Source organism: Lissotriton vulgaris, chromosome 5 (genome assembly GCF_964263255.1).
Source record: "Lissotriton vulgaris chromosome 5, aLisVul1.2, whole genome shotgun sequence".
Lineage (NCBI taxonomy): Eukaryota > Metazoa > Chordata > Amphibia > Caudata > Salamandridae > Lissotriton > Lissotriton vulgaris.
In genome coordinates, this window is record NC_141693.1 from 425,731,966 (window position 1) to 426,020,323 (window position 288,358).

The 288,358-nt window shown below is 47.7% G+C and overlaps 1 protein-coding gene across 1 annotated transcript; it reads left to right on the forward strand.

The window, feature by feature from the left end:
• The first annotated feature begins 32,658 nt into the window (after window positions 1-32,658).
• LOC147711010 (dual specificity protein phosphatase 13A-like) lies at window positions 32,659-160,312 on the forward strand. The gene is made up of 3 exons (XM_086920097.1): window positions 32,659-32,864; window positions 61,268-61,476; window positions 160,098-160,312. The coding sequence occupies exons 1-3, from the start codon at window positions 32,662-32,664 to the stop codon at window positions 160,310-160,312; spliced, it is 627 nt and encodes a 208-aa protein (XP_086776223.1). The 5' UTR covers window positions 32,659-32,661.
• The last annotated feature ends 128,046 nt before the right edge of the window (window positions 160,313-288,358 follow it).

Sequence of the window (288,358 nt, forward strand, 5' to 3'; positions counted from 1 at the left end):
ATGCGCTGTCCACAGTTTGTCCTAGGTCAATATTTTCATCTTCGGCAACTTCTTGAGTACTGATGGTGGAGGTTTCCTCTCTGCGCAACGAATGCATAGTTTTCATTAGAGGGATGTCTTTTGCCTGCAAGCCACTTCTTTCAGCGACAGGGACCACAGTTGTGGATTTCTTTTTTGTCCCAGATCCTTCTTTGATTGCATAATATTTGCGCAATTTGATTTTTCTAATAAATTTGAATACGTCCACCCTGGTGTTACCGTAATTAAAATTACTTTCCGGGCAGTAGGAAAGTCCCAAAGTTAGGAGTTGTTTTTCTGCTTGATCAAGTTCGACATTTGTCAGATTGATAATGGTATTATCATTTATTGGTTCTTGGTTCCCCAATTCTTTTTCTTCTGCTGTCGTCCTCTTCCTCTTTGCACATTTCCTACGTTGCCTCCGCCTTGCATTCCTGCTTTTCCTGTTTGCACGTTTCTAGGGAGGGTTTGGCCCTCTTGCTTTGGATCAAAGTAGGAGGCAGTTTACTTTTTTGGTTATTCTCTAACATTTAAGTACACTTCATTATTTACAATGTTGTGATAAAATGGCACACTGGAAGTACAGAGCTGCTTCAGTGTGCTAGGGTGTAAGACCACAGTCAAGTGTTTAGTCCGAAAGTTTACATAGGCGAGGGTGGAAAGGCAGGATGCTGCCACTCAATTTAGGCAGTATTCGGTTGAAATGCTTAACAAAAGAGAACAGTATGTCTCTGCTTTCAAAACATAGGGCTGTGTTTAGAGGAAAGGATACTCCATCACAAAGTGGTAAAAATACCATTCATTGTATTACAAGTGTCAAAAAGCTATAATGCCCTTGTTACGTGGCAGCCGGGACTTTTGCCGCCTTTATGACTTAGTAAAATGTCCGCCAGACTCCGAATAAGTCCCCTAACTTGCCGTGCTGACTTTACCAAGGATAGCCACACTCTACACCTGTCTAAAACAGCGGCTGCTGCTCAAAGGCATAACTACACAGACATACTCTTGCGCACTAAATGCATTTGTTCCGCCACAGACACCCGCCCACGTGCTGTAATGTAAGTGGGCAGAAGTGCGTACATGCAGAGAGCACATGCAAGCACAATGGGCTGTGTGTTTTTGTTTTCTTGGATTCAACTCTGATAGACCCTTTTCCTGCTCGTCGATTGTAAGCATCTTGTGGAGGCCAACCAAGGTGGTGGACATAAAAAAAAATGAAAAGGGAAGAAACGAACGGAAGCGGAAAGAAACTGCGTGAATGTAAGATAGAGCAACAGCCAGAAACACGAGAGAAAGGGTGGAGAAAGAAGCAAGAGCAGCAGTGCATGGAAGAAAAAGTAGTGAGAACATCAAGGAAAGCAGGACAGCAAAACAGAATACAAAGCAGAGATAGTGGGGTAGCAAATATTGGGGCTAGGGAAAAAACAAGGGCATGAAAGACTCAGAGAAAGAAGGAGCGCGGAGAGTAGACAGAGTGTAAGACATTCGGTAGGTAGACGAGCCAGAGTCTGGAGGGAGGAGAGGCAATGCTGGAAGTCTGAGCCAATGAGATAACAATGCACATACCCGAAAAGAATGATCACCAACACTGCATACACTCTAGCACAAAAGCTCTATACTAACAATTTATGGACACTGTGCCAACAATGCATATACAAGCATGAAAACCCATCTAACAATGCAACACAAGCACTTAAAATCTATTTACTAAGGATCCTTATGCCCATGAACACTAGAATAGTAAACCTATATAGGAAAACACTAAGAACCTCTCTGCAAACACTGTGTATCTGAAAAGCTGCTCCTTAATAGATACTAAATGCTCTTTACACCAGTAACGTACATGCCAAAATGTAGACCTTTGCTAATAGCACTATAGGTAAGCGTAGAATTGATATTTTCCTTTAGCAGTATATCTGTTCGAATGCGAAGGTCTATTCCTTCATATGCTCATGGTACATACAGAGGCCAGCCATCCATAAACACCACCTTCAAGAGACAATAGGGCTTTTCACACTGCACATAATCACACACTAGAGACTTCTTTATTGCACAAAAACCATCACTGGGGGGAAGGAGGGTCATAACTGAAAACACCATGGGCTCTCACTTATTGAACATGAATACAGATATGGCGTACAGCAAGGAGGGAGCAACTGGACAGATGTCAAGGATTAGCTTTTAGCAGTTAGTTTGCAAACAAAGTGGCAAAATTTAGATGAATGGATTTCGGGATCTTGTGTTTTTTAGCCAATCAGTGCCCATAAATCGAATTTGTTAATGACAAAAGTTTGCAACAACCTCGAATATTTTATGGGCCTGGCAATCACACTTGTAATAGCATAAAATACTTTAAGTAACGCATAAAAATGCCTGTGTATAACTCACACACTGGTATGTTACCAGATAACTACTACGCCATTGCTGTAACTCAGCACAACTTTGCTTCTAGCAATATGTTTTCCAGCCTATATTTAACTGGCAAATAAAGGTGACTTGTACATTTTAGTTAATTTTATAAACTAGATACCCAGTTAGCCATTTCACTATGACTGTCATTATGAAAATGTTATACTATTTCAAACCCTAAATTCGCTTTATGCCAGCATTCCTGCCCCGCCCTACTTTTCCTCTGACTAACAATCCACTTCAGTGTTTCTGGGCCTCTTCTCTCAGCCCTGCATAAAAGAAGCTCATGATTAATACTGTTTGGCAATATCATGAGAGAGGGGTGTAGGTGGTAGGCTGACATGGAGCAAGGAAATAGAGAAAGAGAAATTAGTGGAAACACCTTGCTAAAGGGACAAATAGAAAAAGTGATTATGAGCGAAAGAAAAATTAAGGATGTGAAATAGAAGATGGGTATATGAAAGAAAGACTGGAAGGAAAGAAGCGTGAAAGGAAATAAGGGGGAAAAGGCAGGATGGAAGGGAGAAAGGAATGATGAAAGAATTAATTAATAGAATAGTGGAAGAATTGATAGAGGGAATGTTGAAATGGTGGATGGGATGGTGAAAGATCAAATGGTTAAAGGGTGAATGAACTGAAGGGTGTAGAATAGATAGATTGGGAAGAATGAATAGTTTAAATAATGTGTGGATTGATCCGTGGATATAATGATTGAAGAATGCATGAAAGAAAGGCTATAAATTTGTATATATGAAAGGACTACAGTCTTCCGATCGCATCCACCTGTCACTGTCAGGGTTGGTGAACAGCAGTCGGAGCATTTCCCACTATAAAAATGCAAACAGCACTGCGTCGTGGTCACACACAGAGAAAAGCTCGCATTCTGAGATATAGTTGCCGTAGTAGTTTATTAAAAAGTTTATTCAAAAGACTGACGTGTTTTGACTGGAATGGTCTTTGTGGTGTTATTACTGATATTTATATGTGTTGATCGTCTTCATTGCTTAATTGTGCCTGCAAGAAAGTGTCACTCTTAGTCGTTGAAATGTCACTCATAATTACACTAAAATTATGAAGATGTCACACATGGTACGCAGATAATTCACAAGTCTATTTCTCTTAACTTTCGCACAATACTGAGTTATATCTTGTGTACTTCTCATGTATATTGTCAGTCGAGTTTTTATGGAATTGCAGGCTTGGGTTTGTCTTTCAAAGTTTCAAGTTATTGTCTATTAATGTCAATTCTATTTCAGACGCTTCATAGAGAAGTGTGGCTCACTGGTTAGAGCAGGCAGACCCTGAAGCAGAGGCCAGACCCGGGACCAGGGTTTGATTCCCGACGCAGCAGGGTGTTGAGCTCAAATGTCCACGGACTCGATAATTCTCGCTTCGGTGCCTGACCTAATCATGGGTTCACACTCTGCAACTCTGGGCATTAAGCTTGCTTAATCTCCACAATGGCCCCCCCGCGGCGGGATGCCTGGCTTTCACCTTGGGGATGTCCTGTAGGGGCTATCTCACAGGGAAAAACCAGGGCGGGTTCCCAAGGCAAGCGCGGAGATACCCCTTCGGGGGTCGATTCTGGCGCTATATAAGAAATGTAATAATAATAATAATAATAGTTGTTCTTTGTTCTTCAGCCATAGGTAGTTCCTGAGACAATAAGATTGGACCTTGGCATTGTTCTGATTGCTGCCTCAGTTAAATAATCTGCTTTTGACAGTATTTTTACAAATGACATAGCTTGTATGTTAAGAGCATTTCCTACTTTCTCATTAGAACTTAGCGAGACAATATAGAGGCATTTCATTTAAATGTTGGTTGTTTAAAATCAAAATATAATAGATTCCCGGGTGGTAGGGCAAAACGGTTGGTGGTGGGACGGGCCGCCGCGGGGGCCCCCTCCATGTGCTTTGCAGGGGGGCCCCCTCAAGTTTCGTCACGCCACTGCCTCACGCCCGATGCGTGAGTTTTGGCATGCTGTTGCCGCGTGGACGCGGCCCGCAGCGAAGCGGGAGCCCACCCCAACCTCACCTGTGGATAAGTGTGGAGACCTGGAGAAGTGCTGATGTCCCTGGGACCGGCGGCCGGTGAGTCCTGATTGAGTCAGCCCGGGTCTGAATGAGCAAAGTGAAAGTCTCGTGTAAACTGGGATTCCAGGGACGGCGGTCATATTGGAGTCAGGCAAGCCAATGGGACATCCCTGTGAAAATCGTGAGCGGCCATCTTTAAGTCAGGCAAGCAGTGTTTGGAAATAAGCATTGACAAAGACAGGCAACAAGCATTGACGCACATAATAAAAAAGCACTTATAAATGCAAGTAACTAACAACGAACAAGCACTGGCAGCAGCAAACAGAAAAATAAGCATGAGCAAGAGCAATAATAAAGACGAACAAGCACAAGCAAATGCAAGAAGTGCATTAGAACAATCATAAGCGAACGCAAGACGAGTAACAAATCGAGCACCAATAAATGCAAGAAACGTAGCCAAACAAACATAAGCAGATGCAAGAATTTGAATTTGAATTTAAAACATTTGTAAAGCGCAGCGTTCACCCTATGGTTTCTTGGCGCTATAGAGGTAGGTCCAGCAACTGAGGGCGGAGAGAGCCTGGCGCAGAGAAAGGAGGGACAAGTTACAAGGAAAAGGCCTGTTTGAACAAAAACGTTTTTAGATCTTTGCGGAAGGAGGAATAGTGTGTAGCAAATCGTAGGTGGTCGGGGAGGGAGTTCCAAAAGGTGGGAGCCAAAGTTGAAATATTGGCTCCTCCCCACTTTTTACGTTTGAAACGTGGGATTTGCAGGAGGGATTTAGAAGAAGAACAAAGCTCTCTGACCGGAACATATTCGTTGATCAGAGAGGAAATGAAGGCAGGGGCAGTGCCCTGGCGGGCCTGAAAAACCATACAGCCGGTTTTAAAAAGGGAGCGTTCCTTGATAGGAAGCTCCAGAGCCTGATGTTTGTTGTAATCCATGCCCTCCCTGAGGTTGTCCAGGACCGACACCACGACAGATTCGGTAGAGTGCCTGAGGCGGAAGCCGGCCTGACGAGATGCCAGGCCCCCATTTGCTTCTACGTGGGCGCTGAGTATTGAGGTGACATGGCGCTCAAGCACCTTGCCCAAATAGGGCAGCAGGTAAATGGGGCGGTAGTTAGCTGAGATGGACGGGTCAGCGCCGGGTTTCTTTAAAATGGGCACTATTGTGGCTGATTTAAGAGCGGGGATCACCACTCCCTGAGTAAGGGAACTATTAAGGAAAGTAATGGGGGGCTGGGGACAAGTAGAGTAGATCTGTTGTAGGATTCGTACCGGACAGATGTCTGCCGGAGAACCCGATTTGACCTTAGGAAGTATCTCCAAGAATACTTCCTCAGTAAGGGGGGGAATTGAGGTAAGATGGCACTGAACAGTGGGAGGGGAAGGATCAACAAAAATAGAGGAGGGGGGGGTGTATGTGTGTATGTGTATGTATGTTAGCCTTGATGGTTGCAATCTTGTCCAGAAAGTAGGAGTTTAATTGGTCACACAGGGGCTGGGTTGGAGGGATTTGGGGTGAGGCTCTATCGGAATAGGCTAGGTCGTTGACTATACCGAAAATCTCCCTGGATTTATTTTCCGCTGTCATAATTTTTGTGGAGAAATAGATGGTTTTGGCAGCTAGGATGGCTTTTTTATATTCAGTTAGTAATGTTAAGTAATGAGTTTTTGATAAGGGGCAGTAATTTCTTCTCCACTGCCTCTCTACTTGCCGTACGGTCAGTTTTTGTTCTTTTAGGTCGTCGTTGAACCACCTGTTGGAGTCCTTGGGTCGTCGGGTAGAAATACGACGTAGTGGAGCAACCGAGTCGCAACCTCCAGCCAGCCAGGTATTGTTAGCGATGGCTTGAGAATTGGATGATAGACCAGTGAGGGTCGGAGAGGAGTTCTGAAGCAGGGAGGTTAGGGAAGGAAGATCAACTCGGTTCCAATTCTGTGCCCAGGTGTTTTTGGCATGTGGGACCTTAGAAACAGGGTTGAGAAGGATGGAAAAAGAGATAAGGGCATGGTCAGACCAGGGACAGGGAGATACGGACACCGGGGAAACAGAAAGGTTGAGGGACCAAACCTGGTCGAGTATGTGACCGTGAGAATGTGTGGGGACGGATATGTGAGGGACAAAGTTCAGGGAAAGGAGAGATTCAGTGAATTGTTTAGATGAGGTGCACTCAGAAGGGTCCGAGGGCCAGTAATTAAAATCGCCTAGCACCAGGACAGAGGCATAGTTGACCGCCAGGGTGGCCAATAGGTCTTGAAATGCTGGCAAAAACAGAGACGAAGGCTGGGGTGGACGATACATCAAAAGGCACGTAATTGGAGGGGAAAAGGAAAGGGAGCGAACTACAAGGAATTCAGTTGGGGGAATGGGGGGGGGGAAGAAGTTGAAAATTAAATTCGGACCGAGCAATTAAAGCCACACCACCACCTATCCTACCCGCAGGGCGGTCGTCGCGTAGAGCAACGTAGGAAGGGGGAGGGCAGCCAAAAATGCGGGTAGGGAAGAATCACAAAACCAGGTTTCGGTCAGGAGCAGTAAGTCGGGCTTCTCGGAATCAAGCAGGACAAACAGCTCATGGTGGTGTTTGACCGCTGACCTGGTGTTGAGCAAAAGAATAGATAATGAAGGAGTGGGAGGAGGGGGGTCAGGCAAGGAAGAGAACAGTGGCCATAATGCCGGCGGATGCAACGCCGGTGATGGCAAAGATGGAGGGGCGAGCCCTAGTAAGGCAATGTGGCTGCGGACTGACTCTAAGAGTGGCCAGTGGCCCTGGACAGTGGCGGTGCGTCCATTGGGGGCGTTGGGGCGTTGCCCCACTAGCCATGGACGACTGCACTGCCATGAATAATGACTTTTCAAAAATAAATCAGACTTTTTAAAATGAAATTTGAGCCGAGCGCACTGCGCGCTACCTGCTTTGGGAAAAGCCCGGCCGAATCTGGCATCCATAAGGAAGTGGGCTGAGGGGGGCGGGGCTGCAGCAAAGTGACAGGCAGGCAGGTCACACAGACAGGCAGCGAGGTGCTGACTGCGCATGGTAAATCCCGGAGTAGTCAATTTTTTTACTGACCCGCGCAAGCGTACAGTAGACCTTCCCTCCCCTCCCCCTCCCTCCTTAGCACTCAGATACATAGGGGGACCCGGGGTCTCGGTCTCATGTAGGGCAGATAGTGTCCTGCTCGTAATCCAATCCTGGCGCAGTGGCGCTGTTCACGTGGCGCCAGGATTGGCTGCTGCAGCAGGATGGTGTGAAACTGTAAGTGTGAAACTGAAAGTCAAATAGCTGAGAGGGTCTGTAGTGGCGCCAACAGACCCGGGTCTGCTCAGGAGTCGGACCTCAGGTAGGATTGTTTAAATATATATTTTATGTGGCGGGGTCTGGCCCAGTAGTAAGCCATGTGGCTATTGTTGTGCAATTGTGATGCAATGCTCGTCTTGTCTGTGCGTAGGCGAGACTCGCCGATCTGTGGAATGAACCGTGTCTGAGTCTGGCTACAGTTCTGCTTACTCATATTTCAGTTTTTTTTTGCAATCAAATACTTTTTCACTCGTACCCTACTGTAAATCATCTGACTCGTGCGTTTTTTTACCTATACTCCAGTATACTGATTCCCCCTAGGTCCAAAGTAAGTCTGGCCTGGTTATCCTGAATCCCTGCAAGCATCATGCATTGCTCCGGGACCGCATTCATTGAAATCATGTATGGAGACGAGACAGTTTTGCATAGGGTGCCGGGCGATGCATTATTAATCTTAGAGTCGAAGATCTGAGTTCAGAGAGATGTGAGGAGCAACTACAACGAGTACAGGTGGAAAGGTCAGCGCTGAGGTAATGAGTGGGACTGGGAGTGAATATCAATAATGAACTAGGCTGACATCCTTGACCCTGAGTGATATTCAGGAATTTCCGGTCATCATGTAACTGTGTACAGTCTTCTTGTTATGGCTGTCTTGACAGTGCGGTCGGGTTCAGTCAGAGCTGAAGACTTACGATTCCTAGCAGCCCATCCACATACTGCCAGTTCTTTCGTACACGGGAGCACTAGCGATATGTTCAGGCCGTCATCACAAACACAGCACTGATGGCTTCTCTCAAACTGTGCAGCTTAGCACTGTCATGCCTTGATCATACCTGTTGCTGTCCCCATATCCACCAACATCCGATGAGTGAGAAACTGCTTTTAATAGGCTTCTCCGCTTATATCTACTTCTACTTCAATTGAAGCACTTTCTGAAAGGTGTTGGTATATTAGAATGTCAACTGATTGTATGGGAGACACTGACACATGTAGCTCCATTTGAAAGTTATCTCGACTCATAGGTCAATATTTTATTGGGCTTGATAATCCTTTTTTAGGCGCCAACAGGTGCTTGCTTTTGAATCGGGATTTACAAGTAAAGTGAAAGTACAATTTTTTTTTCTAAAACAGAAATGTATCAAAATAATGCCTGGTGAAAACTGTACAATGAAACGCCACACCAATGCATGAAAACCTCTGTTGAGCTCTATGGGTTGTGATATTGAAGCTATACCTTCAGAGTTGGTACTCGTTTCTTTAAACTTTGCTGGTAGCATAATAAATGTGTAGTTGTGCGAGAGACCCAATATTTCTGTGTTGCATGTTTTCAGGAAATTAGAAGGAATGAAATGACTTCCCCTCACAAAGGTGTTGTCAGCATTGACTCTGGCACTTAGCACGCGAGCCCTCCATCGCATGGAAACCACGCTAACATCACCACATTGTCTGTAACCAACAGCGCGCCATCGCGCACTATTTGAGGAAGATTCCTTATAGACCAGCAATAAGCTATGTTTTCATTCGCACAGTCTTCCTTTGCAATATTCTATGTGTGCACCCCGAAATTTGAATGCCTGAGGTGTCATGAACAAACATGGTAATGGAATGAGAAAAGAGACTTGACAGGGTATAACTAAATTAGTAATTTGTAACTTTTGTAGTCTCTTTTGGACGGCTCAGCTTAGTATCTAGATATAAATTGAAATAAATGCATTCTTGCTGCATGGTAGTTTGGTCTGGGGGCCCATGGTCTGGTGCAGTTTCTACGTCTGGGTCTGTACTCAAAAATGCATTGTATCTCAAAGTCTGTTAAGAAGCTCTGTGGTTATACTGAATACGCAGCTATGTGTGTTATGACATCTCTTTATTAATTTAATAACTGCACTTTCACAATTGCTTTCTTTGACCTCCCTGGTTTATCAAATTTGCTTGAAAATGCAACATTTGTCCACTCTTTTGTCAAAAATTTCTTGGGGGGTTATCCCACCAAAACCCCTTCGGTTGTTCCCGCTCGCTTGCTACGGTGCAGTATGAGAATGATTTTACGCCCCACTGCTTTCAAATGTCACCAGCCGCCACTGGCCCTGGAGGGTAGTGAGCTCCTCAGTAGAGTACGATGTCAATTTGGCATGGATACGAGCCCCTAGCCCCGTCCGGCCGCGGACGGGCGCAGACGGGCTTGCCTTAGGCGCGCCTTCGGCGCGCAAACGGCGCGCCCACTGCGCACGTCCGCTGCGCGTTCTGAAGTTGCACATTGAAGTAGAAGTCCTTAGGGGCGGGAGGGGGGCGTGGCCTACAAGTGGGCATGGCCAGCGGCGATGGGAGCCGGTAGAGGGGGGGTCACGTGACAGCGCTAGCTCCGCTGCACGACGCCCTCGAGTGCAAAAGTACTGAAATTAAAAAGAAGGTATTAAAACACAAGTTTAACAGTCACACGCTGCTTCTCCCGGCTTTCCGCCTCAGGAGACAAGAACCAACAGAGCGCTCGCGTTCAGCGCTTAAGAAGGGCGGGAGGGGGGCGTGGCCTACAAGTGGGCGTGGCCAGCGGCGATGGGAGCCGGTAGAGGGGGGTCACGTGACAGCGCTAGCTCCGCTGCACGGCGCCCTCGAGTGCAAAAGTACTGAAGTTAAAAAGAAGGTATTAAAACACAAGTTTAACAGTCACACGCTGCTTCTCCCGGCTTTCCGCCTCAGGAGACAAGAACCAACAGAGCGCTCGCGTTCAGCGCTTAAGAAGGGCGGGAGGGGGGCGTGGCCTACAAGTGGGCGTGGCCAGCGGCGATGGGAGCCGGGAGAGGCGGGGTCACGTGACAGCGCTAGCTCCGCTGCACGGCGCCCTCGAGTGCAAAAGTACTGAAATTAAAAAGAAGGTATTAAAACACAAGTTTAACAGTCACACGCTGCTTCTCCCGGCTTTCCGCCTCAGGAGACAAGAACCAACAGAGTGCTCGCGTTCTGCGCTTAAGAAGGGCGGGAGGGGGGCGTGGCCTACAAGTGGGCGTGGCCAGCGGCGATGGGAGCCGGTAGAGGGGGGGTCACGTGACAGCGCTAGCTCCGCTGCACGGCGCCCTCGAGTGCAAAAGTACTGAAGTTAAAAAGAAGGTATTAAAACACAAGTTTAACAGTCACACGCTGCTTCTCCCGGCTTTCCGCCTCAGGAGACAAGAACCAACAGAGCGCTCGCGTTCAGCGCTTAAGAAGGGCGGGAGGGGGTCGTGGCCTACAAGTGGGCGTGGCCATCGGCGATGGGAGCCGGTAGAGGGGGGGTCACGTGACAGCGCTAGCTCCGCTGCACGGCGCCCTCGAGTGCAAAAGTACTGAAGTTAAAAAGAAGGTATTAAAACACAAGTTTAACAGTCACACGCTGCTTCTCCCGGCTTTCCACCTCAGGAGACAAGAACCACTCGAGGCGTAAGAGACCGAACACAAGCCCATGCAAGGGACGGATAAAGACAACGGCGAGCACAAACCGAAGAGTGCAAAAGTGCAGAAGACCCAGAAGAAGGCAGTACCAGAAACAACCGAAGATCACACTGAATGCAAACAAGCCCGAGTATAAGAAACATCCAGCGAAAGGAACAAAAGTGTCAATAAACACAACAAGCACAAGCAAATGCAAATCTAGGACGCTACAAGCACGAGCTGATACAGACCCCAGCATACCAAGCACGGACAAATACAAGTCCCGAAGTCAGTGAGCACAAGCAAGTGCACGTCCTGAATGCACCAAGCAAATATGGATCCTGAACGTAACAAACACGAGCCAAGGCAAGTATCGAAGTAAACTTCCAGCACCACGCGAAAGGTAAATGATCAACAGTAAGAAGAGCTAAGAAAGCAATTGATCCAGAAGCATGAGTAAACGAATACCACGGAAGCACCCTCTCATCATTGAAATCACTGGATAACCTGTGTTAGGCCGAAAAGACACACAAGAACGAGATGTCAATGGCGTCGCATATCACCACAGAAGAGCACCAAGATACCTGCAGCTAGCAGGCCACCCTAAGGAAGGTGGGAAGTTGCTGAGCCACGCATCACGTAGGGAGCCGCCTGAGTGGTGGCCATTTCGAAATCAGGAAATCCAACCGTAACTCATTGACGCCCACCGGGACAGTCGTGCTAAAGGCGGACAGACCACAGTAGTCACCCAGAAGGGACGGACCTCTCCAAAATAAAAGGAGACGACTAGACACAGAATCTCGGCTGAAGGTGGTCAGCAAATAAGACGGGAAGCAAAGTGAACAATACTGCGACGGTAACAGACGGAAGCTTTCCTCCCTCATGGCGGTGGGTACAGCAACCTATCGGTCCAATCCCTGCATTGAAGTACCGCCCCCAGTGACACAGACTGACAGTCAGAGTTTAGGCCCCCAATGGAACCGGTGGCTGGAATCATTGGACGATTTCCTCGACGCAATCGGTGAACGAAGAGATAGCAAATGTCTGATACTACTTCTCCAGCTGATAGGTCATGAGGGCCGACGTTTGATTAGAACATTTCCTGAAAAGGACACAGAGACTTATGAAAGACTCCAAGAGAAGTTACATGCCCATTTCCATGCACAGGCAGACTTAGATCATGCTTGAATCGCATTCACCACAGCACGGCAAGAACCAGGAGAACCATTGCCTAAATTCATCACCCGGTTGTAAAGTTTGGTACCTGGCTGTTACTTCAAAACATTTACAAATGAAGAAGCAGTTCGGCTCTGGATAATTGGAGGCTGTTCAAGCGCAGACACGAAGCGCAAGATTCTTCAGGAGCAGTGGTCGCTAAAGAGAATCATCAGAGGGGCCAAGGTTGGAGTGCGGGTCAAAGCAAGAGACTTATCAAAAGACGTGCACTCAAATGCAAGACACAAGGACGTCTGGAAAGAGGCACCCCTCATGTCTGGGGACAAGGCCCAGGAAACAAACAAAACCGAAAAGAGGGAGGGTGAAGGCAGATCAGAGCCAAGACGGAACAAGAGACAAAGCGTCATAGAATACTCCAAGTTAACAACACAAAAGATCAGGATAAGTCAGGATTGTGATAGCAGCACTGATACAACTTCACAGAGTTATTCAACCTCAAGGAGTCAGTCAACAGATGATGGTACTGATACAACTCCACGGAGTTACCCCACCTCAAGGAGTCAGTCAACCAATGGTGAAAGCGGTTCTGAAGCAGATGAAATGTCAAGTGGGACAGATCACACCCATGGACCAGATGGCAGCCTGCCCAAAAAAAGGGCAAGAAAGACAAACTACAGAAGACGGGACCAATCCCGTCAACACTGGAAATCGGCACACGAACACCCTCGGGCATCCTCCCACTATTCACCAAAGTCTGTAGATGAGTCCGAGGAAGCATCAAACAGCGAGACACATCACCCCAATGGCACGGACGTCAGTACACCCAACACGCGAGAAGAAGAAACTAACCACATGAGGAGCGATAAGTCACTCAGAACCCAAAAAGAGAGAGGCATGTGCACCCAAGACAGTCACGACAATGAGAAAACGGAGAAGAGACAATTGATATCACGTGAGAGGGGTGGAGACCAAATGTTCCAGGATCAAACTAAAGAAGTAATCGCGTGGTTAGCAAACAACCTCTCCACAGCAACAACACAGAAGACACGTAGAGAGACGTACCCGAAGGAATGTCCCGCAGATAGTTTCGACTCTAGGAGCATGTCATCACAGACTACCAGCTCAATAAACTTACCAGTCAAGACACCATCAAAGGAACGTTCTCAAAGGGAATCGGCGAACGACTCCTCCGATTCGGAAAGCATGTCTGTCCGATCACTCGGGTCAACAAGATCATGGTCCCGACCACGTCCATGGTATCAATCACCCGACCGCACACTAGAACCCGAGGACAACATGTCATGTCAGTCTTCGCCATATCAAGACACGAGCAATAGACCGTCACCCCTGATGGGGTCAGCGAGGCTGACTCAAAGGACTGAAAGAAGGAAAACAAAGAGATGGGACAGCATCTACCGGGTGGAAAAGGACTATCCTGTCACCCTGCGAGGAGGACCTAATGCGGTGACAGAGATAGATTGTCACCAGATGAGAGAGAAGCAGGTACATGCCCGGATGGTCAAGGGTTTCACCAGTCTCAAACATGAATGGGAGTGGGAGAGACAAATAGAGGCGACAAACGAGTCCAAGAATCAAACCAAGACACCCATTTCAGATAGTACATTAACGTCTGGCATGTCTGACAGTGAACAAAAGAACAGTGCTGCTCTCAACCCGACAAGACAAAAAGAAGCAACCTTACAGGTGGGAGCTCAGAAGAGAACCAGAACATTGTCCACTCTTGAAGGAGATCGATCGTCAAGAGAACAAGAGTTACCAAGGAAAACAAACCGCCACTGCCACGGGGAGCCAGTAGCAGTCACACAACAAGAAAGAATGAAGATAACCGCGGAACCGGAGAACAAGCAGCCCACACGCAATGGGTTGCATTCTCAAAAGTGCATCCCCGTAGTCAAGGAGACCCTGGTTAAGACAACGGAAAGATTGACCAAAGCCAGGCCCACCACTGATTCGACACTATTGATGCTTGAAGAACAGACTGTTCGCCGACCCATGTGGTGGATTGAAGAATTACGAACACTGCTGAAATTAAGTTCATTTTGTTAAGAAAGGGGGAGATGTAGGATATGTGTGATGTAGTCTAGTGGTTGGTGGGTGGAGTTAGAGAGAGGAGCAGGAACGGGAGGAGCCGGGGACAGGAACTAGGGTAGTTAGAGTAGGGACAGGGTTGACACTAGATGTACTTAATAAAGCTCCAGTAGAATACTAAGCAGTGTCTGTAAATATTTAGTATGCTACAGGTGCTTCGGTGGTGCTGTGCGGTGGGTGCATCTGTGGAGCTGTGTGGTGGGTGCATCTGTGGAGCTGTGTGGTGGGTGCCTCTGTGGAGCTGTGTGGTGGGTGCATCGGTGGAGCTGTGTGGTGGGTGCCTTGGTGGAGCTGTATGGTGGGTGCCTCGGTGGAGCTGTGCGGTGGGTGCTTCGGCGGAGCTGTGTGGTGGGTGCATCGGTGGAGCTGGGTGCATCTGTGGAGCTGTGTGATGGGTGCATCGGTGGAGCTGTGTGGTGGGTGCATCTGTGGAGCTGTGTGGTGGGTGCATCTGTGGAGCTGTGTGGTGGGTGCCTCGGTGGAGCTGTGTGGTGGGTGCATCGGTGGAGCTTTGTGGTGGGTGCCTCACTGGAGCTGTGTGGAGGGTGCATAGGTGGAGCTGTGTGGTGGGTGCATCGATGGAGCTATGTGGTAGGTGCCTCGGTGGAGCTGTGTGGTGGGTGCCTCGGTGGAGCTGTGTGGTGGGTGCCTCGGTGGAGCTGCGTGGTGGGTGCCATCTGTGGAGCTGTGTGGTGGGGGCATCTGTGGAGCTCTGTGGTGGGTGCATCGTGCATTCTGGGTATTGATGAATTTCACTGAACGCAAAACACCTGAGAACCAATAGAAAAAGTCTAAGGTCCATTCCAAGCTAGGTATGTTTTTTAAAACCAAGGTCTGAAGGTTGAAAGTAATGCCTGCAAAAGGAGCAAAAGTTGGCTCCATTTTAAGTAAGCGCTACGTCCATGAAACCTGCAATTTCGCAATTACAGTACTTTCCCAGTTCGCAAGATACCTCGAGACATTTTCAGTGGCATCAAGCAGAGAAAAGTATTTCTATAAATAAGTAGAGGCCTAGTCCAATGCATATGGAGATGGGTTTAAAATACAATTAATTCATCAAATCTGGCATTATTGGCATAAAAGTATTTTGTGTATATGCATTTAAATGGCATTTATCAGTTGGAAACTGTCCGGAAGAACTAGAATCCAATTCGTGTTAGTTCGACTGACACTCTGTGTGATCTTGGGCACAACGCAAGACAGCCTTGGCATCACTGGAATGTTTCCAAATTAGGCCTTTGACACATCTAGATGTTTATGCAGATTATTGACCTACTGCAGCGAGGGCGATCTGCTCTGGCAAATGTTAAACAAAAAAACTATATACATGCCATTACCTAACACATTCAGCACACTTACCTATTTTAATAAACGTTGATGCGGCGTACAATGTTAAGTGAGCTTCAAGCCACAGTGGCATTCTGTTGAGCAATTGTGTTTTCTACGCATTTCAGGCATGCCAAGTGTGATCAAAATCACCATCAACAGTTGTACCGACCATTTATGTATCACTGGAACGGTACACGCTTAGCAAAGTACAGTAAAGCCCCATTCCTAGTTGCATGTCATAGGAAATGTCTGCGTATTACCCCATAGGCCACAATACATGAAATAATCCTCCCATATTCACTCAACAGTAAACGGCAGCCATGTGGTGAGCTGCATTGCCTTTTAGATTTAGTAAACGCAATGTTGAAGCATGTAAATAAAAGCACATTTTATTTCCAACAATATGGACAACATCAGACTCAACTTCCTGCTGGCATCATAACCAAAACACATCACCCAAGCATGAAACGTATTAAGAATACAAATTTCAAGTGAAAAGCAGCTTATATTATAAAACACAAATCGTGTAACTACTAGAAACGCTAAGGAGACGCGGCCGTGAATAATTAGAGAAGCTGTGGGAGGGAGGCTGGGCTGCCTTTGATGTGGTAATGCGAGGCAGGCAGGCAGGCGGCTGGTGGCATTGTGCACACGCTTTATAGGGCTTGCGCTTGCGCAATGACCTAAAAAGCACATGCACTGCAAGGAATCGCCAGTGGAATCGCCAGTAGTTAAACTCTCGATAAGCCATAATGGAGCTTTCCCAGCTATGCGCAGAAGCGCATCAGCAGGCGAGCCCTAAAAAACAACAGTTGATGGACAGAATGCAGAACAATGTCATACATTCACCCCAGTACAGAGATCTGGGCCTAAATCCATCGTTTTTTGCACTCCACACCACCCCAGTTCTGACATGGCCATATGCAAATCACCCTTGACCCTGTGCCTCATGGGAACAGTCCAGCCCGAACTGCCAAGCCATGTCTTTCCTGGACCGGAATCAAGCATCTAGGACCGGTTTCTGACTATCAGCCGTCTTCAGCCAGGATAGCTTGACTCCAGTGGTGTGGAGAACATGGGACTCACGTCTGAGCATACCCATCAAACTCGGGGTGACAAATGCAAAAAACAACAGTTGATGGACAGAATGCAGAACAATGTCATACATTCACCCCAGAACAGAGATCTGGGTCTAAATCCATCGTTTTTTGCACTCCACACCACCCCAGTTCAGACATGGCCATATGCAGATCAGCCTTGACCCTGTGCCTCATGGGAACAGTCCAGCCCGAACTGCCAAGCTATGTCTTTCCTGGAGCGGAATCAAGCATCCTAGGAAAGGTTTCTGGCTATCAGCCGTCTTCAGCCAGGATAGCTTGACTCCAGTGGTGTGGAGAGCATGGGACTCACGTCTGAGCATACCCATCCCACTTGGGGTGACAAATGCAAAAAAACAACAGTTGATGGACAGAATGCAGAACAATGTCATACCCCAGGAGATCAATCACCACAGGAGAGATGAATTCACCTCAGTGGAGATGCGACTTGATGTCTGGCGTTTTAGCTCAAAGGTAGCTCTATTTATGCCCCCAAACCACAAACAAAAAGGTTACAAGTTCATCACTGACGGAAGCAATGTTCACACAGGGCATAAAAGATAGCATCAGTAGACGTAGCAATTTCTTGGAAATAAAAGCACATATAGGTGTGGGCCACATGGCCCTTGCCTCGCATGATTAGTGGAAACCTCTTCTGTGGGTTTTCTATTCTTGAAACTTAATAGTAACCACATTACAAATATATCTGTGTTTTTGCACTGCAAGTGATTATATCTTGCTCGATGCTGATTGGCTTTGTGTGTGGTTTCTTCCATCAAGCCTAGACTTTAAGTGTGAAATATGGTTTCCAGCAATAGCGGGCATGTGTGTCACCATGTTCAAAGGCAGTATGTGCGCCTGGGTCAGTCCATCCTGTGTATGCATTTAATTTATGGGTGCATCAGCGGCACTATTGCAAAGGAAACAGGCCCTAATGTGAATGGCTCACTTCAGACCGCCTTTCTAGTAGATAGAGGTTGTGGTAACCTATTTCTGTAACCTATGCACTTAAGCACTGATGGTTTCCTGAGTCTGCATGGGGATGTGATCCAGGTTTTATGTAGTAGCTCAACTTACTGACCCCAATATGTTTCCTGACCAGTTTCTTGACCTTCTAACAAACAATGTGACCTGTTTATCTCTGCTAGACATATTGGGGCATATTATCAAGGGGGTTTATCTCCGCTTTATTGGCTTTAAAAGCCAAGAAAGTGGAGATAAAATTATATCCCTATTACCTAGCTGTCGCTAACACCAGTTAGCGACAGCTAGTAGGAGATAGGCCCCACTTTGCATGCCAGTGATATTTATCACTAATGACATGCAAAGTGGGCGTGCCAAGATGTTAGCGACTGGAAACAGTCGCTAACATCGCTATCTCCTATTACCAACTTTTGGAGATATTCGCGCTAAGCGCGAATATCTCCAAAAGCTAACACCTGGCCTGAGCAATTCTTAGCCATGTTATCCAATGGGAGGTGGATAACATGGCTAAGAGCATTAGCTCGGTAATGCATGAATATCGCTGACTTTTCAGCGATATTCATGCATTGCGGACGATTTTTATCGCATTTGCGATAAACCTTGGTAATACCAAGGTTTATCTGCGATAAAGATCGCCGCAGCTCTGCGGTAAATTTTTGTCTCTAACCAAGCAATAGCGATAATTATCGCTATTGCTTGGTAATATGCCCCATTGTTCTCCTAAGCCTCTACTCTTGTGGCAGAAGCCTGTGTTCTAAGGAGCCTAAAACTGTCTCTAACCAGAAAACTTTGCATGGAAGTCTTAGGCCTCAGATCAGTGTGGTCTGGGTATAATGTATCCCATTTCCCCTATATCATAGGGTATGGCAGGTTTAATCAGGAGTAAGGCCCCTAGACCAGATGGTATCCCCCCTGATATGTATATCTTTGACGCCAAGGAATGGGCTCCAGGTTTGACCTTTCTTGTTAATGTTGCGGTTAGGGAGAGACTTCCACAGTCATGGGCATCTTCTATCATTGCCCCCGTCTTCGAAAATAGGGACAGGGATAACCAAGCATGCTATAGGCCCATCTCACTGCTCAGCTCCGTCGTGAAAGTAGTTGGACGAATGCTTCTGGATAGACTGCGGAAGTGCACTGAGAAAAATTATATTCTCTAAGAAGTGCCTTTCAGTCTGGGAGGTCATTAGTGGACCAGTGTTTAAATCTTTATATGGTCCTAAGTAAATATACCATTGCTCGCCACAGCTCTATTCATTTAGGGTTTATGGACCTCTCCTCTGAGTTTGGTTAAGTTAATCAAGGCATATTTTGATAGGGTATGTTATCTATGGGTGTGGACCGTTATATTGTCCTCTTTTACCTGTATATACTGGGACAGTCCTCTGAAAGCCAGGACTGTCCATGGAAATCTGGGACATCTGGTCACCCTGCCTTAGTACCTACTTGCTTCTGAGAGCCTGAAGTGCTGGTACTCTCTAGTTAAATGTATTGCACATCTGTTGAGAAGTTCAATCAGTCTTCCTGTCAAAATAAAGAAGTGCAGGTACTCAGTACCTGACAGTAACAGCTTATTAAACCACTGCTTTTGGCATTTGCACAAAAGTGTTTACATCTCTCAAACGCCACAAAGTTATCTTTCATAGGAGTGCATATATTATTTTCACCATCCCTCAGCCTCCAGTACTTGCCTGAAAAATGGGTGTGGTTTAAAGGGCCTTAATCAGAGCTGTCTATGTATAAGTGGAATGTGCATTAACTTATGGCCTCACCTGCTGCAGAGCATTTCCAATGCCTGTTCTGTGTATGTGTTCTACACAACATTGGATATAGGCAATCGAGGCTGGCTACTTCCTGGCCTGTCACTGTTTTCTGCTCTGGAACTTAGTTGTGAATCCTTCTAAGCTGCATATCAGAGTCTTATGGGCTCAAAGAGACCACAGCGGGCAGCAAGCTATGGGACAGTTTTTAAAGCTAGATCGGATGCCAGGGTCTAGTTTTCAATAGCACATAGCCTTACATTTGAAAAAGTGTGCTGTAATTGGTTACTCTTTGGCAACATTTCTAAAACTGCCTTTAGGGGGAGAGCCTGTGTCCAAACCCACTTGAGAGTCATGCTAACTCACTATGATCAGTTGCACTGTGCATTACCTGGCTGTTTTAGACCTGTCAGCTTTAGTGCTAAAGTGCATGTGCTCACCTCTTAGAACATGGTAACATTGGTTTATCCCCATTTGGCATATTTAATTTACTTGTAAGTCCCTGGTACAGTGGTACTACATCTACACATGGCATGTAAATTAAATGCTACTTGTGGGCTGCAGCACTGACTGTAACCCCCACTTAAGTAACCCTTTAAACATGTCTTGGGTCTGTTATTGGATCCTGTGTGAGCAGTAGTAAACTGTCATTTCAACCTGGCAAAATCTTTTGCCAGGGCCAAACATTCCTTTTTAATACATATAAGTCATCCCTACGGTTGGCCCTGGACAGGCCAGAGGGCAGGATGTAGTGAATTAAAAAAGTTGGGCATTTACTTTTAAGTTTTCCATGTCCTGGTAGTGAAAAAACTCTTACATTTGTTTATCACTAATGCAAGGCCTACTTCTTTCTTGGGCTAACATCAGAGTTACCTTATATCTTAATAAATGATATTTTCCAAATTGGAGTAGGTAACAAGTTCATGTTTGGTGTCTTTGAAACTGTATTGAAAAGTCCCCTCTCATGGTAAAGTCATATTTTATAGTTTAAATTTCTTTATTATAAATTTCATCATAGCATGTAACAATGGCTTAATAGTCTGTAGGTCACAGGTTGTGTTGCATACTTTTCTATAAACATCCCATAACTCCCCCCCCCCAACTCGGATTCGGTCTACCTTGTACGAACAGGTAAAGAATGTGTGACACTCTCCCACCCAGTCATGTCCTGATTCAGGGCCTTTAAATGGTAACTATAGGAGCTTTCGACAGGCTCAGAAGGTGTAGGTACTTGGGGCAGGTAAGTTTGTGGAATTCTGACGTCAAGAGGTTTAGAAGTGGTTTCCAAAGATTGGGGAATGCTGAGCTTTGGTTCAGCAGTGGGAGGGTAACTCGCTCCATCCCCATGATATATACAACAATCTATGGAGCCATCCTTGGTATGTTGGGATGTGCCCTGTGCCCTTGTGCGACAGTATGTTCTGTAGAGATGCCATGAGCACGAGCCCAATCTGTCTGCCTCTGTGGGATTTTAATGGAAGGTAAGAGCTTTGAGGAGACCTAGAAGGATGTAAGCAGGGAATCTCGAGAGCTCTGTTTCAAGGTATGTATCAATATCATTAAGGATCTGTGTCCAGTATGGCCCTAATTTTGGGCAGTTCCATAGTATGTGTGATAATGTGCCGGGGGAGCCACATTGGCACCAGCAGTCTGGGGATCTGGATGGTGCATACTTGTGTATTCTGATGGGAGTAAGGTACCAATATGTTATGATCTTTGTCGCTGTTTCGATCCCTGTTATACTACGGGCTGTATGCAGAGCGCGGTAGTGAATGTCCTCCCATTCTTTCAAGGTCAGCTCCCACCCAATCTCCGATTCCCAGCGGAGTTGACCTGGGGATTTGATAGGTGTGTTCACTGGACTTAAGAGTCTGTGAGTGTGATAAGGCGTGAGTTCGTAGAGTTTGAAAGCAGCCAGCGTTCAAAGGGGGTGAAGTGACGTTGCACCCCTGGGCGAACTGATGGTTGCATCACCCAGTGGCATATCTGTGTATAGTGCCATCATTCGCTTTCAGGGATTCCGTATTCTGCACGGAAGGACTCGAACGGAATGGGGCCCTCAAACATGTGTCCGACTGATCTACATCCTGGTTGGTTCCAGTGATGGAATGCTGGATTGGTGTGAAATCGGGATTCCATACTATGGGAGTCAGATGGACAGGAAAGGAGGTAAGGTCCATCCGGGTCACCAGTTAGTCCCAAATAGTTAATACTGGTTTAGTGATTAAAGACCGACACAGATTGGAGGAGTCAAGCGTTTTTAAGGAGGAAGGGAATCTTCCTCAGGGCACTTTCTATGAACAGCCAGTGTTTCTCAGACTCCGCACAGGACCACTCAACAAAGATTCTTAATTGGGTGTCCTGGTAATATTGTGTTAGGTCTGGGACCCGCAAGCCACCTTCGAGTCTAGTACGATAAGCTAGGTCTCTGCGGAGGCGAGGTCGTTTGTCTGCCCAGATAAAGCGAAATAAGTATAAAATCCAGGGTAGGGTCGTCATTTTTATTGCTGCGATCCTTCCGAGCCAGTAAAAATAATGTTGCTGCCAGCGTTTAAGGTCAGAGCGTACTTGGCAAATCAGGGCGTGGTAGTTGAAAGCTACCGTCGTCGAGTTTTTGGGAGGGATTTGGATTTGAAGCCCTAGATAAGAGAGGTGTGACAGGGGCCCATTTGAGAGGAAATTTGTGCTGGAAGGAGTCAAGCATGTGGTGTTACAAGGTCAGGCTTAAAGCCTGAAATTTATGAATGTTCATTTTAAAGCCGGCTGCCTGGCCAAATGTCTCCAGTTCTTTGAGGAATGCCGGATGGGAGATGGTTGGGGAATCCATGGTCCCCAGTATGTCATCTGCGTACAGACTGACAGTGTGATAGTCACCGCCGAATTTGATCCCTGTTATCGCTGGGTTGGATCTAACTCTGTAGGCCATGAGCTGTTTATTGGGAAGGAGGTGGACATATGGCCATTGACCCGAATTACAGTAGTGGGGCGGTCCTAAGCACTGAAGATCCAGCCTCAGAACTGGTCTCCAAGGATGAAGTGTTCCAATGTGGCCTCAAGGTAGGGCCAGTGCACTCTATCCAATGGCTTATCGGCATCGACTGCCAGGAGTATCCTTTCATGGTCTATGAGGTGGAAAACCCAGCACGTTATATCTCTGCATTGACGTTGTGTGACAAATCCTGCTTGGTCTGAGTCAATAAGTCCCAGGGGAGCCGGCTAAGGAGGGCGCTTAGATTTCCGTAAACATGTTGAGGTCCACGTTTAACAGGGAGATCGGCCTATACAAAGAGCATTGTGTTTTGTCCTTCCCAGCTTTGGGGATCACCACTATGAATGTCATTAGCATGGAGGAAGGAAGAACTGCCGAGCTCCCAAAGGCATTAAAAAGTTAGGTGAGAAGAGTTGTTAGAGTTTGCCAAAAGGTCTTATAAAAGATGGCTGGGAAACTGTCCGGGCCGGGGGATTTGGATACTTTTGGCGGGCTATGCAGAAGATGACTTCTTCAATTTGAATAGGACAATCTATGTTGTGTCTCTGTTTTTGGGTTAGGGTGGGTATATGTGCGTCCCTGAGGTAGGCCCGAATATTCTCGGATGGTAGGTTCTGTGCCTTGTAGCGTTCCTAATAGTATTCTCAAAATGTCTCCACTATTTGAGGATCCTCTTTCTGTGTCTGACCCGTAGAGTCCATGACCTCCTGGATTCGGTGCTCCTGCTGTTGAGTCTTCAATCTGTTGGCCAGTAGATGCCTGCACCTGTCTCCTCCTATATAGTATCGGTGCTTAAGATGGAGTGCCGCATATTCCACTCTGTCAGTGTCTAAACCGGCCAGTTGAGCTCTGGCAGCTTCTAACTGTCTCCAGACTCTGAAGGCTTTGGTCCTTTTATGGATGTGTTTAAGTTCTGTGACCTGAAGGGAAAGACACACCCTCTTGTCCCAGCGGTTTTTATTTTCAGCCACCAACATGGCAGTCAATCCCCCCCCTAATCACAGCCTTTAGGGCGTCCCACAGCGTGGAGATGGCTATCCCCGGGTTGTTGTTTATGGCCAAGTAATTGTCAATAGCTTAGGAGATCTGTTTTATTTTTCCAGGGCGTTGCAAGAGACTATGCCGCATACACCAGGTTCTGTAGAATGGGCTGTATCGGAGGGTCTCTATTGTGACTTCTACCGCCACTTGATATGACAGGAATCGGGGCTCGATAGTAACTCCTTGCACCCTAGTAACGAGATCCGGTGAGACCAGGAGTTTTATGTGCGAATGAGTAGTATGTGTAGTCTCTGGCCGGACTCTGGGTATTTCTCCAGATGTCTATTAGCCTGTGCTTTTAAACCATTGGACTCCTCCTTTGGAAAGGGCACCTGTCTGGCCATGTCTTTGAGCCGATCTATCAAGATCATTATCAAAGAAAAGATTGAGGTCTCTCCCCACTATGAGTGATCGAGACTGGGGCCCTATTACCTCCGCCAGAGCCCTCCGAAGAAAAGTTTCCCGTCCCTCATTGGGCACGTATAGGGTGGGAATTGTGATAGGTCTAGGGCCAATTTGTAGTGAATAGGCCAACATCCTCCCCTTTATCTCAGCCTCTTTGGAGAGTACCATGCCCCTGAAATGCCAGGAGATCAGAATAGCAACTCCTGCAGTTTTGTTAGGGAGGGAGGAAAAGTACTGTTGGGGGAAGCTTTTGGAGCGAAGTCTGTGTTCATTCCGAGAGAGGAGGTGTGTTTCTTGTAATAGACAGATTTGGGCCCGAACTGTTCCAGATACGATAATATGGAGTTCTTTTTCAAAGAGTGATTAAGGCCTTTAACATTCAAGGTGAGGATTGTTAATCGATCTGACATTGAATAGTGATGGGGCTGTTGCTACCCGGGTCGCTTTTAGGCGTCTGAGCGAGCGTATGGGCAGGTGGACAGTGGACTCTCTCATTGGGGGTAACAACGTCAGAAGTTTGTATAGGTAGTTCCCGGGTCCAACCAACATATACAGTAAACTTCCCAAACTTACGGCGAGAAACAATAATAAAGGGAGTCTAACATATGTTATTTCAGAGTCCATTCCCCGAGGGTCCATGGAGTGTTCTCGAAGTGGGGCCGTGGATGTGTCCCTCCACCCCCGTCCAGCCCATCCCAACCCAGAGCAAAGTGCGTTGTAGCAAGATAAGGGTAGCTAATAAAAGAGGAGCACCACAACATGGGAACAATGCTAGCCATGAACTGTTTTGCTCATTAGGGTTGTTAGGGAGATGCCGGTATTGAGGAGTCCTGGGACAGAGTGTCAATGACAGCTTGTTTCTCTCTAGCTATGGTTTCAGGGTCCGGACGGTGCTCAGCAGGAAGTGCTTCTGTGTTTCTCCATCCTCGGTTGCCCACTTTTGTCGGAGTTTTGTGCATCACACTGTGTGTGTTGTTGAGGCTGGTCTGTCAAGTCCAGGATTCGGTGTGCCTCTTCCAGTGATCTGATTTGGTGCAGTTTCCCTTTATTACGGAAGGTTAAGCGGAAAGGGTGCCCCCAATATAACATACTCCTGTTGCACGGAGGTGTGTAGTATATGGGCGAAAGGCTTTGCGATTTTGGAGGGTCATGTCTTGATATAGAACTGTAAGGTATCCCTGATGTTGCATTGGGTGTTTATCTCTTGCCCGTCGGACGATACGTTGCTTCACAGGGAAGTCATGCATTCAGGTAAGGATGTCGAGTGGTGGTGCGTTAGGCGAACATTTAGGACCTACTCTGTGATTTCTATCCAGTTTAATGTCCTCCTCTGGGGGGGCCTCCATGATCGATCTAAAGAGTTCTTTCACGAATACGGAGACGTCTGATCCCGCTGCTTCGGATGGTACGTCTCTTATGCAGATATTGTTCTAGCATGGTCTGTTCTCTAGGTTTTCCGTGTGTGCTTGGAGGTCCAAGTGTTGATCTCTTAGGTGGAGTGTTTCTTGTTGCAGTTGTTCTGTCTCCTCCTCCCTGCTTTTCTCATGATCCTACAGTGTGGCGATCCTTTCCCCGAGTCCATCCAGGTCTCACCGGGTGTCCTTGAGCTCCTTTGTGAGCTCCTTCTTGATGGACTGAAGTTCTTTGTGCAATGTTGCAAACAGCTACTCCAGATAGGGGTGAGTGACATGTTCATCTGGTGTACCTGTACCGTTTCACCCTTCTGCGGACACCATCGATGTGGCTTTGTTCGCCTGGGCCCCTGTAGTTTTGAGGAGCATGTCTTTAAAAGTGCGCTCTTTCTTTCCTTTTGCAGACGCCATGTTGGGAGGTGAGCAATAGTCCAAGGAGCGGCCCAGGTAGGTATTATCGGGAATCTAATGGGTCCCTGAGTGATTCTGCCGTTCCAGGGAGTTAAGTGAAGGCCACCTATCTGGGTTCACCTCTTCAGTTTTGGTGACCATGATAGGCACAGTTGCTGACCCTCAACGGCTCATTGACTAATGGATCTGCAGCAGTCATTGCAGTAGCATCAGCGGACGCAGAAACCATGGAAGACACTTTCCCTCCAAAGGCAGTATGTCTCGAGCTGTATCCGTCCTGAGTGGGACTGGTAAGGTTTGGAAGGATGGGGAGACCTTGTTTGTAGTCGTGGAACGGGGTGAAGACCAAACTGGGCGTTCCTCCGAGAGTTCCAGAGAACCGTATGTGGCAGGCTTGCTTGGTCTGCGCCTGTTACTGGACCCCCTCAATCATCAGGGGGCAATGAGCCTTGCTCCCCTCCTCTAAGATTCAATGCGTTGCGGCTTTGTCATTTAGGAGACATGGATCCAAGAGAAAGTGATTAATGTACAACTGATGGATTTCATGGAGAAGGCTGCCCTCCTGCATGACACCCAGTTTGGTTTTCGTCCTTGCCACTCCACGGAATCAGCGCTGCTGATGGCAGTAGAGACTCTTCGCCAGGGCGTGGATGAGGGACAGACCATGGCCCTCATCCTACTGGATCTAAGTGCGGCATTCGACACTGTAGCACATACCACCTTGCTACAGTGTCTGAATAATGGAGGTATATCGGGCACTGCACTTGGATGGTTCCAATCCTTTCTGACGGGGAGAGGCTTTCAGGTCCGCCAGGGCGAATGCTATTCTGGGGAGATCGGTTTGGGACAGGGCGTGCCCCAGGGCTCGTCCCTGAGTCCGACCCTGTTTAATTTATATGTCTCCCCGGTAGCCACTATTGTGGAGGGTCATGGTTTGAAAATAGTATCTTACGCCGACGATACACAGCTGGCGATCTCCCTCTCGCGCGCACCCGGTCTTGCGGCGGACCAATTTAGAACCTGTATGCAGGAGTTGGCAACCTGGATGTCCGCCAATTGCCTTAAATTAAATGGCAATAAAACCGAGGTGCTCGTGGTGGGGGGTGGTCCATCTGTGTGGTCGTCGGCATGGTGGCCCTCTTGTTTAGGCGAGGCTCCAACTCCCTGTCGGGAAGCCAAGAATCTTGGAGTTTGGCTTGATGCTGATTTGTCCTTTGGACCTCAGATAGGCCGTGTGACGGGGGTCTGTTTCAGCGTCCTAAGAGGTCTGCGGAAGATATTAGATCTTCTTCCCATGTCGGCCCGCAGGACGCTGGTGCATGCCCTCGTCACATCGCGCCTGGACTATGGCAACCTACTGTACCTCGGAGCTACCAGCAAGGTGTTAAATCGTCTCCAGGTACTGCAAAATGCAGCAGCTCGCCTCATTCTAAAGCTTCCCAAAAGATCGGCCTCCAAAGCAGCCCTTCAGACTCTTCATTGGCTTCCAGTGAAGAGCAGGGTGGAGTTTAAAGCCCTCTGTACCTGCCACCGTATCCTTAATGGGAGGGCACCAGTACCACTCCAGAGTCTGGTCTCCAGATACGAACCTACGCGAGCGCTGCGCTCCTCCCATGGGGGCCTATTATACGTACCCAGGACGAGAAAGGCTCGCATGGGAGGCAGATCCTTTCGCTATTTGGTGGCGAAGGGATGGAATGCTCTACCCTTGGACCTCCGTCTTGAAGTGTCTGAAGCCGTCTTCAGGAAGAAGCTAAAAACACACCTTTATGCACGACAAACTTAGCTGACTCAGCGGCCCGTTTATATGAGTTTTTATCTGTCTCAGCGCAGGGACACGCTAGCCAGCGTAACCGCGCGCTTTATAAGACTCCCTTATTATTATTATTATTATAGGGCAGGATGTCCAGTAAACTGCAGGCCATAGATTATTGAGAGGGCCTGGGTGTGAACCCGATATAAAAGGGGTCCTCAGATCCCGTGTGGCTGTTGGCGGTGTGTTCTGCGTTAGGAAAGACCTTTGTATAGGGTACCCGAGCAGTGGTGCTCTTGTCAACTGGAGTCTACGGCTCCCTGAGGAGTGCTGACATACCTCCGGATCAAATCGTTGGTTTCCCTGTGATCTGCCGGGGAGGGGAACTGTGCGTCCTCCCTTCTCCTGGAGAGTTACGTGCTGCAGCCCAATCCTGGCTCCCTCCCGGTCTCCCTATTGCTGTTCAAGGGACCTCCTCCGTCTCCCTCCAGGCATTTTCCTCAGTGTCAGGGATGGTTACGGGGCTCCCCCAGGACTCTCTCGCCATTTCTTCAGCCGGTGGGCCGCCGTCTTGGATGACCCACGGGTTTCCACTGGGTCTGCTCTGTTGGGAGTCATCTGCACCCTCCTCTCCTCTGCCAGGTAGGACCGCCCTGAAGTGCGTCAGGGAGTGTGTGCAGCCCTGCTGTGACTGCCGACACCTTCCTGCGCCAGAGAATGCCTCAGGTCTTCCCTCAGGCATTCTCACCATCCTTTGCCCAGTGGCCCCGTGCCCGGAGGGCTTCACTGGCCGTCGTCGGGCCCGCATGGGCGGGGGGCCCTCTCCCTCCTCCACCCACTGGGTCCTGTTTTCAGGCCCCGGAGGTCAGCAGATCGGTACAGACGTGGCTCATCCGAGTGTCAGCCCGATATAACGAGGATAAGCGGGGCAGGCCGGCGAGTTGGGTACGCCAGGATCCAATCACTAACCTCCAGACGGTGAACGTGCACCGCGGCCGTCTGTGTGTAGGTCTTAGTGTTTGCAGCTCCGCTGATCCACTCCAAGGGTCTGGAGCGACACCCACCAATTGCTCTTGCAGCCCCAGAATGCCCCGTCAATCTAGCAGGGAGGCGGCGTGAGATGGGCCCACGACAGGGAGCGAAGAGACCGTGGAAACACGTCTCATCTGCCCGCCATCCTGGCCATGCCCCTAAAGTCAGATTTTAAAATACAATTGTGATAATGCCCCTTTAAGAAATGTGGTATTTTCCTCCCTTAGATATTTCGTGCCTGTATCCTGGCCCTTGGGCACATGACTGGGTGCAGCTAACAGTTGGGCTGTGTATTCCTTCTAGGCAGCCGCATACAATAGGGAGCTTAGGTTTGCCTGAAAGGTCCATAACTTGCTGGATTGGAGGACCCCAAAGTGACTCCAAGGGCTAGTTGGCTGGCGTTCTGACTAGAGACTCAGGGACAATAGGCCCCAAGCAACCTTGAATCCAGCACCTGAACTCTGCCATCTGTGAGTGCTACACTGCCATGTGGGACCACCCCAGTCCAGGACCCTTGGAAGTGGACTGAAGGTGTTCTGCCAACCCATCTGTGGACCCGGCAGAACGAACCTGTCTCCTATGTTATTCTGCGAAATGCCGAGCGAAACTGATGCATCGCCTTTGCTGCAAGGATTCTCCTGACACAAGGACTCCACATCAAGCCCACAGCTGAACCACTGCTGTGGGAAGTGTCACCGACGCATGCCCTTTAATCGCAAATCTCTTGTCAACGGCAGCCTCAACAACACAAATTAACCACTGGTCATGGTAGACCTATACTATTATTATATGGCCTCCCAGTTGGTTGTGGTAAATGACTGGCTTAACGGGCGGTGGGATGATCAGACATACCGCACTGAGCAGACTTTGCTTTGACAAGATCACGGGTATGCTCTTTTGAGCCCCTACCCTGATCCCTCTCAGAGATCACCTGCACGATATTACTAAATTGGAGAGTGGCACTCAGCCTGATGGGCTGGGACTGCAGGCTGACAAGGATGACCATTCTCTAGCCAGGCACATGGTTGCATCATACCACAAAGCTAAAGAAATAGTCGCAGCTAGGTAGGCTGAGTCACTGCACCACCAAATATAGTCACAAATACGTTTCTGAGCACTAGTATTGCCCTCCTCAAATGGCCAGCTGTCAAATGGTCATGAATCATACATAAAGAACATACAAGATGAGAGGTAACACATAAGTAAAGAAGAACAATTTCACAACAAATCAACTATCAAAATCTTTTCCAAGATCATCCATAGAGTCCAGTGTTGCTTGAATGTTCTTTATTATTTCTTCTCTTTCAATCTTGAAAATATAACAAGCAGACGCAACCAACGCGTTTCGTGTGTGTAGACAAAGACACGGCGGGCCAGACGGTGTTGAAGAACAAAGTACTTACCTGGCTGGGATTACTGATCCAGGAATTAATTATCTATCTGTGCGAACCGAGACACATGATGATTCGCTAAATGCTGTTTACCAACTGTAACATTGGCTTGAATGCAAGAAATGGGTAGCGAGGATTTGGGACTGTAGTTTAACCATGCTGCTTATATATTACAGTGCTACCTGCTCAAGACTCTTTTTACCCTGAAGAAGCGCTTGTCTAGGGCGAAGGCATTGGTTGCGTCTGCTTGTTATACTTTCAAGATTGAAAGAGAAGAAATAAAAAAGAACATTCAAGGAACACTGGACTCTATGGATGATTTTGGAAAAGAGTTTGATAGTTGATTTGATATTAAATTGTTCTTCTTTGCAAAAGTGTTGCCTCTCGTCTCCTATGTTCCACACCGCAAAACTAAGAGGATTTGCAAGGTGGGACAGGATAAGAATTGCCCATCTCGGAGACGTCTGGGTGGGTAACCATATATCGACATTTTGGGAGATACAGGAGCAATATCAACTGTCTCGAGCTCAGTTTTTCATAAATACCTCTAATAGCGACATACACTCTCAGCTAACATTCCCCCAAAACATGGACGTTCCGGACTTCAGCCCTCTCTAAGCCAAACTGTTGATAGGTAAGCTTCACAACAGTGCATTCTCGCAGATTTACCGATCCCTAGTCATTATTTGCCTGGATCAGTTCCCCAGACTGAAACTGAAATGGGAGTCTTGGTGAACTTGAAGATACTGAGTGGGAAAAGGCAAGAATTCCCCCGAGAGTTAGCTATTTCCACACGTCTTAGATTGATCCAACTTAACTACTTGCACCTAACTTACATGAACACCCACCCTCCACCCCCCACTGTTTCACCAAGATGGCAAGATTCCCCAGGCCAAATGCTTCTGATGTACCTGCCCGGATACAGACTCTTTCCAAGTGGCCTGGTCCTGCCCTGTGTTTATCCCCTACTGGCAGAAAAAAAGGGCAAGAACTCTCGACAGTCTTGGACCTGCTGCAGGAACTTTCTGCTAGTTTCGCCTTGTTGGAGTTGATGGAGGATGTGGGAAGACCGAAATTGGAGTGCATTTTTTTGTGGGGGGCAAAGCTGGTTGCCAAACGAAATATTGCACGTAAATGGAGGTCCACAAACCCACCTACTGTGGCAGAGTGGTGGGCGGGGTAGACTGATGGTCTTAGCTTATCTAAGCAGCTTGAGGCTGCCAACTGAAACATGAGGATATATAGGACAAATTGTAGGAATACCATGGGTTGGATGTGGGGAATAACTAAGGGCCATATGTATCAAGCCTTTTGCGATTCGTTAAGGCCGAAATTTGCAGAATTTCGGCCTTAGCGAATCGCAAACGGCCTTTTTACCGATTTTCTAATGTATGAAAAAAGAGCAAAATATGGAATCGCAAACAATTGCGATTCCTTATTTTGCTTAAGCATTTAAGGAATCGCAAATTTGCGATTCCTTAAATGCTATGTATGAAGCTTTTCCAAATTGCGATTTCAGGTTTAGAAATCGCAAATTACCACCAACTTGTAGTTGGTGGTAATTTGCGATTTCTTGTAAATATGCACAATTGTGCATTTGTGAGGGTGGCATATGACGCACATACATGCCCATTGGGCATGTATGTGCACCATATGCACACACATGTAATTTACAGGGGTGCAGCAGGGTGTCCTTGAGACTCCCCTGCACCCTTGAAATAATTCTCAAATTGCGATTTGCAAATTGCGAATTTGCAATTTGAGAATTATTTCGCAATCATTCCTATGGGCCTCCTGGCCCATAGGAATGCATTGGAAATTATTCCTTAATTGCGAATTCGCAAAATGCAAATTCGCAAATAAGGAAGAGTAAGGAATCGCAAAAAAAAAGCGAATTTCTTCATACATACCATTTTGCGATTCATAAATAGCGATTCCTTAAAAATCGCTATTTAGGAATCGCAAAAGGGTTTGTTGATACATATGGCCCTAAGTTCCGAATATGGATATTTGGTTTACTGTGATCCGAACAGGTGGACAGTGGTTGTGTTTGTTTGTGAAAACAATAACATTTGTTAAGAAAAAAAATCATCATGACTTCCCTATTTAAAAAATCGTTTGAACCTAGGCTTTGGCAAATATTTTATTGCCACTTATGTGTCAAAATGACGGGGTCCTGGAAATAAGCTGGCCCCAGTCTTAAAGCAATGCATGCTAATGGTCATTTATCTAAATGTGACGGTACAATTCATGAGACGTTTCTGCTAAATCAAGATGTTATATAAATGAATGCTTTGTATGGCACTTTCACCACTGAAGGTTATCTCAAAGTGTTGGGGGATGTGAGAAGATATCTCCTGCCACTTTAGAAGCATACCGTTTTTTTGTTAGATGGAGTGAGCTGGGTTGGACAGTACTGCATGTTTTGCATGTGAAAAAAGAATGGGTGTGGACTGCACAAAGTTCTACCACCTACTGCCCCAAAGGAGGCGGCACTGGCTTCAGTGTTGGAGCACAACAGATCACCATTCTTAGAATGCAACAATCTTAATCTGATCAGTTGAATATTTAACAGCTGTACATGTTTTTTTTCCAAGGTCATCATGGCTTGTGCCAAGCAAGACAACTGCATGAGTGAGCGAGAGTGTACCAGCTGCCGCAACCAGACTGTGTGCATGAGCGAAAGATCAGGCCTGGGGTGCGGAACACCATCTCTCAATGACCTCATTGTTGAGCTGCAGAAGCGAGCGCACTGCTGTCAGAACAAGGCTGACGAAGTCTGGCCGAACCTTTACCTGGGCACAGCGTAAGAGAGCAACAGGCCTGTATGGTCATATTTACTGTTCACTGTGCAAATTTGTGCAAATGCAATACTTTGTGGTGCAGAGAAGTGGGCCTAGCATTGCCCCTTTGCTGAACATGCATAGCCTAAGAGACGTGCCTGTAAGCAGAAAACGCAGGCAATGGTCTCGATTCACGAATTTATGTCTGCAAATGTCCAATTATGGCTACAAATAGTTCAATATACCCCAGTCAGAAATTCACAGAAGGATGCTGGGCAGGCGTAAATTGTATTAATGCTGCAGATTTCTCTTCCCTGAATGCAAAGAAATTTGCAGTAGCAAACCCTATTCAGAGAGTGTCGAAAGGGTGGATCAAGACCTAGTTTGCCTTGGAAGCATATGAATCACCACAAACATATAAGCTTGTTAGCACTGAGTAGCTCCAATCTGACCATTCCCCACCCAAAACTCTTCTTGAAGTAGTTATTGGTAGCTCCCATCAGCACCATAACCATCTATGTATATTTGAGTTCCCATGTATGGAGTCTCCAGGTGGTGTTGTATTGCCTGGGTGGTGTCCCTTTTATCAATAATGGGTGAAAATGGTTTGAGATTCATGTCACCAAGTAGTCAACCCTCACTATTCAGGGTTCTCAACCGTTGGTATAAAAAGTTATCCAAACTTGAAAACAAACCATTTGCCCCTGAGAAAAAGGCGCATTGCCAATTACTGACATGCATTAGCTGCTTCGCATTAGTCACTCCCAGAACCGTACTCATTGGGACAACAGTGTGGATTACTTGTGCTAGCAGAAATGTTAGTCTGCCTCTCTCTAGCTGATTGCATAACGTAGTTGCAGTCTTCTCTTGTTACCTTCAGGGAAGGGGGAGCCTCCAAAAGCTGGGATTCCACGTCATCCATGGTGCGCCTTTGTCCCCGAAATGGGGAATAAATGTTAAAGATGGAAATGTAAGTCCTGCCGTATGTCCCGTCGATACCCATACATCTTTTGAGTAAACCCATTGTTCCCTGACCAGTGGGTGGTGGAGGGGGGACTTTTTTGTCAGGATTCCAGCTACTGTCGTGCTATTGGTAAAACCAGCATGTATCAGGGGGCTGTATGTCCCTCTTCCAATGATCCTGCAATTGTTGCAAAACAGGTGATTTACCTGAAGGAGGACTAGATTAGGCCCTGGGCATTTGAAGTAAAGGGCCGCCACCCCACTTTTAAAAACACAAATCTTTTTATTAACCATGCTCATGAGACCATACACCACCAAGAAGTAACAAAAGTCCATATTTGGAGATATCACTACAGTCATCAGTAACACAATCATGAGGGAGCAACCCGAACAATTAATAATCCCCATCCCATCAACCACTACATGGCACCTCCAAACCCTCTCTAGTTCTGCCATGACGCCACCCCACTTTGATCCTACCCCTAAAGCCATTAACATTCAACAACACAATTTTCAACTACTCGCTTCAAAATTCCCAAATAATCTATTATGGTTGCATGTCCTAAGGAACTATTTGTGTCTTCAACCAAATCAGCCTAGGGTACCTAGGTCACAAACTAAACTCAAAAAACTTTTGGACAACTGAACATCTATCCCACCCCCTCCCCACTATTCCATACAATGATCTCCAAACTATCCACATCCCCAATGTATAAATGGTATGTCTCTTTCCCCAGGAACCAAAGATTAACTGTTAAACTTCACAATCTTGTTCTCTTTATCCCTATAGTTGTAGCCATCAAGTGGCATTCTTGGTAATGATTTGGGTAGATTTCCTTGCCAGTCCTGCAAGTGTGCCGCCTACTTACACACTTAAGCTGTAATACTGCAGCACACACCGCAATGCAGAGTTCTCAGGTGTACCAGTGCGGGGGGAGTTCAACTCGAGTCCCATTCATGGCTGAATCCTCCTCCTCTAGTTCCATGCCCTCCGCCTCCAATTGTGTTGTGATACAGTACATGCTGGCTGCCACCATTTCTGAAGTCTGTGTGAGGGCCCTCCTTGTCAATCATGGTAGGATTTTACGTTCTGGTACCCAGTCCTACACCACTTTAGGGTTGTCAAAGAGAATGGAAACTGTGTCCAGCATCTCTACGTCAGACAGGCAAGAAAACATATGTTTCAGCCACATCACTGTCAATTTCCTTTTAACTTCCTCAAACTATTTTCTTCGTTTTTGAACCAATTTAGCAAAATTTGTTGACTCAAGAGTAATTTGCCACTTAACATGCCTTCTTTCAAGAAAGCATCTCTGTCTTTGTGGTTGGGGAATCGTAGATTAAAGCAGCTTGGTGTGGGCTCCCCGCTGGCGATCTTTGCATTTATTATCTGTGAGCTCATTTGACCAAGACGCACAGGGAGTGCTCTTCATCCGTGATTGGCATGTTGAGCCCGTCTGCCAAGAATTTCTTGCCCTCCACACCCTTTGGTATGCCTATGCTCTGCAGGATATTATTCCCTCACGTGCATCCCTCTACATCTTCCGCCTGTCTTCCAGTTTAGAGGGAGTTGTGGCTATCCTCTGAACAGCATTGTGTAGTGTCCTTGTGTCATCTTTGATCTCAGAGACGCATCCTTATGCTTTCATTACCCAGCCCACATCATGTTGTACCTCCTCCTTTGGCAAGCCCATGTCCATTCATATCTCGGCTATTTTTGATTGCATGGTTATTATGGTGTTTCTTATTGATTGAAGTATGACTTCTATGGAAGACAAGTTGTCCCCAGAGTCTTGCTATCACCCTATCTATCCCAGGGCACCATCATCTGATGAGGATTCTCATTGTAGCCCAATTTTCATGTGCGTCAGCGCACATCTGGTTCATTGAAGCACAAGTTTGGTCTTAAAGTACAACTCCATTAGGTGTAGCGAGCAGTAGGTAAGATCATGCATGCCGCTTCTGAGCTGCCACCTGCCTCACACAGAGCCCCAAACGTTGCAGGTTTAGCAGTGTTGCCCTTTGTGGTGCCCTCAATGACCAGCTTTGGGGTATACTCCACCACGAGACGCCTCTACAGTACCCCAGCCTCAAGAGGCAAAAGTGGCAGCGGTCCCCATTGCAGTTCTTCATTTTCTGTGAAGGTTGGAGATTGGTGTACCTATCCTTGGTAGCTGTAGCTGTACCCTTCAGTAATCTATTAGTGGGAGTGTCCTATTGATATTATGTGTCCGGGCTGCAGCTCTGTGCATGACAGTCGAGTTTCCCCTCGCAGAGGTGTATCACGCCTCAGACCGCCTCACAATATGCGAGGCCACTGGATGAGCCCAGCTCCTCAGCGCAACCCCAGGACTCATGTTGCTTCCACGCACTAGAGAGGAGGGCATTAGCTTTCCTGCCAGTAAGGTCTCCAGGCAGTCCCTACCAGAAAACGCTGTCCCCTTTTCCCCACTCTGTGTGCCACACACAACGTGCTTGCACCACTGCCAGATCTAGGTGTCCAGTACCCCACTCAGTCCCTTAAATCATTTCAGGAGTTCATCAACACAGATGTAGGATACCGGGTCAAAATGCACTGCAAACACCTTCAAAGGATTTGGCACAAATCTTATGGTGAGGAAGATAAAAGAAAGTATAGATTAGCCCTGAAAGAATTTCACAAGGCATACTGCTCCACCGGAGCTACTTTCTATTCTGATAAAACTATGGCTCACATCTGTCCAAAAACGCTATTCCGAGTGGTCAAAGATCTATCAGGCCCTGCAAGGATCCCTCCTTGCTCTTCTCTTGCACAGTTGCAATGCAAATGACTGGCTGGTTTATTTGGCAAAAAAAGTTCAAGACATTCAGACTTCTTTAATATCTACGTCTCTGAGTTCCCAAAACCAGATACAATCAGAAAAGAGAATTACTTGCACTGCTGCAGTGGAACTCCATCTGGATACTGCTCCGACTGCGCTTCGGGTACATTTTCACCCATCAATGCTCCTGCTTTTTTCACTTTGTTGAACTCTATAAAATCAGGTTCAACTTTAGACCCTGTCTTGCCCTCCTGTGTGAGCAAACTGTGGCCTGATCTTCTGTAAATTATGATTTCTCTTCTCAATTCTTCACTTATAGAATGTCAAGTCCCCCTAAAATGCAGAAATATGATATGATTAGGCCCCTATTTAAGAAGCCACATCTTTACCCTCTTAATTGGTCTAATCATAGACCAATTTTGCTTCTACCATTATTCTCTAAAATCCTCAAAAAGCACATGAATCAACAAATGTAGTCGTTTGTTGAAACAAAGGATCTTCTTCACCCTGCTCAATCCAGTTTTAGGGCTGGTCACAGCACGGAATCTACCTTGCTGGGAGTCACAGAGCAGCTCGGACTCCAACTTGATAGAGGTGGCACAGCAGCACAAATTCTACTGGTGTCATTCAACACAGTATCGCACCAGCTACTTCAACAAAGACTGGAGGGGTATACACCTGTTACAACGCATTTGTTACAACGCACTACCATTACAACGCGACTTTTACAACGCATACCATTACAACGCATTGCGCTGGGGGGCGCTCTAGGATAGGGAATAAGTATAATTTACTATCCAACACCTTCCCTAGGGTCCACGGGGACTGGAGTTAGAATAGTAAATTATACTTACCACTATCCAGCACCTCAAAGCGCTATGCGTTGTAATGGTATGCGTTGTAATGGTCGCGTTGTAATGGTAGGTAGTTGTAACGGTATGCGTTGTAACATGGTACATCCGACTGGAGGCTATGAGTGTTTGAGACTTGACCTTAACATGGCTAGACTCATGTTTACAGGATCGGACTTATCAGGTCTTCTGACGCAAACCATACCTCTAGCTTCTATTCTCTTACTTCAGGTGTACCCCAGGGGTCGGCTATTAGTTCTATACTATTCAACATTAATGTACGTCCCTTGGCGGATATTGAGGAAGGCTGTGATCTTTGTCTTTTCTCTTAGGCAAATGATACCCAGATCATCTTTTCCCTTTCACCTAAGCAAGATCCCAGTCTGGACACTTGCCTTTTGAAGGTGTCTGCCTAGATGAGTCACAACTCCCTTAATTTAAGTGGAGACAAGAAAGAGGTTCTGTTAGTGGTCAACAACTCTCATCTTCTGGGACCTCGTCACTAGCCAGACATCCTTGGTACTTCTCCAGCCCCTGTCTCTGTGGTAATGAACCTGGGTTTCTGGCTTGATGATGTGGTCTCAATGAATCACGAAATTTCAAAGGTAGCCTCCACCTGTTTTTAACGTGCCTTAGAAAAATACTTTGATTACTGCCTGATGCTGCCCAACAAACAGTAATTCAGGCCCTGTTTCTATCTCAAATGTACTTGACAACATTCTTTACCTTGGGGCCTCCAAGGCCTCACTCAAACGTCTGCAGAATGTCCAGGCGGCTGCTGCTCGATTATTATTCTATCTCCCCAAAAATTCTTCCACGTCCAGTCTTCTTCTAGATGTCCACTGGCTCCCTGTGGAAAAGTGAATCCAGTTTAAAGCTGTTAGGCCTGTCATCCTTAGGTTGGTTGATGTTCCCCTAAACATAGTGCTGTTTACCTCCTCTTTTTGCTGATTCTTTTTGTTGTTGTTTACTACCACTTCGACTTCGCATTTAAAACTACTTGCCAAGCCTTAAACTCCCCTTTTATCACACATAAGTCACCCCTAAAGTAGGCCCTAGGTAGCCCATAGGGCAGGTGCTGTGTAAGTAAAAGGTAGGACATGTACGTTTAAGTTTTGCTTGTCCTGGTAGTGACAAACAACCACATCCGTTTTTCACTACTGTGAGGCCTACTCTTCTCATACGTTACATTGGGAATTTGTTAATACACTGTTTTTATAAATTATTTTATTTTTCAGATGAGAAGTGCATACAGCTATCAAAACCATAACTTTAGTCGCATAAAACGAGGCCACCATCGACAGAATCTCTGCCTCCCGGAGTACTCTGTTGGAGTCAGTAGATAATATTTGTGTTCCATGAAGTCTGTCTTCACCACAGAGCCCACTAATAAGGGTAACATATTATGTTCTCGGCTACTTAAGGTCCCTGTTCTCAACAGTGTCCACATCTCTGACTGACAGTGTTTTGGGGTCATATACAGTGTCCTAGAGATCCAGTCCATAGTACCGTCTTAATGGACCCCAGACCTTGTGGAATTTTCTAAGGCGTCCCCGCTCAGGTATGTAGTACGTTCAGCGGCCATGTAGAGATTCACCCTTCTTGTCCATTCCTGTAGGCTTCTCTTCCACTCCCCATCGTCTGGCCACATCACGCTTGGCCACCGCTAGAACCAAACAGATGAAGAGCAGTTGTGCCCTGGTATTATCTACCTCACTCGGTATCCCCAGGAGAACAAATCCAGGGTCAGCAGGCAGGGACACCCCCAGTATCGTCCCCAGCACTCTAATTATTGCCTCCTAATAGGTTTGCATAGCAGGGCATGCCCATATCGTATGACAACAATCACCCTTGGAGTCTCTACAAGTGAGACAGTATTGTTTCTGAGACCTGCCCATCATATGTGGCTTCTCCCTGTTATAATATGCTCTGTGTAGAATTTTATATTGTACAAGGCGCAACCCCTGCTTTGATGGCTATCTCTATGAGAAGTGAAAAAACACCTAGGTATTAGCATGGTAGTAGCGAACGTGCACTATGTAGGTTACTACAGGTATTTCAACGCGTGAGGTATGATTGCTGATATCAAGAAGGACAGGTGACAGTGGTAAAAGCACAGCACGCTGTGAGTGTTGGCATGTCTGTGCTGTGAGCTGTAAAAGTGGCGCTGTAGGGCCTGGTGGTTAATCATGGTGACCCACATGTCATAAAAGTCTTAGCCTTTGTAATTATTTTGAAAGACCCCTGCGCCACCCTGAGTAAGGTGCGTGGGCTCATATACTCATATACTCATATATGCAGCATGTAAGCGCTGTTGTTACAAAGGTGAAACAGACATGCGGATAAAAGTACTAAATGACAAACTCACAAGTAAAAATTATGATGACGTGCTCATACATAGTGACAAGCACACAAATGTGCATTATGGTGAGACATACAAACACTTAAAAATTGCCAAATCTAGAGTCTCGATAGTTACATCGCTAGATATGAAGGTCCAGAGATTCGGGGCACAGGGGGGAGTCACTCCTGTCACAATCTAAGGAAAAATGCGCAATATGGAAGTAAGTGCCGTGCGCTCGGCGGGCGTTGACAGCAGAGTCAAGGCGGGTTGCGAGACCTTACTTGTGTCTATAGAATGCTCCGCTTTGATCCTATATCGTGTCCCTCCGTGGCCCGGCTGGTGTGGGGCGGCGGCTGGAGACCGAATAAGTAGCAGCCATAGCCGGACACTCAGAGGAGGTGACTCGGGGACGCGCATGCGTGGTAAGCCTGCGTGTAAGCGCATGCGCGAAACGAGACACTGCTCGTTGGTGCCTGCGTGTGGTCCTGAACAGCAGTCTCTGGACCTTCATATCTAGCGATGTAACTATCGAGACTCTAGTTTTGGCAATTTTTAAGTGTTTGTATGTCTCACCATAATGCACATTTGTGTGCTTGTCACTATGTATGAGCACGTCATCATAATTTTTACTTGTGTGTTTGTCATTTAGTACTTTTATCCGCATGTCTGTTTCAGCTTTGTAACAACATTGCATCACATAGTTTTTTATCCACACCCTGGGCCGCCACTAATAAATAATTTGGCAAGGATCCCCAGAGGTGTATTTTAACATTTCACTTTCACCTACTTCACATTATTGCACAACACCTGCTCCGCTGTAGTCAGGCGTCGAAGCACAACCAGGCGGCACTCTGCTGCCTGGTTGGACCCCGATGATGAAGCATGACACCAACCAGGTTGGTGTGTGAGGGGTTTCTAAACAAAGACGTTTTGTGCCTAGCTGGTATAGCCACACTCACAGGTGACATGGGACACTAACTAGTTCCCATCTCTTCTATCCAGTGGGCTAGTCCTCGTTGTTTATTTGACTATACCTCAGGGGTAAGGACTCGCCCCTTAAAACCCTTGCTCTCCATCTTTGGTTACTCTATCTCTATGAGATGCATTAAGGCTGCTTCCTAATCTATATCTTCTAAGGGCCCTACGTCCTTCTCCCACCTTTTCTGTAGCCCGCTTAATTTTTCTAGCATGTTGTTATTTGTGGTTTTATACATGAGGGAGACTGCCTTCTCTACGAGCTCCTCCAGTAGTAGTCTCTCCTCTAGTAGAGCGTATTCAGGTAGGTCTGTGCACGGTATGTCCACACATGATGTAACTGTGCATACTTAATAAACTGGGATCTGTACAGGCCATATTCCATACTAATTATGGGCCAAGGTTTGAGTACAACCCTTTCCAGGATATCCCTTATCGTGGAGTTGCCCAAACGATCCCAGGCCTCAAATCCCTTTAATGTGTGCAATTCCCTGAACCATCCCCCTTCCCAGATCAGCGTGGCCTTTGTGACCCGGCTTGTCCACTCAATAGCCTCTGTCGCTCTCTCCCAGACCTCTACGGTAATTTGTGTTGCCGGTCAGTAATTGGGAAGTACTCTTTCCACCGCAAATGTAGTGTAGATGCGTATGGGGCGCCATTGATTCTCTTTTTAGTCAATATGTAGGATGGTCTCACGCCAACTGCGCACACTCATTTATGGGAATGAGATGAACGGCCCAGTAATAGGCCTCTATACCCGGTAACACAATCTTGCCATTGTAGGGGCGGCGCTGTAGTGTCTTCAGCACAATTCTGGGATGCCCTCTGAGGCACAATAAGGATCTACGGTCGCTGTCCAGCCTGGTGAACAGTGTCAGATGGAGTGAGTGCTATGTGTTTTAGAGTGTGTAGAGCAATTGGGGCAAGATGGTGGCTTTCCTGAGCAAAGAGATGGGCAGGTCTCTCAATCTCTCTGCGTCTTTTTTATGGTTCTGTAGGACCTTCCCAAGACTGTGATGTCTACATATTTCTCTGTGAGGGCCGATGAAAATTCCCCGATACTAAAAGCCCTCCAGCACAATACTAAGTTTTCCAGGTAGTGGCAACCATGCCTGGGGTCCACTGGGGTAGTAAAGCATGGACTTGTTCCAGTTTATCCTGTATCCATACCCCTCTTTGTTATCAAACAGAACGGGGCTGGTGGTGCTAGGGTTTGTGACATATAGAAGGATGTCATCAGAGTAGAGGGAAATCTTTTCTACCTCTTCGCTGATGAGAGTTGTCCTAAAACCTTAGATTTCTGGGTGATGCCGGATACATCAAGCAAAAGACTAATTAGTGAGCGCGAAGAGAAGTGGCAAAAGGGGGCATCCCTGTCTTGTCCCCCGTCCAATGGGAAAGGGTGCCGATATTTCCCCAGTCACTCAAACCGTGGCAATTGGCATATAATAAAGTAGTGCTATCCAGCTGCGGAACTTGGGGCCTATACCAAATTTGGCCAGTGTGCACTCTAGAAATGGCCAATGTACAGTGTTGAACACTTTCGGCGTCCAGCGATAGAAATATGTGTGGTGCGTTCCAATCCTTCACTTTAATGAACCAGTTGTGGGCCCCATGAAGATTTAGTCCTGTGGCATGCCCAGGCATTAAGCCTGACTGGTCTTCATGGATGAGAGATGTGATATATTTAAGGAAACGGGCTGCTAAGATTGTTGCTAATATCTTTACTTCAGTGTTAAGTAGGAAAATAGGACGGTATGAATTGCACCTGTTTCTCGGTTTACCTTCTTTATGTATTACTACTATCATTGCTGACCTTAATTCTGGGGGTAGGATGCCCTCTTTATTAGTGTCCTCAAAAAAACGGAACAGGTGGGGCCACAGGAGGTCTACACAACGTTTATACAGTTCAGCTGGTAGCCCATTAGCGCCAGGGGTCATCCCATGTCGCAACCTTGCCACTGCCCCTTGTATTTCTGCCAGGTTATGTCAGCCTCTAGCTCTCGCGCCTACTCTTTTCCCAGCACTGGGGTCTGAATCTTCACCAAGTTGCTCTCTATTTCAGTGCTCGCACTTAGACGGCGGGTCATATAGAAATCCCAACAGTAATCGGTAAATGCCCTGGCGATATGGGTATATGTAGGTTAAGTGATATTCTGATTCCTACAATCTCTCACACCCATCTAGCCTGTTGCTCTTTTTTACTGATCCAGGCCAGTAGTTTCCCCGTCTTATCTCCAACCTCATAGAGGCCATGGAGCGTCCCCAATCTCCGCTTCCTATTGTTGTCCATAGCTATGTCTCTGTATTCCTGTCTCAGGGTGTTGAGTTGTCGGACTAACTTGGGATCTTTATCATGAATTGCCTGACTTTCGATACCTAGTATCTGGTGTTCGAAGTCTTCTAGTGATTTGGCCCTTTCTTTCTTTTACCATGCAATACAACTTTGGGCCCTATCACGCAGCACAGTCTTGTAGGCCTCCCACACCACCACGCCAGAAGGGAGTGAGTTCTCTTTTTAAAAAAAATATCTTTATTGATTTTTTACATATCCGTCTTCACCCCACCCCCACCCGTTTCAGACTTTAATCATACCCAAACAGAAAAAACAATTTGCTTACAGAGTTCATTAACATTAAAAAAACAAAATGTAAGATTCAGAGGTGCAGAGCAATTCATCAAATATACTTTATAAACCAGTCTTATATAACGTGTTGAACACTGGGCTGACATTCCTCTTCATACAACGGGTCTTATCAAAAGGAACTATCCGTCCCCGGTGTGGCTTTGTATCCATTGCAGTTATGGCTCCCGAATACATGCCTTTTTTGCATTTATTATGCCCTTTTCTTTTATAGATAGCCACCTCTAGGCTGCATGTTGCCAATAAGCGGGCTCTCCATTGCAGGAATACTGGTGTGTTCGGGTCTAGCCATGCCGAAGCAATGCACAACCTTAACACAGCCATTGCCACGAAAATTAGCCCATTTATCTGTTTTGGCCGCCTAACATTCGCTGTACCCAACAGTATTTCCTCCATTGTGATGATCACTCCCATTTTAATATTTCTGATAAAAACCTGATATTTCGAGGATCAGATTTGTTAATGCATTGCATGAGGCGAACATGTGTACAATATCACCCTCGAATATTGCACATCGTGGACAAGTTGTTCCTTTTCCAGTCCCCCATTTTGCTATTTTATTCGGGGTGTAATACAGTGAGAAAAAGGTTTTATGGAATTGGGCTTGTAGTTTAATTGACATTAAGCACGTCTGAGATAGCTCAAAGGATTGGTGGGGAGTTTGGGGCAAAACTCAAAGTTTAACCTGCCACTTAGCCATCTGTTTCTCCATATCATCTGGATACTGAGAACTTATAGACTCAAAGATTTCCCCGATAGTTAATGTAGATTTTTTAAGCAAACTCTCCATAATTTGAACTGCTTGAAATTTTAACCTACCGCCCCCCTTTCTTTGTCAGAAAATCCCTAACCTGCAAAAATGTTAAAAAGTCCCTGTGGCTAAGTTTATAATCATTATGTAGTTCATCAAATGTTTTCAGCCCACTAGACGTATAAAAACAGCCAAGCTGTACAATCCCTGCATGTATCCACCTATTCATACAACTATCCCGGAAAATCTCTGGGAGGTCTTCATTCTTATATAATGGTGTATAGTGGGAGTATCGCCCAAGGCCCAGCAGTTTTCGTACATTGCTCCAGACCTTGTATATGTCGGAGATGGTCTTAAATCTAACCTTCTTGAAATATCTATCATTAACGTGTCGCCAAAGGCAACCTCTATAACCCGTACCCAAAAGAAGTTTGTGTGGTGTGGGGATATTGCCATTTACTCTACTATTCATCCCTGTAGAGATTAGTTCCATGCAGTATCTTAATGTAGTAGCCCAAAAAAAACAGTTTAAAATTGGGCATTGCCAGTCTCCCCCTCTCTTTAGATAGAGTAATATATCTGAGGGCTCTATGTGGCCTCTTATATCCCCATATAAACCTGGAAAACATAGATTCTATAGATTTAAACAACTGGGGTGGGAATTCCAAACAAATTGCTCTAAAAAAATATAAAAATCTAGGTAGAAAGAGCATTTTGATCACATTGCATCTTCCCCCAATAGTTAGGTGTAGATTATTTAACCAGACCAATTCTTTTTTTGTGTGTTGTATTAAGGGTTCCACATTATTACTGACAATATTTTCCACTTTTGCTGTTAAACCCTAGGTATGTGGCTTTCTCCATGACTCTGTCATCACTCATCTTAATTTTATGATTAAGAATAATCTGGGTTTTACCTTGGTTTAATTTATATCCGGATACTTCTCCAAAGTTTATAGCCTCCTTTTCTATTCCATTTATAACCTTGATGGGATCGCTAGTAACTAGGGCAATATCATCCGCATACACCAATGTTTTTTTTAATGCTCTTATGCCCATATTGGTGGAATTAAGATGTTGTTTTCTAGTCCACGAATGAACGGGTCGATATAGATCGCGAATAGTAGAGGAGACGAGGGGCACCCCTGTCTCGTCCCCCTAGTCATACTTATTTTTTCTGATAATAACCCATTTATCAACACTCTAGCTGATGAGTCAACATATAGCATTTGCACTGCTTTAATGAATCTCTCCCTGATCTGGCTATTCAGCATCATACCCCAGAGGTATTTCCAGGAGACTCTATTGAAAGCTTTTTCGGCATCGAGTAATATAAGTGCCATATGGTCTCCTACCGCCTCCGTGAAATCAAAAAGAGAGATCACCCTTTGGACGTGATCAGTTGTAGATCTCCCCGGAATAAATCTGTGTTGGCGGGCAGATACAATTTTAAATATAATTGGTGCCAGCCGGCTAGCTAACAGTTTAGAATAAATTTTAGAATCCCCGTTTATCAGCGTAATAAGGCGATAAGACCAGAGTTCTGTAGGATCTTTGTTTTTTTTTAAAGAAAACATCGAACTTAACTGAGGATCATGAGGCTGGTGGCCTTCCCCCTGAAAGATATGGACAAATCACTCCTGCATTGTTTCTTTTAGTTGGGAAGCAAATTTAACATAAACTCCTTTGGAATTCCATCCATACTCGCTGCTTTCCCTGTAGCTAGGTTATTCATAGAGAGAAGGACCTCCTCCCAATATGGAGAATTATCTAGACTTTCTTGATCCTTTTCCTCAAATCTTACTGATGTGTTTAGGTTTAAGTATGCCTCAGTTTTTTCCTTTCCAATCTCCACCTCTTCATATAATGCCTGATAGAATCGGTGAAACACAGCTCTTATGTCATTAGATTCAATCTTTTGCCTAAATTCTGGATCCTTAATTTCTCTTATTACATTAGCTGAATTTTCTTCTCGGGTACGAACCGCCAATTGGTGACCCACCTTTTCATTTAATCCATATATTTTCTATTTATGCGATGCTGCCTTAGCTACAAATGTTTCCGTTAAAATATCGATAATACCATTTTTGGGGGTCGCCAACCGGCTTAATTCACTATCTGTTGCTCGCCCCTTCTGAAAGGCCTTTATCAGTTCTTCCTCTGCTTTGCCGAGATTTCACTGTAGAACAGCCATTTTTTGTTTAGCCTCTTTATTAGAACTGAGAGAAAATTGTAATGTCTCCCCTCTGATGCCAGCCTTTAGAGGGTCCCAGACCACGTCTATTGTTGTGCTACATAAATTATCCTCTAAAAACCCCGGTATCCATCTCCTCATATGGGGACAATATTCCTCATTAACTAGCAGTGATCTTTCAAACGTCCATATCTTCACATTGGATTTCATTACCCCACATTCTAGATTAAACACAAGAGGATTGTGGTCTGATAACACTCTGGGCAGTTTTTTCATTGTGATGACAGATCTTAAGGAGCAAGAGACGACCATATAATCTAACATCGCATGCATAGAATGTGGAACAGAAAAATACGTAAATCCAGGACCCCCTGAATGCTCTATCTGCCAGCCGTCGATCAATCTGTGCATTAAGCACATATTTTCCAGAGCCTGGAAGACTTTTGGCTTCCTGCCCTGGAATTTAAAGCCTGGAGCCGACGACCAGTCGCCTGGCAGGTTTAGATTATAATCTCCACACACTATCAATGGAAGAGGTCAGTGAACCAGTTCATTAGAAATGGCAATCAAAACCCCTGGGTCATCGCTGACATTACCATAGATTATACATAAAGTCATTTTACTTTCCCCATTATGATGATGACATTCTGTGATTGCCCACTGTCCAAATTTATCAGCAAGAGATCGCATAAATTGCAGACCGCCCCCTTTTGCCAGGATTGCCACCCCCCTGGTTCGTGCCCCTTGTGTTGTAGCATAATAAGTCTATACCCTAATGTATTATGCAAATATTGTTGTGAGCCCTCGATGTGTGTCTCTTGTAAACATATGATATTAGCCCCAGTCATCTGTAATCCAACAGCTCCTCTCTGTCTTTTCTTTACATCATTAAGGCCACATATATTGGCAGTCAGAATTTTCAACCTAGCCATGAAAATGCTTGTTCAACCCATGCATACCTATCCATGATTGTCTCCCAAAATTTATTTAACACTTGCCCTTGTTTAATATTTCTATATTCCCATTGACCCCTCCTCTCTGCTCCTTTCATGTTCACCTTGTTTCTGAAACCCCCCTTCCTTGCCTTCCCCCTTTCCCACCCCCCACCATTATCTAGGCCGTCAGGCTCAATCCTGATCCTGTGTGAGAGCGTCAAAACAAAACTCACCCACTCTCCACCCCATACCCCCGTTCTTGACCCAGTTCTTTAAGAAAGTGAAGAAACTAATATACACATTTGTAAATAATACAACTCCAGCAAGGGTATCTAGTGGTTACTCTCTGATGTCCCATATTTCCCTGCTGTAATTTCCTTTAGTGCCTTTTCTGCTTGTATTTCCGACGTGAAAAACAAAGTTCGTCCTTGCAAGATTACTTTTAGTTTCGCAGGGTTCTGGAAAAAAGCCATTGCTCCTGCTTTTTGGAATGGTGTAATCAACTGCCTGAGCCTCCATCGTCTCTCCACTGTGGCGTGAGCGAAGTCGGGTTTTGCAAAAAATAAAAAGTTTTCAAACTTTCGCTTTTTATTAGGTCTTACGAGATCATATACGGCCTGTCATAGCAGAAAGTTACCAAAGTAAATTAATATAACTCTTGGATATGATTGATTGCCCTGAGGGCGCTTTGAAATTGTCATCGAGAATCTGTGCACACGTTGAATTTCTTTATCCCAATCCCATTGGGTTAGTTCTGGAAACAAATTTTTCAGCAGGTTTATTGTAAATGCTTGAATGTCGCTGCCTTCACTATTCTCCGGGATCCCTAGGATCCTTAAATTACTGCGACGTTGGTGGTTTTCTGCCTCTTCAAGCTTCCACATGATGTCTTTCACAGAGCTCTATTGTGACGTCGCCTGCGTTTTTAGGGCATCCACTGTGGTGTCTAGGGCTTCCTTCCGGTTTTCCACCGTACTCAGTCTTTCAGCAATTTCAGTGTATGTCTTCCCAATTTTACGCACTGAGCCTTGTAGTTTTTTTGCAGCTACTCGGGCTTGTCGATTCTCCGTTTTCACCTCGTACTGGAACGATCTAAGAGATTGTAGGATCATGGATAATGTGGGCCAGGTGACTGCTCCGGGTCTTTATGTCCCACCATGCCCCTTTGCGAATTCTTGGGCATCCTCTCCATACCGTGCGATCCCAACAGAGAAAGCGACTGCGTGTCGGAGTAATCCCATCCAAGCTCACCCTCCGCATCTCCCCCATTCCGCTTATGCATGCTCTTTTTCCCTTCTGAAAGTTTCTTCAACTTCCTGGGTGCTCTTCTCACCCCTTGTTGACTACAATTACTTGTCGAGGTGTGAGCACAATCGTCTTCACTACGGCCACTGTTTGAATCCATGACATCAGGTTCGCCGGATTCCTCATTCAGTGAAAAAAAGTTCTCGATAAGGTCTGGGGAAAGGTATCCCATCTCAGTATTTTCCTGCATGCCTTCTTCGATAGCAGGGGGAATTTGCCTAATTTCTTGGCTCGCACCTGAATCACTTATCTCTTCAGCTCTTCTGCTGAAATTTCATTTTTTTCCGCCTCAGTCTTATCCTCACAGGTAGCCTGTGATATATGGATTTCTTTACCATTATCCCTTTCCTCATTCTCTTGCTGAGCATTTGCGTGTGTCTCCTGTGTGCTCAATGTGGTATTCTCATAGTTTGATCCCCATGACACTTGCTCATTATTTGGATCAGGGATGCTCTCCTGTAAGGCCATCTGAACTTCTGCGGGCAAAGAGATATTTGTTGAAACAATATTCTTCTCCCCCTCCTTGGCATTCATACCCTTCGTGGAGAACAGACTCGTAATAACAGTCTGTTTTTTCCCTGTAGTTGAGCTGCTTACTCCGCATGTCTTATATATTTTTACATTCAAGTTCTTACTCTTCTTACCAGCGCTTTGATCCAACTTCCTCAGTTCTGTGTCAAATTTCTGGTCAGTTTCACGCCGCGCTGAGGCTGCGTTCGGGTGCATCGTTGAGCGCGTCTTGCACCGCGCTCCTCTCGCTGCCATGGTTTACCCGCACTGAGACTGAGCGAGTCGGACATCTCCGTTGCTAGGAAACCCCTGAGGTCTTACTCAGACGCCATCTTGGCCCAGAAGGGACTGAGTTCTCATTCTCAAGGAAGGCCCTCAAGTCCCAGGCGTAGAGACGCCATCCTGGTTTGCAACCAGGACCCTGCGTTCCTATTCGTACTATGAGCGAGGAGTGGTCAGAGAGACCCCATACCAAATAATCAGCCCATCTTATCTTGTTTAGTTTATCCCCAGGAACAAAAACAGTCTAGCCTGAAGTACACTTTGTGTGCACCAGAATAGTAGGAGAATTGCTTTTCTTGGGGATGTTCCAGTTGCCATAAATTGACTAGTCTGAGAGTGCAAGTGAATTGTGACAACAGAGTGGTGGCTAAAGATTCTCCATCCACCCCGAACAGTTGAGTGATGGGTTCATTACGTTGTTGAAGTCACCCCCTATTATGTGAAGGGTTGAGGGTGTCTCAAGCAGAATGCCCGTGATCTTGCTCAGAGTGGATGCCTGGAGTCTGGGCGGGGCATATGCGCATATCAGGGTCACCTCTCTTCTGCCCCATTGCCCGTTAACTCCTACATATCTGCCAATGGGATTCTGCCAGAGATGTGTTGTCTTAAAGGTGGGGGACTTCTTCATCAGTATGGTCATTCCCTTTGACCCCCTAGTATATCCGGCATGTGCCAACAACATGTATGCGCTATGGCCAGGAAATCTACACTGTGTACCCTGGAGATGTGTTTCCTGAAGCATCACTATATCAGGGTGCAGCCTTTTTATAAATTGCATCACAAGCCCCTTTTTAATTGTTTCGCCAAGCCCATTGACGTTCCATGTCAACAATCTGAGTTAGGGTATTTGCGGCCATGGGATTGGCTCTTGGCACCCCCATTTATCCTGTGGGGACTCCGTCCCTTGGTGACTCATGCGACTGGCAAACAATAAATAGTAAAACTCAAACAAAACCTATTTCCCACCCAACAAACTCCCCTACCCCCCCCCCCCAGCATCAAGCCCCCTCATCCTGGAGAAGCAGCAATTCGCCAGAGAGGATAGAAAGGTCTGTCCACTCCCGCAAAATTACGCAATATTCAATCCCCAAACACTTAAAACATTTGAACCAACCAACAATTCAGTTAAAAAGATGTGGAACTCTAGCCACTTGCTAGGGGCTTGTATTTGTACATGTGGACCCACTCCTGATGGTATTCAAGGTGCCAGTTCTTAGGTCTGATGGATCCGGGTCCGGCACTTCACTCACGCCGACTCTGCTCTTGCCCCTCCATACTGTACCAGAGCTGCTATCTCAGCAGCCAGTCGGTGTAGGGTTTCTTGTCCCGAGGACATCCCGGTGTCCTCTGAGTCAGTGTGATTATCCGTAGACTTGGCCCCTCGTGCAATCACTGGCCCATTTGCCAGCTTCGTCAGCAATATGTCTCTGGTCTTGAGTTGCTTTTCTTAGGGTGTAGGGCGTTCCTCCTCCAGCACGTCGCATTCTACGTTCAGTTCTGCATTTCTTTCACAATGAAGCCTGGGGACTTGTCTCCGTGGGTTGTTCCATTGTGGGTCCCTTTGAGAGGCAGAGGACAGGTCTTTCCTCCACCCAGGCCTATGCATCTTCAGGGGTGTGGAAGAAGTGTGTTTTCTCTAGATAAATGAAATTCAACTTTGCACGAAAAGAAACATGTATGCAAAGGGCCCTAAGTTTGGCTTTAATGGAGTCAAATGTTCGACGTTGTCTTTGGACCTCACAGCTGTAGTCTGGGAAAATAATGATTGTGGAATTTCCATGTCTGACCTCTCTTTTGTGGCACATTTCTTGTAGGATCATGTCTCTATCCAAAAAGTTGAGGAACTTCGCAATGATCACTCCTGGTTCCCTCCAATCAGTCCTCCTCCTCCTTTGCACCCGGGCCTCTGCCACAGGTTATTGAGAAAAACAAATGGAAGAATGTAGGGGGAGGGGGTTGCAGGAGCTCTGTCAGTCACTCCTTTCAGCTTCAAGGATGTTTCCCACACTTATCAGGGTAGGCCGCTTTGCTACTGTTTTAAAGTCACGATCGCAGCTCTGGGGCATAGTCAGCACCTCGGGCCTCCGGCTCCATCTTGGTCTGGTGCCTCACCTCCTCAATGCCAGTTTTTTTCGGCAGGCACATCAGTGCTCAGGGCCTGCCGATTCCGCTGTCACTCTTTTTGGGCCATACCCGGCCTTAACCGGTCACACTCAGCACACAGCAGCTGCTGCTCCGCCCGCTCCCAAACACCACCTCGCGGCTCCTCACAGCCGCCGGCTCAACTTTGGTCGGGTGCCTCACCTGCTTTTGCCAGTCTTTTCAGAAGGCGCAGCAGTGTTCCGAGCCTGCCGATTGCGCCATCACACTTCTCATGGGGCTGTGCCCGGCCACTGCCGGTCACTTGCGGAACCCTGCAGCCGCCTTTCCCCATGGTCTCAAGCAACACCTTGCTGCGCTTCACAGCAGCGTTGCCTGCTCTGTACTGTGGGTTTTCCTGTGGCAGCAGGCAAAGAAACAGGGTAGAGAGGCACTACAAAGCTTTTAGCAATGGGACATTCAGTGGATGTGCTCCGCTTCAACCGGACCACTCACTCCCAGGAGGAGCAGGCCAGCCGCAGCTCTCTAGAGAAGGTCGGGCAGGACGGTACACCATCTTGGAGGGTGCCCGGCTGATCTTCTCCACGGCGGTGCTACATGGTTCCGCAGCTTTTGCAGCTCCGAACCACTCTGTTGTAGTCAGTGGCACATCACCACTGATTTGCATATGGCTGGGTTCAAACTGGAATGGCATGGTGAGCGAAAAAACAATGGATTTAGGCCCAGATCTCAGTACTGGGTTGAATGTATGACATTGTTCTGCATTCTGTCCATCAATTGTTCTTTTTACATCACCAGTCAGAGGGGCTCTCTGGGCATCATCAGGTCGCTCTTAGGATGGCAGGATTAATAACGTATTAAGTGCTCCGGTGGGAGCTCGCTGAAAGCACGTCATACACAGCCATGATCCCAGCCACGCCCCTCCTTAACGCACTTTTAAGCGGTAATTCCTGATTGGAAAGGAGTAGCTGCATCATGTTTTATATCTTTGGAATGGTAATGAGAAATCCTTTTTACTGGTAAAGCAGGATTGAACATTACTGTTTTAGAAAGGCCACTTTTAGAAAAGTGGACATTTCACTGCTATTACTACTCTGTGTGTCTGCAGCCTGTCTCCAATACACATCTGAGGTGGGTAACAGCTACACTTTGTACCTTTCCTCTAAACAGCCACAAACACAGGAAGGTTAGGTGTATCTGAAGGCTCGTCTGCATTCTGATGGCTCTTAGTTAGCAAGAAGGGAGGGGGGACCTGACACTTACACCTGAATAGACCATGTCCTGTTTTTCACACAAAGGGCTTATTACTCCCTACTGATAGTCCAGAGTCAGGGCTGGAAAGAAAGGACATGTATGCACTTCAGAGACCCTTCGTTGGCACAACTGGGTATGAGTACCAGGCCTCTGACCATACCAAGACAGTACACTACTGGACCTGTCAGGAAGAAGGACTGCTGTGCTGCTACAAGGACTGCCACTCAGCTGGACTGCTGCTCTAGAAGAACTGCTTTTCTACTCTGGTGTGCTGCCTGTTGAGAGCTACTTGCTACCCTTCTCCCTGCTGAGGAAAAGAACTGAACTCATCTCACTTGAATCCAGATTGACTCCAAGGGCTTGATGGCTTGCTCATGTTCTGAAGTCTCAGGGCCATCAAAGACTTCCTACAACTCTGCAGCAGCATCTGGACTTTACCATCTCTAAGTTCTGCCTTGCCAAGTGGGAGCAATTTAGTCCTGGGCCCTTTAGCGTGCCTTTTTCTGTGCTGATCCAGCAGAATCAATGCATCGATGACTTTACGCTGATCGTAACCGACGCTTCACTTTTTTAAGCCTTTGCAGCTGCTGCCTGATGACATTTTTTTAACAGACAGTGCAGCTCAAAAATATTGTTACTGTGTGTGTGTTTGTGTTGCACAAATACTGTATACATTGCCTCTTTAGATAACCCTGACTGCTCTGTACCAAGCTATCTGAGGGTGAGCACAGGTTATCTGTTAGTGTGTATCTAACTTACCATGACTGGAGTGATGGTTCCTTCTTAGACAGGGTGCATGCTTGTGCCAACCAGAAACTCGATTTCTAAAAAAAGCACTGTGCTGTATGCACAAAGCTATATCCAACTCAGGCCCACAGTATTTAAGATCATTGGTGGCACACAACGTGTCAGCCATTCTCACCAATCAAGCTATAGTAATTTCTGTGAGGTCCCCAGAATCAGGAGTACTCGACCGGAAGGGCCCATCTTTCTCTTATCTGGGTCCTAAACTGTGGAACGCACTACCCATTTCTATGAGAAGGTGTCAGTCCTTGAGTGTTTTCTGAAACTTCTGGCGACCTGGTTCTTCTATATCAAATTCTGCTGTACCGTTCTGATGCTTTGCCGCACACGGTTAGTGAGGGGAAACTCTGTTGAGTAGCTATGTGCTCTATAAAATTATAAGAATAAGAATAATAATACAAAGAATTTCAAAATACAAGGATACCGGAGAATCAACACAGTTCTAGACCTCCGTGTCCTCATAAATTACAGCATCATTGTGAAGACCTGCTTGATTTCTTCAATGCAGTAAAAAAACAGATTTGAGTCCCCCTCCCCAAAAACATAATACCATCTCACTACTCATCCATCTTCTTTTCTCCATATCAGTGCACTTTCACTTAATTCATACAGTTAGACAATGAGGTACTTTTGAAACTGGCCATTCAGCTAAAAACTCCAACTTGCCAATGGAAGTGTAGCCAACTACTTATATGAAACAATTCACACCCTCACTCATTATTGATATTATAAACATAATGGGCACCTCCCTGCTAAATAAAGTAGATCACAACAGCTTGAAACGCTCCATCATTACCCCTCTCCCTAAAAAAAAAAAATCAGATTCAAAGATCCTACTAACAATACTCTATCGCTATTCTGCCCCAATAAAATTATGGTGAGAGAAGTTATGAGACAACTATGAGAAAATCCTCGAAAAGCACTAATGTTCGCGGGAAGCTAAGGTTGATGGGGGAGAGTCAACAGCACACAACCTAAAGAGAACAGAAAGTCATAAATTGAGAAGCTAGTTTTACCTAATCTACAGTCCCAGCTGTACTAATTTGCCCCCTACTATTTCCGCTGTCAATTTTGGAAGTTGCTAATGAGCTGGGAAGGAATGACTGAGTGACTATGTTTAGGAGTGTGTAAAAATGTATATAATTGTGAGAGCAAGTGGATGGTGTCACAATGAATAGAAGTAGTAAGTGTAGCATAGGAATGTAAATGTTGGACTATTGTTTCAGTTGGGAACATATTAGTATTGTGTTAAAGTTCCAGTGTGTGATAGTACTTTGTGCATTGTATGTTGTCGAAGTGTTACACTTTCTCATTCAAAATGTAGTTTCTATCCATATGCATCATGTGAAATTCATGAGATTGTACAATTTCTGCAATGTGGTATTCTGTGTGTGACGAGGGGGGGGGGGGGGCATTGCTAGCCAGCCAAGATAGCGAACGCCCTCAGTGAGGCTCTGCATCTCTCCCTGTTATCCTACACAATAACTCAGCCCACATCGCCATCCCCACCATGATTGACGGAGTCACATGCATGTTGGACTCTGGCGAGCTGCTGCAGAGTCGGCCACCTGAAGAAAAGCGACAACCAGCCCTCGTGGGGGCCAGCTCTCGGGCCCACATGACGGGCAGGCTGCGATTCCGCTGAAGATTGCGCAGGGCAAGTGACCCAGAAGTCAGATACAATGCCCTCCCAGCGGCGATCCATCCCCATGCAACACAGGGTCGAGGTTTCGGGCTCCGGAGAAGGGGACTGAGACCGAGACGCCTGAGGCGCAGAGGAGGTGTGGATCCAGTAGTGGGGCATGGTGCTGCAGAATCCAGACCTACGCAACATGACTGAGGCGAACCATGAATCCCCGTATGGCCTAACCCCAACTTCTGTCAGGGGAGAGCAGAGACCGACCCACACATATGAGTCGGACGAAGATGACGCCTGAATCAAAGTAGAGGTGAGAGGCATGCTCTGCAGTGAGTCCTGCAAAGCGGGCACTAGAACAGCACAGAGCCTGCACCTGATGACACGCAGGAAGACCCGCGGTCCATGGTGGCCTGACCCAGGACTGGGGACCGCCATACAGACCAGGTGAGACGAGGGGCAGTGCGACGTTGTCGGGCCCTTGGGTCTTATCAGGTCCACGGCTTCAGCTATGAGCCGGATCTACCAAGGGAACCATACTGCTGTCCAACTCCGGATGGTGGCACACGCATAGAAAGTTCCCCTCTTTGAAGCTGCTGCGGAGGGGACACAGAGTTGGGGAGCCCCCCTTGCCTCCATAGCGCCCCAGGCCATGTGGCTCGTGTAAAACCGGCGAAAGGGAAGGGCGTCCACAATACGCCTCTCACTATATAGACTGTCGTCGCACGCCCCAGCAGGCTGAACGGGCTCACCACTAATACCTGTTACCATATCTGCACATCCATGCTGTGACACAGGGCCTTAGGAGACTGGTTGCACCACTGGTGCTTAATGGACTTGAGGAGGGCACTGAACCCACAGACGTGGGTCTATTCCTTTTACTCCTCGACCGTTTGTGGGAGCAGCAGTATTAATCCCCAGCACTAAAGGACACACCCTTCCAAACATCTCTGGGCACAACTATTGACACTTTTTTTGTAAACTAATGCAGACTCTGTCACCGATAAAGGGATAGAATGGGACGCATTTAAAACAGTAGTGAGAGGACAATGCCTGGGACTCAGCTGGGGCATTTGCTGGCAATTGGACCGGGAGATAGCATCCTCGAAAACTGGCTTCTCCACCTAGAGTCTGGCACAGTGCTGAGCCCAGCCGACAAGCATAAGCTAGACAAATCAAGGCGTGAGCACGCTGAAACGATGGAGAATGCTACGATGTCTGAACCATGCCACGCACTCTACTCGCACCCATGCGGTGGCAGAGAGAGCAGACCGTCTGCTGGCCTGGATGATTAAAGCGGTACAAAAGGGGGTGGTGATGGACGGAGCATCTGAACCAATCAAACACTCACACCCAGTCAACAGATCTGGGTATAATCCATCACCGCTCTTTAGCCCACTCTGCCACCCCAGTTCAGACATGGCCATATGCAAATCAGTCTGACCCTGTGCCTCATGGGAACAGTCCAGCCCGAACTGCCAAGCTGTGCCTTCCCTGGACCGGAAACAAGCTTCCTAGGACCGGTTTCTGGCATTACAGCCGTCTTCAGCCAGGCTTGCTTGAATCCAGTGACAAAGTGAGCAAGGGACTCACGTCTGAGCATACCCTGCCAACTTATGGTGCACAAAGCGGTACAAAAGGGGGTGGTGATTAGACAGGCGCAAACGCAACGACTGATCCTCTCACTGCGCTCTATGTCAGAACCCTTATGGACCCCCAAGCAAGAAATACATCAAGAGTTTGCTAAACATTATACTAAACTATACGAGTCTGTTATTAACATAGACCCAGAGGCACTGGACACCTTTGTTTCCCCTTTCTCCCTGCCAGCTGGGGCCCCGTTGCTGATGGCAGAGCTGGATGAGCCGAACACACTTCTAGAGGTCCAGGCGACCATAAAGGCACTAGCTACGAATAAGGCTCCTGGACCTGACGAGCTACCAGCCGAATACTACAAGGCATTTACATCAGTCCTGGCCCAGCACTTACTGACACTGTACGTTAATTCACTGGATGCGTCCATCCTCCTGGCGTCACTCTACGAGTCGGTGCTCATGTCGTTGACTAAACCCGACAGGAATCCTGAATTGCTGGGCTCTTATCGCCCATTAGCACTTTTAAACACTGATTACAAGATTCTGCCCAAAATATTAGCAGATTGACTGGCTCCACTGGTGTCTCGGTTGGAGCACGCTGACCAAAATGGTTTTGTGCCGGCTCGTAGTACATCCATGAACCTACGGCGCTTCTTTCGAGTAGCTAAACACTCAGTAGACTCCTGGCCACATTTAGGTTGTCTGGTGCTTGACCTGGAGAAAGCATTTTATATGCTGGAGTGGGAGTTCCTGTTCGCCGCCCTTTCCAAGTATGGACTGGTCACCCACTTCCTACATCTTATCACACTATTATACACCTTTGCCACCGCCAGGGTCAAAACAGGTCTTTATGTGTCAGAATTGGGAGTGGTACTAGGCAAGGATGTCCGCTGTCCCCATTGCTGTTCTCCCTGGCCATAGAACCACTAGGCGAAACCCTTCGTCAGGAAAACATGGGGAATCCCCATAGGGGATAGCACACACTGTATCTCTTTATGCTGAGGATTTGTTGATATATCTCCGAGACATAAGGGAGGCGTGCAATGCCATAGCGAAGACACTACCTGACTTTGCATCCCTATCTGGCCTACGAGTAAATTGGGCAAAATTCAAGTCTAAACACTGACCCAGCAATAGTGGTCAGTGGCACTGGGGTGCAATGGCAACCGCCTGTATTTCGCTACCTGGGTGTCAGAATTTACCACCAATCAGAAGGTCTACTATAATGGTACCTCATGCAGGTGATTTGTGCAATTAAATCACAGATGGCCTTTTGGCTCCCTCTCCCTCTCACAGTCATGGGTCATATCGCGCTTCTAACAATGGTGGTCCTCCCACGACTATTATATTACTTCATCAACCTGCCAATCTATAGCAAGCCCCTAATCTTTCGGTCATTTGAACGTAATATGTGAGAATTCATATGGCATGGTTCGCGATGCAGGGTGGCATTAACAAAGCTATACTTGCCAACAGATCAGGGAGGATTTACTGTAACCAATATGGAACACTACTACCTGGCAGCTTAACTTCAGTGTATAGCCTGGTGGGTTGGTGGACTCTACTTAGTGGACACTGCCACGCAACTACCTGCAGGTACACACTAATCATACGATTATTCCAACCAGGGAGGAAAGGGACAACAACCATGCAGCTAATGTGAGCAGTAGCCTACAGATGCTTTCACCGCAGCTTACGCCTCACAAGCAGCACAATCTTATATGCACCTTCCCTAACCTATACAGGGTACACCAAGAGGGCCGTGTGCCATCGCTGCGGCGGAACTCTCTGTCTGGGGAAGCAGGGATACAGACACTGGGAGACATATCGCGACGGGCAATTAGCACCCTTTGACACCATGGATGAGGAGGATGACCTGCCACGGGGCCAATTCCTACTAAACACCTTGCTGACCTCAGCGCTACACGCACTGTGGGGAGACATAACACAAGAACCCGTCACACACCTCACCATCCAATATATGAATGTGATGGGGACAGGGAAGCACCTCACAAAGTGGTATGCTGATTCACTGAGATCGCATGCAGCGCAACCACTGACATCTCTTGGACAGCATTGGGACACTGACCTCCGTCTGCCATGTACAGACTGAGAGTGGTTAGCTATACTAGAGGGGCCCACACATTTTCCCAGGAATGCCAGATTCTGTCTGATACAATGCTTTTATAGTACGTAGAGCACACCTGACATCAGCCAAAATAAACAAATACTTCACATGCACTGACACTCACTGCCCCAAGTGTGGGCGGGTAAACGAGAACCTACTACATATGCTGTGGACTTGTACTGCACTTACCTACTACTGGTAGGCTATTATCACTCACCTGTCACAGTGCGCTGGCAACGTAGTAGAATGTACTTGGGAAGTATGCCTTCTGGGCTTCTACCACAGATCCTAAAAGTATACAGTAACGTTCAGATTCATAAACCTGGGGTTGATTGTCGCCAAGCGCTGAATCACCAGACGAATGTATGACGTTACAACTCATACATTTCCAATGCATGCCTTTACAACGCAGTTTTTATATCGCAACATCCTTTACAACGCATTCTTTTACATAGAATGCCATTACATTTCATTTTCAGAAACTACCTTTACAACGCATTCCATTACATCGCATTATACCTTTACAACGCATACCATTACAATGCATACCATTACATTGCATTTAAGGTAAGTGTTGGATAGTATATGGGTAATAATTACTATTCTAACTCCAATGAGTGCAACAATAGAGTAAGTCTTGGATAGTGTAGGGGTAAAAATTACTATTCTAACTCCAGTGAGTGCAACAGTAGGGTAAGTGTAGGATAGTGAAAGAGTGCTATGCGTTGTAATGGTATGCATTGTTATGACTTGCGATGTAATGCCTGCGTTGTAGTGACATCGATTGTAATAACATGCGTTGTAGTGATATGCAGTGTAATGGCTGTGTTGTAATGACAGGCGATGTAAAGGATGTTGCGATGTAATGACTGCTATGTAAAGGAAGTGCGATGTAATGACTGCGTTGTAAAGGTTGTTTCCCCACCAGACACTGGAAGTGTCCGGAACCCCCACCCAAGAAAGCTTAGTTTCATTCACTGGTGAACTTGGCACAGGCGGGGACGGTCGCTCTGCACTGTGAGGGTACCCTGGGGTTACGCAGGCTCCCGATGGCAGTGGCTTTGGGCACGATTCTACAAGATCGCCGCACCACCTGGCAAGCAAACCCAGGATATTACCATGGGCACTGGCGAGGCGCAGAAACTGACAACTGGCATAGTGTCATGAAGGCGCCTATATGACCTATTAGATAGAACTTCAGGCGACCTAATACCCTAAAGAACCCACGTACATATCCAGAATACATTACATCCGATAGGAAAGGTGGAGGCTTTGCCATACAAAGACCACATGCAAATCACAAAGAATGAGCAGAGCGCAGGAAATAGGGGGCAGCAGAGTACTTAGCAGGGTAACAGTTAGCACTGTACATGCGTGCTAACCATCTTTTCCTCCCCTTTTCCTCACTTCCCTGCCCACCCACCCTTCCTAGCCTACACTCCACATGTTGCACTCAGAAATGGATGCTGCCGGCATCATAGGCACACAGTGCAAGTGGCTATGTTAAGAGTTGCTGCTTTCACTCCACTCGAACTAAAGAAAGCCCATGTGATCCAAATGTGTTTGTCATTGAGCATGCACATGTGTAACACCTGTTATTAAATTTAAAATTATTAAATACATTTAAACAAAAAAAAGAGGTTTTCTGTGGGTGACAAGCTGTTTTACATTAACAGTGTATTGCAAGGGTATGAGTTACATACAATTTGACATACACCTTGGATTCCAGTGTGTAATTGTATTTAGGGTGTTGTATCTTTATGTTGCTGTCCTTCGATAATTGATTTCCCTCTGTGCGTACTTATTATAGATGTATTTCACACGTTTGTATCTTGTGTTTTGTATTATTTTCTATGTGAAATCTTTTCGGTGTTGCCAAGATTTTATGCGGTGATGGGACTTAAGGTTGTTTTAGCACGATGGGGCAAGAGGGAGATTAGGTGAAGGTAGTATCTGAACTTGTAGATATCTAATTTGTAGTTTTGTGCTTTAGCTAATATGGATCCCCACACCTTCCCCCGCCAATCAACCTTTACCTCCTTTCAACTCTAGGGGTTTTCAGCTTCCTTCTTTGATGTTTATGAAGATACAGCTTGCATAATGGTTCTGCAACTAAGCACTTACCTGGTACTGCAAAAGTCTGCTATGGGCAAACCCATTTTAAATGTAAAAGTGGCATGTTTTACACCTTCCCGCTTATAGCGTTTGATGTGTTTGACCACTCTGCAGTTCACTTGAGAACACTGTTTCCCCTAAGGCCCAAATGTGGTCCAAATTGGTCAACGCTTGAGGATGGATGGATGGATGGATGGATGGATAGATGGATGGATGCTAACATTATGTTATTTCAACAGATCTGCAGCCCGTGACTTAAACTATCTCCAGTGCATGGGAATCACCCATGTCTTGAATGTAGCTGATAATCGCAGCGGACCCTATTGCCTACCAGGCATGCCTTTTTCTTACTATGGTGTGCCAGCACTTGATCTTCCATCATTTGACATCAGCCAATACTTCTGTGAAACTTCCAAATTTATTGACCAGGCACTAAAGACACCAGGAGGTAAGTTTAAAGTGGAGCAATGGTATTCAGTGATTGACAATGAAGAGGTGTTTATGATTAGTGCTCCCGGTTTTATGGTATTTATTTTTTTGACATTTCCCTCTGTATTTGCCCATATTTATTTTTTGCTAATTTTATCTGTATTTATCCATATTTATTTTAGGTTTTGTGGAAAAATGAAGCTGAAATTAATATATTTCCACATCTATTTAACCAGTAAATATGCACTCATGCTTGATTGCCTACTAGGTTTCAATGCTTTAAACACCAGAAGATAAATTAATGCACTTTTAAGTAAATATGCAAATTTCAGTATCAACCTTGTGCACATCTACTACTGCTAAAACCTCTTTACTAAAATTCCTTTCTTTTTTAGCCCCCTTACCTATCAATCCACACAGCCATTGGCCTGTCAGTCATGGCAGGCAGCATTTAGAATTACTCAAACAATAACCCAATTTCCGTTTATATCCCCATTTAAAAATAAATACAGACAAGAAAATAAATGTTTTCTGTCAGTATTTATCTGTAAAAATCAGTGAAAACAGAAAACAGGGAGCCTTATTTATGATCCACTGCATGGAAAGAAAAGCTAGTTAAAAAAGCCCACGGAGGATCCAGACAGAGTGAGAAATAGAAAGTGAGAGAGAGACTGAAGAAACGTTTAGAAACGGATTGAAGTGAGAGCTAACATCAGACTAACGGAAAAGACTGGGGGAGCTAGACGCAGACATAGGCACTGGATGTAGGGGTGCTGGGGTGCTGCAGCACCCACAAAATAACCATGCTAGAGGTAAGAAAGTGAATGAGTAATAAAGATGCCTTTAAAAGTAGCTTTTATCTTGTGACATTTGCATTCCGCTCAAAGATACAGGCCATATGTTAGGCTGTGTCTTCTGACAAATTGCTGCTTCTTCTTTTAAACGTCATATTGGTGTTCACTTTTCTGTCTCTGAATGCAAAGTGAGAGGTTTTTGTAAAGTGAACTCTGTAACAATCTTTCAGGGATACGGTGAGTGTCAAAGCAAAGGCAGCAGGACGTCATTTTTTCTAACACAGAACAAATTTAAATACCTGTAAATTAACTGTACACAATATATTAGCAGCAAGGAAAGCACAAAGTAGACATATTTTTAATTTTTAATTATGATGGAAACAAAGATTTGAATATGATCAAAACGAATTAAGACATTACTGGGTGATGCTCATATTTTACAACATTAAGTGAAATCTGTTTTCCACACATTATCATTTTTGCACTGTATAGTTTTAAAACTAAAACTTTATGTCTGTGCAAATTTAGTAGGTATTTCAATGGTAAATATGCAGTCTGTAAATTACAATGCGCTACGTGGCATCCCTTAGTAATATATTTGGAGCATTTTGCTCCAAAACGCACCACCAGACACATACTACACCCTTATCACTCTGCTGCTGGAGAACTAGGGTGAGCTAGTGGGAATTCTGTAGGAAACACAAGGGAGCTAGGAAAAAACTGAAGTGAGAGAGAGAATTAGATAATCTGAAGCCACAGACACTCCACTACAAAACAAGCATTTACAATGCAATGGTCTCGGCATCATTAAAGGTAGAGCTATTGGCATTGCTCATGACATTTCTTTTTTTTTTTAAATCATAAATAAATGGCATTGTCATTTACATTGCCAATAGACAGCACTCTGCACTCAACAGCACACAGCACTCTGCACTCAACAGCACACAGCACTCTGCACTCAATCATTCAATCAATCATAACACTTGTATAGCGGGCTACTCACCGGGAGGGTCTCAAGGCGCTTGGGGGAAGGGGTCCGCTACTGTTCGAACAGCCAGGTCTTGATTTGTCTTCTGAAGGCGAGATGGTCCTGGGTCAGTCGAAGGTGGATGGGGAGGGAGTTCCATGATTTGGCCGCCAGGTAGGAGAAGGATCTTCCTCCGGCGGTGGCTCTTCGGCGGCGAGGGCGTGGCTGGTCGATCGTGCTGGCGGGTGGGTGTGTAGAAGGTCAGGCGGTCATTGAGGTACTTAGGGCCCAGGTCGTGGAGAGACTTGTGTGCGTGGGTGAGGAGCCTGAACGTGACACTCAACAGCACACAGCACTCTGCACCTGCACTCACTGCTCTGCACACTCACTCTGCACTCACTACTCTTCATTCATAAAGGTAGAGCTATTGGCATTGCTCATGACATTTCTTTTTTTTTTAAATCATAAATAAATGGCATTGTCATTTACATTGCCAATAGACAGCACTCTGCACTCAACAGCACACAGCACTCTGCACTCAACAGCACACAGCACTCTGCACTCAATCAATCAATCAATCATAACACTTGTATAGCGGGCTACTCACCCGGGAGGGTCTCAAGGCGCTTGGGGGAAGGGGTCCGCTACTGTTCGAACAGCCAGGTCTTGATTTGTCTTCTGAAGGCGAGATGGTCCTGGGTCAGTCGAAGGTGGATGGGGAGGGAGTTCCATGATTTGGCCGCCAGGTAGGAGAAGGATCTTCCTCCGGCGGTGGCTCTTCGGCGGCGAGGGCGTGGCTGGTCGATCGTGCTGGCGGGTGGGTGTGTAGAAGGTCAGGCGGTCATTGAGGTACTTAGGGCCCAGGTCGTGGAGAGACTTGTGTGCGTGGGTGAGGAGCCTGAACGTGACACTCAACAGCACACAGCACTCTGCACCTGCACTCACTGCTCTGCACACTCACTCTGCACTCACTACTCTTCATTCATAAAGGTAGAGCTATTGGCATTGCTCATGACATTTCTTTTTTTTTTTAAATCATAAATAAATGGCATTGTCATTTACATTGCCAATAGACAGCACTCTGCACTCAACAGCACACAGCACTCTGCACTCAACAGCACACAGCACTCTGCACTCAATCAATCAATCAATCATAACACTTGTATAGCGGGCTACTCACCCGGGAGGGTCTCAAGGCGCTTGGGGGAAGGGGTCCGCTACTGTTCGAACAGCCAGGTCTTGATTTGTCTTCTGAAGGCGAGATGGTCCTGGGTCAGTCGAAGGTGGATGGGGAGGGAGTTCCATGATTTGGCCGCCAGGTAGGAGAAGGATCTTCCTCCGGCGGTGGCTCTTCGGTGGCGAGGGCGTGGCTGGTCGATCGTAGCTGGCGGGTGGGTGTGTAGAAGGTCAGGCGGTCATTGAGGTACTTAGGGCCCAGGTCGTGGAGAGACTTGTGTGCGTGGGTGAGGAGCCTGAACGTGACACTCAACAGCACACAGCACTCTGCACCTGCACTCACTGCTCTGCACACTCACTCTGCACTCACTACTCTTCATTCTGCACTCACTACTCTGCACTCACTACTCTTCATTCTGCACTCACTACTCTGCACTCACTACTCTTCATTCTGCACTCACTACTCAGCACACTCACTCTGCACTCACTACTCTTCATTCTGCACTCACTACTCTGCACACTCACTACTCTGCACACTCACTACTCTGCACTTACTACTCTGCACTCTGCACTCACTACTCTGCACTCTGCACTCACTACTCTGCACTCTGCACTCTGCACTCACTACTCTGCACTCTGCACTCACTACTCTGCACTCACTACTCTGCACTCACTACTCTGCACTCTGCACTCACTACTCTGCACTCACTACTCTGCACTCACTACTCTGCACTCACTACTCTGCAATCTGCACTCACACTCTGCACTCACACTCTGCAATCTGCACTCACACTCTGCACTCACACTCTGCACTCACACTCTGCACTCTGCACTCACTACTCTGCACTCTGCACTCACTACTCTGCACTCACTACTCTGCAATCTGCACTCACTACTATGCACTCTGCACTCACTACTCTGCACTCTGCACTCACTACTCTGCACTCTGCACTCACTACTCTGCACTCTGCACTCACTACTCTGCACTCTGCACTCACTACTCTGCAATCTGCACTCACTACTCTGCACTCTACACTCACTACTCTGCACTCTGCACTCACTACTCTGCACTCACTAGTCTGCACTCACTACTTTGCACCCACTACTCTGCACCCACTACACTGCACCCACTACTCTGCACTCTGCACCCACTACTCTGCACTCTGCACCCACTACTCTGCACTATGCACTCACTACTCTGCACTCTGTACCCACTACTCTGCACTCACTACTCTGCACTCATTACTCTGCACTCACTACTCTGCACTCTGCGCACTCACTACTCTGCACACTCACTACTCTGCACACTCACTACTCTGCACACTCATTACTCTGCACACTCACTACTCTGCACTCTGCACTCACTACTCTGCACTCTGCACTCACTACTCTGCACTCTGCACTCACACTCTGCACTCTGCCGAAGTTCCAGGCTTCATAACCACACTGGGGTCACTCCCTGACATGCTGCGGACAGTGGAGTGCTAACACGTCATGGCACAGTGTCAGGTCTGCTGCAGAGGAGCGGCCGAAGCAGGCCCACACGGCAACGCTTCTACTCGAATACAACAATAACCAATTCTGCTCCAGGCTCTGACATTTACAACGCCCCGTGGGAAGCGGCGAAGAGTGGAATCCTTAGTATAAAATGTGTGCACACCTGGTTCAAATGCGTTCACGATGGTTGGCAGAGTTAAAGCAGCTCAATGGGTTAGGCGCCAACAGCACAGGCCCTGTGTAACTTGCAGGACACGCTTTAAACCCTAACATAACCAACTCAACCTTCTGCCTCACAGAGGGATGAAGTGAGCACCGTTCTACTGGGCAGACCTGGGGTAGGGCGTGAGGGTTGCCAGGGGCGCGCACGTCACTAGGGGCGTGCACACGTGCACAGCAGTGCGCAGCCCCTGCCTGAGAGGACGAGGAGCCCCCGTGGTGTGGACCGGCCAGAGGCCCGATGCAGGCCGCAGTTGCAGCGACCTCATGGATGGTGGACGCTTCGGATCTGCAGGGTGCTCCCAGAGTCGAGGGATCTCATCCAGTTCTGCATTCTTATGCAAGAAGCCCCCGCTGTGGCAGTAGACGTCGGGAGTGGGGGCTGAGGCCGCTGATGCGGTAAGTGGGGCTTAATTGTGGGGGGGAGGCGGCGCCGTGTGTGTGTGTGCGTGTGTGCGTGTATGCGTGTGTGCGTGTGTGCGTGTGTGTGTGTGTGTGTGTGTGTGTGTGTGTGTGTGTGTGTGCGGGGGGCGGCGGCGGTGTGTGTGTGTGTGTGCGCGTCTGTGTGTGTATGCTGTGTGTATGCGCGTTTGTGCGTGCCTTCGGCCTTCATTAACGTTGTGTGTGCGCACGCGCGCAAATCGGGTCCACATACCCTAAGAGGCTCGTGCACCTGTCTGTCTCCCTTGGGAGGCATTTTAACAACAATAGGTCTCGCTGCCGAGACCTAAAAAAAGGGCATGGCCGAGAGGGCCTGGAAGCAAAAGGTTTAAGTGGCCAACCCCTACTAGATCAAACATACAAGCTCTGCACTCAATCAATGTTTGCACACCAGCGGCACATCCGAAGCGCAGAAATTTGGGTCAGACCGGTCATCAGATTGGCCAATGCCAACCCTCAGACCGTGGGCATAGCTGGTATAACTAAGGCACAAGGGAAGAGAGAAAGACAAAAGCAGGAGAGAAGGAAGAAGAGGCACTTGAAGCAAATATGAAGCAATATATATCCCACTACTACCATACAATATTTGTATTGGGGAAGCAAGTTTTTTCTCAGTACATTCTGCCAAGATACAAATTTGAGGTTTTGGGTGATTATTTAAGTAATGGCTTACCTAATGGGTTTTAATTGTGTCAAGTCCCATTCACAAAAGAGGCAAAAATCTAATGAAATACACAAATCATCATTGCTCCTGACTGCGGTCATCTGTATTTGACAGACATGGTAAGTAAGACAATGGTAACAGCCTCGACCTATAAAAACCTAGGATAATGCAGTTTGGGCCAAGACCCAGGAATTCTTGGCAACACGCACAGTGTGTGCAGTGAGCACAGAAGAGGAATATGAGAATTTCACTTACGCATTGTGCACTTTTTGTTCATCATAGCCAAGCTTAATACACACTCGTCCAAAAACACAAAAACAAAACACCACTTCTTGATGCCACTGTTAACTTCACAAGTCTCTTATGGGTCCAGCTTGCACATGCTGTACTGTGCAGTTGCAGCCACAAACAATGGCACATTTGAGGTAGCTCCTACTGGGTTATGATCCTCTGTAACACGTGCTATAACATGTAAAGGTATTTTCGATACCCAACCTCTAATTAATTAAGAAGGGTAGATGGGTAGGAAATGGAGAACCCTGGATGCTGACTCTCAGATAGGTCATTAAGAAAACTTCCACAACAGGGCTTTTCCAATCTGTTTTTGTAGATTTAATCAAATATTAGCATCATGACAGAAAGCAAGTCATTAAAGTTAAGAAAATTAGCATAAAACCAAAATCATATTACAGGCAAAATACCACATGCCTGTAGACCTATATCTAGAAAGGACCACAAGCATTTAGCACTCTAAGCAAAAAGGAGAAAAAGCATGTCTTTCACAATGTTTTACACAAAGAAAACACTAATTCATAACTTGTTTTTACGTACATGGTAACCACTAAATTACTTCCACAGCACCAATCACATTATTAATTTCAAAATAAAACATACTTGCACATTAGTTTAATTGGCTGTTAAATTCATGACTTATTGCATACAAGAAAAGGTACGTTTTTTTAATGCAAGAACACGAGAAAACAAAGATCTGCTTCTGCACATTCATAACGGAGATTAGCTCATAGCCTTGAAATGTTGCAACACAACTATATCCCGCCCCCAAGGAAGCTAAAGATAAGTTACGTCTGCACACAAGGACGGCATCATGGTTTGCAGCTGAATTTCGATCATTTTAAGAAAACAAATACAACACAAGAAGGTGCGCAGGTCGAGCCCAATAAATAAACATCCACTTTTCTGCAATGTGACTATTGTAAACACGGCCTAGTTATGCTAACTTAATTAAACGTACACTAAGCACTATTTTCTAATAAAAATATTGCACTTTTACCCTAGTTAGACTGTCAAATGTTATAAAACCCATTACACCTACTCTGCGGGGAAACATACTCCTGAAATCCACAAATATATGCTTAAAATGGGAAACATTAAAACATCCCCTTTCATCCCACAAGCTGATTGCAGCAAATCGATCAGTAAAAAAACAAAACAAAAAAAAACAGCTTGAAAAGGAAAGGCAGAACAGCAGGTACTCGCTATATCAGAATATATGTTTGCAACAGAGAAGTGCTGGCACACTCCTATTAAATGCACAGAATCTCTGCTGAGAAGCCCAGATGCTCTGCCTTTCGAATGAAAGACACTCATGTACTCGGTATCTTAGAGGACGTGTCCATTTAAACACTGTATAAAGGGTATACTGGCATGAAAGTTGGTTCTCAAAAACAAATGCGCCATTAGCCCTTACAGTCTGCAGAAGTCAGACCACGGAAGCATCACTATAGCATTACATGACAATGCCTCTGCCTAGAGGAGGCAGCAAGACCTTCCATCCGCCACTCCCTAAAACAGGAGCACAATCAAATGCTGGAAGTCTGACATCACCACCACACCCTTCCACACCCTTCCACAACCACAGGAGCCACGCTGCCTGCGGCATAACAATAAGAGTGAAGCATGCAGGTCAACAATTGGGAAACACCCAAGTAGAAGTGCACGGGCCTAGGGAGACAGATAAATAGAGAACTATTTGAGAGGGATGGAGAATGTGTAAAGGCTGCCTTTTTTGTATCCGGAATAGAGGCATCGCTGGTGCACCGTGGGTGTTACCCCTGCCCTCCATACCGTACACCCTCCACACTATGCAAGCTCGGACATCCACTGACGCACAATTAAACCTGGGGCGCTGGTGGGCCTCCTGCTGCGGGATGGCTGTATCGATCCTGCACTCTGCTTCACAAGGCTGTGCCACCACTGCAACCCCTACAGTGCCAAACTGCAGACAGTGACCGCTAGCATGTAAGCAGGGTACTCGAGCCCCTGAACCCTGTATCCAAGAGGCGTGGTGGCGACAGCTCCGGTTCAGCCCTGACACCACCACCGCCCAGACAACTGCAGTGCTCCTCTAAACCGAATCAGCGGCTGGGTCCACTAGCTAACTCACCCGGAGCAGAGGCTGCTTGCTGAAAGATTCAATGACTCAGAACCGCTTATGTTGGGCACCCAGCCTGGAAGGCGTCCGGCTCGTCTGCCTGGATAACGGGGTGCCGCCTCCTGCCCAGGGGCTCACAGCCAGCTGAACCCAGGCCGCAGCGCTGTCAGGTGTGACGTACAAAACAAGCACAATGTCCCTTGAAACAAGCCGTGAGCGTGCATGCCCCCGAACTTCCGGTTTCGGGATGTGCACGCTCACGGCTTCTCGTGAGGCGGGATCGGTGGCAGCAGGAGTGGCGGCAGGTCGCTGCAGAAGTCGTGGCAGGTGGAACCAGAAGTCGGGAGTGGCGGCTGAGGCCGCTGATGGGGTAAGTGGGGATTGGGGGGCTTGGCACGTGTGTGTGTGCGTGTGTGTGCGTGTGTCTGCTTGTGTGTGTCTGCGCGTGTGTGTGTGCTTGCCTTCGGCCGGCCTACTAAGCGCGTCCACAAAGCCTGGTCGGCTCGTGCACCGCTCTGTGTCCCTTGAGAGCGAACTCGGTAGTAATAGGTCTCGATGCCGAGACCTAAAAAAGAGCTCATTTTCTCCATTTTCAAATTGGAAATATGAGATCCCTTCAAAATGTCTCAGAGCCTGGAATAAATAAGATCCTTTGTAATTTGAATTTTCATCACACCATTGCTTTTCTCTTTCAGTTAAAAAAATAATTGAAAGCTCCATCACAATATTCTGTAGTGTAGAAGAGTGTATGTGCGCACATCCCAAACCATTAGTGCGTTGATTAGATTCACCTGCTAAATATGGCTTTAGGGGGGTTTTAATATATAGACCAAACAATGAATGTGCATGTGTGTCTGTCCACAAAAGCATTCCGTTGGATTTGGCATTTCAAGGTGCATGCATCTACCATATCTTCAGGAGTCTGCCAGACATCCCCATCCATACGTGAGCTGCAGGCACTCAGTTCAACTCGAAGAGTCGTGCCTGTCCAGAGGTACTTCCCTGATGTGGTGGGAAGTGCCCAAAGAACCAACTGAGACCATAGAATGAGAATTTGTGAAAATAAGAAGTACTGTAGGTAATGTCACCATTTAAACGACAGCTATCCTCCCCGAGATTAAAGCAGGCCCTCTGCCTCTCCGCGTGGAATCCATTTGAGTTGATATGTAACCATCTGCCACAATGATAGACAAGAGGTACAAGGACGCGGGTTGACAGGCCTGATTATTGCCAAATGCCTGCTCACCAGGCGCAGGAAGGCCCTCTCGCGATTCCTGTACACTTTCATTCCCATTGCGCAACAACACCCGTGCTCCCCCCCTGGGTGAAGGTGCAGTGACCAGCACTCTTACGGCAACCGCACAGCGAATAAATAGCTCAGGCACATAACTCGATACACTTGGAGATTTCGCAACCCCAGTTCAAACCCCAAATCCCCCCTTATACATATCCGAGCCAGTCTGAGGTCTTCCACACCCATAATACTACCTCGTCCTTGCACACAGGCCATCTCTCAGCCCCGGCTGCCACCCTACAGCTATGACCCCTTTGCAGAGCAAACGGACAAGGCCAGAGATTTGCACTCTTGATATATTGTTGCCTCAATCAAATGTTTCTTACCACAAACCTAACTCATGCTGCATATGTATTAACCCCTGTTTGTAGCCTTTAAAAAATATGAATAAAGATATTTAAACTAAATAAAGGATGGGGGTTGACTAGCTGTTAGACGGACCGGGAGGGTCGGCCGAGACTACGGGGAGAGGTCTCCGGGGAGAGCCGTCTCCAACGACTGTACAGACAAGTAACTTCCCCCCCACAGACGGACACCACACAAGATTGAAGGTTAACGAGACTTTATAGGCAATTCTTAGGTTACGATGATATGATACAAGGAGGTCTGGACTCAGGGGTCCCCTCGGTTCTAGTCTCTGGCTTAGGAAAGGGGTAGCGGGACAGTCTTTGTTACCAATGAGTGAAAAATAGCTCTCAATCCTCGAGCTCGGCGTTCTAGATGATCGGGCCGCGGCGGAGCCAGGCAGGTCCCGAGATGGACGAAGGAAGACGACGGTCCGCGGCGGAGCCTGCAGGTCCCGGTGAAGATGACGGTTACAACGGTCCGCGGCCACGCCAGCAGGTCCCGACGACGATGAAGGATAAGGAGGTTGCGAAGGCTGTGGCAGCGCCAACAGGCAGGACGATGGTGCACAAGACAGAGCTACGGCAGCGCCAGTAGTCCGTCAAGGATGAGTTCCTCTTTACGTCTCTCGACTCCAAGATACAACTGCCTTCCTGCTCTGGAGCTGCCCCAGTTATAGGGCTGGCGGGCTTTGATGTCCGGACCCTCGCACTTGGAGGTCGGGAGGTCCGGGATGAGGGAGTCCAGACACCCAGCAGGGGGGTGGAGCCAGCGCCCGGGGAGGCGATGGGCGAGCGGCACTTGGCGGGGGAGAGCCATCGGCACCTCTTTCTCTCATTGACTTGCCAAGTAGCCCGCTCACCTCCTGGGTGGAGGGTGGTGCCGGAATGTCTGAGGCCGGGCCAGGCCCAGGGTTGAGGTCGATCGGGGGCCAGGCGGCCTCGTGGTGGAGTGTCCAAGATGGCGCCCCAGGCTGGGCGCGTGGGCCGGCAGTGGATCGGACCCACGAGGTCAATATGCTCGAGGGCAGGGGTCCCTGAGGGGACGGGGGACGTGCAATGGTGGTGTGTGGTACTTGCGTGACTGGACTCAGGCCTGGTTGGGCCGGGGGAGAGCGGCCCTTCATGTGGCCTGTCCAACATGCGTCCCCCCCAGCTGAAGGCGGGGAGAGTTACCCATCCTCTTGGGGACTCTCCTCGTCGAGGCGGAAAAACCGGGACAGGCCATCCGCGTTGGCGTGATCTGGCCCAGGCCGGTGTTCGACTGTGAAGTCCATGCCTTGCAAGGAGATGGACCAGCGTAGCAACTTTGGGTTTTCCCCCCGCATATGCATCAGCCACTGCAGGGGTCGGTGGTCGGTCTGCACCCGGAAGTGGGTGCCAAAAAGGTAGGGCCGGAGCTTCTTGAGGGCCCATACCACAGCGAAGGCTTCCCTCTCTATGGTGCTCCAGCGTTGCTCCCGTGGCAGGAGTCTCCGGCTGATGAAGGCCACCGGTTGATCAAGGCCTTCGGTGTTCACTTGCGACAGGACTGCCCCAATGCCCTGGTCGGAGGCGTCCGTCTGGACGACGAACTCCCGGCTGTAGTCTGGGGCCTGGAGCACAGGGGCGGAACACATGGCGGCCTTCAATTGTTCAAATGCAGTTTGACACTCTGGGGTCCAGTTGACTTTCTTGGGCTGATTCTTTGACGTGAGTTCTGTGAGGGGCCCCACTATGGTACCATAGTCTTTCACGAACCTTCGGTAATAGCCCGTGAGGCCCAGGAAGGCTCGTACCTCGGTTTGGGTGATGGGGGGCTGCCAGGCCTGGATGGCGGCAATTTTCAGCTGCAGAGGGGCCACTAGGCCGCTTCCCACCTGGTGTCCGAGGTAGGTTACAGACCCTTGCCCAATTTGGCACTTGCTGGCCTTGATCGTGAGGCCAGCTCGCTGAAGGGCTTGCAGCACTGCTCGGAGGTGGTGGAGGTGCTCGGTCCAATGGTGGCTGTATACAGCGATGTCGTCTAGGTAGGCGGCGCTGAATCCTTCGAGCCCCGCCAGGACCTGATTGACGAGTCGTTGGAATGTTGCTGGGGCATTCTTCATGCCGAAGGGCATGACCGTGAAATGGTAATGGCCATCGGGGGTGGAGAAGGCAGAACGTTCTTGCGCTCGGGGTGTGAGGCCGATCTGCCAATAGCCTGCTGTCAGGTCGAAGATGCTGAGGTAGCGGGCAGCTCCCATTCGGTCGACTAGTTCATCTGCCCGGGGGATGGGATGTGCGTCTGTTCTGGTGACCGCATTCAAGCCCCGGTAGTCGACGCAGAACCGGAGTTCTGGTGTGGTGCCGGGGGCAGCTGCTTTGGGGACCAGTACGACAGGGCTGGCCCAGGGACTGTCTGAGAGCTCGATGACCCCGAGCGTGAGCATCTTGGCTACTTCCTCCTGGATGCAGGCCCGTACCCGATCTGGCACGCGGTAGGCCCGGTGGCGGATAGGGGGGCTGTCCCCGGTGTCCACATCGTGCACACACCAGGAAGTGACCCCTGGGGTGAGGGAGAACAGGCTGGCGAACTGTGACAGGAGGGCTTGACACTCTTGGCGTTGTTCTCTGGTGAGGGCCTCCGAGAGCCGGACCCCATCCACGGAGCCGTCTTGCTCCTGAGTCCGTAGGAGGTCAGGGAGAGGCTCGGAGTCTTCTTCAACCCCATTGTCTGTGGCCATCAGGAGGCTAAGCTCCGTTCGCACAAAGTGGGGCTTTAGTCTGTTAGCGTGGAGGACCCGGAGAGGGTTCCGGGAGGATTCCATGTCGATGAGATAGGTGGCAGGACCCTTGCGCTCGATTACTTTGAAGGGCCCCGTCCATTTGTCTTGTAGGGCGCATGGCTCAGTGGGGGACATCACCCATACCTGTTGGCCAGGTTCGAATTCAATGGATGAGGCATTCTGGTCATACCATTTTTTCATGTCCTCTTGACTGGCCTCTAGGTTGGCTTGCGCTAGTTCTCTGAACCGCCGGGTCTGGTTGCGGAGGGTGAGGAGGTACCGGAAGACATCTGGAGGGTTCTTTAACGGAGGCATCTCCCAGCCCTCTTTGACTAGGCTGAGCGGCCCCCGCACTGGGTGTCCATATAGTAGTTCAAATGGGCTGAAGCCTAGGGATTTCTGAGGGACCTCTCGGTAGGCGAAGAGGAGGCACGGCAGCAGCACATCCCACTGGCGACGGAGGGGCTCTTCCAACCCCCCGATCATCCCCTTTAGCGTGCGGTTGAACCGCTCAACAAGTCCGTTCCCTTGGGGGTGATAGGGGGTCGTAAATCGGTAGGTGACCCCGCACTGTTGCCAGAGGGATTTCATGTATTTAGAGATAAAGTTCGTGCCTCTGTCGCTGACGACTTCTCGGGGGAAGCCCACACGGGAGAAGATCCCCATCAGAGCCCGGCCGACTACCGGGGCTGTCACAGTTCGCAGAGGAACAGCCTCAGGGTAGCGGGTGGCGTGGTCCACTAGCACCAAGATGAATCGATGGCCTTGTTTTGTGCGCGGGTCCAGGGGCCCCACAATGTCTATTCCGACCCTCTCAAATGGGGTAGTGACCACAGGGAAAGGTTGCAGGGGGGCCTTTAGTTTGCGGCCGCTCTTTCCACTGGCTTGGCACGTGGGGCAAGATCGGCAATGCTGGTGCACATCGTTCCTCATTTTGGGCCAGAAGAAGTGGGTCACTAGGCGACTGTAGGTTTTATCCTGTCCCAGGTGCCCTGCCAGGGGGACATCGTGGGCCAGGTTTAGCAGAAAGTCTCTAAAACGGAGGGGCACCACTAACACTCTGTTGGCCCCCAGCTCGGCGATTCTTTGCTCGCTGTACAGCAGATCATTGTCCCAGTAGACCCAATGAGTTCCGGGGGTATCCCCTGCGCTTTGGGCGAGCGCTTGCTGGCGGAGTCCCTCGAGGGAGGGACAGGTCTTCTGTTCTTGGCGAAATTGTTCTTGCGTGGGCCCTCCTTCTTGAGGCCACTGTTCGAGGTTATCGAGGTCGGAGGGTTGAGCTGGTTCGAGGGGGAGGCCATGGTCGGTGGTTTCGGCTGGGGCGACCGGAGGCGGTGGCGCCGGCCATTCGGGTTCTTCTGGGCGGTGGTTGGCACGGGCGGCCATGGACCGGGTGGTGACGCACGCCCAGTCTGGGACGCCTAACATCCCCAGGTGTTCTCTTCGCTCCACGGCTGCCCACGGAGAGCTTTCAAGGTCGTTTCCAAGGAGGCAGTCTACGGGGGCGTCGTCTCGGACTGTTACTTTCAACATGCCGGAGACCCCTCCCCATTCGAAAGGGACGCAGGCCATCCGACACAAACTTTCCGAGTTATCGGCTGATCGTACAGGGCAGAGAATGTTCGGTAGATACTGTTCTGGGGTCACCAGGTGACAGCGGACGGCTGTTACACTGGCCCCGGTGTCACGAAGGGCTTCGGCCCGGCGTCCATTGATGCTCACCCATTGGCTGTACTTCTGGGTGTTAGCGGGTAGGGGGACCCGCGGGACCATGTCTTTTCCCCCTAAGCATGCTAGAGCCATGGCGGCTGGCTCCCACTCCTGATGCTCTTGTTCGTATTCTTCCTGCTCCTCGGAGATCTGTTCTTCCCCTAGGGCCGCGGCGGCCACTTGGCGGGGTCTTGGGCTCTGGTACTGCGGGCAGTTTGGGTCGTTTGCGTAGTGGCCGACTCGTTGGCATCGGTGACACGTGACATTGGCTCTGTACCCCGGTCGCGCCGGGGTGCTGCCCCGGTTGGCCGGGGGGGTGGTGCTGGTTGCGGGGGCGGTCGGAGCGTTGTCTTTTCCTCGCCCTTGGCCCCCTCCTCCTCCTCTGGGTCGGCGCTGACCATTGTTGTTCCGGTTCTGTTCGTAGAACCCATTCCGGCCCACTCTGGTGATCTCCCACCGGTCAGCTTCTGCTGCGAGCTGCCGGGGATCTGTTAATTTGCTGTCGAGGAGGTGCTGGCGGAGTTCAATGAAGCAATTGTTTGACAGATGCTCCCACACCATCAGATTGAACAGTTGTTCGTAGGTCGTGACGTTGCTTCCTCTGATCCAGCCCTCGAAGGCTCGGCTGAAGTAGGTTACATAGTCCACCCAAGTTGTACCCGGGATGCGGGTGCAGTCTCGGAACCTCTGACGGTACATCTCGGGTGTGAGGCCATAGCGGGTGAGGAGGGCCGCTTTCATATGGTCATATGAGGTCATCTGGTGGTCCGGGAGCTGTAGCAGGGTATCACGGCCCTCATTGAGGAATCTCCCCCATAGACCGGCTCCCCAATCGCTTCTATCGATCCGGTGTGCAGTCATCGCGATTTCATAGGCCTTAAACCATTGCTGGATGTCGTCCTCTCGGAAATATTCTCGGACAACATCCTTGGGGATGTGTACCTTTTTCTCTGTGGTCCCTGAGGTGTGGGGTCGCTCGGGCACCCCTGCTTCTTTATTCTGCTTGCGCAGGTTGATCTCGGCTAGGTTCCGTTCGTGTTCGTACGCCAGTTTCTTTTCCTCGAGCTCCCTTTGTCTCTGTTTCTCCTCTCTTTCTTCTCGGAGACGCAGGTGCTCTAAGTTGATTTTTTGTTCGGCCAGCTTGAGTTCAATGTCCATCTTGAGTCGGGCCATTTCCAGCTCGTGTAGTCGGGTTCTTTCTCTTTCCTGGATCTCGTCTTGCGAGAGACCCGTTCTTTGCCCTTCAGGGGCCGTGGTGGTTTTTTCTGCGGTGCTTTGATCGGGGGTTCCAGCAGCCCCGGTCTCTGCCCACGATTCTAGGGCCTGCTTGAAATCGTCTTTGGTGCTTAGTCCGGTGGTAGCGATACCCAGTTCGATGCAGAATTGTTTTAGTTCACGATGGCTGTACTCTTCCAGTTTCTCCATTTGGAATTTCTCGGTTGATCCGCTTTCTTTAGTTGTCATTGTGATTTCGTCGTGGGGTGAGCTACTCTCTGTACGTTATGCGGTGATTCGAATCGCGCCGCTGGCCACCAATGTTAGACGGACCGGGAGGGTCGGCCGAGACTACGGGGAGAGGTCTCCGGGGAGAGCCGTCTCCAACGACTGTACAGACAAGTAACTTCCCCCCCACAGACGGACACCACACAAGATTGAAGGTTAACGAGACTTTATAGGCAATTCTTAGGTTACGATGATATGATACAAGGAGGTCTGGACTCAGGGGTCCCCTCGGTTCTAGTCTCTGGCTTAGGAAAGGGGTAGCGGGACAGTCTTTGTTACCAATGAGTGAAAAATAGCTCTCAATCCTCGAGCTCGGCGTTCTAGATGATCGGGCCGCGGCGGAGCCAGGCAGGTCCCGAGATGGACGAAGGAAGACGACGGTCCGCGGCGGAGCCTGCAGGTCCCGGTGAAGATGACGGTTACAACGGTCCGCGGCCACGCCAGCAGGTCCCGACGACGATGAAGGATAAGGAGGTTGCGAAGGCTGTGGCAGCGCCAACAGGCAGGACGATGGTGCACAAGACAGAGCTACGGCAGCGCCAGTAGTCCGTCAAGGATGAGTTCCTCTTTACGTCTCTCGACTCCAAGATACAACTGCCTTCCTGCTCTGGAGCTGCCCCAGTTATAGGGCTGGCGGGCTTTGATGTCCGGACCCTCGCACTTGGAGGTCGGGAGGTCCGGGATGAGGGAGTCCAGACACCCAGCAGGGGGGTGGAGCCAGCGCCCGGGGAGGCGATGGGCGAGCGGCACTTGGCGGGGGAGAGCCATCGGCACCTCTTTCTCTCATTGACTTGCCAAGTAGCCCGCTCACCTCCTGGGTGGAGGGTGGTGCCGGAATGTCTGAGGCCGGGCCAGGCCCAGGGTTGAGGTCGATCGGGGGCCAGGCGGCCTCGTGGTGGAGTGTCCAAGATGGCGCCCCAGGCTGGGCGCGTGGGCCGGCAGTGGATCGGACCCACGAGGTCAATATGCTCGAGGGCAGGGGTCCCTGAGGGGACGGGGGACGTGCAATGGTGGTGTGTGGTACTTGCGTGACTGGACTCAGGCCTGGTTGGGCCGGGGAGAGCGGCCCTTCATGTGGCCTGTCCAACACTAGCCATCACCAATTTGGATCCCCCACTCCTCATCCCTCTATCTGCACAATACTGAGACTGGCTCAGTCCCTGAGGCACACAGTGATGGTGCTCGTTATTTAAACACCTCGTAGCCACGTGAGCGGCTTGGCTGCCATCAGGCACTTTGACCGGCTCCTGTTTTCATCGTCCTGCACTCCAAACAGGTGAGTTTTGGCAGAACTATGATCATTTATTTATTTTTCCTTCTGTAAATTAGTCATTTGCCCCGTAGGCTCGGATCCTGCATTTATTGTGTTTTTATTCGTTAAACAGACGGAGGCATTGCTGGTCGAGCTCTCTGCCCCCAACCGCCCCCCCCCCCCGCCCCCTGCTTCAAAGGCTTGTTCTAAAAGGTAAAAGCATGGGTCGGCTTTCAGCGCAGCGTTTTGACTTTTCATTTCTTCGCGCCTCGTTGCTGTGACTTGGAAAGGACATACCGCTTTGCGCAGGATAAAACATATCCCTACCTCACTGAAAACTTCTATTCTACAAATAATGGGAATCAAGAGGGTGCTCATGCCAGCAACTGGGGCACTAGAAGGGTCACTACTTTTTCTGACACAACTGATTCTGAGGGCGAGGGACCCTCAACTCGGAGTTATCCATCTAGACAGGACTTTGAGAGGCCTCCAGCAAACAATCGTTTTTAGGGCTCGCCTGCTGATGCGCTTCTGCGCATCGCTGGCGAAGCTCTATTACGGCTTATCCAGTTTTGAACCACCACTGGCGATTCCACTGGCGATTTCTTCAAGTGCATGTGCTTTTTAGGTCATTGCGCAAGCGCAAGCCCTAAAAAGCGCGTGCACAATGCCACCAGCCGCCTGCCTGCCTGCCTCACATTACCAGATCAAAGGCAGCCCAGCCCCCCTCCCACAAGCTTCTCAGGGTGTGCTCTGCCTCAGGCCTGCATTTCTCCTCCCCTCGGGCAAACAGATAGCCGCAATAACACCCTCCCTGCTCAGCTTTTTTCTCAATTTCTCCCCATCTACACTTCCCATTAGGAGCCCTTCCTCCCCCCAGATAATCTATCTCCATAAGAGATAAGCAGCTCTTCCACCATCTCAAACCCGTATTAGTGCTCCTCACTATGCATGTTTTTACTTAGAAAATCAGCACAATGCAGCAGTGTGACATCAAGCCAGGTTCATCGACATCACTACAAAAGTAAAGTTTTTATTCCCCATTTCCTCTTCAAGAAAGTGACTGCGCATCAGCCTCTACGGATCAGAAAGCGGAGCCCCTCCACTGACCGGGCTGCGAGTCAAAAGGCCATGTTTCACAAATTATGGTTTTCGTGGTCTTATTCTGGAGTAGCCCTGTTGGCAAGAGAGGAAAGAGCAAGGCTCTGACAGTCAGTCCTCCTCTGCTTCATAGTATGCCGCGCCACTATAGTAAGTTGAACAAGGGATATTATTTGACAGAGAGAGGCAACCTGCATCTATTCACGGAAATACATTGAGCAGTCTACATTTTTATTTTTTAAAGCTACATACAATGCACCATAACTATTCTAGGTCTACAAATGGAAATACATAACAAGCAATATATTTATTTATTTTTTAAGAGGTGCATACTTAAAAAAATGATTACAAAAATTAAACATCAACTAGTAATTAAAAAACCTAGCAATTAAGATATGCCACGTCAAATAATAACTTTTGTCGCCAATTAATTATCAGTGTCTGGAATGGATATGGTCACACCCTCACTCACCCTCAACCCCTCACCCTCACTCACCCTCAACCCCTCACCCACACCCTCACTCACCCTCAACACCTCACCCTCAACCCCTCCCTCACGCTCACCCACCCTCACCCACCCTCACTCACCCTCAACACCTCACCCTCAACCCCTCACCCTCACTCACCCTCAACCCCTCACCCTCACTCACCCTCAACCCCTCACCCTCACTCACCCTCAACCCCTCACCCTCACTCACCCTCAACACCTCACTCACCCTCACGCTCACCCTCACGCTCACCCTCACGCTCACCCACCCTCACCCTCACTCACCCTCAACACCTCACCCTCACTCACCCTCAACCCCTCACCCTCACTCACCCTCAACCCCTCACCCTCAACCCCTCACTCACCCTCACTCTCACTCATCCTCTATCACCCTCAACCCCTCACCCTCACTCACCCTCAACCTCTCACCCTCACTCACCCTCAACCCCTCACCCTCACTCACCCTCAACCCCTCACCCTCACTCACCCTCAGCCCCTCACTCACCCTCAACCCCTCACCCTCACTCACCCTCACTCACCCTCAACCCCTCACCCTCACTCACCCTCACCCACCCTCACTCACCCTCAACACCTTACCCTCACTCACCCTCACTCACCCTCAACACCTCACCCTCACTCACCGTCAACCCCTCACCCTCACTCACCCTCACTCACCCTCACTCACCCTCAACCCCTCACCCTCAACCCCTCACTCACCCTCACCCTCACTCACCCTCACTCACCCTCAACCCCTCACCCTCACTCACCCTCAACCCCTCACCCTCACTCACCCTCAACACCTCACCCTCACTCACCCTCAAACTCAACATACATACATACATACATACCCTCACTCACCCTCACTCACCCTCAACCACTCACCCTCACTCACCCTCAACCCCTCACCCTCACTCACCCTCAACACCTCACCCTCACCCTCACTCACCCTCACCCTCACTCACCCGCACTCACCCTCACCCTCACTCACCCTCACCCTCACCCTCACTCACCCTCACTCACCCTCAACCACTCACCCTCACTCACCCTCACCCTCACTCACCCTCACCCTCACTCACCCTCACCCTCACTCACCCTCAACCCCTCACCCTCACTCACCCTCAACCCCTCACCCTCACTCACCCCCAACCTCACTCACCCTCAACCCCTCACTCACCCTCACTCTCACTCATCCTCACTCACCCTCAACCCCTCACCCTCACTCACCCTCACCCACCCTCAACCCCTCACCCTAACTCACCCTCACCCTCACTCACCCTCAACCCCTCACCCTCACTCACCCTCACTCACCCTCAACCCCTCACCCTCACTCACCCTCAACCCCTCACCCTTACCCTCACTCACACTCACCCTCACCCTCACTCACCCTCACTCACCCTCACCCTCACTCACCCTCACTCACCCTCACTCACCCTCAACCTCACTCACCCTCACCCACCCTCAACCCCTCATCCTCACTCACCCTCACCCTCACTCACCCTCAACCCCTCACCCTCACTCACCCTCAACCCCTCACCCTCACCCTCACTCACCCTCACCCTCACTCAACCTCAACCCCTCACCCTCAATACCTCACCCTCACTCACCCTCACCCTCACCCAACCTCAACCCCTCACCCTCAATACCTCACCCTCACTCACCCTCACCCTCACTCACCCTCAACCCCTCACCCTCACTCACCCTCAACCCCTCACCCACACCATCACTCACCCTCACTCACCCTCACTCGCCCTCACACGCCCTCACTCACCCTCACTCACCCTCACCCTCACTCACCCTCACCCTCACTCACCCTCAACCTCACTCACCCTCACCCACCCTCAACCCCTCATCCTCACTCACCCTCACCCTCACTCACCCTCAACCCCTCACCCTCACTCACCCTCAACCCCTCACCCTCACCCTCACTCACCCTCACCCTCACTCACCCTCAACCCCTCACCCTCAATCCCTCATCCTCAATCCCTCACCCTCAGTCACCCTCACCCTCACCCTCACTCACCCTCAACCCCCTCACCCTCACTCACCCTCAACCCCTCACCCACACCATCACTCACCCTCACTCACCCTCACCCTCACTCACCCTCAACACCTCACCCTCACTCACCCTCAATGCCTCACCCTCACTCACCCTCAACACCTCACCCTCAACCCCTCACTCACCCTCACTCTAACTCACCCTCACTCACCCTCAACACCTCACCCTCACCCTCACTCACCCTCACCCACCCTCAACCCCTCACCCTAACTCACCCTCACCCGCACTCACCCTCAACCCCTCACCCTCAACCCCTCACCCTCACTCACCCTCAACCCCTCATCCTCACCCTCACTCACCCTCACCCTCACCCTCACTCACCCTCAACCTCACTCACCCTCACCCACCCTCAACCCCTCATCCTCACTCACCCTCACCCTCACTCACCCTCACTCACCCTCAACCCCTCACCCTCACTCACCCTCAACCCCTCACCCTCACTCACCCTCAACCCCTCATCCTCACCCTCACTCACATTCACCCTCACCCTCACTCACCCTCACCCTCACTCACCCTCACCCTCACCCTCACTCACCCTCACTCACATTCACCCTCACCCTCACTCACCCTCACTCACCCTCACCCTCACCCTCACCCTCACTCACCCTCACTCACCCTCACTCACCCTCACCCTCACTCACCCTCACTCACCCTCACCCACCCTCAACCCCTCATCCTCACTCACCCTCATCCTCACTCACCCTCAACCCCTCACCCTCACTCACCCTCAACACCTCACCCTCACTCACCCTCACCCTCACTCACCCTCAATCCCTCACCCTCAATCACTCACCCTAACTCACCCTCACTCACCCTCAACCCCTCACCCTCACTCACCCTCAACCCCTCACCCTCACCATCACTCACCCTCACTCACCCTCACTCACCCTCACTCACCCTCACTCACCCTCACTCACCCTCACTCACCCTCACCCTCTCTCACCCTCAACACCTCACCCTCACTCACCCTCAACCCCTCACCCTCACTCACCCTCAACCCCTCACCCTCAACCCCTCACTCACCCTCACTCTCACTCACCCTCACTCACCCTCAACCCCTCAGCCTCACCCTCACCCTCACTCACCCTCAACACCTCACCCTCACTCACCCTCACTCACTCTCAACCCCTCACCCTCACTCACCCTCAACACCTCACCCTCACTCACCCTCAACCCCCTCACCCTCAACCCCTCACCCTCCCTCACCCTCAACCCCTCACCCTCCCTCACCCTCAACCCCTCACCCTCGACCCCTCCCCCTCAACCCCTCACCCTCACTCAGCCTCACTCACCCTCAACACCTCACCCTCACTCACCCTCAACACCTCACCCTCACTCACCCTCAACACCTCACCCTCAACCCCTCACCCTCACCCTCACAACACATATTGTGTTACAATAGGTGTCACATTTGCAAAAGATAAAACTATTGGCATTGTAAATAACAAAGCTATTAATTCGCTATTTTCAAAACAAGCACATAAATAAAAAATGTGTCCTTTACAATACCAATAGCTCAAACTTTCCTAATGCAAGACCTATTGCATTGCTGTGCTTCTCTCCCCTGCTGCACTCTCCTGCTCTCTAGAGATGTGGCCTAACGACAAGAGCTGCCATCTAAGTCACGTAAATACAAAATATGTTGCATTCCAAATGCTATAGGTGTCACATTCGCAAAAGTTATAACTATTGGCATTGTAAATGACAAAGCCATCAATTTAGCAATTTTAAAAACCAACAAATAAATAACACATGTCATTTACAATACCAATAACTCCAACTTTTCTAATGCGAGACCTATTGCATTTCCAATGCTTGTTTAGGCAGCTGCCGGGGCAATTATCGCCCCAGGTTCCGAAATCAACATCAAAGAGATTTTTATGTGGAACAGGAGCAGCCACAGTAATATATTCAAACACGGAACCAACAGTATTGGCGAAAAACGACTCCATCCCAGTGTTTAATCTCTCTTCCTGTACCATTGATCCCGCCTCAGAGACCCTCCTTTCAAAAGGATTCTCTTTTGTCCCATCGACCACCCTTACCAAATTTGAACTCATGAGAGAAATGCATGTGTTTTTCCGCAGAATCAGACACAAGAAGTTCTTCCAAGATAGCCACGATACCAACAGTGACAAAAACCTATCTGGTTTAAAACCCCTCTCTGATATCACCCCTGGGTTGGACATGGTAGGCACCAAGGTTGAAATATTTGAAAAGTCTGTTTTGACCAGAGTACAAAAAGCCATCAAATATGTACCTAAACCCCCTTTTAATACCACCAAGGAGGAGAACATGGCCCTCCACAAGTTGAAAAACAATAAAGATCCTACAATCACACTGTGTGACAAAGGGGGAGGTATTGTTCTTTTTGACACAGACACTTATGTTAGCAAGATGCATGATCTTCCTAGCTCACAAAGCCATTATAGAAAGATTCTGTCTAACCCAGAACCCAACTTGAAACTAAGGGGCAGATTTATGTTAACTGGTGCATCCCCAGGGATGCGCCAGTTAACATGCGCCACAGTGCGCCGCTGCTACGCCACCCATGGTGCGCCGCATTTATGATGCGGCGCACCATGGTGCAAGTAAGTGAAGATGCGTGACGCATCTCTCGGCGTACGGGCGGCGCATTGCAGGAGTCATGTCGCAAGTGCGACATGACTCCTGCAATGCACAGGAGCCACCTCTCCAATGCCTGGTGCGTCACCCTTACGCCTGCTTCAAGCAGGCGTAAGGATTTGACGTAGAAAGTGACTGAGTGAAATCTCATAGATTTCACTCAGCCACTTTCAGGAGGCGTTCCTGCGCAGGAACGCCCCCCCCCTGCGCAGGAACGCCTCCTTATGGCGCAGGGCTTTCCAACGTGACCCATCTCCTAGATGCGTCACGTTGTAAATAGGGCGCATTGTTTGCGCCGCCGTTGCGTCACATTAAGTCACGCAATTGCGGCGCAAGGAGGCGCAAGGGCTTCATAAATCTGCCCCAAAGAATCCTAAGGATTGAGGAAGCAGCGATGAAAAGCGGTGGCACCTGCCAGAAAGAAGCAGAGTTTCTCACCCCTTGTCACATTCATATACCTATCATCTATGGTGTGCCAATGACACACAAAGATGAGATCAATCCCCCTCTGAGACTCATTGTTTCCACCATAGGGGCCGCCACTGAACCACTATTCAAATATGTGATCGATTTTTGCAACCCTTGGTGGCAAGACTCCCCTCGCATGTGAAGGGCACTGACCGTTTTATATCAAAAATGTAAGACCTCCCATACGATCAGGACAGGGAGATGTTGGTGACTATGGACCTAGAGTCCTTATACACAAACATCCTTCAATTTGGAGCACTTAGGGTGATTGAAGAATACTTGGAAGCGGAGGACGGCTGTAATAATGTACAGTTTATCCTCCAATGTCTCAGCATTGTTCTTGGTGAGAACTTCTTTGAATTTGATGCTGATTTTAACCAGCCAGTGAAGGGAGTTAGTAAGAGGGCTGCGTGCGCCCCCAGTGTGGCATGCCTCTATATTAGGGGTGGGCGGAAAATCCGTTCCGCTCGCGGATTTTGCGGATTTTCGGGAAATCCGCAATCCGCGAGATTTGCGAATTTCCTGAAAAATCCGCAAATCCGCGAGCAGCGGATTTTGCTCGCACTGCTCGCACTGTTCGCGTGAGTTCGCGCCCCGCGAATAAGTGCGAAATTGCAGAAATACGATTTTAGCAAAACTGAAAGTAACTACTTACCAGGTTCAAAAGTTCAGGCTCATCATTAGTAGCCATTTCCTGTAGTGCTTCCTGAGGGGCCCCTCCAGAGTTCAGTTGCCAGTTGCAACTATTATGTGACCCTGCTCTGAACCTCAGAATAGTTACACATATGCCACAAAGGTCCTGAATTACAGCTAAGGGAGACAAGCAGGAGCCAGGCTGGAAGTTAAAATCCATTAATCAGCCCCTAATTCATTATTGTCAGTTGGGGCAGGGCAGGTGTTGTAACTAATTTTGCAACAATGAAAGCACTTAGCAAGTGCAAAAGATCACTAATCAGGGCGCACTAAGGAAGCAGGTGCCAGCTAAAAAAATATTCTGTGACACATTAATCAGCCCCAAATTAATTCAGGTCACTTGAGGCAGGGAAGGTGTGCTTTGCTTTGCCAAAAATAATGTACACTGGACAACCAGAGGGTGTGGTGATGAAACAGAGGGTGGCATGGGTGGGCCAGAGGGTGGCATGAGTAGTCAGAGAGTGGCAGTGGTGACAGAGAGTGGCAGTGATGACGAAGAGTGTCCCAAACAGGTTGGACACGTAGAAACAACAAGTTCGCAAAACTTGCGACCCGACAGGTAAGTTCGCAAATTGCGAAATTGTAAAAACCCCTCGCGAACTGGCAGAAACACGGGCGAACACAAAAAAAAAAAAAAATCCGCAAATTCGCGGGAATTCGCGGATTTTGCGGATTGCGAGTTTGCAAATCCGCAAATTCGCGGATTGCCAATCCGCAAAATCCGCTCATGCTTACTCTATATGGGCCACTTCGAGAACCTTAACATCTACAACAAACTGACCACCTTCAGCAAAAATGTGTGTCACTGGTCACGCTTCATAGACAATTTTTTTTTACGTCAGGAAGGGTGACCAGGAAACTTTGGAGAAATTCAATTTATGGATCAATGCAGCAGATACCAATTTGAAGTTTACTGCTCATATGAGTAACCTCAAATTGGAATTCCTTGATGCTTGGATTGAACACTCTAATCTTAAACTATCTGTCTCACTTATACTGAGTCTACTGCAAGAAACAAGTTGCTGCATTATAGCAGCTTCCATCCTAGGTGCCAGAAGGATGGTATTCCATTCAGTCAATTTCTGCCGTCTCCGCAGAAATTGTACTACTATCAAAAACTATCTGGCACATGCCGAAACTTTGAAAAAGAAACTAACCCTGAGGGGATATATTGCTAGGGTTATATGTCGTTACAAGAATTCCATTGCAACGCATGCCTTTACCACACATGCGTTACAACGTAATTTGTTTTCTACGCATAGCCTTTACCAATAATATTCCTTTACAACGCATAGATTAACAACATTTTTCGTTGTTAATTTATGCATGGTGAGGGCATATTCTTGTTAAAGGTTACACCTCTCCCCTTACACGTCCCCAGCCTCTACTCCTTATATTTACCCCTGCCCTTAACCCTTATTTTTTTTTTTTTAATTACATTTCCCGTTACCTTTTTAACTCCTCTCCTCTCCATCTTCTTGGTTATGTCGGCCGTACGTCGTAAAGAGGAAGCGGAAGTTGAATTCTGTTTCCTCTTTAACGATGCGGATTGCTTGATCTTCGGCACTTCAGGTTAGTTCTTTTTTTTGGGGGGGAGCCCCCCCAACCCCCCTTTTTAAATCCCACACTTTTTTAGTTTTTGTGGGGAGACCCCCCAAACCCCCTTTTTTTCCATTTACCACACATACCTTTGCTACGTATTTCGTAGTAAAGGTATGCGTGGTAAAGCATCTTGTTGTTACCACGCATGCGTTGTAATGCATGCGTGGTAAAGGTTTTTGTGGAAACGGCAGCGTTGTAGTGGCCGTTTCCCCTCTGCTAGAACCATTAAGGATGCCCTTAAGAGAGCTAAGTATTAGGACATTGAAACTATGTTTCAACCCAGAAACAAGCAATTGGTCAACCAAATAATTAACTCTCAATGGCACATCTTGAATTTGGCCCAGCAACCACAAATGATCCATAGACCTATTTTTGCCTTCAAAAGGAATAAGAACTTAAAACATTTCTCAGTGAAGGCGAAGAGGCCCTCAGAAAATCGCTTCATCCAGAAGTCCATTACAGGAAATTTACTGATCCATGGCAACCGCAAATGTGGGACTTGCCAAACATGTCCAAATGCTATTGTGAATGACAAGATTTATATTAACAACCGTACAGGACCCCCTAAAGACAAACTATCTGTCGATCAGCCGATATCATCTACACGATCCTCTGTCCCTGCGACCTAGCTTAAATTGGAGAAACGGGCAGGGAATGTAGAATCCGTATGGGGGAACACAAATCCAACATAAGGTTAGGCAAACATGCTGCCCCCCTGGTGAATCACTGGATTGAGGCCCAACACACTGAGGTTGACCTTTGCTGGACCATATTGGAGAAGATTCGTGCCCCTAATGGGTCAGATGTAAGCGCTATACGCAAGAAAAAGAGAGTTCTTTTGGATTTATACCCTCAACACATAGGAAAAGGGACTCAATGAAAATCTCCCTTGGGAGAGTGCCATCACCTGAGTGATATAGTGCCTGTGGAGTGGGGCCCCACCCACAGTGGGATGAATATGCTTTTTCTGGAATTCTGTCATATTTTAGGGGGCCATTTCCCTGTGCCCTCTCTTGTCCTCATCCGTCCAGGAATTAATTCTTTCCCCTTTGTATTATTCCTTATCTGTTTTCTTTTTGTCTGGCAGTCACCCATTCCTTTCTCTTTGGTTACGCTGCATTTATAGTTGTATAATGTTTTTGTCTAATCCCCTTTAAAATTGCACTATTTGGGACTAACTGCCTGCTGGCAGTTTTGTCCGCAGTGTTTGTCCTCTGTTTCAAATAAGGGGAACATGCACTTTTCTGAGGAGCCCTTGTTTATCCATTATATCGTTAACCAGCCAGTACGTCAGTAGGCGTGGCCCCATAGTTTCTCTTTCATCCTGCCCCCTCTGATAGTGCTCGTTATTTAAACACCTCGTAGCCTCGTGAGCGGCGTGGCTGCCATCAGGCACTTTGACCGGCTCCTGTTTTCATCGTCCTGCACTCCAAACAGGTGAGTTTTGGCAGGACCATGATCTTTTATTTATTGTTCCTTCGGTAAATTAGTCATTTGCCCCGTATGCGCGGATCCTGCATTTATTGTGTTTTCCTTTTTTAAATAGACGGAGGCATTGTTGGTCGAGCTCTCTGCCCCAACCCGCCCAGCGATCATCAGCGGCATTCAGCATTTACAGCCTCAGTGGCCCCCTGCTTCAAAGACTTGTTCTAAAAGGTAAAAGCATGGGTCGGTCTCAAATTGCGTATCGGCAATACACATCTTTGCATAGGTTCTGTTTATGCCCCAACGGGTACAAAAAAATAATTTCTTCTTCAATTAAATCACATTTTATCCGAGATTGGTGCTTCCCAATACCCGATAGGTGGGGTTTGGAACATAGTCAGAGACCCAGTGCTCGACAAAACAGGTCCTCTTGACAAGAATAATGCAGCGGACAGAGCTCCTTTGGGCGATAATATTGAATTAATTCTGATTGATCATTGGCGTCTTTCACACCCAACTGCTACTGAATATTACTTTCCTTCTCCCACTCATGGTACCTTCTCCAGACTGGATTATTTCCTAATCTTACAAAGAGTTGTTCAGTTAGTCCATGAATCTCAAATCTTAGAAGCATCAATCTCTGATCATCCGCCAGTTTTGTTATCCCTTCAGTCAGGCCTGACAACACCAGGACACAAACCTTGGCGAATGAATATTCAGTGCTATAAAACTCTTCTCGGTAGAACACAGCTTCAAACTCATCTTCAAACATATCTTTCCCTTAATTATGGATTTTTGCATTCAAGCAGAACCCTATGGGCTGCAGCCAAAGCTACCATCAGGGGTCAACTTATGAAAGATGCGGCACAGGCCAATAGACAAAATGCTAACCGACAGAAAGAATTAGAACAGGATATTGAAACGTTCACTCAATTATATATTAAAATACCTCTCTTACAACATCGCAAGTCCTTAGAGCAGGCACCTATGGTATTCAACAGACTTTTTACATCCCTTTTTTTTAAATTTTATTTAGTTTTTATTGCTTTTCTTGCACCATGATACAACAAAGAAATATCCAAACGAAAGTGGTTATTACTACTCCTCTCTACCCCCCACCCCTCGTGACCATATTTACCAACTGTACAGACGCAAAAATTTGGGAAAAACAGAGAAAGCTAAAAAGAATATCTCAGTTGGCAGCAGCGGGAACAGACAGTAAGAAAAAGGAAAGAAAAAGGGCATGGCTCAATAAGAGGTCCAATGTGCGGTATGGGATCACCTATGACGCATCCTAACCATGTTGCCCCTGTTGCTCAATACAAAGAGAGAATTTTTCCCAAACCTCCAAGCTTTTCTTCCTTTTTCTGCGTCCTTTTTTAGCATACACCGCTTTTTCTAGGTGGAAGGTAGCTACCAGCCTGGCCAACCATTGAGAGAAAGAAGGGGGATCAGTATCTAACCAGCCAGAGGAAACACAAATCCTTCATACTGCCATTGCAATAAAAACCAGCCCTTCTTCCTTAATCCTCGGTGAGTTGGATTGGGTCGCCAGGAGAATAATTGTGGGGTTTAAAGAGATTGGTTGGTTAACTATTTCGCTAAGCAAGTCCTGTACTCTGAGTAGTATAGGGGCTAGTTTTAGGCAGGTTGCAAAAATGTGTATTGAGTCAGCCCCCACTTCAGAGCAGCGTGGGCATAGTGTTCCTTTGCCCACTCCCCATTTGATGATTTTGCTGGGTGTCATATACAGAAAAGAAAATAGTTTTAAAGTGTTGTTCTTGTAGTTTGGCGGAAATTAAAATCTGTTGTGATAAAGTTAAAGAATTATAGAAAATACTTTGGGAGGAGTTAAGTTTGGAGTGCCATTTGTTAGAAATGGTTTCTAAGTCATCTGGGGTTTGCCTGTTGAGCATGTTATATATGCTTCCGATGCGAGGGGTTGTGGTGTTACGCAATGCGTGTATAAGCTGTGGAGAAGTGTGGCTCAGGGGTTAGAGGCGGCAGACCCGGAAGCTGAGATTGGCATTGGACCAGGGTTCAATTCCCCGCCTCGGTGGGTCTTGGGCTCCAAAATTCCACGGACTCGATCATTCTCGCTCCGGTGCCTTCTCGACTCACGGGTTCACACTCTGCGACTCTGGGCAATAGCTTGCTTAATCTCCACAACGGCCCCTCGCGGCGGGATGCCTGGCTTTCACCTTGTGGATACCCTGCCGGGGTTATCTCACAGGGGAATACCAGGACAGGTTCCCTAAGCAAGCGCTTAGATACTGTCCTCGGTCAGTGATTTGCACTATATAAATACATGTACATTTACAAGTTCAACCTCTGAGAACCCGGTGGTGCCCCCAACTTTCCTGGAAAGATAGCCATGGATATATATTTAAAGGTATCTTGATTTTTCAAGTTAAATTTGGACTGTAAACTTGCGAAAGATTTAATTCCCTCAACTGTAATCAAGTCCCCGAGTTTCACCATTCCAGCCCTGTGACAATCGGCAAAGTAGGACGTTCCGAAGATAGCTGGTAAATTATTGTTGTTAAAAGTGGGAGAGTAAAAATTAAATCTGCCAATTTCGAAGATTCTCCGAATATTACGAAAAACTTTATACAAATTCATTAGAGTCTTAAACCTTACACGTTTGTAGTATCCATATGATATTTCACGGAGCAGACATCCCCAATGTTGTTCCCCCAGTAAAAGTTGAAAGGGTGAAGGTAACCCGGGTGTTGTGGAAAGAGTAGGTTCTCTTATTAGTTCTGAACTATACTGTAATACTGAGGCCCAGTAGTATAAAACAATGTTGGGAAAGGACCAGCCTCCTCTTTCTTTTGGAAGTGAGAGTTGTTTTAGCACTTGCCCGGGTTGGGCAAAGATAAACTGGGTAAAGATTTGCTGAAATTTGAGAAGGTTGTTTTTGCTAAATTCCAAAGGTATGCAACGGAAAAAGTAGAGCAGTTTCGGGAAGTACGTCATTTTGATGACCTTTGACCCTGCCAGCAGGGAGGTCGCCCCTCCAGCCGCCACACGGTCCTCCTGTGGCGCTACCCCGCTAGTGCCTCGCTGCTGCCGAGTAAGTCCTCTGTGCCCCTGCTCACTGTTATCTTGCCTGTTGTCTTGCCTCGTTCTTTCTTCTGTGTCCTTGTGCTCCCTCTCCCCGTTTTTTAGGTCGAGCGACCTATCTCAATGCGCATGCGCATTGAGCGGGAGCACGATATATAGGGGCTTAAACAGAGCTTACCGAGATCAGGCGATTCCAGGCGATTTCTTCCAGTGCATGTGAAAGCGTGTGCACAATGCCACCAGCCGCTTGCCTCGCATTACCACATCAAAGGCGGCCGCGTCTCAGGCCCCTGCTGCTTCACACCATCATGCCGCTCTCCCCGCTCCGCCCCCTCCCCTGCCCGCCGTGTCGCATTTCTCCTCGTACTTTCACTTTGACGGCCGCAGGCCGTCTCTCGTGTTTCTCCTTCTTTTTTTTTATTTACTTTACTTTTACATGCGTTAATAATCATAGTTAAAGCGTAGGCTTACGTCGTCATCAATTAACAAGAGAAACCGTACACTTTCAACGTTGCAATTACTTGTTTACTTTACTTTACATGCATTAAAAATCATAGTTAAAGCGTAGGCTTACGTCGTCATCAATTAACAAGAGAAACCGTACACTTTCAACGTTGCAATTACTTGTAGCTGCATTAAAGCACCTGTAACTTCAACGTAACAAAATAATTCCTCTGTAAAGCGCTCTAGTACCTTTGACTAATGTCCGCGCTATATATATACGAATAAATAAATACATACACGGGAAATGCGAGAACACCTCCGTACGCGGTTCAGTGCTGCCATCTACAGGGCGTGCTTGTGTGTAACAAGAAGAAGTAGTAGAAACTTAAAGAAGATGATTGAAGCGAGAAATGTATTTCTTTTCTTGCAAAGCGCGGTGATGCAGCAGCAGTAACCAATCAGTACTTCATTTAAGCCGGTTGTTGCAGGTGGGGCCCACCGACGCTCATTTTTTGGGGATTGGTACTTACTTTTCCTCATCAGATTTTGACCAAGAGAGTACAATTTTTTTTTTACTGGGGGGAAGAATGACGGAAAAACAGCGATGAAGAAAGCAGGGATGTAACAAGTTAGTAATAATTGTTAGTGTGGTAGCGGTTGGCTACTTGCATTAAATTAGGCATACACGTTTCATTGTCGGTCTTTTACATTCAGTGTTTTACTGTATGCACATCCACTGAAAATTAATTTGCATTATTTCTGCAAGTGTTTTTTTTTATGCCGTTAGGAAATATTTATTTATATTTACGTTTCCAGGCCGTAGTTGGGTATAAGTTCCAGGAACCGAGCAGATACTAACTTTTAGTATTAACTTTCGATAAAGTACATCTGCTGCTTTGAAGTTTATTTAAATTTTTTTTACCTGAGTCCAGTGTTTTTTTTAAGCTTTCTGGTTGTGTCTCATATCCTGAAGAATACCACATTTTTCCAGTTGCTAATTTTTATTTAATGCGGTGTGATGGGAAGAATAATTTTTCTCTTTAATGAGAAAAGAGTGCAAGACCCATTTAAAGCAGTTATTGCCGAGTAGATATATTCATCAATTGGCTGTGAGCCTACAAAAACATGACATCCACCGCATCCACCACCACCGCATCCACCACCACACCCACCACCACTACATCCACTACAACCACCACCACTACCACCACTACCACCACCACCGCATCCACCACCGCATCCACCACATCCACCGCATCCACCAGCACATCCACCATCACATCCACCACCGCCACATCCACCACCACCACCACATCCACCACCACTTCCACCACATCCACCACCACCACATCCACCACCACTTCCACCACCACCGCATCCACCACCACCACCCCCAACACCACCACATCCACCACCACATCCACCACAACCACCACCCCATCCACCACCACCGCATCCACCACCACCACCACATCCACCACCACCACCACCCCATCCACCATCACATCCACCACTACCACCACATCCACCATCACCTCCACCACCACCACCACCACCACCACATCCACCACCACATCCACCATCACCTCCACATCCACCATGACATCCACCGCCACATCCACCACCACATCCACCACCGCCACATCCACCACCACCACCACATCCACCACCACTTCCACCGCATCCACCACCACATCCACCATCACCTCCACATCCACCATGACATCCACCGCCACATCCACCACCACATCCACCACCGCCACATCCACCACCACCACCACATCCACCACCACTTCCACCACATCCACCACCACTTCCACCACCACCGCATCCACCACCACCACCACATCCACCACCACTTCCACCGCATCCACCACCACCACCACCCCATCCACTATCACATCCACCACTACCACCACATCCACCATCACCTCCACCACCACCACATCCACCACCACATCCACCATCACCTCCACATCCACCATGACATCCACCGCCACATCCACCACCACATCCACCACCGCCACATCGACCACCACCACCACATCCACCACCACTTCCACCACCACCGCATCCACCACCACCACCCCCAACACCACCACATCCACCACCACATCCACCACAACCACCACCCCATCCACCACCACCGCATCCACCACCACCACCGCATCCACCATCACCACATCCACCGCATCCACCACCACCGCATCTACCATCACATCCACCACCACCACATCCACCATCACTTCCACATCCACCATGACATCCACCACCACCACATCCACCACCACCGCATCCACCACATCCACCACCACCACCACCACTACATCCACCACCACCACATCCACCACATCACCACCACATCCACAACCTCCACCACCACCACATCCACCACCATATCCACCCCCACTTCCACCACCATCACCACCACATCCACCATCACCACCACCACCACATCCACCACCACCATATCCCCCAGATCCACCACCACCACATCTATATGTGTGTGGCTCTGTGTGTGTGTAGGTGCAAATGCAATGTTCTTGGATTTTTGTCACAATAAAATACACTGAACATAATCTTCACAAAAGTTATTTACAAACGTTTAAGCTATTGCCATTATAAATTACAATAACTTTTATTTAAGTATTAATTATTTACAAAATTAAAAGCCATTGTTATTTGTAATATCAATACATCTAAGTCACTAAATACAACACACATTGCATTACAAATGCTAAAGGTGTCACATTTGCAAAAGTTAAAACTATTGACATTTTAACTGACAAAGCTATTAATTTTGCTACTTTCAAAACCAACACATAAATAAAAAAAGTGTCATTTACAATACCAATAGCTCAAACTTTCCTAATGCGAGACCTATTGCATTTCCAATGCTTGTTCTTCTTTGCCCCTGCTCACTGCTGTTGCCTCGTTTTTTGCCCTGTGCCCCCTCTCCCCGTTTTTTCTTCTGTGCCCCCTGCTCACTGTAGTTCAGCCTGTTGTTTTGCCTGTCATTTTGCCTCGTTTTTCTTCTCTGCCCGTGTGCCCCGCCCCAGTTTTCCTCCGTACCACCTTTTCTCCCGCCGCTGCATCCCTGCGGCCCGACCCCCCGCTGCCCCATTCGCCACCCTCCTCCTGCCTCCCAGCTGCTCCTCCCTCCCACAGCCCATTCATATGGAGGACGCGCAGAGACCGCGCGCAGTGGACGCGCACAGCGGGCGTGCCGCTGGCGTGCCGAAGGCGAGCCTAAGGCTAGCCCATCAGTGCCCGTCCGCGTCTGCACCGCGCCCAGCGCCAGAACCCCTGGCCCCCGCCGCACGCGACTGAGATACGACTCCGCCGCCCTCCACGCACTCAACACCGGGCAAACAACCGCCTGCTACCAAGCCACCCCGAAGCGAACCCACGAACCCTTCACCTGTCAAGCCTGCAAATACACCTGCCTCCGAAACTGCAGACCACCCACCGGCCCTCGCAACAACAACAACCACCTCAAGTGCATGCACCTCAACACACGCTCTGTCCACAAGCACGCCGTCGAACTGTGGGACCCCCTGGACACAACAGCACCAGACCTCGCCTTCCTCACGGAAACCTGGATGAACGCCTCCTCGGCCCCCGACATCGCCATAGCCATCCCGGACAGCTGCAAGATTACCCGGAAGGACCGCGTCAACCAAACCGGAGGAGGAATCGCCGTTGTCTACAGGAACACCATCAACATCACGACCATCACCGAAGACACACTCTCCGCCGCCGAACACCTACACTTCCAGATTCACACCGACCCCAAGACCACCCTTAGACGAACGCTCATCTACAGACCCCCGGGCCCACGCACACAATTCAGCAAAACCATTGCCGACTTCATCAGCCTGCACGCCCTAGCCTCACCAGAATACATCCTCCTTGGGGACCTGAACTTCCACCTGGAGAAAAACAGCGACAACAATATCACCACCCTGCTCACCAACCTCGCCAACCTCGGACTCAAGCAACTGGTGAACACCCTCACCCACATCGCTGGCCACACACTCGACCCCATCTTCTCCGCCAGCAACCACGTCTCCTTCAGCCACTTCTCCGGACTGCACTGGACCGACCACAGATGCATCCACTTCACCTTCAAAAAGAATACTTCCCACCATCGCACGCAACAAATCCCCCGCAGATGCTGGAGCAAAGTCACAGATCAGCTCCTCTCATCGCTGAGCCAGAACCCACCAGCCAACACCGCTGACACCAACGACGCAGCCCACAACCTCGCACAGTGGCTCACCAACTGCGCCGACAACCTCGCACCACTGAAGAACCCCCCAGGCGTGACCAGCAACAGGAAAACTTCATGGTTCACAGACGCCCTCAAAGAATCAAAGAAATCCTGCCGAACCAACGAAAAAACCTGGCGACACGAACGAACTACAGAAAACATAACAGCCCTCAAGCTCGCCACCCGCGAACACCACCAGCTGATCCGCACCACCAAAAGGACATCATTCAAAGAGCGACTAGACAACCATACCCACAACAGCAAGGAACTCTTCAACATCGTCAAAGAGCTCTCCAACCCCAGTGCCAGCAACAACGACATCACACCGTCACAAGAACTCTGCAACTCCCTCGCCACGTTCTTCCACCGAAAGATCGCAGATATACACGACAGCTTCAAACCCCAGACTCTGCCTTCAGTCACTGAACCAGCGACCCCCACCACCACCCTCAGTGCCTGAACCCCCATCAGCTCTGAAGACACCACCAAAGTCATGAACTCCATCCACTCCGGCTCCCCCTCGGACCCTTGCCCCCATCATATCTTCAACAAAGCCGACACCATCATCGCACCCCATCTCTGGAACGTCATAAACATCTTGTTCGTGTCAGCCACCTTCCCAGAGAGCTGGAAGCACGTAGAAATCAACGCCCTTCTGAAGAAACCCACAGCGGACCCCAAAGACCTCAAGAACTTCCGCCCCATCTCTCTTCTTCCCTTCCCGGCCAAAGTCATAGAGAAAAACGTCAATAAACAGCTGACTGCTTTCCTAGAGGCAAACAACTCGCTCGACCCATCCCAGTCCGGATTTCGAGCCTACCACAGCACCGAAATCGCCCTCATCGCAATTACCGACGACATCAGGACCCTGATGGACAACAGAGAAATAACCGCCCTCATCCTCCTGGACCTCTCGGCAGCCTTCGATACTGTATGCCATCGCACCCTAATAACCCACCTCTTCACCACTGGTATCCAAGGAAAAGACCTTGGCTGGATCACCTCGTTCCTCTCCGTCAGAACCCAGAGAGTCCGCCTCCCTCCCTTCCGCTCAGAAGCCACTGAGATCATCTGCGGCGTACCCCAAGGATCCTCGCTCAGCCCAACCCTCTTCAATATCTACATGAGCCCCCACGCCGCCATCGCACGCAAACACAACATCAACATCATCTCCTACGCCGACGACACCCAGCTGATACTCTTCCTCACCAAAGACCCAGCCACCGCCAAAACAAACCTACAGAAAGCGATGAAAGACGTCGCAGGACAATCCCCTTCCGGCTGGGACGACTCCTGGTGGCCCTCAGCACTGGGCTCCGCGTCGACACCCTCGGACCACGCACGCAACCTGGGATTCATCCTCGACTCCTCCCTCACGATGACCAAGCAAGTCACCGCCGTCTCGTCATCATGCTTCAACACCCTGCGCATGCTCCGAAAGATCTTCCGGTGGATCCCCACCGAAACCAGAAAGACGGTCGCCCAGGCCCTCGTCACCAGCCGACTGGACTACGGAAACGCCCTATACGCAGGAACCACCGCCAAACTTAGAAACGACTACAACGCATACAGAACGCCTCCGCACGACTCATCCTCAACATCCCTCCCCACAGCCACATTTCCGCCCACCTGAGAAACCTGCACTGGCTCCCAGTCAACAAGAGGATCACATTCAGGCTCCTCACCCACGCACACAAAGCGCTACACGACATGGGGCCCGAATACCTCAACAGCCGCCTCTCGTTCTACACTCCCACCCGCCAGCTCTGCTCCGCCAGCCTCGCCACCATACCACAGATTCGCATAACCACCGCCGGAGGAAGGTCGTTCTCCTACCTGGCGGCCATAACATGAACCTCCCTCCCCGCACACCTATGAATGACCCATGACCATCTCTCCTTCAGGAAACACCTCAAGACCTGGCTGTTCGAGCAGTGGTAGCACCCCCCGCCTTTCAGCACCTTGAGACCCTCACGGGTGAGTAGCGCGCTTTATAAATGTTTTGATTGATTGATTGCATCTGCCAACTAGCGTTAGATATAAATTGTCAATCCGTTTTAGTGCTTTCTTAGTCTGGACGGCAAGGGGTACCAGGTTGTCTGTTACTATTTCTTCCAACTTGGGTGAGACAAGCACCCCCAAATATTTAGCTTTAGGCACCACCCTATCATCAGTCCAAGTAACTTTACTTTTTATTAATATTTGTGTTTTATTTTTGTTCAGGGCGTATCCAGATAGTCTCCCTAATTTCTGGGCCTCCCGTTCTAGTGCTAGTATGGTGTCAGCAGGGTCCAGGGAAGTGATGGCGAGATTCTCAGAGTAAGCCAGGATTTTGCAGTTGTTATGCTGATAGCTGGTTGGGGAGATGTTGTAATTTTTCTCTATCTGTTTGATGAAGGGATCCAGATATAAGGCGAACAACAAAGGCGAGCAGGGGCAACCCTGCCTGGTGCCCGAGAGATGTTAAAGGGGTCGGTGAGTTGTCCGTTTATAGTTACACTAGCTGTTGGTTTAGAGTAGAGTGCCTGTGCTGCCTGGAGGAGTTTATCTCCAAACCCCATCCTGCTCATTACACTCCACAAGAATCGCCAGGAGACTCGATCAAAGGCCTTTTCAGCGTTGAGTAAAGTGAGTGAAATCGGGTCTCCGGCAGCCTGTGCAGCTTCAAACAGGGTAATTACCCTCCTGACGTGTTCAGTAGTCCCTTTCTTAGGAATGAAGCCGTGTTGCCACTCCAAGACGAGAGACTCAACTACTAGAAAGATTCTGGAGGCTAGTACTTTAGAGAATATTTTACAGTCACAGTTAATGAGGGTAATGGGCCTGTAGGAGCTCATGTCCAAAGGGGATTTGTATTTTTTTGGGAAAATAGAGATTCTGGCGCTTGCCCAAGAGGCCGGAGCGGAGGCCCCGTCAAAGATGGATGTTACTACCTCAGTAAAGATGTTTTTAATTTGCGGGGCGAAGATTTTAAAGAATTCTACAGGGATGCCGTCAGGGCCTGAAGCCTTTCCATCCGGGAGGCTAATGAGGACTTCCAGGATTTCCTCCCAGGTTGGGGTAAGATCTAAAAGCTCGCTGTCCTCTGGGCTAAGTTGCTTTAATTCGATCTTACTGGGATAGGTGGAGATCTCGCTATCCAAAGTATCCCCTGCAGAACAGTTTTCCTCAGTGTATAGCTTTGCATAGTAGTCCTGAAATCCCTTCCGTATAAGACTGGGGTCTGTAGTCTCCCTGCCGGAGGGAAGTCTGATTGCATGAATTTCACTGCTAGTTACCTGTTGTCTAGTTCTGACGGCAAGGTGGTGCCCAATACTGTTGCTACACTCGTAGTTCTTTTCCCTTGTAGCTGCCCACTTTGCTGCGATTTTTTCCATGAAGACAGCTCCTATCTCGGTTTTGGCCAGCACTGCTTCTTTTGGGTGGACTGGCAGTCTTGTCCTGCGTGAATCATTTGAGTTAACTTGGTTTCAACTTTTCTTAGTTTGTCTTGTAATTCACTAATTAGAGTTTTTTCTCTTTTGTTTTTCTGAATAGAAAACCTTAGGGTCTCACCTCTGATCCCCGCCGTTAGAGTGTCCCAAACTATCATTTGAGAGGCAGAGCCAGTGTTGATTTCCAGGAACTCCTGGATCCATCCCTGCATGTGAGCTATATAACTGTTGTCATATAGCAGTGCTTTCTTGAAACTCCACTTAGTGGCCTCCTTCGGTTACCCAAGCCCCTTAATGCTGATCATGAGAGGGTTGTGGTCAGATAAGAAACGGGGTGCAATATCAATAGTATAGTTATTGGCAAGTGAAGCTGAAATAAAGAAGTAATCTAGTCTGACTAGTAGTTGGTGTGGGTCAGAATAAAAGGTATATCCGGGTTGCGTAGGGTTTTTGCTTGCACAACCATCTATTAGTCCATGAGTCTGCGCAAGGTTGCCTAAGGCCTGGAAGACTAGGGGTTTCCTACCTTTGTAGCTCCATGTTTTACTAGTTACCCAGTTACAGGGTAGGTGTATATTAAAGTCACTGCATAGCACAATGGGAGTAGGCCAGTGTGCTAATTCTCCAGAAACCTGGTTAAGAGCCCCGGGATCATCGGCGTTGCTCCCGTAAATTGAGCAAAGGGTAATAGATGAGTTGTTAGGGAGTAGAAGCTCAGTAATAACCCACCTCCCTAGTGGATCAGATTTGGTTCAGGGGTTGCTAGTGGCGAGTCTTCTTTCGACTAAGATTCCCACTCCCTTTGTTTTGGCCCCCTGTTTTGAGGCGCCCACTACCTTAAACCCTAGGGTGTCTAGTAGGTGTTTTTGTGAGTGTTCTACATGAGTTTCTTGCAAGCATTAAATGTACCCCCGAGGGACCGCAGTCCTACAGCCACCTTCTGTCTTTTAGATGCATCATTTAGTCCTCATATGTTGACTGAAACAATTCGTAGTGAGTCTAAACTAGCCATCTAAAAAGTGTGAGGGTAGTAGTATGCGATGCGTCTTTTTTTTTTTTTTACTATTTCTTTGAACTGTTTGAATTTTATGGATATGCTTAAAAATGTAGTTGTGCTGCCTGAGAATGTTGTGGATAATTTTGCGTCTGAGTGATCTTCCTGTGTCCCCTTCCACCCCCCCAACCCCCCCACCCTCCCCACCCACCCTTACATGAGCAATCAGGCCAAGCCTGAATGATGGTGGTCAATCATGAGCCTCAGCTGCTGGCCACGCCAGTTAGAAAAGAAGAGAAAAACCAACTCTATGATAGAACACTGGCTCTATCATGTGCGTAAGTAAAGTGCTAAGATGTATATATATATATATATATATATATATATATTCCCCTTTTTTCCTCCCCCAGTTATTTCCCTTGTTATCTCCCAAAAGAGAGAAAGAGAGAAAAAGAAAAAGAGAGGTAAGGGTCAGGATTCTCATCATACCACAGAGCATATAACAGAGGATATATCAGAGAAACTGAGGTTAGCGGTGACTAACTCCCCCTTGATTAGAGAAGATTAACTTAAAGTAATTTATTTTGCTGTGTATAGAAGAAAAAGAAAAAGAAAAAAAGAAAATCTTTTCAGATGGCCCAGCCTGTGCGTATTAGAGCGTTTCAGAATAGAAAAAAGGAAAAATAACGTAGTCATTTATGTCCTTTCTTAGTTTTGACTTCCTCCAAGTACTCTCTGGCTTTGATTTCAGACAAGAAGACCTTGGTGGTGCCATTGAGGATAACCTTCAGCCTGGCCGGGTTCATAAGGTATACCTCTGCGCCTTGTTGCTGGAAGGGGAAGATCAATTGCCTCAGGTGCCACCTACGTTCCACGGTCTGATGGCAAAAGTCCGGCTTGGCAAAAAAAGTGATCCCGTTGGCCCCTTTCTTGGAATTAGGTCGTGCCTGATCGTACACCATTTGTCTTAAAAATAAAATTGCCAAAATACACAAGGAACACCCTGGGCTGACCTCCATTTGAGCTGCCGCTGTTATACTGCCGGTTCAGGAAAATAGGGAAACGGTGCGCTCGCTGCACTTCTCGTTTCCAATCCCAGCCTGGATGTTCCGGGAAGGAGTCTTGACAATGAATTATCTAGGGTCTTCCCCCTCCTTCCCCTTTGGAATACCAAGCAGGCGGAGGTTGTTCCTGCGTTGGCGATTTTCTTGTTCTTCCATCTTTTAACCATCAGATCTGTAAGGCAAGCGGTGTTGGATTCAATCAGCTGTTTGGAGGCCCCTGCTTCGGTTTCCAAATGCTCTGTTCTGTCTTCTACCATGCCCACCCGGTCGCTGATATCCGTGCGGGTTTTATTCAGTCTTCTCAGACCCCCATGCATTTTTTGGGCTGCATTCTTAGCTGTCCGATTATCAGCCCTCACCTCTTCCTGGAATTCCTTCATAGAGGCTAGACTAGCTGCAAGCGAGGGCTCAGCCGTCTCGGCTGCTTCGGTTTGTAGACTTCTCAGGCTATGCCACTGTGGTTGGCTCGGGCCATCTTCCTCCAAAGGGTAGGACATCTGTGAGTCAAAATAGTCCCACTTGAGTTGACTGCGCCGATTGCTCTTACTTCTTGGCTTTTTGGGGCGCACAACTGTGTCGGTGTTGTCACGTGAGGCCTCGCTTTCCTCTTCGCTAGCAATGTCGACATCGTCGTCCTCCATCCCCCCTTCACCAGAGGAGCTGGGTGTACTGTCTGAGACTGAGTAAAAGTCCTCAGGGCCAGCCTCTGGGGTCCAGGGGTTTTGTATTCCGAGAGGGATTTCCAAGCTTTGAATGGCAAATTCAGTCCCCGCTGATTGTGCCCCAGCGTCAGTGGTAGCTAGGAGTGTGTAAGCACCTTTGCTGCTTGCTCCTTCAGATGGTTCCGGCTGTCCTAGAGCGGCGGGCAGAACTTGCAATAAGGTGTCTGGTGAGCAGGAGGGGCAGAGGTACCGGGGTTCTCCTCAGTCTGAACGTACTCGTGGTCAGGTCCCCTAAGGGGAGTATGTAGGGTGGAAGCAGGCTTAGGAAAACTACCTGGGAAATTGCTGGAGCCTAAGCCTTCGGTTACAACCGTGCTGGTAAATTCAGTCTCCTTTGGGCCTTCTTTGACAGTAGCGCCATCCTGTCGTGGGAGAGCTTTAAGTAGAGTAGGGGACTGTCTCCCTACACTGTTTTTAATGCTGTAAGCCTGGCTTTTGGCTACTGCGAAGATTTTTGCGGGGGTGTGTGGGTCCTGAATCTTTACAGTCTTTGTGGAGGGCCCCCCCACCTGTCTTGCCCAGGTTAGATTTTTCACCCCACTGACCTGCTCGTGTTTGGTCTTTCCAGCGCCTTCTCCTGCTGAGGAATCTTTCACCATTACGGGCGTCTTCTGTTTGAGCCCTTACTTGCCCCACGAACGCTCCGATTGTCCGTGATAGATGTAAGCTTTGGTTCCTCCGATGTTAAAGGGCAATCCTGAGGCTTGTGTTTAAGCGCCACAGCCGTAGCCACAGTCAAAGGAAACCAAGCGCTCCAGTTCCAGCTCCAAACCAGCGCTGCGGTGCTCCTGTCAAGTGCCTCGCTCCTATTCCCGCAAACCGCGTGTAAACACCAGAGTTTGGGCCCCCGGGTCAGCGAGTGAGTTGGAGACGTTCTTGCGAGACCCCCTGCTCCCCTCTGCGGGTCCGGGAGATGGACGAAGCAGTCCAAGACATCCGAGAGGAAGCCGCGGCGTTTTCCGCGGTATCGGAGTGACAGGCAGTCTGTGCCCACGGCAGCCCAGCATCTCCTATACTGACGCAGGGCAGCTAGCCGATCATCTCCGCATCTGTTGTGTGCAGCCGAGCAGCGCGAGAGCTCATGCTGACTCCATCTTGCTCTGTCAGACTTTTTACATCCAAAGCTGAGTATGCTTTACAAAAGATGAAAGTACGTCATTATGAGCAAGGGGGAAAAGGCAGGGCGACTCCTAGCGGCCCAATTGCGACAACGAGAGGTTGCAATGGCTATCCCAGCCATTAAAACATCTGAGGGAAATATATTAACTTGTCCACAGGATATTGTCAATGAATTTGCTTCTTACTATCAATCATTATATACCCCGGACGCACAAATAGACAACAACGTATTGCTTTCTTTTCTTTCCCAAGTAAATCTCCCTTCTCTGTCTGACGAAGACAGAGCACTTCTTGAAGGGGAAATTACTTAAGAAGAAATTTCACAAGCAATTACTAAGCTCCCATATCACAAAGCCCCAGGGGAAGATAGTTTCCCTGCAGAATTCTATTGCTGGTCAGGTGAACAAATAATTGACAGTCTCTATTCTGCTTTTCAGGAAGCAACGAACACAACCTCCCTAGTCTGTACATCTAATAAAGCAATCATTGCAGTCCTCCCTAAACAGGACAAAAATCCATTAATATGTAGTAGCTATAGACCCATATCTTTTCTTAATTATGATATCAAAATACTAGCTAGTATCCTCGCATCTTGCTTGCGTAAAGTCTTGCCTTCTTTAATTCATCATACCCAAGTGGGATTTGTACCTGGACGTTCCTCTAGAAACCATCTGCGTACCTTGGCACATACGCTCCACTCCGCCAAATCTCTTCAGAATGATGCATTGGCTCTGTCTCTTGATGCCGAAAAGGCATTTGATCGAGTGGAATGGCCTTATCTTTTTCATATATTTGAAAGATTTGGTTTAGGGTCCCAATTTATACAAAAAGTACAGTAATTATACCAACACCCTACCGCTCAAGTGAATTGTGGAGGTTTCCTTTCAGACCCCTTTCCAATTTCTAGAGGAACACATCAAAGTTGTCCTCTATCCCGGCTTTTATTCCTTCTTGCTTTAGAACCTTTAGCAGCAGCAATTCGTCAATCAATTAATATTGTAGGCATCTCTCTTCCGGTGGGGAACAAAAAAATGTACCTGTATGCTGATGACATATTACTCACTATTACTGATTTACCACGTTCTCTGCCCTCACTGCTTCAAATCATAGAAGAATTCTCCTCTTTCTCTGGTTATAAAATTAACTGGTATAAGAGTGAAGCACTTCCAATATCCGATGGTACTACTAAATCAGCCATTCAGGACTTTCCCTTCCACTGGAAACCCTCACAACTAAAATACCTTGGTATCCTGGTAAACAAGGGAACGATTGGAATGGTTGCAGATAATATCGGTCCTCTGATCACACAGATGCAGCAGAATTTTGACAAATGGAAAATATTAGGATTATCTATGTGGGGACTGGTTCAAGCTGTAAAGATGGTCACACTTCCGCGTTTCCTCTATACTTTTGTTATGCTTCCCCTTCACATACCTTCATCTTCCCAGCGCCTTATAGATTCTAAAATTAAATCCTTTATCTGGGGCTCTTTTAAACCCTGTCTAGCTATACAAAAACACATCATTCTCTTGGAGGTGTAAGTCTCCCATCCATAGAACACTACCATTTGGCTTTACAATTATCTCACATCATATACATGCTGCAAGATAATTCTCATACACCACAATGGGTGCACGTAGAGCGTCATTTACTATCCGCTGAACCTGGTCTCTCAGAGGCAGATTTACAAGCCCCTTGTGCCGCTTTTACGCCTCCGTTGCATCCCTTTTGTGACGCAGCGGCGTCGCAAAAGATGCGCCATGGTGCGGGGTATTTACCAAGTGACGCATCTCCTAGATGCGTCACATTGTAAATCCCTGCGCCAGAAGAGGCGTACCATCGCAGGGGGAGATGTTCCGGCGCAGGAACGCCTCCCAAAAGTAGCTGATTGAAATCTACAAGATTTCACTCAGTCACTTTTGGGCCCATGCTGCGTCAAATCCCTGCGCCTGCTTGAAGCAGGCGTAAGGATTGACGCAGCATTGTGCATATAGGGCCCCCCTGATCATTGCTGGAGCTGTGCCGCGCTTGCGACGCAACTCCAGCAATGCGCCGCTTTTACGGCACAGATGCGTGACGCATCTGTGCCGTTTTTGTCCCATGGTGCTCCGCATTGTAAATGTGGCGCATCAAGGGTGGCGGAGCTGCGGCGCACAATTACTGGCGCATCCCTGCCGATATGCAGGGATGCGCCAGTAATTGTAAATCTGCCCCTTAGTTCTTTATACCACAGGTACAAGTCGCCAAGACCCTCGCAATCCACTATTGGCTTCAATGTATAAAGCGCGGTTGAGAGCTCATCGCCTCTTAGGTTGTAACCCACGTATTCGTATTAAAGCTCCAATATGTAACAATACTGCCATACGTGTCAAGAGCAAAACCATTTCCTGGCCCCAATGGAAACAGGCTGGTATTTCTACTTTAGATCATCTTATACATACTGGTCAGCTTAAACCCTTTACCCAATTAGCTGAAGAATTTCGTCTTCCATTGCATCAATTCATGAATTATACTCAACTTGGGGGGCGCTAGAGGGCGCACTGCTGCATGGCCGCACTTGCGTGAGGCTCCAGCAGCCTGGCACCAATATCCGTGATTTATCCTTCCTTACTGCACGCACCCGCCTGAAAATCCCCACGGAGGGGCAGCTGGCCACTTTTCACACTCGGTGAAAATTTGGAGGTTCTACTCCCAGGGACTTCGGAGTTGTGGCATGCGGAGTCCCCCTGGCTGACCTGGACCTGCGGCGACGGTGCCCGCTGTCGGCCCCCTGATCTAGGCAAGCCCGGGGATCACCACGAGGCGGCTAGGCCTCCGGAACATCGTAAACGCCGCGCGCGGGACTGACACTGCAGCGGATGGTGGTCGGAGGCTGAAGGTACGGGCGCCACGACTTAAACAGACTGTGGGGGCTGGGAAGGCAGGACGCTCCCGCTGATCGGCCGAAATCTGCCACTACTGGTTTGGGCAGGTCTTCGTGGCGCTACGACGGGCTGGCAGAGGGACACAAGTAGGAAGCCTGAGAAGCCCAGCGACCAGCCTTGCAGGCTCACCACACGACCTCGAGGCCTGCCTGATGCCGGTGCCACCGCAAGAGGACGGCTTGTAACACCAGGCGCGTTTGCCGCCAACTTGTAGGCGCTACTTCATTGGGCTGCCCTTCCTGCGCTGTGAGGCCTGTCTGCTACAGCACGGCACTCCCTCTCCCGGGTGACACCCGCGAACGGCGGCTAACTTTGCCCAGGGGTCGACGCATCGGCTGCGTGATCGGCTTTGCTGCACAGCGCTACACAGAGTGAGATCGCCTCATCCTATACCAGCCTCCCGCCAACAGTGGTGCAGACGGCACTTAGGCGCAGTTGATCCATACTCATCTGGCCATCATGGGAAAGCCGGACAGTCGCCAACCCAAATTGCAGTTTGAAACCACGGCGCAGAAGAAGGCGACAAGAAACACTGGAGACGTGGCGCCACCCCGGAGCCCGGTATCCGAGGCCTCGACGTCGACCCAGCTGACCCCCGATATGACCGCGATCCTGCAAGAAATGCGGCAGGGATTTGCGACGGTGGTCGACAAAGTAGATAGACTCACGTCCAGGATGGACGGCATAGCCCAGAAGATAGACGTCCATGAAGAACGCATATCTGAGGCGGAACGCAGAATATCGGCACATGATGACACAACCGCAGCTCAGGACACTCGCCTGGCCAGGATGGACAACGTCCTGAGGGTAATCGCTGCCAAGAACGAGGAATTGGAAGCGAGGAGCCGACGGAACAACATTCGAGTCACGGGCATTCCGGAATCGACCAACACGGGGAGGATGGAATTATATGTCGAGGCACTGCTGTCAGCAACTGTCGGGGCAGAAGCTCTTTCCGCTCACTTTATTGTAGAGCGTGCACATCGCTCTCTCGGGCCACAACCCAAGCCGGGGGCCCCACCGCGACCCATAATTGCTCGCCTCCTAAATTACCGAGATCGCGATGCGGCACTTAGGGCAGCCAGAGCAAATCAAAATCTGACATATAACGGCGTGCCCTTCTCGATATACCCTGACTTTACCCCGGTGGTCCAGGAACAGAGACGGAAATTTCTCGTTGTAAAGCGGAAACTCAGGGATTTGAACATTGACTATGCTCTCTTATACCCGGCCAAGCTTCGGGTCACGCACCAAGGTACGCAGCATTTCTTTCTCAACCCACAACAGGTCGATGACTACATAAAATCCTTGCCCAAAAGACCCAGGCGACCTGCGGATGCTGAGGACTTAAATGAATCTGGCCCTGAGTAAGGGGGCGACTGGCACTCTTCGGATACATCCTTTCTGCACGTGGTGGGCTTGACCTCACTCCCCTAGCTGCTGGGGGAAATCCATTCGACTAGGAGATGGCTGCCGCTGCCCCTGGGGCACCGTGGACGGGTGCTGCATCGTAGGTGGTAATGTATGCCTGGCCCCACCCCCCCTCGTCCCTCTCTGCTCCACGAGTGACCCTAGGAATGGACATGCACGGAGTGGGATGGCTGGGGGTGGTGGACCGTGCACCTCTGATGACCCCTAATGGGTGTTCCCCAATGACATTGACTTTGTTGCTTGTTTGTTGGTTGCTATCAAGCACTGTTTTGGGTAACGGGTGGGGGGTGGGACAGGGGCACTGGCAAGTTGGGGTGGCTTCAGTGGGTGGGGGGTGGTGGGGAGAATGTCAGGTAAAACGGCCTTACACTGGGCGATGTAGTTCTTACACTGGAATTGCTGATCTGCCTCGCTATTTCTGGTTGCATGCGGTGGACCGTTTGTCCCTTTTTCAACTAGGCCTGATGCCTGGAGGTATCCGGGGGGATTTGGGGGGAGGGGACTGCTGGGGTTACTGTTGGGTTTCAAGTTTTGACATGTGCATGTGGTGGTCTGAACTCGTACATTTGCCCTTTGGAGGGCTCCGTGATTGTGGTCGGGGGGTGGGGGGGCGGGATGGGTGGGCTGCGCACTATGTGCGGTGGGGGCGGGACGGAGGACTGGGGGGTGATTCGATTCTACTTCAGTATCTGCTTTCGTTTGAGGATGTAGAACTGGTCCGAAGGTATAGTGTTTTGCTTGTTGGGGGGATGGGAATGGCAGCCTGCCGTGCTCTGATCCCGCAGTTATGGTATTACGTGTACACATGGATGACACACGCCTGAATGTGATTACTTGGAATGTGAGAGGGCTGGGAGATCATAGGAAGAGGAGACAGGTATTGAGCTACCTGGATCGCCATAATGTTCACATTGCTTTCCTACAGGAGACGCATTTCGCGCCCCACAGATCGCGAGCCTTTGGGAGCAGATGGGCTTCTCACTCGTTCTTTGCTAACTACTCCTCCTATGCCCGGGGTACGGCCATACTGATTAAGAGATCCACGCCCTTTCGTTTGGCAGGCTCCAAGGTAGATCCACAGGGGAGGTACTGTGTGGTGTGGGGTAGGCTGGGACACATGTCAGTGACACTTGTCTGTTGCTACGGGCCCAACACGGATGACCCGCAATTCTTTACCTCACTGTGGGCGGCGATAGTGGAAACGGGGCCACAACACCTCATATGGGGTGGAGATTTCAACATTACCCTACACCCCCCCCTGGATAGATCACACCCAGCCCCACACCACTATACCAACGGGCGCGAAGTCCTTAGAGCGACCATTGATGGCAACCATCTCATTGACGCCTGGCGATCACACTGCGGGACTAGGGAGGAGGGTACTCACTTTACTGCGCAAGCTAAGTCATGGGCGAGACTTGATTATTTCCTTCTGACCTCACAACTGTACACAGCACTAATACATGCATCGCATCTCCCAAGGACTTACTCTGATCACTCTCCCGTTTTGATCACATTGGCTGGTTCTGAGCTAGGCCCCCCAGTGACGGCGTGGCGCATGCAGCCCGCTATGTTATTAGACACGATATTCCAGGAGGAGCTCCGTGAAGAATGCCTAGACTTCTTCAAACGCAACAAGGACTCCGTCCAGGACGTTGAGACCATATGGGACGCCTTTAAGGCCACGCTCCGAGGCTTATGTATATCGAAGGGCTCGGGAGTGCTTAAGAGCATACTCACTCGATTACGCAGCATAGAGGCTGAATTACGCAGTGCTGAAAGCCGTCTTAGAGCACACCCTGACCAGGAAACCCTCGCTAACATCCGCGATAAATTGACAGAATTCTCGGAAGAGGCTGCCCGTGAGGTAAAGTTTCGGAATAAGTACTGGGTGGCCAGAAGGTATGGAGAGGGGGAGAGGCCTGGGAAAGCTCTAGCGGCAACGGTCAAACTGATGCGGTCACCGACGATAATATTAGAACTTGAGACGGCAGAGGGGCTGGTACTTAGAGACACCTCCCAAATCCTTAACGAATTTGTGCGACATTACAGTACATTATACTCCACTAGCAGACGCCATGACCTTACGTTGGATGACTATCTGGCCGATGTCTCCTTGGGGTGGCTGAGTGATGCGCAGAGAAACTTCTTGAATGCCCCTTTTGAGCTGGATGAGGTCAGGGAGGCCATAATGGGCATGAAATCGGGCAAGGCCACTGGTTTAGATGGCGTACCTGTAGAATTCTACAAGACCTTCATTGACTTCATGGCTCCGGTGTTGCGGGAGGTCTTTGAGGACGCATTGGAGGTGGGCCATCTCCCTCCCTCCATGAGAGTCGCCCTCATTACATCGCTGCTTAAGCCTGGGAAGCCCGCCTCCAGCTGCGACTCTTACAGACCTCTGTCCCTGTTAAACTGCGACGTTAAAATACTTGCGAAACTGATTGCGACGCGCATAAGCCTCCTCCTGCCTGCTCTTATCCTTCCGGACCAGTCTGGATTTGTCCCTGGACGGGCGACGTCGCATAATCTCCGTACCTTTTTTTCGGTATACGACTCCGTCCATGAGGATCTTCCTATGGCAGCCATTTTTTTAGACGCCACTAAGGCGTTTGATTCGCTCGAATGGGACTATGTGTTTAAAGTTCTGGAGCGAATGGGTTTCCCGCCTCTCTTCATTTCCTGGATTAAACTATTGTATACACATCCAACTGCCAGAGTGCTCATCAATGGGAAATTGTCGCCGGAGTTCCCGATCACCAGGGGGACGAGACAGGGGTGCCCCCTGTCCCCCCTTCTATTTGCCATAGCCACTGAACCCCTGGCGGCTAAATTGCGGCAGCATCATCAGGACAGGGCAATGCGTTGCTTTCAGAGACAATTACTCGTCTCTATGTATGCTGACGATATCACCCTCTATGTTCGCCACCCGAGTGATAACTTACATCCTATCCTCCGTGAATTCATTCGGTTTGGTGCCCTCTCGGGGGTTCAAATCAACTGGAAGAAATCGTGTATATTCCCCCTTACTGCCTCGACAGTTCCTTTCCCACTGGAATTCCCGCTTGCCTGGAGCACGGGAGATTTTAAATACCTGGGAATACATGTAGAAAAGAGTAGGGAAGAACTGATGCGTGCAAATTATGGCACAGTGATGAACAAATTGAGCGACAATGTGTCTCGGTGGATCACGCTCCCTCTTTCTATGGCGGGACGTGCCTCATTGGTCAAGATGGTCATCCTCCCTCAACTTCTATATCTCTTCTTGAACATACCGTACCACCCAGGGTCCTATTTTTTTCGTCTACTACGTTCAGAACTGCTCCGACTAGTGTGGGGTGGTAAAACGCCCAGACTCAGATGGGAGGTCCTTGTCCGGCCATTTGCGCAAGGAGGATTTGGCATCCCTGACTTCGAACTTTATTATAGGGCTGCTCAGGCTCATTATGCGTACTTTTGGGTCCGCCAACAAAGATACATGCCTCAACTGGCGGCTGAGCACTGGTTGGCACACCCGATCCCCATTGAAGGAGCGCTCTACTCCCAGGTGGAGGGTAGGGATAGGACCCCTTCCACTGTGTCGAGCACTGTGACGGCATGGCACTCTATTGTGTCCAAGCTGGACTTGCACTTCTTATACGCACCGAAACTGCCGCTGGCCTACCACCCACAGCTGCCGCTCCTGCAGGAGATTGGCTTTCAGAGACTATTGAAAAAGATTGGTGTCACTACGTGGGGGGACTTATACCTGGATGGCGTCTTCCGAACCAGGGAACATTTATATGAGGGCATCCACCCGACCCCTCTGGACTTATTTTACTATGTCAGACTCAGACACGGCCTACAAGCTATCACGCCTGATTTCCCCTGCGAACCCCCGGTGCTACCCCCCTTGCAGAACATGCTACTTCACGATCAGCCTCTTAAACTAGTATCTACACTCTATAAATCCATACGGGCCAACACGACGTACACTGCTCTGCCCGCCAGACAGAAGTGGGACCGTGATCTAACCCCGACTCTCACGGACACTCAATGGGAATTTTGCCTGCAGCAAACCGAGCGCATTTCATCAAACAGCCGTTATAGAATAATCCACTATAAATTTCTGCACAGGCTATACCACACTCCAGCGCGTCTGCACAGATTCAAGCTTAGGCCGACGGATGCCTGTGACAGGTGTGGGGCCCTAGGAGCTGACTTCCTTCACCTTGCATGGGGATGTCCTGCAGTAAATGAATATTGGGTGCAGGTATTTCAGGCCCTCTCCAAGATGATACACAGGACGATAAACCCATCACCATTGATGGCCCTTCTGGGGTATGTTGCATCTCTTCAGGCGGCTCACCGCAAATATGTGGCACTGGCTATGCTTCTGGCTAAACGCAGGGTGGCCTGTAGATGGGGGAGGGGAAGGGCGCCCAAATTCAAGGATTGGTTGAGTGATATGGTGTACTGCCAGGAACAGTTGCATACTTATGCTGAACTACTGCCGCCTACTTCCAGGCCTACTGACATATGGGCCCCGCTACAATGCTATCTGATAACTGAATCGCCCGAAGATGACAGCGATTGAGGGTGGGCGGTGGAGTTTCTTGAATGCTGTGTCCTGATCTCGCAGTATAACAGCTGACTGCTAGACATGGCTTGGTATGTTTGCTGCCTCTCCCCGTTTCCCCCCCCCCCCCTTTCTTCCCCCTCCCCATTCCCCCCCCCCCTCATTCCCCCCCCCTCCCCTTCTCTGCCCCCCCCTCCCTGCCCCCCCCCCCCCCTTTTCGAGACCCTATGTGAAGAGCCTCATCCTAAGCGACATCCTGGGATGCCTTTATGCCCACCACTTCCGATACTGCGGCTCAGCCGCCCCTCTTCTTCTGTGGTTGTCATGACTCTGCCACTCTGATAACACCGTGCTTTCCGTGAGTAGATATGCCCGCCAGGATGCCTGTGTGCGCCCCCCTCCTCTTCCCCCCCCCCCCCCCCCCCCCCGCCACCCGCATCATTTCCGAGTTTGTATGGACACTGCACATGTCAATGGTTATATAAAAATTCACAAAATCGAGACCTATTTATTTGACTGTAAGACGCGGCACTTGTCACTTAGATAGAACTGTTGGCAATACTGTTTTTAACGCACATGCATGTCAAAAGTGATGTACATTTCTATATGCACTGATAGCGGCCGGCCTCCGGGTTGTTGGCGAGACGCTGTGTATTCTTGACAATGCTCAATAAATGTCTTGAACCAAAAAAAAAAAAAAAAAAAAAAAAAAAATGAATTATACTCAACTTCATCTCTGTCTTACCAAAGCCTTGGGGGCATGCCCATGGTCTCTCCAAACTTCACCAATCCTATTTTATATATATACTTGGGGGACTCATAAAGGGGTCATTTCTGGTTTATATAAAATATTCACATCTCATTTATTCTCCCAACCCTTATCATGTGCTCTTCGTCTCAAATGGCAATCACTCCTTTTACTTACATATAACGATGAAGACTGACTTACTCTTTTAGAAACTTTAACCAGAGGAGTCAGAGAAGCACAACGGAAATTTTGCTTACTCAAGATTTTACATGACTGGCATTGGTCTCCCTCAAAACTGCAATTGGACTTCTTCCTCATACTAATGGTTGGAGATGTGATATTTCTGGTTGTGACATAGTCCATATCCTCTGTTCTTGCCCTATCATCCAATCCTTTTGGTCCTATATAGGTCATGTTTTACAACACACTCTGCCTTTAGATTTACAGTTAACACTAGTCACCATTCATCTGCATGACTTACGAACTTTACCACACCTTTCCAAACCGCAATGCCGTTTTTTATATATCGCCCTAACCACAGCTAAAATATGCATACTACGGCAATGGAAATCTTCGACTCCACCCTTTTGGGAATCTTGGCTGGTGGCTATGGTTCAAACTGCCTCGTATGAAAGAGTTATCTACAATTTGCAAGATCAGACACAATCATTTACTCAAATGTGGGCCCCCTTTCTACAATTGAATAATCCTTCTGTAAGAGACTATTCCGGTCACTCTATAGTAGATTGCACTGTATCATAACTTGTTCTCTCTTTCTAGTTTACTCTTGCTTCTAATTTTCTTCTTTTCTCACCTTTACTGTCATGCATTTACGTACCAACACTGAAAACCTGTTCTAAATCCGCTCTCATCTTATTTCCTCCAATGTCTTCCTTTTTATCTTTGGTCAATTTCCCTACATCATTTTCTATACTATACGTTCTATTCTTTTATTTTTTACTGCATTTATACCTCTCCTTTATTATTTCATTTTCTTTCTACCCACATTTCCTGTCTTTCTCTCACTTATTCGTTTGCAATTTTATGCTTCACCTTATATCAAGTTCTTGATCTTTTTTGCTTTAAAATTACTTTTTACTCACCATGAGTCATTAGAGTTTTTCAGTCAAATAGCTTATTGTTTTATTCACAACTGAATTCTTTTATCTTCGTTTCATCTTATTATTGTATTACTTGAATTAAAATAAGATACAGTCTTCATCCTTATGAATTCATATATATTTAACTTTATGCATTACTTCCATTGTAATTTATGTTATCATATTGCACATTTCTGTATTGTATTGTTTTTATTGTCATATATTTAATAAATGCTAATAAACAATTTTAGCACAAAAAGAAGCATGGGTCGGCGTTAAGCGCAGCGTTTGACTTGTCATTTTTTCGCGCCTCGTTCCGTTTTTCTGCTGCCGTCTCATGAGAATATTGTTTCCTGGAGCCTTTTACTGATTACATTATTGATTGTCCTTTCCCACTGCAGATTGCTCGGCGTTAAGCGCAGCGTTTTGACTTGTCATCTCTTCGCACTACGTTCAGTTTTTCTGCTGCCGACTTGCGCGAATACTGTCTCCTGGAGCCTGCAATGATTAAACTATCAATTGTTCTTTCCTCATGCAGATTCCGTTACTCGTTTTTAGGTTTCGACCTAGCACTGCGAAGCAGTGCTCCGCCCAGGCGAAACCTTTTGTTTACAGTATGGGGGACTTGAATCCGCCCCTTCTTCCATTGGTTAGCTCCATAAATGGAGGCTAGCCATTGGGAGACAGAGGCTGTCAATCACGCTTTCCCCGTGAAAACGCGATTCGGGGGCGTTTCTCTGGCTTTTTTTAAGTCCCGCCCCTTTGTCCTGGGCCGCGCTGTCATTGGCTGCCGGCCCGGGACACCCCCGTGACGTCATTCCCAGGGCCACGCTGTGATTGGCTGGCCGGCCCGGGACCTGACTTGTTTACAGCTGGTTTTACCTACCAGAAACATATTTAGGTGTCCCACACATAGTGAAATAATACGTGCAATTGCATCTTAATACAAAATACTAACGCATACAGTTAAAATTGAATTAAAACTCCAACATAAAATATGCCACACATTACAATCGTTAATGACCCAATCCACGCCGTCAGCCAGTATTGCGAAATCCTTCAAACGGACGCAGGTACGAATTTAAAATCCTAGCTTAATAGTGATAGTCACACAGGTAAATGTTCATCACAAATTTGTCATTCACATCTACAAATTAGTAGCACTTATTGAAGTTTATGGGAATTTATCAAGACTCCAAATAATTACTAACAGCACCAGCTGATAATACACTCAATTTGCAGCTGTTTCTTTATTGAACGTTATTTCTTTTTCCTTGTTTTATTGTGTGGTTAATTAAAACCGTAACAACATAGAACATTCAAAAGGCATGTTATACAAAGTACAATAAAAGAAAAGGAAAAATGGATAAGTCATTGTTTTTACCCTCTGACCTAACAGCCACCTAAAGATATGGGAACTAATTTTATACTGTTTTGGCTCTCGCCTGTGCTCGGTTTTTGGGGGAAATGTTGCTTTTAATATTTTTGATGCATTGTGTGAGATAGATGAGAACGTTGTAAATATTCTTTTGATATCTTTTTTATATTATTTGCTCGTGGATTATAAAGTCTTCCCTTTATTTTGTTAGTGTTATATAGCGCGAACGTGACAGAAGGTATCCCAGCGCGTTACATGAGCATCAGTTGCGTTACAGACGGGCACATTCATTTTGTTAGGCACGGGGAGATTAATTGATTTACCCAGAATAACAGGATGTGGAGCGTACCTGCAGAGACTCGAACCCGGTTTCCCAGCTTCGGGATCGACCGCTCTAGCCGTTAGGCCACATAAAAGAGCGATGCATTATGACACGTACAATATGGAGATATACCATAAAGAATTAGTGTCGGTGAAAAGAAGAGATCAGGCCGGATATGAAGAGCATGCCTTTGGAATGCATTTCTCACACGACCTCTACAATTCCGTTCCTCACCCACGGCTGCCTTTCCCCGGGGATGGCATGACCTAGTGGCATCACCCGGCTGTCTCGAGCTGTTAGTGGGGGCGCCCTGGCATGACTAGTTCTTGGACAGCATGGCCTGTGCTGCAGCGCTCGGCTCAACATGCGGGGCTGGGACGGCCTCCTACGGCCAGGCCAGTTTTTTTTTTTTAAACAAAAACTTCAGCACTTCGCTGTTCTGCATGGACTTGTTTTCTAAATGCCACCCTCACTTCACCACCACGACGAACCTACAAGCCGGAGGCCCAGCCCCCTCCCCCGGAATGGCTTTGAGGATAAACACAGCCCTGCGTGCCTGCCAGTTTCAGCACGCTAAGGTGTTTGAACACAGTCTACGGGTTCTCACAATCAGCGGAAATGACGATCAGATTAGGGGCCGTAAGAGGGATGTTTGTTTTCGGTGTTTGCCTGGCGCTCGTACAAAGGTCATTTCATTGTGGATGTGCCGGTGGTAGGGCCTGATCGCATTCGGTCTTTAAAGGTCTTTCCACACCTCTCAACCCACCTTGTTCCCCAAACCCCAGTGCGCTTCCCTTCCTACAACTCTCCTCCAACCCTCACCACGCTTCTCTTTCGTCCCTCACACACCCACTTACCGACCAGACATTATCTCAACAAACTAGTTTGCCCACAGTTCTGCTCCATGCTCCAACACAATGAATCCCCAAACTCTACTGAGTCTCACCACACCTCTCCTCCATGTCTCAACATATTGTCCCCCTGCCTCTTTCAGACCTTAACATATGCTTCACCACCGTCGCTCACTACACTGTCGTGTTCACTCTTCGCTACACTATTTCTCAAGCCCACTTGCCTCACCTTTCTTCTATTCTTCTACTTCTCTCATCTTTCCTCAGTCCTGCTGCGTTTCTCACCTTTCCTCAATCCTCCCTACTTTTTCTCTTCTCACCCTTCTCACATTCTTCTACTTCTCTCACCTTTCCTCAGTCTTCCTGCTTGTCTCACCTTTCTTCTATTCTTTTAATTCTCTCTTCTTTCATCAGTGCTCCTGGTGTCTCACCTTTCTTCTGTTCCTCTACTTCTTTCAATTTTCCACAATCCTCCGGTTTGTCTCACCCTATCATCCCCAGGTGTTATTGAATGCTTAATGAATTGGATTGATGGTTACTTAGGATTGATGGATTGATGGTTACTTAGCACAAGCTTACCTAGAGCTAAGCTTTTCACTTTATCGAGTGTTGCGAGACGTTGCTGTGTGTGTGGCTCTCTGTGTGTGTGCGTGTGGATGCAAATGCGATAGGTCTTGCATTTGCGAGAGATTAAGCTATTGGCATTGTAAATGACAATGCCATTTATTTATGTTTTCAAAACCAACACATAAATAAAAAAAATTGTCATTTACAATGCCAATAGCTCTAACTTTTACAAAGGCGAAACCGTTGCATTGTAAATGCTTGTTTTAACTTGTTAGAGGAAGTCATCAGTCGCCCTGCATCAGTTCCCGCAGCCATGCCTTCTAGAATTGCTTCTGGCTATTCTTTTCATTTATTCATAGTGAGCCCTGCCTGCCTGCAGCGGTAAGAAGTCATGCCACCTTCATATTTCTCTACATGCCTCAATTGTAATCACTTGCAACGCTGATTCTGCTCTATTTGTGTTGTTTTGTACCTATCAGGTATCTGCTGGATTGTCTTCTTTCCTTTATATATCAAGCCCGCTATCTGCTTTAATCAGTCTCTCTGGCTTAAAGTCCAGGTAGCTACATACATTTTTTCTTTCACTTGTCATTTATGTGAAACTATTTAATCTTTCTATCTTGGTCTCATACCATGTTCGTTACTCACCTTTTGTGTTTCTAGTTATAGAGGTCACGCTAGGACATACTAAACACTCTGGACTCCACCTTGTCTTCATTAGGTCTATATCTTTCATCTTTTTATGTATTATCCATAATTTATGTTTATTTATTGGATGATTGGTTCTGTGATCTTTTCACATCTATTTAATTTTTCTTGTGCCCACCGGTCTAGCAAATCTGTTTTTAGCATGTATCTTTATCCTGAAGCTGAGCCTTTTTTTTACTAAATGAGCATGCACTTTATCAACATAATCATGATTGTATATATACCATCCCATTGTCTGCATATCTAGCATATTCTGTATCGTTCAAATTGTTTGTCTATTTTAGGTACATCCCACAAACTCTTTCTCGGATATACCCGCCCTGAGGAAGGTGAGACCTTCTATAGGTCGCACACCGAAAAGCACATTGGCAGTGTATATACAATCTTCTGTGGACCATATAAAATCTATCATTCACATTTGTTTATTTTCAGTGTTTAATTTTGAATGCCAATTTGATGGCACACATGCTATAAATCACAAAGAAGGATTTTTGTATACAAAAATTGTGTTATTCATGTTACTGTTGTCTTCGACAATTGTCGTCCACTTATTCAAGTATTGCCCTTGCTGCTGTGAGTATGATTGGATTCCTGAGCTTTAGGACAGAGAGAATGTGTGGTTATGAGTCTGTTGGTATGAATGGCTGAATGAGTGGGTTTATGGGATGTTATTTATTTGACCGTTAATTGACTATTTATAATATTACTATGTGAATTGATTTTTAATACATTTTGATATCTTTTGTACTTTTGACTGTGGCATGCCTTTGTCTATAGGCCAGCTTTCTGGGAGTCTATCCATTTGCGACCTACAGCGCTTTTTGATAAATACAGGTAGACAATGTTTGAGCTAGTAGTCTGTGTTCTTTTCCCCTGCTTCTCTACCGTCATCCAATTTCAGGGGCCCTCTCTGTTTGAGTGGCACACAGTGGGGTAGTCAGGGGGCAGCTGTGTCTCATCCTTCTTCATAGTGTGACAGATAGCTTTTTGTACATACAGATGTTACCGAATGGTGATCCAAAGCCTAACCCTGGCAACAGAATAGTAGGTAGCAAGTCCCTACTAAAGGAGTTGACCTTCTTTTGTAACTGTGGCAGGGGTATCCAATGTTGGTCCAGGATGGCCAGATTCATACAGATTTGTCAGAAATATCATGATTGTACGTCAACTGCATGTAAATTAAATTAATTTATATAGCGGTTATACTGCAAATCTGGCATGGATCAGGCCTTCTGCTCTTAAACATTAACTGCCATTTTTTGTTTTTTCCCTCCTGTGTAACAGATATAAATGTAGTTGTCTGAGGGCTTGCGTGGTGTTCCTAACTAGCATAAATCTGAATGGATCCAAATGGGATCCCCTAAATAGGGCAGGCTTTCAGATGCCATCCATCCTCCTGCCGCACTGGCAATGTGAGGTTTCCCTCAGGTTTCTGATCTAAATCAAGTTGGTAATGCAGGGTCGGGGTGGTATCAGGTGTCCAATTCGTGTCCACCTCTACATAATGCTCTATGACCATCTCCATTCCCCTACAATTTTCAGACTAAAGTTCAAGAGGGGCCAACCCAAGATTGCGGACTCCCTTGTGTGCGCCTCCCAGCTCAAAATCCACATGCTGGGCAGTGAGTCTGTGCATGATGGGGAGGAGACCAGTTTGAATGGCGAGTGACCATTTTTAGTAGATGCAGAACCCTGGTAGTGTAAAATATACGGTCCTTGATGGCACTGCCTCAGGATGTTCTACCTCAGCGCCCAAGTCACAGAGCTCCCCTTCGTAGGCCTGCACAGGGTGCTTGGCAGGTGCCATGCTTGTGCTGGCCTCTGCTACCCGAGCCACCCACTGTGGAAGGCAGTGTACACTCGGCACTAGAAGCTCAATGCAGTCTGGGCAAGGGACAACATCCCGAGTAAGAAAGGAGGGATCAATTTTAGGCCCCCAGTGCCTCTGCTCATAGTTTTAATTCCTTTGCCATCTCTTCCCTGTTGATCCTGTTATCTACACACGTCCACGAATACGGTGTAATTAGTTAAAAAAAAAATCCATTAGATGGTGCATTTTGATGATATTTTTGTCCTATGATTTTGGTAGTGGGTCTAGCTGAGGATGAGCTCCTGGTTACCCCAGCGACCTCCACCTTAATCCTGTAATTCATGCTACTAGGCCCTAAAGTGAACTACCGGGGCAGCTCAACCATGCCAGATGTTGGAAAAGGCAGATTGAAACGGAGGAAGAGCCACTGCCTGACCCCTGCCGGAAAGATGGGATCAAAACCGATCCAGGGCAATACCCACTATTCCTACCTCCTCTAGACGGGTTAGCAAGATGCCATGGTTAACTGTGTCGAAAGCAGCAGACAGGTCAAGCAAAATAAGTATTGCCGATTGTCCTCTGTCTGCCAATAGACGAAGATCATCCATCACGGTAACCAGAGCAGTGTCTATTCCATGTTCTGGGCGGAAGCCAAATTGTACATCCTCCAACTTGTTTTTTTTTAAGAACAGATTTTATTGACAGATCATATAAACAGCTACAGAACTCTGTACTCCAGAGACATCTGTCAGGTATCAATCAAGTTGTACAATAAGGCAATCCGTCATTACTTTTCATGAGCAAAACAATAGGAACAATTACAAGAAACTAGTCCTCCCACCCAGTGCCCCTTACCCTCATCCCTAACTACCCCCCCTCCTAACCCACCCGGGAACCCCCCGCACGGTAGTCGATCGATCAAGCCATTCACACACATCCATCTGTCATCACACTCATTCATAGGTCCGGATCTGGATCCTGCTCCACTGGGGGCTCTAGCCAGAGTCCCCTGTAGTCTGCCCACCTTTTCCATATCTTATAGTGCTTACTAGGGCAGCCGCGGGCCAGGAATATGGGCCTCTCCATCCCCATACAAAAGTCCAGGCCTCTCTTCCAAGCGAGAAGTGATGGGGCTGCGGGTCCTTCCAGGCCCTTGCTATGTAGCGCTTAGCTATGGTTAGTCCCAGCAGAAATAGATTTCGCTTGTACAGATTGCCCCCCACTCCCTCCAGGACGTGTAGTAAGCCCAAACTCGGGGTACGCAGGAGCACCCATCCGAGCGGCTCATCCAGACCAGTCCAAACACCACGCCAGAACCTCTCCAGGCGCCCACAACTCCACACCGTATGAAGAAACGTACCTTCCTCGCTCCCACACCGGGTACACACTGGGGATGCAATAAGTCCCGCACTCCATAGCCTCTGTCGTGTGTAGTACACTCTGTGGAGGTATTTAAATTGAATCAATCAGAGGCGAATCGAGATGGCTGCGCCTTGAGAACTCGTCAGCGTCTCATTCCAATCCTCTTCCTCCAGGGGCCCCACATCCTCCTCCCATTTCTCCTTAAGTGAACATAGGTCAGCGGAGCAATGTATGATCAGGGATTGGTATATGCGAGAAATTATTTTGGAATCCAATTCCCCCATGAAGACCCGGGCCTCCAGTGGACTAAACTCGGGAAGTGCAGTCAGGCCCACCAGATCCGGAGTCAGGGCGTGACGAAATTGCAAGTATCGAAAAAATTGTGTGTTAGGCATGTCAAACTCCGCTCGCAACTCCTGAAACGATTTAAGCGTCGTCCCAGCCATAACGTCGCACAACCTAGAAATGCCAATAGCATCCCAACCCGCAAATCCCTCCAGGGTAGCAAGGCCCGGGAAGCGGCCATTGCGCCAGAGGGGCGTCTCCTCCGTCAGGGTTCGCCACCAACCCATCCGCCTCAGTGCCCGCTGCCAGATGTCGAAGACAACCTGTGTCATCGTCGGCAGGGCCCTGCGCATTTTCGGCGCATAGAGCAATGTGTGAAGCGTATGGGGTTCCAGCAGTAGTCTCTCCAGCGCATAGGCCGGGTCTCCCCTGTCCCCATACCACCAGTCATTTAGGACGAGAAGATGAGACGCCTGGTAATAGGAAAGCACGTCTGATGTCGCCAGTCCCCCCCGTACGTGGAGCGAAAGCATGCGCGCAGAGCCACCCTGACAGAGCCACCCTCCCAGAGGAACTGTCCCAGGACCGAGTTTACGTGCTTAAACCATATGGGCGGGATCGGGTATGGATGGTTCTGCAATTGATATAGCAGCCTGGGCAGGGCCACCATCTTAAATATGGCCGACCTGCCATGGATGGTCAACGACATTCGGGACCACACCTTAATGTCCGCCTGCGTCCGTTCCCAGACCGGCATCACATTGCGTTCCCAGGCAACCGTCGGGATCTTGGTAAGAAACACCCCTAGATATTTAATTCCTCCCGCGGCCTGCTGGACCTCTGTTGCCCAGTCCCCGACTGGTGGACCCTTCCCCAACACCCAGAGGGTGGATTTACGTGGATTCATGTACAGGCCCGACGTCTCGCCGAAGATCTGTAAAATGCGCATGAGTTGGGGGCCCGGACTTATTAAGGTCCGTGAGGAAAAACAATACGTCATCCGCATAGAGTGCGATGCGGTCAGATAGGTCGCCAGTCCACTCAAATCTCCTCATCTGCGCATCAATGCGGACCCAGGCAGCCAGGGGTTCCATGGCTAAGGCAAATAAGTAAGGCGAGAGGGGACAGCCCTGCCTGGTGCCCCTCCGGATGGCAAAGGTCGAGGACGCCACCCCCGCCACCCGAACCGAGGCCGTGAGGTTAGTATAGAGCAGTTTCACATAGGACAGGAATACAGGCCCCAGGTTCAGCCGCGGCAGCAGCGAAAAGAGGTACGTCCAGCTGAGGGAATCGAACGCCCTGTCCATGTCCGCCAAAAAGAGCGCTGCTTGCACCCCGGAGGACTGAATTGACGCAACCGCGACGTTGGCCCGCCTGATGTTGTGCCGCTTCGCCAGCTTGGGCATAAAGCCGGCCTGGTCCGGATGGATGAGGTCGGAAATGTATGGCAGCAATCAATTGGCCAGAGCCTTGGCCAACACCTTGGCCTCTACGTTCAATAAGGAAATCGGGCGGTACGACGCGTAGTGCTCGGGGGGTCGGCCCGGTTTGTGAAAGACGACCACCTCAGCATGTCTCCAGTCCTGGGGCATGCATCCCAGCTCCTGTGCCTCCTCCACCACCGCTCTGTATTGGGCACCCAATTGAAGATTACATTTCTTAAAGAATTCACTGGGGAAGCGGTTGGGGCCGGGGGCCTTCCCTGTATTAAGTTCCCCAAGAGCGGTTCCCAGCTCTTCCTCAGTTCATGGTTTATCCAGGCTATCGCGGCTTCGTCTGTCAGTGCCCTAGCTGGCAAATCCGCTATGAACTTGTCTATCAAAGCTTCACTGATGCATTCATGCGGGGAGTATAAGTCAGTATAGTAGGCTGCGAAACCCTCCGAGAGCAGTGTGGGATCCGTTATTAAGGCGCCGGATTCATCCTGTATTCTCGGAGGAGTCTGGGTTTGAAGCTGGCCCTGACACAACCTATGCAGCTTCGTCCCAGACTTGTTCCCCCATTGGTATAACCTGCTCCGGGTCGACAGCCACATCTGCCGCGCCTCATCAAGTAGCAGCGAGGCGTAGGACTGCTGCGCAAGCAGCAGTTGCCCCAAGCACCTGGTCCTCCCCACTCGAGCCAGCACGCTGCTCTAATTCCCGTATGGCCACCTCAGCTCGATCAAGAGTCTCCTTGCGCCGTTTCTTGGCCTCCACACACCACGCTATATCTATGCCCCTCAATGTGGGTTTCATGGCTTCCCAGAGCGCCGCCTTAGTCGCCACCGACCCAGTATTTTCAGCCAAGTACTGCGCTATGGCTTTCCGCATGTGGGCCTGGTAATCCCCGAGCTGCAGGTGCCACACCGACAGGCGCCAACGAAACTGCTGTCGCCTCCGGTCCAAGCTTATAGTGACCGCCACCGGAGAATGGTCTGACAGCCCCCTTGGCAAAATATCTGCAGCCTCTACTCTACCCTGCGCAGCTAGGGGGACAAAGATGTAGTCTAGCCTAGAAAGTGAATGGTGTACTGCCGATAGGAATTTGTATTCACGCTGCGTGCCATGCATGTATCTCCATGTGTCCACCCAACCCAGATTCCTGACCATATCATATAATTTGGTATGTCCGGACATTACTGTTGCCCCCCCAGGCCTGTACCGGTCGCGAGTCTGATCAATCACATCGTTCCAATCACCCCCAATAATAGCCAACACATCTGGGATAGTCGCCCATACTGTCAAGATCTTCTCAACCAGGGACCACTGCAAGGGGGGTGGGGCATACACACAGCCAAACACAACATCGTCGTTGCCAAGCGTACCTTGAATAAACACGTATCTACCCTGCAGGTCTTGCCAATGAGTGGAGTGCACGTATGGGACCCTGCGGTGCACTAGGATGGCCATGCCCCTGGATCCCCTGGCAAACCCTGCATGAAAAACCTGACTGTAGCCAAAGCGTTGAAGGCATAGTGTTTTAGTCCCAAGAAGATGCGTTTCCTGCAGCATAACCACATCAGCTCCCACTCTTTTAGCTTGTTTCAGAATCGCTCCTGGCTTGATCTTGTCTAGCATCCCTCTCACATTCCAACTGATAACTCGAAGTGTGGCCCCAGGCCCCGCAGCCCCTCTACCCAGGATCGACATCATAGCCCTTTCGCAGCCAGCATACATGACCCATTCCTTCCGTGTGCGCTTCCTGCCACCATCTTGATCGCATCCGAACTGTGCATTCCCCCCCAAATCCAACAGTAATCAACTTCCCAGAACTCCCCCCCCACGGCCACCCGCCTCCCCCTCCCCCCACCCCCCCTATACCTCATAGAACATTGAAGTACCTGTCGCGGCATGGGTAACCCCGGGCCCAAAACAGAGCGCCCAAGGCCAACCATACCAATGGATCCCAACCACCCACTCAACTAGGGAGAAATCCCCCCCATCCAACTCCCTTCCCCGTAGGAGACAAGAAGCCCCTGCATAGAGGCCTCCCGAACCCCACCCCGCAGCCCCAAACAATCATGGAGAGGCCATGCAAACAGTCATCGTGTACTCAGTCTGTGGCTGTTCGATCAGCGGAAGGCAGCCCCCCGAGCACCCCCGGCACGGGTCCAAGACGCCAGCAGATAATCTCACACCCCAGCGTTCGTCAATGTTCCTTTCCGGAGTAGTCAGAGTTGGCAGTCGGCCCATCCCATGCTTCACTGCGAGAGGAGGAGCATTTCCGCGACCTAGAACTCCTGTGCCGCTTGCTCCGGGCAGCGTTGTCGCCTCGCTCCTGTGACGAACCCCGCGACGAACCCGGGTTCAAGCCCGGCTGGGCGTGTGGCCGGACCCTCACCGTCTCGTCGGTCCATCTGAAGACCTCCTCTGGGGTATCAAAGAAGTGGGTCCGTGACTGAAATACCACCCGCAGGCGGGCCGGATAGAGTAAGGAATACTGGATCTTCAGGCCTCTTAGTTTCGCCTTGGCCGCAATGAAGGAGTGGCGCTGTTGTTGTACCATTTTTGTATAGTCCAGAAAGATCATGATCTTCTGGTTCTCGAACATGAGCTGATTCTTTGCCCTTGCTTCCCTTAGGATAGTGTCCTTATCATGAAAGTTTAGGATCCTAGCAATCACTGTCCGGGGCCACTCCCCAGCAGGTGGCTTCTGTGTTAGAGCCTTGTGAGCCCTTTCTATCACAAAACATCGCGACAAAACATCCGGGGGGAGCCAGCTCTCCAGCCTCTGGGTTAAGAAGCGTTCCATGTTCCCTTTCTCGCAGCCCTCTGGAAAGCCCACAAAATGAAGGTTATTCCTGCTACCTGCCCTTCGGCGTCCTCCACCCGGAGCGCCAGGCCTCTTTGAATGTTCTCCATCGCTGCCACTTTTTGCTTTAGGGTTCCCACGTCGTCCTCCACGAACGAAATTCTGGACTTGGCCTCCGTGATGCCAGTCACCGCAATGCGAAGATCTTGACGAAGCAGAGTCACATCAGCCCCCAGCGCTCCTATCATGGCGTCCAGCATATCCCTGGATTGGGTGATCGCCGCCATAAGCGCCGCGTTGTCCGGCCCTGCGCCCTTGTCACCGCCAGACGCTCCGGGCCCCCCACTCGGCCCGGTGAATTTGTCAATGGGCCCCTGCTTGGCGGACCCACTGCCCCCTCCACCTCTGGTCATGTCGGGAAAGTATGGGGGGGCAGCTCCCAACAGTCCAGGCGCAGAACGTCTCAGGGAGGGCCTACTGCGCCACCAGGATCAACTAGGGCCACTCCACCCTATGGGTTCCACTCCCCAGGCCCACGAGTCCAACACACAGTCGTCCACTAATGATCAGGGACACCTCCGGCCCCCAGGTAAGCCCGGCCGCGCGGCGGGGAGACAATGCAGCCCCAGTCCAGCTATGCCTCCCCGTCCTGTGGCACAAGTCCAGGCCCCTCAGCTGCCAACGGATCGTCGGCTCCCCCACTCCACCGCCCAGAGTCTCGGGCGGTCCACTGGCACACCAGCAGTTCCACCGCCACTCAGCAGCTCACACGGGGGCCCCGGGGACACTCTCTATGTTCTTCTCGCCACTGCCGCCACTGCTCACGGGTACACTCGGGTCTGGGAGTCCACTGGCCAAGAATTCGGGCAAGCACCGGCACACCAGCAGCTCCACCGCCACTCAGCCGCCCACGCGGGGGCCCGGGGGACACTTCCTGTGCACGCCCTGCCTCCGCCAGCACTGTTCACGGGCACACCCCAGATCAAGGAGCACCAAGCTGTGCTGTGCAGGCCGGGTAGGATCTCGCCCCGGTGGGCCACAGCGCAGTCGACCCCCCCGCTTCACTGTGCAGGCCTCCTCTGCTCACCACCATATGCTGCCGGGGACCTCCAAACTCGAGGCCCCGGTCTCCGGATCGCGATGTAGGCCGCAGTCCGCCTCCAGAGCCTCCGTAGCGTCAGCAGCTACACCTGTGCTTGAGGGCCCGGCCAAGTCCCCACTCTCTGCTCCGCTGTCAATCAAAGCCCCAAAGCCGGGGCCCGACAGCCGTAGCGACCGGCCAGCTCCGTATGTCCCCAACCGGGGGCCGCCAAAATCGAGGTCCCGGCTGCCCAAGCCGGGACTAGGCCTAAGGCCGCCACAGCCGCCAGCTCCGCCGCCGAGGGTCCGGGAGCGCAAATCACCGCACCGGAAGGCGCCCCCGCCGCTCGCCACCACAGCAACAATTGGGGGCTACAGTGCGGGTCCGGGGGCCAGGATAAGTCGTCGGATCAGCATCGGGCTGGTGGGAGCTCTAGCAAGCTGCGTCCACCATCTTCGCCTGTGAAGCCACGCCCATCCTCCAACTTGTTGTTAAGTTCTAGGAATTGTGACAGAGATTTTCTGACCAATCGTTCAAGGATCTTCACTGGGTAGGGTAGGAGGGAAATGGACTGATAGCTTCCCGGACAGGTTGGGTCAAGAGTGGCCTTCTTCAAAAGCCGGATGGTACAACCCCACTGGATAGTGATTGATTGCAGATCTGCCGAAGTATGGGAAAAAGTTCAAAGGCAAATTCCTTCCAGATTTTATGTGGAAGGGGATCCAGTGTGGGTCCTTGCCGCACAGTTGCTGACTCCACCGAGCACGGACTGTTTGCTTACACAATTACTCCTTGCCTCTTGCACGGACCATCGCAACAGAGCCTGAGAACCATGGTCACTGACCTTAGGACCACTGTTTCATCTCCTTGAGGGTACTTCATCTATTCCACGCCCTGACACGGACCTGTTGGTTAGCGGAACCCTCATTTTCTTGGCAAGGGTACAGCACCCTTTGACCGCTCGGAAGAAGCCCATGTTTGGGCGAAATATGTTGGCTGTGCTTCTATGAACCATCCAGCATTCTTAGACTAAAGACACGCCAAAGGCTGCAAACAACAAAGTGGACTCTTGCGTTACTAATTCGTACCTGTTTCATCTACTGTATATACATGTTGCCTCTCATGCCCCCTGTTTGAATGTTTTACTTTATGGTCATGTGGAAGCTGGCCATTTGAGGTGGGCAATATATCAAAAGAATAGTGACTAGACTAGGCGGTGCAATCCTTCTTTAAACTCGGCTGCCTTCTCCATTAGTAGACTTCTATTTGATGCTTATATGAACTTTTGCTATACCTGTTTGCTGAAGACAGAAGACCTAGATAACAGTGTTCTACAGGGACTCCACCAAGGCGCTAAAGCAAGTTATAGATTTTATCAAATTGAAATAAGCACTGTACCCTCAGAGTTTATCATAATTTATGCTGAAAGTGCTTTGATAAAAATAATCTGTAATCAATTATGCTTAAATCTTACAAGTGTGATTGTCGTCAGATTATCAAATTCATATGTTGCTGATTTCAAAGGAAAATATATCTACTAGGTATGGAATCTGGCTTAAAAATGCATTGAATATGCTGTTGCATTTTTCCAGTGATTCTATTTAATGACAAGAGGTCTATGGGTATGCATGTACATCTATGAAATCGAAAATAAAGTGCTTTGAAATACTTTTGATGAATATATATAGTTGTGTTACTGTTTCAGAGCTATCTGTCTACAAAAGCATCTTAAAGAGTACATTTCAATCAATGGTCTCTATAACAACCTGTGACTAGTGGTTGGGCAGGGAACTCGGTACACCTTGAGCAAATCCTTTACACGTAATTGTCATTTTGATAGGGTAAATATGTTCTCATTTTGATATAATAGACACGCTGTTCCGAGAATAGACAGATGTAATGTGGGAAGGCCATTGTTAGCAAAATTAAGGCAGTGTTAGAACAAGGGCTCAAGGACAGTGCTAGACACGAAGACCGAAGAGATAGCAACACACATAGGTACATTTAGAAACCAGTGAATGTGACTGAAGGTAGAGATGCAGACATGAGCTGAAAGGAGGGCTTGGTCCACAAAGGGAGAGGCAAACTAGGGAGAGAAGGATGAGGAATTGAAGAAGGCTGGGGAGTGAACTAAACACATAGAAATACATTAGAGCTACTGACAGAGGCAAGGGAAAATTAGGCAGAGGCGTGTAGAGATGTGGCTAAAAGGTGGTAATTTAGCTCATACACCAATATATGGTGTTATTTTTAATGGAGGCATTTTCCTTTATATTCGTCATAGGAAGTTGTGATAAGTCCTATAAGGTCCACCTTATAATGATCCGGGAACTGGAGCAGTAATACCCTTAAGAGTGTATTTTGTCAAAGAACCTGGTCCTTAAACCAGTGTAGAAGCTGGTGCTAGCAGATGCACCACATCACCCTTATCCATGAGCATGTTTGGTGTCGGATAGCAATGGCTTCCTGGTCGGAATCCACCCCATGTTCTTTTAACGTTAGCCAAGATACCTTGCAAGGAAATCTAGTCAGATTTATACATAGCTGGCAGCCAAAGAGGGAAGGGTATTTTTGTAAGCATTAGCCATGTGTACATTTAAAGTGGTAGATGGGTTGCTGCGGATCTTGGTAATTATTTATGGAATGAGTACATGCTGTTTCTTGGTCATCACTGGCTGACTGACCAAATATGGTGTCACGGTCAGCAGTGGATAATTGGCATTGCACATCTCTGTCAATAGCACTTGACTTATCATGTCATTTAGACAACATCAGTTGGAAGACCATGTCCAGAGTCTGTTGGCAATAGCAGGGTCTGGGTAAGGCTGGCATGTTGGTCAGCAACTGCAGGATGGCTACCACCAGTAGCACAAAGGTTATTAGAAGACCAAGGTTACCAGTCAATTGTTTGTGCAGTGCCCCATATTCTGGTCTGTCAAAGCTCAGTCTATTTGTAAGGATTGGCAGAAAGCTTGTTTAGTTAAGGAACTTCCCTCAGCAGTTGATAGCCATACAATGTTTTCAACAGTTGCAGAAATTGCAGATCATAGATACATTTCTCTAAGAGTTGCATTGAGGAGTAATGTTGCATTATCACCCTTGGTGGCTTGCAAGGAAACACAATCTGTACAATGCAAGTTGCAAAGCCATTGTCACTTTTGTACATTACGAAATATGTTTTTGTGATCCCAAAGTCTACCAATACATGCTACATTGGCTTAGAGATTGGCTTTGAGATAGCAAAACAGCTTTGTACATCTGGTCAATTCTGTTCATAAAATACATAGCTCAGAAATGTTGTATTATAAAACATGTCAATTTCCTGGTAAGGGCAGATCTGCTGTCCACAGACCATTATTTGGGAATCCCCTTTTTATGTATTTATTTACTGAGTACTGCAAAGCACTCTGTGCTCGCACGCTCTGCAATACAGTGTGAATGATTTATGTGCATGTATATGATGTATTTCTTTCTCCCTTCCTGGAGAATCCAGAAAGGACTTTTGGAACCCCACTTTAGCTCTGACATCAAGGAATCACCAGTATTTCCAGCCCATAATAATTTTTCTTATGGAAAATCTGAAAGCCATACTGCTGTGGGACAGACATCACAGTTACAATATTGTTATCTGTTTATTCGACCTACCAAGATTCAGGGACGGCTGACATAGGTCAGAAAATGTTGTATTATAAAACATGTCAATTTCCTGATAAGTGCAGACCTGCTGTCCACAGAACATGTTTTGGGAATCCCCTTTTTATGTATTTACTAGCAGCCCGTCCTGACCTTGTCCGGGAGCAATCAGGCTTCAGGGCCCCCGCCCGCCCTGACATTGTCCGTGGGTCCCCCGGAGTAGCAGCTCGTCCCGAACTTGGCTTCAGGACCCCCGCCCGACCGGACATTGTCCGTGGGTCCCCCGGAGCCTTACCTCATCCGCCGCACCTCCCCGCGCTCCTGAGTTCACCAGTCCACCGCTCCTCGCCGCTCCTCCCCTCTCCTCCCCGCCTGTCCGCTCCTCCCAGCCTGTCCGCCGCTCCTCGCCGCTCCTCCCCGCCTGTCCGCCGCTCCTCCCCGCGCTCATGTCCGCCGCTCCTCCTGGCGCTCCTGGACGTCGCTCCTCCCCGCGCTCCTGATGTCAGCACGCACATCGCGGTTAATGACGTGTTGTTGGTTCCTGCAGAGACCTGGAGCTCCGTTTGAATGTATGCAGTACTCATGGCGCAAGAAGAAATGTGTAGGATACGTTAATGATTTGTAGATCCAGTCATCTAACCACTCATTGCTTTTACCTGACCCATACTACAAGAATGGGAGTAGAGCACATGAGTTTTGCTTCTAGGAAAAGACGTGCTTCGCTGTTCTTTTTCCAAAACTCGGGTAAGGTTCGTAGCTAGGCCTCCCTCTGCACACCTCTTTTCGCGTTTTGGGGGGGTCTGAGGAGAGTCTTCCTGTGCAAGTGCTTATAATCATGGTCACTGCACTCCTGCTATTTTCGTGTTGTTTGCCACATTTGCCACATTATCCATCAACTGCTGCATAATCTGAAGATTTTAACAAAAAAAATGTTTTGTTTGTAGCTCACACCGATCAAGAGTGACTAAAAGTGTGGTTACAAGTTGCAGTGTAATGGAAGGCCCCTCACAAAGTTTGACTGGTCACCTTCCTCTTGAATATTGCTATATCAGGGTGTTAAACTTTTAGTAATGAAGTAAAACCGACGAGCAGACAGTGTTAAGAATTGTACTAAAGAAGTAATACTATCACAAAATACGATGCATTATGCTGCATAGTTTACCTTTTCTTGCCATCAAATGTTAGTCAACTCTGAGGCATGATCGTCCCCGCCACATAGTTCAATTAACCAAGATTATAATTAACTGGTTCTGCCCTGGGCCTAATGAATTAGTACCCCTCAGGCAGCTGTGCGCATGTTTAAATGTATGAACATTTATGTCTCACTTGCTCCCCGGACATTTTGATTTCCAGCAGCAATCGGGGAGAAGAAAACATTTTCATGGTCGAAATTCACTGTCCAGGTGTACACTATAGCACTGTGTGATCTTCATAATGCCCGTCTGTAGCAGCAGAGGTGTTACCGCTCTTTCCTGTCATTTTTCTGTCTGTGGGGGTTATACTGCGAACCCCAGACTCTAACATGTAGTCACAGCTGTTGCTCGCCCCCTGCTGCAACTGAGCAGGAAGGACTAATCTTCTCAGACCACTGAGCAGTGATCGGAGATTAGCCCACAACACAATTACACTGAGAGGAAATCCAGTGGCGTAGTCAAAATGATTGCCCCCCCTACAGAATGTGATATGGTACACCTGAGTCTACCATATCGAGATCGTCATTAGTCTTTGGGCTGCATGGGGCCACCCATTGAAGAATTTTGGGCACACTGGTAGTGACAGTCGCTCATCCACAAAACATTAATTTATATGGCACTGAGTTGAGGGACCTTGGAGAATCTGCTCAAACCCTTACAGGAGATTGTGGGAGAGAAAATAATGCCAACCTATTTTTATTTAGCTATCCATACCACCATTTTGTCATTTTAAAATGCTGTTATCAATGAGTTCTTCTTTTCACAGATTTGATGGTTCTCAGTTGACTGTCCTCGGAAGGATGGAAGGTTGTGTTGGCCTTGGTAGGATTCAAACTCATGGCCTGTAGTCTGGAACAGGCATTAGCAGTGATTATTTAACTAAGAGAGACACATTTCCTACTAAATGAGGTAGAAAACAGAGAAAGGGGAAGCAAGATTTCAAAGAATACTGGCGTGGAAATCTATACTACTATTATAAAGGAAGAACTTTGAACCTTTGAGGCGGGTAAACTCGGGAACCACAGCGCCAATCCACACACCCGATACATCGTTGAAATCAGGGTGTGCAGATGGACATAGGCTATATGAATGTAAAAAATATACGTTATTTAAAAAATGTACAAAAAAAAGTAGTCCCATGGAAGTAGCGCAGCCGCGATGTGCGTGCTGACATCAGGAGCGCGGGGAGGAGCGACGTCCAGGAGCGCCAGGAGGAGCGGCGGACATGAGCGCGGGAAGGAGCGCCGGACAGGCGGGGATGAGCGGCGAGGAGCGGCGGACAGGCTGGGAGGAGCGGACAGGAGCGGCGGACAGGCGAGGAGGAGAGGGGAAGAGCGGCGAGGAGCGGCGGACTGGTGAACTCAGGAGCGCGGGGAGGTGCGGCGGATGAGGTAAGGCTCGGGGGAACCACGGACAATGTCCGGGCAGGCGGGGGCCCTGAAGCCAAGGTTGGGACGGGCTGCTACTCCATGGGATCCACGGAGAATGTCGGGGCGGGGCGGGGGCTCTGAAGCCTGATTGCTCCCGGAAAAGGTCGGGACGGGCTGCTAGTAGAGATATAAAGTGGATTCAATATTATGGATACCAAGAAGTCTGGTCAGCCACATTTGAAAAGTTGGGGCATTTGGATCCTTCCAGGCGGCTGAAAGTAAAATACGTAATACAGCCGCGGCCAGAAAAATAGAAAAATAAAGGCCTCTGTTTCCTTGTTAGTAAGAGCTGTTTTACTATCGCTCCCAAAAATCATCACCGTCGGGGATAGGCTGATCTTTATGCCTAGCAGCCCCTCCAAAAATTTCTCAATCTCAGTTTTTATCAGACTGAGCTTCTCACAATAAAAAAAACAACATATGTAAGAGATCTCCAGGACCTTTCTGGCACCTGGGGCAGTTACACCTGGGGCAGTTACTATCGATCCTCATACGCCAATCATATAGCTTAGATGGAGTGTAATATAGATTGAATAGTGTTTTGAAATGCTGGGCCTTCAGGTTTGAGGATCGTAGTAGCTGCTTATCCAACCCCAAAGCTTTATCAAGATCGGTGTCCGGATCTTGTAGTCTGTCTGCCCAGGCAGCCTCGTGCTTCTCAAGATCATCTGGTAGTCTTTCTATAAGAGCTTAATATATGTTCCTGATCCTATCACCACCTCTTATCAAATATCCCAGCACAGGACAATATGGGCCGGGAGCGATATCTGAGATAGCAGTTTTAAGTGTTTGCGAAACCTGCAGGTTCTTAAAAATGTGGCCGCTGGACAAACCGTACTTCTCCTGTAGCCAGTTAAAGCTCATAATGCTACCATTCGGCATCACATCTCCAACCGTCCGAATGCCCAGCTGTTCCCAGTATTTCCAGGCCCCATCCACACTCAAGTTAGGTAGATAACCTGAATTCCACAACGGGGTATACATATTAATCTTGGGGATCTGGATCAGTTTCTGCTGATTTTTCCATAAATCCCAGGCGCTGAGCGGCCCTATATACCGGGATTTTTAAAAAAATCTACGGCTAGTTTTTCTTAGCAGTGTCCCTACGGCCTCCTTTCCCAACAATAGTTCATATATTGATGGTGGAACGTATAGATCAGAGGTCGGGTCATATGAATATCTTCCACTGGGTACTGATGTAAATAATATAGACATCTGTGTCAACAAACAGGCCCAGTGGCAGAGTCTTATGTTTGGGACTGCTAGGCCTCCGCGTTCCTGTGGTTGAGACGTATACCTTGCTGCCCTCCTGATTTTACCAAACTGCCAAAGTAAGCTATTAAAGATAGACTCAATCTTTTTTAACATCCCTTCCTCAATTAAATAGGGTATGCATCTAAACAAATAAAGCGGTTTGGGTAGCATGGTCATCTTTAACACGTCGGTTCCTCCCTATTGAAGAAAGATGCAGTGAATTCATCCGCTTCAAATCTGACTCGATTTTTTTTAAGAAGTGGAGCATAATTATCCTGTATAATAGAGCCTGTATCTGCGTTAATTACTACCCCAAGATAAGTCGCAGAATCAACATATCTTTGATCAGCTTTAATGACATCCTTTGAGCAAATCACCTGAGTTTTTGACTCGTTCAGACGATACCCCGAGTGCATACCGAACTCCCTGGTAACTTCCACCAAGATCCGCATGGCCTCAACTGGTTCTGAAGTAATAACTGCCAAATCATCGGCATACGCCAATATTTTGCTTTCAAATCCATCAATTAATGCTGGCTGGATTCCCACGTTTCCCAGAATTTACCTGACAAATGGGTCAATATACAATGCGAACAGGATCGGTGAGCAAGGACAACCCTGACGGGTGCCCCTGCTTATCCTAATCCTATCAGAACTCTGGCCCATCATCTGTATTCTGGCCGTTTGGTCACAATACATGGCTTCCAGGGCCATCCGGATTTTTGGGCCAAACCTTCTCTCTATAAGAACATCCCACAGATATAGCCACCTGACGCGGTCGAACGCTTTTTTCGCATCGAGGAGGATCATGGCGACCCCCCTCCCCCCAGCAGCATAGACGTCAAACAGTGATATTGCTCTCCTAACGTGGTTCATCGTTCGCCGACCGGGGATGAACCCATGCTGCCAGGGTGAGACGAGTACCCCAATGACCCTCCCTAACCGTACGGCCAAGATTTTTGCGTACAGCTTATTATCTGAATTAATTAGAGATATGGGCCTGCAGGATCTAGGATTCTCCCTTGGCTTTCCCTTTTTATGAAAGACTATAATGTTGGTGCCTTTCCATGTTTCCGGGATCTTGCCTGTACAGATGATACCGTTAAATAGGTCCAGCAGAATTGGCGCCAGCTCTGCCGAGAGACACTTGTACACCTCGAGGTGAATGCTGTCTGGCTCAGCAGCCTTTCCGGAAGCCAGGTCAGACAGTGCTCCGCGGATCTCATCCATCGTTATATCCAGCTCCAATTTTGCCCTGTCCGCTGATCCCAATCTGGGCCCATTATCCGGATACCTACCGAGTGGTCGAACCCCACCCGTTTCTTCCTTATACAGGGTTTGATAGAAGTTTGCGAAAACTGAAAGGATGCCCTGAGGTTCCACAACCTCTCGTCCATTCTTTTGGATGCTTATTATTGTGTTTTTAATATAGCCTTGCCTGACCCTTAGTGCTAATTCCTTCCCAGCCTGCTCCCCAGTCTCATATACTCTCCTCTTATATGTCCAATATTCTGCTGCCGCTTTCTCTGCCAGTTGGTTTTGTATTTCCGCTTTAATTAGGCAGATACTGGTTTGACTCTCTTTACCTTCCCTACCTTGTGTTAAATCTTGGCAGTGCTGTTTTTCTGCCTTAAATAGATCTGCTAAAAGCCTGATCCTATTGGCTTGTACTTTTTTCCTGGTCTGAGCAGTGTAACTAATGAACTCCCCCCTCAATGCTGCTTTGAATGAGTCCCAGACACAGTTCCTTGATGCACTATAACGATTGTCATCAAAGAATTGGTGTGTCCATTTTTGCATATATTCCACGAACTGTGCATCTGTCAAGAGTTTTCGATTGAATGTCCAAGCCCTGCAATTCCTAGCTAATCCTATACCATTGTATGTGATTGCCAGCGGGCTATGATCCGAAAGGACCTTGGGGAGTTTCCTGATACTAATCTTGCTAATTTCCGAGGACGAAATAAGAAAGTAATCCAGCTTGCTGTACCTCTGGTGGGGACAGGAAAAATATGTGTAACCTGGGTCACTAGACTCCTTTGCCCCCAGACATCCGTTAAGCCATGCAATAGCATCATAGACCTTGGTTTTCTGCCAGCATATGGGCTTCCCGCAGAAAAGTCTATGGAAATATTGAAGTCCCCACAAACCAGGATGGGAACTGGCCATGTTGCCAATTCCTCTTCCAATATTTCGAAAACCTCTGGGTCATCCTAGTTTGAGCCATATATGCTACAGATTGTGAGGCCACACTCCAGCTCCACCAGGGCCCATCTACCCTGTGCATCAGACTTAGCCCTTTTCGCACCCCCCAGCATAGTTTTCCCCAGAATCACTACCCCCCTGACTGTTGAGGTTTGGGAGGAACAAGCCAGAATATTAAACCCTCCAACCCTGAGGAGCTGCTTCTTAGCCCATGGTAGGTGGGTTTCCTGCAGGCACAGAGTATCAATAGGTTCAGTTTTGACAAACTGTGCCAGTCTATCTCTCTTCCTCCAATCGTTCAGCCCACCTATATTAATTGAATATACACTAAGGCACGCCATACCTATTGTAGAAAAAACCTACTTTTGTCTTCAGAGAGTAATAAAGGAACCCCTTTCCATAGCATATATACCTTTTCCTGAGAGTACAAGAATTAAAAAAAATCACTGTATAATGAATTCTCATTTTATTTTGCTTTTCCCCCTCACCCCCCCAACCTGTGACCTCCTCCCCCCCCTCGAGCTTCCCCCCACCACCCTTCCCCCTTCCTACCCCCCTCCCACTGGAAGCACTCAGACCTTGGTCTGGGCTAATGATGGTTGTGTGCAGCGGCGTGGAGCATAGGCGCAGATGTTAATTTAGAACAAAACAAACATGTGAACCATATCTTATCCCCCCCATTCCCCCCCAACAGAAACCCCATATAGAAAAGAGAAGCCAACAGAACAGATCTAGGCTAGGAAAATATCCAGAACAAAGCTTAAATCCTTATACCAAAGGGTCGTCCTGCTAAACTATACAAATCCAAATAGTAAAGCAACAATCACGTTATGAGTTTTAAGCCCCTCGACAGACTAAACAATTCACCAAACAGCAGTATTTCCCGTCCATTATAATTTTTCCTCTAGAAAATCTGAAAGCCATACTCCTTTGGGACAGACATCACAGTTACAATATTGTTATCTGTTTATTCAATCTACCAAGATTCAGGGACGGCTGCCATTCTTCCCCATAGCTCTCCGTCCTCCTTGTTTCGGTATCCGCTTTAACTTATGAGTCCCGATGATGGTTCCCCTATCTTCATGAGGGTTTGAAACATTGTCGACTACCATTACGGACTGTACATAGATAATAGTATATATAAATGAGGTGTGTTGTTCTTGTTTTTAAGATATACTACTTTGATGACTGAATTTGTTCACATGTGTATCACTTTGATGAGAGCCCTGAGCATATTTCTCACAAACACCCACTGCACTGTCAAAAAGTAACAGCTTTTAAAAAAAGTCATTTATATTTCTATATTTTTTATTTAGATATGTAACGCGCCTTATCATCCAGGGGTCTCTAAGCGCTTCTCAGAGGGTGCACACAGGCTAGATTTATTATAACTAATGGCTAAAATAACCATTTGGTTCATTTGTATTGATTGTTTTGTTTTCAACTGTGGAACAAGTTTTTCTTATACAACTACAAATAACTTTGTCAAACTTTATTTTCTTTTGTAATCTTGTTTTTTAGGTTGCATCTGAATTAGTGCATGTGCTGTTGTTTGTGACAATTTTTTGTTAACAAAAGAAAAAGGGCTTAGAGCTCGCCAATTACTTGCTATTGGGTGGCTTCATCATCACTCTTTTTGCTTCTCATTGGTCATTGCATCCAATCATTGCATCCAGTACGTTCTCCCTCCTTCTCCTTTGCTTGTTGCCCCATCAATTGTTACAACCTCCCTTCTCCTCCCGCAGAGTTCCTTTTTGCATTGCAGTTCTTGTTAGTCCTGGGAGTGAGTTTGAAAATATTTAGATAAAAACAGTATATTGTTTATTCTATCCTCATCTAAAAGGTGTTCACCCACCTCCCCGCCCTTTCCTACAGAACAAAACAAAATCTGCCCATGTGTGGTTGTTAATTTCGTTGGAGTCATTGATTTGAAGGGAAAAAAACAGCTGTAGGTCAATTCAATTCAATATAAGCTTTATTCGGTGTGTACAGACAACCATAAAAGCAGTTACAATATTAAAATGTATGGATAAAAAAACTGTAATTTTAAAAGGTTTTAGCAGCAAATTACATAAAATCAGGTCCTTGTCAGATACATACTAGCTTTTAGGGAGCAATACTTTTCCTCACGTTTATAGCTTTTGGAATAAATAAGGCAACATTAAAACAGACCCCGGGATCATCCAGATCAGCTAATAATTTCATTGCAACTTTATGCGTTCTCACATTTTGTTTTAAAAATAGCAATTTTAAATAGTAACGCCTCAAATTCAAAATAAAAATCACAAAAGAGCATGAAGTGAACTGTGCTTTGCTTGGACTGCCCATCACATGGACAAGGGGTCGAATCTGGAGGCAGGATATCATTACAGGGAAAGCCACTTGATGGTGTACAATTCCAAGTCTAAGTCTGGGCAATACAAAACGATGTGTTGGCTTTATAACCTGAATTAAATAGTTTTATAAACCCATTTTAGTCTCGATTGATTGGTAAAATTGAAAAGTCAATTTTTCCCCTGCCACTCTCATACGAGATTCCGTTTTATGGTTCATAAAAACATCCTCAATTGCCTGTTTAGTTAGGGTAGTCACCTGTACATGATTCAACTGAATTGATAGATTAAACAGCTTGCTATATGTATTACTGATATATCTTAGCCAAGGAATACACATTGTTTTATCCAGAGATAGACAATCCATAATAACTAACTTGATAAAATTAGTCTCATCTTTAGCCCAGATGGACCTCCATAGCACCAACAGTCGCAATGAGAGCATCTCTGCTAGGTACTGTAATCCTATTTCCCGGTGTATTATCTCAGTGGATGCTGAGGTAGGTAAACTTTAAAGACGCTTGAAGAAGAAAATTTCTTCACGCTGCATTACCTGACTGCAGTGGTAGCCCCACACCCCTGCACCATAAATGGCGGTGGCAACCGATCTAGCCTTATAAATTGCTAACAAATCCTTAATTGGGCGGTTACCTAATTTTATCGCAAATCTAAAAAACCCATGTGCACTCATGTTCATCTTAAATTGAACATTAGCTATTTAAGTTACTCCCAGGTAGCAATACGTGTTGACAGTATCCACAGGAGTATTATCGATATAAAAAGTTTTGCATTTCTTTAATTTAAGCCTGCATACCATAGTGTATGTTTTTGTTTTGTTGATTACCAGTTTCCTTGCATTGATAAAATCCCCAAAGCTGTTAATTATTCTCTGTAGGCCCACCGGGGTCCTGGATAGTAATACAGCGTCGTCTGTGTAAAGCAGCACTGGGATAGGGCTCCCAGAGATTTGAGGGGTATCAGCTTGTACCAGCTGCAGAACCTTGTCCACCTCATTGATAAGCAATGAGAAGAGGAGTGGAGCGAGGACACAGCCCTCTTTTCACATCAAAGTTTGGCGTGCATTCGCCCCCTGGCCCATATCGCACTTTACTCAATAGCTTCTCATAAAGCCTTGCAAGAAAATATATTATTAAATTACACTTGTATGGCGCTATCTACCCGGAGGCCTCGTAGCGCTCATGACTTACTCTTTATTATCGCGTGCGCAGGGCAGATCAGTGTGCTTTTGCATACAGGTGTGTTTTAAGGATTTTCCTAAAAACAAGATGGTTAGTGATTTCCCGAAGAGATAGGGGGAGGGCGTTCCAGAGCCTGGCCGCGTTATGTGAAAAGGAGCGACCACCCCATCGAGCCTTCTTGACTCTGACGGAGGTGGCCAGCTGAAGGGAGCCAGAACGGAGAGAACGCCCAGGCACGTAGGGGGTGGCCAAAGTCTGCAGGATTGCGGGACCAGTGTGATGGAAGGCCTTGTGTAAAATACACATAGATTTGAATTGCACTCTCGCCGCAATAGGGAGCCAATGGAGTTCTCTTAAGGCATCCCTGGCTGACTGTCGGCGAGGAAGATTGTAGAGGAGGCGGGCCGCACTGTTTTGGGTGACTTGGAGCTTTTGGATGACAAAGGAGGGGGCTCCCAAAAAAAGAGAGTTCCCATAGTCCAGGCGCGACAGTATCAGGGCCTGGACAAGAATCCTCCTGGCCTGAAAAGGAAGCAGAGGGAGCACCTTCCGCAGCATCCTCATCAACCCAAAACAGGTGGCTGCAATCTTAGTGGCTTGTACTGAGAAATTCAAGGCTGGGTCGAGCCAGATCCCCAGGCTCTTTATCTGGGGCTTGGGAGTCGGGGGCTCACCCAGACATGGTGGCCAGATGGATGTAAAAACAGAGGGGGGAGAATTCCCCAACAGAATGACATCTGTTTTCTCTCCATTGAGTTTTAAACAGGAGGAATGCATCCATCTGGCGACCGCCTCTAGACAGGGACCTAAGGTGTGGGACGAACCCTCCGCGTGGTCTAAAGAGACCACCAGTTGGGTATCGTCCGCGTAGGTGACAATACGCACACCGAAGGGTTGGACTATCCTGTCTAGAGGCTCCATATAAACATTAAACAGGGTGGGGCTCAGGGAGGAGCCCTGAGGAACCCCACACCTGAGAGAATGTTTAGATGATACTGCCTCACCCTCAAAGACCTGGAAGAACCGGTCGGTCAAGAAAGACGTCAGCCATTCCAGGGCCGCGCCCGACACGCCCATGTCCGTTAGTCGTTGCAACAACGTGACATGGTTCACCGTGTCGAACGCGGCACTCAGGTCCAATAAAATAATGGCGACTTTCCCACCCTGGTCCAGCACAGCTCTTGCTTCTTCCGTAACCGCTAGAAGCGCAGTTTCTGTCCCATGTCGCGGACGGAACCCTGTCTGAGAGGCACGCAGGAGACTGTTTGACTCCAGATAGTTCGTTAGGATGTTGTTTACGTGCCTCTCAAGCAGTTTGCTCAACCAGGGGAGCAAGGAGATGGGACGGTAGTTTGCTAAATTACTTTGGTCGAGATTGGGCTTTTTTAGCAGCGCTCTAACCATTGCGCACTTCCATGGCGGGGGAACGGAGTTGGAGGAGATGGAGGTGTTAAGGACATCCAGTATAATAGGGCGGATCATATCCATCGCCAGTTTGAGAGTGTTTGGGGGTGCTGGATCATTGGGAGAGCCAGAGGTGACTTTAACAGTCAGTTTATCCAGTGCTGGGGCGTCCAAGGGAGGAATAGTGTCTAGCCTACAAGAAGCCAAGGCATCAAAGGTTATTATTATATATAATTGGTTTAGGTGCACCAAGGCTAAGCAGAGTCGGCCAAATAATTGAGTAGTTGACAAGGTAGAATGCGCTGCTAAGATCTGCGAAGTATATGTACAATCTCCCTTCTTTGGCATAGGTATATTTGCCTATTTACAAGTCCAGATTCATACACTGATTTTTATTTCCCACCCCTTTCCTAAAGCCACATTGTGCTGGGGAAATTATCACCTTTTCGTTTTCCCACTCTTCTAATCTTATTAAAAGGACTTTACTCATCACCTTAACTAAGGAGTCTAGGAGCGATATGGGGCAATAGTTTTTTGCTTCTGACTTATTACCCTTCTTGTAAATGGAGATGATAACAGAATTGCCCCTTGAAGCGGTTATATGCTCTGTCACAGCTGTGTTGAATACCCTAACGAGAATGGGCCCCCATAAATCGTTTGCAGCTTTGTAAACCTCTACTGGGACCCCGTCTGGACCCGGGGCGTTACCCCCCATGCTTCCCTTCAGGCCCACCTGTACCTCTTCAATCATAATATTTGATGGTAAGGTGGGCCAATTACTGTGTGTTGTGCTCAGTATGTTCCCTGCTTCATGGTCTGGTGGATTAAAAATGCTTGAAAAGTGAGCTACCCAAGCTTCACATGTAACGTGGGATAAAAACTCAGGGAACAATCACTCTTTAAAAAAGGCGAGTTAACTGTTTCCCAAAATAATATGTTATTAGTCGTTTCTGCGGCCAGAGAGTCCCATGTTTCTTCCGGTAATTGAATTCCCTTTTCCTTGCCGAAATGGCCATTTTATAATTAAACCGGAGGGTTTTGATCAGAGCATCGTCTCTGGGTTGCCAAAGTAAGGCCTGTTTCAGTTGATTTGAGGCTAGTGTACACGTGGTCGAACCAACCTCTAATTTGTCTTTTTTTGCCTGATGGAGAAGGGTCAATATCCTGTTAATAATAGAATTAATATTAGTCAAATTAATGATCAGCTGAGTGGGACTAACAACATCATTAAGACAATAGGAAATCTCTTCACCACATTTTAAAACAATTTCATATAAAAGTTTAGTGGCTTCCAGTCTATCACATTTAATACGAACCCCGTTAGGTCTTTTGGGGACTATATTAACTATGGTACTTGGGTGGGCTACAACCCTTCTACCCCACAGGAAAACTGTCATTGTGATACAGTTGTGATCGCTCAGCGCTAGCTGGACTACCCTCGGAGTAGCGCACAAATTGCTAACACTAGAAGAAATCAGCACATGATCGATGATAGATGAAGCATTCCTACCTAATAGCAATAGTTATGAGAAGTGTGCTGCATGTAGAACTTAAAGCCTCAGTCAGAAAAGCGCCACAGAGGTTAGTTTGGCCTTCTCTTGCCAACTCCAGTTCGTAGAGCCCCGACTTATATACCCGGAAACAACTTGCTGGTCCCTTAAACCAGTAAGGGTTGTAACAGCTGGCCCAGGGAAGTCTCTGGTGATTGGCGGGAGCTTTCATTTAAAAATGCAAACAATGCATGTTTTTCTTTCTTTTATTGGGCTAAAAATGATGGAGAAAATCCCCACCTCTCAAAATTCCAGATCGGAAACCCTTTCTAATGCCAGAAAGCATGAGCTACCCTGTTTAGTGGTGTGTGTGTTGGAGGAGGGATAGCATGGGCTTGGGTATGGTTATTTTTCAGGGCGGATGCTATTTCAAATTGTGCCTGGTCTGCTATGATAGGGTTGCCACCTGACGGGCTTCTAATGCCCTGCCGGTGCAACAATTAAAAAAAATCTCCTAAAGCTGGTATTTTCCCCCCCTTATCAATGCACTTTTTATACAGTAAATGTTAGAAAAAACAATTTAATATGCATCTTACAGCTACCCTAATGACCCCTGGCTGATAATTAAAATAAACAAAAGTAGAAATGTCATGTTAAAAACCAATACAGATGTTACAAATTAAGTTCTACTTAAGAATGGTTCGGTCCTTTGCTGAATCTTAAAATGTGAGTAGGTGGCTGGCAACCCTAGCTATGCACGTTGTGCACAATTGGGGGTGGGGCATTGTTTGTATCATGAGATAGTGGGTTAGGTGTAATAATGTACCATGTTGTGTGCTAGGTGTGATGGAGATAGGCTGCTTGTTATCTGTGTATTCTGTGGTATGTATATGTAACCTGTGGTATATACAGGTCCACTAGGAAAAGGCCTCTACAACGCAGCTTCAAGCACGCGTTTCCTTTCACCGAAACCTGAATAACACTTGCGTTAACCACGCATATGCTTGAACCACACATATGCGTGGTTAAGGCAGTGGGCGTTCTAGCTTACGAAGCGGACGGGGAGAGGAAGCAGAAGGGAGGACCTGCATGAAGGACTGGGAATTGGCCAGGTATGTTGAACTGGGGCGGGGAGGTTTTAAGGGAGGGGGGCGGTTTTAGGGCTCAGGGTGGGGCTGGAGACAGGGTACTTTAGGTCTCGTAGAGAGACCTATTGCCGCCCATCCACAAAGCTGACTTTTTACGATGAGGATTTTCAACAGTTCACGTGAAATCACGTGACCACAAGCTCCTCATGCACGAGCTTGCATTCGATCATCAAAGGCACACAAGCTTCTCCCAGCAGGCAGCCCACCCCCTCTCTCTTCATATGGTCGCTCGAGTTGCAGGCAACCCACCCCCTCCCTCTAATCTGACATCTGCCCCGAGCCTTCTGCCTATCAGCCTCCCTCCCACCTCCCCCCTAATTGCTTTCCTTCAAAGAGATCCGCTCCGCAGCTAATCAGCCTGCCCACCCCCTCCCTGTCTGTGCCTTTAAACAATGTGCCCGCATAATACAGTACTGCATCATTTGCCATAAACCGCGTACAGAAATCGTGGCACACCACTGATTGAGCTTCTTCGTGTTAGACGCGTTTTGATTTCTTGTTTTACTGAATGGGTGGCTGGGTGTCCACGAAATCTTTCCGACAGCTGCACCCTGCCAATGTCAGCGTGGCGCTGTGACTCTGCTGTCACCCCATGCCCGGCGCAGCGCTGCCTCTGCTTCACGTTACGCCATCCACGAGCCGTGCACAAACACTGCGCGTTGTCCCCGAGGCACTTCAAAGGACTCCGCTCCCCCCGCCGTTTCTGTTTTGTTTTTAGAAGGTCTGCGAAGACTTGAATGTTTGAGAATGTGTGTTACGGTCTTGTTTGTCTTGCCTTTATGTTCATTAGGAAGTCTTCCATCCATGAACGATTCTAGCGTTACAAACCCATCTTTACCAAAATCAATGTCTGTGAGTTTGCGGCTCTGCCGAGTATTGCTTTTAATGGGTAGTTTTGAAGACTTCGTGAACGTTATAGTAATTGGAATACTTACCTCACGATGACAGTACTGCCACCGCTTCCGCAATAATAGCGCTTCTTGCATTACTTAAAAGTAGACGCCACATTCTATGTTGGTTTCAGAACTCTCCTCACTCTGACCAATACCGGTGCCAAGTAAGCTGGCGCAGATGGCGAGGCTCCGGCGGACGAGCTTCATGAATGTTTGACATAAAACACCTCATCTCCTTATGGCTCGCTCCACCTCCACCCGCACTGCGCTACCGCTCCGACAGAGGAAATCAAAATATATGTGGCATTTGCATTGGGAATCACTTATTTTACAATGTGAATGGCTGGTGGAAATATTTGCACGCCCTGTTTTAATGTGATGCACTGTCAGCATAAGTGCCTTCTTTTTGAAATCTGTATTTTAAAATTTGACAACAATCCTATGGAAACGAAAATGGCTTAGCGGTCTTAGCAGCAGAGTTACTATTCCAATCACTCCGAATGCAAGGGTTCGAGTAGGACTGCTGCCAGCTAATTTTATTCTACTACAATGTCCCATAGTATTTTGATGATGTTTAGGGCATCTTTATTTTAAAGATATTAGGATCTGGTCTCTTCATCACTAAATATTTTTATCTAAAAAATATTAGGTTCTGGTCTCTTCATCAAGAAACTACATTACATAAACATTGCTACTAATGTTACAGTAGCAAATGCATAACGAAATCTAGTTTGGGCATGCAGAGTTAAAGATATTTGACTAACACCATGTTTCCGGTCACCTCCCAAGATCAGCTAATTTTTAAGTATCTCATGTTGACACACTCAAGTGTCAAAAACATAATTTATAAATTCAGTCAGCAAATGGGTAAAGTCCATGGTGACTGCGGCACAGGAGAAATAAAATTGTGAGCAATATGTGATTCTGCAATTTAGCCGGATTTAGAATCATGCCTAAAGCAGCTGAAGGGGCTTGAGGACGTGAGCAGTTCTGAATTGCAGACAGCTAAAACTAAATTAGTAATGTTCTTTAATCAACATGATTTAAATATTTATTTATACACACTCTAACCTCAGTGGCCAGTATGAGCCTGCATCTGAGGCTCAGAGTGACTGAAAACCATAGCCCAACGAGGAGTCTCCAGCAGCCTGGATCAGTCACATGGTATTATGATTAGAGGCACAGGCGGGGGTGCAAGCAGCGGCGGACACCAAAAATAAATTACAAACTTCCACCCGCTAGCAGCGCGAAATTAGCGGACTTATATTCAATCCCTCATTTGTGTTGGCCTGTGTTTTTCTCCCCATTGCCTTCCCCCGCCCTCTGTCTTCTGTCTCCCCCACCTGCATCATCTATGTTCCTTTAAAATAACCCCTATGTTGCTGCCCCGTCCGTCCTGTCCTCATATGCTCCTTCAATGTCCTCCTTCCCTGTGTTGCTTCCCCCCCTTGTGTCTTCTACACCCCTTGCATCTTGTTTTTTTCGTTATCTCTTTCTTGTCCCACCCGTCTCTTTCTATTTTTACGTTCACCTGGTTCCTGTTCACTTTCTAACGATTTCCGATCCCTTTAGATCTCATCCCTTCTCTGTGTTACCTTCGTGCTACCTACTCAGTTCTCATTTCTTCCACCCCTTTATTCTTTTCTTTAATTTCTCAGTTTCTTCCCTCTCTCCCTTTTCCCCTTCCTTCCTTCTTTTCCCACTCTCTATATCTCCCTATGCCACCTTCACCCATCATCAATTCCTTTCTTTCCTGCTGCTTCTCTCTTGTCTCTCACCATTTCCTCTTTACCTGTTTCTGTGCCTTCACCTTCTCTCCCAAATTCCACATCTCTTGTTCAGTCCCTCTATCTTTCTGCTCTCTCAATTCTGCTTGTGTCTCTCCACACCTCCTTCCCTACCTTCCTTTCGTCCCTTTCCATCCTCCTTTCTGTTCCTTCACCCGTCTCTACTACTCTTGACATTTTTTTCCACCTCTGTGTTTCTCTCCAATTATTTATATTTCTCATCACCTCACTTCATCCATTCTCTCCTTCTATTTTGTTCTATGTCTGTTTATCTCTTTGCTTACTACTGTATTTCTCTTTCCCTTCCTTTCTTTTATACCGTTTCACACTTTAAATCCCATTTTCTAGTTCTGTTTCTTGTGCCCCTTCTGTGTCCCCATTTCTCATCTGATTCCCTTCTCGTTTACTTATTCCTAGCGCTCACCCTTTACTGCACCCATCTGTAAAGCGCGCCCCTTGACCCCTCCCACACTCTTGCTTTTGTCTTTCTTCCTTTGTGAAGCAGAAGCCACAGGGGGTAGTGAGAGATTGGGGAGGGGACATGCAGAATGGGGGAGGGGGCTAATTGCAATCAATAATGTTCCTGTGTTTTCTTCCCTCCTGTGGGATGCCACACTGAGAGGCTCTTCCTCACCAGGGACTTAATTAACACCCCTACCTGTCTAGCAATAACTGTGCACTCTCTTCTCCCAGCGCACATCTCCGATCATTGCGTGTTTGCCCCCCCATCCCTTCTTGTTCTGCACCCCCCTCAGCTGCGTTTACTGGTATCCACTGTTCCCCAGACATCCCATATCTTCCCAAATTCCTGGGGCATCCCCTGCCTTTGTACACCAGTTTTTCCAGGGATCGACACCTCTACATTTCCTTCGCCCAGCCGTGCACTCTTGGTCTGTCAATATTTCCCCATTTCCGCACAATTTCTCTTTTGGCCAGTAGGTATCCCAGGACACACACACACACACACACACACAAACACACAACCCCACACACAACCCCACACACACACAGCCCCACACACACACAATGCACCCACACACACACCCCACACACGCAACCCCACACACACAAACCCCCCACACACACAAACCCCCCCACAAACAACCCCACACACACGCAACTCCACACACACACAACCCCACACACACGCAACCCCACACACATAACCACACACACACACACAACCCCACACACAACCACACAACAACCACACACACACAACCCGACACACAACCCTCCCCCACACACACATACCACCCACACATACAAACCCACACACAACCCCACACAAACCCACACACAATCCCATACACACAACAACACACACACACAACCACACGCACACACAACCCCACACACAACCCCACACACAGAACCCCCACACACAACCCCCACACACAACCCCCACACACACAACCCCATACACACAACCCCACACACACACACACACAACTCCACACACAACCCCACACACACACAACCCCCCCACACACACAACCCCCCACACACACAACCCCACACACACATAACCACACATACACAACCCCACACACAACCACACAACAACCCCACACACACAACCCCACACACAACCACACACAACCCCCCACACACAGCCCCACACACACAACCCCCCCACACACACCCCATCCCACACACACACTCGCCCCCACACACATACACAACCCCCCACACAAACACAACCCCACACACAACCCCCATACACACAACGCCCATACACACAACCCCCACACACACAACCCCTACACACAACCCCACACACATACAAAAAACCCCACACACACAACCCCCACACCAGAACCCCCCCACACACACAACCCACCCACACACACAACCACACAACGCCCCCACACACACAACCCCACAACCCCCCCACACACACCCACACACACCCCACACACACACACTCCCCCCCATACACACACAACCCCCCACACAAACACAACTGCACACACAACCCCCATACACACAACCCCCACACACAACCCCCACACCCAGAACCCCCCACACACACAACCACACACACAGACACACAACCACACACACACACAACCACACACACAACCACAACCACACACACACACACACAACCACACACAACCACACTCAACCACACTCAACCACACACACAACCACACAACCCCACACACACAACCACACACACACAACCACACACACAACCACAACCACACACACAACCATCTATCTATCTATCTATCTATCTATCTATCTATCTATCTATCTATCTATCTATCTATCTATCTATCTATCTATCTATCTATCTATCTATCTATCTATCTATCTATCTATCTATCTATCTATCTTTTCAAGCTTTATTACAAATGTCACAAAAAATGTTAACATTTCACTTCTGTTCTTGGATTTTCGTCACAATAAAATCCACTGAACACATAATCTTCACAGAAGTTATTTACAAAAGTTTAAGCTATTGCCATTTTAAATTACAATAACTTTTATTTAAGTATTAATTGTAATATCAATACATCTAAGTCACGTAAATACAACACATTGCATTACAAAAGCTATAGGTGTCACATTTGCGAAAGTTAAAACTATTGGCATTGTAAATGACAAAGCTATTAATTTCGCTATTTTCGAAAACCAACACATAAACAAATTTGTCATTTACAGTACCAATAGCTCAAACTTTCCTAATGTGAGAACTATTGCATTGCAAATGCTTGTTTTAAGGTAGGGAGCAGAGTTTTAGGGCTGAGGGGTACGTTTTAAGGTAGGGGGCAGAGTTTTAGGGCTCAGGGGGCAGTTTTCTGGGCAGGTGGGCTGTTTTTAGGGCTTGGTTGGAGTGGATTTTAAGGTATGAGGCAGAGTTCTATGGCTCAGGACGGGGGAAGGAGCAGTTTTCAGAGCAGGGGAACTTTTTAGGGCGCAGGGCAGGGCGAATTGGGATAGTTTAAGGTTTTAGGGTTAGGGTAGTGTTTAGTGTTCGGCAGTGTCGGGTTATAGGGCAGGGGCCACAATTTTAGGACTCAGGGTGGAGAGGCTTGGGTGTGAACTTTACTACACATCTCTTTATCAAACATGCCTTTACCGTAAAATTAAGGGGTAAAGACATGCATGGTAAAGGCATGTGTCGTAAAGGAATGCACTGTTTAGATGCATTTGTTCTTGGGGCTGCATGGTAGAGGCACGCGTGGTTCAGCCATGCGTGTCTCTGTCATACAACAAGGTCCACTCGCATTGTGAGCTAAGGGAGGTCCAAATTGTGCTGCAGGGTTTACTAAAGGTGAACAACCTTTACAACGAAACTTTTACAACGCACTACCATTATAACGCAACCATTACAACGCAAACCATTACAACGCATTGCGCTGGGGGCGCTCTAGGATAGGGAATAAGTTTAATTTACTATCCAACACCTTCCCTAGTGTTGACGGGGACTGGAGTTGGAATAGTAAATTAAACTTTTCACTATCCAGCACCCCAAAGCGCTATGCGTTGTAAATGTTTGCGAAGTAAAAACCGGGTTGTAAAGGCATGCATGGTAAAAGTATGCGTTGTAACGTCATACATCCTTTACTAAATAATGCAGCAATATCATTCACATTATACAGCATAATGCCACACATTTTGTGATAGTATCAATTCATTGTTTTGAATTTTTACACATGCTCACACTGTCTGGACAAAGTTTCACCTTATTAGTATTAGTTCACCACCCAATTTTCAGCAAAATGCAACTGAAAGGTAAACATTCAGCCTTTGCGAAGTGCCTTCCGCTGCACAGCAATAAGCATTGCCACATTTTTTGTAACTTTTTATCCGTTTGTGCTGGAAACATTTGTTATTGTTAAAATCTGCAAATTATGCAGCAGGTGATGAATTATGTTGTAAATGCAGCTCATCCATAGTTTTGCAAAAAACTGCACATTTGCAGATTCGCATAATTTCAGTGGCCCTGGGTAAAAGCAGTGTTCATGTTGTGGCTGTTAGAGCATGTGTGCATCGGACAGGGCTGTTTTGTTTTTGAATATAATCAGCTGCTTGAGTGATTTTTGTGATGTGGTCTGTGCTGTGGGCAACCTGTGCATGTGTTTTGTTTGCGATTGCTAATTGGTGGTTTCTGTTGTGTAAGATGTATTGTGAGTTTTGATGTTTGTGAGTGTGCAATATGTGTTGTGTGTGATTTATGGTGTCTGGGAAATCTACGTGAGTCTATGATGGGTATTTGATCTGTGTTTTTATCAACCATAAACTGTATGTGTGTGTAAGGAACAAATTACTTACCTGCTGGTAGAGACTGTATCTTCCAGCTGATTCCATCATGTGGAATGGCGTCACACCTTTAGCCAAAAAGGATGCCCAGGTCCACAGAACTAGTTTGTCTGGGAGAAAAAGTAGTCTGCGGTGGGTTCACACAAAGAACTTGAAGCTTACTCACGCTGCGCTGATGTTATAGCTACAAGGAACACTGTCTTGAGCGTGGGGAGTTGCAAGGAATAGCTGTGAAGTAGCTCAAATGGAGTGCACATTAGAAACGCGAGGACCAAGTTAAGGGGAGGAAGGAAACAAATGTTGTTAGGAAACACAATGTTTACATTGCAAGTTGCGAAGCCACAAGGGGTGTGGAGTGTCCCATTACATGTAATGTGTATGTGAACGATGTGTACTACGTATGTAAGTAGGACAGAGAGTTCACTGTTTGAGAGGATTTACTCCCCCAACCTTGTTGGAGTTGGTGCAGGGCGGTATTTGAAGTTTTAAGGCAGCACGTTAAAGCCGTCAGTGCCTTGCTAAGATTTTATCTTATAGCCTCCTTTGTCAGGCTCCTCTATAGATGTTGGTCTTCTGTTTTGGTACATGTTGTCTGCAGTTAAGCATTCCATTGTAGGTTAGCTAAAATAACAAGTAATAGCCAGTGGCTCATCAACAGAATCAGCATTTTAGTGTTATGTTGCAGCAGGAATACAATGTGCTGCTATTTAAAATTGCTCTTAAAGTCAAAGGGGTGATCATGTGTCCCTCGGAACTTGGGTATTATTGATATAGTCTACAAAAAGTTCTGTTGGTTGGAAGTAATTACTTTAAATTCATAGCAATTTAAATGAGAAGACATTTCTTTTTTAGTAGTCTAAAAATAGTACTGGGCACACCTCAAAGATACTTCAAGTCATAAATATGTTTCATTCATATGTTTCATTTGGTGAGTATGGCTGTCATACAAAACATAAACAAAGCAACCAGTTAATTGGTGACTGATGTAACATATAGTGAGAGATGTGACAGTGGTGAACTGACAAACACTACATCAATACATAAATAACCAAAGAATGAAAAAATCTCCATCCAATTATAAAGTGCAAAAGTAACCCGCAATATCAACTATTCATGGTTACAGTGACTAAGGACATGAGTAGGTTTTACGTCAACGTTTCGACCCTGGTGTCTGCATTATTGAAAGGGGGCATCACATAGGGTCTTCTTCAGGATGAAATGAACCACGCTAGGAAAGCCTAAATACAAAAGGGGTGGGGGTTTATTAGAGGGGTGTGTCTGTACCAAGTGATATTACAAGGTGAAAAACAGGGTTGTCCGAAAGGCCACTCACCAAGTTGTTTCAAAATAGAAACTGGTGACTCCTCCAATCCTGGATAGAGTCAACAGTAGAAAATATCAGGTCATCTCAAAATAATCAAAGTATCTATATTATTGTAATTCTAGGAGCCACCAACTTAATGGGTCACAGTTATTAAACCAATGACATTGTCACATCAGACTCTGATTAACTGGTTGTTTTGTTTATGTTTTGTATGACAGCCATACTCACTGAACGAAACATATGATTGAAATCTATTTATGACTTGAAGTATCTTTGTGGTAGGTCCAGTACTATATTTAGACTACAGAAAAAGTGTTCTCATTTTAATAGTTATGAATTTGAAGTAGTTACTTCCAACCAACTGAGCTATTTACAATTGCATCATAAAGAAGCAAAAGATGGGTACGGTTGGATGAGCCATGTCCGATCTGGTGAGATTGGGCTAAGTTGTTCTCCAAGTATTAGCAATAGGAGAAGCTGTTTGTGTGGTTTGACCTCCTTGGTAAGATCAGGCAGTCACCTCTGGAGAGGGCCCTGCCGATGTGCTTGCATCCTTTGCCAGAAGCAGCCCTCTCAATGAAAATGGCCCGCGAGAACTCAGAATATAAGTAGTTCAATGTATTCCAGTCTAAGCCTTGTGCCAAAAATGTGTAAAACCCTATCAAGAGCTAAAGTCAAACGCACACAAAAGCAAAGCTACACACGTGACGCACACACACACACACATACACACACATCTACACATATATATTTTGGCAAGGACTAATAGCTCTACAATGTTTTTCGAAGCCATGTTTACATTAGCGCGGCTGATGTGGCGCATGGTTGAAAGTTTAAAAAAAAGAAAAGCGCAACACGGTCTTCTTTGGCCCTTTTTTAACTTTAATTTATGCTGCACAGTAGCCCCATAGTAGATGACCCATAATGTGAACTTAAGAAAGCTTCTTTGACCTCTAACGTGAACACAAGCTATTCTCTGCGATCCGATTTTAGGTCAAAGCCTACCAGACAGCACAGCTGTCTGCTTAGCTAACAACCTCTTGGGGTTATTCGGAAAGCTTCCCTCGGAATGCATTTGCCCACTGCTTACCATTGGCTTTGTGGTTTACAACACGCATTTTCTGGCTTTCTATTTGCTGGCTCGATTTGTTTTACGCTGTCCAGCTTGAGTTCTTCCCTTCCCTTGCCCAAACTTTATTTACTGTATTCATCAACCAGTACTGGATTTCTGAAAACAGCCTTTAAATCTTGTTCTTATCGTGCCACATTTGCTGTGCATTCAAAGACAGAGGTTAAATGTCAGACTCTGTCTTCCAAGGAGCTTAGTGTTTACTTTTCTTTCTCTGACTTCAAAGTAGGAAGATTTATGTGACAATCATGCTGGCTCATGGAGGAGTGCTTGAGGAAGGCTGTACAATGTTATTTTTTTCCTAGCACACAACGAAATGTAAATGTTTGTAAATCAACTTGTCAGATATTTCAGAATATATCATAATTAGAAAAACCCAAATGAAGCACATTTTCTGGTAGTTCAGAAGTGTGGTGGAAACAAATATTTGAATCCAAACAAAACAATCAATCCACTAGGTGATCACATTTCCTCACGTTATCATTTGGAATCTGTACATCAGTATGTCTGTGCAAATGTAATGATCATTTCAATGAAGATGTGTTGTCTGTAAAGGCAGTGCGCTACCACACCATGCGTACTCCACTCTACTCTGCACAACTCCACACTATACCACTCAACTCCACACTGTTTTACTGCACTCTACTCTGCACCACTACACCCTTCGCCATTGCACTCCATGCCTCTCCACTTTCCACCACTCTACTCTGTAATTCCACTGTGCAACACTGCACTCTATGCTACTGCACTCTGTGCCAATGCACTCTACTCTGTACCACTCCAATCTAAGCCAGTGCACTCTATGCTAATCCACTGTGCGCCCCTCTAATCTACTCTGCACTCTATGCCACTCTGCTCTTCGCCACTGTACTTTACCATGCACAGCTCCACTCTACTCCGAAACAATCTACTCTACTCCACTGCACTCAGTGGCATTGCACTTGGCGCCATTACATTCAGCAGCAGTCCACTCTGCGCCACTGCACCTGACTCCTCACCACTGCACTCTACAACACTTTACTCAAAACCAATGCACTCTACACCACTGCACTCTATGCCAGTCTGCTCTACACCACCATATTCTACTCCACAGTACTTTACAACACTGCACACTGCGCCATTGTACTCTATGTCACTGCACTCTATTCTACTCTGCACCACTGTACTCTATGCCATTGCACTCCACTCTATGTCACTCTACTATACACCACTGCACTCTTTGACAGTCCACTCTGCAACACTGCACTATCTGTCATTTAACTCTACACTGCGCCACTCTAAGCCACTCTACTCTGCACCAAGCTACACAATGCCTCTGCCCCCTATGCCACTATACTTTAAACCACTGAACTCTATGCCAATGCACTAAACCCCACTTAACTTAAAACCAATGCCCTCTGCACTTTACGCCAACTACTCTGCATCACTGCACTGAATGTCACTATATTCTACCCTGAAACTCACTATGCCCCAGCACCCCATGCAACTGCAGGCTAAGCCACTCCATTCTACTCTGCACTACTGTACTTTATGGCACTGTTCTTTGCACACTCTACTCTGTGCCACTCTACAAGACTGCACTCTCCACCACTGCACTATACACTACTCTACTCCACACCATTGCACTCTAAGCCACTGCACGTTATGCCACTCTACACCATTGCGCTCTAAGTCACTGCACTCTATGCCACTCTATCTACTCTGTACCCAAGTGCTCTACGCCACTGCTCTCTGCACCACTCGACTTTGCGCCACCCTACTCTGCGCTACTCTCCTCTACTGCACTCTGTGCCACTCTACTCTGCCAGAACGACCCACTCTACTCTGCACCACTGCACTTTGTGCCACTATATGCTATGCCACTCTACACCATTGCACTCTACGTCACTCAACTCTATGCCACTCTACTTTACTCTGGTCTGCTATACTCTGCACCACTCTACTCTGCACCACTCTACTCAATGCCACTGCACTCTATGCCACTCAACTCTAGGCCACTGTACTGCACTCTACACCAATATACTCTACGCCTCTACACTCTGCATCACTCCACAGCACTCTAATCTATTCTGCAACACTGCACTCTACTCTGTGCCACTAACCTCTACTCCACTCTACTCCTCATCACTGCATTCTACCCTGTACCACTCCGAACCGATTCTACGCCACTTCACTGTACTCTGAAACTGTATACTCTACACCACTGCACTCTACTCTGCACCAATCTACTGTACGCCATGCTACTCTCCATCACTCCATTCTACGCCAATGCATTCTAGACCACTGTACTCAAAATCAATGCACTCTATGCCAATTTACTCTGCACCACTTCACTCCAGGCCACTGTACTCTACTCCACGCCATGACACTACACTCTACCGTATTCCATTCTACAACGCTCCACTCTATTAAACTTTACTTCACTTTATGACCCTCTACTCCAATCTATACCACTCCGGTTTACACCGCTATACTCCACTCCACTCTATGCCACTCTGCAACGCTACTTCACTCCACCACTCTCTGCGCAACTACCTTTATACCACTCCATCACTCCACTCTAATCTGTGACACACCACTCCACACCACTCTTCTTCAATCTGTCCCACTCCACTCTATGACCCTATGCCACTTGACTTTACACCACTCTACTCCATTCTATGCCATTCCATTCCTACACTACTCCACTCTATGACAATTAACCCTGCTCTACGGCTCTTTACTCTACAACACTCTACTCCACTCTACACAACACCCTCTACGCCACTCCACTCTACTGTACACCACTCCACAACACTCTACTTCACTGTACGCCACTCAACTCTACTGCACTCTACCCCCTCCAAGACACTCCACAATACTCCACGGCACTCCATGACACTCCACTGTACTTCTCTCTACACAGTGCACTCTGTATCACTCCGCGCCACTCTAATCTATTCAGCACCACTGCACTCCACGCCACTGCACTCTACTCTGCATCACTAAACTCTACGTCACTCTACAGTAAACCTCCGCATTCTATCCTGTACCACTCCACCCTACCCTGAACCCACTACACACTATGCCACTTCACTGTATTCTGAAACAATTTACGCTACGCCACTGCACTCAACTCTGGACCACTCTACTGTATGTCACGCTACACTCCATCACTGCACTATATGCCAATGCACTCTACACCACTCTACTCTGCACTACTGTAATTTACGCCACTTCACTCCAGGCCATTGTACTCTACTCTACAAGTCTACACTCTACCATACTCCACTCTACGATGCTCTACTCCATTAAAGTCTATTCCATTCTATGCCACTATGCAACACTACTTCACTCTGCAACTGCACGCAACTACATTTATACCACTCCATTACTTCACACTATTCTACTACTCACTCACTACTCCACTCCACTTTATGATACTGCGCCACTCAACTTTACAACACTCTACTCCACTCTATCCCATTGCACTCTCCTACACTACTCCACTCTGTAACACTCTACTTAACGAACATTTTCTTTGCTCTCCGTCACTCAACTCTGCAACCCTCTACACAACACTCTCTATGCACCTCCACTCTGCTGTTCACCACTCCACAACACTCTTCTTCACTCTACCCACTCAACTTTACTCCACGCTACGCCCTACTACTCTACGATACTCTACTCCCTCCAAGACACTCTGCAACACTCCATGACACCGCCGGCCACTCAACTCTACTCTCCACTACTCTACGGCACTCCATAACACTCCACTTTACGCCACTCCACCCCACCCCACCCCACCCCACTTTTCTTTACCACAAGAACTTTTTGCTGTGCTGAGCAGCAGCTACGCCTGTGTACAACATGGCTTTACACATACTGGCAAACCCAATAGCTTTAGCATAGGCGAGACCTATTGGCGTTGCCAATGCATGTTCCTTTTTCTCTGTGCCTTACAGGATTCCATGCCCTTTTGTCCCAAGACCACATTCTTTTAATTTCTCCTACTGCTCAGTCTGTCTTTCTCCTTTTCACTGTCTGCTTCTCGATCGCTCTCTCATCCTGTTCTACTTGCTCCAGCTTGAGCTTGTTCACTATTCCAACTTGGTAATGTTTCTCTTCTCTTGGCCTCTCCTTCACATCATCATTTGCTCTATTTACCCCCTTTTGCACATTCTTTTTATTTTTTAATTTTTAATTTTTATTTAGTCTTCTGTCTTTTCCTCCCTCTTGCTCTCAACCTATTTTTCAGTCACTTAGCGTGCTTCCGTATGCATGCTTCGACCCTGTTTGTCTCCCTCCTCTCTTCCTCTTTATTCTTTTATACAATTGCTCTGCCCTCTTCTCTCTGGTGTTTTTACCTACCCCACCCTTTTCTCTCCAGTTTTACTCCCCCTTCACTTTCAGTTCCATTTTGCTCTGCTCTGTATATTAACTTCCCCTTTACTGTAGCCTTTACTTTCTTGTCCACTTTGCCCATCCCTTCAACTCCCTGGCCCATTGCCCTTTGATCTATGTATGAATGTATGTATGTATGTTTGTTTATGGTATTTCTTTAGCATGAACCTAGCCAAAACACAGCTGAGTTAACATGGAATATAGACAAAGACAAGCATAAATTCAATGAGAAAGAGGAGAGAAAGCTGGGTTGTGAATGGTTGATACACAGCCATGTAGTGTTCTTTAAAGAGGGGAGTCTTGAACTCAGTCTGTAAGGTAACAGCCTCCATACTGCAGGGCACTCTGAAACCAGGCTGGTAGTTGTGCTGGAGATAGTTACACTGATGAAGTATTGGTGCTCAATACACTCTTTTCAATGATCTTGCCGATAAATACTAAGTGAGTGATGGGCTGGTAGTTGGCATAGTGTAGCTTTGTTTAGTAGTGGAACGGTTTGGCCTCCTTCTGGGCAGATGCTTTGAATGAGGGAGGCATTAATTATGATAAGTAGGGGTAAGATAGCATCTTCAGAGAGAGCTTTGATGAATGGCAATGGTAAAACATCTTCATAAGAAGTAGCTTTGAGGTACTCAAGTATACCAGTGAGATCTGAAAGAGATAGCGTTTGTAAGGCTGACCATTGCAGGATTCTATGGGAAGAGGTGGGTGTCAGAAATCCAGCAGGCTGGATGTCATTGATGTGCTTTCATACCGTATAGATTTTTAACAGAAGTAGAGATTGATAGCATTTCACTTCTCTGTGGAGTGAAGAATAGGTGGGTCATGCAGGTGGTAGCTACAGTTCTCAATTATCTTGAACTTTATTCCACGTATACTACCTTGCTTTGAATAATGTGATGAGCTGTCTGCATATTGAACGAAGGGTCTTCAGGATCCAAAGCTACTTGGGAGATCTGTTTTTATTCCATTTTCTTCCTATCTGCCAATGGATCTTTCCTTGTCAGCAAGGTCTTTAGATTACCAGGTTGCTGAAAGCTTTGGCTTGTTCTTGCATTTTATAATTGGGAGGCATGGATGTTCATGTAGCTTTCTAAAAAACTGTTGAAGTTGTTCCAAAGAGTGTTGGCAGGGGACATGAAGTTGAATGCGTCGGAGAGATGAGTTCAAGCATTAGGTTGTCTATGAAGAAGTCTTTGAAGGATCTGAAGGGTTTGTCTTCTCTTTTGTGTTGACCTTAGTTTCTTGGTAGAGCCTTAAGCATCGCGATAGTGATGGCAAAGGGGTTGGTCAAGTCCAGGGGAATGGGTGGGTTGCCTTGGAATATTGGTGATGTTGAGAAGACAAAGTTAAGGATGTTGCCTTTGGAGTATGTTGTTTGTGTGGCATACTGTACCATGTTGAGTGCATTGATGAGGTTGAAGAAGATGTCTCTTTTTTTTCGAGCTAGGGTTGGCTCTCTTTAAGTGCATTCCTGCCTCTCTTTGCTCTTCTTCCGCTCTCATATCTCCTTTGCTTCCCCTTTACTGTCTCTTAACTCTCCTTTAGCTCTCTTCAAACAGTTGTTCTCCTGTTTCTGTCTCTTATTTACATGAACATCAGACTGAGCCAACTCTTTATTCTCTTCCAGGCAAGGTGCTGGTACACTGCTGTGATATTGGATTAAGCCGTAACTCCACCATCGTTCTTGCCTACTTAATGATCTATCGCAATCGAACCTTGATGGAGGCCGTATGTTTAGTGACCAGAGAGAGGTACATCCGACCAAATGATGGATTCCTCCAACAGCTACGAAACTTGGACATGCGGTTGAGCCAAAGGAGGAAGCTCTGCTACTTGCCCTAACAGTGGCCACATCAGACTGGTTTAAATAAACCTGGCATGAAAATGTCCCTGCTTCCATTAATACTTTATTGCCTTTAGACTAATAATTTTACCCAACACACACACCAAACAGAGCCATGTATTGCATACCTCTGTCAACCACTCAATCCCTAAACATGCTACATATATATAGTACCTAACACAAGATCCGCTCTCACACAGCCAACCATCCCTATACAGCCTTTACAACCACCTACTGAAAACCAGTTACGTCACCCACTCATTTAAAATCACTTATGACAACCCACCCACAAACAGCCAACCACCCTCAAACACGTTCAAGCAGCCACTCATAAATGCTAGGCTTTGCACACAAACAAAGCAAACTCACATATTGGCCATCTGCACTACTGACCACCGTAGAACTAGCCACACATGTCCCATAACATGCATAATTCATCACCCAAAGGCAATCAGGCTACACCAAAACACTGGCTTCCTTAAAGTCATTTAATCTCTCAGACGCCTACCTCCAGTCATTCACACACACCCCATGTCTCATAGAGACGATTACAGAGCCATCCACTCAAACACCTATTTTTCCAATGGGCATTACAATACAGTGTACAAGCAACATATGCTGCAGCACAAAGAAATAAGGAATGCATAAAGTGTGACACCACCTAGGCAAGTAAGAGAGAGTTGTGATGCAAACAGCCAACAATGAGAACTAAGAAAACTAAGAGGAAGGACGGCGATAAGACAATTGAGGTATATTGTAATGACATGCAATGGGTGGGGTGGGCTGAGGAGCGGCACAGGTGAAGGAGCAGGGCAATGAGATAAATCCACTCGGAACAGTAGCAGGTGTCATACATGACAGTCAAAAGCTGTTCGGCTTCTCAGTTCGGATAAGAATCTAATTTATCTGTACAATCGCCGCAAGCGTTGTGCATGTTGATAAAGGGGCACAGCATCTGCTAGCCCCTGCTAAGTGTGGCAAGCAGAGTAAGGAAACAGGACCTAGTTGCGGAATGATGTCAGTAGCTATTGTCCTTTTAGGCAGTAGTCCTAGCATGATAGTTTATGGTGGGAACTTGTCATCGTGTTGAGCTTGAAATGCCTCTAGGTGGGTATATCAGCTTATTGGCAATGGGTATTTCTGGGGTCCCAGAATTATTTTGTGACAGAGTAGCGCACTCTCTGTATCCGGTCACAAAATAAGTCCCTGTCGACAAGCACCAAAATCTGGTGACACCCAAGCTTTCTAGATGGCATTACTGAGCAGGTCGCAAGGACAAGTGCTAGGTTGAGGAAACCAGAAAGGGGACAGTCTGAATTGGAGCACGTAAAAAGGCCCAGAGCACTGACCTCTCATCTATGTAGGTAAGGTTGCCCAGTCGCTTCTTGATTGTGATATAGGCTGGAGCCTGTGAAATGACAGCGAGGGCAGGCACAGTTGACTCCTGGGAAGAGGGCATTCATTTTCCTTGGGGTCAGCTAGGCTCTGTGCAACACATAAAATTGGATACGTTTCAGTTGGGCATTCCCACTTTGGTACTGATGAGCTAGAACACAATTTCACTCAGCATTGTTGAGCATTCTTTCAAGTTCCACATCCCATTTGGCTCGCAGTGCATCAAGGAGCGCCAATGTGTGTGATGCAAGAGAGAAGACAATCCAGCTAATTTTGCCCAGAAAGTGACTTGACTGGTGAACTTTGTGGGTTGGCAGTTCATGAGTGGCTATTTGTCAATAACGACGTAGCACATGCCGAAGTGCACTATAGACTATGAAGTGCCCATGGAGTACCCTGTAATTTTCCACAAGGGCATCAACAAAGAACAATGACCCATCCTCAAAGAGATCTCCCAAGACCTCAATGCCAAACGCGTGCCATTGTCAAATAGGGGTGAGGGCCTCGTGAGTTTCATGCTGTTGCAGGCTTTGTAGTGGTGTAATTGAATCGTAAGTCATCCACCTGAACACTAAACGGCTCTCACACTCAACCCACATCTCAAACAGGACACTACTCACACTGCAAGCTAGTAACAATCAGACCCCGCCTTCATAGCCAACCACAGTTAATAGGTTAAATGAATTAAACCATATATCAGAGAGAAACTGGTCTGTTACTACTCATCCTTCTGTGGAGACAATGAACTGGAATGCTCATCATATAATATATAGATTCTCGCAGGTAATACATTGCATTCATTTGACAGTAGGGAATGATATATGATGTTGATGCTACCTGTGGTGCAGTCCCCATTCTGATCCCTAACTCGGACATGGAGCTGGAGGAGCATCATCCTACGCCGACTCGTTGCTGACTGGAGCCATGCCTTCTGAGTCCTATTCTTATGGGCTACAACTCAGTGATGAGTGGGAGGGGTTACTGGACCCTAAAGAATACCAGCCTTATGACACAAACATAGACTGGTGCGAGTACTTGTTCGATGTCAGCAGGCTGGATATCTCTCCAGATACTGGCATGCTTTCTCCCCCTATTATGACTACAGAGGAGGGAGCATCATTTGTAATAGTGGTGAGGAGGGGGCAGAGGTCCTGGAGCTTAGGTTGCCGGCAGTGGCAGTTAAGTCGAACATCATGTCAGAAGTGCTTCAACCGAGAGTGTCCCCCTCAGAACCACTTCTCTTGATTAATGAAGCTCTTACTGACATCCTGCTTGGGACTTGGGCCAGGCCTAACAAGGGGCTTCTGTGAACTGGACGGTTGCCCTCCACCACCACCCCTCCTCACCCAGCTCCCTACCCCAGAGAGCCTGATGGTCCAAGCCTCCACTTCCCATGTAAATCCTGGCGCAATCCCAACTGTGCCATTGGATCGGGAATCTAGAAGTCTGGACAACTTAGACAAGAAGATGTTTTCTTCCGCCATCCTGGCACTGCAGTCCGTCAATACCATTTGCATTTTGGGGCGCTATTACCATGCTTTGTGGAATACGGAATACGGTTGTACAGGTGCTGCCAACTGTCCTAGAGGTTATGCCCGGGCAGTATTCTCCCAGGCGGTTGCCAACGGGAGGGACGCAGCTAAGTTCATGATCCGATGTGGACTGGACACCACTGACTCACTGGGCAGAGCGGTTTCCTTGACAGTGGGCTTATGGCACCTAGCCGAGGACAACTGGCTTTTCTGGGGATGTCCAAGGATCGCTTATGGACATGCCTTTAATGGTGTCCTTTCCTGCACAAAAACAATCCTGTCTGTAATGTAGGCACTACCTTCCACCTTGGCGCAAGAGTGCCTGCGTTGGCGCTAGGCTGTACTCTGTGCACCAGTGAAGACAGAGAGCAGAAATGCGCCATATCTTAGTAAGTATGGCGCCTTCCTGCTCTCTCCATTTGATGCAGCGCAGCAAATTGTCTTTCTGCGTTGCTTTCCGTCAGATGTTAGTAAATATGGGTCTTTCAGTCAAGGTTAAGTAGCTGTTTAAAGGTGGTGCCACAATGTACGAAGGCTTTGGTTATGTCAAGATGATTATAAGACCAAGGAGGGGCCTTCTCATGAGATGCACAACCTCAGAAACATCACTGTGGCAGTGGTCTGTTTTTCTAGGACAACCTCCATGCCTAGTGCTAGAAATATGGGCATCATCCGCGAAGAGTAGTAAAATTGAACCGCCGCTCAATTACATTGAAATTAAGCATATTTTAATCTGTATAGTTTTTCTTAAATATGTCCCCTCTTTTAGGAGAGGCATGTACTGCCTCTAATCCTAGGTGCTGTGAAGTCAAGACTACAGTATTTTAAGGACCCCATATTTTGGCTTCACCAAAAAATCCATTTAGAAATCCCAGTATATGCAGAAACAAAGAAGAGTACGTTGCTTCTAGGATTAGGAAATTATTATGGGACTTAAACAATATCAACACTGGGATAGCTGACCACTCAACAACAGTTTGAGAATCAGCTCGCAGCAGGGCACAAGTCTTGAAAAAAAAGAAGTGGGGGGGGGGACTAACCAAGTTAGGCAGTATGCCAGTGACATCATGGCGCATGCTATCCCAAGAAGTGACATCAGATATGAAGACCTCACACATGTTTATCAGCTTAATCATGAATACATTTAAGCACACTATGATATTTAAGAAATTAGATTTTGCATCAGAGTTGTATCAAAAAGTGGCTCAATCCCACGCAAAATCTGGGCCTCAACTTAACACGTGTGCTTCAGAGGTGCCCAGTACATTTCAGGGAATAAAAATAATGGTGATATACCTCTGGAAGTTAACGCTTTTGTTGGAGAGATCTGTGTTTTGTGTAGTCCCAGATTTGAATCAAAGTAGTACAGAAGGTTAATGTGTCTCCTGCAAAGCAGATCATGTAACATGTAGATGAGAGATTTTCATTTTAGGAAGCTAGGTAAGTTACTGCTTTGAACACATCCTTCTAATATAGCACAGTGAGCTATGATGTTACTCCTATATCTTGTAACCATCATTGTCTCATGTAACACACCTTGTACATTAATTTACAAACCTACTTTTTTGTCAATGTATAATGCTTATGCTATGTAAAGTGTTCTGACACCTTGCATTGGGATGAGTAGCGCTATAAAATAAATAAAAGAATGCTATTTAAATTGTTATTTGTGTTAATACTGGGACAAACTAACACAGCTGACATTCTTACAGTGCATGCATGCACAAAGTCAAAATTATGCGTCTCTTAAGTACCTGTGAAGCGATATCAAGCTGTGTGCTTTTTTTTTCCTTTCCCTTGATTTATCATTTAAGTGCGAGGGTCCAGGCCGCGTCCATTCAGGATACAGCAAGAGGTGATAATAAAAAAAACTTGTTTCCTGCATTTTGCTGCTGGGATTGGAAATCATACAACGTGCAGGCGCTGCTGAACGTGTCCCGATGACACTGGGACAAGTTCTGCATATTTCTGTGGGGCTCAACTTCTTGGCAGGATGGACAGCATCCACCCCGTAAAGATGTTGGGTGGTCGCCGTGTACCCGTGTGTATCCTGACTTGTGCCATGGCTCCCAGGGATAAAGGCCAGAATATCTTGCTAAACTGTACGGCCCATTAAAACTCCTCTACCCTAACTCTAAGTGGTGGAGGCAAGAATAAACTACAAGAAATAGGGGAGTCGGGATACTGAGAATGGATAGGTTCAAAACTGGAAGAGACTCACTATTTTCAAAAAGTATGGATACCCATAGAGCCTTGAAAAAAAATTCAAATTATGCAATTGTGCTTTGACCTGAGAAGAAGTGTGCATTTCAATGTAAAATATAACTTAACTTATTTTGTTTTTTGTTGCCTTTGAGTCTGTCAATAATTTGCGCTAGTCTGTGTTGCAGTTCAGTGTTTTATAACATTGGCATATGTGAATTATAACAACCATATAGACTTATTGTACCATATTACTTCATTTCCAAGAACATTAAAAAACAATTGCGGCAGTACATTTCCATTTATCTTTATAAATCTTTTTCTATCTGCTCTGCGAACTAAAATTTCACACTACCACACCAATAACAGCAGTAAATCATCTTTGTATCAAAGAAGAATCACAGGTTACAAGATCTCAAATTAAATGCTGAATATGCCCTTAAATTACAAATAAATGTTGGCAAGATGGAGACTTCACTTGCATATTAGGTGTCCAGGACCTCGGAAGGCTTCTGATGACTACAGAACACCGGACCTAAATTGTTGCCTCTCCTTACACGCACGCAAAAGACACCTGCGATCAGCCCAGCTTTCTATGGCCACTGTCCCTTGTATCAACAAGACTAGAATGGGAGGAAAGTCCTTTTCCTCCTTCGCAGCTAAGGTCTGGAACACCCTACCCAAACACCGCTGGCAATCTCCCACATTGCCCAAGTTCAGGAAGGACATCAATACCTGGCTCTTTGGATGACCTGAGCACACTACTGAGCCCCACCTATCCCCCCACCAGCGCCTTGATACCCTAACAGGTCAGTAGTTGCTCTTCACCAATCCCTGATTGATTGACTGAGAGCAACAAAAAAAACGATAATGAACAAGGGTTTATTATATTTTTAGTTGTCATTTTTTTGGCAGGTAGGGCGATGCTCCTTCTCCATAGCTGAGGAGCCGCCGCTGTAATGTCAACTAATCTGGAGAGGGAGGAAGAGGGCACTTGCTCCCACCTATTGCTGATCACCCCAGCTCTTCTGAGACACTCTACACAGGCTGAGCAGGGTGAGATGTGGGTGGAAGCCAACACCACCAGACCATTGAAGTTACAGGTCAAAATGGATAAAGTTCCCAAAACAGTTATACCACTTATTTCTCATAAAATTATTAGAATACAAAATTCTACAAATATAAATGGGAGACTTCAGTTTTGTTTATGATTCATACCGTTTCCTTATTATGAAAGCATTCCTGATGAAATGTATGACTACAGTTCAAATTGCTTCATTCGATAAGGATAATAAAAGATTAAAACCCTCCTGGTAGTTACAAGGACAAGCTTTTTTTAAAAAGGGAATAAGGAACCGGGCCCTTCGATCCCTGTAGAGTGCAAAGAATAGAATAAGGTGCAAGGTGCTTTGTTTTGTTGAATTGTCGCACGGACAAGGAGGGAGGTTATTGCACCAACCGGCCTGTTTGGGGAAGGCTGTTAAAAAGTGTAAAGTGCAGAGCTGAAATCTAGTCAAGAAAAATCTAAAATGTGTGTTAGTGGTGAAAGACAGGTCAAATTGGGGATGCAGTTATACCACCTAATAATATTATGCAATGAGCCCAAAGTATATAAAGTTTACAGTTTGGTTTTGCCAAAGGGGATGATGTAGGCAGCCTTTTTTCATAGACATAAGAACTTTCTTTTGCACCTAAAACTCCTTTCTTTGGTTAATATCAATTTAGGTTTAAAGCATTTTATTAAGACAAAAGAACACGGGGAGAGGGAACAGGAGGTTAGGGTTACATACAGTACAATAAGAGAAAAATCGTAGTATCAGGAGCGTGCTCGTGGAACAGTTCGTTAGGCCAGAGGAGAAGCAATAGCAGATGAAAAAATGAAATGCAATTTATATCTCCGCTCTGCGCATATCCAGCACCCCAAATCTGATCAAAGAAGGCAATGAAATTGACACAAAAAAGCACAGCCCATCCCCCTCTAGAACCCCCGCCCCAAAGAAAAAACCAACTCTCCACCTCCCCCCAACCCCCCCGTCCATTGGCCCATTACCAGTACTACCCGCCCCAGAGTCACACCCCCCCTCACTAAGAACCCGCCCCCCACTCATTCTAGTCTGCCGGAGTCACCGGCGGCGTCAGCCTCAGAAGCCTGAGGTACCTCGGGCAGGTGAGCTCCCTGAATTCGGTGGTTAACAGCGCAAGGAAGGGTTGCCACAGCTCATCAAATTGGTCTATCTCCCCCACCACCGTGAGCGACAGTTTCTCCATTCCCAACACGTGCCAGAGTCTATGTAACCAACCCGTGATGGAGGGGACAGTGGTAGTGCGCCAATGGATGAGGATATTCTGGACCGCAGACCCCAGCGCGATTGCGATCTGCCTGCCTCTGCGGGACTTCAGCGGATACATTAGGCCATTAGGGAGGCCCAGCAATACATACGCCGGAAAGCGCGGGAGCTCAATTTCAAAGTGCTTATCCACCTCATCCAGAACCTCCTTCCAATAGGCGGCCAGCAAGGGACAATCCCAAAGAATATGTGAGAGGGTCCCCACCTGCCCGCAACCTCTCCAGCACCCCTTATCAATGTGCCTATTCATCTCATACAGTCTCTCTGGGGTGTAGTACCAGTACGTGGACACCTTGGTAAATGTCTCCGTAAGGCCGGTATGGTACGCAGAGTGTCTTGCCCGGTGTGCGATCTGGTCCCATTCCTTGTGGCTGAGTGTCCTGGCCAGTTCCCTGTGCCATCGTTCCCTCCCCGGGTTATAATAGTGGAACGGTGGGGGCTGTAGATGCTTATAAAGATCAGTAATCAATTTAGCATCAGAGGTTCGGGTCACCAGCCACCGCTCATACGGTGTAATTTGACGATCAGCGGTGTCCCGCACCTGGGGCTGGAGGGCCCAATGTCGGACCTGCATGTAACGTAGTCTATCCAACTCCGTTAGGCCGAACTCCTGCTGAAGCTGCTGAAAGGGAACCACGCCTTCCAGCCCATAGACCTGAAAGAGCGCCCGGCAGCCCGCAGTCCTCCAATGGGAGAAAGTGCCCGGCTCCATCCCCGGGGAGAAGTCAGGATTAACCACTATGGGTGTAAATGGTGAAGGGAAAGTGGTAAGGTCCCGGGCCTCGCAGACTGCGTCCCACACCCTCAAGGGAACCCGCGTAACGAAAGAAGCGTAAAGGTTGGGGGGGCGGTGAGCACGGCGCAAGAATGGAACCTCCTGTAGGGTGCGGCCCGCCACCGCCTGGTCCTGAAAAAGCCAATGTTTATCGGACTCCCACCTGCTCCACTCCACAAGGTGTCGTAGCTTCGCCGCCTGAAAGTACTTACGGAGGTCCGCAATACCAAGGCCCCCCGCCCCCGGGGCAAGCGTGGAGAGAACCCTCTTCATCCGCGGCTTGCGGCCCTGCCAGACAAAGCGGGCGATGTCGGCCTGCGTTTGTCTAATCCAGCCCACTGGAGGCTGGAGAGGTAGGGCTCGGAAAAGATATAGTATCTGGGGCAATACCGTCATCTTAACCGCCGCGATCCTTCCCAGCCAGGATAGTAGGCCCTTACTCCAGCGGCCGAGCTCCTCCCTGATCTTTTTACTGAGAGAAGTGTAATTGGCCGTCACCGTCGCTGGCAACGTGGGTGCCAGTAGGATCCCTAAGTATGGTACAAGGGACGATGACCACTGCATAGGGAAGAGTCGCTGAAGGTCCCTCCTAGTGTCCGCAGCCAAAGACACATCTAAAGCCACCGACTTGCTCATGTTCATTTTAAAGCCGGCCACACGTGAAAAGGCATCCAACTCGTGGATGCAGGTGGGTAAGGACCTCCTAGGGTCGTCCAGGGTCAGCAGGACATCGTCCGCATAGAGGCTGACCGTGTGGACATACTGGCCCATCCCGATCCCAATGGCATCCGGATTGTGGCGGATCCTTTGGGCGAATGGCTCCATGTAGAGAGCAAAGAGGAGTGGAGAGAGGGGGCAGCCCTGCCTCGTGCCGCGCTCGATTGCAAAACTACGGGAGCTACACCCGTTGACTCGCACCGACGCTGAAGGATACTTATAGCAGTTGAAGACCATTGTGCGGAATTTATCACCAATTCCCAGTTTCCTGAGGACCAGCTCGAGATACGGCCAATGAACTCTATCAAAGGCCTTCTCAGCATCCACTGCCAGCAACATCCGCTCCCCCGGGATCCGCGAAGCCTTCTCTAAAACGTGCGTCACCCGCTTGGTATTGTCGACCGTCTGCCTGCCGGGCACAAAGCCAGCTTGGTCCGCCTCAACCAAACCGGGGAGGTGCAGGGCCAGCCTGGACGCCAGAATCCCCGTGTACAGCTTGAGGTCGACATTTAGGAGCGAGATGGGCCTATACGAACCGCATAAAGCCCGGTCCTTCCCGGGTTTCGGAATCACGAGACCGTTGCACTCAGGAGATCCGGTGGGATGGCTCCCGGGTCGGAGAAGGAGTTAAATAGCCGAGTTAAGACAGGGGCCACAACCGGGCAAAAGGTCTTATAAAACAGGGACGTGTAACCGTCCGGGCCCGGGGCCTTCCCGTGCTTCAACCTAGCTATAGCGGAAATCACCTCCTCAACGTGAATATCCCGCTCCAGATATTCCGCCTGAACGGGATCCAGCGCCGGAAGGGGCACCGACTCTAGATATTCCTCGGTGTCCCGCGGCGAGGAGGGCTCCCCAGCGTACAGCGCCTCATAGAAACTGCAGAAGGTTTCCGCCACCTCCGCGTCCCCGGAAACGGCCACTCCGTCTGTACTCAAGAGTTCCTTCACTACGTTACGCTGTTGCGCGACCCGAAGCCGATGCGCCAGGAGCTTGCCGCACCTGTCCCCCCCTGTGTAGTAGGCATGTTTCAAGCGCAAGGCAGCGTATTCTGCTCTATCCAGGTCCAGCGCCGACAGGAGCTTCCTTGCCGCCTTCAGCTGCCTCCAAACCCTCGGAGCACCCGTACGGCGGTGGACCTGCTCAAGCTCCCGAACCTGAGTAGTCAGTTCATCCCTCTTCCGTTGCCGCTCCCTATTTTCCGCCGAGGAGATGGAGATGAACTCCCCCCGAAGAACCGCCTTCAATGCAGCCCACTGTGTCGCTAGTGAAGTGTCTGTATTACTATTGTGTATCTGATAGTCCTGTATGACCTCTTCAATACGTTTCACCACCGTCTTCTTGTGCAAAAGGGTGTCCCTAAGGCGCCACACCCCCCGAGAGGGGGAGGCCGCCGGCCACGCAAACGCGCCAGTAACCGGCGCATGGTCAGACAGAGTCAGGACCCCAACGTCCGCCGCCGTAGCAGCGGCGCGCATCAGCCCACTAACCAAAAGATAGTCCAACCGTGCGTAGGGTCGGTGCGCATGCGAAAAATAGGAGTAGTCCCTATCCGTGGGGTGCATGGAGCGCCAAAGGTCGTGTAAATCCATGTCCGCAATCCAGGCCTTCACAGCCTGGGAAAGTTCTCCAGTCTGTGGAAACCGCTGCGCTGATCTATCCAATATTGAATCAAAGACGATATTAAGGGCCCCCCCTAGAATAACATGTCGATCAGGAGAGGCAGTGACATCCACCAGTACTGAGTCCAAGAAGCGTTCCTGGTGGTCATTCGGGCTATAGACAGAGCCAACTGTAAACGCTATACCTCCCAGGCGGAGGCGATATGCCAGAAGCCTCCCCTTCTGCTCAGCATATTTATATAGCACCTCCCCCCTGAAGGAGCTCGCTATGAGAATGGCCACCCCCGCGGTTTTGGTCGCTGCAGAGGAGAAAAACTGGGTGGGGAACTTAGCAGAGCGCAATCTATGGCAGTCACGGGACAATAAGTGGGTCTCCTGCAAAAGGCAGATGTCAGCCTGCGTCCCCTCAAGCAGAGACAAAATCGCCCTGCGCTTAACAGGATTATTCAGTCCCTTAACATTAAGGGTCACCACCTTCAGGGACGACATGTCTCCCAGGGACCAGGAACGCTATGCTGCGGGCAAGGAACCAGAGGGTGGGGGGCGCGGGGCAACCGCGCGGGACAGGCCAGAGCAGGCCAAGCGTGGGCATGGACAACATCGGACGGGACTTCCCCAACTCTAGAACAACACCCAACCCCACCCCAAACACACCCACGGCAACTAGCCAAATGCCAACTCAAACAACCCATTGTCTCAGTCAAGCCCCAAAACGGGCAAGTCCGTAGAAAATAGAAAAGTGGACGTCCGGCCACTCACCTCCACCCGCTCCCCCCCGACCCCCCCCAGCCCCAAACCTGGCATCGAAGAAGCAATGTTCATCTCCCCCCGGAGTGAGTCTAGGCCGTCAAGGCCACGCCGTTGGAGTCGGCCGAGTCCCTGGCCGCCGCCCTCAAGGCACTGGCCATGTCCGCCCTGATGGTAGGGGAATCAGGACGCCCAGCGCTCGCTGTCGATCGTCTCCTCGCTGACCTCCGTCGGCCCCCTCTCTCCGATCGCCTCCAGGACGGCGTGGCTCCATCCTCCTCTGTAGCCGTGAGCCCCAGGACACCGCAAACGTCTTGCAAGGAGCGCAGCTGATGTAGCACTCCGTTCCAGCGAAAGATCAAGCGAAAGGGGTGCCCCCAGGAGTACGGCGTCTCATGTTCGCGCAAGAAGTCGGTGGCAATCCTGAGGGACCTGTGCTTCTGCAGCGTGATGGCGGACAGGTCCTGATAGAGCGCAACAGGCCGCTCCCGGAAAGTCAGTGGCTGTTTCCTACGGGCTTCAGACATGATGCGCTCCTTCAGCGGGAAGTCGGGCAGGAAAGCTAAGATGTCCGGCGGGGGCGCCGATGACTGGCGCTGTCGTCCAACTCTGTGAGCTCTATCAATGCGGATAGGAAAGTCCGCGGCCTCCCCCAGGATCTCCCAGAACAAGTCCTGCAGATAGCCCACCAGGTCAGTCCCTTCGTCCGCAGACTGCACACCACGCACTCGAATGTTATTTCTCCTTGACCTGTTCTCAAGGTCCTCGGAGTGGGCCTGGAGCTCAACGCATTGCTCCCGGAGACGGAGAACGTCCTGTTGTAAGTGGACAATCTCGTCGTCCCGGCGTTGGGCCGCCGTCTCCACCGTCTCAACCCATTCACCGAGGCCCTCCACCTCTCTGCGGACCTCACGGACCTCACTAGCCACTTCCCGCTTCAGCGTCTGGAAGTCCTCCTTAAGGGAACTGAACAGCTCTTCCATGAAAGATCTCGTGACAGGGGGTTCTCCCCCGGGCACGTCCGCCGAGGCCCGGGAAGACCCCGGCGACGGCTGTGCTCTGTCCCGTTGCTGCTGGGCCCTGCCAAGCATATCCGGCAGGGTGCGGTCCCCCTTCCTCGAACCACCTCTTCCAGACATTCCAAGCGCCTCAAGTGAAGAGCGGGCACAGGCCCGACCGCTCCGGGGAATGTCCAACCACCAGCAAGTACTCGCTATGGGGAGCTCAAGGCAAGACCGGGGACCTGCGCCACAGACGACAAAATGGCGGGTCGGTCCGGGCACAACAAGCCGTGGGCGCCCAGTCGGGATGGCAGCCGGAACCTACACTGGGGGGACCCCGGCCAGCATGCTCCGCCACAGGGAGATAGCTGTGCAGAGGCGGAGGGTGCAGGAAACTGCCTTTAAGGGACTCCGGAGGAGGCCAACGACACCGATCCCTTGAGGACAAAATGGCGGCTGGGTGGGGCCAAGCAGATCGCCCGAGCCCGGCGACACCACCGGGCCACTCCAGAAACCAGGCAATCCGGAAAGTTCCACAACCGGGGCCGCTCGGTTACTTAAAAGAGTTGGCAGATCTGGCCCCGGTCTCAAGTCGATCGTCCTCCAACCCCGGGACCGGGGCCCTCGCCATGCAGGAGGCCACCGTCTCAAGTCCAAGCACCAGGGCACGCACTCAGAGTCCCCCGCGCAGCGGGCCCCCCAGCCGGTAGCCCTCCTTCGACCTCTGTCGAGCGCCGGGACGGTCTCCACCCAGATCGGCAACTTTCAGCACTAGGCCCAGCCGAGGCGCATGGACAGCACTCCGATACGCTCCGCCTCCCGGGCGCTCCGTCGTCTCTCGATCTTCAATCGGTCTTTTGAGGTGCTTCCACCGGAGCGATCAGGGCCAAAGCGGCATCAATGCGTGCACCAGGTTCTCCGCCACACTCCTCTCAGCCGCTGAGCATCAGCGGGGGGAGAAAAGCTGAAGAAAAAGGGCTCGAGCCTAGCCGGGCTGGAGGAGCTGCGGGAAGAAGCATCCGCTCACCCCGCCATCTTGGCCACGCCCCCGTTAATATCAATTTAAAGGCAAATTAATGTTGCATTTATTTTTATTTGAACATTATATTGCCCCTGAGCATCATCATATTTTGCAAGAGTGGCAGTTTCTCACATTTGTGGGTCTTTTGGCGCTAGCGGAGGCCCATTAGGAGCAGTATTTCTCTGAAATATAACCGTTCTCTTCACAACAAGATTTTCAATCATATTGTTCAAGCAAGATCACAAGATGCTGTTTCAGTACGGCAGGTGAGCCAAGATTTTTGTCAGCCGCTGCCAATGTCACATCGGGTGATTGTTTTGAAAAATTATTTCTATTTCAAGGTGGTGATCGCTGTAAGATTTCCATTTGTGTCAGTAATCCGGTATTAGATTTTGAAGTCAAACTGTTTCTCACTTAAGTTTTTGTTACTGTTATCACAAGTGATTGAATTTCAATATTTTTGAGGTTCCCACCCTTTAGCTGCTGGAAAACGGCTTTTGGGTCAATGTTGGCTAACTACCAATATCTTGTAATGAATAATTCGCAATAAAATAGACCTATTATCGGTTGATTTCCTCAAACACACCTGGAGGAATGGATTTATAAACTTGTATCCATTCAATTATCTTTTTACTTCGACCGCTCATTGTTCTTTGGGGTGGTGTCATTATAGAATTAAACTTCTGAATTGTTTTTTATTCAGTGGGATAACCAGCAAAATGATGACGTAATTCAAATGGACTATTTATATAATATATTGACCATTCATTTGAAGTAGGAAATTGAGCAAAATCCCACTTTCGGTGTCTGGGTCAGTTAATTTCCCACTTTCAACCACTTTCTCACATTCTTCCCGTTGAGGGTCTGAAGTCCTCTTTGAGCTGGCCAGTATTTCATATGTGTTTCCAGTGTATTAACTAACATGCAAATTATCCTTTATGGTCGGGTTAGAGAGACAATCGCAAGATAATGTTTTAGGAACAGAGAATATCTTGTAGGACAAAGATTTAAACAGGGATCCGCTTGCTTCATTGGATACATTATTCCCTTTGCTTGTAGTGTGTTGCCATTGGCATCTGTTGTAGAAGAACGCGCCTCCTTTTGAATTATTGATTTGACTTTTACATTTTTCTCTTAGGATGGTGTTGTATTTGGGCTCTTGATATGATAGAAATGATAACAACGGACAGCTGGTGTGCTTGATTTTCTTCTTTAGATTTGTCTTGGGAACCAACAAGTCTTTTCCAGCCCCAGGCTTTAAGCAGACATCAATATGATCCCGAGTTTTACTCTGTTTGCAAAAGTCTCCCGTATACAAGTGTGATTTTTTTTCAACTTCTTCCTTTCTAAGGGCTTTGGCACAATTTTCCATTCTATGGGGCCGATTCCAAATCCGGTCAGAAGGGTTACGAACAATGTTCAGAGCCCTTCCGCCCGCATCGAAATGTGCCGGCCAGATTTCTTTCTGACTGAGCCATTCCAATGGGCTTGTCAGAAAGGAATCCGACTCGGATTTCCGGACGGCTGACAACAGGCTCGGAGAGCCCGTCTGCCGTCCGGAAATCCTTCTGTACTCCCCCGGTCTCCTCTTTACAACCGAGGGAGTACGATAGCAGTTTCTCCCTGCCTTTTTGTGCTGGTCTTTCCGGCACGAAAAGGTAGGCAGAAATTGTCTTTGGGGGCCCCCCAGTAGGGTCCCCATGGGTGCGAGGCTGCCGAATGGCGGCCTGGGGACACCTATGGTGCCCCTGTGTAGATCCCTGCACCTGGTGGCAGGCACCCTGGGGTGCCGGCCACAGGGTGCGGGGATGGACTGCACCCCTCCATTGCACAATGCGGGCATGCATGCCGCCCAGAATGCATGCTCCCATTGTGTGGAATATGATTGCAACCGAACAGGGTTTGGTCGCATTGTACTTGCAGGCCCGTTACCGACAAGCCCCTTAATTGTAAAACTGAATATCTTTTTGCTTCTAAATCAGAAAATGCTTCTTCTACATTTCAAAACCCCCTGCAGATTCCCTTTATTTCTGGCTCATACACATGTTCTTTTTATTTGGGGCACACGTTCATCACTGGGGTGAATCCCGTGTAGGAGCCCTTGCATGGCCATCCTCTCTTGTGCCCCTATATGGGGATGCTTATTATGATTCTTTAACATTGTCAATATGGTTTCTACTATTTGTCTAACTGATCTCTAATCAGTGAGCATATCTTCATTACATGATTCTCGAGAAACATTTTTAAGCAAATTTTATGCTTTTTCCACAAAATATGGACTCTTCAGGAAATAGTTCTGATTGTTTTGTGATTTTGAATCCAGTATTGAAATTAGTCAAATAAAAATTATTAAAATCAATAAAAATATGTGATAGCACCAAGTTTGTTACAAAATAAATTAAACTAAACATTCTAGTGAGGATGGTTGATTTTAATTTAAAATTATGTTGAAAATTATCTTTAAAAAAATGTAATATGTTTAAATTAATATGCAATTTAATATGAAGTTAATTTTAGGACTTAGGGCTCCATTAGGATGACGGGCGGACTTTGCCCACCTGTCATCCCATTGTAAATCGGGACCGCCCGCCATAAGGGCGGGGGTCCCGGGGTGCCATTAGGATGTGCCCGCCACAGTGGCGGGCACATCCTGTATTTTCAGCATTGTGGCGGGCGGTGCTCTCTGCACCGCCCGCCACAATGCTGAAAATGCACTTTAACATTGTCATATGTAAAGCGGCAGGCACCGTGCAGTGCCTGCCGCTTTGCAAATGACAATGAAGTGGGGTACCACAGGTACCCCCCACATGCACCCCCCACCTGTACTTCACTCTGGGGGCCCGCAGGGGACCCCCAGAGGGAAGACCGCATGCCTTTCCGTGGCGGCATCGCTGCCACGGAAAGGCACTGCACACCACTCATCTTAATATGTCTGGCGGTGCCTATTAGACACCGCCACCATATTATTCCTTTTCCGCCCCGGCCGCAAGGCGACCGGGGCGGAAAAGTGTTGGGCGGTGTTTTTCTTCGTTGTGGTCCCCCCCCGCCATTGTAATGTGGCGGGGGGGAAAAGGGTGGCGGGCGGGCATTTCTGTCGGGCGGATCGCCACCGCCACCATGGCGGTGGCGATCCGCCCGACATCGTAATGAAGCCCATAGTGTTTTGCTTGTTTTTTCGTTAAGTAGCTGTAGGTAATTTTACTTCAACATTATTTTACATTTTTATTTTACATTAAATTTCTTTTTTTTTTTTAAACTTTTAAATGTACCTCTATCTTCCTGTAGGTAAATCTCCACCCTAGTGGCAGAAATCTCCACAATAGGTGGATAGTTACATTTATTATAAAAAAATTCAGTCATTTGCCTCGGCATAGCTCAATGCTAAACTGGACAGAGAGACCAGGAGACCCCTTTCCAGCACTTGTCACTCCTGAATTGTTCAGTTGGGTTTTCACCTTTCACTGGGGCTTCTGAGACCGAAAGACTCATTCCCTTTCAGATGTCATTTACAGACTGGTCTTCAGATACAGCCTGTATGTAAAGTGATTCTTCTCACAGAAGGCAGCGCTGAGGCTGGCTCCATGCATGAGCACCCAAAACATGGGCACAATGACATGTGAGTCTCTGCACCTGGCTGTCATCAGCCTCCCTGACACAGTAATCAGCGACAAGTAAAACAGCAGGCCTGGACTAGAAACATTCACCAAAGGGCAGTGCTCAGGGCTATTCAGCAGCCCTATGCCAACACAATTTTCATGGAATTTCTGAAGGAAGCCCTGTCTATAGCCTCATCAGTTGAGTTTCTGGATCTCCACCCTCCATTCTTAGGAATGCTGACAGTATACTTCCACTGTCTGGGGAAGCTATCTTCATCCTTCATCCTACGCCATTCCTCAATCAATGAATCAAGGATTTATAATGCACAGCAAATCACCTTTGAAGGTCTCAAGACACTGGAGTTGCTAAATGCTTTTTTTTAACAAGGGGAAAGCAAGGGGAAGGAACTCAAAAACGGGGGGAAAACAAGGAGAAAGCAATGAAAACTAATGGAAAACAAGGAGAAGGCATTCAAAAACAGGGCAAGAAGCAAGGAGTAAACAGTGAAAACGAGGAGTAAGCAAGGAGAAGGCTCTCAAACAATGGGAAAAAGCAAGAAGGCAAGAGCGATGCACCAGCATAGAGAGAGAAGGGGTTGGGGCTTCTGAATGGGATTACACTGCAGCCTCCATTGAGTATGTCCTGGGAGGAGGGAGGGTCGCAGAATACGGTGGGGGTGGCTAGGCGGAGGTGGGATAAAGCGCAGGATTGGCAATGAGGGAAAAAACAAGGAGAAAGCAATGAAAACAAGGAGAAAGCAAGGAGAAGGCACTCAAAAAACGGGTGAAAAACAAGGAGAAAGAAATTAAAACGAGGGTAAAGCAAGGAGAAGGCTCTCAAGAAATGAGGGAAAAAAAGGAAAAAGCAGTGAAAATGAGAGAAAAGCAATGAGAAGGCACTCAAAAAGCAGGGGGGAGAAGGAGAAGGCAGTGAAAATGAGGAAAAGTAAGAAGACACTCAAAAAATGGGGGGAAAGCAAGAGAAAGCAGTGAAAATTAGGGGAATAAGGAGAAGGCACTCAAAAAACAGAATACAAGCAAGAGAAAGCAGAGAAAACGAGGGAAAAGCAAGGAGAAGGCACTCAAAAAGCAGGGGGACGACAAAGAGAAGACAGGAGCAAGAGCGGGGCAGCAGCATGGGGAGACCTGGGCTTTGATTAGACAACGGATCATCCAAAGTGGATGCCACTGGCCTTAGTACACAGACTCTCATACACACAGAGTCCTGCTACAATACATGTATCACACGCTCACTGGACGCACATGCACTTGACATGTAAACAAGATGTCAGTGCCAAGTTCTTGATTTCACGTGGAACTTTACCTGAGAGGGGTCTACAGACCTCCCTCTCACTAACATATAGAACAAGCATTTGCAATGCTATTGGTATTGTAAATGACACATTTTTTATTTATGTTTTGTTTTTGAAAATAGCGAAATTAATTGCTTTGTCATTTACAATGCCAATAGTTATAACTTTCGCAAATGTGACACCTATAGCATTTGTAATGCAATATATGTTGTATTTACATGACTTACATGTATTGATATTATAAATAACAATGGCTTTTAATTTTTTTTTAATAATTAATACTTAAATAAAAGGTATTGTAATTTATAATGGCAATAGCTTAAACTTTTGTAAATAACTTTTGTGAAGATTATGTTCAGTGTATTTTATTGTGACGAAAATCCAAGAACAGAAGTGAAACATTAACATCTTTTTGTTACATTTGTAATACAGCTTGAAACATTGAGAGAACATATTTGAACCAGTTGTTGTTGAATGGTTGCACAGATTGATGCTCTGGTGGTGCTGAGTGATGTTGTGATGGTGAACGAGTGATGCTGTGGCGTTCAGTGATGCTGTGGTAGCGCATAGTGATGTTGTGAGGCCCCTGAGTGATGCTGTGATGGTGCTGAGTGATGCTGTATGCTATGGTATGTTTTGTTTTCCTATGCTATGTTTTGTTTTGTTATGCTATGCTATGTTTTGCTATCCTATGCTTTGATTTGTTATGCTATGCTGTTTTGTTATGCTATGCTATGTTTTGTTGTGTTTTATTATGCTATGCTTTGTTTTGCTATGCTATGTTTTGTTATTATATGCTATGCTATGTTTTGTTGTGTTTGGTATGCTATGCTATGTTCTGCTATGCTATTATATGTTTTGTTTTGCTATGCTATGTTTTGTTGTTTGCTGTTTTTGCGCAGTCTCCGGTCGGAGATTTAATGATTTGGAGTATGGGGGCCTGAACCCGCTTCTCTCCTCCTCTCTCCTCCATTGGCTGGCTTCCTAAACGGAGGCCAGCCATTGGAGGTGACAGGCGTCACTCCAATAAAGCCCCATCTCTTTCGGATTTGGGGGCGTGTTTTTGGCGTTCTTTCCACCTGTGACGTCATCCGTCACTCAGAACGCCAAAACACGCCCCCGAATCCGAAATTGTTAGGATGTTTGCGGCCGCCACTTTGCGTTTTTTTTGCTGCCACGTGTATTGGCCCCCACCCCCCCAACCTCAGAAGCACCTCTGTGCTGCGCGCCCCCGTGAAAGAGGCAATTGAGCCCCCGTGTTTGCACAAACTCGGCGGCTGCCAGAATCCCTATAAGGCCCGTTGTTTGCCTTTGCCACCTTCTTCCCGTTCCCTCCTCTTCCTCCTCCGACCATTGGCTGCGGGCGGGGGGCCGTGCCTGGGCTCCTGCGGCTGGCTGCTCAGCACGAAGGTAGTCGGACGAGTTCTGGGAAGGGGATCGGCGTCACACGTGGCCTTTGGCGACCCCTAGGAGGGCCGGAGCAAGAGACGGCCATCGCGACACTCCCGGCGACGCGAGGCAGAACCGGCCGGGAGCAGCAGAAATCGAGGCCCCGGCTCCGGGCCTACACAGGAGCTGTGGCAGAGACCCTTCGGTGCACCAGGGTCGGATCCAGCACTGCGTGTGCCCTTTGGCAGCCCCTAGGAGAACCGGTGGAGCGGCGACCCCGAGACTCCAGTGGAGGTGAGGAGAGCGATGCGGGGCTGGTGAGGGCAGAAGGCTCGGGGGGCACACTCGAGCCCCCGGCATCGGGCCCTGCTGTGCCAACGGGCCGCGCTCCACCGACTCAGTTGCGGTGTGGCTGGGAGGGCCCACAACTGAGAGCGGAGTAACTACGCGGCGGCCCTGGGGTCTGTACACAGCGGGCCCCCACTGACACCTACCAAACGCGCACAGCGACGGCGTGGGAGTACTTTGGAGGCCACATTGGGGAGTTTACCCACAGCACAGCGACCGTCTGTCCTGCCGTGCGTCATAGACCCATCATAAGCCTTCTCGAAGCGGGGCCCAAGGGGCCACATCTACCCCGGGGTCCTGTTCGGTTGTTGCCGCCCCTTAGCCGGAGACCAGCTTGGAACATGAAGCAGTGGTAGAGAGACCCCTGAAGCGGTCCCCTTACGATTTTGCTCCTCCTCACTGGCTATTGAGGTTAGAGCTACAGAGACCCCGTACTTGTGCCGTGCTGACACCCGCCTCAACGCAGCAGACGACTACGTCTGTGAATGATGGCCATAAGATCCATAGATGTGAACGCTCAGGGAGTTTGGAATTAACTCTTTCTCCCAGCCTCGCAGACAGAAACATGAATGTGTGTGTGTGTGTGTCTGTGTGAGTGTGCCTGGGCGTGTGTGTGCATCTGTGTATGTGTACATGCCTGTGTGTGGTTGCCTTTGTATGTGAATGCATGTCTGTGTGTGTGCGCGTGCCTGTGTGTGCGCATCTGTGTATGTGTGTGTGCCTGTGTGTATGTGTGTGCGTGCCTGTGTGTGCCCGTGTATGTTTGTGCATCTAGACTCCCACTCCTGAGGCGGACAGCCGGGAGCTGTATTCCTCGAGCATATTTTTAAAATTTTAACCTTTGAGTGTGCAAATAATCTGTGTATTTTACTTAAAGAAGCCTAACCTTTAGTCCATGCTGACACTGACTTAGGAGCCTGCTGATCACGAGCAGCGCCTCCCTCGCCTCGCCAAAACGCCCTCTGGCCGCCGCCATTGACGGCGTGCAACGAGGCCACGCCCCCTCTCAGGCCACGCCCCCCCCGCCGAGCTTAAAAGCGCTGAATGCGAGCGCATTTGTAAGACTCCCACTCCTGAGGCGGATAGCCGGGAGCTGTATTCCTCGAGCATATTTTTAAAATTTTAACCTTTGAGTGTGCAAATAATCTGTGTATTTTACTTAAAGAAGCCTAACCTTCAATCCATGCTGACACTGACTTAGGAGCCTGCTGATCATGAGCAGCGCCTCCCTCGCCTCGCCAAAACGCTCTCTGGCCGCCGCCATTGACGGCGTGCAACGAGGCCACGCCCCCTCTCAGGCCACGCCCCCCCGCCGAGCTTAAAAGCGCTGAATGCGAGCGCATTTGTAAGACTCCCACTCCTGAGGCGGATAGCCAGGAGCTGTATTCCTCGAGCATATTTTTAAGATTTTAACCTTTGAGTGTGCAAATAATCTGTGTATTTTACTTAAAGAAGCCTAACCTTCAGTCCATGCTGACACTGACTTAGGAGCCTGCTGATCACGAGCAGCGCCTCCCTCGCCTCGCCAAAACGCCCTCTGGCCGCCGCCATTGACAGCGTGCAACGAGGCCACGCCCCCTCTCAGGCCATGCCCCCCAGCCTCCCCACACTACAAAAATGTGCCATTGGAGGAAGCGCAGCGGACGAGCGCAGCGGGAGCGCCGTTTGCCCGCCGAAGGCGCGCCTAAGGCAAGCCCGTCTGCGCCCGTCCGCGACCGGCCTGCGACCAGCGCCAGCCATGCTGTCCGCGCCCACAAACAAAGGATAGTCTGGTCCAGTGCGGAGCTCCGGGCTCTGAATGCTGCTACTATTTGTCAGGCGCCTGAACTTAATCTGGCGACTCAGGCTCTCCCTCCCCATTGCCCACGCTGCCATAAGTCTCTAGGCACAGTCTCTTCTCTAACAACCTCACTCCTCAAAAAAGCTAGCAAACCTTCTCGTAACACCCCTTCCACCCAACTTAGGATCGGATTACTTAACTGCAGATCTCTTCCCAAGCATGCTAATGATCTATGCTTGCTCATAACGGACTCACATTGGGACGCTCTATGCCTCACAGAGACATGGCTCAATGAAGACAACATGGCATCCATTTCGCTAGCAATCCCGCCAGGCTTTAAAATGAGCTTCTCCAATAGAAAGGAGGGCCGAAGAGGAGGCGGAGTGGCTTTCATTTACAACGAGAATTACACTCTGTTGTCCTCCACTCCTACCACACTCCCAAGCATTGAGGGGCTACGTTTTTGCCTCCAAATTACCCCCCAACTATCTCTTACAGGCCTAGTTATTTATAGACCTCCTGACTGTCCGACATCAGCCCTGTGTGAGCTTATGGACTTTATAGTCCTAAACTCTCTAGACCACTCTTACTTTATCGTAGCCGGCGATTTCAATCTCCACGCCGACAATCCTGACTGCCCACAGGCTTCCCATCTTATCTCTAACCTGCAATCGGCCAATTTGAACCAAGCTATTACAGGCCCCACGCATCGGGCAGGGCATATGCTCGATCTTTTCTTTTCCAACATACTGAACACAACAGCCTCCTCTCCGCTACCGCTGCTCTGGACGGACCACTACCTAACTACCATGGCCATCTCAATCCCCCCCAATCTCAGAGCACTGGAAAGCGATCATATGTGTGGAGAAAAAGGGACAATCTAACAGCGGACAAATTATGTCCAGCACTTCGCGCGACCCCCATACCCCTTACCTTGGATGCAAACTCCGATTTTGCTTCTCTGAACTTGTGGATAAGCAAAACAGTGGACTCTATAGCGCCGGCCAGTACTTCCACATCACGCAGAGAATCTCCCTCTGCACCGTGGTTCTCCCCTGAACTCAAGGCCGAAAAAAGTAAATGTAAAAAACTGGAACGCCTTTGGCGAGCTAACTATTGCGACGCAGCCAAATGCAGCTATAAAAAAAGCCCTCCATGCTTTACACTTATCCATTAAAAAAGCCAAGAAAAACTTCTTTGAGGCCTCCATCCTACAGGCGGAACAATCAAGCAAAGAAGTATTCAAGATTGTTCAATCCTTTTTCAAGCCCAGAGCTATCGAGACGGATATCATCCCTTCAGTAAACCTCTGCGAATCCATTTCAGACTTTTTTGAGACCAACATTTTAAAAGTCTATGACACTTTTACGGACCATGAGCCGACATTAATGGATGAGCTAAGAGTCTCTGAGTGCCCCATTACCCCTTTAAATCAATTTCAGCCTATTACCCTCTCTGAAGCAGTAAAAGAAATACAAAAATGTAAATCGGGAGGCCCGGACGATCCCTGCCCACCTAAACTGTGGAAACTAATGTCAGAAGCAATTGCAGTTCCCCTCCTACACATATGGAACACGTCCATTGCTACGGGCACGTTTCCGGACTGTTGGAAACAGGCCACACTTCTCCCGCTGAAAAAAAAACCCCAAGGCGCACCGGATGATCTGAACAATCTCCGACCCATCTCTCTCCTTGCAGCCCCCTGCAAAATGCTTGAATAAATAATCCAGCGGCAGCTTAACAAATTTATTGAAGACAGCGGTGCCCTACATGAAACTCAGTCGGGCTTTAGGGCCGGCTTTAGCACCGAAACGGCCCTCATTGAGGTTGACGAGTCTATCAGGTGGTCCTTAGATTCAGGGGCATCAGCAATGCTGGTGCTCCTGGATCTATCAGCTGCTTTTGATACTGTAGATCACAGCAGATTGCTGACCCGACTTAAGGACATAGGTATTGGAGACAAAGCTCTCAACTGGCTACTCTCCTACCTCACTAATCGCTCCCAGAAAGTGGCCTTGGGCCCCTTCTCTTCTGGACCAAAAAATCTCTGGTGTGGCGTCCCACAAGGGTCGGCACTCAGCCCCCTGCTGTTTAATGTCTATTTGGCCCCACTCTTCACCTTGATTGCCAAATGGGGGGTCAAGGCAATATCCTACGCGGACGACACGCAATTAGTCTTCCCATACACAGACACGTCCAAGGCAGCATTCAGCAAAATCAGGGGCTGTCTGCAAGACGTGGCCAAATGGATGAACACTAACAAACTTAAAATGAACGCGAGCAAAACGGAGGTGCTATTCTTTGGCAACCCCAAACATCCCCCTACGGATCTGTGGTGGCCAACGGAAATGGGCCCTGCCCCATCTCCCAGCCCCCATGCAAAAAATCTAGGAGTAAAATGGGATGAGAAGTTGTCTTTCTTGCCGCATATACAACAGCTCACCGCGGGCTGCCTGCAAAAACTCAAAAATTTGCGGAAATTTCTGCCTTTACTACCAGTCGAGTGCCAGAAAACAGTTGTTCATGCAACAATCACTTCTCGACTCGATTATTCTAATGGCCTCTATCTTGGTCTACCTAAATATGCGGTGCAACGCTTACAAATCGTGCAGAATGCGGCTGCGAGATTAATAAAACGGGTCCCTTTTAGGCAGCACATCTCTCCGCATCTGCACGAGCTGCACTGGCTACCAGTGGCAAGCAGAATTAAGTTCAAAGTGTTAACCCTGGCTTTCAGAGCGCTAAAAGGCACGTGTCCAAATTATCTGAAACTCTGATTTCCACGCTACCACCAAAAACGTGAGCTACGCTCAAACTCCCTACTCAGGCTGACTGTACCGCGCGTAAGGAAAGCGAGATTTGGAGGCAGGTCCTTTTCGGCCGGCACGGCGAAACTTTGGAACACCCTGCCTTCTGCCATCCAATCCGCCACGTCAGAAGCAAGCTTTAGGAAACTCCTAAAAACCTGGCTTTTTATGCAATAATCCTGCCCCCCCTACTGACTACTTACTCTTGTTGTGGGACTCGCTAGCGCCGGGACACCTCCCCAGAGGTAGCTGTTCGCGCTCAATAAGTTTCTGTATTATTATTATTATTATTATCTGTGTGGGTGCGTGTGCATATCAGTGTGTGCATCTGTGTGTGTGTGCGTGCCTGGGCGTGTGTGCGCATCTCTGTGTGTGTGTGCATCTGTGTGTGTGCATGCCTGGTCGTGTGTGCACATCTGTGTGTGTGCATCTCTGTGTGTGTGCGTGCCTGGGCGTGTGTGCGCATCTGTGTGTTTGCCTCTGTGTGTGTGTTTGCCTGTGTATGTAAAAGCATTTGTGCGTGAGTTTGTGTGCCTGTGGGTGTGCGTGCGTGCGTGTCCAGGGCAATGCAATCCTTCACTTCTTTCAAGATTAACATAAAAATGAATGTTCTGTTTGTACCACATGTGTCGTTGTCAGAATTAAATGACTGCGGATGTGGCCAGACCTCGCCTCCACATGGGGTTCTGATTAGGTCTTTCCCGCCAGCCTGAAGTTTTTTACAGTTAGGCGGAGCTCACCTTCTTGCCGGGCCTGGGCTCGGCGGCGTTGAATATGTGCGGTGTTATCCAGGAGTCTCCCCTAATCCTGTAAAATGAGTAAAGCGGGGTACAGTAGTGTTGGGGTGCAGAGAGAGTGGAGGATGAATAGAAGAACTTTGAGTTAGAAGTTTTAGGTAATTCTCAGAAATATTCACATAAATGTTCCCTTCTCTCCCCCTCTGACCTCCAATTCCCTGCCCGCTGGCTGTACTTGCTTCCCTGCCCCCTCGCTGTGCTTGCTTCCCTGCCCCCTCACTATGCATGCTTCCCTGTCCCCTGGCTGTGCTGGCTTCCCTGCCCCCTGGCTGCGCTTGCTCCCCTGGCTGTGCTTGCTCCCCTGCCCCCTGGCTGTGCTTGCTCCCCTGCCCCCTGGCTGTGTTTGCTCCCCTGCCCCCTGGCTGTGCTTGCTTTCCTGCCCCCTAGCTGTGCTTGCTTCCCTGCCCCCTGGCTGTGCTTGTTTTCCTGCCCCCCTGGCTGTGCTTACTTCCCTGCCCCTGCTTGCTCCCCTGCCTGTGCTTGCTCCCCTGCCCCCAGGCTGTGCTTGCTTCCCTGGCTGTGCTTGCTTCCCTGGCTGCGCTTGCTTCCCTGCCCCGTCGCTGTGATTGGTCTCCTGTGTGTGTGTGTGGCTCTGTGTGTGTGTGGCTCTGTGTGTGTGTGTAGGGTTCTGTGGGTGTGTGTGTGTGGGCTCTGTGGGTGTGTGTGTGGGGGGCTCTGTGGGTGTGTGTGTGGGGGGCTCTGTGGGTGTGTGTGTGTGGGGCTCTGTGGGTGACTCTGTATGTGTGTGTGGGTGGCTTTGTGTGTGTGGCTCTGTGTAGGTGTAAATGCAATAGGTCATGCATTTGCGAGCAATTAACCTATTGGCATTGTAAATGACAATGACATTTATTTAACAATTAAGCTAATGGCAATGTTAATGACAATGCCATTTATTCAAGATTTAAAAACAAAAAATGTCATGAGCAATGCCAATACCTCTACCTTTAATAATGCCGAGACCATTGCATTGTAAATGCTTGTTTGGTTAAGCTATGCTATCTTTTGTTGTGTTTTGCTATGTTTTGTTATGCTATGTATTGTTGTGTTTTGTTATGCTATGTTTTGTTATGTTATGCTATGTTATGTTATGTCATGCTACATTTTGTTTTGCTATTCTATGCTTTGTTTTGTTATGCTATGCTATGTTTTGTTGTGTTTTGTTATGCTATGCTATGTTTTGTTGTGTTTTGTTATGCTATGCTATGTTTTGTTATGCTATGCTTTGTTATTCTATGCTATGTATTGTTATGCTATGCTATGTTTTGTGTTTTATTATGCTACACATTGTTTTACTATGCTATGTTTTGTTATGCTATGCTATGCTTTGTTATGCTATGTTTTGTTATGCTATGCTATGCTATGCTAAGAGGGGGCGTGGCTTGCACGCTGAGGGTGATGGCGGCGTGAGCCCGGAGCTCCGCGCCTATTCCCCACATTAATCCTGCCTGCTGCTGCGGGGAGCCCGGCGCTGTGCCTGGAAATCATCGGGCCGAGCGCGGGCATTGCTGGAGCGTTAGCGGAGCGATCAGGGGGCCGCTGAGGAGACCGACCTCCGCCGCACTGCAGAGCCGCCGGAGCCGAGCTGGAGGAATGCCCAAAATGGCGGCCGCAGCGACGGACTCGGGACGGACTGTCTAAACAGTGGGCCGACGCCTGGAGACACGGCCGGGACCCGCCGAGGATCGAAACCGGTGAGGAGACGCCCCTTCCCCCCCCCCGGGGGCCCTGAGGAGTTCTCTCCCGGAGGATCCGAGGAGCAGCGGAGCGGCCGCGAGCTAGCGGCCCGGGAAAGCTGCGGGAAGGGCGCTGCGCGCTGCGGATACCCTGAGGCCTGGCGGACGCGGCTGGGTCCCGGAGCACCGGAGGAATCCTGCACACTCCCCCCCCCTCCCCCCCCCCCTGGACTATGCGGTGAGCCACAGAGCAGAGCGACACGCAGGGGGGGTCGAGAGAGGCACGGGAGGGGGAGAGAGCCCAACGTCCAGGAGCACCCTGAATTGACCGCGAGGAAAACCAGCACGCCAGGGGGTGACTAGGACTGCCTCCTGGAGGGCCACGAGAGCTAGTGAGCCTTGGCCCCGGATAGTGGCGGACGACTGCTGGGAGTACACCTATCCTTGGCGGCGCTGCGACACCGAAGCCCCACCACTCACGGCCCGGGGCACCACGCACATACCCCCTGGTGTCTGTCCCCTACCCGGCGACACTGACTGCCACCGCTGGACGCCTGAACAGGGAGAGGGGCCTTGCCTTGCGAGTGTTCGCTCCACGCTGACGAAACAGCGAAACGAGTGGGTGCTGCACCGAACCCCGAGACCACGCGCAGGCCATTATGGGGAAGACAAAAGGCAAGCAAGAGGAGGCGACGGCTTCGGGAGCGGCGGAAGGAGACGGGGGGGAGCCCCCGGACCTGAAGGGGCTACACGATCGAATCCTGGAGGCCATTACAGCAACGAGAGAAGCGCTGCATAACGACATTGCGCAGGTGGCGTCGGGGCTCGGCCTGCTCCGAGCCGACCACGACAAATTAAAAGACAGAGTGACGGAGACTGAGGGGGCCCTGAAAGTCCTGGCACCGGCCCACAAAACTCTTGAGGGAAAACTCACGGAGGCTCTTGACCGGATTCAGGTATTAGAGCGTCGAGCAGAGGATGCGGAAAACAGAAGCCGTCGCAGCAACGTGCGAATCGTAGGTGTGCCGGAGAGCGAAGGGGGGACGGACCTACTGGCCTACTGCGACAACTGGCTAAGAACTGTGGTGGCACCTGAGGGCTTGTCGCCCTTCTTTACCCTGGAGAGAGCTCATCGGGTCCCATCCGGACCACCCAAACCAGGCCTGCCACCGAGACCTATCGTGGCTAAACTGCTGCACTACAGGGACAGGGACCTGCTACTACAGAGGGCCAGAGACGATGGCCCGTTCCAAATCGCGAACAGTAGAGTAACGCTATTCCCGGACTTCACGTTCGAAACGCAGAAGCAGCGGGCCTCCTTCCTGTCGATCAAGAAAGAGCTGCGCACAGAGGGGATCCAATACTCATTGCTGTTCCCTGCCAGACTCCGAATTGTGGTGGACGACAAAACAATGTTCTTCAACCTGGCCGCTGACGCTTGGGACTGGTGGGAATCCTACAAAGCGGGCACAGATGGCGCCAAGGTTCTGGAAGAGAAGGAAAGGGAACGGGAGAGAGCGCCGGCGGGGCCGCGCCAATCGCAGAGACTGCGCAAGCGACGTCGCGGAGCCGGGAAACCGACCGCTTCGCAAACGGAAGCCGAGCGCAAAGCCGCGCTGCAAGCAGTGATCACCATTGGGAAAGGCTCTCAATCCACACGAGGCACGGACACAGAGACGATCATATCGGCCTCGGGCTCGGAGTCGGACCTGTCGGGGGTCCATGATGCCAAGGATCCGGTGGTAACACCGCAAACTGCAGATGGAATCCTGAATATCTGACTTGGACCTGTTGGGTAAGGGGAATGGGACTTGAGGGGGGTCCACCCGCTTAGCGGGAGAGTTAGCTCCAGGCATGGGCGCTGGGTGGCTAGCTATGCGCTGTTCTCCGTAGTGGGGGGATAGCGGCGGGCCTTGGACATGCAGCCCCCTCTTGGGCGAGGCCTCGCTCCGCACGCCCTTAAGGCGATTGCAGCTTCGGCTGTGAACTAAATACCTGGGAGTTCTGGTTAAGGGAGTTTGGATGGGGTCTGATATCTTGGTATCGGGGCCTGTTCTGGGGGGAGGGGGAACACCACAGTTGGGGTTTGGTGATGGGGGGATTCTGCATACGCTGATCTTGACTTTCTTAGGGGTTGACCAGTTGGGAGGGTTTGTCTGGGGACGGGGAGGGTCCATCATCCGCGGGAGTGTGAATAGGGAGGGGGGGAAGAACCGTGACTTATGGGACAATGGATAACTCGAATGTTTTGAAATGCATGACCTGGAACGTGAGGGGTCTACACACAATGCAGCGCAGGCATAAAGTGCATGCCTACCTACAGAGAAGAGGGATTCACATAGCGCTCTTACAGGAGACACACATCACGAAGCAGGAAGGGGTGGCACTACAGAGGAGATGGCGGGGGCAGGTTTTCCACACCTCTTACTCGGCCTACGCAAGGGGCGCTCTGATCTGGGTGAGGGCGGGGACGCCTTTTCAAATGACTAGACAGCTAATAGATCCAGAGGGAAGATTTGTAGTAGTGGAGGGCAGGTTGCGGGGTAAGGCTATAGTTCTATGCAGTGTATATGCCCCGAATATAGACCAGTTAACCTTTTGTGCGAGCTTGTCGGGGACACTGGCGCACTTCCTGGTGGGTCCGATACTCATGGGAGGGGACTTTAACTCCGTGGCGGATGTGCAATTGGATAGATCCCACCCGCCCTTGAGAGATTCCCCGGTGTACCGCGTAGCTAAGGGCAGGCAAGAATGGCAAGAGAGCTGGGGGTTGACTGATGCATGGAGGGCGCAGCACTCAACAGACCGAGATTACTCGTTTTACTCCGGGGTACACGAACTCCACGTTAGGCTGGATGCGATATTGTGCACACGAGACGTGCTGACGCAGGTTGCCTGGTCGGAATACCTGACGAGAACGGTCTCGGACCACAACCCGCTCTTAATCCACTTAGACTGGATGACGGAAAAGCCTAGGGTGCCAACCTGGAGGCTCCGGCCGGAGACTTTGGAAGACCCGATATTCGGGGCGGCCCTGGAGGAGGGGTTGACACAATACTTCGCCAATAACGAGGGTTCCACGGGCTCTAGAGCAGTGGAATGGGATGCCTTCAAAGTGGTAGTGAGAGGACAGTGCATCACACAGTTCGTAGGCACGAGGCGGGTGCAGCTGACCGACCTAGAGAGGGCAGACGCCAAACTGAGGGCAGCGGAGAGGGACCGACCAGGCAGGCCGGAGCTGCAGGGCACGGTTAGCTCGGCCAGGGAGGCGGTGGCGGCTGAAGTGGAAAGGCTACGGGCTTACGATCACCGGGCGTACATGCTGAGATCTCATGTAGAAGGCGACCGGTCGGGCACTTTGTTGGCGTGGCTCTCCAATCCCACGAAACGCTGCTCCCCTATCTTGCAACTTGCCGGGGAGGGGGGTAGTCTGTCCTACACCCAGTCGGCCATAGTGGACGGCTTTCAGGGATACTACGAGACACTTTATAGTAGCACCCTGGGCGACCGGGAAATGAAGACGGAGGCTTTCCTGGATGACCTCACCCTACCGCGCCTAGAAGACGAGCAGGCGACGGATTTGGGAAGAGACATCGACTTAGGGGAAATCCGAACAGCTATTAAATCCATGGCCCGTAATAAGACGCCGGGTATAGATGGCCTGCCCATCGAATTTTATGGCAAATATATCGACGCCTTAGCGCCGCGGCTTCTGGCTGTGTACAAAGAAGCAAGGACCACGGGTCGCCTCCCCCCATCGATGCGGGAAGCGATAGTCATCCCGCTATTGAAACCTGGCAGAGAAGGTAGTAGCCCGGCCTCCTATAGGCCGCTCTCGATGCTCACAGCCGACTATAAAATCTTGAGCTCTATACTAGCATCGAGACTCCTACCGCACATGACCACTCTAGTCCACGAGGACCAGAACGGCTTTATCCCTACCCGGAACACGACATTGAACATCAGAAGGCTTATCCGACTCATGGAAGACCTGCGGGAGGGGAGTGGAACCCCACTTGCCCTCTCGGTCGATATAGAAAAAGCGTTCGATAGTCTAGAGTGGGATTATTTATATGCAGTCATGGCGCGTTTCGGGCTGGGCGCAGGCTATATCCGGTGGACACAAGTGCTATACACGGCGGCCGTAGCGAGGGTGCGAGTTGGATCCCTGGTATCCCATCAGTACCCAGTGGAGAGGGGCACCCGGCAGGGTTGCTCCCTGTCCCCATTACTGTTCGCTCTAGCGATCGAACCGCTGGCTGTGGAAGCCCGCAGGGAGCGATACTTCGCAGGTGTGCAAACTGACGACGGGCGACAGTTTATCTCGCTGTACGCCGATGATCTCCTGATGTTCCTGGACAATGACGCGACTGAGCTCGAGGGGGCGGAGGAGCTGCTGGGACGTTTTGGCGACCTCTCGGGCCTCAGAGTTAATTGGGCGAAGACGAGCCTCTTTCCACTGAAGGAGGACGCGTCCCGCCCAGAACACAGACCGCTGCTTCATTGGGAGCTGACTTGTCTCCACTATCTTGGAGTATACGTCTATCACACAGCGACGGCTTTATTCGAGGGCAATGTGGAGAGATGCGTCAGGGGGCTGAAGGGTAACATGGCATTCTGGGCCACGCTTCCGCTATCCATAGCTGGTAGGATAGCACTGCTGAAAATGGTGGCCCTCCCGCGGCTGCTATATTACTTCCGAACGCTTCCGATCTGGATCCCCTGCTCCTTTTTCCACCGACTTCGCTCCCAGCTAACTTCCTTCCTATGGGGGACGGGCAGGTGTAGAGTGGCGCTGGCGACACTCACCCGCCCGAAAGATGAGGGCGGCTTGGCGTTCCCAGACTACGAGCTCTATTATCTCGCTGCTCAGTTGCAGATCTTCACGCAAGAGGTGGCTCGGGTTTACCGGGGTACGGAAGATAAACGACTGCGGGGCACGCCACGACACATACTAGCCTATATCGCGCTAGGACAGAAACTCGCCGCTCGGGATCTGTCCCTTGAACAGGATACATTTCGGCGTTGCTGGAACAGAGCACAGAAGCGGGCAGGGATTCAGCACCCCTACGCCCCGGAGATGCCACTGGGCATGCTGACAGCATTGCCCCATGGAGGCGATTGGTCCCGCCTGCTGCAATGGGAGGAGGTAGGAATACAGGTGGTAGGGGACCTCTTCGAAAACGGGGAGCTCCTCCCGTACTCGGCCCTCCAGGAACGCTTTGATCTCCCACGCGGGGACTATCTCCTTCATGCAGCCGTGACGAGAGCCATGCAGAAACATTGGGGACTGGGACATGGCGTGTCAATACACCATGATGGCGGCGGGAACGGTGAAAGCGGTATCTTGCTTATACAACAGAATGCTCCACGAGCACCTGCCGCCCCTCGATGCGCTGAAACTCAAATGGGAAACTGACCTGGGTAAGCCCATCCCGGACACGACGTGGGCACAGTTGGTGCGGAGGGCGCGAAATAGCACAAGGAACGCCCGCTTCCAAGTTATCCATTATTATATACTACACAGGGCGTACATGACCCCTGGGAGAATCCTGAGGTACTTTGGCGCGACTGATGCGAGGTGCCCCCGCTGTGCGACAGATGGAGCCGAGCTGGTGCATATGCTCTGGTCATGCCCGGCCCTAACAGATTATTGGCGAGCCGTGGGTGAATCCATGAACGAGGTGACGGACCGGACTGTTGACTTTGATGCGGCGGCGTGCATCCTGCATTGGTTTCCACACACCCCCCAAAACAAGCTCTCGAGCAAGTTCATAGATATGGGTTTAATGGTAGCCAAGCGTGAGATAACCAGAAACTGGAAGGCAAGGGCGAGCCCGACGTATAGGAGGTGGTACAACGAATTTCTGAAATGGGCGGCCTGCGATAGCACGCATAGATATCAGATGGCGCGTAGAACAGCTAATGAGAGAGCGCTGGAACAAGCAACGGCCTGGGAGGTGATGGTACAAGGCCTCAGGGATAGTGAGATAGCGGATGACGAGGAGGACCTAGACGTGGCAGGGATCAGCCCAGTACAATAATCTGGAGATAAGAGAACCGGTGGAGGAGAAAGCCTGAAACCCGAGGTTAGAGACACACAACGGGAGGCTCCCGTGCGGATGGTGGGGTGGGAGGAGGGAACAGGGGGGGGGGGGAACAGTAAGGTTACTCGGAACTGGGGGGAAAGTTGGGGGGGGAGTTCGGGGTTTCATTAGGTGAGGACGGAAAAGTAGGCACACACACAAATCCGAGTCCATACTCCTGAGGAAGAGCAACCAGGCATGGGGGTGCGAAATTACTGCCGCCGCCCGGCCCCCGGGATGTGGGCCTGCAGGCTGTGTACACGAAAAGTTGATGAACCTGACTGTAGCACTGTGAATGATGCTGAATATGTGCAACTTTTGGCCTGTGTAATGTATGTCTACAATAAAAATTACTTTCAAAAAAAAAAATGCTATGCTATGCTAACCTTTGTTTTGTTATGCTATGCTATGCTATGTTGTGTTCTGTTATACTATGCTATGTTTTGCTATGCTTTGCTATGCTATGTTGTGTTATGTATGTTATGTTTTGCTGTGTTTTGTTATGCTATGCTATGTTTTGTTATGCTATGCTTTGTTTTTTTATGTTATGCTATGTTATGCTGTGTTTTTATCTGCTATGTGTTGTTGTGTTTTGTTATGCTATGCTATGTTTTGTTATACTATGCTATGTTTTGTTTTGCTATGCTTTGTTGTGTTATGCTATGCTTTGTTTTGTTATGCTATGCTATGTTTTGTTGTGTTTTGTTATGCTATGCTACCCTTTGTTGTGTTTTGCTATGCTATGTTTTGTTGTGCTATGTTTTGTTTTGCTATCCTATCCTTTGTTTTATTATGTTATGCTATGTTTTGTTAGCCTATGCTTTTTTGCTATGCTATGCCGTGTTTTGTTATGCTATACACACAAGATGATGGACGGAATGCTGCACAATGGCAAAACATTCACACCCCCCCCCCCCCCCCCCCAGTCACAGATCTGGGTTTAATCCATCGTTATTTTGCTCACCAAGCCACCCCAGTTCAGACATGGCCATATGCAAATCAGTCTTGACCCTGTGCCTCATGGTAACAGTCCAGCCCGAACTGCTAAGCCATGTCTTCCCTGGACCGGAATCAAGCATCCTAGGACCGGTTTCAGGCTATTAGCCGTCTTCAGCCAGGATAGCTTGACTCCAGTGGCTTAGTGAGCATGGGACGCACGTCTGGGCATACCCTCCCCACATAGGGTGAACAGCAAAACACACAAGATGATGGACAGAATGCTGCCCAATGCCAAAACATTCAGACATGGCCATATGCAAACCAGTCTTGACCCTGTGCCTCGTGGGAACAGTCCAGCCCGAACTACTAAGCCATGTCAGGTGAGGGGGTGTGAGGGTGTGTGTGAGGGTGAGGGGGTGTGAGGGTGAGGGGGTGTGAGGGTGAGGGTGAGTGAGGGGGAGGGGGTGTGAGGGTGAGGGTGACGGGGTGAGAGTGACGAGGGTGAGGGTGAGGGGGTGTGAGGGTGAGGGGGTGTGCGGGTGAGGGGGTGTGAAAGTGAGAGGGTGTGTGAGGGGGTGTGCAAGCGTGAGGGTATTAGGGCGTGAGGGGTGTGAGGGTGAGGGTGAGGGGGTGTGAGGGTGAGAGGGTGTGTGAGGGTGCGTGAGGTTGAGGGGGTGTGTGAGGGTGAGGGGGTGTGAGGTTGAGGGGTGTTAGGTTGAGGGGGTGTGAGGTGAGGGGGTGTGAGGCTGAGGGTGTAAGGGAGGTTGAGGGGATGTGAGGGTGAGGGGGTGTGTGGGGGTGTGAGGGTGGGTGAGACAGGAGGGGGAATGCCAGCAGGAAGAGAGGGGGTGACAAATGGTGAGCATTTCGCAGCCGCTTTGATGTTCTCAGTGGCTACTCCCAAAGCTGCAAGCGGACAAATGGTGCACGCGCACGTGCACATGCACTGTGTCCGATCTGCAGACTTTGGGAGCATTTTTGAAAGCCCTACTATACTCTCGGAGAACAACGCATGCACGTTGGTTCTACGAGCCCTAAAAAGGTATGGATACAGAATAAATCACAAAACATGGTACATTGCCACCACTGCTTCCATTATACACCCAGGAAAGGGACAGTCGTCTGCTCTCTACCATGGGGGCATGACTGGTGACCTCCAGTAGGTCTCAGGACAGGGCTTGGATCTCGCATTGTCATAGACAGGCCTAGGCCTCTGGTCTCACTTTAGACTATGTTAACACTAAGGCCAAAATGCAAGTCTGGAAACAGTTTTACATGTAGACATGCACTCAGGACTTATTTACCATGCAGGGGACATTTCCATTCCAACATGCCCATGTTGTTTATAATAAAAAATATCAGTAAAATGTGGAAAATGTAGTGACTGAAATAGAGTAGTAATAGACTCTAATACCTAGAAATTGTGTTGCCTGGAATAGATTAACTTTAGAATGATAGTATCTGGTAAAGCAATTTCGGACTCTAGTAACAACAGAATACAGTACCTATTGTAGGAAACTGGCTCTATATATACTGCACCAAAATGAGGTATCCTGTGTATAGAGTCCACGTTACCCCAGAGGTAGGCAGAGGTTAGAGTTAGATAGAAATATTCTCTATTTGTGGTAGAGTGGTCGAGCAGTAAGGCAGTATCAGAGGACAGTGTTAAGCTTTTGATGTACACACTCAGTCAGCAAATGAATTCACACACTCAAGAACTGAACTCTAGACCAATTTTTGTATAACAAATATACTGTTGTTTTATTTTTAGAACCAAGCAAGCCTGGCACAGGTAAGCATACAGGGCCCGATGTAGGTAAATCCCATTTACCGATTTTGAAATACCGAATGCTATCGATTCGGTATTTCAAAATCGGTAAATGGGATGTAGGTCCCAACATCTGAAATCGTTACCGATTCCTTACAAATTCGGTATTTACCGATTCGGTAAATACCGAATCGGTATTTGCTATTGAATCCTATGGGCCTTTGAAGCCCATAGGATAAAAGTCAAATACCGAATCGGTATTTACCGAATCGGTAAATACCGACTTTGGCAAGGGTGCAGGGGGTGTCACTTTGACACCCTCTAGCACCCCCAAAACGGGCATGTGTGCAATGTGGCACACAGACATGCCCTAAGGGCACGTCTGTCTGTCACATGGCACATGTGTACAAGCACAGATGTGCATGTACACAGGAATCGGTATTTTACCATGGATTTGTATTCCATGGTAAAATACCGATTCTGTAAGCCATGTGCCAATGGTAAATTGGCTACCTACATTGCATTTTCGGTAATTTTACCGAATCGGTAAATATTACCGAATCGGTAATTATTTTACCGATTCGGTACATATTACCGAATCGGTAAATTTACCGATTCGGTAATGATACCGATTCGGTAAAATTACCGAAAATGTGCCCCTGCATCTCGATAGCCCTTTACCGATGGGAAACGGACGAAAATCGGTATTTTCGGCCCTTTCCGATCGGTAAAGGGCTACCTACATCTGGCTCTAAATACTTTGCAGTACTAAGTTGCTGATTGTAGAACAGTTTGGAAATGCAATAGGAATTGTACTTTGTTTGATTTACAGGGGATGCAGTAGGTTGAAATGAATAGGCTTTTTCAGTAAATTACAGGTAAGTTACTTTTTACGTTACTTTTCTAACTCAGTGCTGCATGCCTAGATTCAGCACTGGGACATTTCCTGCAAACAGATAAGTAAATACGTTTTGGTTATTTGCGCAATTTTTAAAGAATATTTTTAGATTTCAAAACTCCACACATAAAAACTTTTTGGAAGAAAATTTTCAATGTTATCCTATGGAGGAAAAACAGGTTATCGGTTCACAGGTAAGTTATCTACTATGGGAGTTAAGGTTCTGGGATGAGACTCAGGGGTTCCCTAGGGTCAGTGATGCACTCTTGTTACACCCGGCCGGGTGCAGAGTGTTGAGGCCCAATGTTATCCAATGGGGAATATGGGGCCTCCGGTTGGTGGCTGCTGGCAAGCGGGCCACTGGGTTGTGGGAGCAAAGCTCCTAGGGTTTAGGTCAGGGCATATGGGGAATCAAAGTAGCACAAAAGGTGAATCCTCAGCTGCACTGAGACGGCCGGGTGCAGAGTGCTGTTTCGATGTTGGGTGCCCTGTTGTTTTCAATGGAGAACCTTAGGTCAGGGCATATGGGGAATCAAAGTAACACAAAAGGTGAATCTTCAGCGGCACTGAGGCGGCCGAGTGCAGAGTGCTGTTTCGATGTCGGGTGCCCTGTTGTTTTCAATGGAGAACCTCCAGTTTGCAAATTCACTGCAGGCAGGGAGACGAAGCACTTCTAGGTGCGACCACCACTTCGAGAGGTAAGTTGGGAATTTAAGGGTTGGTTAAGCACTGTTGGCTTGGACACACAAGGACGTGGGGTGTTGGGTGCAGGGGGGCCTTTTGGGGATCAGATCTTACCAGCTCCTGGTTGCGGTTGGGGGTGCCTTCTGGACTTAGGCTGCAGGTGTCGGCTGGAGGCTTGAGGCAGGTCGGGGATTGCCGGATCTCGGTTCAGAATCACCGGGGTGACCTCCTCGTGGTGTTTTTCCACTCGAGCTCAGACCGGGTTTGGCGGGTACAGAGTGGGCTGGATTTGAGGTTTCCGGCTGCTGCTAGAGGTTGCAGTTGAACAAATCCAGTGTTCACGGGAGAAGCAGTCTTTGGAAGTGAAGGCAGGCAGACCCTCCGGGGTTTTCGAAGTTGCAGGCTGCAGGACACACCGGGATTGCGCAGGAGCAGGTTCGAGGGGGTAGACAGGCCTGTAGGGCTGGGGCCAAATCAGTGGGCGTCTTCCTCTTGTTAGCTGGCTGCACGGCTGCTTGGCCCTTCTTCTTCTTTTCTTCTTGTTGTTTCTGGATCCAGGGAAGCAAAGTTCAGGGTGCCCCTAAATACTAGATATAGGGGCGTTACAGGTAGGTAAAGGGCAGGGACCAATGGGTTCCTTCCCTGGGATGGGTACATCAATTGGGTTTAGTCTTCAATGCAATTTTAGGGAAGGAACATAGTCACTCGGTACCTGATTAGCAGGAGCCCAGGCCACACTCAGTCAAAGAACATCAGCAATTCAGCAAAATGTGGGGGCATACCATGCAGAAAGTGGGCACTTTCTCACACCTAGAAACTGTAATGTCTGGAATAGAGTATCTTACAGGATGTTGTTTCTAGAAATTATAGTACCCGGAATGTGGTAGTAGTGGTAGAATGTTGGGCCTAACTCTTAGAGTATCAGTATGGACTGGAGACTGGGAAGTCAATTTTGAATTTTTATGAATGCTTATCAAAGGGTTCATTTTTTAGCCTTCTAATAGGTTGCGGGACTAGTGACTGAAAAACATTTAATTTGAGTTTTACAAATGCTTTTGGAAGGTTTTAATAGTCTAAAATCCATGCTCTCTAGCTTGAGAGGGTATTTACGTTATCAATAAATGGTTTGCCCTCTCTGAGGATGAGAGAAATATTAAATCCACTCCTATATCGCCCCAGCATTTAGACTGGGTACAGTGTTATATAGTGTGATGACCACATGTCCCCATTAAACTTCTGCAAACTGTAAAATGGGTGGAGGCTCGCGGCTTTGGAGGGCTGATGATGACATGAGAGGGAACTTGGTTAGAAAAGGCTCCTGATTACCATCAAGTTAGTTGTAGTGGGTGTTCTAGTCACAGCACCTGAGGCACTGCTTCTCCATTCCAAAAATCCCAAAATGGTGATGGAGACTGCTCGACTGAAAGCTTGTAAGAGGAGATCAACACAAATAAATGGTTTAAAATTAAGTTTAATAAAGCTGCAGGGAGCCCACGACCAGGGCACCTGGGCCATCCAATGGCCAGGAGCAACTGACTCAAGGAGACGGTTAAGCTGAGGAAAAGATGGAAGGTGTAACTCGAACGTTGAACCAAGGACAACCATAAATAGGTAGGTAGAGGTAAGTATATAGGTATAGTTTTCTTGTGCAGTCTCTCATGGATGCTTGGGAGACTACAGATACAAAAGTAAAAATCATTATAACAAAGCTGTAGTAAGGGAACAATGGAAAACCCAATAAATCCAAAGTAACCAGGGGTGGTTCAATGCAGGGGCGGCTCCTCCGCTATGGCGTTGAAGCGTCGTACACTGCTTTCTAGCAGTGCGAGAAGCAGAAACATGAAATGGTAATAACTTTTAATTATTACCATTTTATGTTTGCGTTGGGACTGCTCTGCTCTCCGAGCAGGGTAGGGTAGGAGTTCCCAAATACTGTCTGGTCGGCCCTCTTGGGCCGCCCAAACCACTATTGCGCACTTTTCCCAGATCCATCCAAGCAGGCTGCAATAAGCCCCTGCTGGGCGCCGTCCTGACCAATCACAACACTGCTTGTGATTGGCTTCGTGGAGGGAGTCTGGCTGCCTGCTTCCTGTTTCTGTCGGAGGCAGGAGAACAGGAGCCTAGAAAACGCAGGACCCAGCCTCAAGGTAAGTTTTTTATTTACCTCCGTGTGACTTATTGCGCGCCCCCCCATGTCCACCCACCCCCTGCACAACCCCCACACCTAGCCCCTACCAGTGAGCCATGCCAGCTGCGACTGGTTCAGTGATTCTAGAACAGCCTTCCTCAGGTATTGTCTTCTCTAGTTGTGAATGGTTTGGATCTAATTTATAGTGTGGTGTCTGCCTCTGCTCTCCCTCACGTGTTCTCTGGGTTATTGCCTCCCTCCGCGTGCTTCCAATGGGGCATTTATAGAATGTTACAAAGTATCTTTCATTAGGAGAGAAAGTGTCTTGGGGCAGGAACTTGGTGATAACGGGAGCAGGTTTAACTCACAGCTTTCCTTTTCCTACCAACTACTTATTCCCTGTATTATGTGGTTGCAACCTGACTATAGGTCATCAAGTGATATGAGACATTTATAATATTTTGCAGCACACATAGAAAGAGGAAAATGCCTCTCGGGATTGTTTTTATGCAGGAAGGTGCCTCTTCCTGCACAACAACTATCCTGTTACAATTCAGGCACCGTTGCAGCATGATGCACGAGTAACTGTGTTGGCGCTAGGCAGCACATTGAGTGACAGCAAGAATGTGCTGTATTATTGTATTTATTGCATTGTAATTGCATTTATATAGCGCTTACCCATTCCTGCCCTTACCCTGTCATCCAGCATGGTGCAGCAAGTTGACTTGCTGCACTGTGTGACTTTTTGACAAATAGGCTTCTAAAACCCTTGCCAAGCAGGTGCAACAAGTATGGTGCCTGCTCATCATAGTTCACTGCATCGCCAGCCTGGTGGGAAGGGAGGTCTCCTGCCAGAAGTGCAGAGGCTATAGCTTCCTCTGACTGGGTTGGCCTAAATGACCTTGTAAGTCTCTTCAATAGACTTTGGTACTTAGTTGGAGGTATCAGAGAATTTTGTAGTAACTTCCCACGAGTGTTGGCTCAGTTTACAGGCCAGCAATGACCAGACAACTGTAATCAATGGAACAGACGCACGCAAATCTATTCACATTATGGTATAATTCATTCAATGCACCTGCTCACATGTAAAGGGACATGCCAAATACCAGGAGTGCGGAAGATTACCTATTAAATGCGATGGAAGCACAATGGATGTAACAAGCAATTAAACACTGTGAACCCTAGTTGCACTGAATAAGAAGAAAGCAGCGTGAATGATACATTGAAATGGAATAAAAGTATGTTTTCACAAATCTATAAAACATTGAATTCTACAACTGTGTCAAGCCTAAAAGCTCTCTATTTAAATACTCATGGTCAAATACGTCAGTAGATTTATTCAAACATCTCTGCTCACTGATCAAGAAAGATAAGGGGTGTCGTCAATTTACAACATGGTAAATTTGTCCAACCATTGTCTAATATACAAATTAAGGGAGCACTGGTAAACATAAATAAACTAAATGAAACTGGAGAAATATATATGGTCAAACACACTCGTATCATCATTTAAATCAAAGGTTTCAACTAATATCTCACAAACCAGATACTTAATTATACTTAGAGTTCCTTGGCCCCTAAGCAAAATGTACAAAATGTGCAACCTACAAAGTGATTCATGTTGGCGCTGTAACAAGAAGCAGGGTTGTTTACTTCACATATTGTATGATTGCTTAAACATTAAATCCTCTTAGAGGAGGTAGCTCAAAAATCTAGATTTTTCACAACCTGTTGGTCAGAAAATCTGGATTTTATTAAAGACACGGAGACTAAGGTTATGCAAATCTCCTTAATTGCCAGCTCACCGCAGCAACAATTAATATAGAACTTCAAGGAAACATTCTAGGCCACTATAAAGTCCCCTCATGCATAGCCATCTTCCTTCTTTGTACCTGCGAACAAGATAACTCCAGAGATAAAAAACTTAAACTTCAGTGGAAAACGGTTCATTGTAACAAAACCAAACAGAGGAAACTTCTTATTCTGAAAGAAGAATAAACAAGAACAATTAGCTAGTCCCTTTAATGCCAATGGGGTGGGCAACAATGTTATGTGAATGGATAATCTTAGCCTCTGTGTCCTTAATAAAATCCAGATTTTCTGCCCAACAGGTTGTGAAAAATGTCAATTTTATGTCATGACACAGATGCTAACATTATGCAAGTTCAAAGTGTATCTAACACATTATCAATAGTGTTCGTAATTGGTCTGAAATAACAGTTTTTAAACATATTTCCTTCATCCAGTCTGGAGCTCTAAGAATATCCTCCAGACCTCTGCCCAAGATAAAAGCTTTGGAAGGTGATGCACCCCTAAGGGAGTGTGCCCCGAAAATAGATACATCCAGGCGACTCTCGCTCATAACTTCTTTCATCCTTCTCACTAATGTGGGTGAAGAAACTGCCTTATGAGGCCATTTATGGGAAATTACAAATTGTGTTGTATTTCTTCTCAAGTTTTCAGTTCTCTTTTCATACTCTTTCAAGCATTTCACAACGCAAAGTCTTTCAGTCTGTGGAAAGAAGTATAGAAAATAGAAGATAACATAATCTTGGTTCTCTTTTTGAGGTAGAAGCAAGCTCCCTCAGAATGATAGGCCCTGCTAGTGACATCTAAGGCTTTTACGTCTGAAGTCTGCCTAAAAGACACCAGGCAGAGTAGTACTATAAGTTTATAAGAGATACATTTGAAAGACAGTTTTGAGTTGTCGCCCCAGGAAGTTGCAATCCGTAAAACATCTTTAACGTCCCATAAGGCAGGGAATTTTGCAGTTGGTAGGTTTAGTACCCGCATACTTCTCATTATTTTCTTAGTCAATAAGTTTCAATCCACAGAGATACCGTCCACTAAGGAGAGCCCTGCAGCTATAGCTGATCTATAAACGTTAACTGTTCTGTAACTTAGGCCTGATGTAAATGGTTCTGACAGGTAGTTTACAACATGTACTTGATCAGTTGAAACTGTATCATAATGTCGTTAAAAACACCAACATGCCGATGTATTCCAAGCCAGTCAATATGCCTTCCTTGTTCCAGAAGCCCACGATTCAGATTCAGATTCAGAGTCTGAAAGCATCTGGCGAATGGCCTGGGATTTGCCACTGTCTCCTGAAATCTTCCAGGCCGTCAGTGCAGTAGTACCTGTTCGGCGAGGGGGTGTAACTCTTCTTCTGGGTTTAGGAGTATTTTCCTGAATGATGGTATTAGGATGGGGAAGTCTATGGTAATTTCTGGAATGACTGGGAACCAGGCCTGTGATCTCCAAAGGGGTGTTATTACTACCAGACTCTGTCTGCACTATTGCGCATGCAGAAGTAGTTGTGGTAGCATGGAAAATGGAGGGAAAGCATAAGGTTTTAAAGCCTTCCCGTTTTGGAGAGATGTGTCTGCCCCTGGAGCTTGAGGGTCCAGCCTCTAGCTGAAGACTTTCTTCAACTGTGCGTTCGGTCTGTCCGTAAAGAGGTCTGCCCCAACGGGACCCCATTTGGCTTGGATAGTCAGAAATATCCCTCTGTCTAGTCCACAGATAATGGAGTCCTTGAAATTCCTGGAGAACCAGTCCACCACAACATTGCTTAAACCAGGAATGTGTTCTGCTATAACCGAAAGTCCTTTGCTCAAGCAATAAACCCAGAAACCCTTTGCTAGATCTGTAAGTCCCTTGGGGTGAAGCCCTCCTAACTTGTTGACATACCTCACTGCTGACACATTGTCTATGTGTAGCATCACACAGCATTTCATTGAATTCTGGGTGAAGCAACAAACTACAAATGAACCTGCTAGTAATTCTAAGCAGTTGATGTGCCACATCTCGCACCCCAACCTTCTAAACTTGCATCTTATTCTATTATTAACTCTGGTTCCTCCCCAAAAATGGCTCTGCCATTCCATGCCTCAGCATTTTTGATCCACCATAGGAGTTATTTTCTTGAATCTTGGTCTAAAGATATCATCTAGTAGTATGATTATGTTGTTCTCAGTTTCCTTGCTTTGAGTCTCTGGAGAGCTTGGTAGTATAAGGGACCTGGGAAAATGGCGTGGATCGTGGACGATAAGAGACCCAGGATCCTGGCTAGAAACCTTAAAGGGAATTCCTTTTTTGCTACTATTTTTCTCAGTCCTTTGCTAACTTTTTCCTACTTTCTCTCCTGGGAGTTTTAGTTCTGATCTTACTGTGTCTACAACAAAGCCCAGGAATTGTGTATCTTGGTTCGGCACTAGACATGATTTTTTCTTGTTTATTATAAATCCTAGGTGTTCTAATAAGCGTATGGTAAGGAATGTGGCGGGAGACCACCAATTTGGATTGAGCCATTAATAAGACATCGTCCAGATATATTATCAGTCTTACTGCTCCCTCCCTGAGCCAGGCCGCTACAGGTCGTAGGACTTTGGTGAAGCACCAAGGTGCCAACAACAGTCCAAAGGGGAGAGTGCAAAACTCCCAGAGTTTTCGCTACCACCCCAAATTGGAACTGTGAAGTAGGCATCCTTTAGGTCTAGTCTTGTCAACCAGTCCCCTTTTCTGAGTACATTCCTTATAAGGTGGATCACTTCCATTTTCAAATGGTGATATGTTACCCATTCATTTAAGTCTTTTAGGTTTATTACTGGCCTCAAACCTCTGTCCTTCTCCATGAGGAAGATATTGCTGTCAGAGCCTAATTCTGAGCTCTCTTATTGTCCCTTATGCTATTAAATCCGTACTTTCTGAGGCACTAGGTTCTTGTCTTCCTGTGAGAAAGATATCTCCCGTGGTCTCGTCACTTGAGTAGGGGTATTCTGCAGTTCGGCATTGTGTGGAGAAAAAACTGCAAGTCCTAACGGTCACCGTTGCTTAGATATGGTGAACAATCATCTAAAATGGCCCATCGTGCTACTTTGGGTTGTGTTAACCCAATTGTTAAGAAGGTGGTCACACACGCTCTACGGGCGTAGGCCCAGCTTTGTTTTCTTTGCCCTCCTTTTATTTTTTTGACAGCGCAGAAGTTACATGCTACACAGCTGTAGCAGGAAGAGGGGGTAGCGTATTCACCACATATCCCCACTGCCCCATCAGCAGTCTAGCCAGAACGGAGCCGATGAAGCAAGACCACCGGAGCCGTCAGCTAGAGCTCATGGTCTGAAGACATGTCTCCAAGGCAGTGCGGGAGCAGGTTTTGAAATAAAACCAATCCTCTTCTGTTTAGATGAGGTGAGGCCTCAGGAAGTAAAGTCGGTCCTTCAGGAAAAGCGGGTAGGGATTAAAGGGGGTCCTTTGGTGTTTGTTAGGTCAGGGGTAGGGTGGGGGCGGAAAAAGAAAGGGCTTTAAAGTAAACCAGTCCAGTTTTACGGGGTCATCTTTTCAGCCTAAATAGTCTGAAAGAAGGCATAAGAGTGTGGCAAGGAAACCGAGCCCCCATTAGAATACAATTTAATATATATAGTATAATAAAGTACATAAGACACAAGTAACCCAAAGGAAATTAAGAGGTAGTTATCTTGTGAGCAGCATCAACAAAGAAGGAAGATGCTATGGTTGAGGGGACTTTATAGGGGACTTTATAGTGGCTTAGAATGTTTCCTCGAAGTTCTTCAATTGTTGCTTTGCTGAGCTTGCAATAAAGGAGATTTGCATAATGTTAGCCTCCGAATCATGCCATAAAACTTAAAAATATCTGAAAATCCACTGGTTACATTTATTCAGTTAGTCTTTCCTGCCACTGTGTGATATTGGCTCCTCACTGGGTGACCGTAAGGAGCCAGTATAGTACAACAAACATTGGCACCTTATGAGTTGAGAGGTCTGGTTACGGGACAAATTAGACCTTTATGTACAAAGTGTTAAACCTCCAGGAAACTTGTTCTGCCCCCCTATATAATTAGAGAACACTTAGGTTATTTTCATGAGTGGGCCAGATTTTGGTGAAGAGGTATGGGGGGTCTGAAATCTCCGCGACTGACTGGTTTCTTCTCACCCAAGTCTAGCCATCGAGATTTCCCACCTAAAATAAGGAATAACTACTTGGGCCCAGAGTTACAGGATGCTTTGCAAGGCAGTGATTCCTTATTTTGGTGAAAACAGTGCTGACACTTTCCACCTGCTTTGAGCAGGTGGACATTTTCCCCCTACTTTGAGCAGGTGGAAAGTGGCAACGGGAGTGCTGCTGGGGGTTGGGCAGTGCGGTGCATGCCAGGCATGAAAGGCACTCTTGTGCTTGGCAATGGTGAGCATTTTCTCCTCCACCTGATATGTTGCAGGGGGAGGGCTAGGGTCAAACAATGCTGCTTCCCATAGTCCCCACCTACCCTACAGAAACTTTGACAGGACTGGTATCTCTAGGCCCGGAATTATCAGGTCTTCAGTTTTCAAACCCGATACACTTGGAATTTCAACTTGGGGTATTTCACACAAAGTTACAGCTCTGGATGACGTACCCCAATTCGTAATGAATATTTATCAATGTTGGGAATCACTGAACAACGGGCCCTGAGCGATGGTTATGGAACTTTCGTGTTGTTTGATCTGTAGATTTTACAATGTTTGTTTGGGGTGAACTGTAACCAGTGATGTGGAGATATCATCTGAAATCTTACTGGGGATGACACAGTTGACCTTCTAATCACTGTTTATTAATGATGGACAATTATACTATCAAAGACAATTTTAGAGGTAAGCAGTTTAGGTTAATTGACCTTAATATCAGTGTATCTTCATATTACTCTCTTTTCTAAGTTGGCCTATTACTTAGTCTCTTTTCTGTCTTTTGAGGAGTAAATCCTTTCATGTACGAATTATGTTGTGAGGACATACAAATATTCTGTACAATAGAGTAGTCTTTCTATATGGTTGTAGGAAGGTAGGATCCTTCTGCATGGTTACCCCCACTTTTTGCCTGGTGCTAAGCTGTATTTTGACTAGTCTGACTGGGATCCTGCTAATCAGGACCCCAGTCTATCTGCTTTCTCCCTAAACTGGTGTGTTCAGTACTTAGGTACATCCCAGATTGGATACTGGAGTACGCTTATAAGTCCCTCATATATGGTACTAAAGTACCCAGGGCATAGGTACCCCAGAGGTCTCCCATGGGCTGAAGCATGTATTATGCCACCCATGAGAGATCATTCAAAATGGATATACAGGCTTTTGCATTGCAACCTGTTTGGTGCTAGTACCACTTGCTAAAGATATAGGTTTCCTATATCTAGAGTCACTGCACGTAAAACCTATGTCACCCCTATAGCAGGCCTTTCCAATCCTGAAGGCAGGGTGCTTGGTTCTAAGTGAGAAGGTACCCCTGCATGAGCAGGGCACCCCTGCAGCCTACGGAGTCCATTCTCCTGGGTTAACAGGGAAGCGGCTATATACTATATAGAGGGACACCCTGCAATTACTTGATGGCCATCTCGAAAACGGCTGCAACAAATCCCATCATGTTTGGCATCAAACATGTTGGAATCATACCTCACACTGTAAACGGTGTGGGAAGTGTGATTCCAAGTACTGGAAGAGCCCGCCGTTAGGCTCTCAGTGTACCCGGTACCAGCCTTCTTGACCTGGACAGCAAAAAATGGTTGCTGCCGCCCAAAGACACGATTGTGCCCTCCTGCTGCTGAGCTAAGCTCGAGCAGGAGAAGGCAGAATAGGCATCCTGTCACAGGAAGGTGTGAGCACCTCCCAGACAGGAGTTAGTGTATTGGGATGGGGTGGGTGCGCTGCATGAGGGGCACATTTGGTGTCCCTGTGCATAGTCCAGTTCAAACCAGTTCTGGGAGCCGTTGGCTCCTGCTCTGGTGCAAAACAGGACAAAGGACATGGGAGTAACCTCCCCCCTGTCCAGACCCTCCCCTGGGAGGGTCACCTGAATCTTCCAAACCCTTTCCCTAGGGTACTTAAGGGCTTTCCTAACCACTGATTTTCTATTGTCTAGACACTCAGGAGTTCGCTGGACTTTGTTTGGGCCTGACTTCGTCTCCCTTCCAGTCTGCTGCATCGTCTGTGCCTCTGCCTCATACAAGAACCTTCCAAGGCCTGTGAAGCATCAAAGACACTTGAAGAAATCTCCCTTGAAGTGAAGGAGTCACACCCCTGCATCCACAGGCACTGCAACTAAGTTGACCGGTCTGCTGATCCTGAGCTCCTCCGGACTTCAAAATGTTCTGCAATACAGGTGGTAGTTTTTCATGGCTCTTGAGGCCTGCCCTGCCCTCTCACCAAGTTTGGGGCCAGTGTCCCTCATGGGGGTTGCAATAACCGAACCCCTGTGCAGCGTGCCAACTTGAAGTTGCAAAGGCTTGTTGACTTTTTCCCAAGAAGATCGTCGGGCTGCAAGTAGCCCCAGCCTCGAGCATCTCTAGTGACCAGAATCTTCAGCCACAACACATTGTGTGCATCGTGGCCTGCATCTTTTGGTGAGCTACTTGAGGTCCTCTCGTACTCCAGTACCTTCGGCCTGTGGGTCCATTTGAGGATCCCCTTTGCTTCTATTGGGCTCCCCTGCTTTCTGAGGTTTAGCCCTGAGTCCCCTGCCTTTGGTGAGTCCCCTGGACCTTGCTGGTCCAGACGTTGCTCCTGCTTTGAGTCCTGCTTTGCTTGCCTTTGCCAAAGCTTTTTGGTGTGTTCGCCAGACACCGACCCCATAGCACTCGACATCCTTCGTGGGACACCGCGTGCATGGCTGCTGGTCCTCCTCAGCGTCGCCCGGTCCTCCCAGCTGCAGAGTCAAGGTCATCGTCATCCATCCTGCAACACCCGACATCGGAGGGCATTTGTATTCCAAATCTCCCGGTCACTCCTGAGTGACATATACTTTGTCCCCTCTGCTTGCAGGTACTTCTCATCCAGAATCCATCTTCGGATTCCACCGGACACTTTCTCCTCTTCCAGCAGCGGAACTTTCTTGAATTTCTCAATTGGGTTCGACAGCGGTTTCCGACACCACTCCACACGTATGCACACGGCTTCCTCGTTGTAGGTAACATCGGTACTAGGGTATCCACAGGTGGGGTGGCTCTCCAGCCTTCTGTCTTCCACTGGGTTTCTTCAGGGTCCACTGGGAAGGGTCCTTAATCTTTAAAAATCCAACAGCGACTTATACATAGAGTTGTACGTAGCACACAGTTGTGTTCCCACACTGCACACGCTCTCCGTGGGGTCCCTATACATTACTCTCCTTCGGTGGTCCCATGGGGCCCCAGCATTTCTACGTCCTTTCGACACTCTCTTGACTCAAGTTGCGGTTTTTACACTTTCTTAGTATATGGTTATGTTCCCCGGGGCCATTGTGTATTTCGTGCTATTTACTGTGTTTCTTTGCTGAAGTATTGTGTGCATTGTGCATATCTCCGGGTAGGAGATATTTCTATGTGTTAGAGAGCATTATATAATAAATACGTATTTTTATAAATACTTTGTGTGGTTCTTTTTCATATAATCTATAATATAAGATTGCATTCTGGTAAAACAAGTTGCTTTACACACCTTCTAGACTAAGCTTGAAGGCTGCTCTCCACAGCTACCTCTTAGAGAGCTTTCTAAGGCTTTCTAAGACCTCTTAAATCACCATAAGGGTTGTCTGGACTGGTGCAAGGTGCCCACTTACATTAGTGGACATCATATACCAGGCCAGCTTCTCACATTGGTTTATTTCGAAAATTGAATTTCATAATTTATTATGATGTTCACTGTGACTTTTAATAGATTTTTTAAATTTTGCACAGTTACGTTATAGAATTGAAGCTCTCCGTAAGATATATGTTGGCTGTAAATGTTCTGTTTTCTTATGAACTATGAATGACAAGGATTATGCTGTTTAAAGATTACATGGAATCTGAGATCTTGTGAACCATTTGTGATAAATTGTATATTAGGACTTTTTTGTAATATGATTTAATGTAATTTGTGTTGAAAGAATTTCTTTTGTTAAATAAGAAGAATAAATGTTAATTATGGTTAAGAGGAATAACCTTGTTGGTTGTGTTGAAAACAATACTACCCCCACACCTTTATAATTGTGTTATCAATTCATAATGGATTCCTTAGAGATCCCGATGACTTCACAGAGACAACCTTATTTTCAGTACGTGAGTACCGCATAAAGCATGGTTCAAGCTGATGAGGTTCCATTGGACTGGGGTCTAGGATTTTTACTATTTTCTTTCTCTCTTTTACTGTCCTAAATCTCCCTTTTTCCTCCTGGGTTATTTCCTATGTGTTTCTTTACGAACTTCAACTTTTCCAATCGATGACCATTTGTATAGCTGAAACATAAATGTGTGGAAGGGTTCTACACCTACAGGTTTGACTCATAGACCCATAAATATATACCTTGGGATAACTTCTCTAATAACTGAAGTGGGGTATACGTTTTAAAACAACTTTGGCAGGATTATCATCTGACGTAATCTACTCAAACAAAACATGTCTGTTATTATATAACAGGATAAGATTACTATTATATTACAGTCTGGCTCACTTCTGTGCATTTTACCCTCACATGGAATCACTTGAATCTATTTAAATGTTTTTCTCTACTTTCTTGTGAATAAAAAGATCTGAAATGAAAAATTGAAAACATTAAGAGTAGTACGTCCAAATAGACAGTCAGTATATAAGCCCAGTGAATCTTTACAGTACCTCCTCATAGTTTTAGGGTGCTAGAAGATCGGCCCTTAGTAATTGGTGTGTTGTATACAATATCCCTTGTAGGGAAAACTGCATGCTTGCACAGTCCTATGTGGGTACAGGATATACAGCGATGGTAAAGGGAGGGCGGAATCAGCAGGGCTGAGGCTTGGCATAGACAGGAATTTGATCAGCACTGATGGACTGGATGTGGGCTCAGCATGGCTAATGTTCGGGCACTGAAGTAAGGATAGGATGTCAATAGTCTCGAACTGTGACCGCTTGGTAGCCATCGCCATGTGGTTGTTAATCTCGGTTTGTATTGTGGCAAAGGCTAGTAGATGGCTAAATATATTTGTGGTTGACTAACCTTAAAAATATAGTATCACCTTATACGCCCACTTAGGGGAGAAGGTGATACTATACAATACCTAAACTCAGCCTGTGCGTTAACTCCGTGATTGGTTGAAAGCACAGCCTAGAGTGTCCTCCCAGGGCATTCCCCTTCTGCTCCTTTTTCAACTTTCAAGAAAACTGTGATCCACTCTTAAGTCTTGACCGTAATGGAATAATAACATATCAAAGCGGAAGCTAAAATTAAATTTTTAGTTTAAAAACATGTAATTGATAATTGTAAGCAAACGTGTATCCAGTGCGTTTGTTTTTTAACTAGTCAGGGATCCATGCATCAGATCTAGCCTTTACTTGTTCACGCATTAAAAAATGCTGTGGGGGACTACCTCTCTAACTGACATCTCAAGAGATGAGAAAAAGGGTTTCGGACTCTATTCAGCCTCTTGTTTCCCGTTAAAAAAATATGAAAAGAGACCAAAAATTATATATAGTAATTTTTTAGGTCAAGCCTACCAGACAGCACTGCTACAAAACCATACTAGGGCCTTCCCAAGAGCTTACCTCGGCGTAAAGCCAGTCCATTGCTAATCATTGGCTTATTTTATTGTCACTCCAATTTGGTTGTTTTCTATTCAATTGTGTTCTGTTGGCAGCTGAGGGGGGTAGGGGTATTATCTGTTCATGTGTCCTTTTCAGGGTTGTGTGCAGCCATGCTCTGAATGGAGTCTATTTCTCTGAACACAAGTCAGACTCCGGCTCTGGCCTAGGGATGGCCTGTGACCGTGATTGGGAGAATTCCTCCGCCACAATCCTTCCAACCACATTTCCTGAAGATAAGACTAGGCAGATCCCATAGGAAGGGTTTCCAGACAGGAGCGCAGCTCGACGGCAGCCAGTAGGCTACTCTGTTATGGTTGTAGTGTCTCGTAGGTAGCCAATTCTGTCCATTTGCCAGTCCTCCAGCTTTCCCATTTGCCTGAAGGTCTGATGGGAGTTAAAAAGTAGAGCTGACCACAAGGATCACCAGGAGAGAAAAGGAATATACTTCAAGGGGAAAATGGATGTCCCCCTCTTAAAGTTAAACCACCACCATTTTTACCAAAACTAGAAATGTAATCTGCTTAGTAATATTTGCCCAAGACAGAATCAGAATTTGTAGATATGGGGAAGAACTGTGGTCGATGCACCAAGGTCACCCTGATATTGTTATTCTGCTCAACACCCTGTGATACCATTTACAAAGACATCTCTTGAGGACACCAGAGCTTTTCGATTGGTCTAACAAACACATTTTCTGACATGCATGATTTATTTTTCTATAAGGCAGACACGGGAATTAAGAACACAGCTAAGAGCAAGAAACACACCTCAAAATGTGGATGACAAAATCACTGAAGGACAACATTCTTCTGTGCCCACTTTACAGGATATCTTGGTAAAATAAATTAAAGCAGCTATTAAGAATCGCTGGTAGCAAAAAACGGCATGAGATGATGATTTACCTAGTGCCAGACCGAATCCAGGACATCACAGAGAGAGTCATCGCCTTCCTAAAGATGCAGACAAAGGGGAATGTTAAATAAAGACATCATGCGGGTGGGTGGAACGCTATGGTAAAAACAGTACTTGTTGCGCTATCTACTTCTCACATTGGGCTTCTTTACCAGACTTAACTGTGAAACTTGAGCACAAAGATTCCATAGCCATAACAGACTAATGAAATCAAATTTTACGAATTGCTACTTCGAACCTGCTCCCTCTCCATATGTACTTTTCTTTCTCGACCCCTCTGCAAGGCTATGCCTTCTCCCCTTCTCTCTTTAACCCGTTGCGTGCTAATGACGAGCTCAGCTTGTCATGAGGCACGGTTGAGCTGCACTCATGACGAGCTGAGCTCGTCACGGCCGTTGGAACGTTCGCGCGGTGGGATAATTTCCCCGCTGTGCTGAACGTTCGAAAAACGGGTGTGTCCGTGACAAGCTCAGCTCGTCATGAGTGCAGCTCCGCTGTGCCTCATGACGAGCTGAGCTCGTCACCAGCACGGCTGTGCCGCGCGCGGCCCCCCTCCCCCGCACAGGAGGTGAAAAACCCCCGCAGGGAATGGGTTAAGACTACTTCTTTTCTTTCTGATTATCTCATTGTAATGTTAAAGGGTTTCAATACTTTTTTTCAAATAGTTTTATTGAGTTTTATTTTTACAAAGAGAATTCAGAGTCAACAAAACTAAAGAAGAACATTATTGCATTTGAACTGAATGACAAAACGGCAAATCATGAGTGGAATTACTAATACAAATGTTCTGTCACACCAAATTTCACTATTCTTTTGAAGATAAAATATTCATGTAGGTTACTTGTAAAGAATTGGGAGATTAAAATAGAAAAAGAATGGGGCATAGATGAAGGAGGAAAAGAGTACCAGAAAAGAGGATAACATAAAATGCAACTTCTTCAGTAATACTTATAGTACACAATAGTATTTCTATGCAAAAGGGCAGCAAGGGCGGATACTACCTTGGCATATCATCCTTATTTTAACATATTCACACTACTAATGACTAGGCAGAAAAACATTTATTCTAAGTTGGAAATTTTGTTTTCCAGCAGAAAAATTGTGATTCTGGAAAGGTCTCCTCACCAACTACTTATCGTGGCATGCTTAATCATAGGCGACCTATCCACACCAGAGTAGGTATATACCACTCTGGAGGAATTAACCTTTGACAGGAGTTCTTAGACAAGTATTTCCTGGATGAAAGCAGAGGTTCAGTAAGATACACATATAATAAGGTTTCACCCAAAGGAGTGTTTCCTTTATTCGTAGGGAACCTTACACATGGTTGAGAACAACGGGATAGTGGTAAAACTGCAATAGTTTAACTATCCATATACATTAGTCAACATATTTCAGCTGGATTCAAAGTCCATTTGGTTCAACAGCCTTCTAGCGGGCTCCTAGGCTCTCTGCCTAATTAAACAAATGTGCCATGCTCATAAACGAGGCCTATTGCTCTCATGCCTGCAGTATTTTCTCCTTTTTTGGAGCACTCTAACGTGCAGTGGATTTGGCTTGTATCAGCAGTACAGGGAGCATTTCTCCTGTATTAACACATTCATAAAGAGACAACTGCTGCCATTTTAGCTATGTCTTCCTCGCCTGCCCGTTGCCAGACCACATCCCTACGAATAAAGGAAACTTATTAGTAGGGAATGTGTTATTACCACCTTGGAATAAAGGTATTTCTACCTAGGCGTTAGTGGTATGATTATACACAACAATATTTCCCAGCTTTAAGGTGCTGGAGTGTATAGTCAGTTTGAATGTAGTGCTGCTCATCATAGAATATTCAATCATTGTTTACATGGTATTTAGATTAGCTGTCGTATTTCAAGGTGGTTTGGTCTTTTGTATGTAGAGGTCTACAGTTGTTCAATCTTTGGCCCCAGAGATTTGAGTCATTGATAATTATGTCATCAACCACTCCAGAAAAGCAGACAAAGATGACTAGATTTGAACAGTAGGCAGTCTACTCCCATCCAATCATATTTATATACCAAAAGTTAGTAGTAAGTCAGATAATAATGTTGTAAAAAAGTACACTGGTATGTAGAGATTGAAAAACATTTCCAGGTATGAGTGAATCCCCCACCCAATGTGGAGATGAACTTACATCCTTACATCATACAGTACAGATCATCTTTTGACTGATGGCAGTTCGAGAATGTGTCTGATGATAAAATAGATAACTAAAACAATCTCTATGGAACCAGTAAGCCCTGTGAATGATCCAGTATCAACACTGTAATCGCATAGCAATAAATTTAGCCCAGTTCGCATGTTTCCAAATGTTATTTCCATTGTTTGTTTGCTGAAGATTGTAGGACAATTTCAAGTTAAGATTAATTCATTTTAGCCTGCACTCTAGGCATGATGTTTGTATTCACTGCTGCAAGCTGGGGTTTAAAAGCGATGTCTTTGCTCTTGTAAGTGTCTCGCGTCACTATTAGTGCTATCCAATGCCGTATTGCTGGTGCTTGTTCTTTGTAAAAACAATACAAATTGTATATATAAAAAAGAGATTAATTCTTTTTTTTAAATTTTACTTTAAGGCAAGACGAAGTAGGGGAATGAAGTTTATAAATCTTAAAGGCCCAATGACGAGAGAGGGGCAGTTTTTCCAAAGGCTTAGATAAGTGCAGCATGTGCAGATGTGTTCTTTGTACCATATAAAAGCTAGAGTGTGTTCTGACCTTTTATTTGAAACTCCCTTGGCCAGCTGTAATAAAGCGTGTTTGTATCAGAAATTATGTTCTTGGAGTGAGTTGTTTTGATTTCATTGTGAGGACTGAAAAAAGTCATAGTGGGAGTACTAGGTATCTTTCAATTACTAGCCAAGGAAGGGACATCATCTCATTGAAGCAGTTGGTGCCCATGAAAATTGGCAAGGTTCGTTTTTCAACTATAGTTTATTTTGGGAGATTTTTGCTTTTTTTGCCAGTTCAGACACTTATTGAGATTTTCAAGTCTACCATTTTGAAAAATGTGTTAAATACTGTTGGCGGGAATAAAGACAACACAAAATTCACTGGTGACCAGGCAACAAGCAGTCAAGGGCTTAATTTTTGTCTTACTGACTCTCTCATTATATTTGATTATTCAGGGGTTTTAGGTAACAATGCTCATTATTATTTTTCTTTTTCCTATTCTAAACAATTACGCCTATGTTAGGTGAATAGTAGTAAAGAACTTTATTGCGTGATTAAAAGAAAAATCATTGGAAATACAGAATCTTAAAATTTGTAAAAAATACATTTAAAATACGTATAAAAAGGGGAGACTGATTAAGATCCAATGTGGATAGGGACAGCCGATGGAGCTTGCCAAAACTTTAAGCCAACAACAGATCACTGGCTTTTGGCCCCTCGCAGAGTTTTTTTTTCTGCGTGGTCCATGAACCTTACCAAGGCACAGTTTAATTTGGTGTTCCTGGGGTCAAAGCAGGCCAGAGCTGCTGCTCTGCACGATCTGATCATGTTTGTGTTCCAAAGGTGCTTCAGAAGGAGCCGTCTTTCATTCAGCAGTTTTGGACAAAGACATAAGATGTGCGTGATGTCTTCTTTGTGATTCCCAGAGTCGACAAAATTATCGTCCATGATCTCGTTTCCATTTTGGGAAATGGGCCAACAAATTAATAACTCCCAGTCTCAATTTTAGGAATTAGGTGAATAGAAAATGCTAAATAAATGAAATAAATAAATACAAACATTGAGGTTTTAAGCTTTTAGAGGTGTACAATCTCAACTTGTCAAACAGCCAACCCACACTCTAGTCTGGTCACCTTCTTGATGCAATCTTTATTTACCAATGTCCTCGACGCGATTATTTGTCTTGCTCTCCATTGAGCCAGCACCACGTTTTTAAGAAAACAATTGCCATCTTGCCCAATGATGTACAAATTCCAACTGCTGCTGGGAGAACGAGAAAGGGTGCATAGAGCAGCTCGGCTCCTTCCACCTTCTCTCCTACTACCCCTCCCACCCCGCCAACAGAAGAGAGGACTGAAAGGAGTGGGTTTAGGATTGTTTCTTCCTAGTCCCTTATGTTCGAGTGCCCACTTCCTGATTCATTTCACACCGTTCGTTTGCCCCAGAATGCATCTGTGTACATGAAAAGCATTCTGAAATGGAAGAGTTGAATGCTCGTGCCCAAGCAAGGAGCCAGAAGATGTTTGTATTTTTTTTATAAATGTTAGAAAACATCCAAGAAGTGTTTGGCTACTGTCTGGGGCACAAGCACACCATTTTGTGACCCAGCAATAAGTAATGAGGTGTTGTAAAACCAAGGTGCTGTGTCACTGATGCAGTTGTAAAACTGCTAAACTTATAAATGACATGTAAACCGATTTTGACACCTATTAAAGACATTTTGATAAGCATGTACAAAATGCACTTTAGAGACAACACGAGGAAAATCTCGGGAATAGTTACTGCATTGTAAAAGCAGGCAGAAGAGTGTAGACTAGACGCAATTAATAGTTTGAATAACATAGGTTCAGGTTTTTACTAACTTGCACTGGTGGATTTGTGTAATAGTAAATGTGAATATGATGCTTCACGTGTTATAGAGATTTAACAAAAAATCCTTAGTAATAAATAATGTATGTGAAAAAAACTAATGAATCTAAATGAAAACTAGATAACACTATGAATGTTTATTGGAGAGTTTCATTCTAAACCCTTTCTTTTGCATATGAGAAAAGGTGCTTCAAGTGAGAAAAGAGAAAATGGTGCTGCACATTCCTAATTAACCCTCCGGATCTGAAATTCTCATAGAATGATCTTCATAATAATAATAATAAGCTTTATTTAATCTCCAGGGTCTTAAAAGCAGCGTGCAATAAATAGTTAAACATAGATTTATACATGGCTGCAGGTTAAAACTTTTTATATGAAATTCAAATTACTAGGGATGTCTACCCGCAAAGACAATTCATGTGCAAATGATCATACTAAATACAGGGTCTATCTCTTATGTCAGTTTTCTAGACTAACCCTACAGATATAATTATATAAATAAAAGAGAAGGACCAGAACATACAACTTGCGTCTTAAAGCCTTTTAGATAATAAAGGTCACAATGCAAATGCAAATTAAAATAAAAAAAGGATCCAATTGTAGTTAAAACCATGTGCAAGTAAGCAATACACGATCTCCAGCAGCTAACCTACAGTAGGAGTTAAAAAAGAGTCTTATTAAGAGTGCTTTTGTGGTTGAAACGGAACTCAGCGACAGGCAACAGCTGATAATATATAAGGTCATTACAGTAGTTAGGAAACAGTAATGAAGCAGTTTACGCTTCGCTGCTCCCACCACTGGCAAGAAATATAACATTTACATATTATACACTTGGTGAGAAATGCTTTCAAAAAACGAGGTTGCATATTGTAAGAGCAGAAGCAGAGTTACTCTAAAGTGCATACGTGTTCACAATCCAGCAAGACCAAAGAGTTGAATTGCTGCAAATCTTACACCCGAAGGGCCAATCTGTTAATTTGGTACACAAAAAAATTGTAAAACAGTCCTCTAGGCAGGTCAAGGATGTACAGCATGTTGCCACACAGGGGGTCCCAGCTGGCACTCTACAGAACAGATCATTAATGCGCCTACAATGGTGTTAATTAGTAGCAGAAATTAGTCCGAGACAGTTTTTTTTTTTGCCTGGGTCCTTGTAGTAAACTTTGGGCTAGATGTAGGTAATCGTGAAATACTGATTCCTTAATACTGAATTTTGCCGATTCGGTATTAAGAAATCGGTATATCCGATGTACGTAAAGATTCGGTAAAAATTACCGAATCGGTAAAAAATAGCGATTCGGAATGGATCGGTACATTTTTTTAACCGAAACCCAAATACCGAATACGATTCGGTAATTTAAAAATTCAGAAATTGTGGAATCAGCAAATCCTGTGCATCCTAATTACCTCCCAAACAGGAAGTGGCCACACCCAGGCAGCTGCACTGAACCTGGAGTTGACTGTGAGGCAGGGAACTGAGCAGAGAAGCCAGGAGCAACACAGCCTCTTTTTGCGAACAACGCCAAGCACAATGGCAAACCAGGAGTGGGAGAAGGAGGGAGCAGAAAGGAAAAGAAAGCGGAAATTTTGTGAGAGTGAACTGGAGGTTCTCATCGAAGATGTCACCAAGTACCACGACAAGTTGTTTGGCAAGCAGTCCATGCATGTGCCAGAATTACAAAAAAGACAGATCTGGCTTGCTATTAAGGACAAGATCAATGCCATCTGAGTCACCCAGCGCTCCAATGAGGATCTTAAAAAAAGATGGTAGGATCTGAGGAAGACTGCTAAGGCGAGGATGGCAGAGAGGCCAGCAAAACTGGTGGAGGGAGGAGCAGAGCACCTGCCCCAACTGCCTTGGAGCGCCTGGTTGAGTCCACCCTCCAGCCGGAGAGTGTGAGTGGGGTTGGCGACGCAGACAGCTCTGCCAGAGCTGCAGACAAACAAGGTAAGATGCATGCACAGCATGCTGTGCACCCTCCCTCCCCAACCCCAATCCCCAGAGAGGCATAGGGACTCAGACTCCAGTCCATGTATTACTCATAACCTGCAATGCATTATGGGAGATGTGGTCAGAAGTAACACATGTTCAGAACAGTTAGTACATCAAACCAAAGGCATGTGACAGCAATTAGCAAGCAGAGGGCAGTCAATGTGATTGGCAGGCATAATGTTTATTACAATGCAAATGCTGCCAGATAAGTGAGCATATGTACATTCTGTCTTCACAGGCGAGACATCTCGCAGTGCAGCAGAGGGAAGGCACCCAGGCCAGAGAGGAGACAAGAGGAGGAGGACCAGTCACCTGCAGGGCACACACCCCCACCACCACCAGCACCATTAACGCCACCACCACCACCACCACCATCACCACAGCACCCTTCAATGCCACCATCATCACCATCACCACCATCACCACCCTCACCATCACCACTGCCACAATGAATGCCACCACCACCGTCCGGCAGGAGACATGCAGTGGCCACCCTCCAGCAGATGGAGGTGTCCGAGGAGGACAGCACAGGGGGCCAACAGTCGACAGTGGCTGATGACGGCAACAGGGCAAGATCACAGTCCCCAACGGAGCACGCCCACACATCTTCCAGACGCCGCAGGGCAAGGGCACCCAGTCCTCACATCCAGGGCGAAGATGACAGTGTGTTTGCTGGGCTTGAAGGCAACATGCTGAAGGTCCAGCGCCTGCAAGGTAGAGCGATCAGGTCAGTGCAGCGGGAGATGGCACACATGAATGCTCACATGCATTGCATTGAAAAGGGCATCAGTGCCATGAACACCACCATGGCTGAAGGCATGAGTGACGTGGCGTCAGCTGTGAGGCAGCTCTGCAGCAAGTTGGAGGAGGACCACCTGTCTAGGTGCAGGGAGAGGCAGAAACTGGATAATTACACCAAGGCGGTGACCGCCTGTCCACTGCAACCTCTCTCATGTGCAGAAGCTCAATAGCCATGCAGGAGGAGATGGCACACTGTAGTCGGGATGTGGCTAGGGGGCTGGTCACAGTGACCACAGCGCTTGAACTGCTGCAAACAGACAAGGTGGCCACTGCAGCTGATGGGGGTGAAAGTGAGGAGGCTACTAGCCGTAGTAGCATCATGCCCTCTCCCACAGAGACCAGGAGGCGCAGCGAGCACCACAGCGCTGGCCCTGGACAAACTAGCAGTGCAGACAGGCAAAGGAACGTGGCAGTGCAGCGCGTGGGCGCAGGAAATAGAGCCAGCCATGATATGGTTGTACTCAATTGGGTGACGTAACCCATGTTTGTAAGGACGCTGCTTTTGATCTTGGTGGTGTGCTCTGATCATTAAACACCATCACTAAAACACAGTAACTGGCTATGTCTCCTTACTCACTCTGAAATAGTTGCTTGTTATCTCAGACCGTCTGTATCTCCCATCCGGTGCTGCTGCCACACCTGCTGCGTTGTGCTCTGGCTGTGGATAGTCCTCACCCTCGTCCTCAGAGTCAGTTAGTTCCACTGCTGTTCCTTTCTTTGTGGTAAGGTTATGCAGCATTGCACATGTTGCTATTATTTTGCAGCAGATGATGGGGCGGAACTGACATGCACCTCTACTTTTGTGGAGGCAATGGAACCTGCTTTTTAGTAGTCCAATGGTGCGCTCCACAATGTTGCGCGTGCTTTTATGTGCCACATTCTATCTCCTCTCACTTGGGGTGGATGGGTTGAGGTATGGAGTTAGGATGAATGACCGGACGGCATATGCGCTGTCACCTAAAGGGGCAAGAAAGTGCCATTAATTTGGGTCACCAATACATTCTTCCGAGGTATACATCAGGGTGTGTCACATTGATTTACCTAGAAGGTATCCTTCTCCAAATTCACCATCAGCCAGACATGTATAGATCCCACTGTTCCTGAATATGTAGGAGTCATGGGTATTCCCTGGGAATTTGGCCACAATGTCCGTAATGATGCATCACATATCACCTGCACGTTGATGGAGTGAGCGGATTTGCGGTTGCGGTATATGTATTCTGTAGCTGCAGGTGGGCATATTGGTATGTGGGTCACATTGATGCAGCCTATTACATGTGGGAACTGTGCCTTTTGGTAGAAATCCAGATTTTTCTTCTACAGCTCCGCCTGTGTGCTGGGGAAGCATATGTAGTGATGCATTCTCTGCATCATGGCGTCCAAAAAAGAGTTGAAGAAACGGGACAGGCAACTCTGTGACACACCACCTGCTACAGCTATCACACCCTGGAAACTTATTAAAGCGAGTAGGTGCAGGCTACAGAGCACCTGCACTTGTGTTGGTATGGCATGCACCCTTGGTGTCTGATACTCCAGGTGTGGTTGCAGGTCCTGTATGAAGTCTAGGATGGTTTGTGGGTGTAGCCTGTACCTGTCATGTATTTCTGCCTCAGTCATTTGGAACAGTGTGACACGCAGTCTGTACACCCGCTCTTCCCGTCTCCAAACCCTCAGTCCTGCTGCCCGCAAACGTAGCCGCCTTGCTATGACGTAGAGGGCCACCATTGTGTTCACACATTTTGGGGCTGTTTTTATGCACTGCACCTGCTTACCACCTGCTCTGGGTCAGTGGTAATTACTGATTCTTAAATACCGAATATGCACACATTCGGTATTTCCGATTTTTGGTACACCGCATTACCGATTTTTTACTGATTTTCTATTTACCGATTCGGTATTTTGGAGTTTCGGTGTCGGCCGATCGGTAAATAAGGAATCGGTAACTGATTTCCCTTTAATTTAACGATTCTTTATTATCAATGGCATTCGGTAATACCTACATCGCACATGGATAAATACCGGTCGGTAATGCTGAAATTTACAGAATTTCGGCTTTACCGACCGGTATTTAGCCATCTACATCTAGCCCTTAGTTGGAGACTGCCGAGCTTACAGGTCAAAGCAGCAGCTACTTCTTTTATGATCCGATTGTTATGACCACCTGTGGTGCTTACCTCATTTTGCAGTGATTTTATTAATGCTAATGGGTTGCTTAAATTTATGATATGCCATGTGGATAAAGATCGTAAAGCTAATGTTTAGAGCCGTGTTCTCTGGATTTACGGCTGCAATGATACCTTGCCTACAGGTCCGGACTCCCAGTTTATCCACTTAGGCCTCAGCTTTGATCTGTTTAAGTCCATCAGTGCTGGGCAGAGGCATACCACGTGCACACAAGATTTGTCTGATTTTCCACAGCCCCTTCACACAACCTAGCCTGAAGTACACCGCCAGGGAGGTATGTGTTTCAAAAAATGCCACTAACCCAGCCTACGTGCCAAAAATCTCTGTTTAAGGTGTAAGGAATATGTGCAAGCAAGGTGAGGCAAAGGAGGAGCCAACTAATAAGATTTAATTACTGCCCATGATCTTCATATATGTACTAATGTAATTCACCTAAAACAATATTAGACGATTTTGGACGTTTTTTATACATTGGGACTTTGAAAATGCAGTAATACGTTATAATTACACATGCTATTTACAATGAAATTAACATGCTTTCTAGATGCTAGAAAGACGAAAACAATATCTGAATGTTATATTTCTCAATGAAAATGTATATTCCAGTATTTTATATTCTTGCTTATATTAGCCTAAATTCACTCGTAGGCCTGCCTGCTTGCACACATTTACTTCTTGGTTGCTCGTCTTTTTTCTCATGGGAAAGTATCTTGAAATTGCAAAGTGAATTGAAACTATGTTTTGTTTCAAGAATTCCCACTCGCATACAAGGACTATTTGATACAAGTTCTGTTACTTTGGGAACTTTCGCCTGAGAAACTGTCCTTTCAAACTCGCTCATGTTCCTTTGTTAAAGGATCTTTAAGCGTCTACTTCTACCAGAAGGCCTGACAGGTACTTATTCTACAATGCCTATATTCTTACAATATGTGTCTTCTTTATGAGTCATGACAATCGCCCTATACGACCTGACCAATGGACTGATTGGTCTGACCAAAATGAGGAGACTAAGGAGGTTTCACCCTGAAACCTTTGAAATATGTTATAAATTAATTTGATGGTAATGGGGGAGAGCACACACAGAAAGGTGCGAAGAGGTTCTCATGTACTTTTTGTGGAGTTCCTTGCTGTCTATTTTTGGATCCATACTCGTTTTCGGACTCTGGACTGACGTATATGTAGTGTGTGCCTTGAGGGGGTCTCTTCCTCATGCAAGACTGCTTTGAACTGGATTAACTCATATTCCTTCTTGAACTTTCCTGAGCTTTGGTCATTTTATGGCAAACCTGAATTCATTGGATTATTCTTACTTTTGAATTAAGCTTAAGTACTAAATTACTAAACTTGATAGAGAAACAAACTGAATCAAACTGCCTCTGTCTCACTATGGTTTATTTCCATTTGATTGTGCATTTCAATGTATTTATTGTGACTAGAAGGGATCGTTCAAGAGAGATCTCTGGATACAGAATACTGATGTTGTTGTTGTTCTGTACAGCTTTTATTGAGGAACCGGTTTTTGTGATATTAGCCTGGCTAAATTTCTTTAGGAGATTTGGTCTACCACTCCTAATCTTATATGTGTATATTGTAGTTTTTAGATTCATATATATGAATTTGGGTATCAGTTTCCAGAACAGCTATTCAATTCCTGGTCCTCGTTGGATCGTCAAATGAACCCCTCTTATCTGACCCCTCTCTGTATGAAGCAAGGCGTTAGGGTATGTTCTCGACAGAGGGCTTGTCCTTTTACTTCACACTAGGTTAGGTTTGTATATGCCCCCTTGGTTTATCATTGATTCTTATTCAAGAATCATGCACATAAGGAGTGTGTTTATAACGCTCTGTGGTATGCAATCTAATTTATGTCCTTTGTATGTTTGTCTTCCTTTGGAGATTATGTTCTTTATTTATTATTCCACCCATTGTATTGTACTTGGCCCCAAAGTTTTCAAGCAGCACTAACAACCCCGCTCTGGCAAGGCGTTACCTTACGTGTAAACGTAAAGCCGTCCTTCCGCCGTTTAAACGTGCACAAACCCGACCTCACCCTTCAGCGCCTATAAAAGTCAGCGCTGAACACGTGTCAGCGTTTGTGTTCGTCTTCGGTTTCCTGCTCACCTGCGATCCAGCGGCAGCTTTCCTCCAGACTTACCCAGTGACATCCTTTGCAACGCTCCTCGGCCGAGGCAGCCCTTGAGGCTCCGACATCTTCTTTCTTCCCCGCGACTTCCGGCTGCTGGCTCCTGCTCCCTTCTCCGACTTGTTCTTTTCGATTCCCGTCCTCCTGTGACCCGGAAATGATCTCCTGTAAAAACAAAGAGAAGAACGGTAACAATTAGAGCTCCGAATTAAGAGGGCAACAATATTGTAAGTACATTTTACCGTTTCCCAAAAGCAATGCGCAATTTGAATTAAAGTGTATTCGGATTTCAAGACATCGCGAGTACATAATAGAACAAGAGCTTAAAGGAGGCATAAAAGACTACTGTTTGTGAAAAGACTTTGAATTCTCCATATTTGCTACCCATATGCTGGACAATGCATTATACCGGAACATTGAAAGCAGTATGATAATTAAGCATCGGCGAATTTTGCGAATTCGCAGTTCGCAAATTTGCGTATTTACGAATTCGCAATCCGCAAAATCCGCGAACTCTCGCGAATTTGCGGATTTTTTTTTTTTGTGTTCGCAAGGGTTTCTGCCAGTTCGCAAGGGTTTTGTACCAGTTCGCAATTGCGAACTTACTTGTCGGCTCGCAACGGTCGCGACTATGTTGTTTCTACGTCTGGTTCATCATCCCAGGTTCACAGCACCCTCTGTTTCACCACTGCCACCCTCTGGTTCACCCATGGCACCCTCTGGTACATCACTGCCACCCTCTGGTTCATCACTGTAGATTATGGGGGGGGAAAGCAAGCACACCTGCCCTGCTTCAACTGACATGAATTAATTTGGGGTTGATTAATGTGTCACTGAATTTAAACTTCCAGTCTGGCACCTGCTTCCTTATCTGTAATTTGCTTTCTGTTGCAGTGGCGCAAATTTGCGAGAGATCGAATTCGGATGCCGCGAATTTGTGCGAATATGCGATTTGTTTTTTTTGCGGCGTGTTAGTTCGCAAGGTTTTGTGCGTTTTAGCGAGCCGCTTGTAACGCAACGGCGCAAAGTTACCCTCACGGTCGTTCACGGGTGCGGCCATCTTGTTTGCATGACGTATTTTCGTTTCCGGGTGCGATGTTTAATCTCCCAAAGTGTGCGGCTCGCTAGTACAAGTTCGCGTGTGATCGCGAGGGAAATCTCGCGCGAACTTACCCACGGGGTCGTGAATGGGCACGGCCATCTTGTTTCTCGTTCATTGCTATGGTTCTGGGCATGCTTTCTGTATCCTCTCTTAATCTCTGCCATCCTTTTCTTCTTTGAAGTTTTTTTTGATCTATTTTACTTATTATCTATCCCTCTATTTTTCTAGCTCAATATTTATGTGTTTTCTGATACTTTTGGTTAATTTTAAACTACTTTTTAGGTCGAAGGCCTAAAAGGCTGCGCTTGCGCAGTCTTAGGCCGGAGATTTAATGAGTCTGAGTAGCGGTGAATGTCCCGCCTCCGTGCCCCCTCTCTCCTTCATTGGCTGGCTTCCTAAACGGAGGCCAGCCATTGGAGGAGAGATGCGTCACTCCAAACAAGCTCCGTCCTTTTCGGATTTGGGGGCGTAATTTTTGATGTTCTTTAGACAGTGACGTTGCCTGTCACTCAGAACATCAAAACACGCCCCCAAGTCCGAAATTTGCCGAAGGATCCTAAATGCCATTTTCCCTTGATCGTCTATGCGAGAAGTCGCTGTTACAAATCTCTTTGAACGGGTGAGTCTTTTGTTTTTTATCCCATTTTGTTTTTTTAGGCTAATCTTATGTTTTTTATTTCATTTGTAGGTCCAACATGGCCCGTGGCGTCTTCCTGCAGCGATGTGCACCGCTGTGGACGGAGCGCTTCAGACGGGTATGTATGTTGCTGTTGTTTCCGTGTAAAAGTAAGCCATTTTGTTTTTTTAGGCTAATCTTATGTTTCTTATCTCTTTTGTAGGTCCAACATGGCCCGTGGCGTCTTCCTGCAGCGATGTGCACCGCTGTGGACGGAGCGCTTCAGACGGGTATGTATGTTGCTGTTGTTTCCGTGTAAAAGTAAGCCATTTTGTTTTTTTAGGCTAATCTTATGTTTCTTATCTCTTTTGTAGGTCCAACATGGCCCGTGGCGTCTTCCTGCAGCGATGTGCACCGCTGTGCACGGAGCGCTTCAGACGGGTATGTATGTTGCTGTTGTTTCCGTGTAAAAGTAAGCCATTTTGTTTTTTTAGGCTAATCTTATGTTTCTTATCTCTTTTGTAGGTCCAACATGGCCCGTGGTGTCTTCCTGCAGCTATGTGCACCGCTGTGTACGGAGTGCTTCCGACCCGCGGCTCTTTTGCAGATTGAGGTGAGCTATCTTTTCAATTTTAATAATGTTATGTTTCTTATCTTTTTTGTAGGTCCAACATGGCCCGTGGCGTCTTCCTGCAGCGATGTGCACCGCTGTGCACGGAGCGCTTCAGACGGGTATGTATGTTGCTTTTTTTTCCGTGTAAAAGTAAGCCATTTTGTTTTTTTAGGCTAATCTTATGTTTCTTATCTTTTTTGTAGGTCCAACATGGCCCGTGGTGTCTTCCTGCAGCGATGTGCACCGCTGTGCACGGAGAGCTTCAGACGGGTATGTATGTTGCTGTTTTTCCGTGTAAAAGTAAGCCATTTTGTTTTTTTAGGCTAATCTTATGTTTTTTATCTTATTTGTAGGTCCAACATGGCCCGTGGCGTCTTCCTGCAGCGATGTGCACCGCTGTGCACGGAGCGCTTCAGACGGGTATGTATGTTGCTTTTTTTTCCGTGTAAAAGTAAGCCATTTTGTTTCTTTAGGCTAATCTTATGTTTCTTATCTTTTTTGTAGGTCCAACATGGCCCGTGGTGTCTTCCTGCAGCGATGTGCACCGCTGTGCACGGAGTGGTTCCGACCCACGGCTCTTTTGCAGATTGAGGTGAGCTATCTTTTCAATGTTAATAATCTTATGTTTCTTATCTTTTTTGTAGGTCCAACATGGCCCGTGGCGTCTTCCTGCAGCGATGTGCACCGCTGTGCACGGAGTGGTTCCGACCCGCGGCTCTTTTGCAGATTGAGGTGAGCTATCTTTTCAATTTTAATAATGTTATGTTTCTTATCTTTTTTGTAGGTCCAACATGGCCCGTGGCGTCTTCCTGCAGCGATGTGCACCGCTGTGCACGGAGTGGTTCCGACCCGCGGCTGTTTTGCAGATTGAGGTGAGCTATCTTTTCAATTTTAATAATCTTATGTTTCTTATCTTTTTTGTAGGTCCAACATGGCCCGTGGCGTCTTCCTGCAGCGATGTGCACCGCTGTGCACGGAGTGGTTCCGACCCGCGGCTCTTTTGCAGATTGAGGTGAGCTATCTTTTCAATTTTAATAATCTTATGTTTCTTATCTTTTTTGTAGGTCCAACAAGGCCCGTGGCGTTTCCCTGCAGCCGATTGCACCACTGTGGACGAAGCTGTTCAGACGGGTATGTATGTTGCTGTTGTTTCCGTGTAAAAGTAAGCCATTTTGTTTTTTTTGCCTAATATTATGTTTCTTATCTTTTTTGTAGGTCCAACATGGCCCGTGGCGTCTTCCTGCAGCGATGTGCACCGCTGTGCACGGAGTGGTTCCGACCCGCGGCTGTTTTGCAGATTGAGGTGAGCTATCTTTTCAATTTTAATAATCTTATGTTTCTTATCTTTTTTGTAGGTCCAACATGGCCCGTGGCGTCTTCCTGCAGCGATGTGCACCGCTGTGCACGGAGTGGTTCCGACCCGCGGCTGTTTTGCAGATTGAGGTGAGCTATCTTTTCAATTTTAATAATCTTATGTTTCTTATCTTTTTTGTAGGTCCAACATGGCCCGTGGCGTCTTCCTGCAGCGATGTGCACCGCTGTGCACGGAGTGGTTCCGACCCGCGGCTCTTTTGCAGATTGAGGTGAGCTATCTTTTCAATTTTAATAATCTTATGTTTCTTATCTTTTTTGTAGGTCCAACAAGGCCCGTGGCGTTTCCCTGCAGCCGATTGCACCACTGTGGACGAAGCTGTTCAGACGGGTATGTATGTTGCTGTTGTTTCCGTGTAAAAGTAAGCCATTTTGTTTATTTTGCCTAATATTATGTTTCTTATCTTTTTTGTAGGTCCAACATGGCCCGTGGCGTCTTCCTGCAGCGATGTGCACCGCTGTGCACGGAGTGGTTCCGACCCGCGGCTCTTTTGTAGATTGAGGTGAGCTATCTTTTCAATTTTAATAATCTTATGTTTCTTATCTTTTTTGTAGGTCCAACATGGCCCGTGGCGTCTTCCTGCAGCGATGTGCACCGCTGTGCACGGAGCGCTTCAGACGGGTATGTATGTTGCTGTTGTTTCCGTCTAAAAGTAAGCCATTTTTTTTTTTTTAGGCTAATCTTATGTTTTTTATCTTATTTGTAGGTCCAACATGGCCCGTGGCGTCTTCCTGCAGCGATGTGCACCGCTGTGCACGGAGCGCTTCAGACGGGTATGTATGTTGCTTTTTTTTCCGTGTAAAAGTAAGCCATTTTGTTTCTTTAGGCTAATCTTATGTTTCTTATCTTTTTTGTAGGTCCAACATGGCCCGTGGTGTCTTCCTGCAGCGATGTGCACCGCTGTGCACGGAGTGGTTCCGACCCGCGGCTCTTTTGCAGATTGAGGTGAGCTATCTTTTCAATGTTAATAATCTTATGTTTCTTATCTTTTTTGTAGGTCCAACATGGCCCGTGGCGTCTTCCTGCAGCGATGTGCACCGCTGTGCACGGAGTGGTTCCGACCCGCGGCTCTTTTGCAGATTGAGGTGAGCTATCTTTTCAATTTTAATAATGTTATGTTTCTTATCTTTTTTGTAGGTCCAACATGGCCCGTGGCGTCTTCCTGCAGCGATGTGCACCGCTGTGCACGGAGTGGTTCCGACCCGCGGCTGTTTTGCAGATTGAGGTGAGCTATCTTTTCAATTTTAATAATCTTATGTTTCTTATCTTTTTTGTAGGTCCAACATGGCCCGTGGCGTCTTCCTGCAGCGATGTGCACCGCTGTGCACGGAGTGGTTCCGACCCGCGGCTCTTTTGCAGATTGAGGTGAGCTATCTTTTCAATTTTAATAATCTTATGTTTCTTATCTTTTTTGTAGGTCCAACAAGGCCCGTGGCGTTTCCCTGCAGCCGATTGCACCACTGTGGACGAAGCTGTTCAGACGGGTATGTATGTTGCTGTTGTTTCCGTGTAAAAGTAAGCCATTTTGTTTTTTTTGCCTAATATTATGTTTCTTATCTTTTTTGTAGGTCCAACATGGCCCGTGGCGTCTTCCTGCAGCGATGTGCACCGCTGTGCACGGAGTGGTTCCGACCCGCGGCTCTTTTGTAGATTGAGGTGAGCTATCTTTTCAATTTTAATAATCTTATGTTTCTTATCTTTTTTGTAGGTCCAACATGGCGTCTTCCTGCAGCGATGTGCACCGCTGTGCACGGAGCGCTTCAGACGGGTATGTATGTTGCTGTTGTTTCCGTGTAAAAGTAAGCCATTTTTTTTTTTTAGGCTAATCTTATGTTTTTTATCTTATTTGTAGGTCCAACATGGCCCGTGGCGTCTTCCTGCAGCGATGTGCACCGCTGTGCACGGAGTGGTTCCGACCCGCGGCTCCTGCAACAGAAAAGTAAGTTATTTCTTCAAAAATATTTTTATCTCCCTTTTTTTATGATATTGTTATTTATTGTATTGCCTAATAGCTGTCATTTAATTTGTAAAAAAAATGTTTGCGATATTTACATTTTTTATTTCTTTGACGAAAGTGCTATTAATAATTGAATAGGGGGAGTACTTGCTTTTAATACGGCATGGGCGGGGCACGTTTATTCCCGTTAACGTCATTTCCCGATCTCGTCTGGAAAGTTCGACAGGTAAGCGAGCAACTTTTGTCTGTTGATGTAATGTATTAATTATTTATTGTTACATTTACGGTTTTTATTTACAGGTAAGCCAGGTTTGTTTGTTTTTTACGGTTCATCTTATGTTTCCGTCGAGACTAAGCGAGCAACTTTTGTCTGTTGATGTAATGTATTAATTATTTATTGTTACATCTACCGTTTCCATTTACAGGTAAGCCATGTTTTCTTTTTTTTAGGCTCATCTTATGTTTCTTATCTTTTTTCTAGCTCCAACATGGTCCGTCGAGACTCCCTGCAGCCGCACGCAGTTTTTCAGACAGGTATGTATGTTTTTTTTTGTTTAGGATCCAAGTAAGGCATCTTTTTATAGTAGCTAATGTTATGTTTTTTCTCTTATGTTTAGGTATAACATGGTTGATGTATGTTATTGTTGTTTTCCTTTACAGGTAAACCAGTTTTTGTTTCTTAGGCTAATGTTATGTTTCTTTTCTTTTTTCTAGGTCTAACATGGCCGGTGGCGTCGCCCTGCAGCGATGTGCACCGCTGTGCATGGAGCGGTTTCGATCCGAGGCTCCTGCGACATAAAATGCTGTTGTTTCCGTGTAAAAGTAAGCCATTTTTTTTTTTTCGGCTAATCTTATGTTTTTTATCTTTTTTTTAGGTCCAACATGGCCCGTGGCGTCTTCCTGCAGCGATGTGCACCGCTGTGCACGGAGTGGTTCCGACCCGCGGCTCCTGCGACAGAAAAGTACGTTATTTCTTTAATAATATTTTTATCTCCCTTTTTTTTATGATATTGTTATTTATTGTATTGCCTAATACCTGTCATTTAATTTGTTAAAAAAAATGTTGGCGATATTTACATTTTTGATTTGTTTGACGAAAGTGCTATTAATAATTGAATAGGGGGAGTACTTGATTTTAATACGGCATGGGCGGGGCACGTTTATTCACGTTAACGTCATTTCCCGATCTCGTCTGGAAAATTCTACAGGTAAGCGAGCAACTTTTGTCTGTTGATGTAGGCTCCTGCGACAGAAAAGTACGTTATTTCTTTAATAATATTTTTATCTCCCTTTTTTTATGATATTGTTATTTATTGTATTGCCTAATACCTGTCATTTAATTTGTTAAAAAAAATGTTTGCGATATTTACATTTTTTATTTGTTTGACGAAAGTGCTATTAATAATTGAATAGGGGGAGTACTTGATTTTAATACGGCATGGGCGGGGCACGTTTATTCACGTTAACGTCATTTCCCGATCTCGTCTGGAAAGTTCTACAGGTAAGCGAGCAACTTTTGTCTGTTGATGTAATGTATTAATTATTTATTGTTACATCTACGGTTTTCATTTACAGGTAAGCCAGGTTTGTTTGTTTTTTACGGTTCATCTTATGTTTCCGTCGAGACTAAGCGAGCAACTTTTGTCTGTTGATGTAATGTATTAATTATTTATTGTTACATCTACCGTTTCCATTTACAGGTAAGCCATGTTTTCTTTTTTTTAGGCTCATCTTATGTTTCTTATCTTTTTTCTAGCTCCAACATGGTCCGTCGAGACTCCCTGCAGCCGCACGCAGTTTTTCAGACAGGTATGTATGTTTTTTTTTGTTTAGGATCCAAGTAAGGCATCTTTTTATAGTAGCTAATGTTATGTTTTTTCTCTTATGTTTAGGTATAACATGGTTGATGTATGTTATTGTTGTTTTCCTTTACAGGTAAACCAGTTTTTGTTTCTTAGGCTAATCTTATGTTTCTTTTCTTTTTTCTATGTTTAACATGGTCCCTGGATTCTTCCTGCAGCCATGTGCACCGGTAAGCACGGAGTAATTCCGATCCGAGGCTCCTGCGACATACAGGTACGTTATTACAGGTACGTTATTTCTTTAGAAATATTTGTATCTACCTTTTCATTATATTGTGTGTTATTTATTGTATTAAATGATAACTGTTATTTCATTCACTCTCTCTAATCTCACTCTATCAATATCACTAACTCACTCTTTCAACATCACTAATCCACTAAATATATATCACTAACTCACTACTCACACAATCAAAGACTCAATACCTCACTCACTAACACAATATCTATCTCACTACCTCACAAATACACTCTCTCTCTCTAACTCACTACTTCACTCACTCTATATCTCACTAATTCACTTCCAAAACATCTTTCACTACATCACTCTCTCTCAAGCTCACTACCTCACAACGTCACTCTCTGTTTCAATCTCACTACATATAACAACACTACACCTCACAAACTCACTCTTTAACTACCTCACTCTCTGTCACACACTACCTCACTCTATCTACCTCACTCTCACTACCTCACTATCTCCATTTGTATCACACAAAGACACCTAATAGCTATATCACAACATCACAAATTAACTCTCTCTATCTCACTACCTCGCAAATTATCTCTCTCACTACTTCACTCACTCTATATCTCACTAATTCACTTTCGCTACCTCTTTCACTACATCACTCTCTCTACACCTCACAAACGCACTTATTGACTACATCACTCTCTACCTCACTCTATCTACTTCACTCACTACCTCAATATCTCGATTTGTATCACACTAATACACACCACTCTATCTCACAACTTCTCTCTCTCAAAACATCACTACCTCACTCTCTTACTACCTCACTCTCTTACTACCTCACCCTCTAGCTCACAACTTCACTCTCTCTCTCTAACTCACTACCTCAATCACTCTCTATCTCACTACCTCACTCTTTCTATCTCACTAACTCGCCATAAAAAGCCTGGGTGTCTATGCGCTTAAAAAGTTTCGAATAACATAACTCACTTTCACTCTCTTTCACTACCTCTCTCTCTCACTACATCACTCTATGCTTAGATCATTACCTCACAACATCCCTCTCCCTCCCTCACTCTTTCACTACCTCACTCTCCTATATACCTCACTCTCTCACACTATCTCACTCTCTCTCTATTTCAATACCTCACTCTCTCTCTTTCACTACCTCACTCTCTCTCTGCTAATGCAATAGGTATCACATATGCAAAAAAAGCTAATGCCGATAGAAATGCCAATGCCATTTATTTAGGGATACAAAAAAAAAAAAAATAAAGAGCAATACCAAAAGCTCTACATATAATATTGCCGAGACCATTGCATTGTAAATGCTTGTTTAAACTCTTTTCTTTTCTTCTTCCCTATTCTATTTCTTCTTTATTATTTACCTTCCTTTCTGCCCAGACCATGGTAAAGGGAGCCGGGAAGCATCCTGAGAAGGGGAAGGGTCCCGCACCCCGTGCCCGGCTCCCGTGCGGGCGTTTGAGGGGGAGCAGGTAGGTCACAGCCTGGGAGATCTTCAGCACGGAGGAGGTGAACGCACTAGTTTTTTACGTTCAGCGCCGCCTCCCAGGACCATCAAGGCAGGCGGCAAGATCGCTAGCGGGTACGGGATCCGGGAGTGCCGGAAGCGGTGGGAGAAGGTGTGCCGGGCCATGTACCAACACTCTCGGGTCCGGCGCACCTACAACCAGGCCACCCACCGTTGGACGGATCTCCTGGACTGGGAACGCGACTTGATCGACCTGCTCGGCCTTGAGATCCCTGGGCTTGGTGAGTAGTAGTAGCTATGTCTTCACTACTCTGTTTTCTCCTGCTCTGTGTGTTATTATATTGCAAATTTTTGTTTTTTACCAAGAGCAATAATGCTGCTGATTACATTGTAGGTAAATTATATTTCAAAATCTTCTGTGCATTTCAGGTGCACTGCTCTCCTTCTCAGTAGCTTTGCTACTATGCTTATTTGTTTTCGATTTTGTGTTTATTTCATTGGCCTGAGAAATTATGTATGAGTGTAGTTTAAAGAACTGCGTAATGCTAGACACTAAGGGTCAGACTTTTAATTACCGGCGCATCCCTGCAAAGTAGCAGGGATGCACCAGTAATTGTGCGCCACGCCACCACCACCCATGGTGCCCGTATTTATAATGCGGCGCACCATGGGCCCAAAACGTCACCGAAGCGTTACGCATCTGTGCCGTAAAGGCGGCGCATTGCTGGAGTTGCGTCGCAACGATGGCTCAGCTCCAGCAATGCTCTGGGGTGCCCTATCTCCCCAATGCTGCGTCAAGCCGTACGTCTACTTCAAGCAGGCGCATGGTTTGAGTCATGCATCATTGTCCTAAAAGTGACTGATTGAAATCTTGTAGATTTCCCTTAGCCACTTTTAGGATGCGTTCCTGCGCAGGAACGTCCTCCCTTGTGCCGGAACGCCCCCTGATGGCGCAGGGCTTTACAACGTGATGCATCTCCCATATGCGTCACGTTGTTAATATACGCCGCACCATGGCGCCTCATTTGTTCTGCCGCTGCGTCACAAAAGTCACGCAACAATGGAGCAAAAGAGCCGCAAGGGGCTTCTAAATCTGCCCCTACAGACTCAAGTCCAGTACTTCCTTTGTACCCCTGGCAATAAGAAGAAATAGTGGTGGTGGATTGATAGTTTGAGTATTTTAATGACTGGTTAATGTCGGAAACTTTTTAGTGTTGTCGCTGATCTGCAATCACGATGGACTCTGTCTGTCACTTCGCGTGCTGCGGACTGCTGCCTGCCAGTCCTAGGCAAACCTTTTTAGTAGTTTGTTTAGTGAGTTACATAACTTTCCAAGTCGACGGTCCGCAAATCAAGCAATACTAATATCGTAGAAGACCACATGAGATAGGTCAATATATCCCGTGGAATAGTTGTCTATTTGCTATTTCGCCAAAATATTTTGTTATTGTTCTTTTGAAATGTTTGATTTGGTTGACAAATATCATCCATGTTTTCTGGTCTTTCTTTCTTTCATGTTGTACATCAGCTCCCCCCAGGGGCAAGACGTCATTGGAGGAGGCTGCGGCTGCTGCTGAACAAGGCCAGGATCGGTCAGGCGAGGGCTCCTTTGCTGGCCCCGGTAAGTTTTAATTTTAATATAGAGTACCTATTTTTCCTAGCGTTCCTCATTCGATTTTTTCTAAATCTTCTTGTAGACTGTATCTAAATTCTTATCCTGCCTCGACTATGGCTCCCTGTGGTATTACTAGATTATTCTTATTAGTCTGTCTGTGTAGCTAACTAAGATTGCACATTTGGCAAAAGGTGTAAAACGAAACTCCCATTCTAGTCAGCAATAGCTCTATGCACTGAGTGCAGTCCTCTGGGATTGTCCATAATGTCTTTTCAAGTCTTCTAAATGTTTATGCTTTGACAATTACCAACAATAAAAAGGTGAATGACCACCAAGAAAGAATAAGATACTACTTTACTTTTGGTTTGGATAGGAGGACAATCCATACTACTACTGTTGCAGGGACAAATCTGCACAAACAGAACTATGGACACTAAATAGTGCATTGTTTATCAATTATAATAGGCGCAGGTAGACTTTCCACATACATCAGTGATATCAGACTTTGAAGAACCCCCAATCTCCTTACTGACTAGATAGTGTGGCAGAGTCATTTAGCTCCCGAATTCATTGATGATTGATCCCCGATGATGATTATCCAACGCAGGACAAGAGTACGGAGTCAGAGTCCAGAAGTGTCAGAGGCACGGACTCATGCTTGCAAATTGCAAAACCCTTTGTTCATTCACTCATGACCAAAAACCACAGAGTCTATTTAAGTTTTAAAGCTTTATTAAAAGTAAAAATATTTATTAAAATCAAGCTTGTCATAAAACATAAACGGTTGATTAAAAATGGAAAAGTGCTTATAGTGATTTATTTCACACATTTATTGTGGGTGAGCCGAGCCCTCACCTGGTTTGAACTTTAATTTTTCTTTTTGGTGCTGAATCATTGGTCCCTTCGTCCTAGTTATGATGATTTATTCTTAGAAGTGAAGCTTCTGTCTGTTATGAGAAAAATGGTGCGTGTTAAAAAGCAAGCATTCATCAGTTGTGCCAAAAAGTGCAGCAAGACAACACCCTTCCCTGGAAAAAAGGGACATTTTTACTTTAGAGTAGAAAGTCACAAATTATTAGATTGGTTTCTATATTCACATTTCTTCATTCCTAGACAGAATACTAGTGAGTGGTGTATGTCTATGAAATCTAACATTCTTAAATGTACTTTGTAGGTGGAACATCTGGTGCTGGGCCCAGCGCGGAGGTGGAGGAGGAATGCTCTGGGGAGGAGGCGGTGCAAGTGCCGGACCAAACTGCTGTGCGGGTTGCCACGGTAGTGGCAGGCAGTGGTAAGCTCTTATATTCCTTACTTATTGAGATGGCAGACTGCATAGTGTGCTCCCCGTGAGAAAACTTAAGGTTTGTCCAGATGAGAGACATGAAGAAGAATGATTGACATATAGTTTGAATGGATGAATGCCTGGATCATGGTACTATCTGACTCTTAGATAGCATATGTGTATCTAGAGAGAGTAGACGGTCACTGGATGAACTAAGTGTTACTTTTAAGAGCATGTAACACCGCACCCGCCCGTCCGTCCCAGTGTAGGAAAGGCAAGGAAAAGAAGTTGTAATTTTGTCCAAATACTACCATGAATAGTAGCAGTAGTTGTATTGCAAGCACAGCATATATCCGGCTATTACGATGGCCACTCACTACCTCTGTTAATAAGTTTAGTAGAACTCGGTCATTCATGTGTGGATGTATCACTGTTCACTCAATAAAAAGCAAAGCACCTAAAGTCATCCCATATGTAAGCAAATACATACCATGTGCAGTGATAGATAATCAGATTATTTATCTTCTTCATTTTCCTTTTCTAGTATTCATTGGCACTGTAGGGTGAAAGTTAAATTAATTAAGCAGTAGCCCTTGTAACAGAGTATTCTCAGTGCCACCCATAATAGAAAAGTAAGAGCATCACCACCTGCATGTACTGGACTGGTACAGTAACGCAAGTCTGTCTCACTGATCATGGCGGGCGTCTGTTTTTCTCGGGTGCAAGTTGACTGCGCTGGCATTATACCGGCTTGCAGAAGTTAACGTACCAATTTTGCTAAACAAGAGAGAAGAATAAGAATAAGACTGTTTTACTGTCATAGTCGACTCTAATGGTGTGAGTCCATAGTGCCCGTAGAATTGATTCCTTAAACTCCCACTATTGTTAGAGCAAGGATGAAGAAGTGGGAGGTTAGATGGATACTGGCCACAATAGTTATGTACTGCGCTTGCAAGTTGCTAGTTCTACTGTGACACAACTTTCTGCTGAATCATTTTGTGTTAATCTTAAAGAGCATTGGTTACAGACTATGTCTTTTTCTTTCTTCATATAGATGCTCCTTCCAAACCAACACGGAAGGAGCTGGCTAGACGGGCCCGGCAACGGATGCTGGAGGCCACTGTCGCCGAATATCGGCGGCTGGTGGCCCAGGAGGAGGAGGACACGCAGAGTACGTCTACAACATCTACGGCGACACCTGCATCCTCCTCCGCGCTCCCTGGGTCAGCCAGTCAGTGCAGCAGGTCTCCAGTGGTACGGAGCCGGGGTACGGCAGCCACCCGCCACCGCCGAGCAGCAAAGAAATCAGCTGCCCCCCACAACAGTTACAAAAAAAGGATGCACCGCCTTTCCCTGAGGGTCTCCTACCTCGAGCAGGAGCTCCTCAACACCAAAACCCTGCTCAAGACCCTCCGCAAGGAGCATGCCGACCTGGCCCGGAAAGTCAACAGCAGCAGCCAGCAGTAGGAGGAGACTGTCCCTTGCCCTTTTTTAAAGACTTCTGGGGGGTGGGAATTGGGAGTTGGGTTTTTTGGACTTTTCACAGACATTCATTGGGGTTAGGGAGTGGGGGTGGGTTGGGTCTTGCGGGAGATTATTTTTGTTAGGGATATAAATATACTTTAAACTTTATCTTAGCATACATGTTTTTTTACTGCTTTTGAGGCTGGTGGGTGGGGGTTTAACAGTAAGTTTGTTTTCCTGAAACTTAAGTGACATCTTGATTCAAGTTGTGTAATTAATTGCCAAATGTTTTCAAAACTAAGTGCCTCTCACAGAGTAAGTGAATTCAATAGTCCTAGGACTTTACTAGTACTAGCGCCAGTCTCTCGTCTCTCCTAATACTCCATTATACTTCCTCCCCCCAAACGCTTATCTTACCTGTAATTTGTGTTTGGAAATAGGGCTTGGCACAGGGCTGGCTGCACGGCAAATGGCGATTAAGGTTGGCAATCCTGGGCGGATGAAATGTCATCATTGCGGTGGTACTAGTGGTGTTACACAGTGGCAGTTGCAGTATCTGAAAAAAAAGAAAATGAAACCTTGTTTGTCCTTACCGTAGCATTAGAACGGTACAATAGAGAATATAGCAGGTGACAGTACACTAGAACAGTGCCACAATGTAGCCTAACAAATGGTAAAGTATTGAAAGTATAACTAGTACTTGCGTTGAATTTCTTTGATATTGGCTACTACTACAAGAAATAGTACCGAAGGTGAAGGACACAGCAGCGTAATAATTTGCCACGTCTAGGAGGAGGATGTTCTTGATGACCAATCAAGTTGATGGCGCACATGAAAATCTGCTTTCATTTGCCAATAGTGACTGAGTGTCAAGCTGAGTAAGAATAGAATATATCCTCGGATTCCTTCACCAGCCTTTTGCTATGACCTTATCCTCCCCAGCAAGTGTGTGGAATTATTGCTGTCATTTAGTCACACATCAATCAAAACCACACAGCCCGGGGGAAGAGGGTTAGGGTTTGGAAAATGGATGGGAATGGGGGATTTTGGGAAAGTTTTGTTGAGAGAAGAAAAAAAAAGCACAGCATGGACAAACAATAATTGAAGATAAGGAAATCTTTGGGTACAAAGCTAACCATAAATCTTTTAAGTGACATAAAGGAAGTGCATGCACTACTGCATGCATGGTTACTGAAAAGTAAGTAGTACTTTCGACAACCATGAATGAAAGAATGAGACAGTACAGGGCTGCAGTACTAATTATGTGTTTTCACTTGCCTATCTCTGCACTCAGAGAAACACTTCTTACATTAAATTAGGTTTAAAAAAAGCACAAGTAAAACCTATAGAATGGCTGTAGGAATGAATTTAGAAGCAGAGATCAAAGAAATGCAGAGTTACACTCATAGAAGTTCACAGCAATAACATTACTTAAAAGATAATTAGAAAAGAACGGATACTGTATCTGTTTGTTGTTGTAGTTGTCCTGTTGAATTTGGTAAGTTGGATGCATCAAACCATTCCTCTTATTAGCGGGACTCCTCCATTCCAGCTGATGCTCCGTCCATCAATGTCGGTGACCAGAAGACACCCTGTCCACTGCCTGCCTGGCGGATGCTGAATTGTGGCTCGCTAATGTGAAGCCTGACTTCATCCTTTTTTTCCCATTGCACAGACTGAAACCCGGCCTGTAATTATTGATGGAAAAACAGGAAGTGATATTAGAGCACCACTGACAAATAAATATAAGGTATGTACGCTGTGTAGTGCAAAAAGTCACACTTTGAGTTTCCTAATAGACAGTACAATATTTTTGAAAGTGCGTACTCTGTCTGAGTCTCCTTTTGAAGGATAAATAAGTATGGGCGAATTAATTTAGCGGATCTTTCCCCTCAAGCTAGGTGTTCTGTAAACTGTGTTTTAGAACAAAATTAGACCTTCCCAGCAGTGCTCCCAGACCCTTACTAAACCCAGTCGCAAAAATGTAGAAGACCCCAATCAGATCTCAAAAAACGAGGCCTAGTAGAAAAATGGTGACAAAACGTACTTTGAAAGTAAAGTAGGCACAAATCCCCCCTTACCCACCGTGGATTGTATTCAAACCACTTGCAACTAAGCAAAATTATCCATACCCAGTATCGCTCCAAGACTCGCAAACCCCCCCACAAACAGCCTCCCGCCCAAACACATGCAATACAATACTGCTAACCCTAACACGCCCTAAGTTAAGAATAGTGGCAAACGCTTTCTTTAACTAGGCCAAATCCCCCCTTTCCCACCATGGATTTTCTTCAAATCACTTGCAACCAAAATTACACATTCCCACGAGTGCTCTAAGACCCCAGAACCCAGTTGCAAAAATCTAGAACACCCCCAAACACATGGAATACTGCTGCTAGTGCTAGCCCTAACGAACCCTAAGCTACAAAAAGTGCCAAAAGGCTTTTCAGCATGGATTTTCTCCAACCCACTTTTATTACATTGCTGGGAAGGTATTAGACCTTCCCAGCAATGCCCCAAGACCCGCCAACCCACCCGCAAAAAAGCACAACACCCCCAAACCGGCAAAAAGCAAAAATGGAAAATCTCATACTTACAATATTTTTCGGCCTTCTTTCAATTCTGTCCAAACGAGCTGTGCAGCTAGGCCCTAACTCCCCTTTTCCACCATGGATTTCCTGAAAAACAAATGCAATCAAAATTAGACTGTGCCAGCAGTGCTCCCAGACCCCAAAACCCACCCACAAACACCGGAACCCCCACAAACAGCACCTCAAAGACAAGCAAGTATGCATAGCGCTCAATACTGCCCTGAATAGAGAAAGGGAAGGCTTAGAAGAGGAATTAATGACTGCTCAGCAAGCCCACAAGCAGGCACCCACTAGGCAGACACTTCGCACACTCACGGCACTCCGAGGCAAGCTACGAGCCATCTATAATAACAGGGCAGAGTTCACCCTCCTCAAGCTGCGCAACCTATCCTATACCCAGGGTAACAAAATAGGGAAGCATTTGGCCAGGCAACTGAAAGACAAAAGAGAAAGAGAATATATAGGGGGTATGCAAGACGGGTCAGGGACTCTACTCCATACGGACGAGGACAAGGCGGGTCTCTTTGGGTCATTTTACAAATCCCTGTATGCGACTGATACACTTGATACTGATCATCAACACGCCTTCCTGAGGGACTTGCCTGTCCCACAGGTCTCCCCAGAATGGAATGAGGCTCTCACTGCTCCCATCACCCTCGAGGAAGTGCACTTAACTATCAAAGCACTAAAACCCCACAAGGCGCCTGGCACTGATGGGTATACCGCGGTCTTTTACAAGACTTTTTTGGCTGATATCGGTCTACACCTGGTCCGGCTCTTTAACCGCATGGCCGTGGATGGCAACACCGCGGACTCCATGGCCGAGGCGGTGATCTCCGTGATTCCCAAACCAGGCAAGGACCCCACCCACTGTACCTCTTACAGGCCCATTGCCCTCCTAAAAATAGATGCAAAGCTGTATTCCTCCATATTAGCCCCCCAAACAGGCCCCCGAAAACATAATAGTGAGCAAAAAAGGCAAAAACTTTTTCAAGTCTGTTTTCACCAAACCACTTTTATCCGGTATTAGACCTTCCCAGCAATGGCCCCAGAGCCGTGAACTCACCCGCAAAGAAGTAGAACACCCCCACAAGTGCAGAGTCTTTCTTCATTGGGCGTAATCCAGCCCTCTGCTTTGAGGGAAATAGGAGTCTGGAGGAGGAGGATAGAGGAGCATGTTCTTGTGAACTTGTGAACCTGAGGAATGCAGACTGCAGCACCTCCAAATGAATAAGCAAATAAGTGAAGACAGTTCTGCTGATGGGCTTGTTTTTGTGATTAGGTGATAAAAGTGACTTTGCAAAACGAAGAAAGACATACACACAGGAATAAAAGTGAATAAGGACGAAAAAGAAAGTTATTGATTCATTGGCTCATTTTCAGGGCTCGGTGTCAGGGAAGAAGAGTTCGTCCTCATACTCTGTGAATTCAGGCGGGAGTAGGTCACCTAACAGAGAAGAAATTCCCTCATCTAAGTTGGTGTCCTCCTCGTCTTCTTCAGGCGTGTATTCTCGTACTTTGTAATCTGGTGGTATCAGGTGCTGATTCATCTTGATCATTGTTAACCTCTCCACATTTTTGGGCGAGAGGCGGGTCCTTTTGCAAGTTACAATGCCACCAGCAGCTCTGAAAACACGTTCAGAAGACACGCTTGTGAGTGGGCAAGACATGTAGTTTAATAGCCAGGTTGGAGATCTCTGGCCACAATTCTTTTTTACCATGCCAATACGCCAATGGGTCATCATGAACATAGACCTCTGTTGAGTCATTCAGATAGTCCTGCACCATCGACTCAAGGTTCTCCACGGTTCCTCCACTTTGCTTACTTTTTGCTGGGACCTTTTGAGAAGCAAACCCAAGCTGAGTTAGCCAATCCTCTTCTTCACACAATGTTACTGTTGTGTCTGGTGCAGGTGATCCGGTTGCTGGTGTCTTTAACGGCTGAGAGGTCACTTCTGCCACAGCCACAGGTGCAGAAGTGGATTTTTTTGACTCCGGATGGCCTGCAGATGCTGATGTACTGCCTTTTCCTTCAATTTCCTGCCGTTCTCTTTCAAACCTTATGGCTGACAGAGCTAGCCAACGTTTGTACTTTAAAACTTCTGCGTCACCAAAAGGAAAGAATGCTCTGCCTGCCAGTGCCTTTTTGTAGCGTGGATCCAGAATAGTAGCACAAATGTAATGCTGTTCTGTGTGGATCTTTTGAAGACGTTCATCGCAAAGTAGGCGCTGTAATAATTTCTCCGCCAAATCAAAAGCTTCTTGCTTTTCTTCATCTTTTTGAAACGTAGAAGACACCGCCTTCAGTTGGTGCTCTAGCATGCGCAACAATGGGATAGCTTTTCCCAAATTACAGTCCTCCCTGCTGACTGCACGCGTGAAGACCTCAAAAGGACGAAGCATGTCTGTCAGGCTTTTAACTAGCTTCCATTGCTCCGCATGTATCCTCAGGTCCTTCATAGCTGTACCCAGTGTAAAGAAATACTGATCAACTACCGTAAACTGCTCATACAGACGCTCAAGCATGTAGGAGGTTGAGTTCCAACGTGTTGCCACCTCCTGGATGAGTGCTTTCACTGGCAGTCGACGTTCATGTAGCAGGCCCCTCAGATGCTTCCGGGCCTTAAAAGAATGGCTGAAATGTGTGCACATTCTTCGGCAGGTGGTCAGTAACTCGCACACTGGACTTTCTTCACTCAAGAATTTTTTAACAACCAGGTTTATACAGTGCGCCAAACACGGCACTCTGAAATAGTTACCCATATCCATGGCCTTTACTACATTGGCGCCATTATCCGTGGTAACATAACCAATCTTGCGTTTTTTGGGGGACAGCCATTGAAAGACCTTTGTGTTAAACTCCTGCAAAATGTTTTCTCCTGTATGACTTGTCTCCATGCCAAACATGGCTAGTGTTGCATGTTTCCAAGCAGCTTTAAAAACGTTGTCCGGGTCAACACCTGCCCTTAGCTTTGCTGTAACTCATGAAAAAGAGTCCCAGTGTGCAGTGATGCACATGTAATCAGTGCCTGCGCCACTGGTCCACATGTCTGTTGTCAGATGTACAGTGTGAACAGCACTCTACTGCAAAGCTGCCCCAATCACCTCCAGCACATCTGCATGAAGTGCTGGAACTGCAACTCTGGCCAAATAGAACCGGCTAGGAACCTTCCATTTAGGGCAGAGCGTTGCCACTAATTCAAGAAAACCAACCCCTTCCACAAAAGAAAAAGGGAAAAGGTCTAGAGCTAGCATTTTAGCCAGCTTAGTGTTATACAGACGCGTCATTGGGTGGTTGCGTTCAAATGGCGCTTCTGAAAACAACATGCTTCTAATGTTGGGCTGGACCATGATTTTACGGGATGATGATGATGACTTCTTCTACCCAGTTACGCTCGGTGATGATGAACTTTTTCGCATTGGTGTCTCACTCTCTCCCACACTCTTAGTGTGGCTCACAGGGGGTGTGCTGCTGACAGGGGTACTGGGTGTAAGTGAAGAAATGTTTGACGCTTCTTCCTCCTCGCCATCACCAGATGAAAAATCAACGGATACAGTTTGTTGACTTCCAATTCGGGCTTCCTTGATCTCCTTTAGGTGCGCATGCCATTGCACAGTGTGCTGTCTCTCAAGATGACCTCTCTCGCCTCTGGTACCATAGTTGGTACCAAGCTTACCACGACTAACTGCAAGCTTACAAATGCTACAAATGGCTATGTTTTCCCTTGTTGTGCAAACACTAAAGAAGTCCCAAACTGCGGACTTCAAATGTCTGTGGGGGGCGGAGGAGGCGATACTGGTCATGCTGCTAATGCCAGATGAAGTGGAGGATGTGTGTTGCCGAACTTTACTATGTTATGCACTTGCACCACCACTAATTGAGATCGAGGTGGAGTTCCCTTCTGGCGAGAAAAAAATATGGAAGCGGTAGGTGGTGGTGTACTAGTTAACTCCAATGATGGTGGTCCCATTGCCTCCTCGTCGACAACATCACGCTCAGCAGATTTTCGGGCTAGGGTAAAAATGTCTGTTTGCTGCATGCCCGCTGAGGCTGGAGTGGCGTGTATGATGACTGCATCATCGTCGTGAGAGTCTTCATCAGCAGGAGTAGTATACGCCACTTCTTCTTCAGCACCACACTCCATAAGTACGAGAGTTTCGGGGACCTTCCTTTTACGCTACCTTTGTCAGATCATGGTGTGCCTCACTCTCAGACGGCAGTGGTGGTTCCTAAGTTGGATCCATATCATCAGAAGGAAGGGGGCTTGAAGAAGATGTAGACACCATCTTTGATCTTTTCCTTGCTAGCGATGTGGAAGACAATGAATGATCAGGAGGAGTGGCTTCCTCAAATGATACCTCGGCTTGAATGTCGATTTCCTGATGTGCCCCTACTTCGGGAGGAACAACTATTGTGGGCACTTGTGCCCCTCCATGCACCTCTGCTTGCGCATCTCCTTGCGCTGCCTCTCCTTCCACATGTACTTGGGCTTGTACTTGCACATGTGGTTGTTGTTGCGGCTGTGGTTGTTGAACACTCGTCAGATGAGTTACAACAACCTGTGTTGATTGAGGGACATTGCTGCTACATTCTTGCGATGAGCCAACATCACTGGTCGATGGTGATTGAACAACTAGACTAAGTGCCTCTGCAGCACTCAATCAATCAATCAATCAGAGCACTTGTATAGCGCGCTACTCACCCAGAAGGGTCTCAAGGCGCTTGGGGGAGGAGGGCCGCTACTGCTCGAACAGCCAGGTTTTGAGTTGTCTCCTGAAGGCGAGGTGGTCCTGGGTCAGCCGAAGGTGGATGGGGAGGGAGTTCCATGTCTTGGCAGCCAGGTAGGAGAAGGATCTGCCTCCGGCGGTGGCTCTTCGGATGCATGGTACGGCGGCGAGGGCGAGGCTGGCGGACCGTAGCTTCCGGGTGGGCGCGTGGAAGGTCAGGCGGTCGTTGAGGTACTTGGGGCCCAGGTTGTGGAGAGAATTGTGTGCGTGGGTGAGGAGCCTGAACGTGATCCTCTTGTTGACGGGGAGCCAGTGCAGGTTCCTCAGGTGGCCGGAGATGTGGCTGCGTCGAGGGATGTCCAGGATGAGTCGGGCGGAGGCGTTCTGATGCGTTGTAGTCTTTTCTGTAGCTTGGCTGTTGTTCCGGCGTAGAGGGTGTTTCCGTAGTCCAGCCAGCTGGTGACGAGGGCCTGGGTGACCGTCTTCCTGGTTTCGATCGGGATCCATCGGAAGATCTTGCGGAGCATGCGGAGGGTGTGAAAGCATGAAGAGGAGACGGCGTTGACTTGTCTGGTCATCGAGAGGGAGGAGTCCAGGATGAAGCCCAGGTTGCGTGTGTGGTCTGTCGGCTTTTGGGCGGTGTCCAGGGCTGAGGGCCACCAGGAGTCTTCCCAGGCGGAGGGTGATGGCCCAAGGATGAGGACTTCCGTCTTGTCTAAGTTCAGTTTCAAGCGGCTGTTCTTCATCCACTCGGCGACGTCTTTCATCCCTTCGTGGAGGCTGGTTCTGGTGGTGTCGGGGTCTCTGGTGAGGGAGAGGATCAGCTGGGTGTCTTCGGCGTAGGAGATGATGTTGAGGTTGTGTTGGCGTGCGATGGCTGCGAGAGGTCTCATTTAGACGTTGAAGAGGGTGGGGCTGAGTGATGGTTCTTGCGGGACGCCGCAGATGACTTCGGTGGCCTCGGAGCGAAACGGAGGGAGGCGGACTCCCAGTGTTCTTCCAGCGAGGAACGAAGAGGTCCAGGAGGATGAGTTCCGCTGTTTACCCGTTGTCGAGAAGGGCTCGGATGTCGTCGGTGGCTGCGATGAGGGCGGTCTCGGTGCTGTGGTTGGCTCTGAAACCGGACTGCGAGGGGTCGAGGGATCCATTTGTCTCTAGGAAGGCGGCAAGCTGTCTGTTGGCGATCTTCTCGATGACTTTGGCAGGAAAAGGGAGGAGCGAGATGGGGCGGAAGTTTTTGAGGTCGGTGGGGTCCGCTGTTGGTTTCTTCAGTAGGGCGCTGAGCTCTGCGTGCTTCCAGCTCTCCGGGAAGGTGGCGGTGTCGAAGGAGGTGTTGATGACGTCTTGGAGTTGGGGTGCGATGGTGGAGTCGGCCTTGTTGAAGATGTGGTGGGGGCAGGGGTCAGTCGTAGATCCGGAGTGGATGGTGTTCAAGGGCTTGGAATTAAGTTGGCGTGGTGGTGGTGGCACTGAGCCCAATGGAGCTACGGTGCTGCTCCCAGCTTGGTCCCCAGCAGATCCCGCTGCTGCTGCAGGCGTACTTTTTTTTTTATTCCCAAAAAATGTGGCGGGCGGCACACCAGTCTCCTTGGTAACTTGCTTCTTCTGCTCCTTACTGGCAACTTTCTTGCTGGAGGAGCTACGGGAAACTTTTTTTGGGGCCATCTTTTTCAGATGTCAGAACAGCAGGCCACAGTTGCACGAGTTGCAGAGTTGTCTTGTCTGTGGCCACAAGTGACGTCGCGTGACGTTATGCTGCACACACCGCTGCAGGACTTCTTCCTGGCACTGGTGGTTCTATTGTGCACCTAAAAGCAATGGAAGACAGAGGAACATCAGTTATACACCCCGAAAAATCGAAAAACACATAAAAATCACCACAGTCCCATGCCATCCATGCCCTCAAAGATGTTTAAATTCAAGACACCTCACAGAACGTCTAGGCCCATGCACCACTGAGTACCCCTGGGCAAAAGGCCCCAACAGCAGCCAAAAAAATCGAAAAACACACAAAAATCAGCGCAATCCCATGCCATCCATGCCCTCAATGATGTTTAAATTCAAGACACCCCACAGTAAGACTAGGCCCATGCACCACTCACTACCCCTGGGCATAAAGGATGAAAGCTAGGCAAAACGGGTGCAGGCCTGAGAACACTCCCTGCCTTCAAAATGGCCCCTTGCCCCCCAGCACATGGCCAGGGCCTGCCTGTACCAGCACTCAAAATGGCCCCCACCCACATGGCCAGTCCCCAACAGCAGCCAAAAAAATCGAAAAACACACAAAAATCAGCACAATCCCATGTAATCCATGCCCTCCATGATGTTTACATTAAAGAGACCCCACAGAAAGACTCAGTCCATGCACCACTCACTACCCCTGGGCAAAAGGCCCCAACAGCAGCCAAAAAAATCGAAAAACACACAAAAATTAGCACAATCCCATGCCATCCATGCCCTCAATGATGTTTAAATTCAAGAAACCCCACAGAAAGACTAGGCCCATACACCACTCACTACCCCTGGGCAAAAGGCCCCAACAGCAGCCAAAAAAAATCGAAACACACATAAAAACCAGCAGAATCCCATGCCATCCATGCCCTCAATGATGTTTAAATTCAAGACACCCCACAGAAAGTCTAGGCCCATGCACCACTGAGTACCCCTGGGCATAAGGGAGGCAAAATGGGTGCACGCCTGAGAACACTGCATGCCTTCAAAATGGCCCCTTGCCCCCAGCACATGGCCAGGCCATGCCTGTACCAGCACTCAAAATGGCCCCCACCCACATGGCCAGTCCCCATCAACACCCCAAAAAATCAAAAAACACACAAAAATCAGCACAATCCCATGCCGTCCATGCCCTCCATGATGTTTACATTAAAGAGACCCCACAGAAAGACTCAGTCCATGCACCACTCACTACACCTGGGCAAAAGGCCCCAATAGCAGCCAAAAAAATCGAAAAACACACAAAAATCTGCACAATCCCATGCCATCCATGACCTCAATGATGTTGAAATTCAAGACACCCCACAGAAAGACTAGGCCCATGCACCACTCACTACCCCTGGGCATAAAGGATAAAAGCTAGGCAAAATGGGTGCAGGCCTGAGAACAATGCCTGCCTTCAAAATGGCCCCTTGCCCCCCAGCACATGGCCAGGGCCTGCCTGTACCAGCACTCAAAATGGCCCCCACCCACATGGCCAGTCCGCAACAGCAGCCAAAAAAAATCAAAAAACACACAAAAATCAGCAAAATCCCATGCCATCCATACCCTCCATGATGTTTACATTAAAGAGACCCCACAAAAAGACTTAGTCCATGCACCACTCACTACCCCTGGGCAAAAGGCCCCAACAGCAGCCAAAAAAATCAAAAAACACACAAAAATCAGCACAATCCCATGCCATCCATGATGTTTACATTAAAGAGACCCCAAAGAAAGACTCAGTCCATGCACCACTCACTACCCCTGGGCAAAAGGCCCCAACAACAGCCCAAAAATCAAAAATTCAAAATTTGTAGTGGCAGCAACTGTAATGCCCAAAACAAACTTACTTGTGAAATGTCTAATCCAAAAGTGATCCAAAGAAAGTCAAAAAGGCCTCAAATTCAAATATCCAGCAGCAGCCACAAAAAGTAATCCTTCCAGGTCAAGATCCAAATGAAAGTGACCAGCACATGAAGAAAGCACTGGGAGGAGCCTGCTGAAAAAAGGAACAGGAAGTTGGAGACTGTGGGGCACTTCCTTCCTCCCACCCCCTCCACCCCCCAAAATGGACTCCTTGCAAAAAAAGTGCAGGCAAATGTCAACCTGAGGAGTTATTCTGATAAAAATCATCATTTTCAGAAGGTTTATGCTGCTTGCTGGTGGATTTCTTGTGCAGAATTGCAAATTTAGCAATTTCGCGAGTGCGAGATTGTTGCTGCCCGCCGCATCTACGTGTTCGCAATTGCGAACTCTCGCGATGCGTGCTGTGTGAGGTGGCAAGCCGCGATGACGTAATCTCGGTCGCCAAACTCCCGCGGGATCCCGCAGCAAGATCCAAAATGGCGCAGCACACGCAAAATATCGAGAAAAACAACTCTGCAAACGCTGAATGACGGTAAGTGAACACAGCGCGCCGCAATATTGTATCACCAAGCAAAAAAATCTGCTGCGTGCGAATTTGCGGATTTTCAGCAAATTCGCGAGAGTTCGCAGATTACGAATTTACCGGAAATCCGCAAATTCCTCGAGCGGAACGGATTTTACACCCATGCTTAATGATAATGTGAATACTGTACATATTTGGCATATTATTGCAATGCTAACTGGGTGATAAGAAATGTAAGCAGAGAACAAATTCAATAAGGGTCAGAACCTATTTAACGTAGGCTGTATTGGTTATGCTCTGTTCTTTTTTCCTTTCTTTTGTTTAGTTTCTTTAGGAAAAGAGACTTCTATTCCTTCCTGTAAAAACCCTGCCTGGTGAAGTTGAAAGCGCCAGATGAGAGAGGTACATTGATACCTAGGCTACTGTTAGAGTAACTGGTGCCTGGCTTTAGTGATGTTCATGTAGTGCCTTTTGTAACACGTGTAGATAGGTAATTATGTTCATTTTTTTGTGTTGAAGACATCGTACCACATAGAAGACGTTCCTCGCTCGCAAGTTACGAAGGCTGAGTAATAGGAAAAGTCCAGAGATTCCAGAGGAGCAGTGTTCTCTCTTTTGTTATTTTATCCACTTCCCCCTTCCCTTGGACTTCTTTTCTTTACTGCATTTTGCTTTAAGCTGTGCAGTGGGAATTGAGGTGTAAGAGAGGGTGAACAATCTGGATGTGCAGGTGAGTGAGGCCTTGACACAAGGTCCATTGGGGGACCAAGAGAGTGGTTGATAATCAAAGTATAGAAAAGAGCCCAAAATGCTTCTACAGTAATTCTGGTAGCATGTTGGATGGTTTTCTATCCGATGAAGTTAGAGTAAGAGGGAGTTTGTTATGAGACGCCTATTTTGAGATCCCTGTAAACAAATGTTTGCCCACATCAGTATGAATACAAAGCTCCATGTTTAGTTGAAGGAGATCAAGTGCTAGTACTGGAGGAATGCGGCGAAGATGATTTAAAGCAAGTGGTGTGAGTATCAATAGGGTTGCGTGTTCCAAATGCTTAAAGCTTAGATTGCAGTAAAGTGGATTGGTTGAGTGAGGTTATGTGAAGTGGTAAAAGTCCACGTTTGGGTGATGTGCTTCTGCACAAAAGTTGAAGTTGCTATTGGGTCTTAAGTGGCCTAAGATCCAGGGATATACACCTACGGGTGGTCTCAGTGTAGCATATGTTGAGTAAGTTGTCTGCTGTATTTAGAAGGTGCTGTTCGTGAGATGTCATCAACAGTGCCACTAAGAGAAAGGAAATCTTTTTTGAGATTGAGGAAAACGGTTGTTACAGGTGTTCTCAGTGCACAGGAAGCAGTTAAGATGATTGGAGTGGGATCGTGCTGGACGAGATTTCACTTGAAGTGCATGCTAAGTTGAGGTGGACTATTGTGTTTGTTCAAACTTCTTGTGTGAAAGAATCTATAATTTCTTTAGAGAAGCAGACAGAATTGTTGAAATAACTTGCATTTTACAAAAATCTTTGCTTAGAAGAAAGAGCTCTCTAAGGATTCTGAAGGATGGGTAGCGCTGCAAGAAGTTGACGTCCTAGTGTGCTGCGCTGGTATTGATTGGTTGGTGTAACACCGCCCTGGGATATGTTGAAGACGTCACAGGGTGCCGGCAGGGAGTGTAAAAGAACTTAGTTTAAGTAAGTCAAATGAAAACTTTATAGAATTTAAGAAGCTTGGTGCAAGGAGATGCAATATATCCATTAGAAACTGGGTACGCATACCACCTGAGGGTACACCAGCATCATGCATGACACAAGGGAGAGCGTACCATACTGGTGCATGGCTTGAAAATTGGATGAAATCAACCAAGAATGATAGACCCTTAGCTTTTCCCAATACAGAGCATTCAAACATTAGAATTCTTGAGAAGCTGTGGAGACAATTGTATGAGATTAAACCGCCTCCTAGGCCTCTGCAATTTGACGCTTAGTAAATAGGAGCATATGGCCCACCAAAAAAGAGAGGCAGAAATTTCAGGGAAGGTAGAAGAATTTTCTGAATGGATACATTGAGGCCAGATGGGATGCATAACAGAAAACTTGGAGGTCAGATATAGCAGAAGGAACTCAAATGTGTTCTGTAATAGTCACAGAGAATGAAGGTGAAGGGAAGCATAGGGAAAAGAAAAGGCATCTTTAAGATCCACAGAGCTTACCTCCGGCTTCGGATAGTGATGTAAATTTGATGACAAATTTTTGAATGTATTATTATTGAATCATCCACCACCTTAAAATGAGGACCAGCCCCTTAGTATAACAGATCCATATGGAGGAAAAATTCCTGATGCACCTGCTATGCCTAGAGACCCCGTATCCCACACTCATTTCACAACACTAAGTGGCACTACAGGGATATCTGATGCACATAATCAGCCTCTTTTTAATTCTCCTGATGCTTTCACCGTTATAGTGGCCATAGAGCCTGTACTTCCTCTACATCATGCTGGGAACAGAGGAAAGGACTTGAATACATTGACCGTTCCTTTTGGGATGAATGGTTCCACCTCTACTCCTGTAGTCTTGAGACTAAGACACCTTACACAGATGCACTTCATTAGTACACCAGGGAAGCGCCAAACACGGCAAAAATATTACCAATGGTGTCAATTGTGAACAATACCAATGCCACAATGGGCTGTACCCAAACTGTTTTAATCTTCAATTTGTGCACCCATTTACTCTTGAGAGAAGAAACATCATTACTCAGTAAAGGACTCTCCTTTGTCCCTAAGACAAGTCCTAACTACCTTGAACTACAAACTGAGATGTTAAGGTCCTTCATGAAGATTCAGCTTCATGCCTTTTTTCTAGAAAATCCTATCCTACCTAACTCAGCTAATACCCACTTCCAACCACTGTCTACTTTCCACCCACCACACAGCTGTTTTCCTCTGGAAATAACACCTGTGAACGATTAGTTCCAAATCCAATTTCATTCCATTCAACCCCCCCCCTCCCCCCCACCTCCAGTTACGGAAAAGAATGCATTACCCAGTGTATAACGCATTAGTCATTAAACCTGCCAACGGAGGTGGAGGAGCTTGGACTCATGGAAAGCAGAGTTTGTTAGACAACCGTCAAACACCGACCACTATCTCAAACTTAACATGGATCCTACTAATGACATACAAAGACTCATTCTAGACATCACACAAAAGGGGAAGTCAGAAGGTTTCTTGACTCAGAAGGAGTTCCCATTTTTGAACAAAATATTCCAAAGAACACCAGTCATTTACACACTTCCCAAAATACATAAAAATATAAATGCACTCCCAGGACACCCTATTCTGTAAGGGTATGGCTCAATAGCAGAGCCCCTTGGCCAATATTTTGATTTCTTTGTTAAGGACGTTGTACCTGAAACACTCTACTATATCAAAGACACTATGCACACAATTAACAAGGTAGAACACTCTCCCTTTGACCCCCATTTGAGTATCTTTTATACATTGTATGTCAGGACTAAAGGATCATTGAGAGAATCCCCAAATCAAGGCGACACCCACATGCAGTTCCGAAAACGTTTATTCTTACACTGTTGGAGCTTTAATTAACTGACAACTTTATTCAATTTGATGGAGACTTTTTCCAACAGATCAAAGGTACTTCCATGGGAGCAGTTTTTCCTCCTAAATTTGCTATACTTTTCATGGACCACTTGGAAACTGAGGTTATTATGTCCCATTGCAATCCATATCACCCTCAAATTAGCCATTGGGGACTTTACATAGATGACATCTTTATGATTTGGCATGGCTGCAAAAGCACCCTTACAGATTTTGTCAATTGGTTCAATACGCTTTGTTCTGGATTGAAATTCTCACTCTCACACAGTAGGTCAGAAATTGCTTTCCTTGACCTACTGATCAGATCATCCCCAGAGGGTCTTTTTTCATCTCTGTTCCGCAAACCCACAGAAAGAAACACCCTTCTTGCTTACACAAGTCATCACCCCAGGGTCCTCAGGGATTCTTTACCCTTTTCACAATACCTCCGACTTTGACAACATTGTTTCTATAAACAGGATTTCTTCACAGAAGCTAAAATCCTATGCACCAAATTACAATCCAGAGGCTGTTCATTCAGGTTGGTGAGGGAGTCAATGAAGAGGGCTTGACACTGCCCCAGGGAAGCACTCTTGACACCCTAAACTAAGTATAACAATGGCCGCATGGTTTGCCTAGCCACCTTTTCCCTCAATGCCAATCAGGTAAAGAAGTGCATAATGAAACACTGGCCAGGGCTGAATGCAGGTGAATTTAACTTGGACAGACTATTGTTTGCATTCCGTGAGAATAGAAGTATCAAAGATCACTTGGTCAGGGCAACTCTCTCTACTACTAAACTTACCCAAACTTTACCAGAAATTTGGGGGTTGGTCCCCCGGGTGGGTCATTTCAAATGTGGTAATTGCAGCATCTCCCATTCACCATTGAGACAAAAAACGTTTTGCACAATAATGTTAACATTGTATTGAATCAATTTTCTACCTGCAATACCATGAATGGAATGTATGCCATTATCAGCCCTTGTGAACTGATCTATATGGGGCAAACAACATAAGAAGTGTGCATTTGAATCTGTCCACTCAGGAGCCGCATCCGTTGGAAGTGAGTAATGCACCAATGGTGGACCACTTCAAACTCAAAGGCCACACAGAAAATGACTGTGGCAAGTGATCACGGTAATCAAATCCCCACCCAGAGGCGCAGACCTGAATTCATTTCTGAATAAAGAAGAACTGAAGTGGATACTGAGATTGAACAGCTTACATACTGGCCTGAACAGAGCAGAAGTCTGTACTACTCTGCTATAACTGTACCTGATAGCTACCCCCTACCCTACCCCTATGATGCAAGGGGTAGGTGGAGTACAACAGCAGGGTATGCAGTCACAAGTGGAGGTCATGGTGTTTTAATTGATATGTTAAAGAAAACAAACCTGTGTCACATGTGCGGCAAGCTCCGACATTGGAAGCGCAAATGTTGATTTAATCCAGTTAAACAGGCAAATGGAGGACAGGTTAAGAATGTTGGAAATGCACAGTCACAGGGAGGTGGCATGGTACAGAACTCACAGGATCACAGACAGAGATATCAAAATCAGAATATCCCCCGAGCCCTGATGCCCCAAATGAATGGTCAGGTACATAAATACAATATGATTAAAGGATTTCATGCAAATAAAGACTCAAACGCAAGCCAAAATGTGTTCCAACAATATTTGACTCAAATTGAAAATACAGACTCGGACCGGTCTCAATAACAGTTCCTGAGAGGGGAGGAGGAATGCATGCTTGGCGCATCCTTAGAGGTAGACCAGAATTGTCCCTCTGTGGATGGCAAGGTAAATGAAACTCCTATTTCATTCCTTGTTGACACTGGTGCTACCTGTTCTACTGTGCGATCAGCGAAAGTTCCAAACCTATCCCTATCTGAAGAAAGAATTCAAGTTGTAGGAGTTGAAAACCGACAAATGTCAAACCAAGTAACTAAACCCATACCGGTCCACATAGGGTCCTTCAAGGACGTACATAAATTTGTTGTGTGCCATTCAAGTTCAGTTAATCTATTGGGACGTGACTTGCTTTGCATGCGCAATTGCTCAATTTACCTTACCCCAAAGAGAATAGAATTTCATACAAATTATGAGGATGTTGTTTTTAAATTGGCAAAACAAAATTCAGAGATTGAAGGATTGTTTCCTTTGCTGACTACAGAAGATTTGTCTTTGGAATTGAGATACACTGTATCCCCAGAGGTTTGGGATTTCACAGGAAAATACATTGGTCTGATTAAGGGTGCGGTTCCAGTGAAAATCACTGTGAAGCACAATGCTGAATTTCCACAAATTCCACAATACCATCTGAGTCCTGAAACCATTGCCGGGATTAATCCTGTGATTGAATCTATGATTGAGCAAGGAATTGTGAAACAAATAATGGGAAGTCCATGAAACCCTCCCATTATGGGTTTACAGAACCCAACAATAAATACTGAATTGTTCAGGATTTGTGCCATATTAACCAAATTATAGACCCATGTTGTCCTCTGGTACCAAATCCAGATGTGTATTGCTTCAATTTCCATTTGAAACTGAATGATTTTCAGTCATTGATTTGTGCCAAGCCTTCTTTTCCATTCCATTGCATGAGGAAAGCCAGTATTGTTTGCTTTCCGGTTCGGCAGTCATGTCTTGGCATGGTTCCGAGTCCCACAAGGGTATACGGAGAAACGCTAAATCTGTCATTATTCTAAAGAAAAGTCCTTGGTGATGTCAAGTCACTCTGTCCTTGTCCAATACATTGATGACATATTGGTGGCGTCAAGTACTCAGGAGGCTTTCACTTGCAATACTATCACTTTACTGAATCATTTGGCTGAGAATGGACATAAGGTTTCACCGTCTAAATTGCTGTTTTGCAAGAGAGACATTCTGTATCTTGGACATCACATTGAGAAAAGAGCAAGGAAGGTATCCCAGGATAGAATCACTGCGATTCTGTACATGAGTCCGCCTAGTACTCAAAAGGAAGTCAGTATGTTTTTGGGAATGGTTGACTACTGTAGATAATGGATCCCCAATTTTTTCTTTGACAGCTAAGCCTCTTCAGCGGGTAATACATAAAGATGTGACAGAGCCAGAACCCTGAGATGATGATTGCATGTGCTCTTTTACCGAACTGCAAGAGAGTCTTTGTCGAGCCCCAGCATTGAGAATGCCGGATTATAGCAATAGCTCTACTCTGTTCTTGACTAAGCGCGAAAGCTGCGCATTGTCGGTGCTATCTCATATGCACTAGAAGAACAACACGAAAGCCAATGCTGAGACAAAATTTAGACAACAAGGAGGAATTTGGGGATTTGAAAAAAGCAAAACCACCTGCTTGATTTCTTTAGCAATGTATCAAGATTTATTCTCTTGCAGTTATTTTTTGCTTCTGCAAGAGAATAAATCTTGATACATTGCTAAAGAAATCAAGCAGGTGGTTTTGCTTTTTTCAAATCCCCAAATTCCTCCTTGTTGTCTAAATTTTGTCTCAGCATTGGCTTTCGTGTTGTTCTTCTAGTTAATTTTGGCTCAGCCTTGCTGAGTTAGGAGTCAGGACCCTGTGTTGTTGTTTTATCTCATATGCACGGCACTGCACGCAGAACTGTTGCATATTTTTCTGCTACTCTTGACCCTGTAGCTGCTGCATTGCCTGGATGCCAAAAAGCTTATGCTGCTACATGTGTGAGTTTGGAGTAGAGTGAGAACATTGCAATGGGACATCTGTTGAAAGTACATGTACCACACTCAGCTGAGGTATTGCTTACTCATACTTGAACGCAACAACTCACTAGCAGCTGCGTCACCAAGTATGAACAGATGATCTTGGGAGCTGAGAATGTGCCACTGATGAGATGCCCAAGTTTAAATCCTGCGACTTTGATGCCTTTGCCTGGCCACGAGACTGTGGTTGATAGATCTGATCATGATTGTTTGGATGTGACTGAGTTGTGTAAAAAAAACGAAAACCTACACTGGATATCCTTGATACTCCATTGCCTGAATCAGATCATGTGCTGTTTGTTGATGAGTCTTGTTTATGTGATGGAGAAATAAATCTGAAATCTGCGTATGCTGTTTTTACAGTTGCAGGTGTTGTTAAAGCCTCATGGTTGCAAGGTGTGTTTTCAGCTTAAGTGGCTGAGTTAGTTACCTTGTTGCCCATTTGCAATATTTCAGACCAAGTGAGAGTCACCATCTTCACCGACAGTCAGTACGGATTTGGGATCGTACATCACTTCGGGCAGTTGTGGTCACAGCGAGGGTTCATGACTTCGTCTGCGCCTTCCATTTGAATAGGGGATAGCGCGAGGAACCTATTGCTATCATTACAACTGCCTTCTCAAATTGCCATTGTGAAGGGTCCTGCCCATCTGCAGGGCAATGATTATATCACAGTTGGCAACTGCTTTGCGGATGAGACTGCGCGCTATTGCACTCAAAATTCCTATACCTTCCATGGATATCCTTTGGGAGAGAACACTGATGTCACAGATTGCAAACTGTTGTTGTCACTTGGGAGGAAGTAACGGCTTTACAAGATGAAGTGTAAGAAATTGAGAAACAAGGATGGGTCTGAGCAAGTTACACTAGGAGAAAGAAAGCTGGGATAGTGGTACACACTGATAGGAGGCCTGTGTTAATTGATAGTTTGCTGCCTCCCATAGTGTGATACTATCACGGTCCTGCACATGTCGGGAGGGATACTATGACGTGTCTCTTTTATCAGACATGGTTTAACTCTAGGTTCAGGGCAGTAGCTGAAACTTTGTACCATTGTTTTGTGGTGTCAACAACAAAACCGAGAAAGAACAGCACAAATCACGAGTGAGGTCAGGTGGTCCTTTTAACCGAATGCAGCTTGGCTTTATTGAGATGCGCGCATATAATGGTTTGAGATATGTGCTATAACTGTCTGTATATTTTCCCATGAGTAGAAGCCTATCCCACAAGACGAAATGACAGTCTAACTGTAGCCAAACTAATATTGAGGGAGCTTATACTGCGTTTCGGATTTCCAACTTCTTTGGAGTCAGACCGAGGGACGCATTTTAACAATGGGGTCCTAAAGATGTTATGTGCAGCAGTACAAATTAATCAGAAGCTCCATTTGCCTATCGTCCAAAAGGCTTTGGAACAGTGGAGCAGATAAATGGAACACTGAAGTGTAGGTTGGCAAGGGTGTGTGCTTTGACTTCTCTTAAATGGCATGATGCATTGCCTCTTATGTTAATGAGTTTGAGAAGTACCCGAGACAGAAGAACAGGACTATCTCCTCATGAGGTTATTATGGGGAGGGCTATGAAACAGCCTGCAGTTCCAGCCAATCAATTGGTGAATATTACAGATGATTTAGTGCTCAATTACTGTAAAGGACTGGCTGACGTGGTACGTTCTGTGTCTCAGCAGATTGGGGAAGCTGCAACTTTACCTCAACAGAAGCAGTGCCATGACTTCCGTCCTGGCGACTGGGACTAGGTGAAAAAACATAGGTGCAAATTGTTTTTGGAGCCCCGTTGGTGTGGGGCATTCCAAGTGATTCTGATAACCACAACTGCTGTTAAATGTGGCAGTCTTCCGAATTGGGTGCATGTATCACAAACCCGCAGAGTCCCATGTCCTCTAGAAGATACAACCCCTGGATACAGTAAGACAGACATCTCAGGTTAGTTGAGCTTTTGAGAACACTCACGCTACTGGGACTTTGTGCACTGCTTCAAAAAGAGGGTCTGAGAGAGTCAGCTCTTGTAAGTACTGAAAGGTGGACTAAGTGTGATTTTGACCCCACCAAAGAGAACAGTGCTCCTGAAACGCAAGTGGTAATTGGAGACCGTTGGCAAAAAGACAAGAGAAATTGAGACACATTCAAACTTACGGCAAAGTACCACAAACCATCACAGAAGTCTCTAGCCAGTCTGAGCAAAGCAACAGTGATGGTGAAGAACCGTCAGTAAGAAGGTTCAAAAGAGCAAAGGTACCAAGTCGAAAATATGCAGCACCTGAATGGATTTATTTGGCATTAAATGATTGGGAAGAAGGGTATCTCACCTTTTGCTACAACAATCTTGAGTTTGTAAGAGCTACCTTGAAGGAGTGTTCTGTTCCAGTTGAACTTTGAAATTTTTTTCAAACTGAAAGATTGAATCAATTTTCCGTTCGATGATTTACAGAAGCAAAGAACTGTGCATCTACACAGAGCCTGAGTTTACAAGGCTGAGAGTAAATGTGAACTGTGTTATAAGGTAAGTAACAAAGCCTTACCAGAAAATAAACGTCAAAGTCTGCTTGTGCTGCAAACGCTTCTAATATCTTATCTAAATTTAATAAAGGACATGAGGTCTGATTCTCAAGACTGTGACTTTGATAAAACTTTATTCGGATATAATATATCCATAAAAGCACAGAGATAGCAATAAAAATGTACATTTTAAAACATTACTCAATAGGTACACAAAGGTCCATAATGCATAGCAGACACATCAATAATGTACAGATATTTCAAAATAAAAGGTGTTCCAGACAACCAGTTTTTGTACATTTACAACAAGAATTCTTTAAGGCTAAAAACACACTTCACATAGGAGATAGCAGCATGGTTTGGAATAGTGCAATGGGTTTTAACAAATAGCAGCGTTTGCATAAAGTAAATACAGTCAAATGGGAACGGCTGGCAGCGTGAAAGGAAAATACTAGCAAGCTATAAGCTGTAGAGTTAGGGCTGTATAGAAGAGAGCATCAGTTTCTTTATTTAGAACAAATCATAGTCTCTGCGATATTTAATGCAGGCCTTTAAGAAACAGACTATGGGTTTAACACTAAATTCAGTATCTAGACATTGCAAAGCAAGGAGCACCGGACGACAGCGCCGCAAACCCATATATTTTATTAAAGGAATAATCCACTTTCTCAGCGGAAATACATAATGATTACAGAAAAATACTATATGCAAGGGAGATTGGTCTGAGGATTCATCGCAAGGGCAAGGTGGAAGATTATTAGACCGATCATTTTTCTCGGGAATGTTATCAATCAATGAAAAATATTGAAACGGAACCGGGTTAATAAGTACTTCTCATGATCTGTAAAGGTGAGTTGTAGGTATGGCTGGATCCCAAATGAGGTCTGAACCGCTAGGAGATGGACATTTGAGGGCTTAGTAGTCCCCTTGGTTAAGCGAAGTTCCCATAGATGTGATAAACATCGATTTTTCAAATTTGCCCTTGATATTTCTGCTGTAGTCAATGGGTAAGAAAAATAGATTTCTAGGTTTAGGTCTACTAAAAAATTATGCACATAGACCAACCATGAAATAGATTTCCCGTTTTCTAGGGCTAGACAATCCGTAATTAGGGAGCGAGTCAATTTGCATTCTTTTGTCCGCCATATACGGTGCCATAAGAGTATCGGAAGGTTGGCAATAGTGTCAGATAGGTAATCTAGGCCTAACTCTGAGTGGCAGCGTAGGTCGGTGAACTTTTAGGAACGGCCAGGAAGTATCTTATAAAACCATTTTCCACTTTTTGAAGGGTATCAGTTGCGACGTGGCCCCACACCCCTGCACCGCAAGTCGCTACTGAGCAATATTTTGCCTGGTAGATTTTAAGCATCTCACGGGAAGGGCGTTGCCCCAAATTCTGTGCAAATGATACCAAAGCTGTGGTAGCTCTAATGAATGACAGTTTCCTAGTCTGAATTGCTTGCTGCCAGCTAGACTTGTTATCAATAAAAATGCCCAGGTAGGGGTAGGAGTTTGTGCATTCCAGCTTGATGTTATCCACATAGATTCCTTTTGCATGCCTTGCTCTTTTCCCTACATGCATTACATAGGTTTTTCTAATTTTTTTTTTTTGAAATATATTTTTATTGCAGGAATTAGCAAATTGTTACATGTACGACCAGCATTATAGATCCAATAACATCAATGAACTACATCCCACCATCCCCTTGCAGCATGTATCCGTCTATAGCCATTCAGCCCACGACCCAACGGTCGGGCAGCAAAATCCAATGGGGGCTCAGCAGGAAAGCAAAGCTGGTCCGGATAATCCACTGTCCGTCATCTGCTTTTCTAAACAAGCCTATGAAAAACCCCACAGAAAACCCCTCCCTCAAAACACTATGTCTCAAATTAATCCCTTCCCAACCCAACCCCGCCATCAGTGTATGGTAGCAGCCGTAGTAGGATGCATGAGAGGACCCATGAGGAGAGTTTCAGAAACATGAATTGCAATCATCTATCGGGACTCGGGGCGCGCTGCTCCCTCACTTTCAGAGTCGCTGGGGGTGCAATAGTCTCTGAGGGCCTGCACTAACGTCTCCCATTCTTGCGCTGCCTCCTGTGCCTTCTCGTTAGGCTGTCTCCCAGCTAGTTGGTATCTCAGCGTGCTTTCTCCCGCTGCCCACTTCAAGAGTTCGCTGCGCCATCTGCTCCCAGTCGGACCAGCCCGTGCCTTCCAGTTCCTGGTCACCTCCCGTTTGGCTAGGAGAAGCCCCAAATCTATGAATTTACTAGAGATTTTGTTTTTGGGGGTATGTGGAAACCAATGCAAGAGTCCCACTGCCGCATCAACCGATAAGGATCTCCCTGTCACCTCCTCCAGGGTCTTCCCCACTTCCATCCAGTAGGAGGACAATCCCGGGCAGGCCCACAACATATGGAGGAGATCTGCCTCCGGCGCCGGGCATCTGGGGCAGTTCGCCGAGCCCGTGGCGAAATATTGTTGGATTTTCGCCGGGGTCAGATACGCTCTATGGAGGACGTAATAGTGAACTAGTTGAAAGCGGGCGTGGCGCGTGCCCTTCCAAGCTCGGCGCACGAGTTGGGACCAGGTCGTCTCCGGGATCTCCTTGCCTATGTCTGCCTCCCAACGGGCTCTCAATGTTGTGAGGGGGGTCAGCTCCTCATTTATCAGCCTACCGTATAGGCAAGTGACCGCCTTCACCGTGCCCGCAGACATCATGACGTATTGGCACACCGGAGACGTAGGGGGCTCCTCTAGCCCGCATTTCCAGTGCGCCTGGATCGCTCGGACCAGGGCCGAGTGCAATAGGAAGTCTCCGCGGGGAACCTCGAAGCGGTCAATGAGCTCCTGAAAGGGCAGAAGCGCCCCATCCTCATAGAGGTCCCCCATCAACTGCAGTCCCGCGTCCTCCCAGTCCGCCAACCGTGACCAATCACCGCCATGGGGCAAGGCCGTCAACATCCCCAAAGGTATTTCAGGCGCATACGGTATCCGCAATTGGCCCCGGGCGTGGGCTCGGTTCCAACACAGGCGGATGGTCTTCTCCTCCAGCAACAGGTCTTGCAAGGCCAATCGTTGTCGTAGCGCTATGAAGGAGAGAACATGCCTGGCCATCCCCGTACCTCTCCTGACCTCCGGGCCCCGGAATTCCCTGGCTATTTCCTGGGTGAGGGTCTGGAGCTGCGCCGCCAGATAGTATTTCTCAAAGTCCGGCACCGCAAGCCCACCCTCGGCTTTCGGCCTCATCAGGGTCTTAAGGGCCACTCTTCGGCGGCCCGAGCCCCAGAGGAATCCGACTATCATTGACCGTAGAAGTCTAAACGTGGCCGGCGGGATCCAGATCGGTAGTGCCCGGAAATAATACAGCACCCCGGGGAAGCGCCACCATTTTGAGCAAAGCGATCCGCCCCGCCATCGAGAGCGGCAGCGTAGCCCAGAAGTCCATATTACCCCGTAGCGCTCGACTGCATCTGGCAATGTTTCCGTCTAGGAGGTCAGATGGTTCATGGTAGACATACACTCCCAGGTACCTAAAGCAGTCAGGTTCCCATCTAATCTCTCTATTGAGAGCAGGGCTAGGGGTGCCTCTGCGAACCGGGAAAAGGCATGTCTTGGCCCAATTCACTCGGAGGCCCGAGACCTCCCCAAACGCCGTGAGTGCTGTCGCAGCTCCATGCAGGGCAACAACCGGGTCTTCAAGGAAGAGCAACAGGTCATCGGCATACAACGAAATGTAGTGCAGGCCCGAAGGTGTCCAGAAGCCCTTATAATGAGCCCCCGATCGGAGTAGCAGCGCGAGAGGCTCCACCGCCAGCGCAAAGAGAAGTGGGGATAACGAGCAGCCCTGCCTCGTGCCTCTCTCCACCGGGTATTGTGAGGAAATTAACGGGCCCGCCCGAACCCTGGCCAATACAGAGGCATATAAGACCATGGTCCATCTGATGAAACCCTCGCCGAGGCCGAACCGCCGTAACACAGTGTGCAGGTAGTCCCATTCTAGGCTATCAAATGCCTTCTCCAAATCTACCGAGAGGACCACCGGGCACGGAGCGTCCACGAGCGGTTCCCCCAGCAAGCGGAACAACCTACGGATGTTCATGGTCGTATTACGCTTGGGGATGAACCCAGCCTGGTCTTCATGTACCAGGGAGCTCATGTGGCCCAGCAGTCTCGAGGCTAGGATGCTGCTCAGAATTTTATAATCGACCGTCAGCATCGATAAGGGACGGTAAGACGCCGGGTCGGTCGAGTCCCGCCCCGGCTTGAGAAGGGGAACCACCAAGGCCTCGCGCATCGAACCGGGGAGCCGGCCAAGCCTCTTTGCCTCTCTATATACGATCACCAATCTCAGGGCTTGGAGTTCGGCGTAGGCTGCATAAAATTCTACCGGAAGGCCGTCTAGGCCCGGGGTCTTATTCCGCGCCATCTTTTTAATGGCACTGCGGATCTCCCCCAGCTCGATATCGGACCCCAGGGCTTTCGCCACATCAGGCTCCACCGTTGGGAGCTCCAGGGGCCGTAGATAATCTTCGAGAAGGTCAGGGTCTCTGGCAGAACGACTGCGATACAGCTGATCGTAGTAGTGCCGGTAGCAGGCCAGAATCTCAGGCTGAGTGTGCACCACGGTCCCGTCCGCCATGCGCATGGACGTCGTCAGTGAGGTCTGGCGCGTAGGGTTAGCTAGCCACGCCAGCAATGCGCTCGACCTGTCTCCCTCTGCGAGGGACCTAACCGTATAGGCCTTGTAGTCGAAGCAGCGCAGCCGCTCGACCTCCGCCGCCACCGCCTCCTTCGCCTCCGCCGTGCGTCCCTGGAGTTCAGGGTGTCCGGGGCGGCGAAGTTCCAACTCGCGGAGCCTCCGATCGGCAGTATCCAAGTCATCGAGGATAACCCGCCTCATACCTACCCTCTTGGTGATGCAATAACCCCTCACCACCACCTTAAAGGCGTCCCATTCCAGCGCTCTCGAGCTCGCAGTGCCCCTGTTGGACGCGAAATACTCCGCGATCTTATCTCCTAAATCCGCTTTAAATACAGTGTCCTCAAGGATCTCGGGACGTAACTTCCAGGTGGGCACCGCCGGCGCCCCAGGAAACCACCGAAGGGCCAGCAGGAGGGGGTTATGGTCCGAGATGGTCCTAGTCAAATATTCGGAGCGGACCGCCACTGAAACCAGTTCAGTCGAGCCAAGAAATCCGTCCAACCTAACGTGTAACTCGTGTAGGCCCGAGAAGTAGGAATAGTCTCTAGTGTCGGGGTGTTGCGCCCTCCAAATATCCGTCAGACCCCAGCGTAACTGCCAGTCCCTGCGACCTTTAGCCACACGGCGGACCGGAGAGTCGGGAAGGGGCGGATGCGAGCGGTCGGTCTCCACGTCTACTACCGAATTGAAATCCCCACCGAGCAGGAGGGGCCCAGTAAAAAAGTGGGCCAACGAGCCCGATAACCTGGAAAGGAAGGCAATCTGGTCTATGTTAGGTGCGTACACACAGCAAACGTTTAGGTTGCTCCCCCCCAGAGTGCCCGAGATGGCCACGTAGCGCCCCTCTGGATCTACCACTGAGTTTGTGACCTGGAAGGGAACCCCCGCTCTAATCCAAATTAGCGCCCCCCTGGCATACGCTGAGTAAGATGTGTAAAAGACCTGCCCCCTCCACCTACGCTGTAGCGCCGCCCCTTCCGCCTTGTTCAGATGGGTCTCCTGCAGCAGCGCCATTTGTATTCCCCTACGCACTAAATAAGCGTGGACTTTGTGGCGCCTAGACATAGTGTGAAGCCCCCGCACGTTCCAAGTAATACATTTCACATTAGCAACATCAGCCATTGTCCCATACTGTTTGTGCAAAGTCTCCCCATCTGGGTCCCAACAAAGAACGAACAACAATCAACCCAGCACTGATGGCGGCCATTTTCCCCAACCAAAACTCAACAACTCTTATTCTAACCAAACCCCTGCCCACCCTCCCCAGAACAGGACCCAAATAGCACCATCTAGTTCCCATCCAAACCATGCCCTCAAAAATCCCCTCGTTCCCAACTAATCCTGCGGTCGCCACCGTAGGAAGGCCTTAAGGGCCAGGTGCGGGCTGGGCGGAGGCAGTGGGCCCTCGATGCCCTGGCTACCAGGACTAAAGCAAGCCCAAATCAGTATCGGAAACCCTCGGGGCAAGAGCAAGGCACCCCACCCCTCATTTCTCCGGAGATCACGATCAACTATCGGCTCCCGCCACCCCCGCATCGGGCCCCCACCCAAAAGGATGCAGCTCACCCCTTCAGCCCTGTCCATCCAGAAGGTCCTCAACCGATTTCGGTGTGATCACCGGCGTGTGGACGCTATCCGTCACTGAGTCCTCCGAGTCCGTCGGCACTCCCTCGTCACCAGGGTCCGCTTCTTCTGCAATGGTGCCGTCTCGTGAACCAGATAGTGCAGATAACACCTCCAACACTCCCTTCCGCTCCGTCGAAGTCTCCGCAGTTGAGGGGCCGCCTGACCGTCCCCGGCGACTCCGTATCCTCTTAGACCGCCGTCGCTGTCCCGGCTCCTCCGCTAGCTGAGACGCGGAGGTGAAACCATCTTTCCCAGCTCTATAGAGTTCAAGCCAGTTACAGACATCCTCCGGGGTATCAAAAAATTGAGTCTTGTCATCGACAATGATGCGGAGCTTTGCAGGATACAGGAGCGAGTATTGGATGCCCTCGCTCCGGAGCTCGCGCTTGACCGCCAAGAACGAAAACCGCCTGCGTTGGGTGTCATAGGTGTAATCCGGGAAGATGTTCACCTGGCTGTTCTCCACCTTAAAGGGGCCATTATGTCTGGCGGCATTGAGGATGAGGTCCCTGTCGCGAAAATGCAATAGGCGCGCCACCACCGGACGCGGTGCACGGCCCTGTTGTGGCGGCCTCGCTGGGACTCTATGAGCTCGTTCAAGGGTGTAGAAGGAGGACAAACCCTCTGGGGCCACCGTGTCTCGGAGCCAGGCTTCCAAGTAGGCCACCATGTCGCCATCCTCGATCTTCTCCGGCAGGCCTACCACTCGGATGTTGTTGCGCCTGTTACGGCCTTCCGCATCTTCCGCTCGCTGTTCCAGGGCAGAAATCCGGGACAGGGCATCTTTCATTGTTGCAGCCAGGGATCGCTGCGCCGGCTCCAAGGTTTTCACCGAGCCTTCCACGTCCTTGACCCTGTCCGAAAGCTTGCCGTGATCCGCTCTAAGGAGGCCCAGGCTCGTCGCCACCTGGGCAATGTCCTGCTGAAGGGCCGAGCGTGTGGTCGCGATCGCCTCTAGGACGCGGTCAAACTGTTGCTGCAATGGCGCTCCTCCAGCACTCCCCGGGTCTCCAAGGTCCTCTTTGTCCGGGGTCTCCGAGTCAGAGGCGGCCAGGGTGGTCCCCTTGGCCCCCCTTGGTTTCCCCATGTCGCGGGAAGCGCACTGCGTGGACCCAGGCAAAGGCGCCACCGAGTGCGGGCGTCGGCTATAACTCTCCCGATTGCTGGCCCTCGGGCTGAGGGCTGGCGATCCCCTTCTCCAGGGCCTGTTGGACCTCGACAGTTTCGGCTCGCGCCACCACCGCGTCGTCGGAGAGCACTGAGGAGGAGGCGGAGACACTCGGCGCCAGGCCGGGCAGGCCCGTCTGGTTAATGAGGACCCGGAGCGAGGGCCACCTACACCACCAGATACTTTGTGGCGCCAGGGGGTCGTGCCTCCCATGGGATCGGGTCAATCGGGGAGATGTAGCCAAGTACTGTGTAGGGGGTCGGCGCCACCGTCAGGGCCTCCAGGCGTCCGTGTGCCGAGGCCCACTATGGTGGGGGCATCCGATCATCCAGGCGCGATCCCCAATGTCAGAGCCCCATCAGTTCGATGTCCAGGTCCTCACAGTCTAGGAAGACAAAAGGGTGGAAGGCGCGCTGTAACCAGCGATGTTCCTCCAGTCTAGTGGTCCCGTCCGATGGGACAATGGGGTCCGGGCGCCATGTTGGGTCGCTCTCCACGGGATCACAAACTTCGATTTTCCGGCGGATCACCACTCGTCCGGGCTGCGCCAGGCGCCACAGCAGGTCCCAGTCGGGCCGATCAACAGTTTGCGGGGGTTAGGGTGCCCCACGGCCTCCGATTAACAGGATAATCCTGGGCTCAGTCCCGGAGCCGAGCTCTCAGGCGACCATCGCCATCGGCGCCCAAGCCACGCCCCCATAGGTTTTTCTAATATTAATATTGAGATCTAAGCTCGCCATGAATTGGCAATATCTATTTAGAAGAAGCTGTAGCTGGGGTGGTGTCCTGGCCATGATGACTGCATCGTCCGCGTAGAGTAACGCGGGAATTCGACGGCGGTCTATCATGGGCAGGTCTTGGCTCCCTTCCAACATTGCAGCTTCCAAACCATTTGTGTAGAGATTAAAGAGAAAGGGAGCCAGCACACACCCCTGTCTGACTCCCTTTACCACAGAAAATGGTTTGGTAACCTCTCCACCTGGGCCATATCTTACTCTGGCAGATGCATCTGAGTATAGATCTTGCATAAAATAGACAAGCGGGGGATCTACGCCCATATTCAGGAGAATTTTCCACAGCTTGGCATGGGAGACACAGTCGAACGCTGTGGACAGGTCGACATAGGCCAAATGCAATTTGCCACTCTTTGCCCCCACATATTTACCCATTATTAGTGAAAGATTTAAAGCCTGTTCCACAGTCCCCAAACCCTCCCGGAACCCATACTGTAGATCTGATATTACATACTTTTTGCAGGCCCAGTCTTGGAGTCTTTGGAGGACTAGGCGCCCCGCCATTTTACCAGCAGCGTCCAGGAGGGAAATGGGTCTGTAGCAGGCTGGGTTATTGCGATCGCCTTTTTTAAATATGGGGAGCAGAATTGAGGTGGTCCATGATTTAATTGGGCCTAAAACCCTGGTGAGAATAGGGCACCATAAGTCGAGATTATATTTGAAAATGTCCACTGGCACCCCATCAGGGCCTGGGGCTTTCCCACATTTAGATGCCATCAAGGCGGAAACTACTTCCTCTGGATCAAAGTGCAGGTTTGCTGTATGGGTTAAGCAGTTACGAGGGTTACCCCACCCTATTGGGTCAGTGGGCAGATGTTTATTACCCTCTGTGTGCCCAAAGATCTTGGAGAAGTGATTGATCCAAGCGATTTCGTCCACTGCCACTTCGATTCGGGGGATGGAATTTGGGTCTGTTAGAAATGGGGCTTTAACAATACGCCAAAAAGTAGTGGTATCTTTCAGGGCGCAGCTCTGATGTAATTGGTCCCTCAAGAAATAATGGATCCAAATGTGGTATCACTGAAACGCATACATATATGTGCCTGTATACTAGCTATATGTTCTGCAACCCTTGTAATATTTCTCATAATTCTGAATGTGCCTCATAATGTGCATATGGCAAAGATGGTGCCTAAAACTCCTTTAATGAACTAAGCATGTTATCATAATGGACTAAGCATGTTAGCTGACAAGGTCCTGCATGGAGACCTGTCTACTGGTGATTTCTCTATGAATGTGTTTACCAAATTATTGTATGAAAATGTAGAAACAATGGGTGTTTGAGATTGTTCTGTGTCCTTAGAGCTACCTTCTTCAGTCTCTGAGAGGGCGACCTATGCTCTCCTGCCTGTAACCCATGGAATTTCTTGCAGTATTCTAACAAGCTTCGTTTATGGCAAAGGACAATTCCAACATTAGTATTCTAACTATGACCTAATATTTTCTGAAGTGACTGGGAAGAAATACTTAAATCCTGTGCCAGATTCTAACACAGCTGATTCTTTAAACCTACTTAAAGTTTGGATACTGCTTATGCTCATCGGCACAATTTAACATGTAATTTACATAAAGTAGAAAAGGAATTTGTAAAATCAATGGAAGATAGATGTAGAGACATTATGGCTTAAGCTGCAAATCATACGAAAATACCACCTTAGGCAATTAAAGAACCTGATTTCAAAATGACAGGAAATCAAGCTGCTCTTGTTTTAGACTGGCAACATTGAATAAAGCTATTATATTACTCACAAGTTGAGTTGTGGGGCTGACCTGGCTGGGCGCTTTTGTACTGCTTGTTACCTGCTCGACGTTGGATTGAAACGCTTTCCCCCCTTGGACGCGGCTCTCCGCAGAGAGTTGCTGCTGCTGTCTCCAGGACCCGCCCTCACCGCCCACACCGCTGCGGGGCTGCGAGGCTGTCTCTACACCTGTAGCCTCTTCCCGCAGCGGCCCGCCCCCCACCCGGTGACCTATAAACTTTCGCAGCACCCGCTGTGCGGGTGCTACTCACAAGTTGAGTTGTGGGGCTGACCTGGCTGGGCGCTTTTGTACTGCTTGTTACCTGCTCGACGTTGGATTGAAACGCTTTCCCCTCTTGGGCGCGGCTCTCCGCAGAGAGTTGCTGCTGCTGTCTCCAGGACCCGCCCTCATCGCCCACACCGCTGCGGGACTGCGAGGCTGTCTCTACACCTGTAGCCTCTTCCCGCAGCGGCCCCGCCCCCCACCCGGTGACCTATAAACTTTCGCAGCACCCGCTGCGCGGGTGCTACTCACAAGTTGAGTTGTGGGGCTGACCTGGCTGGGCGCTTTTGTACTGCTTGTTACCTGCTCGACGTTGGATTGAAACGCTTTCCCCCCTTGGACGCAGCTCTCCGCAGAGAGTTGCTGCTGCTGTCTCCAGGACCCACCCTCACCGCCCACACCGCTGCGGGACTGCGAGGCTGTCTCTACACATGTAGCCTCTTCCCGCAGCGGTTCCGCCCCCCACCAGGGAGGATATAAACAGTCAATTCTTCTCGCGCAGCGGGACGCGCGCGGGACGAAGCTCGGGGCCAAGCCCGGGCAAAGGGCGGGCCCTCTAAGGCCCTCGTAGGCCAGAGTAGGCTGGGCTGGGCCCACCCATTAACATCTGTAGATCTGTTGTCCGTGTCACAGGCAAGTGAATGGCTATGCTGTCTGAACAGGGAGCCCCTGGGAAAAGAGGAAGACTACGCAACGGGTCTCTGGACAATTACTTCCCTAAGGTCTTGTGTGAGGGTGACAAGGATTCTATTCTGGCTGAGCGAAGGGCTGAGCGGCGACGTTCAGTCGAGAGTCTGAAAAATAGATCCCTTACTGATAGTGCTCCTCTTACAATGACCCGGGAGTGAGGTTCACTTGATATGAGTGGGGAAACTGCCAGTCAAGAAGGTGTCCCTTTTTTGTTGCGCGATTGTACCCCCTCCCCCTGTTTGCCCTCAGACCATATCGTAATTGTTTCCCCTACTCCTAGCACTTGCCGTACCTCTGTTGCGGCGAAGCCGAGGAAGTTGAAACCTAAGCAATTGGTTGTTGCCCAGATTCATGGCCCACCACCTAGTAAAAAAAGGAGGAAATTAAAGGGCGGCCCTAGGTAAAGCTAAAATCCCGCACTCTGACTTTGGTAAAGTGTTAAAAACTCCCACTACAAATGAGAGGGTACTAGTGGAGGTGCCAGAACTTCCATCATCTGAGGCACCCCCGCAAGAATACAAATCACCTGAAATAGTCACACAGGTTGTAGGTTCTGATAGTAACGTGGGGGTTGTAGCATCAGACATTCCATTTCCCCCCACATTAATAGGGAATTTGGAATTCTTACTGAGATCTCTCCTCTTACCTATTAATGAGACCATTAAAAAAGTTGAAATCAGATTGACAATCCTGGAGACCACTATAAACAGCATGGTTACTTTAACCAAAGCCCAGGGGAGCGGGGTGGTGCATCCCATACCCCCAGTTAGGCTACCTATTAACAATGCTGCTATTACCCCAATCGCCCCACCCCAGTCGTCTAAACAGAAGCCACAGCCCCAGGGTAGGGCTGAGCCCGGCCCTCAAAATCCACCCCCTCCTAAACATACAAATACTCCAGTCATTGAAACGAGTGGAGACCCCAAAAGGTTAGTGACGAAGGCCCCCACAACTAACAAACGGGAGGAACATGGGGAAGGTAGATATATTAGAGGCCCAGTAAACAAGGGGCCGCAAGTGGAAATTCCCCCAGAAGCAGTGCCCTTTGTGGTAGTTTTGACCGGGGTTCCACCGTTAGCAGGAAATAAGAAGGAGGGATATGCTGAATTAAAAAATAAAATCATACACTGGTTGAGGACATATAGGCCCATAGCACATAATATAGATGGGGATATAGTGCATGTCAGGCGGATCAATTGGCTGGGTAGTAGACGCAAAGATATTGAAGGGGACATAGTGGTGGTTAACTTTAGAGACTCTCGGGCAGTAGATTACATTCTAAACTGGCCCACTGGAAGTGGGGACACTCGTATTATCCCTCGGGCACTAACATATTTCTATCCTAGGACAGAGGCTTTTCCCCCCAATCACCAAAATAAGTTCCACCGTTATAGACCAAACCCTCCCTTACCATATAGCAGCATCTATCCCCAGTACGGGCAGTACCCTGCCCAGGCTGCTGATCACCTTGCCTGGATTACAGTACCCCAGAGACACACAATGAATCATGACACAAGGATGGAACATCTAAGACCCTTTACTCCTCTGGATATTTGTAATAGGTTTTCGCAGCTTTCAGGGATGGAAGACTGCGATTGATGTTCACAGTCTAATGGGGAGAGATGTGGTCAGCTAGGTGTGGAGGCTCCGCAGTCAGGTGGCCGTAAAGGTACAAGGCAGGTGGGTTCCCCTGTTGTTCAAAATGTGACTATCAACAGCACCATTGGGGCTTCATTGGTAGCCGAGAGTACGGTCAGTACGGTTGGCTGTACTGTACACCCCAAATCTTCTATCCGGGAGGTGGGTAGCTGCACGACCAAGGCGGGTACTGATGGGGGGAGTAAGGGGGCCCATACCAAAGTATCCAAGAGCCGACGGGTAATAAACCTGTTATCCTGGAATGTAGCGGGGTTAAAAAGGAAGATGGACTTACCGGAATGGCATACATTCATCGAGAATTTCGATGTTTGTCTGTTTCAGGAAACTTGGAGCCTGCTACCCATAAACAAACCGGGTTATACTACCTTTTTTTCTCCAGCAGTAAGTAGAGGGAAGGGCAGACCGGCGGGAGGCCTCACGGTCTGGATAAAAATTGATTTGGACTGGGATATGATCCACCACGATTCGGAGTGTAGTGATATACTACATCTCTCCTCTAGGGGTCATATTGAGGGTTGTAGGCTTGATCTATTCAATGTGTATGCCTGAGGGGCCCCAGGGGATACCATTTCAGCAACTATATTAAATCTAGATTTAGCATTAGCCAATTGTCCTCCTGCAGCTAAAATTATTGTGGGGGGGGGATTTCAATTGTACGTTTGAACCTCTCCTCGGAGATGACCCCCTAGGTATCGAAGAAGAAGATTCTAAATGGTCCATTCCAACCTTGTCTTTACCCCCCATTAGAAAATGGTCTGCTAGGGCAATTCAAATTATTGCACTTACCAGGGAGCACAAACTAAGAGCCCTTAACGGTAGGACTATGTCCGACCGGGCAGGTGCGTTGACCTTTAATAGGCTTATAGGGCCGTCCAGAATCGATTACATCCTAATGGACGTTAGCATGTGGTCTGACCTAATTGATATGGAGGTGATACCTATCCAGGATAGTGACCATAACCCCTTGTGTAGCAAGTTTAAGTGGGGTAACTTTAAAGATAGGAGGGTGAGTGCCCCTACGAAGCTAACTAAAGAGATTATCCCATATAACAATAATCGTAGACTGAAATGGGATAAGGCAAACTTGAAGGAGGACCAACTAGGGACCATTAAATCCCTTGTGGTGGGCCTGTATTTGGATCTGGAGGTTTGGGATCGGGAAAACGGGAGTAGACAGAACCCTCCCACTACCCTTGATACAGTCTATAAAGCCACAATTGAGCAAGTAAGTCACTTTTTTATCTCCAAAGGGAAAAGCCGTAGAAAGAACATCACACCCCCCATTTCAAGCAACCCTTGGTATTCGGACCAGTGCAAGGGTAAAAGGAAAAACTTGACTGAAGCCCTACTTTCAAGGGATCCTTTACTGGTTAGAGCGGCTAGAAAGGATTATTTGAAAGTATTAGCCCTGGCTAAACGCGAATGGGAGGAACAGCATTGGCAGGACCTAACAGATGCTGTGAGCATGAGGAACCCAAATCTTTTTTGGGACTTAATCAATAGAGCTAGACAAGGGAGATCGCAACCACTAGCTACTCATATAACTAGCCAGCAATGGTTTAATCACTTCTCAGCTTTATATGGAGGAACTGAGGACATAAATAGTCTTGTGGTAGCCAGCTGTGGGGGTGGGGAATCTACAGGGGAGGACGAGCTTCCATTTACGGCCTCTGAAGTAGCAGTGGCTATTAGACACCTAACCCCCAAGAAGGCGGCCCGTCCGGACGGGATCCCAGGGGACCTCTTGATTGCGGAACCTTTGGCCTGGGCCAACCTAATTGCCGCAATAATGAATTTGATTGTAAGGGGCCATCCTGTGCCTGGTTCGTGGAAAGGGGCTGAGGTGGTAACTGTGTTTAAGAAGGGGGCAAGAGATGACCCTGCCAATTACAGACCTATCAGTTTGATAGATGTAATCCAGAAAGTGGTTGGCAGGGTCATTATCTCAAGGGTTGGCGACTGGATGGAGGAGGCTAGCATCCTCTCCCACCTCCAAGCTGGATTCCGCCGAAAGGTAGGCACGATGGACCAGGTCTTTTGCTTTTTTGTTATCTATTGGAAGACAGTTACCATCAAAAAGGGCAGTCTATATATGGCCTTCATAGATCTTAAAACAGCTTTTGACCTGGTCCCTCGGGCTAAACTGTGGGAGATTCTAGGAGGGATGGGCTTCCCCGGTAGACTCTTGAGTTTAATTGTAAAGCTCCACGAGGGGAACTACGCGAGGATCAGATGGGGTACCCAGGGACAGCTGACTGATAGGGTCCCTGTGAGAAGTGGAGTACACCAGGGCTGTGTTATGGCTCCGACTCTTTTCTCCTTGTTTGTGAATGGAGTGGTGGATCATCTGAGTGGGGAAGAGTCGGATGCCCCATCCCTGGCGGGGGAAGGAATCGCCACTCTACTCTTCGCCGACGACACTATACTGATCTCCAAATCCCCAGTGGGTCTGCAAAAACTTTTGAATCGATTCAGCTCCTTCTGCATAAATAGAGGCTTAACCATCAACACCTCTAAAACCAAGCTGATGGCCTTCTCACCCTCTAAAAGATTTTAAAACAATTTTTCGCTCAATGGGGCCCCCCTGGAGATGGTCAATTCATTCGACTATTTAGGGGTGCGGATAAATAGTCGAATGAATTGGAAGGACCATCTGGCTAAAATGTTACTTGGTTACAAAAGAGTATCTGGGGTGACTTTGAGGGAGTTTCGAGAGTCAACAAGTAAACCTGTGTCCCCGGCCATGGCCATATATGAGAGCCAGATACTCCCGGCTGCATTATATGGCTCTGAGCTTTGGGGGTTCGAAAACGTTTCGGAACTTTCCTTAGCGGAAAATAAATCTTTGAGGGAGGTGGTGGCTCTCCCCGCCTCTACCCCGCTGATCCCCTTGCGATTAGACTTGGGTAGGCGAGCCCTTAAAGACCTAGTGAGGCTGCGCCCATTGCTCTTTTGGGTCCGCTTAAGAAGGACTAAGGAGCTTGTTAAATATGCTGAAGGGTTGGATGACCTATTATTGCTTGATACTGGCAACAAGATTGGATGGTTGAACAATGTGAGACACCTGGTTTCCCAACTGGGACTGAGAGATGCATGGGAGACACAAACGCCACCGCCCAAACAAGTGATCAAAAAGCTATATTGGGATTGGGTACAGGGCGAGGCATTACGCGGTATGGTTGGAGGTTCACTCACCGATCGGTTTTTAGAGTTCAAATGGGCTATAAAACTGGAACCATTTTTTGACCTAATAACCAAACCGCTAGACAGAGCGTTATATTTAAAACTAAGGTACGGGACCCTCCCGTTGCATGAATTCACCGCGAGGTGGTCCAACTCTGGTGTCCCTTCGCATTCGTGCCCTGGTTGTGCAGCCCCTAAGGAGTCTGTGGCCCACCTATTTTTTGCCTGCCCCGCCTACAAAGTGGCTCGGAAAATCTGGTTGAAACCTGTATGCAGGGAAATGGGGTTGAGGTGTCACAGAATGGCCTTACGTATACTCTCTACTGATTCAACATCCACTGCCATGATATGTGGGGTGGCAAAATTTTTGAGTAGTGCATGGCTGACGCGCTCAAGGATATTGAAGCTGCATTCTAGCCTACCAATTGATTGACTGTATGTAACCGATGGCCCTCCTACTTAACTTAGTGAACGGTTGAGGATGCTTCGTCCTTGGTCCATATTAATTATACTGTTATATTTTATTACTGTTTTTAGTGGGTGAAATGTACTTTTATTGTGTATTTGTACTCTTTTATGGTGAACAATTTTTACTGAATAAAGATATTCAATAGCTATTATATTATGGATTAGAACTGAAGTTAAGGTAAAATGTGTTGGTTACAGTGCATGTGACCATACATTACACGTTATGGGAAATTAGGGGCTGTTTTGGGGAGCTGTAGATCCTGTGTTTCCTGGAGTCTGTTACATCTGTGAGAAGAATGCCTATTACAGGCTGCCTAAAAATGGTGTGGATCCATGGATCCTGTTACATGGGAATAGTTTTTCCATAGGTCTATCATGTGGGTCAGTCTTGATGAAACTAACTAAGTTTCTCACAAAAGACTTAAAAGACATGCCAGTGCAGAAGAGATAGATGGAGTAATGTTAGAGCCCTAATACCATCACACCCAGTCAACAGATCTGGGTTTAATCCATCACCGTTCTTTAGCCCACTCTGCCACCCCAGTTCAGACATGGCCATCTGCAAATCAGTCTGACCCTGTGCCTCATGGGAACAGTCCAGCCCGAACTGCCAAGCCATGCCTTCCCTGGACCGGAATCAAGCTTCCCAGCACTGGTTTCTGGCATTCCAGTCGTCTTCCGCCAGGCTTGCTTGAATCCATTGGCAAAGTGAGCAAGGGACTCACGTCTGATCATACCCTGCCAACTTATGGCGAACAAAGCGGTACAAAAGGGGGTGGTGATGGATGGAGCATCTGAACCAATCAAACACTCACACCCAGTCAACAGATCTAGGTTTAATCCATCACCATTCTTTAGCCCACTCTGCCACCCCAGTTCAGACATGGCCACATGCAAATCAGTCTGACCCTGTGCCTCATGGGAACGGATGTATGTCACGACAATGCATACTTTTACAACGCATTCCATTACAACGAAACTTTTACAACGCAACATCCATTACAACGCATTCCATTACAACGCATACTACCTTTACAATGCTTACCATTACAACGCATACCATTACATAACATATATGGTAAGTATTGGATAGTGTAGGGGTAAAATTTACTATTCTAACTCCAGGGGGTGCAGCAGTAGGGTAAGTGTTGGATAGTGTAGGGGTAAAAATTACTATTCTAACTCCAGGGGATGCAGCAGTAGGGTAAGTGTTGGATAGTGTAGGGGGAAAAATTACTATTCTAACTCCAGGGGGTGCAGCAGTAGGGTAAGTGTTAGATCGTGTAAGGGTACTATGCGTTGTAATGGTATGTGTTGTAATGGTATGCGTTGTAATGGTACGCATTGTAATGGTATGCATTGTAGTGGTATGTGTTGTAGTGTCATGCGTTGTAATGATTGCGCTGTAATGACATGCGTTGTAATGGATGTTACGTTGTAAAAGTTTCATTGTAATGGTAGTGTGTTGTAAAAGTTGCGTTGTAAAGGTTGTTTCCCCATGGGAACAGTCCAGCCCGAACTGCCAAGCCATGCCTTCCCTGGACCGGAATCAAGCTTCCTAAGACCAGTCTCTGGCATTCCAGCCGTCTTCAGCCAGGCTTGCTTGAATCCAGTGGCAAAGTGAGCAAGATACTCACGTCTGAGCATACCCTGCCAACTTATGGCGAACAAAGCGGTACAAAAGGGGGTGGTGATGGACGGAGCATCTGCCCCAATCAAACACTCACACCCAGTCAACAGATCTGGGTTTAATCCATCATCGTTCTTTAGCCCACTCTGCCACCCCAGTTCAGACATGGCCATATGCAAATCAGTCTGACCCTGTGCCTCATAGGAACAGTCCGTCTCGAACTGCCAAGCCATGCCTTCCCTGAACCGGAATCAAGCTTCCTAGGACCGGTTTCTGGCATTCCAGACGGCTTCATCCAGGCTTGCTTGAATCCAGTGGCAAAGTGAGCTAGGGACTCACATCAGAGCATAACCTGCCAACTTATGGCGAACAAAGCAGTACAAAAGGGGGTGGTGATGGACGAGGCATCTGAACCAATCAAACACTAACACCCAGTCAACAGATCTGGGTTTAATCCATCACCGTTCTTTAGCCCACTCTGCCACCCCAGTTCAGACATCGCCATATGCAAATCAGTCTGACCCTGTGCCTCATGGGAACAGTCCAGCACGAACTGCCAAGCCATGCCTTCCCTGGACCGGAATCAAGCTTCCTAGGACCGGTTTCTGGCATTCCAGCCGTCTTCAGCCAGGCTTGCTTGAATCCAGTGGCAAAGTGAGCAAGGGACTCACGTCTGAGCAAAACCTGCCAACTTATGGCGAACAAAGTGGTACAAAAGGGGGTGGTGATGGACGGAGCATCTGAACCAATCAAACACTCACACCCAGTCAAAAGATCTGGGTTTAATCCATCTCCATTCTTTAGCCCACTCTGCCACCCCAGTTCAGACATGGCCATATGCAAATCAGTCTGACCCTGTGCCTCATGGGAACAGTCCAGCCCGAACTGCCAAGCCATGCCTTCCCTGGGCCGTAATCAAGCTTCCTCTGACCACTTTCTAGCATTCCAGCCGTCTTCAGCCAAGCTTGCTTGAATCCAGTGGCAAAGTGAGCAAGGGACTCACGTCTGAGCATACCCTAACAGCTTATGGCAAACAAAGCGGTACAAAAGGGGGTGGTGATGGACGGAGCATCTGAACCAATCAAACACTCACACCCAGTCAACAGATCTGGGTTTAATCCATCACCGTTCTTTAGCCCACTCTGCCACCCCAGTTCAGACATGGCCATATGCAAATCAGTCTGACCCTGTGCCTCATGGGAACAGTCCAGCCCGAACTGCCAAGCCATGCCTTCCCTGGACCGGAATCAAGCTTCCTAGGACCGGTTTCTGGCATTCCAGCCGTCTTCAGCCAGGTGTGCTTGAATCCAGTGGCAAAGTGAGCAAGGGACTCACGTCTGAGCATACCCTGCCAACTTATGGCAAACAAAGCGGTACAAAAGGGGGTGGTGATGAACGGAGCATCTGAACCAATCTAACACTCACACCCAGTCAACAGATCTGGGTTTAATACAGCACCGTTCTTTAGCCCACTCTGCCACCCCAGTTCAGACATGGCCATATGCAAATCAGTCTGAGCCTGTGCCTCATGGGAACAGTCCAGGCCGAGCTGCCAAGCCATGCCTTCCCTGGACTGGAATCAAGATTCCTAGGACTGGTTTATGGCATACCAGCCGTCTTCAGCCAGGCTTGCTTGAATCCAGTGGCAAAGTGAGCAAGGGACTCACGTCTGAGCATACCCTGCCAACTTATGGCGAACAAAGCGGTACAAAAGGGGGTGGTGATGGATGGAGCATTTGAACCAATCAAACACTCACACCCAGTCAACAGATCTGGATTTAATCCATCACTGTTCTTTAGCCCACTCTGCCATCACAGTTCAGACATGGCCATATGCAAATCAGTTTGACCCTGTACCTCATGGGAACAGTCCAGCCCGAACTGCCAAGCCATGCCTTCCCTGAACCGGAATCAAGCTTCCTAGGACCGGTTTCTGGCATTCCAGACGGCTTCATCCAGGCTTGCTTGAATCCAGTGGCAAAGTGAGCTAGGGACTCACATCAGAGCATAACCTGCCAACTTATGGCGAACAAAGCAGTACAAAAGGGGGTGGTGATGGACGAGGCATCTGAACCAATCAAACACTAACACCCAGTCAACAGATCTGGGTTTAATCCATCACCGTTCTTTAGCCCACTCTGCCACCCCAGTTCAGACATCGCCATATGCAAATCAGTATGACCCTGTGCCTCATGGGAACAGTCCAGCACGAACTGCCAAGCCATGCCTTCCCTGGACCGGAATCAAGCTTCCTAGGACCGGTTTCTGGCATTCCAGCCGTCTTCAGCCAGGCTTGCTTGAATCCAGTGGCAAAGTGAGCAAGGGACTCACGTCTGAGAAAAACTTGCCAACTTATGGCGAACAAAGTGGTACAAAAGGGGGTGGTGATGAACGGAGCATCTGAACCAATCAAACACTCACACCCAGTCAACAGATCTGGGTTTAATCCATCAGCGTTCTTTAGCCCACTCTGCCACCCCAGTTCAGACATGGCCATATGCAAATCAGTCTGACCCTGTGCCTCATGGGAACAGTCCAGCCCGAACTGCCAAGCCATGGCTTCCCTTGACCGGAATCAAGTTTCCTAGGACCAGTTTCTGGCATTCCAGCTGTCTTCAGCCAGGCTTGCTTAAATCCAGTGGCAAAGTGAGGAAGTGACTCACGTCTGAGCATACCCTGCCAACTTATGGCGAACAAAGCAGTACAAAAGGGGGTGGTGATGGACCGAGCATCTGATCCAATCAAACACTCACACCCAGTCAAAAGATCTGGGTTTAATCCATCTCCATTCTTTAGCCCACTCTGCCACCCCAGTTCAGACATGGCCATATGCAAATCAGTCTGACCCTGTGCCTCATGGGAACAGTCCAGCCCGAACTGCCAAGCCATGCCTTCCCTGGGCCGTAATCAAGCTTCCTTGGACCAGTTTCTAGCATTCCAGCCGTCTTCAGCCAAGCTTGCTTGAATCCAGTGGCAAAGTGAGCAAGGGACTCACGTCTGAGCATACCCTGCCAGCTTATGGCAAACAAAGCGGTACAAAAGGGGGTGGTGATGGACGGAGCATCTGAACCAATCAAACACTCACACACAGTCAACTGATCTGGGTTTAATCCATCACCGTTCTTTAGCCCACTCTGCCACCCCAGTTCAGACATGGCCATATGCAAATCAGTCTGACCCTGTGCCTCATGGGAACAGTCCAGCCCGAACTGCCAAGCCATGCCTTCCCTGGACCGGAATAAAGCTTCCTAGGACCGGTTTCTGGCATTCCAGCCGTCTTCAGCCAGGTGTGCTTGAATCCAGTGGCAAAGTGAGCAAGGGAATCACGTCTGAGCATACCCTGCCAACTTATGGCGAACAAAGCGGTACAAAAGGGGGTGGTGATGAACGGAGCATCTGAACCAATCAAACACTCACACCCAGTCAACAGATCTGGGTTTAATACAGCACCGTTCTTTAGCCCACTCTGCCACCCCAGTTCAGACATGGCCATATGCAAATCAGTCTGAGCCTGTGCCTCATGGGAACAGTCCAGGCCGAGCTGCCAAGCCATGCCTTCCCTGGACCGGAATCAAGATTCCTAGGACCGGTTTATGGCATTCCAGCCGTCTTCAGCCAGGCTTGCTTGAATCCAGTGGCAAAGTGAGCAAGGGACTCACGTCTGAGCATACCCTGCCAACTTATGGCGAACAAAGCGGTACAAAAGGGGGTGGTGATGGATGGAGCATTTGAACCAATCAAACACTCACACCCAGTCAACAGATCTGGATTTAATCCATCACCGTTCTTTAGCCCACTCTGCCATCACAGTTCAGACATGGCCATATGCAAATCAGTTTGACCCTGTACCTCATGGGAACAGTCCAAGCCGAACTGCCAAGCCATGCCTTCCCTGGACCGGAATCAAGATTCCTAGGACCAGTTTCTGGCATTCCAGCCGTCTTCAGCCGGGCTTGCTTGAATCCAGTGGCAAAGTGAGCAAGGGACTCACGGCTGAGCATACCCCGCCAACTTATGGCGAACAAAGCGGTACAAAAGGGGGTAGTGATGGACGGAGCATTTGAAGCAATCAAACACTCACAACGAGTCAACAGATCTGGGGTTAATCCATCTCCATTCTTTAGCCCACTCTGCCACCCCAGTTCAGACATGGCCATATGCAAATCAGTCTGACCCTGTGCCTCATGGGAACAGTCCAGCCCGAACTGCCAAGCCATGCCTTCCCTGGACCGGAATCAAGATTCCTAGGACCGGTTTATGGCATTCCAGCCGTCTTCAGCCAGGCTTGCTTGAATCCAGTGGCAAAGTGAGCAAGGGACTCACGTCTGAGCATACCCTGCCAACTTATGGCGAACAAAGTGGTACAAAAGGGGGTGGTGATGAACGGAGCATCTGAACCAATCAAACACTCACACCCAGTCAACAGATCTGGGTTTAATCCATCAGCGTTCTTTAGCCCACTCTGCCACCCCAGTTCAGACATGGCCATATGCAAATCAGTCTGACCCTGTGCCTCATGGGAACAGTCCAGCCCGAACTGCCAAGCCATGGCTTCCCTTGACCGGAATCAAGTTTCCTAGGACCAGTTTCTGGCATTCCAGCTGTCTTCAGCCAGGCTTGCTTAAATCCAGTGGCAAAGTGAGGAAGTGACTCACGTCTGAGCATACCCTGCCAACTTATGGCGAACAAAGCAGTACAAAAGGGGGTGGTGATGGACCGAGCATCTGATCCAATCAAACACTCACACCCAGTCAAAAGATCTGGGTTTAATCCATCTCCATTCTTTAGCCCACTCTGCCACCCCAGTTCAGACATGGCCATATGCAAATCAGTCTGACCCTGTGCCTCATGGGAACAGTCCAGCCCGAACTGCCAAGCCATGCCTTCCCTGGGCCGTAATCAAGCTTCCTTGGACCAGTTTCTAGCATTCCAGCCGTCTTCAGCCAAGCTTGCTTGAATCCAGTGGCAAAGTGAGCAAGGGACTCACGTCTGAGCATACCCTGCCAGCTTATGGCAAACAAAGCGGTACAAAAGGGGGTGGTGATGGACGGAGCATCTGAACCAATCAAACACTCACACACAGTCAACTGATCTGGGTTTAATCCATCACCGTTCTTTAGCCCACTCTGCCACCCCAGTTCAGACATGGCCATATGCAAATCAGTCTGACCCTGTGCCTCATGGGAACAGTCCAGCCCGAACTGCCAAGCCATGCCTTCCCTGGACCGGAATAAAGCTTCCTAGGACCGGTTTCTGGCATTCCAGCCGTCTTCAGCCAGGTGTGCTTGAATCCAGTGGCAAAGTGAGCAAGGGAATCACGTCTGAGCATACCCTGCCAACTTATGGCGAACAAAGCGGTACAAAAGGGGGTGGTGATGAACGGAGCATCTGAACCAATCAAACACTCACACCCAGTCAACAGATCTGGGTTTAATACAGCACCGTTCTTTAGCCCACTCTGCCACCCCAGTTCAGACATGGCCATATGCAAATCAGTCTGAGCCTGTGCCTCATGGGAACAGTCCAGGCCGAGCTGCCAAGCCATGCCTTCCCTGGACCGGAATCAAGATTCCTAGGACCGGTTTATGGCATTCCAGCCGTCTTCAGCCAGGCTTGCTTGAATCCAGTGGCAAAGTGAGCAAGGGACTCACGTCTGAGCATACCCTGCCAACTTATGGCGAACAAAGCGGTACAAAAGGGGGTGGTGATGGATGGAGCATTTGAACCAATCAAACACTCACACCCAGTCAACAGATCTGGATTTAATCCATCACCGTTCTTTAGCCCACTCTGCCATCACAGTTCAGACATGGCCATATGCAAATCAGTTTGACCCTGTACCTCATGGGAACAGTCCAAGCCGAACTGCCAAGCCATGCCTTCCCTGGACCGGAATCAAGATTCCTAGGACCAGTTTCTGGCATTCCAGCCGTCTTCAGCCGGGCTTGCTTGAATCCAGTGGCAAAGTGAGCAAGGGACTCACGGCTGAGCATACCCCGCCAACTTATGGCGAACAAAGCGGTACAAAAGGGGGTAGTGATGGACGGAGCATTTGAAGCAATCAAACACTCACAACGAGTCAACAGATCTGGGGTTAATCCATCACGGTTCTTTAGCCCACTCTGCCAACCCAGTTCAGACATGGCCATATGCAAATCAGTCTGACCCTGTGCCTCATGGGAACGGTTTAGCCCGAACTGCCAAGCCATGCCTTCCGTGGACCGGAATCAAGCTTCCTAGGACCGGTCTCTGGCATTCCAGCCGTCTTCAGCCAGGCTTGCTTGAATCCAGTGGCCAAGTGAGCAAGGGACTCACGTCTGAACATACCCTGCCAACTTATGGCGAACAAAGCGGTACAAAAGGGGGTGGTTGAAGAACCGGGGTTTAACCCAGCGGCGTCAGGGGCACGCCTAAGATCTTTGAGTTCACCTGTCTTGGTATACAGAGACACGGAATACTTCTGGATGGCATCAGAGACCAAGTTTATTAGCTGCAGCTAGTAACAGTGATCCTAGAAATACATCACTGTGTAAATTCTCAGGAGACTGCTCATTTTACTAAGGCGAGACGTCTCCTTTTATATCCAATATTCACATTATATATGTACACCCACTGCACAAAATTCTAGCCAATAAGGTACATTTTCAAATAAAGTGTCACATAACAAAAACTCAATTTACAGTGTCCCAACCCGAAAGTTAATTATTAGGAATGTCCCAAATGTAATCCCCACAAGCCGGACAAACCTATAATTGAAAGCATAACCCATGTAATGAAGAAACATAAAAAAGAAACGGTAACAGATGCTGAACAAGATAAGGCATGTGCAAGGAAACTAAAAGTTAACGATGTCCTGAACATTGATTGGCAATCTCAGACAAAGATCGATCATGGAAATTGGCTCTGCAAGGTCAGTTTCAGGTGAAGAGGTCAGTTTCTTACAGTTCATTTCAGAGTCAAAAAGAAACCTTAGTTAATGTATACATGAACTAAGAAGGCCAGGCCACTTTATTCGCCAGGCTACCTTCAAAAGCCTACGTGAGTGCAACACAAAATGGTGGCACAGAACAAAATGGAGTCAGACTCGAGAATTACAGAACCTCATGGTGATGGACAGACCATCTGAACCAATCAAACACTCACACCCAGTCAACAGATCTGGGTTTAATCCGTGACCATTCTTTAGCCCACTCTGCCACCCCAGTTCAGACATGGCCATATGCAAATCAGTCTGACCCTGTGCCTCATGGGAACGGATGTATGTCACGACAATGCATACTTTTACAACGCATTCCATTACAACAAAACTTTTACAACGCAACATCCATTACAACGCATTCCATTACAACGCATACTACCTTTACAATGCTTACCATTACAACGCATACCATTACATAACATATATGGCAAGTATTGGATAGTGTAGGGGTAAAATTTACTATTCTAACTCCAGGGGGTGCAGCAGTAGGATAAGTGTTGGATAGTGTAGGGGTAAAAATTACTATTCTAACTCCAGGGGATGCAGCAGTAGGGTAAGTGTTGGATAGTGTAGGGGGAAAAATTACTATTCTAACTCCAGGGGGTGCAGCAGTAGGGTAAGTGTTAGATCGTGTAAGGGTACTATGCGTTGTAATGGTATGTGTTGTAATGGTATGCGTTGTAATGGTATGCATTGTAATGGTATGCATTGTAGTGGTATGTGTTGTAGTGTCATGCGTTGTAATGATTGCGCTGTAATGACATGCGTTGTAATGGATGTTTCGTTGTAAAAGTTTCATTGTAATGGTAGTGTGTTGTAAAAGTTGCGTTGTAAAGGTTGTTTCCCCATGGGAACAGTCCAGCCCGAACTGCCAAGCCATGCCTTCCCTGGACCGGAATCAAGCTTCCTAAGACCAGTCTCTGGCATTCCAGCCATCTTCAGCCAGGCTTGCTTGAATCCAGTGGCAAAGTGAGCAAGATAGTCACGTCTGAGCATACCCTGCCAACTTATGGCGAACAAAGCGGTACAAAAGGGGGTGGTGGTGGACGGAGCATCTGCCCCAATCAAACACTCACACCCAGTCAACAGATCTGGGTTTAATCCATCACCGTTCTTTAGCCCACTCTGCCACCCCAGTTCAGACATGGCCATATGCAAATCAGTCTGACCCTGTGCCTCATGGGAACAGTCCGTCCCGAACTGCCAAGCCATGCCTTCCCTGAACCGGAATCAAGCGTCCTAGGACCGGTTTCTGGCATTCCAGACGGCTTCATCCAGGCTTGCTTGAATCCAGTGGCAAAGTGAGCAAGGGACTCACATCAGAGCATAACCTGCCAACTTATGGCGAACAAAGCAGTACAAAAGGGGGTGGTGATGGACGAGGCATCTGAACCAATCAAACGCTAACTCCCAGTCAACAGATCTGGGTTGAATCCATCACCGTTCTTTAGCCCACTCTGCCACCCCAGTTCAGACATCGCCATATGCAAATCAGTCTGACCCTGTGCCTCATGGGAACAGTCCAGCACGAACTGCCAAGCCATGCCTTCCCTGGACCGGAATCAAGATTCCTAGGACCGGTTTCTGGCATTCCAGCCGTCTTCAGCCAGGCTTGCATGAATCCAGTGGCAAAGTGAGCAAGGGACTCACGTCTGACCAAAACCTGCCAACTTATGGCGAACAAAGTGGTACAAAAGGGGGTGGTGATGGACGGAGCATCTGAACCAATCAAACACTCGGACCCAGTCAACAGATCTGGGTTTAATCCATCAGCGTTCTTTAGCCCACTCTGCCACCCCAGTTCAGACATGGCCATATGCAAATCAGTCTGACCCTGTGCCTCATGGGAACAGTCCAGCCCGAACTGCCAAGCCATGGCTTCCCTTGACCGGAATCAAGTTTCCTAGGACCGGTTTCAGGCATTCCAGCTGTCTTCAGCCAGGCTTGCTTGAATCCAGTGGCAAAGTGAGGAAGTGACTCACGTCTGAGCATACCCTGCCAACTTATGGCGAACAAAGCAGTACAAAAGGGGGTGGTGATGGACCGAGCATCTGATCCAATCAAACACTCACACCCAGTCAAAAGATCTGGGTTTAATCCATCTCCATTCTTTAGCCCACTCTGCCACCCCAGTTCAGAAATGGCCATATGCAAATCAGTCTGACCCTTTGCCTCATGGGAACATTCCAGCCCGAACTGCCAAGCCATGCCTTCCCTGGGCCGTAATCAAGCTTCCTTGGACCAGTTTCTAGCATTCCAGCGGTCTTCAGCCAAGCTTGCTTGAATCCAGTGGCAAAGTGAGCAAGGGACTCACGTCTGAGCATACCCTGCCAACTTATGGCGAACAAAGCAGTACAACAGGGGGTGGTGATGGACGGAGCATCTGAACCAATCAAACACTCACACCCAGTCAACAGATCTGGGTTTAATCCATCACCGTTCTTTAGCCCACTCTGCCACCCCAGTTCAGACATGGCAATATGCAAATCAGTCTGACCCTGTGCCTCATGGGAACAGTCCAGCCCGAACTGCCAAGCCATGCCTTCCCTGGACCGGAATCAAGCTTCCTAGGACCGGTTTCTGGCATTCCAGCCGTCTTCAGCCAGGTGTGCTTGAATCCAGTGGCAAAGTGAGCAAGGGACTCACGTCTGAGCATACCCTGCCAACTTATGGCGAATAAAGCGGTACAAAAGGGGGTGGTGATGGACGGAGCATTTGAACCAATCAACCACTCACACCCTGTCAACAGATCTGGGTTTAATCCATCACTGTTCTTTAGCCCACTCTGCCACCCCAGTTCAGACATGGCCATATGCAAATCAGTCTGACCCTGTGCCTCATGGGAAAAGTCTAGCCCGAACTGCCAAGCCATACCTTCCCTGGAGCGGAATCAAGCTTCCTAGGACCGGTTTCTGCCATTCCAGCCGTCTTCAGCCAGGCTTTCTTGAATCCAGTGGCAAAGTGAGCAAGGGACTCACGTCTGAGCATACCCTGCCAACTTATGGTGAACAAAGCGGTACAAAAGGGGGTGGTGATGAACGGAGCATCTGAACCAATCTAACACTCACACCCAGTCAACAGATCTGGGTTTAATACAGCACCATTCTTTAGCCCACTCTGCCACCCCAGTTCAGACATGGCCATATGCAAATCAGTCTGAGCCTGTGCCTCATGGGAACAGTCCAGGCCGAGCTGCCAAGCCATGCCTTCCCTGGACCGGAATCAAGATTCCTAGGACCGGTTTATGGCATTCCAGCCGTCTTCAGCCAGGCTTGCTTGAATCCAATGGCAAAGTGAGCAAGGGACTCACGTCTGAGCATACCCTGCCAACTTATGGCGAACAAAGCGGTACAAACGGGGGTGGTGATGTATGGAGCATTTGAACCAATCAAACACTCACACCCAGTCAACAGATCTGGATTTAATCCATCACCGTTCTTTAGCCCACTCTGCCATCACAGTTCAGACATGGCCATATGCAAATCAGTTTGACCCTGTACCTCATGGGAACAGTCCAGCCGGAACTGCCAAGCCATGCCTTCCCTGGACCGGAATCAAGATTCCTAGGACCAGTTTCTGGCATTCCAGCCGTCTTCAGCCGGGCTTGCTTGAATCCAGTGGCAAAGTGAGCAAGGGACTCACGGCTGAGCATACCCCGCCAACTTATGGTGAACAAAGCGGTACAAAAGGGGGTAGTGATGGACGGAGCATTTGAAGCAATCAAACACTCACGAGTCAACAGATCTGGGGTTAATCCATCACGGTTCTTTAGCCCACTCTGCCAACCCAGTTCAGACATGGCCATATGCAAATCAGTCTGACCCTGTGCCTCATGGGAACGGTTTAGCCCGAACTGCCAAGCCATGCCTTCCGTGGACCGGAATCAAGCTTCCTAGGACCGGTCTCTGGCATTCCAGCCGTCTTCAGCCAGGCTTGCTTGAATCCAGTGGCCAAGTGAGCAAGGGACTCACGTCTGAACATACCCTGCCAACTTATGGCGAACAAAGTGGTACAAAAGGGGGTGGTGATGGACGGAGCATCTGAACCAATCAAACACTCGGACCCAGTCAACAGATCTGGGTTTAATCCATCAGCGTTCTTTAGCCCACTCTGTCACCCCAGTTCAGACATGGCCATATGCAAATCAGTCTGACCCTGTGCCTCATGGGAACAGTCCAGCCCGAACTGCCAAGCCATGGCTTCCCTTGACCGGAATCAAGTTTCCTAGGACCGGTTTCAGGCATTCCAGCTGTCTTCAGCCAGGCTTGCTTGAATCCAGTGGCAAAGTGAGGAAGTGACTCACGTCTGAGCATACCCTGCCAACTTATGGCGAACAAAGCAGTACAAAAGGGGGTGGTGATGGACCGAGCATCTGATCCAATCAAACACTCACACCCAGTCAAAAGATCTGGGTTTAATCCATCTCCATTCTTTAGCCCACTCTGCCACCCCAGTTCAGAAATGGCCATATGCAAATCAGTCTGACCCTTTGCCTCATGGGAACAGTCCAGCCCGAACTGCCAAGCCATGCCTTCCCTGGGCCGTAATCAAGCTTCCTTGGACCAGTTTCTAGCATT

Excerpts from the sequence above, each read along its gene's own strand:
- LOC147711010 (XM_086920097.1), top strand. The coding sequence starts at position 32,662 with ATGGCTTGTGCCAAGCAAGACAACTGCATGAGTGAGCGAGAGTGTACC. Across the intron at positions 32,865-61,267 it reads AACCTTTACCTGGGCACAGC|ATCTGCAGCCCGTGACTTAA; the intron begins GTAAGAGAGCAA and ends TTATTTCAACAG. Across the intron at positions 61,477-160,097 it reads GGCACTAAAGACACCAGGAG|GCAAGGTGCTGGTACACTGC; the intron begins GTAAGTTTAAAG and ends ATTCTCTTCCAG.